This window comes from Vipera ursinii, assembly GCF_947247035.1.
Source record: "Vipera ursinii genome assembly, chromosome: 4".
Classification (NCBI taxonomy): domain Eukaryota; kingdom Metazoa; phylum Chordata; class Lepidosauria; order Squamata; family Viperidae; genus Vipera; species Vipera ursinii.
In genome coordinates, this window is record NC_139514.1 from 31,390,832 (window position 1) to 31,627,754 (window position 236,923).

At 37.1% G+C, this 236,923-nt stretch overlaps 4 protein-coding genes and 1 pseudogene across 8 annotated transcripts; 3 read left to right on the forward strand and 2 right to left on the reverse strand.

Annotated features, from left to right (window-relative positions):
- The first annotated feature begins 36,825 nt into the window (after positions 1–36,825).
- DCBLD2 (discoidin, CUB and LCCL domain containing 2) lies at positions 36,826–62,045 on the forward strand. Of its 2 annotated transcripts, XM_083362765.1 has the most exons (17): positions 36,826–37,056; positions 41,030–41,112; positions 42,145–42,372; positions 44,204–44,341; positions 45,543–45,594; positions 47,042–47,114; positions 47,397–47,530; positions 48,313–48,353; positions 48,680–48,895; positions 49,743–49,867; positions 54,086–54,233; positions 55,509–55,634; positions 55,986–56,111; positions 56,260–56,353; positions 57,307–57,356; positions 58,394–58,531; positions 59,708–62,045. In XM_083362765.1, exons 4-17 carry the CDS (start codon positions 44,278–44,280, stop codon positions 60,148–60,150), a joined length of 1,830 nt encoding a protein of 609 aa, XP_083218891.1. In that variant the 5' UTR covers positions 36,826–37,056; positions 41,030–41,112; positions 42,145–42,372; positions 44,204–44,277; the 3' UTR covers positions 60,151–62,045. The 2 variants fall into 2 exon arrangements, with proteins under 2 accessions (XP_083218891.1, XP_083218890.1); XM_083362764.1 differs by lacking the exon at positions 41,030–41,112 and having other exon boundaries at positions 36,859–37,056.
- On the reverse strand, positions 49,885–52,103 carry LOC310640473 (medium-chain specific acyl-CoA dehydrogenase, mitochondrial-like; annotated as a pseudogene). Its single transcript has one exon. The product of its transcript is annotated as a medium-chain specific acyl-CoA dehydrogenase, mitochondrial-like (transcript).
- A 2,004-nt stretch (positions 62,046–64,049) lies between the features above and the next one.
- CMSS1 (cms1 ribosomal small subunit homolog) lies at positions 64,050–235,908 on the reverse strand. Of its 3 annotated transcripts, XM_083361970.1 has the most exons (11): positions 235,795–235,866; positions 79,762–79,913; positions 77,454–77,548; positions 76,408–76,491; positions 74,043–74,172; positions 72,007–72,066; positions 68,848–68,950; positions 68,351–68,411; positions 67,692–67,779; positions 66,800–66,888; positions 64,050–64,310 (listed from the first exon to the last, which is right to left on the reverse strand). In XM_083361970.1, exons 2-11 carry the CDS (start codon positions 79,805–79,807, stop codon positions 64,227–64,229), a joined length of 840 nt encoding a protein of 279 aa, XP_083218096.1. In that variant the 5' UTR covers positions 79,808–79,913; positions 235,795–235,866; the 3' UTR covers positions 64,050–64,226. The 3 variants fall into 3 exon arrangements, with proteins under 3 accessions (XP_083218096.1, XP_083218095.1, XP_083218094.1); XM_083361969.1 differs by lacking the exon at positions 79,762–79,913 and having other exon boundaries at positions 66,800–66,885; positions 235,795–235,908; XM_083361968.1 differs by lacking the exon at positions 79,762–79,913 and having other exon boundaries at positions 235,795–235,908.
- LOC310640328 (filamin A-interacting protein 1-like) lies at positions 153,927–174,262 on the forward strand (the record flags this gene model as incomplete). The annotated part of the gene is made up of 3 exons (XM_083362543.1): positions 153,927–154,112; positions 165,274–165,447; positions 174,080–174,262. The coding sequence occupies 3 exons, from the start codon at positions 153,927–153,929 to the stop codon at positions 174,260–174,262; spliced, it is 543 nt and encodes a 180-aa protein (XP_083218669.1).
- LOC310639953 (filamin A-interacting protein 1-like) lies at positions 201,491–233,354 on the forward strand. The gene is made up of 3 exons (XM_083361967.1): positions 201,491–201,585; positions 215,263–218,011; positions 232,884–233,354. The coding sequence occupies exons 2-3, from the start codon at positions 215,585–215,587 to the stop codon at positions 232,980–232,982; spliced, it is 2,526 nt and encodes an 841-aa protein (XP_083218093.1). The 5' UTR covers positions 201,491–201,585; positions 215,263–215,584; the 3' UTR covers positions 232,983–233,354.
- Positions 235,909–236,923: the final 1,015 nt, after the last annotated feature.

Here is a 236,923-nt window from a genome sequence, read left to right on the forward strand (position 1 = left end):
GTTTTGATATGACAGGGAGTGTGGGCCACTGGTTAGGCAATGGACTGAATGCTGTTGTACTTTCAACGCTAATGCTCACTTGAGCACAATCTTGCTGGACAGCTTCCTACAAGTGGCCTGTGACCTCTTCTTTGTTTCCTGACAGCTTGTCTAAGGCACTGGGGTTTTCCACATAGTTATTTAGCCATGATCCTCAAAAATTTTATCTTGGAAAATGAACTGAAAACAGTCAGATAATTTCAAATTAGATAGTTTAGTCCTGAATACTAAACATATGAATGAACAAATAAATGTTATCAAGATAAGCAATCTTATAATCATTGGCAGTAGAAATGATTGGGTGCAATTGAGTCAAACCTGACTCTTGGTGACTAGACAAACAAAAGAACTCCATTACAATTTAATGCTAGCAACAATCCACCACTCTTCCAATGATGTTTCCCTGATATCCTGACATTGACCTAGGTCAGATATCCTGCCCAGATCTTATCTGTTGTTTTTCTACTTCCCTCAGACTTTCTAAGGATAGTTGCAGATTGCAGTCTATAATTTATTTGTGTTACATGACCAAGGAATAAATTTTTCTACATAAAAATCATTTCCTCAAAAAAGTAGAATATTTTATCCAGACCTTATTGATTGGTTCTTCTCGCAGTACTGTAACAACAGTCTCCAAATCCATAATTCAAAGACATTTTTTCTCTTGATCTCTCTCTTTCTCTTGCATAGAAACTCTAATTTCTATGAGAATAAAGTTCAGAATAATTAATTGTTTTTCCAGAGCTAATGTTTGTAATGCCTAGCTTTCAAACTGTACATTAGTACTGGAAAAACAATTAATTATTCTGAACTTTATTCCCATAGAAATCACTTTATCCTTTAAAATAAACTTCGTAATTGTCTTTCTCCCTAGGATTAATTTGTTTACTTCTCCAGTATCCAAAAAAATGGAACTGTCTATTATCTTCACTTCTCCATTGCACTATTCACTTGCTGTTTGACATGATGTTTACTTCTTAATATTTAACACTATCCCAAATTTTTATTTTCATTTTTCTCATTGTTAACTGAAAATAAAGAAGATTTACAAGAGCTAAAAAAGCCGTATTGTCCCTTTAATTCAAATTGTTACTATTTTGACTTTCAGGTTTGATTTCAGGTGCCATCTTTTTCAATCTCACCATTCTTACACAGTACAGTAATTATTTACTAAACAAGAAAAACAGGCACCCTCTCATTGTCTTTCCTATTCTGAACCATCTGTTCCTCCCAAGTAAGCACAACTTAAATAAAATTAAATAAATACAAATTCTTTAGATGAGACATGTTAAATTAAAAGGTTTTCCATGAAAACCTTACTTTCAAATCTATTGGTGAATGCCTTTGCCACATCTATAACATTTTTTAAAATTTAATAATAATTTTTTGAATTTATTTTAAAATAATTCTCCTCACTCCCACCTGCAATTTTTGATAACTACAGCTCAGAATATCCTTCAAAAATATGTTTGATCATTTTTTCCGTTCTTTTAACTGAAAATAATTTTTTTATCTGGTACAGTTTGCTTCATACTTGAATTCCCCCATGTTTCTTTAACAGAATCATGGACAAAAGTGTTCCAATTTGCAACCCATTTCCATTCCACAATATCAACAACCCACACACACCCCAACCCCACAGCAAAAACATGGCAGCAGAAGAATGTGTCCCCACAAACTTAGTAAAATTCTACAAATTACACCTATGGCGAGGGGAGATGAAAAGAAATACAGATAGATGACTACCAACAAGCAGAGTTGTAAAGCTGATGTCTATAGTCAGTGAAAAAGCAATCCCTTATCCTTGCATTCATTCTCACAAACTACCAGGGATAGCATAGTTCCAATATCTCAGGGGCTACCACAAAGAAGAGGGAGTCAAGCTATTCTCCAAAGCCCCTGAAGGCAGGACAAGAAGCAATGGATGGAAACTAACCAAAGAGAGAAGCAACCTAGAACTAAGGAGAAACTTCCTGACAGTTAGAACAATTAATCAGTGGAACAACCTCCCTCCAGAATGCTCCAACACTGGAAGTTTTTAAGAAGAGACTGGACAGCCATTTGTCTGAAATGGTATAGGGTTTCCTGCCTGAGCAGGGGGTTGGACTAGATGACCACCAAAGTCCCTTCCCATTATTATTATTATTATTATTATTATTATTATTATTATTATTATTATTATTATTATTATTATTATTATTATTATTATTATTATTATCCAATACCTTCCATTGCATGCCAGGTATTCAAATTCATAGAACTGGTGAAATGCCTGTGAGGAATGCTGTCTATGAAGGGGCAGCTGGTGTGAGGGACTATAGTGAACTGGCAATTTCCCAAGAAGGAGGGAGCACATTCTAATGAGGAAGGGGTGAGACAATTGGCAACACATCCTGGAGTTGAATAGGGTCCCAGCAATTAATCAGTATCATCTCATGAGATCCAGAAGGTACCACAGGAGGCACAATTCCTCTGACATCATGCCTGCCCTATTCAGATAAGTCATATGTTGGGCCACAATGTTATGTAAGCCCATTTAGTTTGTGTGATACCAGATGCTTCTGGCTCAGTTCTGTTTCACTGGCTTTTATTATTTTGATTTAATTATTTCTGTTTCATTTCTGAAAAATGGTTACATGCTTTTTTGAGTTATGAATGAACTTTCAGTTTTCTCTGAATAGATTATTAGCTAAAGTAACTTTTATAACATGTTCTTTAACTAAGAGAAAATAACAATTGGTGATTACCTGCTGAGGTATTCTCTAGGCCAGGGGTAGGCAACCTTGGCTCTTTTATGACTCGTGGACTTCAACTTCCAGAATTCCTGTGCCAGCATGTCCACGAGTCATAAAAGAGACAAGGTTGCCTACCTCTGCTCTAGGCATAAAACACTATCATTAGTCCATTGTAATTTTTAATTCCATAATGAGTCCACAGTCTCTAAAGGCATAAATAAAACAAGACACAAATGAGATACACTATAATAAAAACGCACAAAGTGAGAGAATAACAGCAGGAAAATAAATCTGAGTGAATATTCAATAAGCATTGCGTGATCTCTATCTTCTTTGGTGTTTCAGAAGGCTACGTAGCCAACAACTTCTGGATAGGCTATCTTTAGGGTTTAGCAAACTGGCAAACGTTGCATAGCCATTATCCAAACATATTTACACTGTTATGTATGCAGGCACCTGCATAGCAACAGCCACCAGGGGGCGTTGGCCTGAACGGTTTTGGCGGGAAACCCAGTTTCGGCAGGAAACCTAGGGCCAACCCCATTGGCTGTCCGTTTACCTGGCTAGGTATTTAAGGAGGCCAGGTAACCCTCATTCCCTAGTTCACTACCCCCCCTTCCAATAAAGAGCTGAACTCACACACCGGCTGGCGTCTCTTCCTTGCGTCGGACCCACTACAAGATATACACCTTTACAAATACCTATAAATATGTGTACATCTATATATATTTCTCATGTGCAAACAAAGTTATTTGACTAGTCCTGCAGAATATTCAGGGATTTGTGGGATAAGGCAAGAAGACACTGCCCCATGGATTTGGTGAATGCTCAGAAGGCATTTGAAAATATACAACATACCCAACTACTGCAAAAATATGTTTGCATTTGTATCTGGTGTGCTGCTTATTTTGCATTGGCTCCCCAGACCTTCTCTTCTTTTGCTGATTTAATAATTGCTTTGGAATGCCCCAGTGTGATGTAGCAAGTGAAGAATTAGAGAAGTGCAAAGAAAAGCAAAGAATCAACATTCAGGCTTCCTGTCTTGTTTCTACTCAGAAGGAAAAAAACACATTCTAAAATGCAGATAAGACAAGACAGTTACACTGAGCTCTTTCCAATTTTACAGTTGTTACAATCAACAATGCCTCTGGATGGCTTTGCACTCTCTTCTGACATGCATACAAACACATTCTCAGCACTGTGTTTAATGTAAAAATTCTATGACAATTATTTTCCATTACACTGCACACATGTTTATCATTAACCTTATTTTCATTGCTGAAGTCCCTATCTGTTAGTTTTCATCTCTTTTGAAACAATGTATGAGCTGTGCTCAAATAGCAATAGAAATTTGCAGTTTACTTTGCAGAAAGATGGACAGAATACCAGTGAAACGTCATTCAGCATGTGAAAGCCTTATTTAAATATGTAGAGAAAATATTAATAGATTGCCTGTCAAGAGCATAATGGTTTGGGAACATATATCCCTCTTGAAAAATCCTGGTTTGAACATATTTCCAGTTTTCATCCTCATATTTTATCAAACAAGCTGTGTGTGATTTACAAAAGAACCGTTTTGTCTATTTACTTTACTTTACTTTACTTTACTTTACTTTACTTTACTTTACTTCTGCTTTGTGGAGATAGATTTCAGAAACAGTTATATCTTTTGAGAAGCTTGTTTCATTCTGGATCTGATGCTATTGATCAGAAGTCAGGGCCATATGATCTTTTATATAACCAATTCCTGTGGGAATCAGTGAACAATGAGATCCACCCAGACTCCAGCCCTTATCAGAAACAGCCAATGGTGGAGGAAATATCAAGATGTATCTGCAGCTCTGGATCACAGAGAGACTTCCAAAATACAAAAGCTGTTTCTGTAAGCTCAGTCAGCAGAAGGTAGGTACACAGAACCCAATATGTGCACCTTAATGGGATTCTGGCAGCATTAGGAAAAATGTATTATCTAATAACAATTCAGTTAATAAACTGACCTTAATATTTAGGTCTGGATGTTACTCGTCCCAGCTTCTGCCAACCTAGCAGTTCGAAAGCATGTAAAAATACAAGTAGAAAAATAGGGACCACTATGGTGGGAAGGTAACAGCGTTCTGTGCGCCTTTGGCGTCTAGTCATGCCGGCCACATGACCACGGAGACGTCCTCGGACAAGCTCTTTGGCTTTGAAACGGAGATGAGCACCGGCCCCTAGAGTTGGAAACGACTAGCACGCATGTGCGGGAGAACCTTTACCTTTACCTTTACCTTAATTTAAATAGAGAATATCTACTGTATGTAGTAAGGTCAATAACAACTTGATGGCAAAAACTAATCTAAAGATGACATTTAATCATAACAATTCCAACTTCATATTATTATCAAATTTCCTCTCAGAATAAAGATTGGCAAGAGAAATTGAAAGCTGGTGATGTGTCTATAATGGAAAGTTGATATGTTTCTCTTGTACTGAGAGTTACATAAACCAGCTCAGATTTTGTGCAATATGCCTCACTCTCATTTCTGACTTAAAGATATCAGCTCTGATATAATGATTTCTTCATCTGATTTTAGTATAACAGTATCAGTGCAAGAATTATAAAAAAATCACTAAATTGTTGCCTGAGATCTGATATGTTAAAACTCTTGACCACTAATCAAATAAAGAAAAGCGACATGTGTTGTATTTCTGTTCTCTTCTGTTTTACAACAACAAAAGGGCTTTAATAACACATTTATTATGGTATATGTGTAGACTACTTTGTTAAATGAATAAAATGTTTGTCTTCTGGTTTCAGATATGTGTAAGTAAAGCATTTATATGAACATAAATTTAGGTATCTTATATTAAGGTAATTTCTTGATGATACTGGCATGACTTTACATCATCAGCAATCCCCTGATTTGTTAATTAATTTTGATCAGAATAGAGCTGGAAGAAAAGTTAATACATTTAGGTTAATACATTTACAGTAACGCATTAGGGGCTTTTGCACACTAGAGGGCATTGCTGCACCATACTATTGATATACTATCAATGGAAAAGGTACTTCTGTTTAAAAAATCTTAAATTACTTGGCTAAGTTAAATATTATTTATATTATGTGTAAAATATGTCTTATTCAGCACTATAGTTAGCAGTTCCTCCAGAATTCTCTCTAGCTAGTCCAAAATACAAAAACTAGATCATAATAAAGAAATAATTATTAAGGTATGAAAAGCATACAGGGTATTAGATGTTTATTAATTTATATCCAGCATTTCACTTTGTAGCCAAATATTCCTCACATTTGGAAACAGCCTCACTTACATTGTGCTGGCTGTTAGTCTAGAGCACGGGTATCAAACTCGCCATGTCATGTATTGTGAATTTTTTCGTATTGCCAGAACTGGGTGGGCGTGGCCTCTGCATGATGCAATGGGCCCACGGGCCAGCAATTTGACACCCCTGGTCTAGAGAGTGGGTAGTGTAATGTATTGGCCTTATATGCTGTAATTACTTGCTTATGTTAAACTGTTTGCTAATGGCTGAATTCACATGTATGTTTTGTAACGGTTGCTGGGCCAGACTAGACTGGCTGTCTCCAGCCAGTTAAGTAGGTTTTTGGGCGGGAAACTGCTGCTTTAAATCTATTGGTCGCCGCCTATCAGCCAACCGTATAAATAGCTGTGCAACAGCTCTTAGTTTGCTTCTGTTATTTTCTGCCTACCAATAAAGTTTGTTGCTGTTTGAACCCTCTGTCTCGCTCAATGCCTGCAAGAACCAAATACACAACAGGTAGCTTATTGCAAGTAGTTTCCAGCATGGCTGAATTGTTAAAGTTTGACTAGGATTGTAGACACCAAAGTTCAACTTCATACTCAGCCATGGAAACTCACTGGATTGCTTCAATCCAACCATTCTCCTTCTGACTCAAGGGGATAAAAGATATACCTTGCATAAATTTGCAAGAATTAATAAAATTACATGAATTAATGAATCTAGAGCAGGGATGTCAAACTGCTAGCCTGCGGACCGGATGCGTCATGGCGAAACCGCGCCCACCCCATTGCCGGCAATGGAAAAAAAGTTGTAATACATCGCAACACATCACGTGACGTTGCGAATTTGACACCTCTAATCTAGAGTGTTGTTTTGGAACAGCCTAGTTTTACATTTCTGTGAAATAAGCATGTACCAAAAGTAAATGTGTTAAGTTCATAAACTAATATATCTACGGTAATATAAACCTATGTTTTGAAATACTGTCAAGAATTACAGTATACCTTTAAAGAAAATTGGTGCTTTCAGGAAAAGCAGGACAAATGTTTTTGTGTTAAATTCTATCTACATATTTCGAAATGGCCAACCAAAAATGACATCATTGCTTCTAACTGTCAAGAGCAGCTCACTTGGGAAACCTTAGTTTATATTACAGTCAGCTGTGGGAATGCAACAGGGATGATCTCATCCAGAGATGAATAGGTTTGAACTTGGCACTTTTTCTTTACATGAAATCAACCTGTCCTTACTTGGTGTGAGTCTGAGAGATTCGGATTACCTGTAGCTTTACACATCACTATTGCTTAAAAACAGATATAAAATTAAAGAGAAAATCTATTTTATCCAACTGTTCAGTGCAGTAAAATTTATGATAGTAGAAAATAGTTGAGCACAAATGGATTTCTGTTGGACTGTGTGGGAAAGACTTCAGTTGTTAAGCATATTACCCTTCTAGATGTCCAGTGATTAAAAGTCACATTATAATATAAATGCCAATATATACACATATGTGACAGATTAATAGTGGTGATTATTGTATATGTATATAATAGCAACTTCAGCATAATGCAAATCTGTTTGGTTTCTCTGATTGGGCTAAAGTCCCAAAAATAAATTTTATTTTATTTTTATTTTATTTTTATTACATTTATATCCCGCCCTTCTCCGAAGACTCAGGGCGGCTTACAAGCTTAGCAGTAGCCTTCATTCTCTGTATATGCCTGCTTGTTAGGGCTTTCACACACACCCCAAGCGGCATTATTACAAAGTCAGCTTATTGCCCCCAACAATCTGGGTCCAAAGAAAGAAAGAAAGAAAGAAAGAAAGAAAGAAAGAAAGAAAGAAAGAAAGAAAGAAAGAAAGAAAGAAAGAAAGAAAGAAAGAAAGAAAGAAAGAAAGAAAGAAAGAAAGAAAGAAAGAAAGAAAGAAAGAAAGAAAGTATTTCTAGAAAATAGACAATGGAAAGCAAGCAAGCAAGAAAATGCACCAGTAACATAGCTAATAAGTAAAAACTAGACAAAGGGCAGAATGTATTTATACTTTTAGGGAGCAGCTATGTTTTCATTTTTTTTCCTGTGGAATTTGTAGAATGTTCTTCATCCTTCTGAACTGCCCCAGCACTGGATACACTGCTCTGTTTATGCCTTTGAAAGAAAACCTGCCTCAGGAACAATAGAGAATTCATTGTTTATCTTGGACTACACTGCAGTAAAGGTGCTGGGCAGAGTTTGGAAAGATAACAAATACTGCATGTCTACTAACTGCCTGTGTATTCAGTTACTATAAGAGGCTAATAACAGAGAGATCAGTAAACAAGTCAATGTCTATTTCCCCCTGCCCTGCTCAATTTTAATAAATAAATCTGAGGAAAATGAACTGCAGTTCTTTGACACTTTTACTCTTTTTTTTAAAGGGGCTGTTAGGCATATGATTAAGCCTACCTGATTGGGTTGGAAATATATAAGCCATGATGTATGATATCACTTTAAATGTGATGATTGGCCGAGGGTGTGTTTGCCTCCCAACGGCCATAAGAGGGAGCTAGGGATGTAGTTTCTCTCTCTCTGCTCTCCCTGTTTTTTCACTGTTAGTTACTCTGTTACTGCTATTGTTGGTTTGCTACTGTGTTAAACCTGAACAACTGTGTTTTGACCTTTGGACCGGTAAGAAGACTTTGTATTTGGAATACTCCTTGGACTGTTACTATTGTTTATCTGTTCTTTACACGTGTATGACCTGGACTGTTTATTTTTGACTGTGCTTTGTATTACACCACAAAGTAAAGTATTTTGTTTTTTCACACCTCAGTGTATCTGTGTGGTTACTGTGTGAACTTTGCTGCTCTCAGTACCTTTTTTGTCTGTGCAACTTCTTGTTAGCTCAAGGAGATCTCTGCACAATTACTGACAGGGTCAATATGTACAATTTTGAGGTCTGAAATTAACCCCTCATAAGTGTTCTGATGCTAAATTCATGCAAAATAGATGAAATTGTTATTGAAACAGAAAGATAGGAACAATATTCAGCACATTAGATCAATGGTCCTCTTAGTAAAGGGGTCTTTAACTTTGGCAGAGTACTTAGGACCATCTTGGCCACGGAGAGTTTCATTGAAGGTTACATTTCAGAATGTAGCTAGAACAGCACTTCAGTAAATTAAAATTATTTAAATACAATTAACATTATGTTCTCATGCATTTTTCCTTCTGTTGGAATTTATAATTCAGTGCTGCCCAGGGCTATTTTAGGCCTTATAGAAGTAGAATGGGAGTTGCAGAATTGGAAGGGAAGGATTAGCCATTTTCCTTTTTTTTTTTTTTTTTGCAGCAACTATCTCATTGAACATGTGGCAGTGATGCTGATTGTTGAAGCTGTTTGGGTCTCTGATTACTGCACTGTCCAAGAACAATAACAGGATGCTATAATTAAGGGAATACAAAGACAGATTCTTGAAATGATGATGGAGAGATGGGATGAAAGCTTATCCATTTTTAGCAAAAATAGAATTTCTAAAGTTATGTAAGTTTTAAAGTTCCAAAGAATGTAATTTACAGAAGACAAACCTTTCAGCATCAACTTATGAAAACACATTATAAGACATATCAAGATTTAATTCATTATGCTTCGGTTCCACATACTATTCAAATAATGTCCTGATAAAACTTACATCGGAGTGGTGTCAAAATGTTCCCAAGTTTATTCTTCACAATATTGCTGGTATTACTCCACTTCTATATATTTTTCAAGAAAATGTTTTCTGATAAATAGGAAGATATAAGTAAGTGACTTATAAGTAATTGCATTTATTTCACTAAAATCAGAAAATTACCTCAGATTTTTACCATAGCTTGATCAATTTTTTATTTAATTAAATGCTGGAATTTTTTCTGTGGCTTTATTGAAACACGAAGCAGTAACATTAAAATATGAGTCAACTATTAAATATCAGCTCAGTGCTTTTATTGTAAAGTCATTCAAAACTCCAGCTCATTTCTTATCTTTTTCCCACACATTTCACTAAATATGATTTTCTGATGCTTCCTCTGGAAAATTAATCTCCCAGAATCAACATCTGCAGACACTGAATGGAGTGGCATTTCAAAAATTCATGTGATGAGTCTCAGTTAAAAGGGTTGATGACTTCAGTAAGCATTTCAGAAGTCATGTATTAGTCTTATATGTAATAATGGATATCAAAAAGCAGGTTTTAGATGGCAAGTTGCTTTGGAAATCTCATTGAACCACTTCCTGTGGCTATGTGTGGCAGTCTTTAATATCATTTTTTTTCTATCATTCACTTATTAACAATAAAGCAACAAACAAGACATTATTGTTAACAAATTGTAGAAATTACCCTCTACAACAGGGTACCTTTTATAGTTTTGAAAGTTGGTTAATATTTGTGCTTTTGTGTGTGCAACACGCCAGGGTCTTTTCCAGCTTCAGTTTCATGGAGAATTTTCTCCATGCAAATATTTCAAATATTTTTTGGGGGAATATATTTTGTTATAAAGCATACCAAAAAGATGTTTGATAGTCAATTTTAATCCAAGAACAGGTTTGACAGTAGCTACATGTGTTCCATTATGGCAAATTCAATTAATATGTATTTCTTTCATAAATAAGTTAGAACTGACTCTGGAAGAGAATTACACATAAATTGGGAAAGTGATGTACCAAATAGGACAGTTTTTTTAAAAATTCCATTTATATCCCGCCCTTCTCCGAAGACTCAGGGTGGCTTACAAGCTTAGCAGTAGCCTTCATTCTATGTATATGCCTGCTTATTAGGGCTTTCATACACCCCCCCCAGCGGCATTATTACAAAGTCAGCTTAATTGCCCCCAACAATCTGGGTCCTCATTTTACCTACCTCGGAAGGATGGAAGGCTGAGTCAACCTTGAGCCTGGTGGTATGCGAACCTGCACTAATTGCAGGCAGCTGGTGTTACTTAAGGAGGCATTAGCCCACTGCTCCACCAAGTTGGTTCATCTAATACAGGGGTCCTCAACCTTGGCAACTTTAAGACTTGTGAACTTCAACTCCCAGAATTCCTCAGCCAGCAAAGAGGAATTCTGGGGGTTGAAGTCCACAAGTGTTAAAGTTGCTAAGGTTGAGGACCCTAATCTAATAGCCTTACTGTCAAATGTGACAATCTGATTTTAGGAATATGTTCTTCTACTCTATCACTGAATAGAATGAAAAAAGACTTGCAACAGAAATCAAAGATAATAATAAAAAGTTTCTTTCAACATATAAATAACAAGAAAAAAAGTCAAGGAAACTGTAGGTCCACTAAAGAGAGAAGATGGCAAGGAAGTAACAAGCAATAGGGAGAAAGCAGAGCTGCTTAACCCATTCTTTGCATCAGTCTTTACACAAAAAGAAATTATAGCACAACATACCAAAAAAAACTGCAAAAGACAAACTAGAAACAAAAATCAAAATAAGCAGGAAAATGATATGAGAACACCTATCCAATCTTGACAAATATAAATCACCAGGACCTGACAGACTAAATCCCAGAGTTCTGAAGGAGCTGGCAGATGTTATCTCAGAACCATTGTGCCATATCTTTCAAAAATCCTGGAGCACCGGGGAAATACCTGGGGATTGGAAAAGGGCTGATGTGGTTCCCATCTTCAAGAAAGGGGGGAAAAAACCAGACCCAGGAAACTACAGACCAATCAGTCTAACATCAATACTTGGGAAGATCCTGGAAAATATAATCAAAAGCAGAACAACTAGAAGCAAACAAAGTTATAACTGGTAGCCAGCACAGGTTTGTTAAAAACAGATCATGCCAAACCAATCTTATTTTATTGTTTGATTAAGTGACCAAATTAGTAGACCAGCAAAAAAAATGTGGACAAAGTATACGGTACTTAGATTTCAGTAAGGCATTCAACAAAGTAGACCACAATCTACTGCTTGGTAAGCTAGAGAAAAAAGTTCCTAATAGTGAGAACAATTAACCAGTGGAACAGCTTACATTCAGAAATCGTGGGCGCTCCATCGCCGGAGGTTTTTAAGAAGAGACTGGACAGTCACTTGTCTGAGATGGTACAGGTTCTCCTGCTTGAGCAGGGGGGCTGGACTAGAAGACCTCCAAGGTCCCTTCCAGTTCTATTCTATTCTTCTATTCTATTCTGTTCTGTTCTGTTCTGTTCTATTCTATTCTATTCTATTCTATTCTATTCTATTCTATTCTATTCTATTCTATTCTATTCTATTCTATTCTATTCTATTCTATTCTGTGAACTGGAAATTTTTGCATAAGTACTGTAAATATTCTTAGTTCCAGTAGTTCTAGATGATAATATAAAAAGTAGTCACAGAGTTCAAGGATTCATTAAAATGATAGCTGTTCCTTGTGGAGAGGCAATAAAAGAATATAAATATAAATATATAAAGCATCTGCTAAAATGTTTTATAGTTCATAATATAGGATGTTTCCCCAAAAAAGCTACAATTTCAAAACTGTATCTCGGAGGATGTTCTATCCCTCTCTGTTCACTCACCTATAGACACAGTGAAAAGTTTAAGTGCAAATGAAATAAGTGTTTTAAAAAAGGAAGTGGGCAATCTACTTTTACGCAGCCCATTTGTTAGTCCAGTTCACTAGAGCAAACTATGGTATGCTCCCAAGTCTTTGAAACAAGTCATATATCCAGATGTTTCTTCACAATATCTGGCACTATTTGTACTTGTTTACAGTTCTAACTTTGATAGAGTTGGGAACAAAATGATCTAAACCAAATTCTTAAGAAAACTGACCTTTTCTAAAGTTGCTTATGATTAAATACACATGAAATACCAAATTTTATAAAAAAATATCCTAACTGGCTGTCAAATGCTCTCATTCTTTGGTATCAAATTAACTTATCACTGATAAACTTCTCATATATCCTGGCATTAGAAAAAAAAATTGTCAGAGCCCAGATATTGTTATCAGAATGTGAGATATTGCACTGTAAAGGTCCAAATGGCATACTTGTACTCCCACATGGCAAAGTCAGAACTGAAGGGGTAACATCAATATTCCAAGGAAAAAATGCATCCAGCTGTGAAAAATTCAAGACTCTAAAAACAAAAAGAACGAATATTCAAACTCTGTACTTTGTAATAACAAATCTCTAGCCCATTAAAATATACTTCATATTAATGATACTTTATTAAACACACCTTGGCAGCTGTTCGTTATATTCATATGATTTATTTCCAGCTTTTAGATCTTGATGACATGAAAAAGATACATGGAAGAATAAGCTCCACCATGTGCTTGCTTATCTCTTGCTGATTAATATAGCTAGATTTGGTCTGGTGCTAAGATTAAGGGAAGTAATTAATGTCTCCTTGACTGAAAAAGGTGTTTATGCATGCTTAAAAACTCATAGTCTCTCTTATCTATAAAGAAATCCATAAAGCACCATCATTTCAAGTCCTGTTTCAGCAAAAATCCATTAAGGTTTACCAGAAATAACAATCTATCTTTTTTAACCTAAATGAAATGAACCAGCTTTATATTCCTTTCTTTATTTATAACAATTTTAATCTATGTTGTTGTTGTTAGTTGCGAAGTCGTGTCCAACCCATCACGACCCTATGGACAATGTTCCTCCAGGCCTTCCTGTCCTCTACCATCTTCTGGAGTCCATTTAGGCTCACGCCTACTGCTTCAGTGACTCCAGCCAGCCAGCTCATTCTCTGTCATCCCCGTCTTCTATTGTCCTCAATCTTTCCCAGCATTAGGTTCTTCTCCAGTGAGTCCTTCCTTCTCATTAGGTGGCCAAAGTATTTGAGTTTAAATTTCAGGATCTGGCCTTCTAAAGAGCAGTCAGGGTTGATCTCCTCCAGGACTGACCAGTTTGATCGCCTTGCAGTCCAAGGAGTCTTCTCCAGCACCATAGTTCAAAGGCTTCAATTCTTTGGTGCTCAGCCTTTCTTATGGTCCAACTTTCACAGCCATTCATTGCAACTGGGAAGACCATAGCCTTGACTATACGCACTTTTGTTGGCAGGGTGATGTCTCTGCTTTTTAGTGTGCTGTCTAGATTTGCCATGGCTTTCCTCCCCAGGAGCAAGCATCTTTTAATTTCTTGGCTGCAGTCCCCATCTGTGGTGATCTTGGAGCCCAGGAAAATAAAATCTGTCACTACCTCCATTTCTTCCCCATCTATTTGCCAGGAATTGCGAGGGCCAGATGCCATGATCTTGGTTTTCTTAATAGTTAGTTTCAACCCAATTTTTGCACTCTCCTTCACCCGCAACAAGAGGCTCTTTAGTTCCTCTTCACTTTCTGCCATTAGAGTGGTTTCAATCTATAGTCCATTCAAATAAAGTTTTAGGACTTGGTTATCTTTCTTTTTTTTCCTTGTGCCTTTTAATGAGATTCTTCAACATTTTAACAAGCCTTTTTTGTAAATACATTATAAGAAAATTATCCAAGTCACTCTCATCTTATTATTTATATGTATCTCTTTCTATTGTTAATACAATATCCAGTTTCTTTTGAATGTCCAGTGTAGTATATTTTTCCATGTCATTCTTGTAGCCTATCATTTATAAATTCACTTTCAATTCAGTCTTGATCTTGCTAGGTAAAATTTGTTCCTTTTCTTTTCAACAATAGCCATACCAGATTGATAGACACACAACTGAATCACACTATACGCATCATATTGGGCACAATAAGAACTACCCCCATATCACTGATGCTGTAAACAACAGCTTTGCCCCAGACATCCACCTATTAGGACAGCCAGAAACTTGTTGCATAAAAAAATTCAATCTGCTTCAGGCCTGGATGCAAGAATGGTTCTTTATTGCTCCTCTAGAATGTCACAGCATTCCCGGTTTTATAACTAAACCAAAAGGATTAGGACTCAACATGGCAGGTGTGCTAATTTCCTCTATAAATGGAGAAAGCTCTCCTCTTCGGAATGTACTGTAGCTGTGATGCTCCAAAGCAGACAGTGCGACTTATTGTGAAAGCCTCAAAGGTGCTTTTTCTTCTTTTCTTTTTTTGAAACATTTTTGATTAGTTTTATAAAATTAAAAAGGAAGGTAGGGAAATGGGGATTTGGGATAGGGTTGAGGAAAGGTTAAGGGTAAAGGTTGGGGTTTCCCCCAATAACATTCAATATTTGGCAAACAGCATGTTGTCTGGGAAATATATATATAAATAAAGATAATAAGCCTAACAATAACATTGATAGATATCATAAATTATCAAACACAATACTAAATTTTCAATGTATGATAACATTCTTAGTCAAATAGATTCAAAGTTGCATATCACATTCCTTTCTCTCTAACTCGTTTATCTAGCCATTGATAAAATTTATTCCAAGTTCTGTAATAAACTGAATGCTCTTTCTCTTTAATCTCTAATGTTAATCTATTTATTTCTGCATATTCCAATATTTTCTTAATTAATACTTCTTCAGTTGGTGACTTTTCATTTTTCCAATATTGGGCATACATAATTTTCGCTGCTGTCAATACATGTAACATTAAGTATCCGCTCTCCTTATCATAGTTAGGGCCTATCATTCCTAAGAGAAACAATTTTGGTTTAAATTCTGTTTGTTTTTTAATCATCTTCTCTAACCATAAATGTATCTTAAGCTAGAACCTTTTTGCTTTAGGACATGTCCACCAGATATGATAATAAGTACCTGGTCTTTGCTTACATTTCCAACAAACATTTGAAGTATTTTTAAACATTTTAGCTAGTATCACTGGTGTCATATGCCACCTATAAAACATTTTATACAAATTTTCTTTATATGATACAGCTTTGGTTAATCTAATATTTCTATCCCATAGCTTTTCCCATTCTTCAAGCTCTATAGCATGACCAACATTTTTTGCCCATATTATCATTGTTTCTTTAACTTGTTCCTCCTCCATCTTTGAGTTAAGCAGTAATCTATAGAGTTTTTTTAATCAGTTTTTCATCTGTTTTTAACAATGCAAGATCAACTTCTGTCTGTTCCTTATAGAGCCCCGTTACTTTCACTTCTTTTTCATATCTCGATTGGATTTGTAGATATGGCCACCATGGTAAGTCAATACCTTGTTGTTGTAAGTCTTGTCGAGATTTCAATCTTCCTTCATTAAGTAAGTCTTTATATGTTACAATTTTATCATAGTTAATTAACTTTGGGTAAGCAAAAGCTTCCATTGTTGAGAGCCATTCAGGTATCTTAGTATAATTTTTTTTCTTTTATTTTTTCCCATTCTAAGAGAAGTGCATTCTTATAGCATGGTTCTGAAAATATCTATGCGCTTTATTCTTTCCATACCACAGAAAGGCATGTCAGCCAATCTGCAGGTCATGCCCCTCTAGGTATAGCAATCTTTTGTCTCTAAGTGTTATCCATTCTTTAATCCATGTTAAAATAGCTGCTTGGTAATATAATTTCCACTCTGGAAGTCCAAATCCTCCCCTTTCTCTAACATCCTGTAGCAGTTTCACTTTAATTCGTGCTTTCTTCCCTTGCCAAACAAATTTCAAAATTATGGTATTCAATTCATCAAAAAAGGCTTTTTCTAGTTTTACCGGAATAGTTTGAAATAAAAAGAGTACTTTCGGTAGGATATTCATTTTAACTGTAGCTATTCTCCCCAATATTGACAGTTGGAGATTTTTCCACTTTTCTTTTTTTTTTTTAATTTTTTTTTAATTTTTTTATTAAATTTATTATTTAAAAACATTGGACACAGTACCAGCGAGCTGACAAACCTTTTTGTCTACAATGTTTAAATATATATATATACATGTATATATGTACATCAAAAATACACTTAAATACACTTAGATTACAAATCGGTGAAATACCACAATATTTAAAACAGTGAGCTAGTCTGTAAAACCTAATAGAGACCTTTCTTTTTATCCATCCAAAGATACAATTTGTTCCAAATTCTATAATAGTCTGATTGATCTTTATTCTTTAATTCCAAAGTTAATTTGTCCATTTCAGCGCAATCCCAAATTTTCCTAATAACCTCTTTTTGTCCTGGGATCTCATTCTTTTTCCATTTTTGCGCAAATGATATTCTAGCTGCTGTGATAATATGGATCGTTAAGTATAGCACATCTTTAGGATATTTCTCTTTCGTGATTCCCAACAAGAAAAGTTCTGGACTAAACTCCAGATCTTGTTTCAATATTTCTTTCAGCCAAATCCAAATCATTCTCCAAAATTTTTGTGTTTTACTGCAAGACCACCACGTGTGGAAGTATGTGCCTATCTCTTCAGAACACTTCCAACATTTGGGAGATGCTGTTGTGTACATTTTTGCTAAGCGGGCTGGGGGAAGATGCCATCGGTAAAACATTTTAAATAAATTTTCTTTATACGATGAGGCCAGTGTTATCCTTTTATTCCTATCCCAAATTGTTTGCCAAGTATCTAGGTCGATGTTATGTCCTAAATTGTTAGCCCAGATCAACATGGGGTCTTTCACTTGCTCTTCAAACAGCTTATATCCCAAAAGTAATTTATAAAAATTCCTTATTTGTTTAGAGTCCGGTCCCAATAATATTTTGTCCAATGCTGTTTCAGAGGTATATATCCCCCATTCATTTTTATCCTTCCTAAATCTCGATTGGATTTGTAAGTAGGCCCACCAATCGAGTTTTATACCTTGTAATTCTAGTTCATTCCTAAGTTTCAATTCCCCCTCCTCATTCAGAATATCCTTGTATGAGATTATGTTACCCAAATCAAACAGATTTGGGTAAACTATCGCTTCAAGGGTGGATAGCCAGACCGGTATTTTGGTGTAATTGTGAGATCTAATTTTTTTCCAAGTATTGAATAGCGCTTGCCTGATCCGGTGTCTTTGAAAATGCGAGAAAAGACCTTGTTTCTCCGTCCATAGGAAAGCATGCCAGCCATATTGCAAATCGTGACCCTCTAAAGTTAATAGTCTTCTATTTCTCAAGATTACCCATTCTCTAATCCAGCTCAGGGCCGCGGCGTGGTAATATAATTCCCAGTCTGGCAATCCAAAACCCCCATTTTCCTTCGTGTCTTGTAAATATTTCAATTTAATTCTTGGTTTTTTCCCCTGCCAAATAAAATTTAGTGATAATTTATCCAAATTTCGAAAAAATTTAGAGTCGAGTTGAATTGGGATATTCTGAAACAAAAACAGGATTTTAGGCAGAATATTCATCTTAATGACAGCGATTCTTCCCAATAATGAGAGTTTTAGGTTTCCCCATCTTTCCAGGTCACCTTTTATTTGATTCACTACACTATCATAATTATCCTTTTTGAGTGAAGTGCATCTAGCCGTAATGTTAATCCCTAAATATTTTATTTTCTTGACTATTTCTATATCCGTGATTTCGGCCAGATTACCTTTTTGTTTATTGGTCATATTTTTAACAATCATCTTGGTCTTATTTCTATTTATTCGCAGTCCGGCAACCTCACCATATTTAGATAATTCTTCCAATAGCTTTGGTCCCGTCTGACATGGATCCTCCATAATAAAAACTAGATCGTCCGCGAAAGCTTGCAATTTAAAGGTTTCCTTTTTAATGGTTAATCCTTTTATCTTTGGGTCATTTCTTATAGTTCTCGTTAATACTTCAAGAGTCAATATAAACAGCAACGGTGATAAGGGGCAGCCTTGCCGTGTTCCCTTTTGAATTTGAAACTTGCTAGATGCTTCCCCATTAATAATTATTTTTGCTTCCTGATTGTCATAAATTGCCCTAATTATATTTATAAACTTTTCTCCCATATTCATAAAGCTAAGCTGTTGGCACAAAAAAGACCATTTAACATTGTCAAATGCCTTTTGGGCGTCTAAGAAAAGTAATGCCATCTGTTGTTCGCTATGTAATTCATAGTACTCCAATGTATCTAATATTATTCTAATGTTGTGCTTAGTGTGTCTCTTAGCGAGAAAACCATTTTGATCTGCGTGTATGAAATCATTCAGAAATCGTTTCAATCGTTCCGCTATAATTGATGTAAATATCTTGTAGTCCGAGTTAAGAAGTGATATGGGTCTGTAATTTTGGATTAATGTATGGTCTGTGTTATCTTTCGGAATAAGGGTTATGTTTGCCTCTAGCCAAGATTTAGGCGTCCTTGCGCCTTCTAATACTGCGTTAAATACCTCCACTAGGGGTTGAGCTAGGATATTTTGTAATTCTTTATAAATCTCTGATGGAAGACCGTCGGGTCCCGATGCTTTATTATTCTTTTGTGCATTAATAGCTTTTATCACCTCAGATAGTCGAATTTCCTCGTTTAACATATTTCTGGTATCTTCTGTGACCTTAGGTAGTTTGGCTCTTTGAAAATATTCCTCCATTTTCTCCACACTTGCCTGGCTATCTTCTTTGTATAAACGTTCATAAAATTCCTGGGCTATAATTTTTTTTTTTCCTCCTGGTGGAATATTCTCCCTTCCTCATCTCGTAGTTCGTGAATCCAGTTTTTCCCCTTTTGTTTTCCCAATTTGTATGCGAGCCACCGGCCCGGTTTATTTGCATTTTCAAAAAAATTTTGTTTCGTGTTTCTCAATTGTTGTGCCAATTTCTCTTTGTCTAGAATGTTAAGTTTGTGTTTAATCAGATCCATAGATTGCTTGATATTCTCTTTTTGTGGATCTTGTTGGAGTATAACTTCTAAGCTCTTATATTCCTCTTCTAATCTTTCCTGTTGTTGTCTTTTCCCCTTATTTTTATATACCATATATGCCCTCGCTACCCCTCTCATCATTGCCTTAGCTGTATCCCAATTGTTTTGTACTGAGGTGTCTATAGCTTTATTTTCCTTAAAGAAAAAACTTAGTTCTCTCTCCATCTTAGATTTGAGTTCGTCTTCTTTTAAAATTGCTCTTTGAAGCGTCCATCTGGGTATTTTTTTGGAACCTTTCCAGATAAGTTTAATAGGATTGTGATCTGCCCAAGTACCTGTCGCTATATGTACCTCGTCTATTTCTGAACTAATTTCTTTCGTCATCCATACCATGTCTATTCTAGACCATGAGTTATGTCGGTTGGAGTAATATGTATATTGTCTAGCCTTACGATTTCTTTCCCTCCAGACATCTTGGATATTTAGTTCCTCAGCCAAGTTAAGAAAAGATCTCGGTAGAGTTCTTCTCTTCTTTTTCCTAAGCGTCTTTCCCATATAATCCAAATTTATATCTAGGATAGCATTAAAATCTCCTATTAAACAAATCTCCTCATAATCAATGCTACATATCTTATTGTGAAGTGTTTTGAAAAATTGTTCTTGGTTATGGTTTGGGGCATATATCTCTACCATCATGACCTTCCTGTGATTTATTATAACCTCGACTATCAGTATTCTACCCTCTTTATCGTTATAAATTTGTTTTGCAGTCAATTTTGGGTTTACATATAGTGCCACTCCTCTCTTTTTCTTGTGTCGGTCTAAGGAAACGAATAGGTTCCCTATTCTTGGTTGTACTAACAAATATTTTTGTTGTTCCTTTATATGGACTTCTTGTATTGCCACGATATCCAATTGTTGGTGAATAAGCCTATTAAAAAATTTCCGCCTTTTCACTGGCGAATTCAATCCATTAATATTCACAGACATAATACTACACTCACCTCCCTTCATCTTACTTATTTCTGGTTTTTGTGGATCTCGTGATTCGGGGCTCTCTCTCTTCCTTGTCTCTAGTTCCATGTTTCTCTGTTAACTCACCGGATTTGTTCCTTCTATCCTCTGTAGCTAAGATCTTCCCATCCATTGCCACACGTATTGTATCTCTTTCTCTTACCTCCCTTCCATCTTGATCTTCTAAATCTACTTCCTCTTGGCTATGGAAGTGGCGTTTGTAAAAATCTTCTGCCTTCTCTATCGTGTCCAGTCTATGCCTTCTATCCTGCCACGTAACAAGAATACCCTCTGGAGTTAGCCATCTAAAGTTTACATTTTCTCTTATTAGTTTGGATGTTAAGAATTGATAGCCGCGTCTCAGATCCCTCATCCTTTTAGGTATCTGTTTAAGGATGGTGATTGGTTGGCCCCGAAATTCTAATGGTTCCTCTCTAGATCTATGCAGAAGCTCATCCCGAATTGATTTTTTAACTAACCTTACATGTACTTCTTTTGGGAGGTTGTGCCTTCTCGCATAATTAGTTTGGACCCTGTATGTTTCATCAATTTCCGCCAGCATTTCCTCCTTCCCTACACCGAGTGCCTTTGCCATCAGTTCTGCCATCATGACCAACAGATCTTCCCCTCTTTTTTCTTGAACGTTCTGGAAGCGTAGATAATGAGCAGCCTTTTCTGCTTCCAGAAAAATGACTGTTGTTTCTAATTCCTTATTAGCCTGAAGGAGTGTTTCATTTAAATCATCTACTCTCTTTTCCTCTTTTTCCATTCTAGCTTCCATATCTTGAAGTCTTTGTTCATTTTTGACTAATTGCTGTTGAATCCCTTCAAATTTATCATCTATCGCTTGGATTTTCCCCTTTAATTCACCAGTGTCGTTTCTTATTTGGCCTATTTCTCTCTTCATCTCCTCGTGGTTTTTGGCCATTGCCTCGTGTAGGTTTTGCAAAAGGGCATGTAAATCTTTAAAGGAATTCGAGTTAGATCTTTCCCTTTGCAGCATATCCTCTATAGATTTCTGATTGGAGGGACTTGAGGCCATCCCCTGTCCCTGTGCTGCTGCCTTTTTGCCAGCGCTAGGCTTAGTTGCTCCCGAGATACTTGTCATGTTTCCCCAATTATAACAGCGTTTTATCAATGTATAATACCCTGAGTCTTATATAAACCTTTTAACTCTATGACAAAAGATATATAAAACAGTTACCACCAGATACTTATTACCAACTAAGCAATTTATATAATAGAATTCTATAGTATGAATATAATCAAAGTCACGTTCTTCTTCTTTTTCCCCCCCCCCCCCGTTTCCGGCGCAGAAATTGGCACCTTTTCCGTCTTCCTCTGCTGTCAAAGACCAGTAGGTGTCCCACTAAACAAACCTCCAGTTACTAAATTGCTATATCAAATGGCCGCCCGTGACAAGTAGAGTAGAATTTCAAAAGTTTCAAAAGTTCACAAATTCAAAATTTACCAGGATAGACCAGACTAGACCAAGCTGATCGCTTTCCACGCCCGACAATCCAGAGTTCAGTCTCTAAGGCTCCAAAGCTCAGACTTTGACCTGTTGTAGCTTTTTTCCAGCTAGAATACAGTCATATAGTCTTCGGCTTTCTTTCCCTTGCTGTTTTTGCCAAACGCCTCCCTCAAGACTTCTATCGCCGCTTATTCCCTCTCCGTGAGGCTCCCACTTCGAACCAGTACCTCTTTCACAAGCGCTTCCTATTTAATATTCGGATACACTCTCCGTCAGCTCCGCTCTACCGTTGTCCCGCTGCTTACGTGCTAGCTCCGTCCCTCTGTCAGATCTTCATGTCGGCCATTACTGGCCTCCTTCTCCCCGGTTCGCTCGCATCAGACTTTCTCCGGATCTTCAACACGAACTGCCGCTCATGAAGGTTCTCCGGGCTGCCTGCAACTTCGGATGTCCCTACAGGACCTCCTGAAGCTCCGAAAAGCCCCCGCGAACACTGGGTGAGAGGTTGTGCGAGGAGAGAGCTCCGTTCACACAGCCGCCCGCTCTGACAGTTGGCTCCGCCCCCCCACTTTTCTAAGCCCAGTTTTATTTGCTTTAATATTTTTGTATAGTTGTCCTCTTTCAGTGTTATACATCTTGCTGTTAAATAAATTCCCAAGTATTTAACTTTTGTAACTAATTGAAGATTTGTTTTTATTGCAAATTGCATTTTCTGTTTTTCTGTTAAGTTCTTTGTCAAAACTTTGGTCTTTTCTATATTTATTATCAGGCCTGCCACCTCACCATATTGTTCTATTGTGGCCAACAGTTTTGTGCTTGTTTCCAGAGGTTCTTCCAGTATAAAGACCAAGTCATCTGCGAATGCCTGCAATTTATATTTTTCACCCTTTATCTCCAGTCCTTTGATCTCAAAGTCTTGTCTAATATTTCTGTTCAATACTTCCAACGTTAATATGAATAGCAATGGTGATAAAGGACATCCTTGTCTTGTGCCCTTTTTAATATCAGTTTTCTGTCTAGTCTCCATTTACAATTACTCTAGCAGTCTGTTTATCATAAATTGCATAAATTGCATTCATGAAGTTTTCTCCAAAATCCATTTCCAAAAGTTGCTGAAACATAAATTGCCAATTTAAGTTATCAAACGCCTTTTGCGCATCAAGAAATATCAAAACCATCTGTTTGCCTGGATGGGCTTCATAATACTCTAAAACATCCAAGATTGTTCTTAAATTGTTTTTTATCTGTCTTTTAGGCAGGAAGCCATTTTGATCTGTGTGTATAAATTCAATCAATTTTTTTTAGATTCTTTCTGCCATTATTGAGGCGAAGATTTTATAGTCTACATTTAGCAATGAAATTGGTCTATATTTTTTTATATGTATCAAATCTACATCTTCTTTAGGAATTAAAGTGATATTAGCTTCAGACCATGTCTTTGGTATTTTGGTTTTCAGAAGAGTTTCATTACAAAGTTATTTCAAGATTGGAGTAAGCACGTCTTGTAACGCAATGTAGTCCATCTGGCCCTGGAGTTTTGTCCTTTTTTTGCCTTTTTATAGCTTCTGTAGTCTCCGTCATTGTTATTGGTTCATTCAATATGTTTCGGATATTCTGAGGAATTTTCGGTAAATTTGCTTTTATTAAATACTGCTCTATTTTTTCCTTAGAAATTTCCTTTGCTTTATAAAGAGTCTCATAATATTCTTTCACAATTTTCTGACTGCATCATTTTGAAACTGTATTTCTCCTTTTGTATCTTGGAGTTTCTTTATTATTTTCTTTTCTTTTTCCTTTCTCAATCTATATGCTAGCCATCTTCCCGGCTTGTAAGCATTTTCAAAAAAGTTCTGTTTGGCCCCTTTGATCTGTTGAGCCATTAATTCCATCTCAGCTAAATTTAATTTGTGCTTTATTATTTCCATTTGTTTCTTGAGTATTAGTTTATCTGGATGTATTTGTAATTCTAGTCCTAGTTCTCTAAGTTCTTCCCTCAGCTTTAATTGAAGTTGTTTCTTTTCTTTGTTCTTCTTAGCAATATAAGTTATGGCCAGGCCTCTAAAGTATGCTTTGGCAGTGTCCCAAACATTTTGAAGTGATGTTTCTTCCTTGTTATTGATTTTAAAGAAGAATTCCATTTCCTTTATTGCTAATTGCAGGAATTTTTTGTCTTTCATTATCAATGTATTTAGGGACCATCTAGGTTTCTTCTTAATTCCTTTCCATATCATTTTTATTGGATTGTGGTCTGCCCAGTCATTGGTTTCAATTTCCACCTCTTGGATCATCAGTTTCAGATCCAAAGACATCCATATCATGTCAATTCTCGACCATGATTTATGTCTACTCGAGTAAAAAGTATAATGTAGTTTCTCTGGGTTTTTCTCTCACCATATATCTAAAATACTAAATTCTTCTATCATTTTTGAAAATGCTTTAGGAAATAAATTTCCTCCTTTCCGTCCTTGTTCAGCATTTTTATAGTCCAAGGTTCCATCCCCTATTGCATTAAAGTCTCCCATTATACAAAAGTTTTGGTAATTTGAGTCTAATATTTTCTTATATAGTTCAAGATAAAATTGTTCTTGTTTGTCATTCAGTGCATATATTCCAATCATTAATATCTGCTTTTGGTCCATCATAATTTCAACTATTAAAATTCTCCCCTCATCATCTGCATAAATTTGTTTGGGCATCATCTTTTCTTTGTTATAAAAGGCTACTCCTCTTTTCTTTTGGGATGACACTGTAAAGTTTGCCAATTTTTGGTTGTTCTAAGTCTAAGATTTTGATATGTTGTCTCTTTATATGGGTTTCTTGAAGACAAATTATATCCATTTTTAATTTTTGTAAACGTGTAAGAGTTTTCCACCTTTTAGAGGGGGAGTTTAAGCCATTGATATTTATTGATAAAATCCCAATTTCTTACATCTTTTTCAATTATATCTGGGTCTTAATCTCCTAGTCGATCTTATCTGTCTCTGGTCTCTTGGTCTTGCGCCCTCTTCTGGATAAGCATGTATAGTTTTAGTTTCTTTGGTTTCTTCTCTTACTCTTTGATCAGTCTCACTTTCCACTTGCGATTCGTCTTGTTTCTTGGATTCCGAGTCATCTCTCTCCAGAAAGGTTCTGTGGCTATCAAAGAACTCCAATGCTTTAAGTGGTGTATCTAGTCTATATCTTTTTGTATCCCAGTAGATTAAGATCCCTTCTGGAATCAGCCATCTGAAGTTCACTCCTTGTTTGACAAGTTTCTTAGTTAAAAAGTGGTAGTCTCTTTGAGCCTCTCTTATCCTTCTAGGGATTTGCTTGAGAACCACAATTTCTTTGTATTTCAGCGGTTCGTCTCTTATTTTTCTCAGGATCTCATCTCTTGTAGCTCTTTTTAAAAATCTGACGTGCACTTCTCTGGGCACCTTATTTCTTCTAGCATAATTGGAGTTAACACGATATGCCTGGTCCATTTCCCCTGCCATTTGTGATTTCCCGAATCCGAGTACGTCTGCCAGCAACTCTGTCATCAGTTCTAAAGGGTCTTCTTCCTTATCTTCCTGTATATTTTGAAATCTTAAAAAGTATGATGCTCGCTCCATTTCTATAATAGCCAAAGAATCTTCCAGTTCTCCATTAATTTTCTGAAAATTTCCTCCCTTTTTTAAAAAGAATGGCGTTTATATACGTGGGGAATAAATTTCAAAGCATTAAAGCCTCAAAAAAGTGATTCAGCAAAGAACTTAAGCAATCTTATCTGTACTTGCTAAAATGCTTCTATTCTTTATGGTGATCTATCACCCTATTTTCTGTTCAAGCTGTGAATTAAAGGGGAGAAAAGAATGGACTAATGCCTTCCGAGTGAAATTCAAGGTGCTAACAATGACATACAAAGCCCTACATGGCATGGGTCTGGACTACCTACGGGAGCACCTTCTGCCAATGTCAACACCCCACCGTCCTGTGCGCTCCCACAGAGAGGGCCTCCTCAGGGTGCCACCGCTCAAGGAATGTCGGCTGGTGGCCCCCAGGGGGAGGGCATTCTCAGTGGGTGCGCCAGCCCTCTGGAACTGCTTGCCAACTGAAATCCGGATGGCCCCCGACCTCCGCACCTTCCGGCGCGACTTAAAAACTTACCTGTTCCAGCAGTCCGGCCTGGCCTGATAGCTCTAATTGGGGTCCCAGTTTGTTTTGACTATTGTTTTTCAGTATTGTTTCAATATGTTTACCTACCTTACTCTGTACACCGCCCCGAGTCCCTCGGGAGAAGGGCGGTTTATAAAAACAAATAAATAAATAAATAAAAATAAATAAATAATGCTACAAAAGTTTTATGTTAATTTGGAAAAAAAAAATTTACATCGTATTCTGTATGCTATTGATGACATCCTGTGGCAAAATTTGGTACAGCAAGTAAATCCTTTTCTTACTGTGAGAGCTGACTGAATAACAGAGCTGTCCTTGACATTACTTTCAAAGATACGTGAGGGAGCACCTGGCACTGAAAACAACTCTTTTGGAGGTGGATAATCATTAACTCTTATTAAAATAGTCTCCATGGAAGATTTAGCTGTAAACAACAATGAAATGGATGAATACATCCCACCACTTAATTACAAACCGATACTGGACATGATTTTGGCAATGACAGAGAAAATTAAAGTCAAACTGCAAGATAAATCTAACATCTTAAAGCCACTAAATCAAACTCTGTCCTTAAATGAGGAACTGACAATCCAAAAGCAGACAGAAGTGGACACTAACACTAAAATAGGAGACTACAAAGAACAACAAATGCAACCTACAGAGAATCTTAAAGTCCAAATTTCCATGTCAACTACAAAACTTACAACTCAAAAAGCAACATTAAGAGTGAAGACTTTAAAGTCCTTCAAATACACTATGTTGAGGATTCCGCTAATCAAATAACAGCCATAACAACAGCTACTACTTTCTACATAACCCAGATGGAATTGGAAGAAGAAAAAGACCAGACTGATCTAATGACAACTATATTACATCAAACATCAAAAACTGAGCTATTAAAGCAAAATTTCAATGGCTACAAAGGGGACACTTCCTTTGCAAAACTGATATTTGGATGGTCTCCCTGGATTCAAATAAGGCAGGGGTGTCAAACTCAATTTCATTGAGGGCCACATCAGCATTACGGTTGCCCTCGGGGGGCCGGGAGGGCATGGCCAGGTGGCCGTGGCCGGGTGGGCGTGGCCAGGTGGGCGTGGCCAGCTCAATGCTGCTCACTCAGCGCAGCTTACTCAATGAAAGAAAGTTGGCAGCAGTGCCCCTGAGGGGCAGGCAGGGTGACAAAAACAGTTTTTAGCGCTCAGCTCTACTATACCAGCAAATCAAGCAATCACACCAGGGTTACCCTTGTAGGTAGGTGCACTTGAAGCAGGCAGAGTGCCACTCAACCTGGTTCCCAGAGGGCCAACTTCCCCCTTCGGCCTCGAGTCCCCCGAAAAAGCCTAGTGGGGTGGGGCCGGATATTGGCTCATTTGCAGGCACCCCAATGAGCATTGCATAGCCGTAAGATAGGTAGTCCTCGTTTAGCAACAGTACAGTTACAACAGTGGTGACAAAGTAACTTTGCAGCCAATCCTTGCATTTAGAACTTTTTCAGGTTTGTGTGGCAAATGGCAGCTGAAGTAAGAACCTAAGTCAGTTGCAGTTTCACTGAGTGACTGCATTGCTTAACAACCAAGTGGCTGGTCCCAATTGTGGTCGGTAAATGAGAACTACCTGTATTTCTATGTCCTTTTTGGTGTGGTAGAGGGCTTCAAATTCAGGAAACCTTCCTAAAAAGGACCAGAGACTTACTTTCCCCAGGCTAGGAGTGCCCCTGAAGTACACACACTTGAACAGCAATTCAACACATAATCACACTTCTGTACCCATGCCAGCTTTTCAAAACCACACCGGCAGCAGGGGATCCCACTTCAGTTTCCATTTTACAGCTTTACCCTGTGCAGCAGAAACCCAGCACCTGCAAAATTACCCGTAACACAGCCTGGAATTAAAGGATTCTGCCCTCGGCAGTGATAGGTAGGCAGTTGAAGCAATCAGTGAAGGTCTTCCATAATTTTATGTTATACCGCTGTTTACCACAAATCTTGAGTGGGGCTTCTAGTTCCAACAAAATGGGCTGGCTCAGGAAGATCTCTCGTGACTTCAGGCATATGCCCAGAATCTCATTTTCTGTGAGCTGAACATTCTTGCCTGGATGTGATCCTTGCACTTCAAGCACCCAGCACAGGAGCCCATGCGTGAAAGAAGCCCGGCAGAGGAGCTGGAGCGGCTCCACTGCTGGGGGCGCCTCTTGGCCGGGCCTTGCAGGATCTGGGCTGGGCGCCTCTGTTCGCCCTCAGCAGCGCCCGGCAAAGTAGCTCGCATGCGAAACAAGCCCGGCAGAGGAGCCGGAGTGGTGAGCAGAGGCGCCCGGCTTGGATCCTGGAAGGCCCCAGCCAAGACGCGCCCCCAGCAGTGGAGCCGCTCCGGCTCCTCTGCCAGGCTTCTTTCACACAAGGGCTCCTCTGCCGTGCTTGTTTTGCGTGCGAGCTACTGTATTTTTCGGACCATAAGACGCACCTGACCATAAGACGCACCCAGTTTTTAGAGCAGGAAAACAAGAAAAAAAATATTCTGAACCAAATAGTACCAGTATACTAAAACAGGGCTTTTCAACCTTTTCATTCATTGTACCACTTTTAGGACAAGGCAATGTCACCCAGCAACGTGTCAAAAACTTAACCCCCCCTAAAAAAGGAAAAAAAAAAGATAAAGTACAGGTAGTCCTCGACTTACAATGATTCACTTAGTGACCGTTCAAAGTTACGACACTGAAAAAGTGACTTATGACCATTTTTCACACTTATGACCGTTGCAGCATCCCCAGGGTCATGTGATTTACATTCGGATGCTTGGCAATCGATTCATATTTATGATGGTCATATTGTTCCAGGGTCATGTGATCGCCTTTTGCAACCTTCTGAGAAGCAAAGTTAGTGGGGAAACCAGATTCACCTAACAATCATGTTACTAATTTAATTTCTCTCTCTCCTTCTCTTTCTCTCCCTCTCTCCCCCTCCCTTTCTTTCTCCTCACCTTCTTTCTCTCTCTCCCTTTCCTTCTTTCCCTATTTTTCTCTTTCCCTCTATTTCTCCCTCTCCGTTTCCCTCCCTTTTTCTCCTTCTCCCTCTCTATTTTTCTCTTTCCCTCTATTTCTCCCTCTTCCTCTATTTCCCTCCCTCTTTCTTTCTCCTTGTCTCTCTCCCTTTCTTTCTCTCCCTCTTTCTCTCTCCCTCTATTTCCCTCCCTTTCTCCTTCTCTCTCTCCCTCTATTTCTCCCTCTTCCTCTATTTCCCTCCCTCTTTCTTTCTCCTCTCTCTCTCCCTCTTTCTCTCTCCCTCTATTTCCCTCCCTTTCTCCTTCTCTCTCTCCCTCTCTCTCCCTCTATTTCTCCCTCTTCCTCTATTTCCCTCCCTCTTTCTTTCTCCTTGTCTCTCTCTCCCTTTCTTTCTCTCCCTCTTTCTCTCTCTCCCTCTATTTCGCTCCCTTTCTTTCTGCTTCTCTCTCTCCCTTTCTCTCCCTCTCTATTTTTCTCTTTCCCTCTATTTCTCCCTCTTCCTCTATTTCCCTCCCTCTTTCTCCTTCTCTCTCTCCCTTTCTTTCTCTCCCTCTTTCCCTCTCTCCCTCTATTTCCCTCCCTTTCTTTCTGCTTCTCTCTCTCCCTTTCTCTCCCTCTCTATTTTTCTCTTTCCCTCTATTTCTCCCTCTTCCTCTATTTCCCTCCCTCTTTCTCCTTCTCTCTCCCTTTCTTTCTCTCCCTCTTTCCCTCTCCCTCTTTCCCTCTCTCCCTCTATTTCCCTCCCTTTCTTTCTGCTTCTCTCTCTCCCTATTTTTCTCTTTCCCTTTATTTCTCCCTCTTCCTGTTTCCCTCCCTCTTTCTTTCTCCTTGTCTCTCTCCCTTTCTTTCTCTCCCTTTCTCTCTCCCTCTATTTCCCTCCCTTTCTCCTTCTCTCTCTCCCTCTTTCTCTCCCTCTCTATTTTTCTCTTTCCCTCTATTTCTCCCTCTTCCTCTGTTTCCCTCCCTCTTTCTTTCTCCTTCTCTCTCTCTCCCTCTCTCTCTATTTTTCTCTCCCTCCCTCTCCCATTGTCCCTTCCTTCTTTCCTTCCTTCCTTCTTCCTTCCTTCCCTCCCTCTCTGTCCTTCCCTCTCCGCGTTAGAGCAGTACCTACGGAGGCAGCCCTGCGGCCCGGCTTTCTCTTGCAGAAGGCAGACTGAAACGGAGCAAGGAATGCGAATCGCCCGATCTCGCGCTTCAGTGATCTCCTCTTCTCGGTTTCAGTTTCTTTTGCTACAAGACAAAGCAGGCTGAAACGGAGCGAGGGAATCTCCCTTGCTTTGTTTCAGCCTGCTTTCTCTTGTAGCAAGTGAAGCTGAACCCGAGCAGAGGAGATCCTAGGAGCGCGAGATCGGCCGATTCGCATTCCTTGCTCCACTTCAGCCTGCCTTCTGCAAGAGAAAGCCGGGCCGCAGGGAGATTGCAGGAGCCAATTGCAATCTCCCTTGCTTTCACTTGCGGAGGTTGGGGCTGGCCTGGGCATCTCTCCCCCTCACCGGCTGGGTGTTGTTCGTCCTCCCCCCCCCCCCGCGTCCCACCTCACTCCCTCCTACCTCCTCCTCCTCCACTTTTTTTTTGGAGCCGCAGGAGACTAATAAGATGCAAATAGTGCTGGGTTCCACCAGCCCAGTGCACTTGCCTCCTACTGAGCAAGTGCTCAGCCGGGCCGGCGCCAAGGTGGTGGGGGCCGGACCTTTGTAATTTCTGGGAGAGTTGTGCGGGCTGGATTCAATCATGTGGCGGGCCGTTTGTGGCCCGCGGGCCTTGTGTTTGACATGTCTGAAATAAGGGATGTAGGAAGAAAGGGAGAAATATCTGAGAATTTAAAGACGCCAAAAGGGAAATCTGATTGGCACAAAAGGAAGGTGAGAGTTAGATTTAAAAAATTGAATACATCTCTTTTTTTGGGATTCCTAAGGATAGAGTCTAAAAATATCTTTTAATGGATTTTTTAATGGATTTAAAAAAATATAAACTGATTTTATATTTAGGTTTTAAAGGAAAACAAAATTAAACTTTTAGAATATAACTCTGAACTATATTATAGAATCTGAAGTGACATATAGAAACTCATTTTGTATTTAACTTTTAAATTAAAGTTGGTTATTAGAATCGATATATACTATAGAATTTGGAAAGGAATAATATATTTTGCTATAATTGGTGAATTGTTAAGATGATAAATAGACATTACCGGTAAAAAATAAGAATGTTTTGAAATGAACTTTGTAAGTTTTGTAAACAGGATAACTACTCTATATTGAAACAGGGAAATGTGGGTTACCAAAAAAATAAGCTATCTTCCATTTATCATAGGCTAACCTAGATTATTTTATTCCAATTAGGTAAAACCTAAAAGCAGGATATTGATATGTATTAGTGAAAATATATTGAAAATTCTTTTAAATGTTAGATCACAATTAGAAATGTATCAATTTGGTTAATTTGACTATGTTATAACTAAGGGAATCAGAGAGGGAATCCCTATGGATGTAACCTATGCTATTTACAAATAACTTGTTATTTGATATTGTTTACTTTTGATTACCCAACCACCGTATTGCTTCACAAATATTTGAATGTAAATATTAAAAAATTAATAAAACTTGTTTAAAAAAATTGTGTTGCAAAATGCATGAAATTGCTTCTGAAACTACCATGTGTACAACATGTGTTAAACAGAGGTAGCCATTAGTTTTACTGTTGTATGTGTGCTTAAAAATATGGGGGGAATCTTAAATTTAGTACAATTTAATTTCATTAACCTCCTTCATGGATTACTGCCTTGTCGTGTCGAAGCGGCTTGCATAATTCAATGAAGCTATGAGCTATGCCGTGCAGGGCCACCCAAGACGGACAGGTCATAGCACAGTGTTCTGACAAAACGTGATCCACTGGAGAAGGAAATGGCAACCCACTCCAGTATCTTTGCCATGAAAACCCTATGGACAGTACCAAAAGGCAAAACGATATGACGCTGGAAGATGAGCCCCTCAGGTCAGAAGGTGTCCAATATGCTACTAGGGAAGAGCAGAGGGCTAGTAGTAGTAGCGCCAGAAAGAATGAAGCGACTGGGCCAAAGCCGAAAGGATGCTCAGCTGTGGATGTATCTGGTGGTGAAAGGAAAGTTCGATGCTGTAAAGATTTTTTTCTCCATAGGAACCTGGAATGTAAGATCCATGAATCAAGGAAAGCTGGACGTGGTCAAACAAGAGATGACAAGACTGAACATCGACATCTTAGGAATCAGCGAACTAAAATGGACAGGAACGGGTGAATTTAATTCAGATGACCATCAGGTATACTACTGTGGGCAAGAATCCCTCAAAAGAAATGGAGTAGCCTTCATAGTCAATTAAAAGAGTAGGAAAAGCAATACTGGGATACAATCCCCAAAATGACAGAATGATCTCAGTTCAAATCCAAGGCAAACCATTCAATATCACAGTAGTCCAAGTCTATGCCCCAACCACCGGTGCTGAAGAGGATGGAATTGACCAGTTCTATGAAGCCCTACAGCACCTTATAGAACTAACACCAAAAAATGATGTCCTTATCATCATGGGGGATTGGAATGCTAAAGTAGGAAGCCAAACAATAACCGGAATAACAGGCAAGTTTGGCCTTGGAGTACAAAATGAAGCAGGGCACAGGATGATAGAATTTTGTCAAGAGAATACGATGGTCATAGCAAACACTCTTTTCCAACAACCCAAGAGATGGCTCTACACATGGACATCACCAAACGGTCAACACAGAAATCAGATTGACTATGTGCTCTGCAGCCAAAGATGAAGCAGCTCTATACAGTCAGTAAAAACAAGACCAGGAGCTGACTATGGTACAGACCATGAGCTTCTCGTTGCAAAGTTTAGGCTAAAACCGAAGAAAGTAGGGAAAAGCACCAGGCCACTCAGGTATGAATTAAATCATATCCCTGTTGAATATACAGTAGAGGTGACAAATAGATTTAAGGAATTAGATCTGATAGACAGAGTGCCTGAAGAACTATGGACAGAGGTGCGCAACATTGTACAAGAGGTAGCAACTAAAACCATCCCAAAGAAAAAGAAATGCAAGAAAGCAAAATGGCTGTCTGAGGTACCTTTGCAAATAACTGAGGAAAGGAGGGGAAAGGCAAGGGAGAAAAAGAAAGATATGCCCAATTGAATGCAGAATTCCAGAGAATAGCTAGAAGAGATAAGAATGCCTTCTTAAATGAGCAGTGCAAAAAAAAAATAGAAGAAAACAATAGATTAGGGAGGACTAGAGATCTCTTCAAGAAAACTGGAGAGATGAAGGGAATGTTTCATGCAAAAATGGGCATGATAAAGGACCAAAATGGCAGGGACCTAACAGAGGCAGAAGAGATTAAGAAGAGATGGCAAAATTACACAGAAGAACTATACAAGAATGAGCTTAATGTCCCTGATAATCACAATGAGGTGGTCACTGACCTCGAGCCAGACATCCTAGAATGTGAAGTGAAGTGGGCCTTAGAAAAGCTGAGCAACAACAAAGCTAGTGGAGGTGACAGTATTCCAGCTGAGCTATTCAAAATCTTAAAAGACAATGCAGTAAAAGTGCTACACTCAATTTGCCAGCAAATTTGGAAAACTCAACAGTGGCCACAGGATTGGAAAAGATCATTTACATTCCAATTCCAAAGAAAGGCAGTGCCAAGAACGTTCAAAATATCGCACCGTTGCACTTATTTCACATGATAGTAAAGTTATGCTTAAAATCCTACAAGCTAACTCCAGCAGTATGTGGATCGAGAACTACCAGAAGTACAGGCAGGATTTTGAACAGGCAGAGGAACTAGAGATCAAATTGCCAACATACGCTGGATCATGGAGAAAGCTAGGGAGTTCCAGAAAAACATCCACTTCTACTTCATTGACTATGCTAAAGCCTTTGATTGTGTGGATCACAACAAATTGTGGCAAGTTCTTAAAGAGATGGGAGTACCAGACCATCTTATTTGTCTCTTGAGAAACCTATATGTGGGTCAAGAAGCAACAGTGAGAACTGGACACAGAACCACTGATTGGTTCAAAATTGGGAAAGGAGTCCGGCAAGGCTGTATACTGTCTCCCTGCCTTTTTAACTTATATGCAGAGCACATCATGAGAAAGGCAGGGCTAGATGAATCAAAAGTTGGAATTAAGATTGCCGGGAGAAATATCAACAACCTAAGACATGCAGATGATACCACACTAATAGCAGAAAGTGAAAAAGAACTAAAGAGCCTCTTGTTGCGAGTGAAGGAGAGTGCAAAAGTTCAGCTGAAACTTAACATTAAGAAAACCAAGATCATGGCATCTGGCCCTCTCAATTCTTGGCAAATAGATGGGGAAGGAATGGAGGTAGTGACAGATTTTATTTTCCTGGGCTCCAAGATCACTGCAGATGGGGACTGTAGCCAAGAAATTAAAAGATGCTTGCTCCTGGGGAGGAAAGCCATGGCAAATCTAGACAGCACACTAAAAAGCAGACATCACCCTGTCAACAAAAGTGTGTATAGTCAAGGCTATGGTCTTCCCAGTTGCAATGTATGGCTGTGAAAGTTGGACCATAAGAAAGGCTGAGCGCCAAAGAATTGAGGTCTTTGAACTATGGTGCTGGAGAAGACACCTGCGAGTCCCTTGGATTGCCAAGCGATCAAACCGGTCAGTCCTAGAGGAGATCAACCCTGACTGCTCTTTAGAAGGCCAGATCCTGAAGTTGAAACTCAAATACTTTGGCCACCTAATGAGAAGGAAGGACTCACTAGAGAAGAGCCTAATGCTGGGAAGGATTGAGGGCAATAGAAGAAGGGGATGACAGAGGATGAGCAGGCTGGATGGAGTCACTGAAGCAGTAGGCGTGAGCTTAGAGGACAGGACAGGAAGGCCTGGAGGAACGTTGTCCATGGGGTCGCGATGGGTCGGACACGACTTTGGAGCTAACAACAACAAATTTCATTAACATACAAGGTGAATTTTCTCCATATTCCCTTTGAGTTCATGGTTTTGTGTGAATTCTAAATCCTAATGATAGGGAATATGGAAGATGGGCAGTAGCTATTTTACAATTATTAACCCTGAACAGATGGCTTTCTGCTAATCTTTGTAACAAAGAGAAAGCACTGACCAACCCCAAGGAAACTTTTTATGCTTACAGAAAGGCAAATTTTGGAATTTAATTTCAGTCACACAATTTAATTTCAAACCTATTTTCAATGTCAGAGGTTTTATCATAAAAACTTAACAAAAATTATGTGAAAGTGCTATTACATCTCATTGCTTGCAAGTAAAAAGACGCTTTCTTGTCATTCTGTGTCCTGAGATTATAACACTTTTTCTTCTGAATACCTGGAGCAATAAACAGCAATGGTTCTAGAAAGTTTTGTGTGAGGAGGAAGATGGGACACAGTGAATTTTAGCCTGAACAGGACTGCATCTTAAGCTTGTGTTCTCTAAAATAAATCTTTCTGATTGAGATCAAGTTAGATAGCAGAGTTCTTTATTCTGAAAAAAACAAACAAACCAAAAAACAAAACCCACACATTTACCAGACTTGCTAAGGTAAAGGTAAAGGTTCCCCCGCACATGCATGCTAGTCATTTCCGACTCTAGGGGCCAGTGCTCATCTCCGTTTCAAAGCCGAAGAACCAGCGCTTGTCTGAGGACGTCTCCGTGGTCATGTGGCTGGCATGACTAGACGCCAAAGGCGCACAGAACGGTTACCTTTCCACTGTCATGGTCCCTATTTTTCTACTTGCATTTTTACGTGCTTTTGAACTGCTAGGTTGGCAGAAGCTGGGACGAGTAACAGGCGCTCACTTTGTTACGCAGCACTCAGGATTCAACCTGCCAAACTGCTGACCATCTCATCGACAAGCTCGGCGTCCTAACCCACTGAGCCACTGCGTCCCTAGACTTGCTAGCACTCCTTAAATTTGTTCTTCCAACAAACGCTGGTTTCAGCAGATCTCTCTGAGGAAGCTACCTTGACGTCTGTGAATTTTTGATTTGTGGGTTGTCGGTTGGTTTTGCTGCATTTATGAAATAGTAATCTAAAGGCTACATAAATTAGATAAGACATCCTGGGAATGGGTACATTTTTTTTGTTTAGAGGGCAAATTCGGTTGACTGTTGGGGCTTTCCTACTTTCTTTAGGGTTGTCCAGTAGGGTTGAGAGTTGGCCATTCCTTCCAGTCGCAAGGGGCAAACGCTTTAAACGGCGACACTAGAGATCTCCGTTCGATTCACCCCACTTGATCCCTTTAGAAAGGCCTGCCTCTGCCCTTTAACATCTGGCTATTAAACTCCCCCCGCCCCTCCCCCCCCCCGAAGAGCGTGGCTGCCGTTTTCTCCGCCCGGGACTCCCTCCGCCTCCTTGCCTACAGCCAGGCCAAGGAGAAGGCTCCGAAGGCTAGCCCCGCTGACCCTCTTCTGCAGGAGGCACGGAAGGGGGCGGCTGCCGCTGTAGCCGGGCGGCCGACAGACCCGGAAGTGGTTGAGGCTACCGGGGGAGGGGGAGCGGCGGGAACCAGCGGTGGGTGGGGGGAAGGAAAGGAAGGGGAGGGGGCGGCGGCCGGATCCACGAGCGGCGGCCGGAGACGCGCAGTCGTTCGGCTCGGGATGCATTCGGACAACCGGCTGCTGTGCAGGAGACGCGGGAAATGGTGAGCGGCCGCGAGCGCCTCCTCCTCCTCCTCCTCCCCCCGGGGACCCGGCCGGCGGTGCTCTCCCTGCTGTTGCTCCTGCTGCTCAGACGGGACGCGGTTGCTCAGAAAGGTAGGTGGAGATCCGGTAGCAAGGCAGGAAAAAAAAATCTTCCCGCCATTGTGCCTTGACGCTCGCCCGGAGCGCACCCAGGAGGAGCATCGCCCTCTCCCTTCGCCTCGGATGTCATTTAGTGCGTGGGGAAGGGGAAAAGGGAGGGGAAAAGGTGGAGCAGGGTAATCCAAAGATGCTCCTCCCATAAACCCAGTTCCGTGCATCTGTAGCGAGCTGCTTCGATCTGCTCCTGAAGTTCGGCAAACTTTGAACGCCCTTCCCAGGCTCATAATTTGGAATAGCAAAGAAATGTAGAAGGGCTGCTTTCAGTTGAACTCCAGTTTTTGAGTTCGTACAACTTATTTTGCATCGACGATGCGATCTATATTAAAATGTAATGAGGGTTTTGTAGTCCGGGCTACCGTTTCTCTCTCTGCCCAGAAAGCCCAGAGAGTTTTCGCAACTTTTTGCCGCGAACAAAAAAAAAGTCTCATCTCGTTGCATCTTAGCTGATTAAGCTGAACGTCCGCCTGAAAGAAGTGCTTGCTTTTTCTTTTTTTCTTTTTAAAAGAAGTCGTAAAAGAATTAAGTGTATCCCGAATAGGCCAAAAAACAACAACACCCCAATAGTGGGAAAAAATACACTGTCATCTCCAGAACATCCCCTTTTAATTTATTGCAGCAAAAATAAACAAGACCTAGTCCTTTGTAGACTAGTAGTGTAGCCCAATTCAAAAGTTTCTCTAGTTCTGGAAAAACAGGCAGAACGGGGTACATTCAAGAAGCACTGAGGGCATGATGCCAGCCAATAAGTTAGTCTGTTTTGCAAACTGCAATCCAATTGATGTTTAGGAATAATGAGAACATTTAGTCTGCTTGATGAAAAGGTGTGTGTAATTGGAAGTGGATTATTTTGAACTGTATTGTTTAATATGCTTATTTTTTATTTGTATTGCTGGACTTTGTAAACAACTTAGGATCACTCTGTCTCTGACCATAGAACTTTACTAACAAGAAAGTAAACATAAAATTTAGTTGAAATGCATTACTTTTTTAGAAATGGTGAGGATTTCAAATTATACAGTCTTTTGGAAATAGAATCTGTATGAGGAGCCTGCTTCTACATTAGCATTGCTCAAGTGAATGAACCTCCCTTTCCATCTATAATTTTTGTAATATGTTAGCACTACCTAACATACAAATACATCTATCAGTGAGGCCAAATAAGGGCAGAAGCAGAGATACTGCTGGCAAAGATAAAATATTGTTTGCACTTAAAAAAACCCATTGGCTTTAAACAGTATAGATTTAAACAATGTAAAGTAAAAGACTTGAAAGGATTACAGTATGTGAAATGATGGGATGGAATTAAAGAATCAAGAATTGGAAAAACAAAGGAGGCTCATTCAGAATAGGAGTGTGGATTTTAAAGGGAAGAAAAAAAGATGCTCTCACATTGTCTCAAACAGAATGAGTGCCAGAAAATATATACATTTGTCCTTCTCTTCACCTCACCACAGCATCCCTAGATTTAACATTCATTTCACTTTGATTTGAGGAATGTAGTTTGGTCTCTGAATGTAAAATACCTTCTTTTTCTTCTTTGTGAAGTTGTTTTCTTAGGTAAGTGCCAAAAGTTTTTAAACATCTTTTTTTCCACTTTGACATATAGCACTGCTGGCATGCTAAACTTCCAAACTTGTCAAGAAGGAAGAGACTACAAACGGTTTGGAATCAGGATCAGGGACATTTAGAAACTGCAGTTCTATCTCAAGTCAGTTAAAACATTCACATTCTGTGCCATTTGGGCCTGGATCCATTTCAGAGTACAGCCATTACATATGTACAAAAGTGTTTATAATGCTGGATTTGTTTTTCACAAAAATATTTTGTTCATCGTGTTTAGTTTTTAATGATAAAATATGTGATGGATTCTAAAGTCAACAATTCTGTTTTACTACATCTACTGCAGTGTTATAACCATTTATAATGTAAAGTCTACTGTAAAATGACAGCTGTCAATATGCGTAGTCTATTTTGCCTTGCATTATTGTAGGGATAAATAACTGCATAAATTCAGATTTTCCACAATGACCTAAACATTAGCACTGTGTAGATTCAACTATCTCTCTTGATTTCCTACATTTCCTCAAATGTAGTCAAACTAAGAGAATTATCAAAGGATGATATTAAATACCTGAGGGAGACCTCATGCTAAAATCTACCCAATAATGGTTTAATTACCCAGTGGAAAGCAGCTAATTTCATTGGCTACAGTTCCCTCCATTTCAACAAGGTTTTTCTTCAGAGTCAGTTACAATATAATAGCTTGCTTTCATCCCTTTTATATGGGAACTTGCTCTTGTTGTGATGGTTAAATGGAATCCATTTTCCCATTTCTACTATATTACTGTATAATGATACTGAAGAAGACTTTTTTTTTGTTCTTATATGTCCCAGGTGTCTCTGAGTTTTCTAATTTTCTCCCATCAAATAAAAAAAGCCTTATTACAGATAATCTAGCCAAATTTTATACAGAAGCTTTGAATGTGCACGAATAACTGATTATGATATAAATGATTAGCATTTCTATATTTGGTCCATAAATCTTTGGTGAATTTGTAGGATACTAATATTTTATATTATTAGAAGCTGCTATGTATATATAAACAGGGAGAAAGCCTAACATTTAGTCTCACTGATTATGTTCCTAGTTGGGTAATGAAACATCTGCAAACAAACTAAGCTCAGAGAACACCAAGGACTTGACAGTTCAATCTGGACCTACATATGTTGTCTTTTATTGGATTATTAGATTTTACCATGCATTTTATTTCTATACTGCTAATATATTGCACAATATCTTCCTTAAGATTTTTTTTACAATTTAGGGTCCTTTTTTTCTTATCTAATCTTAACATTAAGAGAGTAAAAGTCTGTCTGACTGTGTATCTATCTATGTATCTATCATCCATCCATCCATCCAGTGGTGGGATTCAAATATGTGAACAACCAGTTCTCTTTGTGGATGCCGCTTCCGGAAGTCCATTCTGGGCCTGGGCAACAAAAAATTAGCTACTGGTTCTGCTGAAGTGGTGCGAACTGGCTGAATCCCACCACTCACTCACTCACTGTATCTATCTAATCTAATCTAATCTAATCTAATCTAATCTAATCTAATCTAATCTAATCTAATCTATCATTATTCCAACACAAATGTTGTGCCCAGAAGACTGAGAAGACCATGTATAGTTACATATACTCTCCAGAACATGTTCTGGATTTAAAGAAGTGTTTCACTTTTGAATACAAACCTTATTAGGTAATTTGAGTCACTAGAATCAATAAAAAAGCAATTATATGCATTAAATTACAAATCTTGCTGAGTATAAACATATTTAACTGCCATTCTTTATATGTTCTAAGACACTGCATACAAATATATTAGTTCCTTCCAAAATATATTAATGCTTAAATAAATTAGTGATTAGAAAGCTGGATGAGGCTTTCTAAATTTCAAAAACAAGATTATTTTTTTTACTTTTGAGATAAAATATATTTTAATATGGAAGGACATGCAGATTCTGAGGTACTTACTTAGTATTAAAAATATTAACTACCATTCTTTTATTGCATCTGGTTTTTTTTTGTGTGTATGCATAGAGAGAGCATAATCTTCCCACAACGTAGGTTGCAAAAGTTGGCAGATAACAGTGCAGTGAGTGTACTAGGGCAGTACAGCATCCAAGCAATAACATTTCCTGACGTCTGGTTCTGCTTTCTCTTAACAAGGTCCCTTTTTTTTGGATCTTGGTTAGTTTCATGGATAAATATATTGTTCTCTTGAATATTAAATGTTTCCGTCAGTTATAAACCTTCAGTAGTATGTAATATAATATGCAGGATATCATATAAAGTAAGGGTGGAAACTTGTGGCAATCTCTAAACTGTTACTCCTGTTACCTCCCAATGCTATTTGTACTAACTGAAGATGTTGGAAATTACTGAACAAAGCAGGAGAGGCTTATACTCTCAGACATTATGAAGATTTCAAATTGTTTGCTGGAAAATAAGGTAGAATTATACTGTATGTTCTTTTTATTCAAATACGTTTGCAAATAATGTCTTAAAGTTCACGGAAGGAAGGATATCTGTGTTGTTCCCTCATCTGTTTTGCATTAACAGTAAAAAAATTTATGCAAAGAATTCTTTGCTATCTCAGATTTAGTAAAACAATACAGTGCTTTTTTAGAATATTAATTTTTAAAAAATATTTAATAGGTTTTTGATGAAAGTAAAGTCAATGTTATGTTTGACTGATATTTTATGCATTCTTCGGGAATGAGAGTTTAAAATTCCCCTGTCATGAAATTGACATATGGTTCTTCTCAGTAGCAGAGGCACAACCTGCTTATTCAAATCAGTCCCAGTGCTGGGTATCTTTTTCATAATTACTTGCTCATATTCTTTACTGTAATGTACAGTGTGTTATAAGGAACTGAATTATAACAGGAGGCCAAGAAAAGCTATTCATGAATATGAAACCATAATCCAGGCTGTGATTTTCTATTCAACAAATACGCAGTTTAGATAAAGGATTCTAAAATAGTAAAGGGAAATTTTAGAATTGCCCCTTTCTCAATATTTTCCCCCCAGACATATTGCTAAGTTAAGCACATGACCATTCACTATCCATTATCATAACAGAGATAGCTGAAACCATTCTAAAGCACTGTTTGTTGAAGGCCTGCTTAAAAGAGGTTGGTGTCTTTAACTTTTAGACACTAAGGAATTCTGATTTTTTTCTAAAGAGCTTTTTGTAAGACTGCCTTCTAATGTGGGCTGCAATCATCAAAGTTACTATAATATTGATTTTACTTTAATTATGTGCATATATAAAGTATGTTAGAAGATCTTCCTCATCGTAGGGTGCAGATTTCACATTAATAAAGAAATCAAGATTAGACTTAGCATGTGTAGCTAGATCCGAAAGATTATAGCTAAATCTATACATATAACATTTATTTGTAGTCTACCCTTGAAGAGCAGACACACATTCTTCTAAGTGTGAAAAAGCAACCTTACAGATGAATTTTTGTTTTGCAGGTGATGGATGTGGATATACTGTCTTAGGTCCTGAAAGTGGAACATTTACATCAATTAATTATCCACATTCCTATCCCAATAGCACAGTGTGTGAATGGGAAATTCGAGTAAAGCCTGAACAGAGAGTTCAGCTCAAATTTGGGGATTTTGATATTGATGATTCAGATTCTTGTCATTTTAATTATGTTAGGATTTATAATGGAATTGGACCTACAAGAACAGAGATAGGTAAGGACATATTTTATCTAAAGTATTATATATACTTAAGAGTAGAAAAATGTTTATGATTTTTTTCTTTTTTCTGTGCCCAATTTCTATGAATAATTTGGTATGCAAAGCAAAATGTTACCTGATTTTGTGATAACACAGAGTTGAACAGGTTTTGAAAAGCCCTGGACAAAGGGCTTTACTGTAATATTTCTTCACTACACTGTCCTTTTTCCTAATTAGCCTTGTACAAATGAATGTTTAACATACTCATATTTATTTTTAAAATTACATATTCCCTGAAGTTTATTTCTGTTTTGCTTGTTTTTATTTTATTTTCATTCATACATTCTGCACTTTTAATAATATTGATTGTTTATTTCATTAAAAATCATTTAAAAAGACATATATGTATTCAGTAGAGCACTGTTTTGATTCATTACTTGGTATAAAGTATCTGTCACAAAAATACATATAGCAAATTTATACTTCTTCAGTTTATATGAAAAGTGATTTTGTCTAAAGCAAAAAGCAAAACTTGAGTTCTTTAAATGGCCAAGATCTGTCCATCTTGATTTACAAGTAGAGTTCACTGGCCCAAATAATTCTCTACTTTTATTCTCTTTATGTACAGCTTATTTTAGTACGATTATGTAAAAGATTTTAGTCTGCTAAAAATGAATTTTTAGTTTTGATAACTCAATGGAATTATAAAAAGAATATAAGGGAGCATAGATTTTATCCTTCTACATGTCCAGCAGTATGAAAAATGTCTTAAACTGAATAGAATGAGACTAAATTTGGTATTTGGAAAAAAAACCCAAGCAAAAGAGTGATCAAGCTTGAAAATCAACCAGATCAGATGATAAATAAATTTCATAAGCCATACTTTACATGCTTTTCTTATCATGCTTAGAAATGTTAAGGTCACACTAAAATTGGCAGCACTTGTTCCTTAAAGTTTTGAAATAAAATTTCTTGGTAATCACTTACTATATTGGCAAATCTTTAGCATATATTATGATTTAAGTAAGGGGAGTTAAAAGTAAAGGGGAGATAACTGCTGAATCTTAAGGAGAGTTATACTGAAACTGCACTGAAAGTATGTTTCATTTCCTTTTATAGGAAGTTTCATTACAACAAATTCTTCGGACTAAATTCATAGAACCCTTATTAAAATTAAAGATGCAAACACAGACACATGCACACAGTATGTATATATATATATATATATATATATATATATATATATATATATATATATATATGTTTTCTGAGGTTTTCGCGGGTGTTCATATGTGGATCTTTGGTTATTCGGGTTTTTTCCCGGGATTCCGTCGAAACGTCGCCCCTACACCTTTAGTTCTACGCGGGGAAAAACCCGAATAACCAAAGATCCACATATATATATATATATATATATATATATATATATATATATATATATATATATATATATATATTATACATACACACACATACATTTAGGAAAATCATTCTGTTTCTCTCCCTAGCTTGGAAAGGGTTCCCAAATGAGGAGATCAGTCCTTGAAAAGACTAAACAATATATTTGATAAAATGATTAAGTCATGTGGTTTGATACTAAATAACTCAACGGGCTTGGAAATGTTGAAAAAACTATACCTCTTTGGTACCTCTGCATTTCTAAGAGATTCTCAAAAACCTGCCGTGAGAGAAAAAGGAAACATATTGTTCATTTTGTATTTCGTTATTGTTAAACTTGTGCAGCTGCTATATTTAGTGTAGATTAAACACATAGGTCTACTAAATGATGAGAAGTTTAATACTACATTTATATATGTGTTAAGTATCTCTATTGTATCTATTTTAGGGAAATACTGTGGTTTGGGCCTTCAGGTAGACAAATTAAATGAATCAAAGAGTAATGAAATTACAGTACAGTTCATGAGTGACATTCATTTTTATGGACATGGGTTTCTTGCTTCATATTCAACAACAGATATACCAGGTATAGTATCTAATTTAGCCATATTTTAGCAGACTACATATCTATTTCTGTTTAATAATTATATAATCTTACCATAATAGGTAATTTCTTGTTACCCAGTTTCTGATAAATAATGTATAAAAACATTAAGCAAAGACATTTATAAAATCACATTCAGACAGGATGATCTAAAGATATTAAGCTTAAAATACACAAAAGATATGACTAGAATACATTAATCCAAGGTGATTAAAATAAATTGTTCTATTTTGTAGCAACATTGCGCATTCCTGGCCAGATAGTCATAGAGTTAATGGCTTGACATGAAGTGTTTTTGTTGCAGCAGGAACACATTTTTTTAGAGGTTAGGATTGAGGATAACATTCTTTAGGGATAATTTGTGGAAACAGCATATTTTTCTACTCTTCAGTCAGATTTCCCTATTATCTTCCACTTCTCTAGCTGCAGATAGATCATTATTACCTGAAGTCTAAACTAATCTGCAAATCATTTGAAATTCAGTTAACTCCCTTTGGACTACCCCAATAATAGTACAACTCTCAGCATTTTCGCATTGATTTATTGGTTAGTAATTGCCTTTAGTTTTCATATATAGAGCTCTAAATTTAATAACCAAATGACTGAAGTTCACCTGAAGTCATGGGAGAACCACAGTTAATAGATGCTGCACAGCATCATAACATAAACTCTGATTTCGTTATTCGTGCTGACATGAAACCTAATCCTGAAAGATTTCATGGTAATTATTTGGAATTTCTATTGCATTTAGTGCGCTGGAAATCATTACAGGCGCTTCTCAATTGCCATATCAATTATTATTAGCATTTCCTTACTTTGATGTTTGGGCAAGATATAACTCAGTTTATCCTATGTATTATGTCTGCTGGTCCTCTTTTTGGCTTTTTTGCTGATACATTGCTTGGTTCTGCTAGATCTGTTTTAGAATCAGTCAACAGAGAGTGATTTCAGCTGATAGAAACAAACTGTCTAATCCTAATTCTATCCCTTGTAGCACATTATAGCTAAGAATGAATGGCAGTAGTTCCCTGAGATCATAGTATATTCAGTGGAAATAAAAATAAGTAGGATGCATTAAAATGATTAATGATTCACTAGTTTTTAATTCAGAGTTTTAAAACATTTCACTCTTTAAAAATGTTTTGTTCTTTCATAATTTTTCTTTTGTTATAATTTTTCCTAGATTTAATAACATGTTTAGATACTGCAAGTCACTTTTCTGAGCCAGAATTCAGGTAATTTTTTTAATATTCTGACAAGAAATTAGGATCAGATCACTTGTGAACTAGTTATTTTTTTCTCTTGTTTGAACAAAATATTCCATAGGGAGAGAAAGTAGTTATGCTCATGTGTGAATAGACTTTTGACTACAGTTGACTGAAAATAATTTTATTCAATGCAGTGTATATATCTTATTGCTATATTTAGCATGATTTCCCGAAAATAAGGGGGTGTCTTTTATACTCACGTCCTGCACTGACAGCCCCGCCCAGCAGGCCCACTTCTGTGGCCAAAGGAGCAGCTTCATTCTGCAGCTGCTTTCCGGTCTGCATTTCCTGAAGGCCTTTGCAGTCGAGTACTGAACTATGGATTCAATCCATAGCTCGGTTCTCAACTGCAGAGGTCTTGCAGAAACGAGCTATGGACTGAATCCATAGCTCAATTCTCGGCTGCAGTGGCCTTCCGGAAAGGCCTGTGACTGAGAAATGTAGGCCTGGCTGCAGAAGACACTGCAGAAGTGGGTTGGCTAAGAAAGGCCTGGCTGCAAGGTAAGCGGGTGCAGGGCACGTGGGGCAGCTCAACACCCCCAACTCCGCCCTAGCTTGATTTTTAGGCGTGCGCTTCACCCCAAAACATATTTTTGGGGTAGGGCTTATATTAGGCCCACCCCCAAAATCAAGCTGGAGCTTATTTTTGGGATAGGCCTTACTTTCGGGAAAACACAGTATATAATATCTGTTTCTGAAGTAGTACTAAAGTAAAGTATTTCAGTTTGTTATGGTTAAGGTCAAGATTTATTATTATGGTTCATGATTTTAAAAAATCAAGAATTTACACTTAAACTCTAAAATTAAAGTTTTTGACTGCAGTCCTCTATTGATCTGAAAGTAAATCAACTGTTGTGTTATTTCAAAATAAATTTAAACAGGATTGCACTATTAACCAATTAACTGCTCTAAGTCCTTTTATAATAGAAACTTAGGTTTATACTGCCACTCTTAATGTACTGTAATATAACACAGCTCTTAAGTCATAACAATAAATATGCAATGGTTTTTCAGATGTTAGTTTATTGTTTGTAATAATCAGAATGAAATACTTTTACAATGCGTAACTCTTCCCAGAAATAAGTATTTAACTTTTATTAATTACTTTATTTGTTTTATAATATGTATTATTTATTTGTCTTGTCATTAATATGTCATTAAATGATAAGGCTTAATTCCAATGTTGTGTTCAAAATATTTTCAGACCAATTATTTGCCAGATCATGTCACTGTAGTTTATTATTGTAAATTCTTCATGAAAATATGTTTTCCCTCTTGAAAATGTATTTAGATTTTCAGACTTGATTTGTTTGAATGACTATCCTTGCTTAATGAGTTTTATTAATTGTTACAAAAATTCAGTACAAAGTATACTGGTTGCATATTATGACAACACCTGGTTTTTTTCCCTTAGCAAATATTGTCCAGCTGGTTGTGTGCTTCCTTTTGCTGAAATTTATGGGACTATTCCTCATGGCTATAGAGATGTAAGTAACATTCATTGTGATTTTTAGATTATTGAGTTAATTTATATAATCATCCATTTCACCATATTGGCCCCAGGTTGTTAACAACATTTAAAATCAAAATACAAATCACATAAACCATCAGTGGATATTATAGCAGTCAGAACAAACTAGTTTGCCAGAAATCATCAACATCACAGGTTCCAAACAGTCTGAACATGACTGAATATTAGTAATACTTTACCAAGAATGGTTGAAATACTGTGAATTAATGCATGATTTCAAATCCATCTTTTTCCCAAGTCATCTTCCCTTTGCATGGCTGGTGTCCATGCAGGAGTGGTATCCAATGTTCTTGGAGGTCAAATTAATGTTGTAATCAGCAAAGGTATTCCATACTATGAAAGCTCTCTGGCTAACAATGTTACATCAAAAGTGTAAGTATATATTTTCTTAAACGTCATCACATTTCAGTATTGTTAGAATTTGACATGCATATAAATTAAAACTCTGAAACATTAAACCCAGAGTATTATTTTAAATATTTTTACAAATTATTGTAAAGAACAGACTAGTTATCAAATAAAAGATTGCATCAGAATATGTTTTTCATGAAATTGATGCCATTGATTGATAGTATAAGATTAGTTGTCTAAATGTTGACTAATAAATATTTTTAACTTTTAAAACAATGAATTATGAAGCATCTTAGCATCCTTTTGTAAGGAGGATTGTATTTTTAAGAAACAGAAATAAAATCTGGAAGAAATTCAGTACATTTCAGAGACTGAAGGGTCTATTAGAAATATTTTGAATCATGAATTGCAAGCAATTTATATCTTTGTTTTAGTTTTCCTGGTGTTATTAAATGTTGCCAGTATCTTGACTTCAAGAAAGTACACAAGTAAAATAATTTTTCACTGACAAGCTTGCTAAACTTGGTCTCAATGGGAAGTGGACTAATCTGATTATCCGTATTTTAAAAAAATGTCAGATTTGTCTAGAAGTCTGCTTTTCTTTGTATTTTGAATGTGAAGAGTTTTAGTGTGGGTCATATTTCAAAAATAGTTCAATAATCTGCTAAACAGTAATGCAAAATGACACATTACAAAAATGGTGTATCTTTGAGGAGTATTTTAGTAAATATATAGACAGAAATTAAGGAAAAACTTCAAGTATATTGATAGTAAAATACAAATATGTTATTTTTTTTACACAGAGGTCCTCTGTCTTCAGGTCTCTTCACTTTTAAAACCAGCGGTAAGCCTTTATGCTTCTTGGTGTTTAATGACATCTAGACTTGATTCAGCCCTATATTTCTCCTTCATTTTGATTTTTCCCCCTAAGCTTTTTATTGTCATTTCAAACTGGGGCAAAAAGTTATTATATGAATTACTGATTGCCTAAACACATTGCCTTGTGATTATATGAAATTGTTAGCTTTTTTCCTAATATTTATTATGAACAAGAATGGCTTAGAAGCCATCTTCTTTTTAATGCGATTATAAAATGTGCAACCCAATAGATACAACATTTTCTATCAATTTCTTTAATCTACTGATTGCTCTTTTTGTTTCTGGGTTTAGGTTGTTATGGGACACTTGGAATGGAATCTGGAGTAATTGCTGATTCACAAATTAATGCATCCTCATTTTTGGAATGGCCTGAGCAGCTGGGTCAACCAAGCACTTGGAAGCCAGAAAGAGCCAGGTTGAAAAGGCCTGGACACTCTTGGGCAGCTTTTACTAATGATGAGTATCAGTGGTTGCAAATTGATCTAAACAAAGAACAGCGAATAACAGGCAAGTAAATATGAAATATTTATTTAATGAAGAAAATAAATATATAATATTATTATTAAAATGGAATTTACTTTGAGAGAAAGTAAGAGAGAATGTTAGATGCAGTATTTATAAAGTTCAACATAGCCAACCATATCACCAAATCAAATCAGATGTCGTCATTTAGGTCTTGGACTGGCCTTGACAATAGGAAAAGAGAAATATTTTGGTACAGCAGTTCATTATCATGAATTAAAAGTTTTGCATAATTGTATGATTTGAGGAAAACATTTGGCCACCTGGAATGCGAATGTAGAATCAGCATCCCTTAAAAAATAGTAAACATAAAATTTATCAGCATAGGCTGATAGCCAAGAGTTTCTATCTCTGGATCCTAAAGCTAAATTGAATCTCATATAATATTTGGGCAACTGTTTTAGTCATAAACTGCTGGAATGTAATTTGAAGCCAGTTTAGGCTCATGGACAATAATTCTCTGAAAGGTTTTTATCAGAGTTGATACACAAGTTAAAAAGCAATTGTGCTAAAATGCATTTTTGTTTCACCTCTCCTCACCCTTTCTGGATAAAGTCAGAAAGGTCCCATACACAGATGCATCTTATTCTGAGGTTTGCAGTATCATATGACTTACGAATTAGGAGCAAGTATTTTTTGTCTACTGTATAGAAGATATGATTAGAATGTTCCAGTCATTGTCTGTCTGTCTGTCTATATCTATATATCTACCTACCTACCTACCTATCTTATCTATCTATCATCCATCCATCCACCCATTCACAAAGACAGATAGACATAGACATTTATATTTTATATTTGTTTATGATAAAGGGGACCTTCTGATTCACAGGTATCATTACAACTGGCAGCACCTTAGCAGAGTACCATTATTATGTCTCTGCTTATAGGATTCTCTATAGTAATGAAGGACAAAAGTGGACGATATATAGAGAACCTGGTGTTGAGAGAGATAAGGTGAGATTAAGATAATATATTACAGGAAATCATTGTGTGTTTTTAAAGTGATATTTAAGAGCCGTTTTTAGACATTTAATATGCAGGTATTGTATTGAAATATATTTATTGGAAAATTTGTAAATTCTGAAATTGAACATACTAATCCACTCAGTCTGTGTGTCAAGGTACTCATATAGAAAAATAAAAAAATATTTCATATTTCATGCACTTAATCTTGGATTGAGGGAAGATTACCCACAGAAATCACACACTGTAAGCCCAAAGGCAGAACAGTAAGAGAGGAATGGCTGGATAGGGCTCTAGAAAAAATTTGGAATTGGATGATTCAATATTAAAGAATGTTAGTTAGAGATGTAGTATTTAGGCTTCATGATATCCTTTTAAAAGAAGCAAAATGTCTGCAAAAATCACATATGGAACACTTTATGAGGCAGCTGCACAAACATGAAAAAAAGATGCAGCTGGTTTAATGATAAAAAGGCAATGTATATTCTCAAAGGGATCTGAATCATCTCTTTTGAAGAATTTATGCAGGGCTAGTGGGCTTCTTCATCTCAGCCTTATTCTTGTTCTGTAATCAATATATAATATGTAGTAATTGTTGCAATGCAGACCTAACAACATCTAATTTACACATGGCTCCCAGGTTTCAATTTTATATGAAATTCTTCATGTCAGGAATCTATTCAATTGCAGAAATCCAAGGCACTTAAATATAGTACAAAGATTTCAGACAACAGAGACAACCATGTCATGATAAATATCTTGAATAGTTCCAGAAATTAAGTGGCTGGCCTTTTCATGTATTAGGTTTTGACAATACTACTATTGATCCCATTTTTGTTCAATATTAAAAGTAAAGCACCAGGGAGGGGGGGAAGCCCAACATTTGTAAATCAAGCTAATGTATATTCTCAAGCTTTAAACTTGCCAATATGTTCACGAACTATAATTATTCTCTGAACTTGAGCTGTTCCTTCATAAATCTGGTATATTTTTGCATCTCTCATTAGTTTTTCTACTGGATATTCACTAATGAATCCATTTTCTCCAAAAATTAGGACAGCATCAGAAGCTACTTGATTTGCAATGTCTCCAGCATATGCCTTTGCTATAGAAGCAAAATAGGTATTTCTATGACCAGCATCTACCTCCCATGCTGCCCTCTGGTAGGCCAGGCGCGACAGTTCCACTTTCAGTGCCATTTCAGCCAACATGAAGGACACTGCTTGGTGCTCTGCAATGACCTTCCCAAAGGTTTTTCTTTCCATAGCATATTTTGTAGCTTCATCCAAAGCTCTCTGTGCTAATCCAACAGCACCAGCTGCTACTGGAGGCCTTGTTTTATCAAATGCTCCCATGGCAATTTTAAAGCCAGCTCCTTCACCCATAAGCACATTTTCTTTGGGTATTCTTACATCCTCAAAAACAATCCCTCTTGTATCTGAACAGCGCTGGCCCATGTTAAGCTCCTTTCTTCCAATCTGTATTCCAGGGCTGTCAGCTTCCACAATAAATCCTGTAAAAGCTTTACTTGCAGGAGTTTTTGGATCAGGTTCGGAACGTGCCAATAAAAAATACCAATTAGCCTTGCCACCATTGGTGATCCACATTTTTTGTCCATTAATAATATATTCATCTCCTTTCCTTTCAGCTCTTGTCTTTATATCTGCTACATCAGAGCCTGCACCAGGTTCTGTTACATAGTATGCACACATTAAGGGCTCTTCAGTCATTCTTCCTAAATATTTTTTCTGCTGTTGATCATTTCCTGCAATTATGATTGGCATTTGACCTATGGAATTTGCCTTAATAGCTGTCTGAACTCCTGTACATCCATAAGCCAATTCTTCAGTAATAAGGCAGGTATCAAAAGTACCAAGGCTAAGACCACCACAACTTTCTGGTATGCATCAAACCAAGCTCCCATGCCTTCGTAATGATAGGAACAGGTACTCTCCATTTTTGTCATAGTGAGAAGCAACAGGTATGATTTCTTCTCTAGCAAATTTACGAGCTGTAGCTTGCTATTCTTTCTGTTCATCAGTAAGTTCAAAGCTATAAGGAGCAGATTTGCTTTTTGGTGATGTTGCAGCAGCATGACTGGATTGTGCTCTCAAGCCAGAAGCAACAATGCTTCGCACAACCTGACAGGCTCTCAGTGCAGCCATGGCAAAGCCTTTCCTGTTCTCTTCCTCAGCGAACCTGACAGGCTGCGACTGAACTTCGTACAGATGAAACACCAAAGCCTAGACCCGCCTCCAACAGGGGGAGGGTGTGGAGCGGGTGAGGTTGGCTTTTCCTGCGACTGTTCTGTAAAATGCTTTAGGGGAAAGAGTTGACAAAAATCAGTTTTGGAGGTGCAACCTATCTTTCCCTCTACATTATTTTAGTGGCAAAGGCAGCTAACATGGATTTTGCACATGAACATCCTTATTCCAGAAAACTTTTGCAGTGACTCACCGTTTGGCCATAACTTTCATATCTCCACAGAGCAATTGTCTGTTGACAAGAGTTGGCTGTTGCTTGATTTCAGTTCCCAATATCTGTAATGTTGACCATGCTAACAAAAATAATAAGAGTTGTAGATCAATATCTGAGAAACCAAACATTACCTAAACGTGTGTTATGAAAATGTTAATGAATTTTGTTGGAAATCTTAATTTCTGATTTGGTGATATTTCATGGAGTGTTGTTGTTAGTTGTGAAGTCGTGTCCGACCAATTGTGACCCCATGGACAACGTTCCTCCAGGCCTTCCTGTCCTCTACCATCTTCTGGAGTCCATTTAAGCTCACGCCTACTGCTTCAGTGACTCCATCCAGCCACCTCATTCTCTGTTGTCCCCTTCTTCTCTTGCCCTCGATCTTTCCCAGCATGAGGCTCTTCTCCAGTGAGTCCTTCCTTCTCATTAGGTGGCCAAAGTATTTGAGTTTTAGCTTCAGGATCTGGCCTTCTAAAGAGCAGTCAGGGTTGATCTGTAGGACCACCAGTTTGAATGCCTTGCAGTCCAAGGGACTCACAGGAGTCTTCTCCAGCACCGTAGTTCAAAGGCCTCAATTCTTTGGCGCTTAGCCTTTCTTATGGTCCAACTTTCACAGCCATACATTGCAACTGGGAAGACCATAGCCTTGACTATACGCACTTTTGTTGGCAGGGTGATGTCTCTGCTTTTTAGTGTGCTGTCTAGATTTGCCATGGCTTTCCTCCCCAGGAGCAAGCGTCTTTTAATTTCTTGACTGCAGTCCCCATCTGTGGTGATCTTGGAACCCAGGAAAATAAAATCGGTCACTACCTCCATTTCTTCCCCATCTATTTGCCAGGAATTGAGAGGGCCGGATGCCATGATTTCACGGAGTACTGACTGCTAAATAAAATCAGGGGGGAAAAATCATATATAAACATTAAATCTAACTTTTGACTGCCCTCTTCTGGGCTTGGTAGCTTGAAGAAGAGGAAGAAGGGGATATATTTAAACTTTGCTACATTAAACTTGATAATATTAAGTGATCATTGTAACTTGGACATCTCCAACAGTGGAGATGTCCAAATGGAAGTGGTTTGCCATTACCTTTTCCCAGGATTTTTTAAAATTTACAGAGCATTTCTAGACCTTCAAGGATTAATCAGGCCTGACTCAGAAATAATGCTACCTATTATGGGTAGCTGATGTAATGCGACAATATTAGGTGTGGCATTAATCTTTCTGTACAATCCCATGAGCTTAACAACAGAACATTCAAGAACAGGGTTCGGATAATTTGCTTGCTGGAGCTGTGAAACCTTCTGTTAAACCATGAAGATCAACTATGATCAAATCTAGCCATATTTACATGCCAGCTTGAGGTTTGAATCCTGTATCTCTTTCTCTGATAATCAACTTTTTGTTGTCTTTTTCTCAGCCTTGAATCTTTTATATCTTTTAATCGGTGTTTGTATAATAGTCCTGTCTAGTCTCAGGTTTTTTTATATCTGTTCTTGCAAGCTTTAGCCTGCATAATATAAAAGTAAGCACTTTAAACATTACTGGTTTTAATGATTGCTTCATTGAATTTGCATTAATGAATATTTCATCAGTGCTTTGAGAACTGAATGCCTGCTATGAAATGATTCGAGAACAAAAGAGATAATTATTTTTTTTAATTTGAAAATGAAACACTTTGAAAAAGAAAATGAAATTTGCATCGGAAATATTATATTACACATTTTTTTCTAGGTATTTCAAGGCAATGCAGGCTATTATCAGGAAGTTCGCAATAATTTCATTCCACCCATTATTGCTCGTTTTGTTAGAATAAACCCTTTGAAATGGCACCAAAAAATTGCAATGAAAGTAGAATTGATGGGATGTCAGTTTAATGTTGGTAAGTGAAGTGGCATTTGATATATTCTTTATAAAATGTAGTTTTCTAATGGAGGAGGAGGGTATCCTATGTGCACAGTTACTGTCCTTTATTCAGTAGGTAGGATCATGATATTAATCCTCACAAACACCACTGTTCTGTTCCATGCCGCCTAGTTGCAGAGTCCTGGTCTTTGCTTGAGCAGTTCTACCTATTTTTGTCAGAGAATTTGTGATGGCTAGATAAAAAGTAGCTAGCCCAGCCCCTGAAATACTGAAGATTTTTTTGTGTGACTTGCTTCAAATATCCAGCCCTGAGCTAAGGACTGTGAAAAGAATAAGAATTGCTTGTTGAGATTAGTCAACACACCTTAGTTTTCCTCAAGAAGCCATCTTGCTTCTCTATTGCTTAGACTCCCTATACTGGCATTTTTTGTCAAGTATCTAATCTCTTCTTTTGGGGGGAGATGGTTAAGAAGGTGGCTCTGCAGCAGCTTCAGGGGACTGTGGATGAAGTGGATTATCTGGATCCCTTTCAGTTGGGATTCAGATGCGGGTATAGAAGAGAAACAACTTTGGTCATGCTTTTGGATCTTGGTTAGGGAAGGATGAGGGGTTATGTGCTGCCCAGAGTCACATTTTGTGAGATGAGCAGCCATTTAAACTTTATAAATCAATGAATCGATATTTAAGGAACCAGTTAGGGCAGAGCCTAGTCAGGATAAGTAACTATTCCTCCATCTATGTGTTTATTCATCTGGAGTTCTGCAACTGAATCTGGAAGACAATCCTGGATAGGTCTCCTCTCCTCCCCTCCCAACCTCGGGGTTTCCTCTGATTCAGAGACCCCTCTCCTTTTTTCTATGTCAGAGAGGGTATCTCAACTTCTATTACTGATAGGAAATGGCTTAAATGTTAGGAGTTTGATTTCTTGTCTCCTTTTTTGCTGGAGCATTCTGCTTATCTACTAAAACTGGGTGAAAGCTGCTTGTTTCCCAGTGAGCATTAAAATACTGATCCTACATATTCCAGAAAGGGGAAGGAGTTGTTACGGTAAGTCCAGTGTTCCGTTATGGAACAACCAAATATTGCTCAAATATTTGTTTCATTTTCATTGGGTGACTGACTGGCCCTGGACATTCATATCTTACATATTAGGAGAGTAATGAGATTTATTCACATTTAGTTGCTGGCACTCTTAACAGATATTTTGAGAAAAAGTAAAATTATGTAAAATAAAGTTACTTGTTACATTTCAAATTAAAGACATCATCTCAAGATTTTGCTTTCATTTAAGTTCGGGCTCCAAGACCATCATTACCTCCACCACGCAGGAGCAACAATGACTTTTCTTTGCAGATTGATAAAACAACCATCACCCCTGAGATTAAGAACACTATGTTTACTCCAAGTGTAACCAAAGGTATTGATATCTAAAAAAATAGCATTGCAGAACTATAAAGCCTAGCATTAATAGTGCCTTTTTGTGTTTCACTTTATTTTTAACCCAGTAATTCATTCACTAGAAATGATTAAGTAATATATACGTCTGTAGCCAACAGAACATTGAGATTTTGCATACAAAATTGCTAAATTAGAAGTCGACTATTTTGTATACTGAAAAGATCTTAGCTGTCATAATATCTTCATGGCAGTCTAAGAAAATATCTCCAAATACTGTGGCTATTACATTCATTTTTACTAAATATTTGTATAAGTAATGGGATTTTTTAAAAGCTAAAACATTCATTTAAGATTTTGCTTTTGCTTTAAGTTCGGTCTCCAAGAGCATCATTGCCTCCTCCACCCTGGAGCAACAAAGATTTTCCATTGCAGACCAGTAAAACAACCTTTGCTCCTAAGATCAAGAATACTACAGTAACACCAAGTGTTACTACAGGTACTGATACCCAAAAGAGCACAGTAACATAATGCATATCATTAATATTGTGTATTTTGGTACCCTTTGATATTTGCCTACATAAAAGGGAACGTATCAAATTTGTTTTTTTATGAACCTAACATATTCTATATCTTAATCTTTCCAGATGTAGCATTAATAGCTGCTCTAGTACCTGTGTTGGTCATGGTTTTTACTACCCTCATCTTGATCTTAGTTTGCTCCTGGCACTGGAGAAACAGGTAACCAGCTTATATAAGTGCTTCTAAAGAAGGACTGCAAAGACTTGGTGTGGCACAAGTGTCATAGCAGCTTTGTACAGCACGCACAACATATTCAAATAATATAGTGGAACAGCACCCCTTTGGGAGGTTTGATTAAACGTAAGCTATAAGCTTCAACAATGCCAACAAAAAAGGAGTGAGTGCAGTGACGCTATGGTTTATGTTCACCTACTCTGTTAGAGGTTATGGTGCTTGTTATTGAATGCTGGTGAACCAGATCAGGAAAGTTGCACTTTCTGCATTCCTGTTCTAGAGCACACATATCTAAATAGTCCTCATGATGTATTGTGGCTGCAGTTTTAAGAATTCTTAGGTACAGTTGTGTGATTAATATATCTGGAGAGCTGCAGGTTCACAACAGTGGAAGATTGCTAAGAATGCACAGTGACTATATAAAGATGAAATGGGAAAAATTCAAGATTTATTAAAAAAACCATGAATTTCAAATAATCCTCTTCAAATGATAAAAATCCTTTTGTTGCAGTATTTTTTCTTTTAACTTCAGCTGAGAATAACTGTTAGAAATAGTTAGATTAGACCTGGAGGCACCCAGGCTTATGTCTACTTTAGCCATGGAGCTCAAGCTTATTGTGATAAATTGCTATGTGTATTGCCTTCATCTCCTGTGGGAAAGGATAAAAATTTATGGAGGGCATGAATGAATAGTAAATGATTACAGATGATTTGTATTTAAACAATACATTTGGAGGTTGAATGGCATATTTCAATAAATAACATTGCTGCTATTTATGTTAATAGTATAGTACACAAAAAATCAATCTTCTTCATGTTGTATTACAGCCAAATATTTTAAAACCATATTTCAAACAGTGATACTCTTAACTCTTTCCTAAATAAGTCTTAAGATAATACTAATTATGGATGTTTTCTTCATTTGGCATAATTTTCAGAAAAAGAAAGTCAGAAGGAACATATGATATACCTTATTGGGATCGTGCAGGTAATTTTAGATGCAAACTTTGTAGTAAATGTTCAAATATGTATTTCTAATTTATTTCAGTTAAATATTTAGAAATGGACAGGCAGTTGACTACTTCACAAAACATCTCAAATGACATCATTGATTGTCATCTCTTTCTCTCCCCTAACATTGATTTTCTTGTGGAGCAGATAGAATAGTGGAGCAAGGCAGGTACTTCCGTGTAGCCCAGGGATCACAGGGGTCTCAAGCATTTCTTGATATAAATTACAGATTAAAATAAAGATAATAGGAAAATGGCTGAGGAACGAAGTGGGGAGAATGGTGTTGGTATAGGAAGAAAGAAAGAAAAAAAGCATTGGCTAACTTTTTTTTCAAAGCAATAAAGCACAAAATAGAATTACTCAGCTTTTCATTTACCAGTTTAGCAAAGTTAGCAGTACTAGTTATTTCTATAATAACAAACTAAATTCATCAGGGAAACCACAGTCAAGAGTTTATTATTTTCTGTCTCAAGCACAAGATTCAGAAGCTGTTTCCAAATATAAACAAAGTTGGATGTGTTCTTTAATTAAAACAGAATTTTGCACTTCTTCCAGCTCCATCACTTTCTCCATCCATTCTTCTGTTGGCTGGGGAATTCTGGAAGTTGGAAGTCCCCCAAGTCTTAAAAGTTGCCAAGGTTGGACACCCCTGGCTTAAACTATAGCAACTACCTCACAGGGTTGTTATTGTGAGGAAGATAGGAGGAAGAAGGAGTTTTTAGGTATGCTCGCTGCTTTAAGTTACTTATAAAATAATAAAGATGGGATAAAAATCAAATAAATAAATAGCTGCCTTGATAAAGGAGGGAAAGAAAAAAACTGAGCATAGAATCCCAGTGATAACTGCTGCTGATTTTGGTAGGATTAAAATATGATTTTTAATTTATTATTACAAAATTAGCGAAGAAAGCTCATTATATTTTTAAAAACTTATGGAATTTTGAATAGCTTGATTCATACATGTATCTTATAAGTCATAGGTGAGAACTGTTCCTTTTTAATATTTTATTGCAGGATGGTGGAAAGGAATGAAGCAGTTCTTCCCTTCTAAATCTGTAGACCATGAAGAATCATCTGTTCATTATAACAGCAGTGAAATTAATTGCCTTCGATCAAAAGAAGTTGCTACTGTGTTACAAAGTCAATCAGCAGGTATATCTTCCCCAGTTTACATTTATTTCAACGAACGGTATATATTTCAAAAGAAAGATGGTAAATGCATTCAAATTAAATAGATTAGCGAAGATGCTATAGTTTTCCCACAGAATTATTTCAGGTTTGTGAAAGAAAATAGTACATTTAGAACAAGTCTACTTGAAATTACAGCCATACCATGGCTTTTCATCTTGGAGAAAAGATGAAAAACTAGCCTTTCTTCAGAGGTAGCTAGATTTTCAGGTAATTTATTAGCCTGGAGGCAAGATAGGCGGCAAATAAATCTAATAAAATAAATATTTCTTTTCATCTAATAAAGTTTCAACAGGCAGTAATCATTTAAATCTGCCAAAAATCTTTTGATTACAAATAAAATATATGGTTTATTTGTGTACTTTTTAACAGAATTATTGTTTGCTAACTGCTTCAATAAGCAAACCTTAAAAATGTTGAAGTATAGTTAGCCCTTGACTTATGATTAATTGAGCCCAGAATTAAGGTTATAAGTTGTGCCAGTTGTTCAGTAGGTCATCTTGTACCTAACCTGATTTTACTCCCTTTTTTGCAATTGTCAAATGTGACAGTTGTTAAGCAAATGTCATGGTTGTTAAGCAAATCCATTGTCCACAATGGGCGGCTTTTTTTTAAATCAGAAGTAAATGCCAGTTTCCAACAAAAAAAATAATAAATCATGGATGCATGACCACAGAAAGCCTTTACTGGCCATAAATGTGGGCCAGTTGCCCAGCAGCTAAAGTGGATCACATGACCATGAGTTGGGCTAGCTATTGGAACTTCAAATCCGGGTCATAAGTATCCCTGAGGAAGTCCATTGGAACTTTGAGTAATTGCTAAGCATGAAGATAAAACTATCAGTCTGTGATGGTGGGTTTATAAAAGAAAATACTGTGTGGTCACTATAGGTATTATTGAAGTTATTAAAGTTTTTTAAAAAAGTTAATGCCACCATTTCTGATTCCTTTCAAAGATGAAGGATGACATACAGATAATTATGGTGCAGGCACAAATTCAATGTCACCCGCATCTACAACTGAGATTATCTTTTTAGGTGTGCCTTGTGATTAGGCTTATCATCTTATGCTGCAAGTCCGGTAGTGGCTTTTTTCTGGGTATTGAGAGGTTTAGAAATTCACTTTTGGCTTTCTTCAACAGAGTATGCACAACCACTTGTGGGAGGAATTGTTGGCACACTTCATCAGAAGTCAAGTTTTAAACATGAAGGAAAAGAAGCAAGTTATGTTGATACAGATTCTTGTAACACCTCAGAACAAGAAATATATCATGCCTATGCTGAACCGCTCCCAGTTACTGGACCAGAATATGCAATACCAATAGTGATGGATATGTCAGGGCATCCTGCAGCTCCTCCAGGCATTGCTTCTGTATCTACCTTCAAAGCTTCAGGGAATCAAGCTCCTCCATTAGTGGGAACTTATAATAAACTTCTTTCTAGGGCAGATAGTCCATTATCACCCACACATATGCTGTACGATACACCTAAAGGAATGCCAGGACTGAGCCTTCCAAATGAATTGCTATACCAGGTACCACAGAATATGCCACACTCCACAGAAAATGAAGAAGATACAAGTTAAGAGGTTTTTTTTACAGATTTAATGTAGAAAAAAAGGTCAGGCTTTTGTGTTGTGTTGAAGAAAAATATGAGATTATAGGCCCAGGACAATATGTGTATTGCTCTTTTGAGGGCCAATATACAACTACTGCTTTCTTGTACAGATTGTGAAAAACTTGTAATTCACTACTGATGGGCACTACATCTCATTAGGCATGAAAAGTTTAATTTGTGCCTAATTAGTGTGAATACATAAGTCATTTAGATTCATCAATAATCATTCTATACTCTATAGGCTGTTGGGCCAAAGAAAGAGAGTGTTTCTTTTTGAAGTCACTGATACTACTAACAGTCTGATAATTAACAATTGATAAGGATATTCATAGCACTGTAAAAGTAAACTAAACATGAAACTCATTTTTAGTAAGTATTATACAAAACTGAAAATGATCTCTGCAATGAATAAACAATTTATATAAATAAATTGGTAAATGAGGTCCAGAAAAACTACAGTGTTAATCATTCTTTTCTGGTTATTCGAAAGAGTAACTTCATTGAAATACTACTCTCCTGTTCATATTAAATACTGAATAGTATTTTTCATTTACTGGATGTAGATTCCCTAAAGCTGGAATTTGCACTAGAACTTTCTGTATATTCTTTTTCAAAGACAATAGTTCTCTTGCTTGCCTAGTAAATAAATGATGGATTTCAGACTTGGTCCACTTACATATTCACTAGGTAGCTTTCTTTTTCAGCCTCAGGTTTCCCATGTGCAACATGGGCATAAGAATGAATCTACTTGCTGGGCTATTTTAACAAGGTGTGTTAGTGATATAAGACACCCAAAGTGTAATATAAATATTGTTATATTAACATTAGAGTACAGAAAGCTTTACTGAGGATTTATTAGCTGCAGATGTAATCTTGTCAGCTAAGAATATAGTTTATAAAAATAACTACCTATCCACCCTACTGAGGCTTTCTCCCACAATAATAAACTGTAGGCCTTGAAGATGATTTTTTTTTATTTTGAAAGGTATAAGCACATCAACATATTGTGCGTACATTTGGAAAGACAGGTCAGGATTTTCATACATTTATAAATGTACAGCTTTTTACAAATGTTTTAAAATACTTTTATACCTTTAGAAAAATACCCTGGTAGCTTTTAAATTGTGAATTATGTTGTCAATTAGATTAAAATGTGGCAAAAAAAATTAAAAACAAATTGCTGCTTGATGTGGACTGAGATTTAAATTGTTGTTAATAAGCTGATCATTTTGAAAGTTCAAAGTTATATGTTTAGCTTAGAATTAAAGGTACTTAATTTTGTAGTAATTCATTTTCTCAAAATGTATATATTTGAATTGATTAATGACCTTATGCACAATGAAAAGTATTGGAACACAAAGCTGTATTACATTGCAATTTCATTTTCCTTTTTAGCATGTTAACTATGTATCAAGAAAGTACATGAAAAATACTGTTTTATATTGCATTTATCAGCACTGTAGTGATGACTAAATGGAATATCCTTTAATATGCAATAGCCCAGTTTTATGGACTTTTAAATGTGTTGTGAATGTGTAAGTCAAAAGACCATTGTGTATAATGTTGCTAAATACACAATATCTTAAGTTAGCTCACTGGTAAATTTAATCATGACAATCACAACTGTGTAATATAAAATGATGTTTAATTTCAATTCCATAGAAATTGCTCTTGTGCCTTGCTCCATTCCTCATGTTTTTATTTATAAAAATTATATGTAACTTATTTTTATTGTGTAACTATGGTACTCTTAAGGGCTGAATGTGTGAGAACAAGCAATGTATAGATTTTATACTTCCACATATTCTTTGTATTCATTATTTTATGATTCTTTCCAACTCGTGAGTAAAATACCTGCCAGAATGGACTGAAGAAATTTGTGTTAATATAGAACATACAATAACAGGGTTGGAAGGTACTTTGGAGATTTTCTACTTCAACCCTCTGCTCTATGAAAAAATGTTATGAAATGTTATGAAAAATGGTTGTCCATCTTCTTGAAAATATCCAGTGATGGAGCACCCACAACTTCTGCAGGCAAGCCATTCCACTGATTAATTGTTCTGTCAATTAATTGTTCTTCTTAGTCCTAGGTTATGTCACTCTTTACTGATCTTCTGTCTGTTACTTCTTGTCTTATGTGCTTTATTCTGCTGCTGCTAATAGACTTATTTGCTGTTTTATACTAAATCATAGCTCATGCTATGCTATGGGTATAGCCTGTGGTTATAACAGACAGATCCTGATAGCATATAATTATGTAATATATAATTAATAGTTCCTGTTTATTATAAAAACACATTTCTAGAAGGAAAATACAAGGAAAGTAACTCAAAGATTGAAGTGATAATGACTGTTTTGCAGTTATCAGTTGTAACTTTCATTTTTACTCTTGGTTTATGATTGGAATTGGAATGTTAAGTTCTTCAAATTGAATTGTGCAGCTGCATTTAATGATGTAGATCAAGTTGGATGCTTTACTATTTCATTCTGATTACACTTACTGTATATATTTATTAACAGTATTGATAGATTAACATTTAAAAACTATATACAGTGTTTAGTTATACCACCTAAAATGTCAGCATCAAGTTATGACATAAAATAAGGAGAAAAACCATTTCAGCTTACTTCCCAATGCCTAATGAAATAAAATAACCTAGGCTTAATAGATTGTGCTGAGTCTTCTGAAACTGTTGTCCACTGAAATTCTAATTTTTTTAAAAAAAGTATTTTTTAATCTGAGCCAGTTAAAATGGCTATATCATGCAAAAACCTACAATTTTGCACATGTGCTATTTCCCATAAATGACTGCAAAATATCACAAATGCCACTGTAAGGATGCTTTTCAATTTCTTGCAAGAATTATACATACATATATGTAAAGAGTCTAACTGGAAATATGACAATATTCAGGCCATTAGCCTTAGTTTATTTAAATGAACATTCAAGCGGATCTTCCCTTTTATGTTTATAAAAGCTTTTCACATCAAATATTACAACATTATATAAGGAGATACATGAGAAATGGAAATGTATAAATATAGTATATATGTCAGATGAAACAGCTTTATTAAATTATAGCACCACTTTTTTTGGTACTAATGCCAATTCCTACATATTAGCTCAAGCAATCTTACTGCAAAATTCTTACATTTTTGTTTTCGTTTGCCCTAAGTTAATACTGTGTCTCTTAAATGAATTCTAAATGTGCAGAGTGCTTGTTCCTATAGTAGTTCAAGGAAGAACAAAGGCACATGGTCATGGGGGATTATTTTCTTAGAACATACTTTCTTACCTGAGCATACCGTGGTCACACTGTTTTTGTATATGATACTATATAATTAGGTAATATCTATAACAATTTTAAATGTAACTTAAAAACTTTTAAAATTGCACAATGAGGATGTTTATTCTGTAAAAAACTATAGCATAAAGCAAGAAAAATATTTTTTTAAAAAAATCCTTTTTTAAGCTAGCTGATGCTGGATAGCTCAACAAAATCAACACTTGGTTCTTTATCAAGTGTCTTCTGACTGCTAGGACAGAAGACACATACATATTCTTCCTAATGCAGAGGAACATGAGAAGAAATTCTTTGCTCTAAGGGTTGCATAGTGACTGAATTTTGAGGGAAACTGGATTACAACAACATAGTGAAGGTGATACAGATTTAGGATATTTTCCATATCAAATCCCCATGTTTCTCTAGCATAGCATCTTTTCAAAGCAAGCCATTTTCTATTGTGTTACAGATAGAAGGTAAGATAGCTCGCCTTAATATGTCTGAGATACGATTTGGATCATGTTTTCTAATGATTTCGATTCATTTCTCTTAGGTACGGGATTTTAAAACAACTTAGGCCTTCCAGGATAGCACTTTATTAAAAAAAATCCATTGTAGATCTTCACACAAAATATTATTTTATTACAAAAGAATGGTGGATGACAAAAGGATCTACCACAATCTTCAACTTTGGGCACTTTTAAAGGCAGCTCAATACAACAGAGATAATAGAATGAGCTACAGGAATAATCATTTTTTAAAAGAGTCCCAACTTCACAGAACCATTTCTGCATACCTTGATTAATTCCATTTCTAGAAGTTCAATTGTTTCTTTTTTTATCTGAAAAAAAATATTTACCATTACAATTAATGTGGACTTTTTTTTCAAATGTAAGCATACATAGCTGAAACCTTGCAGTTCTCCCATTTTAATATTTGCACAATATCCCCTATAAATATTTAGATATGAAGTATTAAGCATTAATTAGCATTCATAATAAGTCAAACCTGCAGCTAATCATTTACTAATTAACTATTCTAAGCCAGTAGCTTAACTACTCCATTATTTAAATTTCTCTGTAAAAATTCTCGAATTTATTTGCAAAGAAAATTTAACATGCTCATTTTTTCTAATTTTGGGTAACAATTACTATCATTAAAGAAGTTAAACCAGTTTATAGTGGGTTACTGCCAAACTTTGCTGCTCATTAAAAAGAATTTGGTGACTAAGATAGTGTGTCACCCTGGTCAGCTAAATGCTCTATCTGTGTGAAGTTGTTAGGTTTTGTCCCAGTGACAGGAGACTTGAGTCTGGATGGGGAAAGATGGGTAAGTGAGGGTCTGGATGGGGAAAATCCTTTGAGTGATGTGGAGGAAGTTCTACCACTGAAGAGGCAAGTGTGTGATCTGAGTGGCCTCCTGGATTTCTGGCTCCTAACAGAACAGAAAAGCAAGGAGACCAGCATAGCTAATATACCATTTGCAGGCCTACTTTTATGCAAGGACCTTTTACTACAACAAATGCCCTCATCATTACTTGCTTAGATTACTGTGATATGTGCCATAGCTGGCTGCCTTTAAAGACCACTTATAAGTTTCACTTGGTCTAATATGCAGTTCAGGTATCTACTGGTGCTCACTAATGGAAGCCCATTATTTTTGTGCTATGGGCCCTGCATTGACTTTGTATAAGAGTCTGTGTACAATTAAAAGTACCGGTTTTACCCTATAGAATGCTCTTTGTAGGTTAGCATCAGTTTGCATTCAGAATTAGCCCAACCAATTTGAGGAATCTCAAATTTGTGGGAGGGCAGAGCTCAGAAATACTGATTTTCTGAAGAAATCCAATCTCCTAAAATAGCCTCCCATTAAAGTTTCAACCTTGATGGAGGCTGTTCCATTTGGCATTTGAGGAATGACACCTGGTTTGGTTTTTTTTTTATTTAAGATCGTTAGGATTTTATTACTTTTATTTTACTAGGGATGGTTCAATGATTTCCATATTCCATAAAGCTGGGGTGAGTCCTGCAGTAAGGAATAAAGGTAATAAAAATGTAACCTTTAAAAATAGAAAAACATCCAGAAAGAAGGAAAAGATACAGCTATTGCTATAGGAGCATTATCTCTCTAGACACCAGAATCTTTTCCATAGATGTTGTATTAACTGCAGTAGCCAATATGTTAATTTCATATTTGGAAAAAGACCACAAGGGGGCACATTCTTTCTTTAGTTTTCAACATTTTTGTAGACCATACTAGATAATTTTACCATTATTATAGGAAAAGAGTATTATATGTTTTTGTATATAAATGAGGCATTTTTCAATTTATTCTTTATAATACTACCTTTTTAAAAATAATTAAAATTTATGAAATTCTATTAATTAACTGAAAGAATAATAATGTAACTTATTTTAGAAATCCTTCAAGGAATGTTTATATTCAGATATCTTGCTGCATCATCAACATCTATTTCATCAGTACAAGATTAGTTAGTGTAAGTTTTAAACATTTTTTAAAAAAACACTCTTTAGATGGAGATTAGGATTTGAAAGCAGGATCAAAAATCCTTATCAGCAAATCAGCAAAGATTTGCTAAATGATTTTTAGATCTGTTTTATGATCAGCTATGATTTACAGTCCTGTACAATCTGAGAATAAGGAACTAAAGTATCATTATTCTTGAGTTTAGATCAGACTGTTTTGAAATAGGCTTTTGCTCAAAATCTGGCCCCTTTTAATATCCTGGAATTTTGTACAGACTTAATATTTTTTTGTAAAGCAATTGGGGCTTGAGATCCTTATGCGCATTACTATCTTGGATTTTGATTTTAATATTTTTTCTAATTTTAACTTACCTAGATTTAATTAAAATTATGGTAATTTTCTGGGTATTACTTCAAGATAAAATATAAAACTTGCTATCTGTCAGGAATTGTGACAAGTGAGTTTGGTGCAAATTTTGTAAGTTGATTGTTGGTCAATGAACAACGTTGCATCTTTTGTTAATTAGATTAGAAATGATAAATACAGATTTGTATTTGTATTATATATGAAATGGCTATAGTCCTGTAATCTGTAACAGAAATTGTAAACAATGCAACTTTTCAATTTGGAATGTATAAAATTCTACTTCCTTTCTCTTAAAAGTCTAGTTGCAGGGGTAGGCAACCTTGGCTCTTTTATGACTCATGGACTTCAATTCCCAGAATTCCTGAGCCAGCATAGCTGGCATAGGTTGAGGTTGCCTACCCCTGGTCTAGTGTATAAACTATAAATTGTCACCCTAAGCACCCAACCAGCAGCATGCACGGAGACAAAAGTTTGTACCTCTGGGATGTCAATTAATCTTCTTAACTTCTGATCCCTATAGTTCCAGTCTAAGATGAAATACTTCAAGGAAGTCAGTTTAAGGCCTTCTGAGGAGAAAGGATAAGATGGCTATTGATAACAGAACATCTGCATTTCAAAATGATTCTTAGATTTGTTGCTGTTCAATTCCAAGGCAGGTAACTTTTGCACATTTAGGCATGTCCATCTCAGCAGTTTAAAGCAAAGATCCTGCCCAGCTTCTGAGTATGAAACCATCACATTTTGACACAAAAGGAGAAAAATCCAGGTCTCAAAAGTCTTACTGAAGTCTAAAAGAGTAGAGGCCTGCTGACTTTCAGGCGGCAGAGTGTTCTATAGGGTGGGGCTGTGGCAGAAAAGGCATGCTTCCTGGTTCCAATCAGAAAACAATATTTTGGGGAAGGTACCTGATAGATGTCCTTAGGGAAAGGTGCTCCCACAGATAGCCTGGCCATATGGTACAGAGGGCTTTAAAGGTGATGGCCAGCACCTTGAATAGCATCTGGAAAGAAACTGGAAGCCAGTGTAGCTTGTGCGACAGAAGTGTTGAATGAATAAATGTAAGGGCCCCATTACTGTGTGCACTGCTGTATTCTGAATCAGTTGAAGTTTCTGGGTGGTCTTCCATATGAGCACGAAGTGATACAAATGCACTCACAAAAGGTACAGGGTTTGTGTCATGACACGCTGCTGTAATGAATTCACTCAACACCTTCTGTGCAGCTGCTCCTATCACAGTTTTATTTCAGTAATTCTTAAGTTTTTAAAATTCTTCCTATAGTTGGAATAGTTGAAAAATAAGTGTATTTCATTTTTACATAACTAAGTTATGTAAATAAGTTACATAATAAGTTATATTGTAAATTTCTACCTTGTTGTATTAGTGCTTTTATCCTTCCAGGTGTCCCAACACCCACATGAACAACATCTTTTTCCAGCATTTTCATTTGTTCTTGTATCTATTTCAAGAAAGCAGAAAGGGGAGAATGTAGATCAAGAGACAAGAAAATTATAACCATTTCTTAATTTTCTCTAAAAGATTCAAAAGTGTACTATATGACTTAACTTTAGATGGAAATTCAACTTTGTTACATGGAAAAACAACACAGCAAAGCTCAAAATCTGTAACTGAGCCAGAGGTACTTTATGACAGGGCCCAACGGCTTGTCAACATATTTGTTTTCATGTAATTGCTGATTTTTCATGTCTGAACACAAATTGTTTCTCGGTTCCCCTGCTCCAAAAATCTAACACTATGCAGTATGGAATATACATGTTACCTTTTTTCCAATTTATTCTTCCTTGGCATATGAAATGTTACATATTTCTTTAGAGCTTAGATGCTCTATGCCAGTCATCAAACTATTATGATCATTCATGCACTTCTTAAAAGAGGGAGGGAGGGAGGGAGGGAGGGAGGGAAGGAAGGAAGGAAGGAAGGAAGGAAGGAAGACTATACAAATACTTGCACAAAATACACCTTATTTATATTTAGATAAAATTATAGTACTTCCCTTTGACTATATTTACCTTGAAATGTTTTGCAAATAATTTCATAACCTTCCCATCTCCTTTGAACACTGCCATTGATCTAACAAAGAACAAAATAAAACTGAGAACATGAAAAGGACAGAATTTTTGCACTGAAATCAGGACACCAATTTTATCCAAAATGAAAACAGGAACATATATTTAATTCCATTTTGTAATTTGAAAGCCATACTTCTAATGTCACCCAACTTGGTTAGGATGCAGTTGACTAGGGGCATTTATTGTTCCATCCCCTGAATTAATGCTTCGCATATACGAATCACTTTTTTTTTAAAAAAAAAAGGCAGTTCAAATATATAGCCTGGTATATGTATATTTCCCAAGTATTACAAGACTAGGATTTAAAGAATGCCCTGACCCTGTTACCATTAGTGGTTGTGAAAACTTGGAAGGGACAGTACCCTAGTTGACCCTTTAATTCTGTGGTTTTGGGAAAAACCTTAAAAAGGATTCTCTTATGATGGCAAACAGCATACCTGATGAGTTCCAGACACCGGAGAGCAGAGCTGCAAATTACCAGCATCACCACTGATGACTTCTCTGTGTGGTTTTTACGGAGCTTTGCCCATTTAGGACAGACTGAAATGTGAAAAACAAGATAAATACAGTAATGCCAAATTATATTACAAAATAGTGAGGTAGCCTGCTAATGGAGCATAGCCTGTGCCTACACAAGTTAACTAATGTCCTAAATAAATGAATCACATAACAGCTTCTTTTCTTTAAACACAGATGTACAGGGTATGCCAAAAGCCAGAAACCCTAAGGCTAAGCCAATCACAATGCTTTATTAGTTTTATTAATCTTTTTCCCAGAGAAAATGTTACTGTATTTAGGAATGTTCAGAGGTCATGTATCAACCAAGTAAGGAAGTAGTTAGAAGAAAACTGCCACAAATTTTAACATTTAATGTTATTTATATAATAAGTCTATGGGGGGGGGGGCTGTCTGACTTTTGATATATTCTGTAATGAGAAATGAAAGTGCATCCTGAATAATAGCTTACCATACTGTTCTTGAACACATAAAAGAAAACAAAAAGAAAATTACCAGTGAATTAAACAAGAAAACAACTAGCCAAGTTAAATATACATATTAATAGATAAGATAAATAGAAGATAAACATATAAGATAAATATAAGATCATGTATTACATGTAGTATAGAATATTTTATTATATGCAATTCCAATTCTTCGAATTCCAGTGATTTACATTAAAAATTAGCCAATATGTAGTCAAGCAAAAAAAAAAAAGACACAAATATTGTTAGGATGGAACTTATGAAGAGCACAGAGCAACGTTATACCACTGCCACAAAACTGTAGGGAATATAAACGCTTGTTCAGTCCTGCTAATGCTTGACTGTAATCAGATTGGTCATCTACATAAACTATTTATATTAAAGTAACTGTCACCAGGCTATTTTACATTAATATAACTGTCTAAATTCTGTAAGCAATTTACATATTTTGTCACTGGGATGTGCCAAAAGAAGGTAAAATACTCTTGATACAAATTAAGTCAAACATACAATAGTTTCAAACTGAAGATCTCTACAATTGTTATTTGGATAAATCTGCTGTTTAAATATGCAATAATTATGATTAGGAATCTTAGTTCTATTAAAACTGTGTCTTAGAGTAATGAAAAATGAAAATTGGAGAGTTCTTAGAGAACATCTAGTTGCAAACCAAGAGTCATATATTTGACATGTAATTCTCAACTTACAGCCACAAATGAGCCTGGAATCTTCGTTGCTGAGTGAAGCAGCCATTAATGAGATGTCATGTGACTACCCATGTGACTGCTTGGCTCAATGATTACAATCCCAGCACTCCCAGACATATGGTCATAAGCCAGGGGTAGGCAACCTCGGCTCTTTTATGACTCATGGACTTCAACTCCTAGAATTCCTGAGTCAGCATAGCTATGCTGACTCAGGAATTCTGGGAGTTGAAGTCCATGAGTCATAAAAGAGCCGAGGTTGCCTACCCCTGTCATAAGCGATTGTATAGCTCATTAAGTGAACAGAGTAAGGAGTGCGAGGTGACTCAGAGAAGTGGGAGGGTCTGCTCAGGAGCTGAAAATCCTCCCTGCCAAAATCCAAGCATTCTCAGAGACATGTACACATGACCTGTGCTGAGCCTCCTAGGGCATCCCCCCATCCACCTGAGGAACTCCATACTGACTACCATATAATACTGCTTCTTTGCGCTCTGCTTCGATTTTGGCATCCTCTTGTCGGATTGAGAATCAGGGACTGGCTGATTGAGTTCAGCTCCCCTCCATGCATGGAAGGCACCTGAATTCTTTCAGTGGGGTAGAGAAAGAGAGCTACAATCGTTAGCATGTGGGCTCTGTTTCTCCACTCTGCAGAAGGAGTTCAGTTCACCTGCATGCAGAAGGGAATGCCTTACAGGGTGAAGAAATGGAACTCAAATCATTAGGACCTGAGCTCTGTTTCCCCAACCCACTGAAGCCATAACAGATAACTATTGTTGCTTAAGGCTGTAACTAAGAATTTGGATTAAATTTTCAGGAACCTGAAGAGCTTAGCTCCCCTCAGCAGGCAGCTCTTTCAGCCAGCTTCCAAAGACAAGAGGGAGCTGTCTCAGCTTGCAAACTTCCCTGACAGCTTCCCCATTGACATTCTGGGGAGCTGACAGAGAAGATTGCAAATGGTGAACACACGATTGTGGGATGCTTAGCAAAGGCTCATACCTGTGAACAGGTTGTCAACCACCCAGATTGTGATCATGATTGCGAGGGAGAGCCAGCATGATGGTTTTCAACAGCCATAAGTATTCTATGGGCCATAAAGCATCTTTCAAAGGCTGTCGTAACTTCAAACCAGCCCTGCTATTTGCTAAATTGAAACTGGCAATATAATCAACCTATGCCCCAAAAGTTAACTAATAGTATTTCTAAAATGGCATCTCACTAATTTAATCAGTCTCGGGGATTTACCTACAATATCATATAAACCAAGTAAGTTATATTATTATATTATTTGTTCTGTAAAAAAGAAAAACGAACAAGAATTTGAAGGCATTGTTTGGGTATATGATGTGACTAAGAGTTACATAAGGCCCAGGATCATCCACTTTTATCATATGAGCTTCTGTGTCTTGGCCTCCTCAGATTAAATGGAGACTATAATGTAAGTAAGGAGGCATTTTTTTTCTTTTTCATTATTGTTTTTATCATAATCTTTATTATAAGCATATGAATAATATTTGTTAGTGTAACTGAAAATTAAGCAATGACAATGAAGCATTAAATATGTTTCAAAAGTAAACCTATTTTAGTCCATTTTTCAATTCAGCTTTAGCAGAGGGATTATTAAAATAGTTTGTTCTCCCTATCCGGTGGTTCCTGAGCCTTTGGTTTTTGATTATGAGCATTCAGTTGTACCCAATCTATGTGGGTTAATTTGTTATGAGTCTAGCATCTAAAACTACAAGCTGCATTGTTCAACATAACAGAATAATACTTTCTACTATAAAGTAAGCATTTTCTGAAAAAAGCATAATATAAACACACAATTAACGTACACATGTATATTATCTCAAATTATTTTAAGCCTTGTAAGAAAAGAATGACATAGAATGACTTCTGACTAATTACTACTCACTTTCTTTCAGGTAGGAAGAAAAGCTGTGGGTGAGATCATTGGCAGGGAGGAAACAGGAATCTGAAATCATAATAGACAACTATTGTTGCTTAATGCTATAGCTAAGACCTTGGATTAAATTTTCAGGAAGCTGCTTTGTTATAAGCCAGGCAAAATGCTCTTTCAGAAAGCAGAATTTTGCAAGCACCCAAAATTAATAACAAAAAGCTTTAAAGTGGATTAACCAAATGATGGGAACAATATTGGACACAATTTAGGTTCTTTTCAAAATTCTCTCTCCATTATCCTTAAAGATAGATTTATTGAACTGGATGTATTTGTGATGAGATACTTTGTAGCTTTCTCATTTGAGACCAGAGTTGTTAACCATTATGACAAAACAGAATGGTGCAAGCTGTTAAACCACTAGCCCAACCCAGAACAGCAAATCCAAGTAGGGTTTCAGACTATCATCAGCCCTCAGCAACAATATTGCACAGGTATGCTATCTTGCTCCCTCCCGTTAATGGAATTTCTTTGGTGATTAAAAAATGGTAAATGCCATCTATGAAACATTTTATATACATTTTCTTTATAAGTAACTGCCCTTGTTATTTTATAATTTCTTTTCCATAAGGTTTGCCATTTTTCTAGTTCTACATTGTGCCCAAATTTTTTTTTGCTCATGTTATCATTGTTAGTTTGATTTGTTCATCTTCTATCTTTAACAAAAAGTTATTGAGTTTCTTAATCGATTTTTCATCTGATGACAATAGTATCTGGTCAAACACTGTCTGGTCTTTATAAAAACCATATGTTTTGGCATCTTTCTCGTATTCATTTGCATTTGCAAGTATGGCCACCATGATAGCTCAATACCGTTCTTCCAATTCTTGTTTAGTTTGCAATTTCTCTTCAGTATTCAAAATGTCTCTACAAGTCACAAGTTTCTCATAGTTGATTAAATTTGGGTGCACAAATGCTTCCATTGTCAAGATCCATCCTGGTATTTTCATATACATTTTTGTTTTTATCTTTTCCCATGTTAGAAGCAAATCATTTCTTACATAGTGATTTTGAAAATATTTATGGATTTTATTCTTCCCATACCATAGGAAGGCATGCCATCCGAGTTGTAAGTTGTGTCCTTCTAAGTGTAGTAATCTTTTGTGCCTAAGGGTTATCCACTCTTTTAGCCATGCTAATGCAGCTGCTTGACAGTATAGAACCCAGTCTGGTAAGCCAAATCCTCCATTTTCTTTCGCTTCTTGTAACATTTTCGGTTTAGTTCTGACTTTTTTCCCTTGCCAGATAAATTTCAAAATCGATGCATTTAACTCATCAAAAAAAAATTTCACTGATGTTATAGGTATTGTTTGGAATAAAAAAAGTAGTTTTGGTAAAATGTTAATTTCCATCATCGCTATTCTTCCCAATATTGATAGTTATAGATTTTTTCCACTTTTCCAAGTCTAGTTTTATTTATTTTTACTACCTGCAAGATTAGCAAAAATGTTTAAAAGCATGTCTAGCAAAAGCCAGGCATGTTCTACCACCTTTGGTGGACATGCCCTAAAGCAAAAAAAATTCTGGGCAAAAATACATATGTGGTTAGAGAAAATGTTAAGAAAACATGTAGATTTTAAGCCAGAACTATTTCTTTTAGGTATAATCACAGAAAATTATGATAAAGAATGTATACATTTAATATTACATGTACTAATAGCACTGAGAATTACATTTTTACAGTATCCTATATATCCTATATATGTGACCAGAACAAATATTCAGTTATGATGATGATAAATGTTCTATCAAAACCGCATAGCAATCATGTCTCCATGTCCATGTGGAGTTAATAGTTCACACAAACATCACATCTCCCAAAACAGCATCTGGAAAGTCTAGGAGCTATCAGATGTTTTGCTTTGTTTATTTGTTTTTTTCAATCAATACTCAGAAATCATATACAGATAATATTTCATAAGAAGTAAATGTTGTTACAAACTTTTACAAAATGTTTTTTTTTTAAAAAAATTGCTACTCTCCTTTATTACCTGGCAGTTTTAATTCTTCTAGTTCAATCACAGAACGTTTGGCTCCAAAATGCTCATTGAGCATTTTTTGTACATCTGCTGGGACACCTGGCTTTGGCACAGTTTCTGTGAGGAGATCAGAAATTTTCTTCTAAAAAAGGAAAGAAAGAAAAAAAGAAAGGCACAGTCCATATGGTGTGGAGCTAATAAATACATTGCAATTATTTTCATTTGCTTCTAAACTGGACAATGATTTATATCCTAACACTTGAATAATATTACAAAAATATATTCAGTCTTCACAAAAAAACACACATGAATGACCTAATAAAAAACAAAACATAAAACAGTGCATATCTTCATGAACAGCCTGAAGAATGTGCAGCCTTCCCTGTTTCTTTCATCCACACCCATAAATGTTTTTTGAATTGCTTACCATGTTTCTGTTACCAGCCTTCCTGATTCTACCATTATGCAGATAAGGAAAAGTGCATACTGGGAAAAATAATTATTTTCAGCAACCATAGTGGGAGCTGCAAAGTGTCTAGAGGAGAGCTTTGCAGCTTCACAGCTGCAAAGTGTCTAGAGCAGCTTTTAAACTTGCAAGATTTTGTTAATTTAGACTTATAATCAAGTGGAAGTAGCTTGACTGGTCTGTTTCCTATCTGATATATCTGGGAAGGCTGACATCAATTTTGCAAGTTTGAAAATACAAAACTCCTTTATAGCCTGAGAAGTTAGGTAGAGTTCTTTCTGAGCCTCTTTCTCCAGCTATTATGTAGCTTCAGACTCTATTACCTGATGGATCTCTAGGAAGCATCTCTTCAACCCCCTTTCTCAAATCTTTCTCATATACCATGGATGGGTATTGTAATCTGTGAGTATTAAGGATGTTTAGAGACTCTGCTTCATAGATAATAGGATTGAGATTCTGGTTAAGTTGGATTTTCTGGAATAGTTGGGATTATTGCTTCTGTACTGCCCTCCCTGCCTAAGATGTTGGATTCTATTGGTCCTTGGGGACTATAACCTGCCACCTAGTGATGATAAATCTGGAGTCGTTCATGAATCCATGGTATTCATGGCAACCATGGACATTTTCAAAATAATAAGAGGATCCAATGTATACCTTGTGTGTGTGTGTGTGTGTGTGTGTGTGTGTGTGTGTGTCACACATTAGGTATGGTTTTTATCTTGGGCAGTTATCTGGCATTGGAGACATTACCATCAGTCAATTACCATGGAGAGATCAGTCTTGGGTTGTCCTCTGACTCACTGGGATCACTCAACTTACAGGGAGCCACTGTCTGTCAGGGTGGCCCACCTAGATGACTAATATAGACCTTACTGGATTCCATAGGGCATGTGGGTTTTCTCTGAAGATCTGTCTAGTTTCAGTTGAAATCTTGGTTGCAGCCTGGTATAGGCAAGTGACTGAGGCCCTAAGAGCCATCAAAGAAAGACAAAGAGTGAATCTGACGAAACATTAGACATACGAGGGCCTACATCATGGTGATAAGAGTGACAAAAAGTATTTGGCTGGACACTCGTTTGTTCTAAATGACTATTCTATGCTTTTTGATATTTACTCCTCTTATATTGCCAAGAGGGTGTGTTGGATATATTCAATGCCTTGAGTTATTTGTAAAAATAATAAAGGCGGGATATAAAAAAATAAATAATTGCAAGGCATAATATTCCATACCTTGTGGTCATTACTCCCAGATATTGTCTCTACTTCTCATCATGCCTTTGGTCAACCAAAGCTTTGATACATCACTTTTTAGCAAGGGGGTGAGATACACATTAGATTTTCATGCACTGAATCATATTATGGTCAGTAGTGCAACCGATTTTACCCTAAGCATGCAAATTAGGAAGTGTAATCTACAGACTACATTTTAAACCAACACAATGGTGTCTGTATCCTACCACCTGGGAATATATGTAATGATAAATATATCAGCTCTCCTTGAGACGCTTTTTAGTAAGAATGGCAAAATACTTATGGTAAAATAAAAGACTCAGAAAAATAATACCTTTGTTTTTATATTAATATATTGTTTTATATACAAAAATATACATATAGATTACATTCCAAGTTCAGTTCCATTTACAATAGGATTTTTGGATAGAATATTTTAGATTAAACTACAACTGTATTTTTCCTTGAAATGGAGGGAGAATGAAAAGGGACAGAAGAATTAGAAATGATATTGAGACTAGTTAATATATCATTTATTATTTTAAACAATCATTAATAATATTATGAAAAAATATTTTAAGATTATTTAACTGAGAATTATATTTAATTTATCATCTTTTTATTAGATCAAAATATAGCATAAAATTAAAAATATTGATTTGAAATATTAATTAGAATTACCCTTCTTTTTCTCTTTGGCTTCATTTCAATTTCTTTTTCATCCTTAGACTTCTCTCTCTCCACACTGATGAAGCATTCTGTAGGCTGAAAGAAAAAAAAATGAAAACTATAACCTGGCATTTGGAGGCACTTTAAAATACAAGGACAATGATATGGCATGTACATGGCAGCCAAGACTTTACCGGAAATGAGAATTTTTGAAATCATGTTCTTCTATTAAGATCAACAGAAGAATAGAAACTATTCTATGGGAATATAGAGACAAAAGGGAATCAAGCAGGTAAAAAATTGGACAAAAATAAACTGTATATTCAGAAAAATATTTATTATAACAACATTGATTGAATATATTATTATCAATCAGTGAACAGGAAGTTTTAAATATTACATTAAAAAACGGTCTTAGTTTGGTTCATCTCGATCTAGCCTAAAGGAGATATTGTTTTAATATGGATCTTGAATTTTGCCTACTGTCTTGTCTATAATGCAAAGTAGAATAAAGTTGATAACCAAAATGCAAAGTAGAATAAAGCTGATATTTGTATTATAATGCGTAATTATTTCACAAATATTAGAACTCATAATAAGGTAGATCACTTCTCTGCATTTATCAACAGTCATTTGGGTAAGATGGTCAGATAATCTTTCATGCGCTGAAAAAGTCTCAAGTAGTCTCTGTGTACCTGGAAGTACACAGGTCCTTCCTTTAAATATACCTTGCAAACACACTTTTCATGCCCATATATTCAGAAAGAATGAGAAGCGACTACCGGTATATGCCTCGACACTTTCCACATGGAAACAGATCCTTAGTTAAATGATGCAATACTTAAGAGTCCTTGCTCAGTGTCTGGCAGAGGTGATGGGTTACTTGCTGCATGGGTCTTATGTAACTTTGTAACATATTCCTTGAATCTTAAACTGAGATATTCAGGCATTGTATACTTTACCATTGTATACTTTCCATTCAGAAAACAATGACTTCATTGAATGTTTTTCACTGTGCAGTAGATTGTCTTCTATTAGTGAAAATAAAATCAACCAACCTTTTTCCTTTTCTTTGAAGAAACAAGAGTTGAACTTAAAGTCTGCTGAATTGTTTCACTTGTATTAGCACATTCTTCCTCATTATCTGAAAGAGCTAAAGACAAAAGCATATTTCAAAAACACATTCAGAATTCTATTGTTCTAGCAAGCTCTGAGTTGAACTTGGCAACTTCCAACAATGCTTGACACAATACCTACATGCTTCAGGACTAAAGGAATGTTGAAAACAAGGGAATGGGAGCAGATAGAGCAGACATGTCAAATACAAGGCCTGCAGGCCAGATGCGGCCCGACATGTGGTTCCATCCGGCCTGGGGACCTGCTCTGAAAGTTTAAGTTTATTGAATTTATATACCGCCCTTTTCCCGTAGGACTAAGGGCGGTTTACAAAGTATTTAAAAACATCAATACAATACAAGAGTTAAAAACAGTTAAAATAATTAAATTTGATCCCTGAGGGGAAAAAAAAAACTCTCAGCCTAGGCCGGAAAGCTCAAAGAGCCAGGTCTTCAGGTCCTGGCGGAATGACCAAAGGTTGGGGGCAGTCCTAAGCTCCACGGGCAGCTGGTTCCATAGGGCAGGTGCACCCACTGAGAAGGCCCTCCCCCTGAGTGTTATCCGCCGGCAGTCTTTTACAGGCGGCACCCTGAGAAGGCCCTCCAAGTGGGAGCGCACAGGACGAACTTGATGCCAGCAGTAGGTGTTCCCTCAAATATCCCGGACCCAAGCCATTTAGGGCTTTATAGGTCATCACCAGCACCTTGAATCTCACCCGGAGGGCAACCAGAAGCCAATGTAGCTCACGGAGTAGAGGTGTTACATGGGAGTATCGGGAAACCCCCATCACAACTCGCGCAGCAGCATTCTGCACCAGCTGAAGCCTCCGAGTGGTCCTCGAGGGCAGCCCCATATGGAGAGCGTTGCAGTAGTCCAACCGGGAGGTCACGAGTGCATGGGTGACTGTGCGTAGGGAATCTCGGTCCAGATAGGGTTGCAACTGGCGCACCAGGCGAACCTGGGCAAAAGCCCCTCTGGTCACGGATCTTGTGTGATCTTCAAAATTGAGCCGTGAATCCAGGAGGACGCCCAAGTTGCGAGCCCTATCAACGGGGGGGGGAACACCTCACTCCCCATTGTTAAAGATGAAATAATCTGGTTAATCTGAGATGCTGGTATGCATAGCCACTCAGTCTTAGCAGGATTGAGACGAAGCTTGTTTCTCCCCATCCACACCTGGACCGCCTCCAGGCAACGGGACATCACGGCGAGGGCATCACTAGGTTGGTTCGGGGTGGAGAAAAAAAGTTGGGTATCATCAGCATACTGATGATACCCCACCCCGAAACCACAAATGGGGGGTGGGGGTGCTGATCTACAACCTGACTGCATCCATCAAAGCCAGAACGCGCTCAGCGTTAAATCCACGGGGCAGCCCCTGGACGCAACCAGGTTGTAGATCAGCACCCCCCATCCCCCCACCAGCCTTGCAGCCAACAGGACCGTCCCCACCCACCCACATAGTATAGGAATGGCCAGCAGCAATATATTAGTGCTGGCAATCCCCCTCCTCCTCCCATCACCCCTTCCTGAGTGTGGGGGAAGGAAAGAGATGAGAAGGCGAAGGAAGGGAGGGTGGGAGAGAAAAAGGGAGGGAGGAAGGAAGGAACAGGGAGGAAGGAATGGAGAGTGGGAGGGAAGAAAGAAGGAACAGAGGAATGAAGGGAAGAAAGAAGGAACAGGGAGGAAGGAATGGAGGAAGGAAGGAAAGAACAGAGGATGGAAGGGAGGGAGGGTGGGAGGGACCATGTCCCGGAACTTGCCCCGGTCCCATCCTCTGCCGGAGACCCTCAGATCTGCCCCAGTCCTACCCAGGAACCCCTGAAGCAAGTGATGTCGAGCTGGCCACACCCACCCAGTAGGCCATGCCCATCCTAGCCATGCCCACCCAGTAGGCCACACCCATCCTAGCCACACCCACCTGGCCCCCCGAGGGCAACCACAATGCTGATGTGGCCCTCAATGAAATTGAGTTTGACACCCCTGAGATAGAGGAAAAACTGAAATGATATGGGAGAATTAGCATGTTTATGGGATACAGGAGAAATTCTGTTTTGTACAAGATGTTTGTAACTTATTGTAAGAGTTGTGGGCATTTTGTTTAATCTCTTTTAATTTTTGTATTTTGTCTTTTAACATGTACTGCCCTGTTCACCGCCCTGAGTCCTTCGAGAGAAGGGCGGTATACAAATAAAATTAATAATAATAATAATAATGTAGATTAGTACATACAGGTAGTCCTTGACTTACAATCATAAGTGGGACCAAATTTCCAAACATAAGTTATGGTAGTCATAGATCATAACTGGAATCAATTTTATGGCTGTTTTACAGTAGTCATTAAGCAAATCATGCAGTTTTAAGTTGTAATCCATTCTCCTGAATGAACGCTTTGCTGTAGCCTGGCAAAAAAATTGTCACAAAGCACAATCACGAGACCAGGAGATGCTACAACCATGTGGGCCAGTTTCTAAGTGCCTACAATGCAGACATGTGACCTGGGGGAGTGGTGCAACATTTAACAATGGTGCAGTTTGCAGGCCGTAAAGCATCCATACTGAGGCTGTCATAACTCCACCAGTATTAAACAACTGGTCGTAAATTGAGCACAGCCTATAAAAAGGACAGCAAAATATTTACAAGTCAGAAACAAAAAGGAAGGTTTTGTTTATATTTTTTAAAAAAACTACTCTCTTTTTTCCAAGTGCCCAGATAGAGACATTTGTTTTAAATCACATTGGAAACAATACATTGTGACAGCCGTCTTCTTTGTTGACCTGCTTACATTCTTTGCACTATTACAAATAATAAAATAAATTCAAGTTCATTAGATTCTAACATCCTAGAGATTTTCAACAGATTGCAGTATTCTTTCCCAAGCTCTGAAAGACATTTGCACTGCTCTGTTCATATGCTGAGTCAACTACTGATCAAAGTAGCTATTGCATACTGTAAACTTCTATAGCTTGTAGCTTGCCAAGAAAATCTAATTGCTAACTTTAACATGTCTGCATAGATCCTGACTTGGCAGGTTGAGAAAATGGAAAGGGACACATATCCAAATCCAAATAATAAATAGCCTCTTCTCCTGTATACGCTTGTACATACTCGCTCAAGAACTCTAAAAGGACATGAATAGCTTCTATGACCAAATTTTAAGAACAATGCACCACCTGTCAGTTGCTTATCTCTCCACCAGGCAGGAAAGCACATAAAGTAAGCTCTACTCTTTCATCCTGGAATTGCCACAACTGCTCAGAGAAGCAACAGAGATCCCTTAAAGGGAAAGTAAAAGATTTTCCTGACCAGTTGTGTCTGACTCCAGGGGCAATGCTCATCTCTGTTTCTTACCCCGGGGGGAAGGCAGTGTTGCCCGAAGACAGTTCCATACTCATGTGGCCAGAATAACTACCGTATACTTTATTGGGCACGAATACTTTCCCACTGAACTGGTACTCTTTTTCTACTCACATTTGCATGCTTTCGAACTGCTAAGCTGGCAAGAGCTGGGGCAGGTAATGGGAGCTCACCCCATCACGCAGTGCTCGAGTCTCGAACCCAGGCTGTCAGTTTTCCAACTGACAGTGTCTTTAACCATTGAGCCTTAGTAATATGTAAATATATTTGGTGAAAATGACCACTACTACAGAACCATCACAATACACTTAGTCTTACTTTAAAACAAATCTCTGGTCTAAATTTCTGTTCTTAATTAATTAGTAAGAAATCCCAATTGCTTATAGTGATTTAACAAAACCCAGCAGCCTCCAACATTGGTTCTCAATCTAATACTGTATATGTAACACAACAGAAAAATAATATTCCATGAATATGATGAAGTAGCTTACACTTTGGCAGAAATGAGAATATAATAGACCATTAAATGGCTTCTAATAAACTGTAGTTACCTATTGCACTAGTTACTAGAATTATTGTTCTGCTTTCTTCACCTTGGAATTCAAGAGTGATGAACATGGGGGTTGCAGGCAATTTCACAATTTAGATACTGATCAACATGGCATCTTGTGCTTGAAAGACAAAGCAATGGAGACATGTATATATAACAAAATATAACTGTAGAATGACATCCTATTTCATTTTTTACAGTAAACACAGTGTACTCTATCTGTTTCAGGATCTAACATCATCTTATATATATGAATATAGGACTCTATTCTGAGTTGCCCAAACTGATTGTAGATATCAATATTTAGCTATATATTTGAACATTTTATACACACATACATACACACAATCATAAAGCTTTTTTTACAATGCTAAAGCTTCAAATGATATGTGATCTAAAGCTCCTCTTTATGTACATCATTTATACTACAAAAAAGACATCCAATCTTTAATTGATTTACACATATAATGTAAACTGTGCTCAGAGTGTTCTGAAGTGATATATAAGCCTAAAATGCTATTTCTATTTCTATGTGTAATGTAAGGTATATTCACAAAGATAAATCAATAATTAAACAGATGAGTAATCTTACTTTTTGTTTTTTCTGTTTTTAAGATATTGTGATGTTTTTGTCATTTCTCAATGAAATAGTACATCTTTTTCTTAAAGTTGTCACATCCTACCTACGAAATTGTCCTTCCATTTATTCAACATTAGATGTTTTTGTCTCCTAAACATAGTTTGCTTTGCAAGTTCAGTCCAGTTTTTTCTCCATTTTTAATTGTTACATTTCTCAGTTTTTTCCAATTGGAATATGATAACTCCAGAAAAGTTGCAAATTAACATGGTTGTTGTTACAGGAAGATATTCTGCAGACAGATACCAACTCGTCTAAATTTAATATTTCCTAGTTACACTAAAAACTGGGTGGAAAAATACGCAGGAGCAGCTGAAATTTCAAAGGAGCAGAGACTGATTAAGTCTGTCTACATAGCCTGAATTCCATCTTAAATCTCTCACACACTCCAGACTTTTGGACTCCCAGTGTCAGCAATTTTTCCCCTTTCTAGTCTAGTTCCACTTAATCAGCAGCCTACAGAAAATTATGGAAGAAGCGGAAAGTTTGGTCATTACTTTGTGTCTTTCTTTGTGTATATTTACAGTTATACTCAATGATTTGGGGACTTTTTCCTCTATTGGACCATCATTGTTAATTATGCTCTATCATTTCCTACTTTAAATAGCAAGCAATTTGCTACCATTAGTACACATCTTTTTTTTGAAAAAGAATTACTATGTATTTGATCAGCTAAAAAATGTTGAGAAACTAAAATTTTAAACTTATCTAAACCACTTTAGAATGTTCTCCAATTTGTTCTCCTGACAAATTAAAACTACAGTTCCAGAATTCTCAATTATATGATTGGTGCTGTGCTTCTGTGGACTTATATTTCCAAAACGCATTTTATACTTCAGTCTGAATTCTGGGGACAAATAGTGTAGTTCCAAAACACAGCCTATTCATCATGCCCTGTTAATAAGTCAAATCACATTGTTCAAATGATCTTTCTAAAAATTGATGTTCTGCTTTCATATCTTTTAGTTTCTCAATGAGTCATTTTTAACAGATTAAGCATATATTGTCAAAGGACTAGTGCAGCAGAATATTTTATAAAACCTGGTACAAACTTGCATATTGTTACTAGCTGAAATGGCTGGCATACTCCAGTGGAAAGCTTTTTCTTCTAGGCTTAATAAAGCTAAAGAACCAACAGAGTTGGAAAGGCTGAAGACAATAATCCTTCAAGCATCTTTGTACTGGAAAGTACACACAGAGATAAAAATGACACAGGATGCAATTGTAACATGGATGGTGCTCATACCTATATTTACTTGCAGCAAGCAAATGTTTACTGCTTGCATTTTGTTCTATTCCTGCTGCAAAGAATGACAGGAGAAGAGGTCAGCTTTCCAGCAAATTGACTCTCTCAAGTGCTTGGAGAGCAAAGCAGGGAAAGGGCCTGGTTTATATTCAGAGTTTCATTTAAATTAGTTCCAGGATTTTTGCATCTCTTCCTTAAAGTGCTATCTTAGATCCTTGCATTTAACGCTACTGTATCTATGGCTGAAAATACAAATGGGAAATGAAGCATTTCATCACAAGCTGCTCTGGAGCATTTGAAATAGATGCTCTTGGGTGCTCCTAAAGGAAAAGAAACATTAAAGTTTACATTTATAAAGACAAAAGATTCCTTTTTGGATCACCAGGATTTAACTATGCAGAAACGGAAATTACTAAGAAGGCTGTCTTCCTGAAAATGGTAAGCTTTTATATTCCTATATGATATCCCCCCTCAAAATTAATCTACAGAACCATTTTAGATTTACACTGAGTGTGAAGTCTGTTAATGGAAACTACATAATTCTAATTCAGATACAAATTTTAGTTATTTAATTATGAATGTATAATTTCCATTCTTTTATTAATAAAAGTAGACAATCCTAATAGACCACACAAAAAACATATAGTACGAAGGATACAATATTAATAGAAATATTAGAGTACAATTTCTGAGAAAGATAGAAAATAAACTCTGTATCTATATATACAGAGACAATATTTAATTGTTTTAATGACAGATGAATGCATGGATACTTTCTTCTAGTGTGTGCATTTCAATAATTTCAGGCAAAACCCAAACCCTGGTTAATTATATAGCAAAAGTTATATGTTTGCTATATAATTAACTATAGTGTTGGGAGTATTTCTCTTGGAAAGTCAACATTAGTCCAGACAGGTGTTATTATTGAACAAATTATCAAACACCTCAATATTAATTTCCTTTTTGTGTTATGGAACTTAGTGATCATAATTTAGTCTTATTTTATTTATATGATTTTATTTTTCATTTCTTTTTAATTTGTATGTATTGCATTTCTTCCTGATATCTGTTAATGTAAAATAATTACAAATATTTCAAGAAATATCAAAAACTATCAACTATGTGACAGCTATTTTACCTCAGACTCCTTTTCCCTTCTCCAACTCAATAGATGATTTATAAATAATCCATTTAATTATATTGATATTTTTTCTATAACAACTTATCTCAATTCCTAGTCAAGAATTGTAGTTATATGGGGAAGAGGATCGTAAACAAAATTCAATTTAAGAAGCTAAATCAATTTAATATTACAGCTTAGGCCTAGTCTATATTATTTTTCTCCAAAATGTCCTATTTAGGGAGACAGTGACACATTCTAGCTTGCATTGATGCTTTTCACTACCTTTGATTTCTAATCCAAGTTTATGAAATGAGAGCAAGGGAAATATGCAGTGTGCACATGAATATTAGGGACTGTTCATTGTTCAGTTTGCTTAATGAGTAAACTTCAGTTGAGCTATCTTTTTCAACTCTAGAAATCCAGAATAATATCATTCATTTGGAAAAGTTAAATTTGTGTATTTAAAAGTGAATGTGTTGCTTATTAGACTTCTCACTAGATTCTATAGCAGGAAGCTGGAAGAGATTATGTCTTGTTAAAGGCATGCCAAAATACAGCACCAATAGTATTGTGGCCATACCTGATGGCAGTGAATTCATAATTTAATAATGCACTATATAATGACCTACTTCTTTTGAATTGTCTGGAATTATCCCACATTTATTTCACTAGCTTCTATTATTATGAGAAAGAAAATTTTTCTTCTATATTTTCTGTGACATAATTTATATGTAGCTACTATATCTTCCATTATCTGCATCCTTCCAAAGTCCAGCCATTGAAGGCAAAGCAGATTACATTCAGCAGAGTTTCCTAAATGGTAGGAGATATTTCTAAGGAAAATTCATATTTATGAATCATTGAGTTTAATGACAATCAGTTGATTGTGATTCCTACAGGAATAATAATAATTCAGACAGGGAAACACAGGCTAAAGTCCATCTGCACCATGGAAAATCACTAGTGTGATTTTCAGCCTCTCATTCCAGCCTACAGTAAGTATGATACCTTGACAAAGAAAACTGAATGTCTGAGTGTTTGGGTGGAGGTTGGGTAGGTGATGGAGCATCCTGGAAGAAATAATTGTTTAGAAACCACATTGGGACTAGCAATTCCATTATTTAGTGAAATATTTCCTAAGTGAAACTGTGCTTATTATCTTATTTAACTTTCCCTTTGTTTTATAGACCTGCAAAGGTCATAAATGTGGTAACAAAGTTACTTTTCCATCACTGTTGTAACCACAAATGGTTACTTAAATGAGGTAGTCGCTAGAGGAAGTTCTGTACATGGTTTTGGCTATAAAAAAGAGCAATAAACACTGTTTTCTTATATATTGTTTTCACTTTGCTTTAATATCAGGCCTAACAACTAAACCAAGATCGAACTATTACCTTAGCAATAACAGGGATAGAAGGAAAGAGCAGTAAGTCAAGGCAACTGATTTAATTTCTAGCTCAAGTTTTCTATTCTTTCTTGAGCTTATCTGTGTAATTATATCATTAGACCATCTTGATGAATAAATCTCTAAAGAATGCCAGCTTTGCAGATGCCATTCAAATGTAACAGTGAAATTATTCTCAACATAATTTAAAAATAGTTTAAAATACTATGATGTTAGTATGTAATAACTATTGTTATTATGGAATAGTTTAAAAGTGTATGCCTGGTGAAACATTTTGAAACCTCTCGCAAAGTTCAAAAATAGCCCAAACATTTTCTGTTATTTTATTACTTCTATAAAGCCAACTTGCAATACTCAGATCTGCTATAAAGTTGCATGGCGAAATGTAGTACTCTATACAAAATCATTTGCCAATTTTTTTACTCCTGATTCACATTTTTATCGAAGGAACACTTAAATTCTTCATTCAGAAATGTTCCTTCCAAACCTCAGAATACCTAAGGAATTACTTAGGGAACTATAAACATGAACTATCTATCTTGTCGGAACAAGGCATGCACATTGAAGGGCCATCATTTTACAACTGATGTTTGCCTGCAGTTGTGCATTGTCATCAGAGCTAAAATATTGATGTCAACTAACTTGTAATAAGCACATAGCACCATGCCCTCATTCTGCTATTCCTTAGTATCATCTGTAGATAATCTATTGTGCTGTGACATGCATATATAATTATTTAACTTTATTTTGTCACTTAAGGTAAAGACATGAAGCCAGCACTTAACCATATTTATAAAAAATTGTGTCAGTCCTACTCATGTCAGTTCTTCACAACTCCATATGATAGTTAATCTTCAACCAGAATGAGTTTTGAATTGCCCCATGGCACTTAAGGATGTACAATGCTTAATTATGAAAAAATGGTTTTACTATTATAGTTTTGGTGGAAATTCACAAAACTAGAAAGAGAGAAGCTCCTAAGGAAAGTAAACCTGCAATATGCTAGCTAAAGTTATTAGGTATTAGTTATGTCTTTGGTGCTTAATGGCAAGACCAATTCTGTCCATACTATATGAGAAATGAATACATGAATACAAATCTATGGTTATTATTCAGTTGAAATAAAGCAAAATAATTTTCAGGTTAGGTCCTTAAGAATGAAATTATTCTTCTATAAAACATAATCTTTTAAGAAACAACTGCACACTAATTTCAATTGCTGAATAAATTTCATTTATTTATTCTTGGAAGATAAAAGATGTAAATTGGGAGAAATTACTTCTTACAAACATTTGTTAATTTTGTTCCCCGGCCAGAAAGTATTAACAACAATATGTTTCAACTGCATTTGCGCTAAGTACTCATGTAAGAAATAAGTGTTTGTGGTCCCAAGGCTTAAAGAAAATACAGTGTACAAATCTAAAATTACAAAGAATTGAATTATGACAGGAGGGCATGGTGTTCAGCTTCCCCATTCTGAGACTTTCTACAAACTCCAACCATTCACATTTCCCCCCCCCCCAAAAAAAAAAACTGAACTTCCAGCCAAGACCTTAGTTCAAATTTCAGAGAAGCTGAACTGATGCATTAAACACCTGCTGTTTGGTTTAAGTCTTCCCAAGACTTTAATGAAGCTGCTGCTGATTATTATACCTACCCAAATAACTAACAACAGAGTATTTCCCATCTGGAAAAGCTGAAAGCAGTAGTAGAAGTAAGCAACTTCCTAAATGGCCTTTGACTCAAAAAATATGTATTTCTCAAATTCTCCAGCATTTTTTATATAGTATTAACAAAAAAAGTGAGCACAATATTTTAATGAAGTGGCAAAAGTCTTATTATAAAAATAGAATCCCATTTTTGAGGGGAGAAATTCTTAAGTCTAGAGTTGTATGTTGCCCAATGTTGTTTTTAATTTGATTAGAGGAGGAAATTATTACTAGGACTATGTAGTACAAACTGCATTTCAATTTTTGGTAAAGTTTAAACTATACTTTAATTTTGAATTTGAATTATATTGATTGTTTGCCTGGTGCGCCCGCCTGCCTGCCTGAAAAGGTTGTATACTGTTTTAAACTCTCCATGTGGGAAAACTGCTATGTATTTGAATATGATGTCTTCCCTGGAAACCTACAGAGGAAATGGTAAGGCGTTACCATTATAAACCTGGAAGCCAAAAATATCTTTAATTTACTATACTGTACTGCTTTTTACATATATGCATTATTGTAATGTGAATCCATCTTGCTATTTACAATTTTAATTACATATTGCTATAAGTATATGTAATATATTCATGCTATAGGGTTTCCTGCCTGAGCAGGAAAGGTCTCTTCCAACATCATCATCATTATCATTATTATTATTATTAATTATATAGAATTCTTGTAGCTTTTTAAGCATACCCAAGTTCATTCCAAATCTGTCTGTGATGATAAGTGAGATTTAAGTTTGTTCAATTGATTAATATCTTACCCCTAGCATTTGCATGTGATATTTTGTTGCATGTTAGCCCATGACAGACTCAACATTTTAAAGCTAACTAACAAAATAGCAAAACCTAAATATAGAATATAGGCATTTACACAGGCGAAGATTCTTCTCATAGTATATAAGTCAGCAATAAATTCCCCATGTTCCCATTTTTTCTTAGAACTGTCATATATATGGATATCAGCTGTGGAACTAGAATCCATGTTGAAAATATGTGTAACGTGAACTCTTACTATAGATACTGGCCCAGTTTTAGAACTTGAATCCTGTTAATCACATTGTAGAATTAAGTATATTTATGGATCTATTCCAACCAAAATTCCACACCTGCACAGTTGGATCCCATTTTTGTCTCTACTCTCTTTAATTTTAATAATACAGTGGCACCCATCTTTCATTGTAGAACTATAAAACAGATTGCACTGAGAAACCTTTAAATTTAAATTAGTTTTAAAGAACAGAAATATAAAAATACTTAAACACCAGAGTATTGAAAATACAAATTCTTCATTTTAATGTGAGATCCTAGCCATTTGTCAATCATAATCATAATTTAATGTTGCATATAAACCCAACTCATTCTGATTTTTTCTTCAATAAACCATATTTAATAAACCATAAAGTGACTAGTGAAACATGGAAACCTCTCAATGAGATTGTATTTCCTAAACGTGAATATGATGTGTAGTGAATAAAAAATTGAGTGATTTTCCATTTAGAGTCGCAGAAGGGAGACCATCCATATGCTTTCCAGCGAACATAAATTATTCAGAATACAGCAGAATTATGAAAATAGAAACACCAATATATTATGATAATTGATCAAGCGTGTATTTTATTTTACAGCATAAAATCAATCTTACCATAAGATAATTACCGCAAGAACTGTTCTTCTCATAAGGTAAAGGTAAAGGTTCCCCCGCACATGCGTGCTAGTCATTTCCAACTCTAGGGGCCGGTGCTCATCTCCCTTTCAAAGCCGAAGAGCCAGCATTTGTCCAAGGACGTCTCCATGGTCATGTGGCCGGCATGACTAGATGCCAAAGGCGCACGGAATGCTGTTACCTTCCCACCGTAGTGGTCCCTATTTTTCTACTTGCATTTTTACGTGCTTTCGAACTGCTAGGTGGGCACATTTTCAAAAATTAACGCTAAAATTTGTTTAAAAATGTGCACTAGAATTCTATACCTGGATTGACTTTTGCACGAATCTTACATTATTATTAATACAGAACTATTACGTTTTCTTTATCAGGCAAATAGCCACATAAAACCTACTCTCTAAAATTTCTGTATTTATATGCAATATGACCCAAATTTAAAAAGCAAGAAGCCATACATGGAAATGTGAATGAGTCAAAGATTTGAAAGAATTTTTTATCATCTGGAACTTCATTAATATGAAGAGCACATATGGAATTAATTTATCATATCTCTGAATAATTATATTGATCATCTATCGAATTATGGAGACATTGCTCATAAGTATCATATGACTTCTTGGTGTAATGATCGTAGGAATAAAAAAAAATTCCATTAACACATTTGTGCAATTTGCAGGTATTACAGGAAATTAAATGAAACAAATAGGATAGATAGAAAGTCCTTCTGAGCATACCACAAGCTGTGCCAATAATTGGCTTAATATTTTAGAGAACGTGATAGATATAAAGTAAGATAAGTGTGCTTTAGAAGTACATACAGAATGATTTAAAAAACATGATTAGTGAAATCTTGAATATTAAATCTACTGAGGAATTTAGCCAAACATTTGAGAGCTCAAAATACAAAGACTTTTCAAAGACCTAATTTAAATAACTGGAACTATTTGGGTTATCAATTATTATGAAGACAACCTTATTTCAAAAGCAGCTGTCTAAGGAAGGAAACACTGTGGTTTATATTTATAACATTTAGATTCCATTCTTTCTCTATAATAACTGAATATAAACTGAGACTGTCTTGTTCATCCTTATAAGAGTCTGTAAGTGGTAGTGTTCTAGCAAGATTGATGATTTGGTTATGTGATCTCTACTTACAATACCATATCCTGAACAAATAAATACTCTTTATATTGAAAATACTTTATTTTCAAAAGCCTTCAATCTACATGTTACATGTTTTGATTGGGAGCCTCCCTGAGTTTTGTTATAAGATAGGGGGTTATGTTATGAATCAGTTATTGGGCTGTACAGCAATTTTAACTAGTAGACATGATTCATTATTCTATGTTCTAGGGAATATGACAGCTTTTCAAATTATTCCTTATATAACCAGTTCAAGAGAGGTCACTGATCTGGCAATAACATACATGTTTGGAGCCAGGCCAGAGCAGGAAACAAGAGACCTGCCATTTCCTTGCTACACTTAAGACATCTGCAAACACTATGACAGAAAATCTGTATTGTCATTTATAAAAAAAATAAGTAACTGTTCTATATCATTTCTTAAGCTACCTACAGTTGCTGCAGTAGTGAGAAGGGTGGCATATGAATTTAATAAATAAATAAAATATCAATGTTCCATTCACATCAACTGGCGCTTGGCAGTTATATATCTCAGAAAAATTGCTAGCTCCTACATGTCAAATCTACAATGTTAGTTTCTACAAATGTATTGGAGATACATTTAAATTGAACTGAATTCTGTGTCTCTTTGCTACTTTGCTAAAGTACAATTGAAATATTTAGTAAGAATGTACCAATATATAATTTTTGCTGCTGCTCCCTGACTTACAATCTTACTTGAGCCCGGAATTACAGTCATTGTGGTTGTTAAGCGAGTCACTGTGCAATTGGACCCAAATTTACGACATTATACACAGTGGTTGTTAAGTGAATCCATTATATCCAATGGGCATATGGTTTGAGTAAGGTTTGATGCTTTCCAGCAAAAAAATGTAAAAATCTGTGGTCATGTGATCATAGGAACACTGCAAATAGAAACATGAGTTAGTTGCCAAGCATTGCAAACTGTAATCACATGATCACGGGGGAACTTTTGTAACTTCAAAATTGGGTTGTATCTTTTGAGATCACTGTCAAACGTCAAATGGTTGCTAAATAACCAGTCATAAGTTGAGGGCTATTTATTTTATTATTGTATTTATTTATTACATTTCTATGCCACCCAACTCACTGGTACAGTGATTTTGGGAAGCTTACAATGTAATAAATAGTTAAACAATGCTTTAAAAATAATTAAAATTATAAGAAAAGTTAAAAGCTAAAAACGAAGATGATGGGTGGCCTGGGGGTGAAAATTTTCTTTATACCATCAGACATCCCCAATATAGCATAATGATAAAAAAAAACACCAGAGACCCTAGAAAGTGTGCAGAGAAGAGCAACAAAGATGATAAAGGGTCTGCAGGCTGAATCATAATGAATAGTTGAAGGAGCTAGATATGTTTAGTCTTTTGAAGAGAAGGATTGGGGGGATATGATAACTGTCTTCCAATAGTCAAAGATTTATCACAGAGGGGACTGACATTATCCAAACTACCAAAGGAGAGGACAAGAAGTAATGGGTGGAAGCTTGTTAAAGAGAAATCCAACCTAGAAGTAAGGAGAAATTTTCTAACAGTGATAACATTAATCAATGGAACAGGTTGCCACCTGGGATTGTGGGTAGTCCATCACTGGAGGTTTTCAAAAGTAGACTGGACAACCATTTTACCGGGATGGTATAAGATTTCCTGCCTTGAGCAGGGGACTGAAGGCCTCTGAGGTCCCTTCTAGCCCTATGATTCTATGTTCTAGCAAGCTCCTGTCAGGGCCCCAAGCCAAGCAGCAAAGCCAAGTTTTTAGGTTCTTCCATAGTGTTGGATGATGTCACTCATTGCATGTAGATGTTAAAATGACTATGTATTACAAGAAGCACATACAAAAAGAACAGACTCAATATATTTAAAGCATAATTTTAGTGAAAACAGATATCCCATTAAATGTCATCATCAGATTATGAACAGATTATGAAAATAAAATTAGATGCCTTAAAAACGGTTTATGAAAATAAGTATTCTAAGTATGTGTAATAGCTATATTAACTGCATGTGCATTATATTAAAAGATATTCTATTATTTTGCAATGAGAGGTTTGAGACCTATTTTAAAAATTCTTGTCATAAGTAGAAATTAACTGTATGTTTTGGAAGCTATGAGTAAACATCTGGAGATTTGTTCCACAGATCTTTCTTCATTCTTGCTATATTTCCTGTGCATTTAGGAAAATATAGTTAAACACAAAAGTATATTTGACTGTCTTTGTCAAGTTGAGGACCCAGATTGTTGGGGGCAATTAAGCTGACTTTGTAATAATGCCGCTCGGGGTGTGTGTGAAAGCCCTAATAAGCAGGCATATACATAGAATGAAGGCTATTGCTAAGCACATTGGTTTGTGCTTAAATTGTAAGCCGCCCTGAGTCTTCGGAGAAGGGCGGGATATAAATGGGATTAAAATAAAAAAAAATAAGTTCAGATAATAAAGTGAAGAAAACGAAGCAAATGTTTCTATATTTTTTTTTACTAAAACAGTTGCTCTTTTGAAAGAAAAGAAAATGGATTCTTTGAATATCCTGACTTTTGCTGGAGGTCAGATCCATTTCTGTAACCTTAAGATTCTCTTTAAATTAATAAAGAAAATAATGAATGTAATAGGTTAATCATCTAATACAGAAGCTACTGCATATAACTGAAGTTTTCATATTCTCCATTCACACTGGTGATTTTAGAAGCATTCTTTTTTTTCTCAGTACCTAGATTGTGGTAACAAAATTAGTGGAACTTCTTCCTATGTATATTTTTAAAATTGGTGGAATAAAAAAATAAAAACTATATATTCTCAATAATCATTATACAGTAAAGAAAAGATTGGAAGAAATAAAATATAGTAATATATAGCTAAAGACAACAAAAACATTGAAATTCCATATGATAAACATTGATAGTTATAAGAATTTAATTCAGTTGTTAAATCATAAAGAAAACAAACTAATATCCTAAAACCATTTCTTAAAATCAGAAAAATGACTGTATTTCCAGTTAAGTATATTTATCCTGTTTGCCATACTCCAAGCATAATAATGTCAAATCTCTTCATGAGATAACACATTCCATATTTTAGGAATATAATTCAATATAACATGTAATCTTTAAATATGTATTTTCCAAAAGTATATTCACACAAATATTTATCTGAAACCAAGACAAAGCTATAACTAAACAAGAGAATTCCTATTCAAAGCCATTCAGAAGAAATCAAGCATCCCTCCAGTTTTGAACAACTTCAAGGCATCTAATAGATATGATATAATATTTCTGATGAAATAGTTTCAATTTTAAATTCCAGCAAATGTATGTTACATTTTATAAATATGACTCCAATGATTCTTCCTTCTATATCGTACTTAGCAATTGGAAAAAAAGCACTGATTCTGTGTAACTGTACTTTTGTACAAAGAGAACAGAGCCATACATTCCTTTGAAGAAAGATAATGGCCAAGTGAAAATTAATTTGGCATGGCTCAAATTTGACTTTTATGTTTATTGTTTATTGGTCATAAACTTAAAGCAAAAAACATTAAGCAATTTGAATATAGCTAAACAGAAAAATTAGAAATAACGCATAGGAACTATTTGTTAAAAACGCTTGCGCAACTTTCAAACCAAAAAGCAATTCTAGTTCAATGGCCTGTTCAGTGAGATGATCTTTTAAATATTCTCATCTCATGTTTCATGACTGCTGTTTTTATGAAGCCTCACTATGTACCACATATTTACTTAATGAGCAAAGGTAACTTGATCAATTGACTGGCATAATCATAATTCATAATACTTAATAAAATTACTGTTAAAATTGATTGAGTGATCAACCTGTGCGATCATCGATGTCAACATGAGTACACACAGATTTTTTCCATTACAATTTGTCCCTAACTTGGTTCTTCAGGTCTCCCAATGATGCACTTATTGCCATGTAGAGCCTTTTCCAGAGAACTAGGTCCAAAATAGGATAATAAATAAAAAGGAATAAAATAATCTACACAAAATTAAACATGGTTATATGGGAAAAGTGCAGTACATTGACATTTGAATAATACTGGCAGGAAAAGATGGGGTGAATTTATTTTTAAAAGGGATAGGTACAAACAGAATTAATAAACATAGTCCATTACAAAATTATTTCCAAAAATGTTTTTGTAAATGAAGAGAAAAAATCATGTCATTTCTAATCTAAGATAACCTGTGCCAGTAGTGCAGTTAATAAAATGAGGCCCAACCTACTAATTATTCTCATGTGTAGCCACAAGGACATTACGTTAAAATTATTTAAAGCTTGCGGAATTTACTTAGGACTGGATAAAGCATGTTTTGCAAAGTACTTCATTGACAATTGTCTACAAAATTTGTTCCAGAAAATGAAGAGCACATTTTTGATCCCAAGAATGATGTATTGTTTATGTCCTGCAAAATAATCAAGATCAAGGTCTGTTATGACTTAGAAAGTTGTTGGCACTAGTACTCTGGGTGATCTTTCATATATTTTTTTCACTATTTTGGTTCAGTTTCTGGTCTACTTAAAAAGCCTTAAAATGATTCCAGGTTTGAAATAATATTGAAAGATATTCAACAAGAACAATTGTTAATTTAAAGTGAATTTATTGATCAGAACACTAAAATGAATTTGAATCTTGCTTTTGCCACAAACTCCTTCCTTAAATTTAATCTGAGTATTTTTCCCCTCAAACTATTGCTTTCTGAAATATAAAAGAGAATGATAAGATTACTTTATACACCTATTACAACTAGAGAGTGAATGAGTGTGTTGTGTGTATGACAAATTGTTGTAATGATGATTAAGATGAGTACCTCTGGCCAATCCCTAGCTGTACCTTAAAATGCACATAGGGAGACACAGTGCACAAAATAAAAGACTGATTATCACAATAAATCAAGAAGAATATAAATCTTAGAAGAAACAGAATTATATCCTACATAGGTTGGAGAGTAAATTCCTTGGAAAAGGAAATGGTACATTACAAACTATTTATATTTGTAGAATAGAAGAGGTAAAAAATTCAGTTTATGGAACAAAAGTGGCACAGAAAAAAATGATCAAGAAGTAGGTAATGATCAGTGCATATCTACTACTGTACGGAACAGAGAGTATACGAAGCTAAGTGCTAAGACATACGAAATGCCACTATGGATTTTCTAAAGCTAAGACCCAGGATCTGATGTTCTACAATCTACACCAAATTATGCTTTTTCAGAGAACAACAGAAGGCATATTAAAATTTTAGTTTGTCGTTTCATTTGTGAAAAAATATCTTGATAAAAATTATTCACTGAAATGAAAGATCAGCTTGAATTGAACAGTCTCTGTGAATTCCACTATTTATACCTCATCTTCCTTGTCTCTCCAAATGTGAGACTTGGAACCTATTAGAATTAGTAGAGAAGATATAAAATGTTCTACTGAAAAGCAACCAAGTTTAAACACAAAAAATGTATGAATGAAAATGACCTAGAGGCTACTCCAAATATATTGTAAAATATTCCTCCCCTAATGACCTCAAAAGGCACACAAAGTAATTTACTAAGAAGACAATCCGTTTCCAAAAAAAAAAAACAATACCAGGATCCCACTCTAAATATTAAATACTACCACCTAAAAATTATAGTTGTTTTGAACAACAGTTTACTTCCTTTTCAGGAAATGTGTCATGAATAAAGAACATACTATGTGTGTCTTGGGCATGTAGCAGGTTTTAACTCTTCTAAAGAAGTTAGAAAGCTTCCTTGAGATTTGAGCAATAATTAGAACAGCAGAAATGCAACACACTGGGATTAAAATATATCATGTCTGCCTGTATTTACCTGGGGGGGGATAGTAAAACAACATGATTCATTTCTTGGAAAAGTTCCTATTTTCCTTTAGAAACACAAAGCCCCTCTGCACAGTGGGACAATCATTCCCTTTAAGTCAAAAGGAATGTTATAAACACTATCTGCAGTCATGTCATTCTAGTCCCAGCTAGTAAAACAACCCAAAGGATTACTAGCAAAAGGTTTGGCTAATATATGCATGAAAAAGAAAGAGAACATAAATAGGCAAGTCAAAAAACAATGATGGTGTTTTTTGGCGACGCGACGTCGAAAGACAGCCGTTTTCGGGCTGCCCGCTCCGCAGCTGTGTTTTTCCATCGTAAACAGCGCCAATCAGCTGTTTAGATGGATTTGAAGCCCCCTCCTCGGGAGAAGAGGAGGGGGTGAGGCCCCAGGTAGGGGTTGAGCTCTCTGGGGCCGCCTGAGCTGAGAGCTTGGGCGGCTGAAGGATGAGCCCCCCCGAAGCCTGGGTTGCTCCGAGCTGCGCAGCGCCTTTGCTCTGGGATTATTGGAGCAGAGCCAGGCGTTAGCAACCACCCCTGCCAAAAGGAAATACTTTTGATTATCAAGATGCAGGCAGAGCGGTACAGGAGGTCAAGGTGAAGTGGACTCTTTATCTTTACTCTCTAGCTCAATGGATTTTATAGCTTTAAAGTGAAAGTGCGTAATAAGTGAAAGTGGGGGAAGATGGCGGCTAAAACTTCTAAAGCTCTTCGGAATGCGGGGTCTTCCCTGGTGCAAGAGACCTCACTGCAAGCTTTGTTTCCTCCTGCATCTCCCCCGGTATTGACGCTTAAGGATTTACAAGATGCTCTTGGAAAGCACGCACAACTGATGTCTGATATGATGGATGAAAAGTTGAAAAAGCTGGAGGAGAAATTGGAGAAGAAAATGGAGGAGAAAATGGAGAAATTGGAGAAGAAGATGGAAGAGAAGCTGAGAGCAATGAGGGTGGACATTTTGTCTATGGTTGAATCCGTAGCTGAATGTGTGCTACAGCTGGATATAAAAGTGGAGGATCTCAGTCAAAAGAACTCTATATTAGAAGCAAAGGTATTAGAAAATGAAAATATAAGGGATAAAATGGACGAAGAATTGAGCCTTGTTCAGTATAATCAGATGCAGAATGCTATTAGAATTAGGGGTTTAAAGGAGAATGGTAAAGAAGATCTAAAGCAGCTGATTTCTGAGGCTCTGGAAGGGGTACTGGGCCAGTCAGCATCTGAAATTGAGGGAAATATGGACAAAGTTTTTCGTGTAAATTCATGGATTGCAAGACAGAGGAAGTTACCCAGAGATGTGGTGGTCTATTTTACAAAGAGAGTAATTAGAGATGAAGTCATTCAAGCTGCTTATGATACTAATTTGGTAGTGGCTGAGCAAGAAGTTTTGGTTTTAAAAGAGATTCCTCCGAAGATCTTAAGGAGAAGGAAAGATTTCGCATTTCTAGTACAGGAACTTAAGAAACGTGATATTAAGTTCAGATGGGAGATTCCAGTTGGGTTGGTGACAACACACGAAGGTAAAAGACATCGTTTGGTTACTGTGGCTCAGGCACATGATTTTTATAGTAATGTGTTAAAAGCAACCCCCCTATCATTTTTGGAAGCTGCAAAAGGATACGGTGTGGGAAAGTTTCAAGATGTTGCAGATAGACAGACAGTGGACAATGGTGTTGGAGGGGATCAAGCTACAGTCTCATCGGTTGCTGCAGGAGGCCAGAAGATGACGCGTGCCGCCCTAAGAAGAGCGAGACGAGAGCAAGAGCAAGACCAGCGGAAAGTTATGGAATCTTCAAAGTGTGCTTACAATGAAGATGTAGGAGAGCGGTCTAAAGAAGTTTTGGGGGTCATGACAGAGGTGCTCCAAAAGTTTTGGGGCGTTAAGATTGCTGATTAAATTTTTAGATTAGAATGTCAATGGAGTAAAATTATTATAGAGGAGAAAGAAAGTTTTTTTTCTTTTTTTTAATATTTTATACAATTTAAGATTGATGTTATTTGCTTGCTAGAAAAGTATATTAGGGTTATGGACTTAAAGTATGTGTTGAACTAAGAGTGGGTATGTAAACTCCTAATTAACAACAAGTTGTCTTAGAGATTGCCTAATTTTTTTTTATATATACTTTTTTTATTTGAACTTTTATTTGAACTTAAGGATGATTTGGAACTGTGAGACATTTGGCGTGATATATGCAAGAACTATTTTTGACTATAGTTTAGTTTGGTTGGAGATTATTAAGATTAATAGAGATAAGCGCTTTTGGTGCGTAACTGAGAATTTGTTTGGAAATTAGAGAAAGGTGGGAGAATGCAAATAGCAGGTGAAAGTTTTTTTTTTCTTTTCTCAATTTATTTTGAGTAAAGATCTTTTTCTGTTTTCCTCTTTTTCTTTTCTACTTTATTTGTAATATTAATATTGTTTGTACTCATTTTATATGAGCTAGAGAGAGATAGAATTTATAGTTTATTGTTGATAATATAGGGGTGTTTATGTTTGTTTTTTGATTTTATGCCCTGTATTTAGCTCTGGGAAGTCGGGGGGGGGGAGTGGGGGAGAGGGATAGGGGTGGGGGAGGGGGGATTAAAGTCAAAATGTATTGTAAAACTTTTTAAATAAAAAAACAACAATGATATAGCTATCTAACCTAGACAAAAGCGATATAGACAGTTATAGGTAAACAGGACGTTAGAGGATGGAAACTGAGGCTTTTAAAGAAATAAGTTCCATTTGAGGGAAATTATAAATTCTACACTGTACATAATTGTCAATTTCTATATAAAACAGTGTAGCAGAAAGCTGTTACCTTCCCACCAAAGTGGTACCTATTATCTACTCACATTTACATGCTTTCGAACTACTAGATGGGAGGAGCTGAGGCAAGTAGCAAGAGCTCACTGCATTATGCGATGCTCAGGTCTCAAATCCTGTCAACTTTCCAGCTGACTAGCTCAGCATCTTTAACTGCTAAGCCATCACACCCCCACATCCTTTTTTTTAAAAAAAAAAGTATTATAATGTATTTTCCACAAAAATAGGCAAGTTAGCAATCCTTTCCCCTTCATGGATTACTGCCTTGTCGTGGCGAAGGGGCTTGCGTAATTCAATGAAGCTATGAGCTATGCCGTGCAGGGCCACCCAAGACGGAAAGGTCATAGCAGAGAGTTCTGACAAAACGTGATCCACTGGAGAAGGAAATGGCAAACCACTCCAGTATCTTTGCCATGAAAACCCTATGGACAGTACCAAAAGGCAAAACGATATGACGCTGGAAGATGAGCCCCTCAGGTCGGAAGGCGTCCAATATGCTACTGGGGAAGAGCAGAGGGCTAGTACTAGTAGCGCCAGAAAGAATGAAGCGACTGGGCCAAAGCCGAAAGGACGCTCAGCTGTGGATATGTCTGGTGGTGAAAGGAAAGTCCGATGCTGTAAAGATTTTTTCTCCATAGGAACCTGGAATGTAAGATCCATGAATCAAGGAAAGCTGGACGTGGTCAAACAAGAGATGACAAGACTAAACATCGACATCTTAGGTATCAGCGAACTAAAATGAACAGGAATGGGTGAATTTAATTCAGATGACCATCAGGTATACTACTGCGGGCAAGAATCCCTCAGAAGAAATGGAGTAGCCTTCATAGTCAATAAAAAAGTAGGAAAAGCAATACTGGGATACAATCCTCAAAATGACAGAATGATCTCAGTTCGAATCCAAGGCAAACCATTCAATATCACAGTAGTCCAAGTCTATGCCCCAACCACCGGTGCTGAAGAGGATGAAATTGACCGGTTCTATGAAGCCCTACAGCACCTTATAGAACTAACACCCAAAAATGATGTCCTTATCATCATGGGGGATTGGAATGCTAAAGTAGGAAGCCAAAAGATAACCAGAATAACAGGCAAGTTTGGCCTTGGAGTACAAAATGAAGCAGGGCACAGGCTGATAGAATTTTGTCAAGAGAATACTATGGTGATAGCAAACACTCTTTTCCAACAACCCAAGAGACGGCTCTACACATGGACATCACCAGACGGTCAACACAGAAATCAGATTGACTATATGCTCTGCAGCCAAAGATGGAGAAGCTCTATACAGTCAGTAAAAACAAGACCAGGAGCTGACTGTGGATCAGACCATGAGCTTCTTGTTGCAAAGTTTAGGCTTAAATTAAAGAAAGTAGGGAAAAGCGCTAGGCCAGTCAGGTATGAATTAAATCATATCCCTGTTGAATGTACAGTAGAGGTGACAAATAGATTTAAGGAATTAGATCTGATAGACAGAGTGCCTGAAGAACTATGGACAGAGGTTCGCAACATTGTACAACAGGTAGCAACCAAAACCATCCCAAAGAAAAAGAAATGCAAGAAAGCAAAATGGCTGTCTGAGAAAGCTTTGCAAATAGCTGAGGAAAGGAGGGAAGCGAAAGGCAAGGGAGAAAAAGAAAGATACGCCCAATTAAATGCAGAATTCCAAAGAATAGCTAAAAGAGATAAGAATGCCTTCTTAAATGAACAATGCAAAGAAATAGAAGAAAACAATAGAATAGGGAGGACCAGAGATCTTTTCAAGAAAATTGGAGAGATGAAAGGAACGTTTCATGCAAAAATGGGCATGATAAAGGACCAAAATGGCAGGGACCTAACAGAGGCAGAAGAGATTAAGAAGAGGTGGCAAAATTACACAGAAGAACTATACAAGAATGAGCTTAACGTCCCTGATAATCATAATGAGGTGGTCACTGACCTTGAGCCAGACATCCTAGAATGTGAAGTGAAGTGGGCCTTAGAAAAGCTGAGCAACAACAAAGCTAGTGGAGGTGACAGTATTCCAGCTGAGCTATTCAAAATCATAAAAGATGATGCAGTAAAAGTGCTACACTCAATTTGCCAGCAAATTTGGAAAACTCAACAGTGGCCACAGGATTGGAAAAGATCAGTTTACATTCCAATTCCAAAGAAAGGCAGTGCCAAAGAATGTTCAAACTATCGCACCATTGCACTCATTTCTCATGCTAGTAAAGTTATGCTTAAAATTCTACAAGCTAGACTCCAGCAGTATGTGGATCGAGAACTACCAGAAGTACAGGGAGGATTTCGAAGAGGCAGAGGACCTAGAGATCAAATTGTTAACATACGCTGGATCATGGAGAAAGCTAGAGAGTTCCAGAAAAACATCTACTTCTGCTTCATTGACTATGCTAAAGCCTTTGATTGTGTGGATCATAACAAACTCTGGCAAGTCCTTAAAGAGATGGGCATACCAGACCATCTTATTTGTCTCTTGAGAAACCTATATGCGGGCCAAGAAGCAACAGTGAGAACTGGACACGGAACCACTGACTGGTTCAAAATTGGGAAAGGAGTCCGGCAAGGCTGTATACTGTCGCCTTGCCTATTTAACTTATATGCAGAGCACATCATGAGAAATGCAGGGCTAGATGAATCAAAAGTTGGAATTAAGATTGCCGGAAGAAACATCAACAACCTAAGATATGCAGATGATACCACTCTAATGGCAGAAAGTGAAGAAGAACTAAAGAGCCTCGTGTTGCGGGTGAAGAAGGAGAGTGCAAAAGTTGGGTTGAAACTTAACAATAAGAAAACCAAGATCATGGCATCCGGCCCTCTCAATTCCTGGCAAATAGATGGGGAGGAAATGGAGGTAGTGACAGATTTTATTTTCCTGGGCTCCAAGATCACTGCAGATGGGGACTGTAGCCAAGAAATTAAAAGACGCTTGCTCCTTGGAGAAAAGCCATGGCAAATCTAGACAGCACACTAAAAAGCAGAGACATCACCCTGTCAACAAAAGTGCGTATAGTCAAGGCTATGGTCTTCCTAGTTGCAATGTATGGCAGTGAAAGCTGGACCATAAGAAAGGCTGAGCGCCAAAGAATTGAAGCCTTTGAACTATGGTGCTGGAGAAGACTCCTGCGAGTCCCTTGGACTGCAAAGCGATCAAACCGGTCAGTCCTAGAGGAGATCAACCCTGACTGCTCTTTAGAAGGCCAGATCCTGAAGCTAAAACTCAAATACTTTGGCCACCTAATGAGAAGGAAGGACTCACTGGAGAAGAGCCTAATGCTGGGAAAGATTGAGGGTAAGAGAAGAAGGGGACGACAGAGAATGAGGTGGCTGGATGGAGTCATTGAAGCAGTAGGCGTGAGCTTAGATGGACTCCAGAAGATGGTAGAGGACAGGAAGGCCTGGAGGAACATTGTCCATAGGGTCGCGATGGGTCGGACACGACTTCGCAACTAACAACAACAACAAATAGCAATCCTTTGCATAGAAAGGGAGGACATGATTCTCAAAACTGTGTGTCCCATATTGCAGAAATGGATACATTTGTTATATAATACTTTTTGGAGATGTTTTTCCTCCTGAGCTGATTGTTTAAATCTTGGTATCTGCAATACCTTCAAATATATAACGTTCTACGCTAATTGTCCATAAGTTACCAGAAATGTTACATGCTTTCAAGCGAATTTTATTTCCACTTTCTTACAGATGTTTCATTATCCAAACTGTTTGGGTTTGGCATGCTCAATGCAGTAACTTAATAGCCTGAATTTCTCTTAAAGGCAAGCTGTAGTTAAGTAATTAAATGTGTCCTAATACAATGTGTGAATCAAACCAATTTTCAAGCTTCATATTTCTTAGGAGAGATCTGCTTCATTGGAAGTGTATATTTCTAGTAATATAATAATATACAAAACTTAACTACTGAAGACCTGAAAACTATTCTAAGTATCATATAGTGGGGGGTTCTGAGTTTGATTGTTTTCTTGCAGACATTTCATTACCCAAACTAGGTAACATTATCAGTACTAGTCACAAGCACTGATGATTTTACCTAGTTTGGGTAATGAAACATCTGCAAGAAAACAACCAAGAGACCCCTTCATGTCAACCCTGAGCTACAAATATTCTCCTTTATTGGTATCATACCTTGAAAAGATCTGAGCTTTTTCACACCTGCTAAAATTCGTATTTTAAAGCAGGAGTGTCAAACTTGCAACGTCATGTATTGCAACTTTTTCTCCATTGCTGGCAGTGGGGTGGGCGCAGTTTCAGCATGATGCATCCGTTCCTTGGGCCAGCAGTTTGACACCCCTGTTTTAAAGGATCAGTATTGCCAATAGAACAGGAAGTATTAATCAGCTTTTGTTCCTTCACATTGTTTTTGTAGCATACTGTATAAATAAATAAATAATAACTCATCTACATCATGATTATTGTCATTTAACTGAATTTTAAAATGATTGTATGCTTTTGGCTACCACTTGGATTAGTCACAGGAAACCTCATCTTGAATTTTATGTCCTTCTAGAAATTTAACTGTTATTCCTGTTTTTTTTCTAGACATTAAACATGACTTGCAGACTTGGTCTGCAGCTGGCTCAGTCTACAAAGCATTCAATATTCCAGTATGGTAATAAAGAATGGGAAAATGCCACAGTGCAAACATACTACTACTACTCTTTTTCTTTCCTCATCCACCTAATATTTCTTATTTGTTTTGGAAAATAAAATATTCAGCTTTAAGAAGCTAGAAAAAAACCAACTCTATTCAGATGAAAGAGATTTTGTGTAAAATATCAACTTTCTTTCAAAAGGCATTTTCCACATCAGCATTCATAGAGTAAAATGACAGAGAAAAGCATTTTGGTATCAGTGTCCTCAGAGATCTGGTTCTAATTTCATAAGCCTTATGACAGAACAAAACTAAAAAAAACCTATTTTCCTTGTGTATTTCTCAAATGTTTTAAGGAGCTGTGATGTAGAGATTGAGATCTTTATTAACTGTCTAAACATATTTTGGATTCCTAGTCAATGACACACAACCACTTTTTCCTGTTATGATTCCATGTAAAGGTTTTTCTGGCTTTTGAAAAGGAGGTAAGGCATAACGTCGTACAATATTTCACAGAGGTGATGTTTGTCTTGATAAAACTATGTTACATTTACAAAATGTAAACTTGTAAAATGATCTGCTTCCTTGCTAATGATTGTTAAATACTAATACTGTAAAAATGAGGATGTTGGATCCATAGATGGAACATTCCTGACCTTGCAGTAGAAGGCTTTAAACCACAGGTGTCAAACTCTCAATGTCACGTGACGGGTTGTGACTTTTTTTGCCATTGCCAGCAATGGGTGCAGTTTTGCTATGATGCATCTGGCTCATGGGCTGGCAGTTTGACACCCCTGCTTTAAACCATTGAAATGCTAATTCAGAAGCTCTGTTGTTAAGAGAATAAATTCAGCTTTCATTAGTTGTTTTCCCCAGCAAAATGACAAAAATCCTTTTTCTTGTATCCATTATTGAGCCTGACTCTTGTTTGCATGTTTCCGTCTTCTCATTTGCCCATACACTGAAAATTAAACTTATTGCGTAGTGCAGTAAGCCATAATATGGTTGCAAATTGATTTTATGTTACTTGATTCCAGCAACTGTGATATAAAGCTACTGGATTGTGACTTAATGAAATGTATGACACTAGTCATTGTGTTTTATTTAACAAGCATGAGTTGAGCAAATCAAGTTTTATTGCAGGAATAAACTTGTCCCCTATTTATTGGCCTCCAAGGTCTACAGTAAACATGGCAATGAAGCAGTAATATTGTCAGAGAAGCAAGGACAAATATTTTAATATACTAATTTGGGGACCTCGCTTATTTTACAAAATGAGATCTGGGAAACTCTAGGTACTATAGAACTAGTTCATATAATATTCCATGCCACTTAGTTTAGTTCAATACATGACTACAACACCTTCTACATACACCTTTACAGTCTCCAGGCGTCCTTGAGGTAGGTGGAGTTTAATTTCCATTTTAGAGTCAGAAGGAGTCCAGTTAGTTTCTGACTAACTCATCATTTTATTAAAAAACATAAGGTTTCATTAAGTACAACACCATCATATGCATAAAATGGCTAAACTGATGTAGAATTTAAATTGGGATGAGATGGGGGGGAGGAAAAGGGACAGGAAAATAGGGAGGCTATGCAAACTGGGACAGTAAAAATTATTTGTTAAAAAAAGGTACTTTGAGATATGAAAGATCTGGAAGATTAAAATGCTCTAATATTAATTTTCCTTGTTTTGAGTGCCCATGTTATTTAGAATTAAAAGAGGGACTTTCCAAAGAAAGTAGATTTAAGAATGCAAGATTAGGAGTCAGTTGGTTACACTTCAGGTCCTTAAAAGCAATCTGCGTCTTGGGAAGCTCTATATTTTGTTGAAAATCAGGAGTGATGTGATTCATATTATACATTAACTAAGCTTCATTGGCAGGCAACAACCATAAATTTACTTTAAATATAACCTATCATGAGAGTATCCAATTTAGGAATGATCAAAATCCATTGCTTAGGTAGTAAGTAATAATCTGGTTCGGCACACTGCCAGAAACGGAAAAGGTTAGCCATTGTCTTATCCAAATTACTGTTTTGTTTTCTAAAGTCAACCACTAATAATTCAAACAGTGTCCATGGGAAACAATAGTTTGATAAATTAGCACCATCACAAGTCACCAGCTTTGTTTGAAGATTCTTGTATTGAGTTTGTCAAGACATATTTACTATATACTAGAAACTCTTAATTCTTATCCAGAAACCACCACATTCATTGGCAGAAAAACAGAGCCATATGGCTTATTCTTAACCAAATTTTCCTAGCGTTTTGAATTCAAGATGTTTTGGAACTGCACACAACTCAGATTCCCAGTCAGCATGGCCAAAGTAATTTTGGAAATGGACATCTGGAGGCGTCAGCACTATCTTCTCAATTCTTAGCTAATAAATATTAATATCGCCTTTGTAATAAAGCAGCAATGAAAGTTATATTATCCTCCAAAGTTATTGTTGAAGTACAGCTGAATTGCTTCAGCCAATATGACAAATGATAGGGTTGTTGGAGATGTTATTGAGCAACATCTATACTAGGATCACAAGTTCTCACTGCAGTTATAATACTTGTTTTATTCTTCAGATTTGATCCAGGAGAACCTATATCTAGTGTTGAAATAGCACATATCCAAACATACAATTTCTCTGATTTGGACTTAAAGGGACATGTGAACCCAATCACTATGGTTTTCAAATTATGGTTTATTAGTGTGGTTTATTCTAAAAACACAGATAAAACTATGGCTTTATGTGATGTGTAAAACTAACCACCATGCTAGAGAGAAAAACTCTAATGACATTCTGATGAGTTTCAATTATTTTTAACATTGCTTCCAAAGCTGATCTGTCTTCCTGGCAAGAAAAAGTGTCCCCAACAAAAATAGATTGCTTCTCCTACCAATATTGCCACACTTTCTCAGACATAATATTTTGGTTTGGGAAGAGTTATAACATGGATTCCTCCAGATAGTATAATCTCACTAATTCATATTCACAGGATAAGAAGACAACTCAATTTCTTTTTTATCGAACTGCTTTTGCATCTTTCAAGATCTTAGCATAGTGAGGATAAAAATTGTGCCTGTCTCCTGACCGTAAGAACAGATGTGCGAATATCTTACATAAATGGCTTAAAAGAGTAATCTTAGAAGCAAATTCTGGCCTTCAGGAACAGCTTTTTAAATGTATCATTCCTCCCCTCAACATACAAACAAAAAAAGAACTGTTTTCCCACCCTGCCGTTCCCTTTTTGGATAATCAGTGATTTTCTTGTGAATCCAATGACCTACTCACTAAAAATAACTTTGTTTAGCCACAGAAATAGCTAACAGTACTGGAAGTTCAGACTGCAAAGCATTGTTCAACAAAATGTTATCCAAACAAACTAAGGAATGCCTAACATAACTCTAAAGCATCAAGGAAAACAATTTTGTTTTTGTGGGAGTCTAAATGACGCCACAGACAAATGTTTCAGATGTTAAATTGGTATGTTTAACATTAAATACTGTATATATGTGCTATTTAATATAAAATTACATGTCTTTATCTTTTAATCCCCACAGTATATACAAATGTTTCTGCTATATGAATTTTTTAACGAGTTAGCATTTCCACAACCAATAGCTCTGAATTCCTTGTAATATTCTCCATACTGCATAACCCATTATTTGCCAAATAATAATGGTATTGTTTTAAAGATACGTACCATCAACATCCCTCAGAAACCATAGACATACAAATACCATTGGGGAAAATACCCATTATGATGTAAATAAAGATCATTTAAGATTGTGACTCTAAACCTATTGATACTTTTTAATATGTTAGAAAATTTAATTTGCTTAAAATACATCCTTCAGTCTCTTCCTTTCACCATAGGAACAGCTCAGTTTTACATAAGTTACTTTTTAGCTTCAGAAAATGAGATATGCTGTTAGGTCAGTAAGCAACTTCAGGATTCTGAAATTCTGTGGTTTCTGAGGACTATTTTTGTTTGTCCATAAAATAAATATGTTAATTCAGATTGTATATAGTCACTGAAAAAGAACTCCATTTCACAGAAATGGAACATAGTGTTGACATCAAGAAATCCCTGGTCCAAATTTCAGCTTTGCTAAGAATTCACTGGGTGGCTTTCAAAAAAATTGTTATTTTTCAGTGCCCTATTGACACATGAATTAAAACCTTTAGAACCATTATCATCCTCCATGACTCCATAATATGGCCAATTAGGGCCACTCAAATGTAAATTAAAGAGTGCACCTGATCAACAATCTCAAACAATGATGCTAAAATACTTCCTTTTTGTATGTTCATAACCAGAGTAGCAGAATATGTACTGTACATATATATAAAAAGTATGAGGGTGGTATGATCTTAATGGAATATACGAGGTAATTACTTAAGCCAGGGGTGTCAAACTCAATTTCATTGAGGGCCGCATCAGCATTGCGGTTGCCCTCAGGGGGCTGGGTGGGTGTGGCCTGCATGGGCGTGGCCTACTGGGTGGGCATGGCTAAAGTGCGTATGGCCTACTGGGTGGGCATGGCCAGGTCCACATTGTTCGCATCAAGGTTGCCTATGGGGGCCTGAGCAGGAGTGGGACAGATCTGAGGGTCTCTGGGCCAGGGCCAAGGCAGTGGGGGCCGTTCCCTCACTGTTTCCAGGATGGCTTTGCGGGCCGCATGAAACCACTTCACGGGCCAGATCTGGCCCCCGGGCCTTGTGTTTGACATGTCTGACTTAAGCAAAGTGGTATTCAACAGTTGATAAACAAAATTTTATCAATGCAGTTGCTGAATTTGACAGCATTTAAAACTGAATTTTCAAGACTTCATCAAAGTCTCTTTTTCATTTTACAAACAAATAACAATAATTACTGCTTTCTCTGGTTTATAATTTTGCTGGTATTACTCTAACACAGGGCTTTTCAACCTTTTCACCCATTGTACCACTTTTAGGATATGGCAACATCCAAGTACCACCAGTCGCCTAGCAAGGTGTCAAAAACTTGATGACCAAAAAAAAAAAAAGGAAAAAAGTGATGAAGTACAGGTAGTCCTCGACTTAGTCACTGTTTGAAGTTACAATAGCACTGAAAAAAGTGCCCCCCAAGCCACAGCTGAACAAGGCATCTGCCTGCCCGGTGGCGCTCTTCCTCCTGTCCAAGGTTTTCATTGTTGTGAGCATTTCTGTTGAGGATTGGCAGCGGGGGTGGGGGGGTCTTTGCTTTTTATTCCCCCCCCTCTGCTGGTTGGTTGCAGCAGGTTTTGGTCACTTCACATGAACCTGGGACACTGTGACCATCATAAATATGAATCAGTTGCCAAGCATCTGAATGTAAATGACAAGACCCTGGAGATGCTGCAACATTCCAGCTGATCGGCGCTTCTTCTGGGCTCAGAAGCACCAGGATCAGCGCCGAGCTCCAGCTGGAGCCTGGTGCTGATCCTGGCACTTCCACTGATAGCCCGCAGCTCCAGCCATCTCTCGCTCAGGCTTGTGCAGTGCTGCCACTGGTTCAGCTCATTCCCCTCCCCTGCTATCACTTTTCTAGGATGGTTGCGTACCACCTGCCAGGTGCCAATGTACCACAGGTGGTACCCGTACCACTGGTTGAAAAGCCCTGCTCTAACAGAGTAAGAGCTACATCAACAATGAATAATATGGGTGGGTGGGGGAGTTAATTTTTAAGGCTAATTTTTTAAAGATGGCACACTTTAATAAAACATGATAATAAATAATACATCGTATTAAAACATAATCACAAAAGCAAAGAGAACATAACTTTTCTATTGTGTTTTAAATATCATGTTATGCCTAAGAGAATATTGATCTGCAATATTTCTCAGCTCAGAATGGTAAAGTGCTTTGCCATCAATTTTCAGGTCCTGAATATGCACAAATTAACAAACAAACAAAACCTAATACAGGTTCAGGGCTACAAATAGCCCTCAGTTTCTCCACCTCTCTATTAGCAAATCAGAAATAAATCTAAACTATAAATTTGCATTTTAATTAAATTAAATTAATTAATTAAATGTAAATTACAATTTACATTACAGATTAAACCTAGAAAGAATTACGAATTGGGAATACTCAAAATTACTGAAGCTACAAACTAGAAGCAAACAAGCAAAAACAGTGAAAAACTTAGCAACTGTTAGTTAAGTATGCAAAGAAGAATGGATTTAATATGTATCTACTTCTCTGATCCCTGAACCCTGTTTGGACTGTTTAGCAGGAGATCCCAATAGTTGTTCTCCAGCAAGGGAATTTACTCTTTGGAGAGATAGTCTACTGTTCCTATTGTAAAAAAAAATCTCCCAGGGTTTAATTCATTTTTTCTGCATTTCTTTAATATTCTGATTTAACCTTTTTTTAAAAAAAAACATTTGCTTAATTCTGGTCTCTCTCAGCTGCTTAATGGATTACTTTAACTGATGGCTTGTAGAATCACAGAAAGGCAGTAGTGGAGCACTATGCTGGAGGTCACCAAGTTCAACTGTCCTCTCAATGCAGGAATTCAAATTAAAGCCTCTCTGACACATGGCTATCAATATTCATTTGGTTCTACTGTAGTCATGTTTAGCTATTTTTACTTGCACTTGGTTTTGTGATGGGGAGAAGTATGGGCAACTTGGTCTTTTTATAAATCTTGCAGATACAACACAATTCCTTTCCCTTGACTGTGTTGCTGGGGGTTGCTGGAAGGGAGATGTCTATAATCTCTAGATAATTACAGGTAGTATAGTTCTGCTATGTAACAGCTTTAAATTTTTTAGACATAAATGATACTTTGTGAAAAATGAACACATATTCAAACTGTTTGTATACTGCAAAGGATAAAACAAATATCAGATATCATTTAAACACAAAAAGTAACCCAATTCCTAGGGAACCACCACTCAAAGAGTAGACAGTATAATGCTGATCCTGCTGTAGGTAATATATTGGATATGAAGAAAATTTTCTGTTCAATCTACAATATATACAGGAGGGGTGACTTTATATTTGAGTAAACTGGAGTATGCCAGGGAAGGTTGCAAATTGTTCTGTAAGTCTCCCTGGCTTCACACCAACCCATGTTCCCCTTACCCCAGCTTCCTTGTGCTTGTGCATGGCCTCCTAGGTCCTCTCTACTCCAATGGCACCTTACTGTGACATCCCTACACTCCTTACCTGGGACTCCTGCCACTTCCCATTTAACAACCCATGTGTCTTAGGGTTACAAAGGCAATTGGGATTGTTGTCTCTAAGTAACTCAGTCACAGGATGTCATGCTTTAAGACTGCATTGCTAAGCAATGGACTACCTGTACTACAAACTCAAAATAGAATTCATGCCTATTGATCTATTTCAAAATATTTCTGCTACCAAAAAATATCAATCCCAATCAATAACTTATCATTACAATTCTTTAAGATGGGGTCCCCAATCCTCAGTCACAGCCCACTACTGGGCCTTAAGCTGTTCAGAATCAGGGTGCGTAAGTCTCTGGGTGAACGTGCGGGTGTGCATCCCCACTTGTGCATGCGCTCCATTTGTGTGAGAGGTGGGCACATGCCTGTAGCTTGTGCAAATGGAATTGTGTGCATATGCGTGCATGCCCACCACTCACACAGAACCATCCCCTCCCCACCCCTGCTAGTCTTCAAAGCTGGAAAGGTTTGGGAACTCTGCTTTAAGATGTTACCTCTTACACAATACAATTATTCTAGCTTTTTCACATGTATCAGAGATGGGGAAGAACAATATTTAAAAAATAAAGACCAGTTATCATTCACATTGCATTTAGAAAAAGTTGAAAAACCATATACGTTAAAATAATGGGCTTCAAGTGGATACTATTACAAGTAGTTATTTCTGTTCAAAGAATAAAGTACATTTATTTCAGTTGTTGTGAAGAAAATAGTGTTTTTTATTTTCTAAAATGATGTTAAACTTTGGTTAAGGTATCTTTCAGTAGCAATGCTAGCCATATTTTAGCCTTTCAGCATCTGGTAGTCTGCCATCATACAGTTTCCTTTGGTTCAGGGGTTCCCAACTGGGGGTGCGAGATGATATTCCAGGGGGTGCAAAAACTTGGGTTTTCAAAATTATAGTGTATATGCAAAATTCATTGCCGTTATTTCGAACTTTTGTAAGGGGTGCAAGAATATATTAGAAGCGTTCTAGGGGTGCGGGCTATAGAAAAGGTTGGGAACCACTGCTTTAGTTCTGTTTGTGTCTTAAAATTGGCCAGTGAATTATTGTGCACACATCTTAAAATTGGTAAGGTTGATAAGCAATGTCTGAAAGTACCATAAAAATTCTATTCAAATATTCAAATTCAGCTTCATCAGTAATGTATGTTTTTCATTATTATAGATGAGAATTAAAAATATATTTTTAATGTGTGTGTGTGAATGTGTGAATGTATATGTACATAAGCACTCAACATACATGTGCTTGTAGTGTCTATATATCCTGACGAACTATTACCGATTATACACAAAATTGTGAGGTTTTAGACTATTTTATAACTTTAGCCTCAATTTAAGTAAAGAATGGACTATTGTTATTTTTACTGGAGAAAATAAAGAACAAGTATTTCACCAATTATATAAGTACATGTTTAAAGAATTAACTGAATATATCATGTCAGGTCTTATACATCTTAATAAGTAATAATTGTTAAAAAGTACCAAATTTAATTATAGTATCAGAAGATTAAGCAAAGCCACAAAATCTGGATGGAATCATCTTAGAGGTCTAATTTAATCACGTGGTTCCAGCATCTCTGGAACTCTTTAATTTTCTGGCTTTTGTTTTTTGAATGGGAATATTCAGAAAGCCTTGTCCTCTATGAACATTTTCATTTTATGCTCCAAATTCAGTTTGTGGTTTAAATGAATTTCATACCAGACGCATTAAAACACAGAAGGACTCTGCTTCGAACAGTCTTCTTTTTTCCTAAAACTCTTATTGCATTGCTGATAAAAAAAACCAACCTAGAGCATGAGGTATCTTAAGATGCCAATTTTTGGTTGACAATATTCTTTAATAATATATATTTGACAAGGCAGCTTCCACCTTATGAACATGTCAAAAAAATTGTGAGAACCTGTAGTGATGGCAAAGATCTCTTTATATACAGTGCTGTATAAATTTAGTTATGCTATAACAAGCTCAGAAGACACTTCCCTTGCAATATATTACAAATGCAAACCATTTTTCATTCTACAAATACTTTTTAAAAATCCTTTTGTTATGTCTTCACATGTTGCCTCTGCCATTTTTAAATAATACAGGAGTAATTTTACAAAGGAAATTACTTGAGGACAAACATCATAGGCTACTCTAAAGCTTCCTCCTTCCGTTATGTATTGAAGATGGACAGTGAATAATATTTATATGTTACTTACATGTAAGGGTGTAGATCTATATATGTTGTATATAGCAGGTTTGAAATGTGTTATGTATGTGTACACTTTGAGAGGAAACAACTAAATTTCATTTTTAATGTGTGCCATTGTGCCCACAGGAAAAAAATGACAATAAAGGTTGTCTATCTACTGTTCCAAAAGAACCTTAGGATAGAAAGTTGAGAGTGGAAGAGGGAAGAACAAACTATTCTAAATTTAAGCCAGAAGTAATAAAGTACAAAAACAAGAACAAAAACAATAATATATAAAACACAATATTATGAATTCAATGTGTCTTACTTCCAGGTAAATGTGTATAGTACTAAAATTTAACAAAAAGAGTTCATTCAGATGAAAAGAAAGTAAGCAAAAAAAAACCAAGGTAAAAGTATGTGTACTATAAGGTTGAAGTTCAATTTATTTACTTTAGTAGATTAATCACCTAAGAAGCTTAAGAACAAATCAAATAATATGAAAATAAAACAAAATCTCTAAAACTAAAAACATATTTTTATATACACCCTTCCAGTCCATACAAGATCAGAAAGGGAAAGAGATATTCTCAAGCCAATGACTGCCTACTACACAAAAGGTGCTGATGGAGGGAAGACTAGTTTTGGGAACCATGTCTGAATTATCCAGATGATGGGTTGGTAGGACAAGACTGCTCACAAGGACTAATTGAAATGGAATGAAGGTCAATATATATATATATGTTTCAGGACAATTACAGGATCCAATCTTGGTTGGAAACCGGGACCAGAAGTTTAGTCTTCCGAGTTTTTAGACACGTGCTCTCTCTGCTAGAGAGAAGTCCCCTGAGCATGGGCTCCAGCACAGGTCTGAAGCTTGGAGGACTAAATCTCTGGTCCCAGTGACAGACCCAGATTGGATCCTGCAATTGAAATGTATTTGGTCAAAATATGATTAAGTTGAATCTCATGGAAGTGAGAACAAACTTTAAGAACTTGGGATCTCAAACATAGATTTGTGCACTGTAGAAAGAGAGCATGTTGCTGAAATAATAACACTTAATCAATGAAAAAAAATCTGAAAGAACATTGGTTCATAACTGTAAACTTTTGTTGTTTATGTACTGCTACTCAGAGCAGGAAAAATAAACAAGATGAAGTTGAATCCTTAGTATAAATAATGCTAATAGGTTTTAATAGTGGGCAACTAACTTGAGTTAGAGAGATTAACTCCACCTTTTCTGCTGCTACTATTATCTTTTGGCCACAACCCAGAATACCCAAGAAATATGCAAATTATCCCATTGTGCTGAAATTAAAATTCAAAATGTTCTTCATAAGTTAAGGAAACATGCAACAATTAAAAGAATGAAATTTAACAGAAAACTAATTGTACAGTTACAGAGCCAGGAAGACGAATACCTAGCTCTGTAATAGTAATTCTGAATAAAAATTTGAAATAGTTTATTGGAAATTGAATATGAGCAAGCAAGTATGCTGTAACTACAAAACAGGAAAAATGTAGTCTTACAAACAGAAATATAATCGCCAATCACAAGAATTAAAAAGGTTAAAAAAAACCCATCTCTTTATCAGTTCAAGTCTTAAAACCATCTCTCAAGTGTCCCAACCAATTCTGCTAAGTAAAATGTACTATCATTTTCATGATGAATTTGGTACAGACACTAGCAAGTTAAGTTCCCATTTATAATTTTAGACCATCTCACCATGTAGCCGTTTTATTGTACATTTTAAACATGCAATGCAATTGGAAGAAAATTGAACCCTATGAAATTTCTAAAAACAAATCTGATTGGGAAACCTCCTTATTTGCCCACTGCCCTTTTGATGACTACTTGACTAGTTACTGCAATTCTATTTTTAAAGAGATCAACTCTAATTCAGGAAATTATCACCCAATTATTCAACTAAGCATTGTTAGACAACTGAATATTAAATATAAACTTAAGTGTTGTCTGAGAAGTGACCAAGTCTCACATCAAGATGGGTCAACATTTCATCAACTGATTTATTATATTGTATCAACTGGCACAATGTTTGTTATTCATAAGGAGGTCTGTATGTCAGAAAGTGGGGGGGATGGGAGAGAAAGGGAGGAGAGAGAGAGAGAGAGAAGCTGGTGGGAAATTGGCAGTTCTTTTAAGGCCACTGGCTATTGTGGCCAATTAGAGTGTTACCAGAGAATAAATGTAAATCAATTATGCATTCATAGCCAAACTTTAAACATCAGTTCCCACTTTAAAAGTTGCACAGATGTATTCTCATCCCTATTTTATTTATGTTCTATATTGCGTTTATTTTACAAGATATATCAAAAAGTGAATTTTATTCTGTAATCTTATTTAACAATTCTATCTATTCTTCTTAATACTGATAATGGGGTTATTTTTGTTCAGACTCAGGTTTTTGTACTGCAGAGTTTGCAAGCTCTAGTTACATTATCCCCTTAACAACAAACATAAGATTAATTATTTGAAAATAAAAACTAACCATTGTGTCAACTTTCATTACAAGTGAAACAATCTAATTGAACAAATTAAAATTTTAAATATTTGGAAATGTATTTTAATTCATCCGCACTTGAAGGCATCAGTACTGTGACAATCTATTTCATTGCAAAGTATTTTTGATATCAATGTTTTGTGAACAACTTTAGTAATGACTTTGTACTGGCAGCATTTTCTTTATAGCTAAGGTGGTACATCTTCTAATGTATAAAATACAGCTTTGCACATATTAACAAGTTAGTATCATTTTATTAAAAATCCGTAAGAGTCATGCTTCACATTTGTCACCGCATGCTAAGAGCACTCTTCAACTCAAAACTTGTTTCAGTAAGTTTTGTATTAAAATCTACCACCTGAAATATTGGCTGAAACTAATTTTGAGAAGTGTTCTCTGTCCAATCTTTGCAGATAAGTATGTGTAGTTATGGACCTGAAAAAAATATGACCTATCAGCACAACGCTTGAGAATGCTTAGCTCTGAAAAATATATAGCAGAGTGCTTAATTTGGACTTCGAGATGGCTCTATCCAATACACTTAAGTATTGGAATGACCATCTATGAAATACATCTATTTTTTTTTTCAATAGTGTCTTCCTTCCATGCAGGTATGAAGTTCACAGAATGTTCTTCAATGATGCTAAATGGAAAATATAGTAATGTCTCATATCCAAAATGCTTGTGCCCATCCTTGGTTGTTACAATTGAGACAAATGCCCATGTATTGTTGCATAGTCCTCTGTATTTTATCTGGAGTACTGAGTTACAATATATCCCCCTTCTTACTTAATGCATGGGTTGGGCAACTATAGCTATAGAAAGATGTGGCGCCTGGATTGGCTACGGCTGCATTTGCTCTCAAAGATGAAAAGTTTTTGGATGGATATAAGGGATATAGGCCATATAATTGGGAAGGTTTTAATGTATTTGAGCAACATAGTGGGACTAAGCTACCATATGACCAACAATCTTTGCTGGTATGGCAAGTTTTTAGCTGTTTTGGAACTGTTGGTGAGACTGTTAAAAGTAGTTTGCGCTGTTTGAAATTGTTCTGCCGGCATCAAGTTCTGACTTCTGGCACAGTGACGGATTTTATTGCAAATCAGGGCTGTTTCCGAAGGAGGCAGAGGAGGAGATTCTGGGGCTTATGGAGCAAAGGAACTGGATAAGGTTGTCGGCAGGCCCAGAGGAAGAGAGAGAGGCTTTTGGAACAGTTGGAGGAAGCATGCTCCGGGGCGAAAAGGAGCAAGGCCCCTTTAAGGAAAAGGTGGAAGAGATAGGATCAGAAAAAGGAAAGGAAGCAAGGTTGTCGTACAGGAATACAAGCTAATTTGAGGGCTAATCCACATGGAGCTCCGTTTCCACCTAGAGACTAAAATGGACGTTCTGAAACTTGAGCTGGCCACAAACAAGGAGTGTATATCGGAGGTGGTGGACCTTTGAGAGCTATATGCAACGAAATTTCATTTTGATGTATGCCGATTGATGTACATTCAAAGTGATAATAAAGTTATTATTATTATTAAACACAGGTTGTGCATTTTTTATTAATGGATTAGCATACAGAAATTTTGTGAAAGTCACTAAACTGTAATTGAGTTTAACAATACTGATTATCTTATAAAGACTTTAAAGTTCCATAGCAAGATCATGTGATATTTTGGACTAAGATTGTACAATCTTGTGGAATTTGGTCACCAAGTAAAATTTCAAACATTTTGAAATGTTTTCAAAGAGCTATCAGTACAATCATACAACATTGTCAAGCAACAAATCCCTTAAAGAATCCATTTTTAAATGATTATAATGGCAAATACTTTAGCCATAAAAAGAATCACAAGTATACTACAATACTTAATTATGATTCATCTGCTCCAATGACAATCAAGAAACATTGTATCGAAATAATTTTATCCCATATCAGTTTATTACAGAATCTAAAGAAATTTTAAAAAAAAGCATTAATAAAGGACAAAGATAGAGAACTGTAATAATTTTTCAATGGCAAGAAAAAAGTTGGATACAATTGCGTAAAATAAAAGATATTGTTTGGAAAATTGCTTGGAAAATCAAAACAAATGAGAAATAACTGTGCTATGCCTGAAAACACGTACAAAGGCCAAGGACTAATTGTGTTTTTCAGGAAATAATATATTTTAAGGCAAGGGACCCTATATTACTCTTGGTGAATAATCAAAAATGAATTTCTCTAAATCATGGCTTTTCAAATAGTACATTTTCCACATCAAACTTTGTGTTTTCTTTAGCATTTCTTTTTAAAAAATAAAAACAACATAATGGAAAAGTTCCATGTGGTAGGAAATCTTAGCAGGAAAAAAAACCCTTCAGAAATGTGTCAGAACATCATTCATTATATCATTTTTCTTGGAAGAGACTTATGAAATACTCTGCTTTCTCCACACAGAAAACAGTATCAGTATATCACTTGGACACCAATTCATCAATTAAATGGAATAGCTACATCTCTTATTTTGGAAGCCATAAATGTGCACTCATATTAAACATGGATACTTTTTGTCTGCATTCTAAGTTGCATTGTTTTTACAAGACAATTATTTCATTGGCAAGATGCTAAGATTGAGGCACAAAAGAAAATGGACAATCCCCAAGAAAAACAAAAACAGCAATAAAGTCGTTGCTGTAAGACTTGATGTTCCACTATGTTCTGAAATGCCTAAGTCATGGAATTCATAGAGTCAGTAACTCTAAATAGAATTTGCAAGGTTGGCTCAATAGTTGCCACATAATCTTAAAAAGGAAGGCCCAATCAATCCACATTATTTCCTTTAAATATAATAATTATATCCTTTCTACAGCTCTAATACAGTATAAACTATGACATAACAGAAATGTAAAATACAACTTGCAAAAAGTGAACTGCTTTCCCAAATCAATCTACTTGTTAATATTTCCTACTTATACAAATTTACTTTTTATTTACCTTTATATTTGTATGTCTAACTAGCAATACTAATCTAAACTTTGTTGATTCTTAGTTTTCAGAATTCTCTCTTTGAAGAGGTTTTTTTATTTTCACGTTGACTTTGCCTTTATTTATGAGTGTCTAACTTTTGTCCTGTTTTCTAGCAACAGTTTATGAGAATGTCTTTGAGACGAGAGGAAGAGAAGCAGCAGCAAACTAGGCAATGGTCTGATAAGAGGCTGCTTAGCCTGCAGAACCAATAGGGGTGTGGCAAGCTTCTCAAAAGGTACCCTCCCTAGTTTGTTGGATGGTAAAGAGGGGAAGAATGTACTTTCAGGCTTCAAAGACACTTTTTCGGTAACCTTACAATAAAGATAGTGTTAGTATTCATCATTGGTGCTTTTTAATCTGGACTACCTCTAGGGGCCAACATATCTTTATTTAAGACATTTTTTCCATCTAGTGCTAATTTTTGTAAAACTTATGTTCTTGCCTATTTTGCTAAATATTTCAAGATTAATTGTACTGGTAGGAATGGGATTTCATATAACTTTTTAATTTTGTATTAAAATGCATATGAAGAGTATATGAGGTAATGCATTCACCTGGTATGTGACACAACTCTCTTGTAGAAGAATCCTATGTACATATTATTGGACTATGTACAGAGTAGAACGCCAGTTATATGTTGAATAAAGTAGCAGAAAGGGGTAAGACTTCTTGGTCCATCACATCATTTTTTTTTAAAAAAATACATCGGTTATATAAACTTTCTTAACACAGCTTTCTTAAGGCTGCCTAGATGTACTGGGTATACTTGAGTATGCTTCAATCTGAGGACCCAGATTGTTGGGGGCAATTAAGCTGACTTTGTAATAATGCCGCTTGGGGTGTGTGTGAAAGCCCTAATAAGCATAGAATGAAGGCTACTGCTAAGCTTGTAAGCCACCCTGAGTCTTCGGAGAAGGGCGGGATATAAATGGAATTAAAATAAATAAATAAATAAATAAATATTGATCTAAACCTATTATACCAAAAAAAATTCCAATTTCTTTGTCCTGCTGATCTGTTCTAATTGTACAATGCTTTCTAAAGTTCCAATGCTTTTTTAACTTCTTGCTCCAGAAAACATATATGTACTTTGTGTGATTATTTATATCATTCTGTTCTTCATTAGGGAAGAAGAGTTCAATCTTAAACAGTATTGTAACATAAGTAAAAAGTTGGAACACAGTTAAGCAGTGCTTCCATGTTGAGCTCAGACTTTAATAGCAATAGCAATAGAACATAGACTTATATACCGCTTCATAGTGCTTTATAGCACTCTCTAAGCAGTTTACATTGTCAGCGAAGTGTCCCCAACAGTCTGGCTTCTCATTTTATTGACCTTGGAGGGATGGAAGGATGTGTCAATCTTGACCGAGTCAGGATCAAGCTCCTGGCAGTGGGCAGAGTTAGCAATTCTGATTATAACCACTGTGCCACAACAGCTCCTCCTTTAAAAGTGTCTGTCAGCCATTTTCTCCTTGAAATCTGCTTCAAAAGAAAGGAGATCCTTTTAGTAAAGAGAGTACTGCCATAAATCAGAAGCTAGTGGAAAGGAATGCTAAAGAATGTCTACTCTTCTTTCTGAAACTAGATGATAGTGCTAAAAGTCACATAACATTAACATTGGTTTCTACCAGTAGCATCAATCTTGTGGATCCCAAGATAATAACATATGCCTATTATCTGCTTTAAAAACAATTGGATCAAAGCTATTGCAAAAGATATATATTTGAAAATTAATGCTTACTTCAAAAAGGAACTACCTAAAAATAAAGATATTTAGAAGGAAGCTTAGTTACCTATGTCATATTCTAAGCCACTTACAACAATAATTCTTAAGAGAATATACAAATTAACTGATTTTGAATAGAAGAAACATTCAGTTGTCAGTCATTCTGGTTATGCAACACAATTATTTCATTATAAGGTCCAAGATTATGGTGCTTCAGTTTGTGGATTTTAAAGGACTAGAATTGTAGTAATTTAACTAAAATATAATGCTGCAATCTGTGGGAAACTGTGCTGTTGCTACCATAGCAACTGCTCATAATACCAAGAGCTTAGCAATAACAAAAAAGTGAACCAAAATGATGATTCAGTTCATGCATACACAATACAATAATCATATAAAGTGACATATACAATCTTTGTTATGTGAAAAAACCTCCAATATCTAACCAAGGATCATTTTGTTTTATGTTCCATTCTTAGTTTTTTAAAATATAAATGTTTCTAAAGAAAGGGATGATGAAAACAGAGAAATGTTTAATCACACAAAGTTCCAGCTGAAGAGCCAAAACTTACCCCCTCCTTCAAATCATCTTGCCCTAATATCTCAGAAGAATCTGTGTCTAATATTATAATACTTCATTTATCAATATAATGTAGATCTGGTCTGCCTTCTATATCTACTAAGACTGTAAATTCAGTTCTTACTGCCAGATCTCTGTACCCAGATTTGACACAGCATACCTTAGATTCTATCTATGGCCCTCTTTTTGAGCCAGTATTAATAGAACAATTATGTAACTAGCCTATTGCAGATGAACTTAGCACATTTGTACTGGATGTAGAATTTCTTGGCTTTCTTAAGACACTTGGAAAATTAAAATATAATTATAAATTGATGATGTGGTCACATTTGGAATGCTATGTACTGTTTCACTAGCCCATCTTTAAAAAAAAAGATAGAGTTGGAAAAGGTACAGAAAAAAGAAAATTAAAATGGTTTTCCTGTATGAAAGAGGCTACAGCATTTAATGCTTTTCAATTTACCGGTAAAAACAAAGACAAGAAAGAATATAATGAGGTTTATATTATGCAAGGTGTGGAGAAAATTTTGCTCAATATGATATAAAACTGGAATTCAGGATTTGCAACTATTTGTTTTTCTTCTAAGCAGCAGCCAAAAAGAGAATTAAACAGAATTAAGATTGAGGTATTTTCAGTCTTCTTACACTGCAGTTCCAGCAACATTTCTTCCTGAAGACTATTTGCTCCAAGAAACAGTGTTTTCAATGGAACCTAACTTTTTGGCAGATGTCAAGGTGAATTCACTATTTTTAGATTTAGGTTGCACTTATAGATGTGTTGTTGTTGTTAGTTGCGAAGTCGTGTCCGACCCATCTCGACCCCATGGACAATGTTCCTCCAGGATTGGATGTGTATCCAATCCTAAAAGTGGGTAGAAATTAACACATCTTTTACTTGGTATGTTTAATGAAATGGTTTTCATAAAATTGCTATTTTTCCATCACTGAAAACTGATGTTTGTTCTATTGTTGGTTTTAATTTACTTATGTACTAACTAATTTACTTTGTTGTACTAACTGTAAACCATGTAGAGTCTCTGACTGAAGCAGCATACAAAATTTGTAAATTATATAATTATATATAACTGGGTCTAAAAGAATAGATCTCCCAGGGTGCCAAGGTAGCCATTTTAAATATGAACAAAAACAGCCACCCTTGCCAATGGTCAATTGTCAATGATGTATATTTTTCAAACTTCTGTCCTGAGACCAATTTGCTCAGAAGTTGGGACCTATTCTCAGAGAGATAAGGCAGCTATAACCCAAAATGGATGAAAGAGTACATTACAGGAGACTCTGAGGCAACAAACGGGAGAATAATGAGAAGAAAGAAAAGTACTGTATTTCTTTAGATTCCAAAATCATCCCAATGAATGGTTGAAGCCCCCATAATAAGCTTCCATTAATATAACACTGTGGGAGCAAACATGTTTTTTTTCTTTATCTTATAAGTGTAAAGCAGGGGTCCTCAACCTCTGGCTGTGGCCCACTACTGGGTGGCAGCCCTTTTGTAACCAAGCCATACAAGCGGCGAGTGAACGGGCGTGCACAGCTACATTTGTGAGGGCAGTGGGTGCTCATGCTTGCATGTGAAGCTCCATTTGAATAAGTAGGGGGCGTTTGTGCTGGAAATTCTTGAGCAAATGGAGTTAGGAATGCTCATGTCCCCACCTGCCACTCACACAGAACTATCCCCTCTTCCTCCTGCCAGTCCACCAAGACGGAAAGAAAGAAAGATTGGCAACTGCTGGTGTAAAGCACACAGAATTTTACACACGTATACCACATATAAATCAGTATAAGTAAAACTCAAGCTAATAATGTTTCCATTATTATGGAATAATAAGGAAAAGGAATAGTACTAAAGAAAACGATTCCTTTTAAGGATAAAAAAATGAAGGAAGCAAAGAGAATGACTGTATACCAAGCCAAAAGTCCTTTTGTTTTATAAAAGTTGGAAAAAGATGCACAATCAGTATAAAGTATTTACCCTATTTCACCCCTACTCATCATAAAGAGAGGAATCTGTAAAGCCAAAGTTGTTTTATTGAATCAAAGTTGTTGATTGACTTAACTGTCATATTAAATTCACTGTTTAAATTATTCTGGCATTCTTCCTTTCAAATTCCTATGTAACTATGTAATGGAAATATTGACCTTAGATTCTGGTTTCTTTTAACATCACAGATATGAAGATTATGAGTTACAGGAGACTTCACCAGTTGACAAAGAGATGGAATAGAGGAATGTGAAGTTTTTAAAAAGAACACAGATTTATTTAAATAAACTTAGGAGTAAATATTTAATTCCAGTGACATTACATTACTTACACTATTATAAATACTAATCCGTTACAAGTAAAATATGCTTGCTTTCCAAAACTTTATCATTTGGCTAAAAATGTAATTCCTAAATTAAATTTGGCATATAAATTATAGCCTGGAAGCAATTCCTTCCTATGAATAAATTAAGAGTTGCTAAACCTGATATGATTAACAGATAGATTATTTATATCCAACAGGCTTTTATACTTATATCTGAATTGGCAACAACTATTATAGTTCAAGGTCAATATAGCAGTCACACTTGGAATAGAGGCTATGACTATTTTAATCAGCTATGCTAATAAATAGCAACTTCTCCATATTAGGACCTTCTTCCTTCTAGTAATATACAAGGGGCAGAGTAAGCACCAGCCTTTTGATGATACATTTTACAGTATTATGGTTTCTTTGAAGAGCAAAACTTTATAAGCATAAATTATACAATATAATTCATACCATATAACTGCCAATGTACAAACATACAAAGGACCATATTTGAGCTGTAGGTCACAGACATAAGAAATACTGTTTGTTTGTTTGTTTGTTTGTTTGTTTATTTATTTATTTTTTATTTATTTATTTTTTATTTGATTTATATACCGCCCTTCTCCCGAAGGACTCAGGGTGGTGTACAGGGCAATAAAAATAAGAATACAGGATACAAGATTTAAAGTTAAATGATTGTGCCCAATGTAGTAAGTTAGTTAAAAACAATGTTAAAACCCCAAACCCATCAGACCAGGCCGGCTTGTTCGAATAGATAAGTTTTTAGATCACGCCGGAAGGAGTGAAGGTCGGGGGACATCCGTAGTTCAGCTGGAAAGTGGTTCCAAAGGACTGGTGCGCCCACCGAGAACGCTCTCCCCCTGGGGGTCACCAGTCGACATTCTCTGACCGGTGGTACCCTGAGGAGGCCCTCTCTGTGGGAGCGTACAGGACGGAGGGAAGTTGACGCTGGCAGTAAGTGCTCCCGTAGGTAATCCGGACCCATGCCATGTAGGGCTTTATATGTCATCACCAGCACCTTGAATCTCACCCGGAAGGCAACTGGAAGCCAATGCAGCTCACGGAGCAGAGGTGTAACATGGGAGTATTGGGAGACCCCCAAAAGAACTCGTGCGGCTGCATTCTGTACCAGCTGAAGCTTCTGAGTGGTCCTCAAGGGCAGCCCCATGTAGAGAGCATTGCAGTAGTCTAAACGAGAGGTCACAAGTGCATGAGTGACTGTACACAGGGCATCCAGGTCCAGATAGGGTCGCAACTGGTGCACCAGACGAACCTGGGCGAAGGCCCCTCTAGTCACAGCTCCTATATGATCTTCTAAGGAGAGCTGTGAATCTAAGAGGACACCCAAATTGCGAGCCTTATCTATGGGGGGTAGTAACTCACCCCCAATAGTAAGAGATGGAATAATCTGAATTTCCTGAGATGCCGGTATGTACAGCCACTCAGTCTTGTCAGGGTTGAGTTGAAGCCTGTTCCTCCCCATCCAGACCCGGACCCCTTCCAGGCAATGGGACATCACGTCGAGGGCATCACTGGGGTGGTTTGGGGTCGAGATGAAAAGCTGGGTATCATCAGCATACTGTTGAGAGATGTTGATATCTTCAGGGCCAATAAAAAGAACTATTGGCATAAAATAAATTAAAAACTATATTGGCACCTAAAAAAAAGAAACCTAAAATATTTCAGCCAGGCAATCTGCAATTCAAAATCTATTTGAAAATGAAATTATAGACAGAAAGTATTGGACAGTGTCTTTAGTATTATCAGTACAAAATTTATAATAAGCATTCAGAGACAAAAATGTTTGTCACACTCCACCTGGGCATCTTGTGTGAAAACATAAAGTGCATTAATACCCGATCAATGGTGTCTTCATTTGTCCCATTTAAAAGTTATTTAAAGTTATTTTTACTTTACTATTTTATTTTATTTTATTTTATTATTTTATTTATTTTATTTTATTTTATTTATTTTATTTTATTTTATTTTATTATTTTATTATTTTATTTTATTATTTTATTTTATTTTATTTTATTTTATTATTTTATTTATTTTGTTTTATTTTATTTTATTTTATTTTATTTTATTTTATTTGATTTTATTTTATTTTATTTTATGCCACCCATCTCACTACGAGATGACTCTGGGCAACTAGTATTACATATGAGTTAAGTTATCAAAACAAACTAATCTTTGGTTAAAGTCCTGCTCCTTTCTCACTAAATATTTTTATGTAAGTCTCTTTCTACAGTTTATTGCCTGCAGTGCAATAAAAAAAACATACACTGTGGCATGTGTTTCCTTCCCACTTCTCTACAGAATCCAAGTTTACAAACTAATCATATAGGCAACATCAACTACATGGTATTCTCTTACATGATATTTTATTCAGCACACTCCTGCTATAGCTTGCCTGGGGTGCTAGGCCAAAAGACTCATATTTAAAGAAAAGTCCAAATCAGGAGTTTCAGAGGAGGAATCCAGGGTTGTGATTGAAAATATTTTCATGGCTGTCAGCACAGGAAGTATTTTATAGATGAGAAATAATATTTATATTATATTTATTATATTATATATATATAATAGACAAATAGATAACATACCCTAAGATACTACAATTCTGTTAAGGGGCGGATGTGGTGATGCAGTGGCTTAATGATGCTGGAACTGCCAGCCAATAATGATCTGCACTCCAGCAGTTCAAACCTGGCTTTGAGAGATGGGGTGTCTCCAGCCCACCCAGCAGTTCAAAAGCATGCAATGTTGCAAGTAATTAAAAAGGAATTAGAGAAAGCCCTAGGTCGGGGTAGGCAACCTCAGCTCTTTTATGACTCATGGACTTCAACTCCCAGAATTCCTGAGTTGAATTCTGGGAGTTGAAGTCCATGAGTCATAAAAGAGCCGAGGTTGCCTACCCCTGCCCTAGGTGATTCATGTGTGTGGAAAGTGGAAGCTGGGGCTGTACCTGGCTGGATGTGAGGCAATACAACACAAGGCGAGGCAAGGTGAGACCAGAGGAGGGTACTGAAAGAGCCAGCAACCCCAGCATCACTAATCAGGTAGTGGAAGCTAATTTGCCCACTGCAGTGCACAAAGGATAGGTACACAAGGATACTTTTGAAAAATGGAATCTTTAGTTAATATCAATAATGTCCACCATGATGTTTGCTTATACAGTTGGATTGGGTCTAAAAGATACTTTGGGGAAAAAAGACAGAAGATGTTTTTGCTGACAAAACAGAGGCTGAGTTAGCACTGAAAGTGGATCTACAAATGACAGGTCACAAGAATGACATGGGAAAAAATGTCTTGTTGCACATAAAAAAAAGGTTTAAGTTTCAAAAACAAAACAAATCATAAATTAAGAAAGCGATCTGGACAATTCTTTTATATTGGATTTACAAAAGAGGTTTATTAAATCTTGGATGACTCTTGTGAGTAAAGGTAAAAAAAAAGAAATCAAGATCTACATTACTTATATGGACTAAAGATTAAAATTATTAGAAGTAAGAGGAAGAAATATAAAGTTGGGTTATTTGATCAAGGTTAAAATAGGTATGTTGTTATTTCTTGTAAGCCTGAATAAATTTTTGCTGTCAACAGGAATGAAATGATGATGCTTTATGGATTTGTTTATAGATAGTTAAGAGATGAGACATGAGATGAAGAGATTATTTGTTGTAAATTAATGCAAAAGTGAAAAGTTATTAAATTGTTTATATTTTGATGAAGGTTGAAAATCACTTGCCCTTCTCAAGGTAGTATAACTGCACTTTGGATAATAGAGATGTCTCTTTCAACCTGCATATATAAGGAGAATAGGAAGGAAAAGGAGAAAATGGAAGCATTCTAAGTCTCAAGTGAAATGTGTATGGAGACCCTCAAGTCAAATCCATCACCAAGGTGCCCTGCTTTTAAGTTTTCCAAAGAAAGAGAGGGCAACTCTAAACAGATTTCTTGTTCTGATTCAGGACAGCAATTCTTCAACTCATCATTTTACTTTTGGCAGACAAATCATGCTATTTAAATCCAGATTTCTTTGAAACCACAACCAGACCTCTAGTAAAGGAAGAATGCTTAAAGAAGCAGATTGGAGCTGTGTACCCTGTCACTTTTAATTGTAGTAATAGTAATCATGAATATGATTTTTCCCTTTAGTGATTTCTTATTAAATGCTTGTTAATTTCTTTTTAATCTTCAAGTAGTATGAAGATGCTTATAAGCTTCTGTTAAAAATGAAATTCCAGGTATTTTAATTTAGGAACAGAAACAAAACTAAGTTAATATTTTTGTTATAGTGAACATAGATCATTTTAGTAAAGATGTCACACACAAAACTGCTGTTGACATATGTCTCCAATACATCAGAATGCACATTTAAACCTCATATAAAGCAAACAATGTTTATCACCATATCAAAAGTGGTCCAAAGGGAAAGCAGCAACATATGTTAAGCTGAACGGCAGCATTTAACAGAAATTGATTCACTTGTAGATAAAACAGTTGTTAAGGGAAAGAAAACGCACATGTAACGAGATATTGATTTTTCCTAGGAAGAAAGATTTTCACAACTTGGATACCACTATGGAGAAGGCTGTGTCTTACTGCCAACCCTCATATTTCAAACCTTAAAGACAAATGGAGCAAGTCAGCTAAGGAGTAATAAACCAAACCAGAAGGAAAAAGCCACACAGTCTTGCTGCCATGAATATACACATGCACATATATTTTAATGGCTTTCTTAAAATGTTGTCTAAGTCTTCTTTCAAAATTTTTTGATGTTCCTTCCAAAGTGTATTAGTGTTTCTCTTATTCAATAAAATAAATTCATTCATACAATAAACCTTTCAGTTATAAACACAGAATAGAAGCTAGGTTTAGACATACGTTGCCCCCGAAAAGCCAAAGTGTTTGTAGTTCCTTTAGTGATAATATTTACGTTTCCTTTAGGAGTTTCTTAACTGAAACTTCAGAGTTTCCAATTTTTCTATTAAACATAATACATTAAAATGGTTGAGTAATACAAAGTTTGATTTCAAGTAATAGATGATATTGCCATATACGGTCTAGCAGTTATGTATAAAAAGTTCTTTCAAACAAAGGCATTTAGGAATGGGTGAAAAGAACAACCCATAAGAAAAACCAAACATGTAGCCAGGGCTACACAACCCTACTACTGTTGAACAGGCAAGTGATCTTCACCAATAAACACAGAACTGTATTCCTTTATCAATGCAAACTGTTGCAGAAAAAGCTGGAAGAAAAGCTTTGGATTCTGTATAGTTATTTTTTTCCACCCATACATCTTTTCCACCCATACCAGTAAAGATCAGGATTTCTAAAGAAAGTTTATAGCTTTCAGATTCATTCCCAATGGAGGCTCCTCTCCAAACAAAGGCATCCACTGCTGATGTTTGACTAGTTCATAGCATAGTTCAGTTATCAGTATTAAATAAATAAAATGCTTGAAACAAAAATGCTCCTAATCAGATCTGGCATAAAAAATGCATAGAGTGAGGTAAGTGTGACCATACCCTGCAGTAGAACAGTGGATGGCAGGGCTTCAACACATTATTTAGATATTAAATAGTAAAATACTAGAGATAATCTCAGGTAAACTTTCCATGAGCCACTACGTCATCCTTCCATAACTGCTCAACATTAATCATGTCAGTAGTAAGCTGATACAATGAAGCAGGAATGTCTGATTTACAGGGTGACAGGGCAATGTTAAGAGAACAAACATACTGCCATGTCAAGAAAGGAATCAACAAGTCTAATTTAATTTCATCTTTGTGATTCACCTCAGAAAAACCAAATATTTCTATTTTCCATCACCAGTGCTCTGCAATTATCTTGATGTTTACTCAGATTTATTGACTAAAGTTATCTTTTACATTTGATTTTCCAGTTATAATTCTGCCCATCATCTAAATTATAATGTGAGAAGATGCACGCATGTATGCATCAACACATTATTATTAGGCATCCTAAGTTGTTACCAGACTCTTGGAACTTATACTAGAATCACATGTAGGTCATTATATACTGTTTATTTACGTCTGCAATAATGAATAAGAATAATGTATTCAGAGAAAAACTATGAAACATTCAAAATTCCAACATTTAGTATAGTATACAAAAAGAAAATACTGCTAGGATAAAGCTGTTTAGTTTTAGAATTGTGGATACAATTTCTAATTTGTAATTATTCTGAATTTTACTTTCTTTTCCCTACTGAAATCAAAATAAAATGGAAACATTCTGAGTCAGTGACTGGTCTAGATGCGGAAATATTAAGCAGGCAAGATAGATATTTTTTAAATAGCTGAAATGTGGATGAGGTAGTATGAATTCCATTATATTGGATAGGTTTCTTTTGTCCCTTGACTGAACTTCTCACTTGTTTTATTCATGGATTCAGTTCGGATGGTCATCTAGTCCAACCCCCTGCTAAGGCAGGAAACCCTATACCATTTCAGACAAATGGCTGTCCAGTCTCTTCTTAAAAACTTCCAGTGTTGGAGCATTCACCACTTCTGGAGGCAGGTTGTTCCACTGATTAATTGTTCTAACTGTCAGGAAATTTCTCCTTAGTTCTAGGTTGCTTCTCTCCTTGACTAGTTTCCATCCATTGCTTCTTGTCCTGCTCTCAGATGCTCTGGAGAACAGCCTGGCTCCCTCTTCTTTGTGGCAGCCCCTGAGATATTGGAACACTGCTATCATGTCACCCCTCACCCTTCTCTTCATTCAACTACACATACCCAAATCCAGCAACCGTTCCCTATATGTTTTAGCCTCCAGTCCCCCAATCATCTTTGTTGCTCTTCTTTGTACTCTTTCTAGAGTCTCAACATCTTTTTTACATCGTGGTGACCAAAACTGGATGCACTATTCCAGGTGTGGCCTTACCAAGGCATTGTAAAGTGGTATTAGTACCACACGTGATCTTGATTCTATCCCTCTGTTAATGCAGCCTAGCACTATGTTGGCTTTTTTGGCAGCTGCAGCACACTGCTGGCTCATATTTAAGTGACTGTCCACTAGGACTCCAAGATCCCTCTCATAGTTACTACTATTGAGCAAGGTACCACCTATACTATACCTGTGCATTTGATTTTTCCTGCCTAAATGCAGAACCTTACTTTTTTCACAATTGAATTTCATTTTGTTAGATAGCGCCCAGTGTTCGAGTCTGTCCAGATCCTCCTGTATCTTAAGCCTATCTTCTGGAGTATTGGCTATTCCTGCCAGCTTGGTGTCATCTGCAAATTTGATGAGTTCCCCATCTATCCCCTCATCCAAATCGTTGATGAAGATGTTGAAGAGCACTGGGCCCAGAACAGAGCCCTGGGGCACCCCACTACACACTTCCTTCCATGTAGATGCAGTTCCATTGAAGACCACACGCTGAGTATGGCCTGTCAGCCAGCTACGAATCCATCTGGTGGTGATGCTATCTAACCCACATTTTTCTATGTGGGTTTTTTTCTTCACAGTTTACAATTAGTAACCTACAGAATTAGTATGCAAACCCTATCCATTTATCTAACTGTAACTGCATCTCTATGTATTATTGTGATGTATTTTGCAATAATACATAGCAGAATAACAGAGAAAGAGTTGGAATGGACCTCAGGGGTCTTCTAATCCAACTCCCTGCTCAAGCAAGAGACCCTATACCACAGGTGTCAAACTCGCCATGTCACGTGATGCGACGTATAGTGACCTTTTGCATTGCCAGCAATGGGATGGGCATGGCTTCGGTATGATGAAACCAGTCCACGGGCCAGCATTTTGACACTCCTGCCCTATACCATTTCAGACAAATGGTTGTCCAATCTCTACTTTAAAATCTCCTCCGATGGAGCACCCACAACTTCTGAAGGCAAGCCATTCCACTGATTAATTGTTCTAACTATCAGGAAATTTCTTCTTATTTCTAAGTTGATTCCCTCCCTGATTAGTTTCTATCCACTGCTTCCAGAATAATGTACATGCTCTATATGGAACAGGCCCTAACAATAGAAAACTCCAGTTGGTCCAGAATAAGGCTCATACAATATTATTACAACTTTATCAGTTATCACCATTTTTCTGGTCATGATGTTAAGACTTAGATATGACCTATAAATCCCTATGTGATTCGGGAAGACTATGAGTCTACAAGACTTCAATTGCTATGGAATATTTCCTCCTTTTGGAATAAAGTAATGGGAATTAAGAGGCCTTCTCAGTAATTGTTCCCAAGCTTTGAAATGCTTTATCAAGATAAATAAAGCTACTGTACTTTTTCTGGCTTAGAAATAATATTTTATTTAAGCAGAAATGGCTGCTAAAATGATTGTTTACTGGCTAAACTGTTATAAAAATACATTTTTGTTTTATTATATTTTTTCATCTCTGTTGTTATTATTAGATACATTGAGTGCCATTTTGGTAAAATGGCAATATAAAATGTAATTCAAAAATAATAACAGTGGCCTACCTTTTGACAAAAGTAAACTGTACTGAGATGCTCCCTTGGAGTAAGCAGGGATTTGTTTAATTTATATTCAGACTATTTCTCCAAGAGCTGCACGTAGACTACATAGGGAAACTACTTCATTTTACCTTCACAATAAAAACACTGTAAAGTAGTATGAGCTGATTGTGTATGACTGGCCTGGTCATATTATAAATTTCCATGGTTGAGGATGGATGCGAATCTGGGTCTCCCCAGTCCTAGTTCAATCCCTTAATCACTACATCACACAATGTCCTTCCAGTTATTGTGAATTCATTGCTATTGAGAAGGGGATATAAATGTATCTACATCTTGGTTGCTTTCAGGTTAACAATGAATATATAGCCGCTAAAATGAATGATCAGGAGGTTTGTTACCACTGGAAGGCAATGTTGCTTCTCTAGCTGTTTGTCTGGAATTACTTTAGTTATTGTGGCAGCCTACAAACTCATAAATAGACTCACTCTGCACTTCACTAAAAAAACAGGGAGGTATCTGAACACTCTTCAGCGTCCCTTTGATGTCTCATCATTTAGAGTTTAAGTTGCACATTCCAACCACTTTCAACTGCAAAAAGGGAAAAAAATTAAAGGTTATAGTAATATCAAATCATATACTTTGCATTAGTCTTTGTGTGAGAGGAGGTGAATAGTCATGGAGTTGCTAGGGTGTGTAATGTTTTTGGGAGGCATCCTTCTTTACTCAACGTTAAATTTAATTGCAGCATGCTTTAACTTGATTAACTTCATTAGTTATATATAACTAGCTTCATTAGATATAGTATGGACAATGAAGTCATTCAGAATGTGTCAGGGAGTTCCAATTTCAAAATGAACTTCAATCATGAGCTAAATTGGTTGTATTAAGCAACCTTCCTAACCTTGTTTGCTCAGCTATAGTCCATGTCAGAAATATGTAGGTATTAAAATTGGCATCCTTAAAAAAGTTATTTATAGAATATATGGAACACCTGGGTTAATTTTATTTTTCCGACATTTTTATACATTGTCCATCAAGGTGCACAGGAAATGCAGTTTCAAATATAATAGTAAGAATAAGATTAAATTACTACGGATTGCATGGTAGAACAAACCCAGAAGCATGTATGTATGTATGTGTGTATGTATATACACACATACATATGCATACATACATAAAAGGTAAAGGTTCCCCCACACATGCGTGCTAGTGGTTTCCAACTCTAGGGGCCGGTGCTCATCTCCGTTTCAAAGCCGAAGAGCCAGCGCTTGTCCGAGGACTTTTCCGTGGTCATGTGGCCGGCATGACTAGACGCCAAAGGTGCACGGAATGCTGTTACCTTCCCACCATAGTGGTCCCTATTTTTCTACTTGCATTTTTACGTGCTTTCGAACTGCTAGGTTGGCAGAAGCTGGGACGAGTAACAGGCGCTCATACATTCAAACACACACACACACACACATCTTTAACTTAGAAGGCAAACTTTATAATTAGAAATGCTATCAAAAATACTTTTAGATCCACTAAATAGTGAGATATATATTAAGAACTACTCTTACAGTCAACACTCCATAATTGTTGTACAGATTTTCAGAATTACCTGCTGAGTTTATACACCAGAATTTTCAATATCCCAAGCAAAGTAAAATATATTTAAAGCATATAACACATCAAGATACAAGAAAACTAATGCCTTCATTATAGCTAATGTGGTACAGTGGTGGAGGTGTTGACCAGAAGAAATGAGAAACTATTTCTTAGTCTAGCAGCAATCACGGAAGCTTTCTAGGTGACTTTGTGCCAATCATTCCCTTTCAGCCAAATTTACACCACAGGATTGTTGTCATAAAAAAAAGATGGCACTTTGTATGCAGCCTTAAGCTCCTGACTGAAAAGCTGATTATAAATATAATGAATAAAGCAAGCGAGTAAATATTTGATTCTTCGTCTGAATGAAATGTAAAAAATGAGGCAAAGTGGCCACGATTAAATGATTTGCTTAAAGATTTCTATTGGGAATATTAATAATAACTACCTGCTATATTACTTTGCTAGACATTTAAAGATGGTTGTGAGGAAAATTGTATCATTGTTGTGAAGGATTTGATGTGATTCATGTGTAGTAGTGTAGCAGATTTGATATTATTTATCAAGTCACATTTGAGGTATAGTAACAGAATCACCCTGGGTGAAAAAGAGCTCTCAGAAACTGAATGTATCAGAATTGCCAGATCCAGTAACAGAACCAAGTTTGAAGCGGCTTCCAGAAGGTCAATAGTGGTGGGGCTAATCTCACTGTGGTTGAATGATGCTCCAAGGACTAGTTCCATTTGGCAGGAACCCGGAAGGAAGGCTCTCCTCCTGGTTTCTGCCAAATGAAGTTTCTTGGCTAATGGGACCCCTAACATTCTGCTGGAGGGGATGAGACAGGTAGATATAAGGGGAGAGTTAGTCCCTCAGATAACCTGGCCCCATGTCATGTGTTAGGGGAGGTGTAAACACTACATAATGCTTAAACAGTTTTCCTTAACCTTTCATACCTTGTGCTATTTCATTAGGCATCTTGCTGTAAGCAGGCAATTCCAAATGTCTGCTTCTGTAATAAGGAACTGCCATTTACTGGATTGTTAATTTGAATGTATATTCATTTCTAATAAATGAAACTGACTTTTGAAACATTTACCAACGTGGAATTGCACAATACAGTAATTTCCTAGTAGGTTCTGTAATGTTTTATTGCATATTACTCGAGTTGTGCAAAAAAGCTAAATGCTAAAGGCAAGTGTAGGAAAAATACTTCGTTGAAAAAAATCTTAGTGCTGAAACAAGAATGATTATTTCATAGCTGAATGGGGTAGACAATTGCCATATGGCAAGCATGTGTTTGTGTCTCCACTCAAATCTGTTTTTATTTATTTTTGTCTTAAAGTAGCAAAGCAGTGAATCACTGTATAATGAAAAAATGTGGAACTATTCTATAGTAAAACTGTAAATCTGAAAAGGAAAATAATAATGAATAGAAGGTATCAGCTTGGAGGGAGGCAGTTCATGAGATCAAAAATGCAAAAACACATCAAAACAGAATTGTAGCTTTTCATTAAAATTAAAAAACAAAACAACTCCCGAAGACCAACGTTCTAAAAGTTCACTAAAGAGTTATCCAGAATCCATGAGCTAATGCAGACTAACTGGTGCCTTCTCCTTCTGCTCTGTCATTATCTATCAGTAATAGATGGTTTAATCCTAAAAATATATGATGCGGTTTTCACCCTGGTACTAGCTTCCAGATGGAGAGGTAAAATTCAGAATGTCACTTTGTTTGAAAAGGTTCTCCGTGCACATTAAATTAATTAGCAGTTCTCTGTGAGATAAGAGAACTTAATTCTGGCAAAGAAAAGAGAGAGAGAGAGAGAGAGAGAGAGAGAGAGAGAATGAATTAAATAAACTGTGTTTGCACATTAAAATCATTTTCAAAACTAACATAATTAAGAACACAAAAATCCAGCATTTAGAAAGATGAAACAGATAAATATTTTTAAAAAGGTCTTAAATGTTGAGTGTCATGAGTGATGATGGGCAGTACCTAGGTTTGATAGATAGATAGATAGATAGATAGATAGATAGATAGATAGATAGATAGATAGATAGATATAGATTAGATTAGATTAGATTAGATTAGATTAGATTAGATTAGATTAGATTAGATTAGATTAGATTAGATTAGATTTTACGTTTTAATAATTAAAACTGAAAAATTCAGTCTGGGAGAATGAATGAATAACAAATAAAGAGAGTTGAAAGGGACTTTTGATGTCTCCCAGTCCAATCCCCTGCTCAAGCAGCAAACCCTATACCATTTCAGACAAATGGTTATCCAATTTCTTCTTAAAAACTTCCAGTGTTGGAACATTTACAATTTTTGGAGGCAAGTCGTTCCACTGATTAATTTTTCTAACTATCAGGAAATTTTTCCTTAGTTCTAGGTTTCTTCTTTCCTTGATTAGTTTTCATCCATTGCTTCTTGCCTTGCCTTGACCCCCTCTTCTTTATGGCCACTCCTGAGATATTGGAGCACTGCTATCATGTCACTCTTAGTTCTTCTTTTCATTAAACATTCCAACCGTTATTTATATGTTTTAGCCTCCAGTTCACTCTTCTTTGTTGCTCTTCTCTGCACTCTTTCTAGAGCAGTGATGGTGAACCTTTTAGAAACTGAGTGCCCAAAAATCGGCCCCGCCTGCCCCTGCTCCATCCCAGCCCGGCCCCGCTCACCCATGGGGCCAGCCACTGCATCCACGGCTCACTGCAGATTGCCCAGGTGGCCCAGCAGTGCCATGGCGGCCATGCCTTCCGCCCGCACCCTGCAGCATCATCTGTGCGTAATGGGGCACAAGGGTGGAGTCTTGTCACTGCTGCCCAGTTGCCATGTACTTGGCTGCACTGCTCCGCAGTTGTGCTTGGGGGAGCGACTCTCCTCTGGGGGGGCTGCTTTTTCTTACACACACACACACACCCCTATCTATCCAGCTACTTATACACAGATATATTTTTATACACACACACACACACACACACACATCTTTCTACTTGGTGTTCTCCATAATTTTCCAAATCAAGTCTAAAGTCTAAAGACCATTTTTAAAAACTAGCTCAAACTCATTTTAGAATATCAGAATCACGTTTTTATGCATACCCTTTATACAATTAAACATTTGTTAAAATGTTTGTTGTTAGTGGTGGATGAATTTTAGAAAACCAATTCAGTAGTTTGATTGAATGGCTTATTTTATGTGACAAAAATATATTTCAATTGTTAGCAAAAATTTAGATTTTCTTCAGGAGGGCCTGTTCACAAATAAGAACTCTGAATTTATTTGTTCTATGATCCATTTGCTTTTTTTGCTATTCATGGCATTAACAAGTGTCTTCTCTAACAACCAAGTTCAAAAGTATAACCATTTCTTTGATCCTGCTTATTAAAAGTCCAAATTTCACATCTACAGAATGTCACGTGGAAACTATTTCCTACACCAGACATGTCAAACTCTCAACGTCATGTGACATCGCGCAATGTATTGGGGCAGTTTTGCCATTGGCGGCAATGGGGTGGCCGTGGCTTCCGCATGATGCATCCGGCCTATGGGCCGGCATTTTGATACCCCTGCCCTACACTATTCAAATCTTGTATGTATAGCTACATCATAGCATCCAAGTATCTTTTTTCAAGGTCTTTATTGACATTCTACCAAATGCTGATCTGCAGTATATTTCTTGAATGTTGTTCTTTTGCCATTGTTAGTCAATCCTAAAAGGCAGAAGCTATCACTTCAATATTTTCAGCTTTAAATGTTGTCAGTTTTAAATGTGATTATTATATTAATTCATTACTTTTGTTGGTTTTATATTCTTCTCCTGTTCCTCACTATATTTCTAAAATTATTCCATCAATTCCTGTAGCCTTCCAACTTGATAATGTTTGGAGTGTTATCTCATTTCATCTTATTGTACAGAGATCCTTATAAGATGGGAATATTTTCCAAGGTATAATGGATATTGTTATCTAGTCAACAGAATTTTAGTTTACTCCTTCCATCTTTTTTTGGATCAGTTGATCTTTTTTTTGAATCAGTTGCTATCTATCCACTGGTGTCCTTAGCATGCCAATTCAGGGTTGTAATCTCCTTTTGAGTTCAGAGGTCTTTTGGAACATGTTTCAGGATTTTCTATTTCCATTTCCATCTTCAATGTATTTACAGATGTCATTTATAATACTGCTTATCTTTTCTAACAATTCTCAGAAATTATTTGTTAAGTTCCTTCCTCAGATTGTTATTTTTCTTGGGTTTGGCATTTCTTGTTTGTTCTGATATTCAGTCTGTTTTCTTCTATTTCTTGATCTTTGACAGTCTCTCCTTAACATCATCTTTAATTTCAATTCAGATTCTTTGATTCCCTTCTAATAAAGGTCAGGACCTCTAGACAATTTATGATTTCCTACTTGAAAATAATGAATCATATCATGAAAACTGATTAACCTTATTTTTCCAATTTAGTTTTTCTTGGAATTTGCATATGAGGAATTCATGATCTGATCCACAATCAGGCCCTGGACACATCCTTGTGGTTATAATTGAGCTCTTCTACCTTCAATGTATCAATACTATAGTCAGCTTGATTTCGTATATTCCACCTGATGATATTTGTGTATGCAGACATTATTTTGCTTGTTTGTGTTGGCAATGAAGAAGTCAATGGATTGGCAGATAGTTGAAAATTGTTTTCTGATTTATTTCTGTTTCCTAGGTCACATAGTCCAACTATATTTTCCTTCATAGTATTCAGTGATATCTCAGTGGGTAATCAATTCATTTTATATCTCACTGGTTTGAGCTTTCACATATTCATGCTTAGTAATGAAGTGTAGATTCATACGCAGAAAGCTTGTTTGTTGCATTTCAGCTAAAATAGATTTTAAATAAAATTTCAAGAGTGGTAACCCAGATATCTGGAAAGATTGAAGACATACAGTACAGTCTGTATGACTTTCAGTGAGATATAAAATCTGTTTACATGGGCAGTTACAGTATGTATGTTTGTGTGGAAAGTAATATTAAGTTTGAACAGTTGTTTATTTTAATAGTAAGCCTAATATTATTTATTTGGTTTTGGTTTATTATGTTTTGTGAATCTGGCCATAATGATTTGTGAACCATGATTTCAAGTTTAGTATTAAGTGTGGATAAGGTCCCTATATTACATTTACATTAAACTATGGTTTAAGTATGTGAAACAAGTCATGTTCCAATGTTCTTGGTTTTTTAAAAAGATACATGGGATCCATGCCATAAAGTTTTTCATTTGAACCATGGTTTAGAGATATTTACTTCAAGTTGGCGAAGACACATGTACTCATCATGCCATTCATAAAAGTCATTCAAACCAATTGCAACAGTAACACTGATTTTCAAGTAAATATTTCTATATATTTCCTAGACTATTGGTGCAAAAATTGTTGGAAAACATTTAGTAGCAAAGATTAGTATTACTCTTGAATTATGAATGAATGAATGCTAGAAAGTTACTAAATTAACAGAAAACGTATTACTACATTTAGAACATATTCCATTATTCAAGTAAAAAATACATTAAATAAATGCCACAATAAATAAATAAAGAAAGAAAGAACACTTTTAACAGAGATTATTATTATTATTATTATTATTATTATTATTATTATTATTATTATTATTATTATTATATATGACACTAGAATGTGAAGTGAAGTGGGCCTTAGAAAAGCTGAGCAACAACAAAGCTAGTGGAGGTGACAGTATTCCAGCTGAGCTATTCAAAATCTTAAAAGACAGTGCAGTAAAAGTGCTACACTCAATTTGCCAGCAAATTTGGAAAACTCAACAGTGGCCACAGGATTGGAAAAGATCAGTTTACATTCCAATTCCAAAGAAAGGCAGTGCCAAAGAATGTTCAAACTATCACACCATTGCACTCATTTCTCATGCTAGTAAAGTCATGCTTAAAATCCTACAAGCTAGACTCCAGCAGTATGTGGATCGAGAACTACCAGAAGTACAGGCAGGATTTCGAAGAGGCAGAGGAACTAGAGATCAAATTGCCAACATACGCTGGATCATGGAGAAAGCTAGGGAGTTCCAGAAAAACATCTACTTCTGCTTCATTGACTATGCTAAAGCCTTTGATTGTGTGGATCATAACAAACTGTGGCAAGTTCTTAAAGAGATGGGAGTACCAGACCATCTTATTTGTCTCTTGAGAAACCTATATGCGGGTCAAGAAGCAACAGTGAGAACTGGACACGGAACCACTGATTGGTTCAAAATTGGGAAAGGAGTCCGGCAAGGCTGTATACTGTCGCCCTGCCTATTTAACTTATATGCAGAGCACATCATGAGAAAGGCAGGGCTAGATGCATCAAAAGTTGGAATTAAGATTGCCGGAAGAAATATCAACAACCTAAGATACGCAGATGATACCACTCTAATGGCAGAAAGTGAAGAAGAACTAAAGATCCTCTTGTTGCGGGTGAAGAAGGAGAGTGCAAAACCTGGGTTGAAACTTAACATTAAGAAAACCAAGATCATGGCATCTGGCCCTCTCAATTCCTGGCAAATAGATGGGGAAGAAATGGAAGTAGTGACAGATTTTATTTTCCTGGGCTCCAAGATCACTGCAGATAGGGACTGTAGCCAAGAAATTAAAAGACGCTTGCTCCTGGGGAGGAAAGCCATGGCAAATCTAGACAGCACACTAAAAAGCAGAGACATCACCCTGTCAACAAAAGTGCGTATAGTCAAGGCTATGGTCTTCCCAGTTGCAATGTATGGCAGTGAAAGTTGGACCATAAGAAAGGCTGAGCGCCAAAGAATTGAGGCCTTTGAACTATGGTGCTGGAGAAGACTCCTGCGAGTCCCTTGGACTGCAAGGCGATCAAACCGATCAGTCCTAGAGGAGATCAATCCCGACTGCTCTTTAGAAGGCCAGATCCTGAAGCTAAAACTCAAATACTTTGGCCACCTAATGAGAAGGAAGGACTCACTGGAGAAGAGCCTAATGCTGGGAAAGATCGAGGGCAATAGAAGAAGGGGACGACAGAGAATGAGGTGGCTGGATGGAGTCACTGAAGCAGTAGGCGTGAGCTTAAATGGACTCCAGAAGATGGTAGAGGACAGGAAGGCCTGGAGGAATGTTGTCCATAGGGTCGCGATGGGTCGGACATGACTTCGCAGCTAACAACAACAAATATATGACACTCATTCTATTAGAGCAGGGCTTTTCAACCTTTTCACCCATTGTACCACTTTTAGGATATGGCAACATCAGAGTACCACCAGTCGCCTAGCAAGGTGTCAAAAACTTGACCAAAAAAAAAAAAAAAGGAAAAAAGTAATGAAGTACAGGTAGTCCTCAACTTACAACAGTTTGCTTAGTGACTGTTCAAAGTTACAACGGCACTGAAAAAAGTACCCCCAAGCCACAGCCAAGCAAGACACCTGCCTGCCTGCCCGGCAGCGATCTTTCTCCTGTCCGAGGTTTTCATTGTTGTGACCATTTCTGTTGAGGATTGGCAGTGGGGTTGGGGTGGGGGATGTTTGGTTTTTATTCCCCCCCCTGGATGGTTGCAGCAGGTTTTGGTCACTTCACATGACCTGGGACAGTGTGACTGTCATAAATATGAATCAGTTGCCAAGCATCTGAATATAAATCACAAGACCCTGGAGATGCTGCAACATTACAGTTGATAGGCGCTTCTTCTGGGCTCAGCAGAAGTACCAGGATCAGCACCGAGCTCCAGCTGGAGCCTGGTGCTGATCCTGGCACTTCCTCTGGGCCCTGACAGCCCTGCAGCTCCAGCCATCTCTTGCTCAGGCTTGTGCAGTACTGCCACCGGTTCAGCTCATTCCCCTCCCTAGTACCACTTTTCTAGGATGGTCGTGTACCACCTGCCAGGTGCCAATGTACCACAGGTGGTACCCGTACCACTGGTTGAAAAGTCCTGTATTAGAGAATACCACTTTGCACAAGTTTAAGTCTGAATTGTGCCCTTTATAACTCTTTCCTTTAACTTGGGAACAAAATCTAATTTGGATATCTAGAAGTTTTGTGATTATTTTGAATAGTATTTTCATATTGTTAAAATATTTAATACACACTGTGATGATCTCAATATCATGTATTGGCTTATGCGGCTGAACAGCTCCTTGGAGCTTACTGTGAGTGTCTCCTCCTACTGGAAACTAATAATTTCAGAGAGTTTAAACCATGATTTATTTTTATGTTCAAAACAGAAACATCATCTTGTTTCTATCTTAACAATAAGAATGAGAAATCAAGAACAAGAATCAAGAACATGTTAAGACAAGAATAAGCTAGATTTCATGGTTTACATGAAACACTAAACAAACTTTTGACAGAATGAAACGAGGCCTCAGTAGGAAAAAGGAAATATAAAAGAAATTGTTTTATATTTATTATTTATGAAAAAAGCATTATAATAAATAAATATTACCTACTCAAAAGACATGACCCACTATCCCTCATGTCTCTCTACGAAGACTCAGAAGGACACAAGCTTGATCTAACCGGGACCACAGTTGTAACCAAAGCGAAATCAAGGAAAGACAATTCCTCGAAGCCTGGTTCTCCACCAATAAGTCAATAAACAGACACATTGACATCGACCCAATCTACTAACTTCTGAGAACAAAAGAACTACTTCAACCACATTCCAGAAGGCAGCATTTAAAACGAACAAACAGGCACCCCACCACACAGCAACAAAAATCTCAACTCCCCACTAGAAAACTGACCTCATCTCGACAACAGCCAGCCAACCAAACAACCCGAAGCCAGGCCATGACTCAGAGGCAACCAAACAAACAAACACTCTTTGCATCACACAGACGATATTTAAACACCAAAGACTATGGCCCAGCAATAACAACCAGCCAATCAAACAGCCTGAAGCCAAACTATGACTCAGAAACACCCAGACAAATAACACCCACACCAATTTACATCACACAAAAATGTATTTAAAGGCCAGTGCACTGACAGACGAGCACAGTTCAAAATGCACTGAAGATGTCCCCCCGAATGAAGATGAAACATTTGCAGCCAAATAGCCAAGCTCGGAGATCAAACCAACAGCCCAGATATTACCTAGCTTAATTTGGCAAAAATAGGACAGCACTATTATTTGACATAATGCAAATAGGCAAAATGAAATATTTTTGTACATGTATTTGGAAATATCTCATTATAAAAATCTCTAGTTGCTTAACTCACACAGAAAAGATGAACCAATCATATCTAGTCCTTTTACAATCTTAATTATCTTCTACGTAACAAAAAAGGCTGTTGTATAAACATATTTTCCATTCTTATGCCAATATAAAAACTAATTTTGCTGAAAACATAAATCTAATCAAATTACATGTGAATGGTTGATATTTTAGTGTAAAGCATATATCAGAATGTCACGGCATTTGCTATTTTGTATACTAAAATAATGAAGACCAGTCTTTTGGATAGAAATGCTGCTATTTTGAGTACATTTTTGTGGCAATATAATTGCAACTGAAGTTCAATTAACTTATTCTTGTAATAAGTGGCCATTTGGGAGAGCTTAGTTCTGACATCATTGCATGCAAGGTATACATTACTAGTCCTATTCCATTTTTGCAACCTCTTTGGATACTGTTTAGATTATATGACATAAATGAGGTCATCCAGATTTGTAGAGATAGTTTACACCAGCTGTTAAGAATTTTTAAAGAAATTATTAACTCTTTGCTATTTCTGACTAAGTATATATACAAATAAGGCTATTTTTCATATATGGCATTTTGTAAAACTAATAATAAATGAGGGTAGATTAAGAATTTGGACATCACTTTAAATATCCATTTTAATTTTTACCTAAGTGTTGTAAATAATTTTATCCCACAGGTAGGTTAAATAATAATTATCAAAAGCAATTTGCTTCACAGCATTTCATCTTTATCTCAAAAGTTGTATGCAAATAATAAAGTGAGTAAAGGTAACTTTCTTAAACAATTATAATACCAAATTTTCTCAGGTCATGGCCCCCTTAGTGTCTCAGTAAATTTTTCATGGTGCCTGTAGCACAGTTTGTGTAGTATCAAACACACGTTGAGCTTTGCTTGTTATCCTGCAGCACTCTGTGAGTTCACTGTGATGCCCTGGGGAGATGCAGCCCACAGTTTGGAACTTATGTAAAATATTTACCAGTAAAACAATCGGTCCAAAAGGAACTCAGTTCAGCTAAAGAATGCAGTACATTGCCTTAGTAAACTGCACAGTCTTCTAATCTTGTTTTCAGTTAAATATGGGACACTTTAAATTTCCACAGTCGCTGAAAATATTATAGAATGTTGGGCATATGGCTACCACACATCAGTTGTGAAGAATGCAGGAATGTTTCTATACAAAGTGTTTTATATTACAATAATTAGGATTTACTCTATTTTGGCAGGGCACTTACAATATATAATAGCTGGCTGTGAGACTTTGGGCCAGTCATTCCTTCAGCCCAACTCACCTCACAGGGTTTTCGTTATGGGGAAAATAGAAGGAAGGAATATTAGATATGTTTGTCACTTTGAGATAAGAAAATAATCACGGTGGGATTTAAAAAAACTAAATAAATAAATAAATAAATTACAATGCTTTTGTTTTGATTCTTTGAGCCTTTTATGTAAAAAAAAAAGAAAGCTACTCCTAAACCCCTCCCCCCATAAAATACTTCTTTGCCTGGTGTTCATAGCCAAATAGCAATTGAGGTTTTTTGAGTTTCAGAATTATTATCTCTTTAATGGAAAACATCCTTTTGGTGGCTTGTGCCTGATAAAATGATAGTGGGATGGACCTTGGGAGCAAAGCAAGAGAACAAATTGTCAGATGGTTGTCAGATATTCGTGGTTTTCACCATGAGACACTTCTTTATATAGTGTCTCATCTGCCAAATCCAGCCCAAGACTTTTGGAAGCAAACTGTACTTGACTTAATGAGCAGAAGACAGCTGCTCTGGGGTTGCACATGAACCCTGCCTTCCCCTGTCCTACAAACATCACAGCTAACTCATTCAGCCTGTTCTTCTGCAACTGAAACTCCCTGGCAGAAAAATCTTTGATTCTCTAATTATTGTTGAACTACAATTCCCAGCAGTCCCAGTTACATTGCCAATCCCCAACCCTGTGAAAGTTAATAGAAACCCTTTAAAAATACAGTGTAGGAAGATAGGTGTGTTAGTTAGTAGTAGCAAAAAATCAGGGGGAGTCTGGTAGTACCTTCCCCAACCGACACATTTTACTAAAATGCATAAACTTTCATGGTAATGAAATATCTTAATAGATGAATCTTAATAGGCTAAAAAAACTAAAGAAAAAGAAGAAAAAGATAAAAAAAACCAGTCTGATGACAATTGGATAAAAAAATAAAAAATAAATGGCTATTTGTTTTCTTCATTTTGACAACGTAAGATTGATTCTCTAGCAGCTTTCAAACTCAAAACAGTTTTGTTCTAGTTTCATAAAATCAGTTAACATGCACAAAGTGTTTTAACATCTGGATTCAAGTCCCACCTAATTTTATACTACAACAGGTAATTTTATTTTGGGCAATTGAAATGTATCCTTTTTAATGTCCTTTTGCTTTAGGGCAGGGGTAGGCAACCTCGGCTCTTTTATGACTCATGGACTTCAACTCCCAGAATTCCTGAGTCAGCTGACTCAGGAATTCTGGGAGTTGAAGTCCATGAGTCATAAAAGAGCCGAGGTTGCCTACCCCTGCTTTAGGGGATCCTTTAGGGTACTCCTTCTGCTTATTGGCACTCTTCAAAAAATAAAATACAAAAATAAATATTTTATTTATTTATTTATTTATTTATTTATTGATGGGATTTATATCCTGCCCTATCTCCCGAAGGACTCAGGGCGGCTAACAGCAAAACATATAATAAGTACAGAGATCAAGATAGAAATAAAATTGATAACATCTGTGCAATAAATTAAATTAGAGAATTTTAAAAATAAATTAAAAATACTAAATATAAATTAATTAAAATGCCTGTCAGTCTAGGTCGGCCTGGTGGAACAGGAGTGTTTTGAGGCCGCGGCGAAAGGATTGGAGGTTTTGGGCCATCCGAAGCTCAGGGGGGAGCTGATTCCATAGGGCTGGCGCTCCCACAGAGAAGGCCCTCCCCCTGGGGGTCGCCAGTCGACATTGCCTAGCTGACGGTACTCTGAGGAGGCCTTCTCTGTGCGAGCGTACTGGACGATGGGGATTTGTTCCCGGCAGCAGATGGTCCTGCAAGTATCCCGGACCTAAGCCATGTAGGGCTTTAAAGGTAAGTACCAGCACCTTAAATCTCACCCGGAGGGCAACTGGTAGTCAATGCAGCTCACGCAGGAGGGGTGTAATATGGGAGTATCGGGGAGCTCCCATCACAACCCGTGCAGCCGCATTCTGCACCAGCTGAAGCCTCCGGGTGGTCTTTGGATTGATGCTGTTGAAAAATAAGGAATTAAAAAGCAATTCCCATATTTTATTTTTGATAAAGGTTATTTAGCATAAATTTGAATATCCTATCCCATGATATAATATCATCAAAAGTCTGTTTCTAGTATGACATAAGGGGTTCACAGTAGCCTAGTGTTTAAGATGCTGGGCTGCCAACTAGGTTACCAGTTTGAGATCAAGTAACACTGTTATGTGGTGAGCTTCCATTCTTGCCCCAGCTCCTGCCAAACTACCAGTTTGAAAGAATGTAAAATACAAAAAGATAAATAGGTACCACTTCAATAAAGGAGAATATTTGTAGCTCAGGGTTAATATGATGAATCCTTGGTGCTCTCTGAGCTTGGTTGTTTTCTTGAAGATGTTTCATTACCGAAACTATATGGGTTTGGGTAATGAAATGTATGCAAAAAATACCAAGCTACCAAGGACTCCTAGGTACAACTTCGGTGGGAATGAACATTCTATGAGCCTTGGCATATAGTGATGCAGACCACATGACCATGGAAATGTCTTTGAACAACCCTTCAACTACAAAACGGAGTTGAGCACTGTTAGGATACACCAGGGGTGTCAAACTCAATTTCATTGAGGGCCGCATCAGCATTGCGGTTGCCCTCAGGGGGCCGGTTGGGTATGGCCAGGGTGGGCATGGTTAGAGTGCATATGGCCTACTGGGTGGGCATGGCCAGCTCTACATCGTTCACATCAAGGGTGCCTATGGGGGCCTGGGCAGGAGTGGGACAAATCTGAGGGTCTCTGGCAGAAGGAGGGTCTCTGGGCCAGGGCCAAGGCAGTGGGGGCCGTTCCCTCACTGTTTCCAGGATGGCTTCGCGGGCCACATGAAACCACTTCATGGGCCAGATCCGGCCCCCGGGCCTTGTGTTTGACATGTCTGGGATACACGACTAGGCAGGGGAAACCTTTACCTTTACTATTAGTGTAACACAGACATGTCAAACACAAGGCCCGGGGGCCAGATCCGGCCTGCGAAGTGGTTTCATGTGGCCCGCAAAGCCTTCCTGGAAACAGTGAGGGAATGGCCCCCACTGCCTTGGCCCTGGCCCAGAAACCCTCCTTCTGCCATAGACCCTCAGATCTGTCCTACTCCTGCCCAGGCCCCCATAGGCACCCTTGATGCGAACGATGTAGAGCTGGCCATGCCCACCCAGTAGGCCATACGTACCCTAGCCCCACCCACCCAGTAGGCCACGCCCACCCTGGCCACACCCACCCGGCCCCTTGAGGGCAACCGCAATGCTGATGCGGCCCTCAGTGAAATTGAGTTTGACACCCCTGGTGTAACATATCTTAAAAATGTATTAATTGTGGTTGTTTTCTCAAACAAAGCAATTTTTGTATCTTTGAAAAGAATTACTAAGTTTCATCATGGAGCTTACATCATGGAATGCTATATTATTCAATATTCAAGTACTTCAATCTTCCCAACTCTTTCATTGGTTTTCGCACTGACACTTCTGTTTGCGACAGCAGTGAAAAAGAGAATCCTAGATGTGTTCCACAGGATAATGAAAATGAAAACGTATATGGAGCAGGATCATTGTCACAAAAGCCAGCTTAGAACATCGGACCACAAAAAATAAATTTACCACAATTTTACTTATCCATTTGCTCTGAAAGTCCTTCCAACTGTCTGTCTTATGTTGTGTTGCAGCTGGAGTTCAGCCCTTAGTTATATCTTATCTCATTAGTGTAGAAAGCTTTAAAGATATTTTATGGGTTGAAATATGGCAGTATCATCTTCAGTAGCAACTCTTCCTCAAGTACATTTGATATGATTATAATAGAAGCAAATCAATTCAAATACCAGCTGAAATATGTGTGCATATGAAAAAGACGGGCAATCTGCTATGCATATTAATGGATGGCTACTAGAACTCAATCCAGCATATATTTCCATTGTATTCCATTTTACTTCCTTTAATACAGCTTTATAATTATTAATAAAAAAGGAAAGAAGCATTATTTCCCTGCCCATCAGAATATTTAACATTTGTCTCAAAAGTACAGGTATAAAAAGTTAATTGTCTGATATAAGGAAATTCCTGAAAACTTAAAATTAGTTCTTCCTTTCCAAGCAAAACATATATATCCGACCTATTTATTGTTCCCACCAACCCAAGTGTGAATATCCATTAGGAACATATTAGAATCACTTCTCACACAGGACTATTTACTAGTTAATATCACATATTAACTCTTGGTAGCTTGCACTGAGCCCCAAAATGAAATAAAATACATAAAGAAACCAATAAAAATATAAAATATATATTTTATATGATACATCACTTTCTTTCCAAAACAAGGGTTAAGCATATCTGAACAACCAGAACTGATTTTCTCAGCCAATACTGTATCTGCAAGAAAGATACATATTTTTCACAGCGAACTCTATTGAACACCATTTGTCAAAAACAGATCTGCACAAAGTGCTTTGGAAACAATATTATTACTTTAAGTCACCACAATCTATTGAAAACACATGATTATTAAACGTCCTTCTACATTGTAATGACATTGCTTAATTTTATATCCACCATAAGGTCTCCTACTTACATATGGAAATATGAATCACTGTTTGTAATGGAAATAATGAGTTATAGCAGCTGCAACTTATTAAATAAAGAATTAGACTTACAAAAAAATAGCAATGCATCACAATAATTAATAATAGAGAACAAAGGATTCTAATATATTTTAGAGGTATACTCAAAATTACTATTTAATTGCATAATCTATTATTTCTTTCATGATTACATTTTAAAATTAATTTCATTTGTAATAACACTATAAATTTTAGAACAGCCACTAAAACTCTTATTTTTTTGAATAAAGGGTACAGGTTTTAATTTTTAGTTTTATCTGCTATTTGGTTTAATTATGAGTGAGAACAGCGAGAGAAAGAGAGGGGGGGTTGTGTGTTTGTTCACTGCCCATATTAATAAATACTTAATTGCATTTGCTGTTCAAGAATTAAAACAGTATTAAAATTACAGTACATCTGGACAGTGCTCTCAGGTACAACATCCAGTGTCTTCCCTACATTCTCTCTCCACCGCCCTGAGTCCTTCGGGAGAAGGGCAGTATATAAATAAAATAAATAAATAAATAAATAAATAAATAAATAAATAAATAAATAAATAAATAAATACATTAAATATTATGAGTTCCAGCAACATGTAATTCCAAACATTTCTATTCTTAGTATGATACCTAAATTAAAACCTCAAGAATCTGAATCATGAGCTTACATTTGTCCCACTAATTGTTTAGTAGATGTCCAAGAAAGCAGTGTTAACAAGACCCCGTAAATAATCCAAGCCCAGACAGAGGTAAACAAGCAACAGAATGGCTTGGTTTTCTGCCCACTAAGTGACTTACAATTCCATACAAAAGGCTGTTTTTCTTCTCCAAACTATAGCCTTATATAAACCTTTAAGAAATATCAAAATAACTTTGGGAATCATGGTCTACTTATTTATTTCAATGTACTTTTATCCTATATTTTCATTCAAATTGCTTCATCCAAAATGTTGGTCCAATGTGATTCCACCAAGTTTAAAGCCCGATGAAACTCCTTTTATTCAGTTCACATCAATCATAATTCTTAATTCCAAGACCCTGTGTTATAAGAAAATGTGTATTGTCATCTACCCTTAGGTAATTGGTATTTCATTATTACTGATATCTGAAATCATAAACCCATACATTTTTCTAATATGTATCCCTTTATTATATTTTATTACAGATATTTATTATTAAAGCTAATTATTTTTCCAAAGATTCTAACAAAAAAAAACCTGAGTCCACTTATATGATGTCTGCAGTTCAACCAGGAGAGGTGCCAGTTTTATATATGATTGAGAACAAAGATCTCAAGATTTAGATAGTAATAAATACTTGGGATGCAATGCAGAGTTTTGTTTTTAAAAAAGAGCTTGGCTTTTCTCTTAAATCTCAATGCTATCCTCTTCCACTTTTTCCTTCCCTTAAATTTAGCAATTTTATCTCTCTTTTCCTTGAGACAAACTTGATCTCTGCTTAATTTCCACTGCTTCCCAAACCAGGGCAAATTACATTCGCAAGTTCAGTGTGTTTCATATAGTGAAAATGGGGAAGGAATCCTTGAAGAAAAAAGATGAAGGAGTATAAGACCTGGAGGGTTTATAATAAGAAATAATGAAAGGCTTTGCATGCCGTTAAGACAATAGCAAAGTAAACTCTAAGAAGGCTTCTCAGAGGAATAGCTTTCCACAACTAAAATACCAATCTTAGCATTTGTTTTTGATAGCAATTTGCTTCACTTTTAATAAGAAGGAAACCAAAAACACCCTCAAAAGAAGATTTTAACCTATAGGTACCATATACAGACTGGATAAAATAAATTATTCCTAACTATATTTAAATTTTGTAGGTTATGTGATCCTATCATCCTATTCTGCTCCATGCAGAGCATAGGTTCCAGTTCTAGGAAAAATGCAAATGCATTTAAGGCAACCTAATATCAGGGAATAATAAAGATTATACTGATCTCCATTACAGTATAAAACATGATGACAATTATCACTTGATGAATTACATGAAGCCTCTTCTAAATCATAGAGGTTTTTACTCATTACACCAACCAATCAAATACTTGTAATACATAACTGCAGAGAAGAGCAACAAAGATGATTTTAGACTAGAGTCTAAAACATATAAAGAACGGTTGCTAGAATTGGGTATGTTTAATGAAGAGAAGGACTAGGGGTGACATGATGGCAGTGTTCCAAAATGTAAGGGGTTGCCACAAAGAAGAGAGGGTCAATCTATTCTCCAAAGCACCTGAAGGCAGGACAAGAAGCAATGGATGGAAACTAATCAAGGAGAGAAGCAACATAGAACTAAGGAGAAATTTCCTGACAGTTATAATAATTAATCAGTGGAACAATCTTCTCTAGAAGTTATGAATGCTCCAACACTGGAGGTTTTTAAGAAGAGACTGGACGGCCATTTGTCTGAAATGGTATAGGGTTTCCTGCCTGGGCAGGGGATTGGACTAGAAGGCCTCCAAGGTCCCTTCCAACTCCATCATTATCATTATTATTACTATTTTCAGTTAAGGAGAAGGAGGATCCAGATAAAGCAATTCAAAAAGAAATGTATATTTGACAAGCTATTCCTGCATTTCAATATAAAGGTTCAACTCTCAGAAAAATTATATCTTAAGCAGTTAGGCTTTGTCATTTTAAAAGGTTCTGTTTTAAACTGTTTTGAGAAAACTCAGTAATTACTATAGAACTTAAAGATATTTTAGCTATGAAGATAAAACAACAAATCAGCGAACACCTTGATGCAAACAAAGTCTTTACTAAAAGTCAACATGGGTTTGTCAAAAACAGATCATGACAGACAAATCTTATTACATTCTTTGACCAAGTGACAAAATTAGTGGACCAGAGGAATGCTGTAGATATAATTTACTTGGACTTCAGTAAGGCATTTGATAAAGTAGATCACAACCTACTACTTGATAAGATAGAAAAATGTGGGTTAGATAGCATCACCACCAGATGGATTCGTAGCTGGCTGACACGCCGTACTCAGCATGTGGTCCTCAATGGAACTGCATCTACATGGAAGGAAGTGTGTAGTGGGGTGTGCCCCAGGGCTCTGTTCTGGGCCCAGTGCTCTTCAACATCTTCATCAACGATTTGGATGAGGGGATAAATGGGGAACTCATCAAATTTGCAGACGACACCAAGCTGGCAGGAATAGCCAATACTCCAGGAGATAGGCTTAAAATACAGGAGGATCTGGACAGATTCGAACACTGGGCGCTATCTAACAAAATGAAATTCAATTGTGAAAAAAGTAAGGTTCTGCATTTAGGCAGGAAAAATCAAATGCACAGGTATAGTATAGGTGGTACCTTGCTCAATAGTAGTAACTGTGAGAGGGATCTCGGAGTCCTAGTAGACAATCACCTCAATATGAGCCAGCAGTGTGCTGCAGCTGCCAAAAAAGCCAACACAGTGCTAGGTTGCATTAACAGAGGGATAGAATCAAGATCAAGTGAAGTACTAATACCACTTTACAATGCTTTGGTAAGGCCACACCTGGAATACTGCATCCAGTTTTGGTCACCACGATGTAAAAAAGATGTCGAGACTCTAGAAAGGGTACAGAGAAGAGCAACAAAGATGATTGGGGGACTGGAGGCTAAAAGATATAGAGAACGGTTGCTGGAATTGGGTATGTGTAGTTTAACGAAGAGAAGGGTGAGGGGTGACATGATAGCAGTGTTCCAATATCTCAGGGGCTGCCACAAAGAAGAGGGAGTCAAACTATTCTCCAAAGCACCTGAAAGCAGGACAAGAAGCAATGGATGGAAACTAGTCAAGGAGAGAAGCAACCTAGAACTAAGGAGAAACTTCCTGACAGTTAGAACAATTAACCAGTGGAACAACCTGCCTCCAGAAGTGGTGAATGTTCCAACACTGGAAGTTTTTAAGAAGAGACTGGACAGCCATTTGCCTGAAATGGTATAGGGTTTTCTGCCTGAGCAGGGGGTTGGACTAGATGACCTCCAAGGTCCCTTCCAAATTATTATTATTATTATTATTATTATTATTATTATTATTATTATTATTATTATTATTTCTCTGCTTATTTGTATGGAGCTAGTACATTTTATATATGACATAACACAATTTGGCTACACTTAGAATTAATAGAATTATGTTTGTCTGAAAGGAAAAATTATAACTAGTGCTGGTCAAAACAACCAAGTTATTTATTTAGATTTGGATTTATCATTTCTGAACATAAATACTAAACTGGCAACATAATCTTCTGTGGTTTTTATATCCACTTCACTCCATAAGCAAAATTCTACCCCAAATGGGATATTCTTGTATTCCTACTAAGAGGGCTGTAGTGTAGCTTTTTGAAATCAAAGTCAGCTCAATCTTGCTTCTTAGAATTAATTAATTCTCAAAATACCCACACAGCATAATTACCTAGCATAGATTCAAGCATATTTTTATTTCAACCAGTTTGAACACATTATACATGGCTTTCTTTTAGCTATTATTATTTTTATTTATTTCATATCTGATGGTGTTTTTCTTTAAAATCCTTTATGGCCTTGTTCAGTCAGAGTACAAAATTGGGGGGGTCTTTTTAAATATAAGAACTTAGATATAAAGTAGTGGCATTATGAACAGATGCCTATGATAAACTCATAAGACCGTCTTCATGGGCAAAATATACATGTAATACAATGAACAATGCTTCTTGCATACAGTGCTTCCTGAATATGAAAACTTGATAGAAATAGCATTGTGTGGATTTATTATGGATTCCAGTGATAATCTTACCAGTGTTACATTCCAAAAAGTGGGGCACTAATATTAGATAGGAAGAAATGGTATTTTAGTGACAGGCTTCATGTTGTGTGTACAAATGATTCTCACTTCAAGGGCTGGGAATAACTTGTCTAAAACTATGGAAAGCTGCTAGCAGTCTTTAGATATCTCCATTATAGATGGAGTAAGGTTCTGAATAAAACGTCTAATAGGATAACATTGCCATTGCTGAAGATTCTGTGACATAAATGTGAATTTCTTAGCTAATTTATTCAGATAATATATGTGGATTTATAAAGCCATATGCAGAACTGAAGAAGGGACGCGGTGGCTCAGTGGGTTAAGACGCTGAGCTTGTCGATCAGAAGGTCGGCAGTTTGGTGGGTTGAATCCCGAATGCCGCGTAACAGAGTGAGCGCCTGTTACTTGTCCCAGCTTCTGCCCACGTAGCAGTTCGAAAGCATGTAAAAATGCAAGTAGAAAAATAGGGACCACTACGGTGGGAAGGTAACAGCGTTCCGTGCTAGTCATGCCGGCCACATGACCACGGAGACGTCCTCGGACAAGCGCTGGCTCTTCGGCTTTGAAACGGAGATGAGCACCGGCCCCTAGAGTCGGAAACGACTAGCACGCATGTGCAGGGGAACCTTTACCTTTTACCTTAATGCAGAACTGATTCCTTGAAAAGACTATATACATTTTTTCTTTGGGTTTAAATTTTCTTTTTCATCTTCCTCCCTCAGGTATTTGAAAATGTATTCTGAAAATAACAATAAAGAAAGTACTTCCAAATTAAAACACTATCAACATAAGGTAAATGACGGCTATATGGAAGATTCAGAGGAAAAGAAGATGAAAAGGAGACAAACAAAAATAAATTATGTAGCAGAGACAGACACTATCCTAACAAGCCCTGAATTAAACAAGGAACAAAGAAACAATTCCAAAAAGGGTGAAGACCTTTCTCGAGATGATCTTTTATTTCTTCTGAGTGTGCTAGAGGGGGAGTTACAGGCCAGTATCCAATTCTAAATTCATTACAAATTCTCCTTTTCTCTTTTTGTCTGTTGTCCCTATACTGTTTGATTGCGTGGGAATGTCTATCAGACTCTAAGTATGTGGAGGAGGAAATGAAATAGACAATTTTAAAAAAATTAATCCAGAGATGCAGAAAACATAGGGAAGCATCTTAAACATTTCAAATCTAAGTTGAAATTTGGCAGACTACCAAGTCAAGGCCTTTGAAACTAACAAAATCAGGGAACAAGAACTTTTGGATTTCTGGCATAAATTGTGTTGTTAATAGGAGTATTGTAACAAAATCTAGAAAGTTTAGCAGAGCAGTTTTTCAGATCAACTTATATGTGGTGTGATTTCCCAGACTAAGGAATCTTTTCAGTAATGCAGGCAGTCCTTGACTTACAAACCTAATGGAGCTTACAGTTTAAGTTGTGATGTTTATAAAGTAGTTTTACTACCTTTTTTGCACTGGTTATTAAGCAAATGCTGCAGTTGTAAAGCAATCACTGCTATTGATACGCAAAAACTGCAGTCTTTGAGTGAACTCATAATTTGCTATGGGGCATTTTTGCTGAAATCCAGACATAAGAGGCATTGTCTTACCTGAACACCTTTTCTCAGCATGACAATGGAGAATCCACAGATGGGTTGATCTTGCCTTTCTGCCCTAGAGACTAAGTCAATCAACCTTTGCCATGCCTCTCTCCTTCCGGCTAGGAATCCCCAGTCAGGACAAAAGCGCAGAAGTTAATGATTATACAAAGTGGTGGCTCAATTTCCCCTGACACAGGGAGGGAGTGGATTCTCCATCCTCATGCTGAGAAAAGGCGTTCAGGTAAGACAACGCCCCTTCTCCAGGACGACGAGTGGAGAATCCACAGATAGGAAATACCAAAGCCTCACTGTCCGTATGGGCGGGAAGATGTCTGGGCCTGTGTCCCGCTATTTGACACTACTATTTGGAGAACCCTCCTGCCAAATGAAGCATCTGCTGAGGCGAACTTATCCAACTTTATAATGCCTCACAAACGGGGAAGGGGACGACCATGTTGCCGCCTTGCATACCTCCTCTATCAATGCCTGTGTTGCCCATGCTGCTGAAGTTGCAGTACTGCGAGTGGAGTGTGTGGTAATTTCCTTTGGGGCTGGCAAGGAGTGTGCCTGGTATGCCCCCGCTATGCAAGCCCTAATCCATCTGCCTATAGTGGAGGCAGACACCTTCTGACCCATTGAAGAGAGCTGGAATGAAATGAACAGGGCTTCAGATTTTCGAAAGGAGGCAGTTTGCTTAATATAGCGATGTAATGCTCTACAAACGTCCAAGGTGTGCCATTTACGTTCCAATTCATGGGATGGCTCTGGACAAAAATCTGGCAGCATCTCTCCCGAGATGTGCTCCACCTTGAGGGACAAGGTTCCTGCCCAGGTTCCCAATAATTGAGCCTCGGCCATGAGGGACCTGGAGTGGGTACCCCCTTGCCTGTCGACATGGGCTTTCGCCACAATGTTGTCTGAGAGGACTAGAACATGTTGCTTTGCCACCGTGTGGGAGAAGTGACGTAGAGCCAGATGAATAGCTCTGAGCTCCAACCAGTTTATGTTGTGTTTCAGATCTGATCGGGACCACCGACCTTGGGCCAACTGGGAGAGCAGGTGCGCTTCCCAGCCGAACAAACTGGCATCCAATGTTAGGATGAGTTGGTTGGGCTCCTTGAATAAGGTCCCCCTTTCCATCGCTGAAGAGACCCACCACTTGAGGGACTGCAGGGTCTGTGATGGGAACCTTACCTTGTGGTTGGAGGAACTGGAGCCTCGTCTCTGGAATGGGAGCAAGAACCATTGGAGGGTTCTAGAGTGGAGTCGAGCCCAAGGAACTACCTGCTATGCAGGAAACCATCTTTCCTAGCAGTTGTGAAAGGATTGCCAGGGTAACTACTTGCTCTCTTTGAATCTGGGAGACTAGGGATCGAATACTGTCCCAACATTCCTGAGATAAGTAAACCTCACACTTCCTTGTGTCTATCACCATGCCCAGGTGAAGGATGCAGATGGAGGGAACTGTCTGACTTTTTTGATAGTTCACCGAGAACCCGTGGTCCTGGAGAGTCTTGATGGACAATGCCAGTTCTGTCTGAGCCAATTGTACTGAGGGGGATTGGATAAGGATGTCCTCCAGATAACACTGGACATGCACCGGAATGGCTCTCAGATGCACAGCCAGCAATGCCAGGACCTTTGTGAATGCTCTGGGGGCCGATGACGGGCTGAATGGTAGAGCTCTGTATTGAAAGTGGTGGCCTGCGTAACAGAACTTGAGGAATTTGTGATGCCTGAGAAGGATGGGAATGTTCAGGTAAGCCTCCGTCAGATCAATGGACGTCAGGAAGTCCCCCCTTCTGATGCCTGCTAAGATGGAGGACCTTGCATCCTGAATTTCTTGTATACTAAATGGGTATTTAGTTTCTTTAAATCCAAGATCGCTCTCCATCCTCCTGATGCCTTCGGAACAATGAAAAGAATGGAATAAAACCCCCATCCTTTTTGCCCTGCTGGTACCGGTTCTATGGCCTGGATTTCCAGGAGATGTCGAATTGCTTCCTTCATTAGGCGTCGCTTGACCGGATTTTTGGAGGATGGGCAAGAGACAAAATGCCTCGGGGAATGGAATTGAAGTCCAGAGTCAAGCCTAATCTTATGGTGTTGAGGACCCAGAGATCTGTGGTGATGGTTTCCCATCTATGTGCAAAGAGGGCCAACCTGCCCCCTATGGGAGAGGTATTCTTGTCATTTAGACCGTCGGAAGGGATGGCCTCCCGCACCCCAAAAGGGCCATTTGGCTTGAAATTGCTGTCTGGGTCTATCCCTGTTACTAGACCTGTCGAATTGATGTGCTGGTCTGGGGGGATAGGTGTGGGAGTAATGCGTAAAATTCGAGCCTGTGTAGGTTGGGCAAAAAGACTGCCTGTGGGCATAGGGGATAGTTCTTCTGTCCGTTCTCCTGATCAGAGGTGGCATGATCTTATGCTTATCCTTATTCTCGATAAGGATTCAGTGCCTTTCCGAATAACTGCCCCCCCTTGTAAGGGGCTGAGGCCAACCTCCACTTGGATCTAGCATCTGCTTGCCAGTGTCTGAGCCACAGGACCCCGTGGGAGGTGATGTTAGATGCTAATGCCCAGGAGAAAAATCTGGCCGTGTGCAAAAAGGAATCAGCCATATACTCAGATGCAGCCACTAATTTATTTAGATCTTGGTGCATTCGTACCTCTTCTGGTGGGACCCTAGTCTGCAATTGGCAAAGCCAGAGGAGAGAAGTTCTGGCAAAGAAGGAAGTAGATGAAGCTGTCTTCACCGCCCATGCTAAGACTTGATGGGTCCTGCAGAAATTAATCTCCACCCTCTTATCCTTGGACTTCAGGGCCTCTGCTATATCTCCGGACATAGCGAAAGATGAAACCAAAGGAGCTAAGGGCTCATCTACTGTGGGAACTGCTAGCACCTCTGGCAGTGCTGGAGCCACATTAAATAACCTTTTATCTGTTCCCCCTGGGGATGGAAAGGTACCTGGCGCTCCCCATTGTCTCTGGACAACATTGAGAAAAAGGGGAGGACAGGGAATGTCCTGTTGAGTAAAGGTTGGTTCCGAAAAAAACCTGACTGGTAGACGCTTGGCTGGTGGAAGGTGTTGTGATTCCGTGTCAGCCTGTGCTCCCAGCAGCTGAGTCCAAGGGATCTGAGAAGGAGGAGGAGGGGTTTGGAGAGCCTTCAGTGTCGGAGGGAAGCTCTGATGGATTGCAGGACTCTCAGTCAGAGCAAGAGCCGGGCCCCTCCAGTCGTGTTCGTTATGAGGCTCAGCTGTGTGAGGAGGAGGATTCAGACTCAGAGGAGTCACAAATGAATCTGTTTAGAGACGCTAGAAGCAGAAGGCAGTTGAGCAGAGCAGACCAGAGGAAGTCTATGAAGCAACTCAGCGAAAGGAGGAGAAAGCACTGAAAAGCCACGCCTTGGGGCTGTTAATAAAAGGGGAAGGTGTGGGTGGTGCTGGTTGCTGAAGGCAACCATTTGTAGAAATCCAAAGAAAATTCTGGTCTGTTCTTGCTAATCTTCATGTTTGAGTCTTGTTTGAGGTTTGAATCATTTATTTTTGTTAAGGAAAATATTCTAATGCTTTTTTGTTTGAAGGACTTTATTATTTGGAACTGTAAATAAATTTGGGTTTTTTCCAGCCTATTGATTTAAAAAGAAAAAAGGGGTTGTCCTTGAAGCAAATTGGGATGGTCATAGGCTGGAACAGAACAGAAGGTTCTACCTGTGAAACACTTTCAGGACCACGTTGGGCAATGCTTCTGGCCTTGTGCAGGAAGGGTTTGAAGAGGGCCGGATTAAACAGGCCTATGAAGGGAGGGGGGTCAGGAGATCAGTCCTCATCTTCTGACATCCCCTGCTCCCTCCAGTCCTTGTCCCCTGTGAACGTCATACTACTTCTGGAGGAATGTGAGGGGGAAACTGACCCCTGATATGCGGCAGATTCCGCCTGTGGAAAATATGACATGTTGCTATGAGAAGGATATTCCGATGCTATCGATTCAAGCTGAGCTGCCTGGTGCATGGTCAAAGCTATGCCTTGCGCAATGGCCTGAGAAATCAGAAACTGTAGTCTCTCTGACAGTTCTGGCTCCTGAGCAAAGCCCTGCCACTGTGGAAGTGAATGTGGCCTCTGGGCCCAGTGGCCTAGCTATGGTAGGAGAAGCAGGGATCTGAAGGCTGAACCCTTCACTGGGAGTCGAAGCCAACTCTACCTGTTCAATCGCAGGAAAATTGAACTGACCTGCCTCACCCTCTGGGGACCAGGCACTAGGTGCAGCCGAGGGAGAAGGAGCTTGCTGAGGACCAAAAACCGATGCCTCCATAGAAACAGACGTGTTCTGACCAAACTTTTTCTCCGTCTTTTGCCTTGCAGCCTTGGAGAATTGCCTTTCCAAGGTGTGGTGTCTCCTACTTGCCTCTTTTTCCACAGCTTTGGAAGACCTTTTGACAGAGGTAACTCTGGATCTGAGCTTCCCAGCTGTCTCTTGCTTGGCTAATTTGAGCTTCTTGCATTTGGGTGAACTGCTGGAGGCACCTTGTACCTGTGCTTCTGCAGATTCATCTGCCATTGTGACACTAGAGATAGTCTGGAAATGGCAATCATAATGTGTTTACAAAAGCAAGGAGAACTCAATTGTGAAGAGCTGAGTTGTGGTTAGCAGTGGTGGCTACACAAGCCAGCATACATGCTACCCTGGAGGTGGTGGCAAAGACCAAATTAATGGTAACGGCCAGCACACATAAAAGTCTTGTGGTGGCGGCAAGACCAATTTAATGGTACGGCCAGCATAATCCAATCTTCTTTTGATGGTGACAAGCCCAAGTCAATGGTCAATAGCCAGCATACTATGAGCAGTGACTGCTAATAATGAAGATAGCTAAGGCAGGCACTCAGCCACACCCTGAAGGCTTAGAAATGCCTGAGTGATTGCATACCTCCGTAAAAGATGTGAGCCTGGAGGCTGTTGTTTCCATTGGTTTTTTTTGTGTGTGATTATATTGAGAGTTGCCCAGTAGCCTGAAAGCCCCTTGAAGAATTTATTTCGTTCTTCTGAATGTCCTGGTAATGATCGTGGAGTTTGCAATTTTTTTTCAAAATGGCGGCCGCCAAACACCCAACTTCCTGTTCTGATGCTAGAAACAATTAGCTGACTAATTGTAGTTGACTGTAACAGTATAATCAACGACCGGGACAAGCAGGCTGCTAGCTATATGTGCTCCAATTAAGATTATTTGCTGCTAAGTTGATTTGCTGAATGGGAGGATTTCCCCCCCCTCGGGAGCAACTAAAGCAGCCCCCAAAATGGCGACTGTTACCCTCATGGCTTGCTAGAAGCTAAAAAAAACCAAAGAAACCTTAAGGCTTCAGCCAAAGCCTGTAACTCACAGCGTTTTAAAAAATCAGTGCTGAAATCAGCACAGAAAACAATAAGAGAAGGAAGGATACAACCTGGGAAGAATCCAAGATGATGTTGCTTTTTGCTAGAGCCAACCTTAACCACGTCTCTCTCGGGCTAAGACTAAATTGTGACTGGGGATTCCTAGCTGGAAGGAGAGTGGCGTGGCAAAGGTTGATTGACTTAGTCTCTAGGGAAGAAAGGCAAGATCAACCCATCTGTGGATTCTCCACTCGTCATGCTTGGAAAAATGCTACTTTTCAGCAAAAACTGCATAAATTGTAGTCACATGACTGCAAGATACTGGAAAAAACCATAAATATAGGCCGGTTGCTGACTGCCTGAAAAGCGGTCAGGAGATCACATTGGAGGGGGATAGCCATCAGAATTAGATCGTAAGTACCTTTGGGAGGGGGTCTGTCATAATATCCAATGGCAGCTAAGCAACCACTGCTCATTTATATTGTTTAATTCAGAGGTCCCCAACCTTTTGAGTACTAGAGACCGGTTCCGTGGAGAGAGGTTTTTCCGTGGACTGGAGGGGGTGTGGTTTTGTGTGCTGCCTGCATCCTGTGGATGGGGCTTTCCTTGTTTGTGTGGACCAGTTGCTGAAATGCTGCGGCCTTGTACTTGTCCACGGACTGGGGGTTGGGGACCCCTGGTTTAATTCACTTATACAGTTCTCTTATATTTAGAATAAACCAGCTTCAAATAATAGCAAAAAAAAACCATTTGTTTTTATAAACTACAAAAAATTAAGTGCAGTTTAGGATTTGAAATTAATTATATTTAATTACAAATTATTTTAATTTTCATAATTAAGAACACTAGTAAATTAATATCTCTTTAATTTATAAATTCCTTCCTTGATCTCTTCTTTATAATGTTACCACACTAGAAAGAAAAATAGCCTGGGAATCTAAGGAAAAACCCCCACAAGGCTTTCTGTCACTAGAAACCATGAAATATAATGATCAAATTCAACCTTCCATATTTACAGATGAATTTTACATAACAAGTATTTTATATATCAAGTATTATACAATTCTATCATAAATTCAGCAATATTACATTATAAAAGATTTTAAAGTATGCTACACAAATGCTGAATATGAAAAACAACCTGCTTTAAGAATAAAACTACACAGTTAATTAAAGTGAAATGTATTTAATTACATTCAGTAACACAGGATTTGAATATTTACAATATGGGCATAATTTGAAAAGCTTATACTTTTCTGAATCTGGAACTAGAATTAGATAAGTTTGCCTAAAGAGATGGGAATGTACTTTAATGACACTATGACATTACACATGTTCATTCAAATCACATTCATGAAAACTGTTCTGGAAAAAACACTTGATTAAAATACTTTCTAAATTTGTTCAGTTTGATAAAACAAAGGAAATACAAATATATGACATTTATAAAAGTCTAATTATGAAACCTCAGAATCAATATCTCAAAAATTGCTACATATACTGCTTCCTTATAGTACACTTAAAAAATACCAGTGCAGTGTCATTAGATCTTATAATGTTCATATTCCAACAGTTTGTGCTATTTACTTGTTGAAATCTATTTTTCCATTCTATTTTTCTTTTTTTTTAATAGAGGAGAATATTGAAGTCCGCTTACTTATCTCCAACCCTATCAACACTAAGCAGAGTCACATTAGAATAGGATAAACAAAATTCATTTACAATTTTTTGTTTTATTAATACAATTGGTGAAAATTCCCATATCCAGTTTTAAAGTTTACAGATATGTTTAGATTTATTCTTGACATTTCCAGAAAAATACAATGAGATCATTAGACTTGAAACATGTAAAATATGCCAAATAAATTTTCTTGGTTTTCCGGATTGTATTCTCAACTTAATGGGAACATAAGAAACTGCCTTGATCCAAGCTAGACTCTTTGTCAGTTGCTTGATATTTTCTGCATATCTTTCCAGGGTCTCAAGGAGAAAGCGTTTCAAGTCTTTTTGATTGGAATGCTTAGAACTGAATACTGAGACATTCTGTATTAAATGCAGGTATTCAAATAATAAGACATTCTGGTTTTATTATTAACTTGAGCTAAACATAGTTAAAAAGAAACATTTTTAAATCCAATTAGGGTCATGACAATTAATGGAGCTTTCAAAAGCATAATTGCAGGTTCATTGCTCATTAAGTTTCTTGAACTGAACTGTCTCATTTCCCATTCATTCTTATTTGCTTCCATCAATTTGTCAATAAGAATTTATTTTTATTTTTTCCCAACAATAATTTCAAATAACTGATTAAGTTATATCATTTTAAAAACTGAAGAAATATCTAAATATTGACAGCAATAATCAGCACAGAATAAACCATAAAAAGAGACTTGGAATAATTTCTATTCAAGTGGTTAAAAATCAATCCTCATTTAACATATCACTGAAGGTTAGAATATTAGGACTTTATCTTAAGAGAAAACCAACTTTCGGATATAACATAAGACCATATAATGAATGATAACCCAAAAATAGTTTCAAGTTCTATGCACTTTCCAGTTGGAAGCATAGACTATCCTCTAGCACACGGGTGTCAAACTCGCCATGTCACGTGATGTGTCGTGACGTATTGCGACTCTTTTTGCATTGCCGGCAATGGGGTAGGCGCGGCTTCGGTATGATGAAACCAGCCCATGGGCTGGCAGTTTGACACCCCTGCTCTATAGTTACCAAGAATAAAGCTAGTTTAATATATTTTCTGGGAATGAAAGATTTATTCAATTTAAAAATAACAGGTTTGAAAGGAAATTCAACATTTGTAATTTGCTCCTGTGGTAATACTGCCTCTGTGGGGTTGTTTGAACTGGAGGCCAAGACACAGTTATGTTGAAGCATATATATTGATTGATAATTAAGGTAAATCAGAGGTAGAAAAGAGTGGTCAGGTTACTTCTTTATAGACATATGCAAACAAAGCTTTTCATTTGATTGGACACATTATATCTACACTGAATCAGCATGAATTCAGTGGTAGATTCCAACTACTGTAGTAATCTGCATATTACAGACAGTGATTAGATCCTGTTCATGATCTGTAAAATAGGGATTAAATGAAGTCACTTCTTGAACAATGGGTTTGTTCTAAACATATTTCAGTCCTTGTCCCAAATTTGATATTTTCTTTTCAGCTTTATCTGAAAGCCCTTGGTTGCCAGCCTAGCTGGTATAAGTAAAATGAAGATCCTGAACACAAACCAATGTGTGGTTTGCATTATTTCCATTTAAGATTTTCATTATCTTATTAGCACCTAGTTACTTTAACTATGAAAAACAGCTGACTTAGTTGACTGCTCAAGAAAGATTGCTGAAAAATCTTCTGTGACTCAACTATTACTTTCACTTTTGAGGGATGCAATCTAAATCTCCCGGCAAAAGTCCTCCTTCAAATCATTCTACTATTTTCCAGAATTGTTGAACTTTTGAGCTTCTAGCCATCAAACAAGAATGAGGTAGAATTTCAATTAAACATGGTGTACTTGATTTGTAAAGGTAATTTACACTCATGTGCTCGTGACCTCTCATCTAGACTACTGTAATGCTCTCTACATGGGGCTGCCCTTGAGGTCCACCCGGAGACTCCAACTTGTGCAGAATGCAGCCGCGCGAGTTGTCTTGGGAGTTTCCCGATACTCCCATGTTACACCTTTGCTCCGCGAGCTGCATTGGCTACCGGTTGCTCTCTGGGTGAGGTTCAAGGTGTTAGTTATGACTTACAATGCCCTTCATGGCATGGGTCCGGATTACCTACGGCAACACCTGCGGCCGGCGTCAACTTCCCTCCGTCCAGTGCGCTCCCACAGAGAGGGCCTCCTCAGGGTGCCGCCGATCAAAGAATGCCGATTGGTGACCCCCAGGGGGAGAGCGTTCTCTGTGGGCGCGCCAGACCTCTGGAACCGCTTACCGGTTGAGCTCCGGATGGCCCCCGACCTTCGCTCCTTCCGGCGCAATCTCAAAACATTCTTTTTTGAAAAAGCTGGCCTGGTCTGACAAGATGGGGTTGGGTTTTTAAAATTAGTTTTAAATTTTAATATGTATTGATTTTATGGGCATGATGTTTAATGGTTTTTTAATTTTTGTATTCGATTTTTATTGTATATTGCCCTGTTCACCGCCCTGAGTCCTTCGGGAGAAGGGCGGTATAGAAATCAAATTATTAAATTAAATTAAATTAAATTTCCTTACAAAAGATATTCTAAGAGTCTGTCTGTGGTTTGAAGGGTCCAATTCATAATACCACAAATCAAGGTCCTAAAACTCTTTAATTATATTTGAAAAAATATTGGCACAGATAACATACATATAAACATACATGGGTCATTCTGTTAATTTTCAGGCAATCTCGTTTTAAAGAACTGCCATTATTATATGGTACTGGATCACATTCTCTGCTTAATGTATTTCATTGGTTTTAGTATGCTAATACATGTACATAACGATAGTGGCAGAGACCTTCTGACTTAAAACAACAAATTGTTACTTTGTATTCTGTTGGAAAGTTGCTGAAGGGAGAATGACATGAAAACAGCTGCCAAAACTTCAAAGTACTTTTGTACTTTGCAAAACATATGTCTCATTAAGAAGTATGAGTTTGATTAAAAATAGCAATAGCAATAACATTTAGATTTGTATACTGCCCCATAATGCTTTACAGCACTCTCTAGGTCGTTTACAATGTAAGCATTAATTTCATATTGCCCCCAACGATTTGGGTCCTCATTTTACTGGAAGGATGGAAGGCTGAGTCAACATTGAGCCCGTCAGAATTGAACTTCAGGCTGTGGGCAAAGTTTGCCTGTAATACTGCACTCTAACCATTGCGCCACCAGAATCTCACATAAAATATAAGAAACACACAAAAAAGACACTGGAATTACTATTCATTTGCACACTACAACTATCTTTTTCCCATTATTTCTTTAGAATTATTAAGATTTGGAATAGGTGAAACCAAGGATAGTGGCAATAGTAGAAGTAAAAGAGTAAAGGATGAATTAGGGGAGATGGAGGGAAGGAACAAGCTATTGCTTTTCATCTGCTGTTGTTGTAATTGCTTTTCAAAACATACATGTACCAAATGAAAGTTAAACAATGCAGAGTTAGCCTTATTGGTGTAATCTGTATTTCTGCAGGCTCAGGATGAAGTGATAGGAGTTTTAAAAGCTGAAAAAATTAACTTGGCTTTACTAGAAGCACAATATGGCTTTGTTACTCCAAAAAAAGTCCTTGAGGCACTTCAGCGAGATGCTATACAAGCCAAAACTACATTATGGAAAGAGGATATCTATGAAAAACCCATGGAAGAGGTATGTATGATGCATGTTTAAACCAGGACGTAAGTATAGAGGGATTTATCCTAGAATTCGGTGATTTAACTAAAGAAGGGCAAGTGTCAACAAAGCAAAATATTATTTTTCTAAATAGCATAAACAGTGAGTTCAGAACTTAGGGATCCCAGGCTTTAAATTTCTACTATGAACTGACATCTACTTGAGTTGTAAATTTCAAATATAACAAATTTAAATGCAGCTCTCAAAAGATAGAAATTCTAAACAATGAATTCAACCCCTACTTTTGAATTCAGCCAGCACCTTAAACAAAACCAACAAGCTAAGGGATCATCCATAAGTATTCCACATTGCTAAGACACTTGCCCCTGTTGCAATTTGACTGCCCTTTCCCCTTCCCTTGATATTTGACATACTTTATAAACAATTCATGTATAGTGTTATGCTTGGACCGGATGCATTTCTAGGCCTTAGGAGCTGGAAAATTTGGTAAGCTGATTCAGCCAACTGGCATGTAGACTTCATCACAGCAGCATCACAATCAAACTCTGCTCTGTTTATACAAGTTAATTATTTTGGAATGGTAAACTTTGACCTTGTCAGACATTCAGTGTCAGCAGATCTTGCCCTAGCAAAATCAAGGGCTTATCCTAGGACAAATTATGTGTAAACAAGCCGGCTTAGGAACCCTGCAATGTAATGTATTCTGCAAACACACAAACACTTTAAAAATAGAGTTTTGGATAGTTATTTCTATCTCTTTATTCCTATACATCAGAGTTGCAGAACTTTTAACAGGCCGTGTTTTTTTTTTAATATAGGCATGTGCATTTGTTTGTTTGTGTGTATGTATATGGGTGTATGCCACAAGATGTACCACAAGATTTTCATTAGATCAAGAACTACAACAGATTTCGAATGACATGCGAGAAACTGTACTGAAAAGGGCAAGGCAACATTGAGAAAAAAATGGAGGTGGGGTAAATAAATGAACAAAATATCAAGACTACTATGTAAGAGTTGTTTCAGATGAAAAGAGAATGCAAAGATACTGCTGGGTTGGCGGGAATGACATTTGGCAGCCAATGTGAAGAGAAAGCAGATATAGCATTGCAAATGAATACCAGCAGATTGTAGATTATCCATTTATGATACTCCCAGTAAGATAAGGCCTCATGCTTCTAGATTTCATCTTCTATCCTGAATACTTTCATAACTGTTTTGTTTGCTTGAAAGTGAAAATGTGCGATGTCTCCTATGCTTGGTAGAGAACAGTATTTTTATTTACACAGTTAGGCAATATGGTTTCATATGCTTACAATGGCAGTAACAATAAAAGCAAATAAAATAATGAGATAGCCTTTATCATCATTTTTACACATTAAAAATGAAATTCTGTTGGTTGCTCTCAACACCTACATAACACACATATATAGATATGCTATATACATACATATGTATATACCTACACCCTTAAAAGAGGAAGCTTGAGCGTTCACAAGGTTGATACTGTATGGAACAAAACTGACTGAATCTGGATGTTCTGCTTCGGATACCACGAAGCCTCATCCCAGAAGGTAACAAGGCAAACAGGTTGTGAAGAGAATGTGTAGTATCCCAGACAATCCTGTGGACTCTGCTCAAGCAGTGCTTATATGCTATGTCCTGGATCAGGGGTGTCAAACTCAATTTCACTGAGGGCCGCATCAGCATTGTGGTTGCCATTGGGGGACCGGGTGGGTGTGACCAGCATGGGCGTGGCTTACTGAGTGAGGCGTGGCCAGCTCGACATCACTCACATCAGGGGCACCTGTGCGTGCCTGGGTAGGACTGGAGCAGATCTGAGGGTCTCCGACAGAAGGTGGGGTGGGCCTGGGGCGAGCACCGGGGCATGATGTATTGGAGGAGCTCACTGAGCCTCAGGCTGTGCACGGGGCCCATGGATGATGTCATGGACTCCCCGGAGTCCCGGGCAGCGGAAGTCAAAAGCCCAGCCCGGCCCCTGAGCTCCCATGGCACCAGGACCCCACAGCCGTGCTAGCCTAGCCGCACTTCTCCAAGGGGGGGTGCCCATCTGTGCTTACCTCCTCCTCAAGGCTGCTGCTGCTGCTGTGCTCCCTCTCCTTGGCCAGGTTGTTCATGGTGGGTACAGGAGGACAAAGTGTATGGGTCAAAGGGAGGTACACTCCCTCTCCATGCGAGGAGACCTGGCTTTGTAACCAAAGCATGCTCAGCAATAGAATGAGAGACCACCAGGGGATGGTGAAAGGGCAACAGGGCTGCTGGTGGCCAAGTGCTAAAGCAGGACTTCCCTCAGACCCTCCCTCACTCCCTTATTCCAATCTCCTTCCTTCCTTCCTTACCTTTTTCTTTCTTTCCTTCTTTTCTTCCTTCTTTCCTCCCTCCCCTCCTTCCCTGCCTCCCTCCTTTTCATTCCCATCTCCTTCCTTCCTTCCCTTTCTTTCTTCCTGTTTCCCTCCCCTCTTTCCTTCCTTCCCTCCCTCCATGTCTCTGTGCCCAGGAAGGGACGAGGGGAGGGGGAGAGGGTAGCACTTCTGTCAAAGAAAAAGAGTTGGAAAAGACCTTTGAGGTATTTAGTCCAACCCCCTGCTCAAGCAGGGGACCGATACCATTCCAGACAATGGAATATCCAATCTCTACTTAAAAGCCTCCAGTGATGGAGCATCCACAACTTCTGAAGGCAAGCCTTTTCACAGGTTAATTGTTTTCACAAGTCCTTAGTTCTAGGCTGGTTTTCTTCTTGATTAGTTTCCATGTATTATTGCCTTCTGATGCTTTGGAAAATACGCTGACCCCTTCTTCTCTGTGGCAGCCATCAAACATTAGAACATTGCTATCATGTCACCACCCCTAGTCCTTTTCACTAAGCTAGACATACCCAATTCCCACAAACATTTCTCATATGTTTTAACCTCCAGCTCTCTAATCATCTTTGTTTACCATCCATTTAGACCAGATGGTCCCCCTGGTTTGGTTCATAGAACAGTGGCCACAAGCAGAGCCTTCTCAGAGACAGTACCCCAATAATAGAACTTTCTCCCAAGGAAAATATGAACAGTGCATCCTAAGCGCACACTACAGAGAAAATAAGACATTGCATTTCAAGCCAGCACAGCCACAGGATGATGGGAACTGTGGTCCATGACTCCCAAAAGATATTAGTTTGGGCAAGGCTGGATTAAATTATAAAAGAACAGATGAGGGGAAGTAGGAGCAAGAAACACTTTCCAGATCTCTGACAAAATAATTTGGGGGGGGGGGAGTTGACTCAGCCTTTTAGTTTCAGCTCACACCAATTCCTCTTAACTTCCCATTCAATCCAAAGTTCTATTATTACTTGGATTTTAGGGAGGGGAGGAGGCAAGAATAGACCACAAAGCCAATCTGTGAGTTTGCTCTCTACACTGCCTGCACACCACCTTCCCCATGCAGCACTTGTATGCGAGAGACAGAGAGAGAGATCCCTCCATTTTTGTAAGTTTGCTTACACTGCAACGCTCCCGTTCTCCACACTTTCGCTTCCCTGCTCTCTGTCTCTATCTCTCTCTCACACACACACACACACACAAACACACACACAGACAGAGAGAGAAAGACAGAGAGAGAAACCCTTCCGGAATGAAGCAGAAAGAGGTTAAAAAAAAGAGAAGGGGGGGGAAAGAAAGGTGGAAGATCCCCTTTTTTGTAACACGGCTTTCTCCTCCTCCTCCTGCTGGCTCTCTCATTCTCTGTCTCTGTCTGTCTCTCTCTCTCTCTCTCTCACACACACACACACACAAACACAGAAACCCTTCCTGCTTTCTCGTCCTTTCCCTCCAGCTACACCTGAACGGAGCAGGAAAAGGTTAAAAAAAAAAGAGAAGGGTGGAGAGGAGAAAGGTGGAAGATCCCCTTTTTTGTAACACGTCTTTCTCTTCCTCCTCCTCTCCTAGCTCTCTTTCTGTCTGTCTGTCTGTCTCTCTCTCTCTCTCTCTCTGTCTCTCTCTCTCTCTCTCTCTCTCTCACACACACACACACACACAGAGAGAGAGAGAAACCCTTCCTGCTTTCTCATCCTTTCCCTCCAGATGCACCTGAACTGAGCAGGAAGAGGTTAAAAAAAAAGAGAAGGGGAGGAAAAGAAAGGTGGAAGTTCCCTTTTTTTCTAACATGGCTTTCTCCTCCTCCTCCTCCTCCCCTCCTGGCTCTCTCTGCTGCCTCTGTCTCTCTCTCTCACACACACAAAAACACACACGCACACAGAGAAAGAGAGAGAAAGAGAGAAACCCTTCCTGCTTTCTCCTTCTTCTCACCCTTTCTCTCCAGCCCCCACAGAGTTCCAGGCTGCGGCTCTGCATGACTGCTGCGTTCCTCTCTCCGGCCCTACCACGTGGTGGAGAGGGTGACTGGGAGCCGGCAGCCGCGCTCTCCCATCTCCGCGCCTTTCATCCCACAAGCTGGGTGTGTCCTGGGGTGCTAGGCAAGCGAGGAAAGGCGTGGCAAAGCAGAGCCGGAGGAGGAAAAGCCCTGCAAAACGGGGCCAGGCATGGGGAGGCTGGCCTGGCAAAGCAGAGCCACACAAGGAGAAGCCCGGCAAAGTGGGGCGTGGCTGGATGTGACAGAGTTAAGCTGGGAAGGGCGGAGCAGGCAGAGGCAAATGAGCTGTAGCTGCTGCTGCACACAACCAGCCCCTGACCGCTCGCCATTTCTGTGTACATGCGCCAGGGCGCCCAGTTGGGTTGCAGTGGGCCAGGGTTGGGGCAGTGGGGGCCGGTCCCTTGCCATTTCTGGGACAGCTCCTGGGGCCCAAATCTGGGGTCTCCACGGTCCGGATCCGGCCCATGGGCCTTGTGTTTGACATGTCTGTCCTGAATAGAATGGAGTGAACTCCCAATAATCTTTTCTGCCATCCTCACCACTCTCTGCACTGCCTTCCTGTCTGAAGCAGTGATGCCTCCAAATCAGACGGTAATAGCCTTCACTTCTGTTTAACTAACTATTCAAAATTTCAATTTATTTAAATTATATTATGAATAAAATAGACAATTGAAGAATCAGCATGTACAATTAAATAGCTGAACAATAAAATAATACCTACATAAGCTTTACAGCTTCAAAGAAATATACATAACTAGATATGTGGTTCATTAAAGCTCAACATAAACAATATTATGAACAAAATATTGTCACTAAGCATTTTCCAAGTTTGAGAAGAAACATTACTAAATATACAAAAACATTTCACACTCAGATCTAAACCAATGTCAGGCAAAAATTCATGACCATAATACTGTTTTTATATTGTAAATAAAATTGTATAATTAATAAATTTTCAAATTATAATGAATATTAAGTCATAAAATCTGTATGAATTGAAATAATCTAAGGAATAGACATATTCCTTTCATCACAGATTCCAAACTTAACTTGGATTTTTATCTTGGATAAGCTTTCCTCCTAAAGATATATGGCAGCAAAATAGTTTCTAACACTACTAGACTTGGCAATATTAACTGCAAAGAAAAATAATCAAAATGATATTATTCTATTATATTTATTAAAGTCCAGGAAGTAAAAGAGTCTAACAAATACCAGCCAGAACATTTCAAAAATCTATTCCAAAATTACAAAGACAAAATATTATTTATTTTGTTGCTCATGTTAGATGTTTATCAAAAACAAGAAAGAATTACACCTGGAGTGCAAAAAAGAAGCAAGCTGCTAAGTAAATTCCTCACAGTGATATGATAATTTATCATATGTCTGCATCTCATCATCACTGATATTTTAATAGCTGACATTACCTTAAATGATGCCAAAAACATGAGAGTTCTGGCAGTTAAGAATTACTAAATTACAGTAATTCTATTTTGTTTCCAATTCTCTGCCTGGGACAGCTATGTGTGACAAATATGTGTGGCATTCTCTTCTCCTATAATGAGATACTAGCAGAGGCAAACATATTGTTTTTTAAATAATTAGAAAGTTCACTTCGTGCCAGTTACTCGTCAGCCTTGAAGATATGAAAACCCATTTTATAAAGACCAATTCATTCCATACATACCTAGTATGCAAACCACTTTTTTGGTTATAACATATAGAATCCATGAATTTATTTATACTAAAAACAACCAACAGCAAATTTGTTTAGTCTAAATATTTACTGCTGCATAAAAGGTGCTACAATAAAAGAAGCTGAACTTAGTATAACAATAAATCAGCTTTACAAAAGATGGGTAGATTTTCTATTTCAAAAATATATGCCACTGTAAAGATGAGAAGAGTTCCAAGACAGTCCAATGCCATTTTCAGTCAATAAAATAGAGACCTACGGTATTTAAACTAAATATTATGGATTTATTCCACATCAAATGTAAGGAAAAACTGTAAACTGATGAACTTCAAAAGTGAACCTTGTTTTGTAGTTATATTACAATATTCGCAAATTAAAAAGTTAAGTTGGTATAGGTATTGTAATCGTAGACCACCACACCCCAAGAAAATTTCCAATACTTCACAATTTACAAGTAAAAAAATCAAAGCTGTATATAAAATAGATACAGGTAGCAAAGAAATCAAGATACTTACAAAAACAAAATAGCTCACTCTTAACTGTATTACTAAATAGAGGAAAGAAAGTACAATGAAATCACCAAGGAGAAATTATTCTAGACTGATAGATCTGAACTAATAAACATTGGCTCCTGGACCACCCAAAATTTTGCTTCAGGGTGAAACCTTCAAAATCCTTAGAATGTGTAATATAGTCCTTCAGATACACTAATTCATACAAGGTTTCAAAGGTTAAAACCGGCACTTTGAATTGCACTTAGAATCTATTTGTATATGTGTTTTATGATCATAGTAAGTCTTTCTTGTCATAAGAGAAGAGTGCATTTGTATTAAATATTAGCCCCCAGATTTTTTTTCAAGAACAGTCCCATGTTCACCACACTGCTATAATCTATTCTAAGGAATACAAGGAAATGTGCTCAAAATGTGTGTGTGTGTGTGTGTGTGTGTGTGTGTGTGAGAGAGAGAGAGAGAGAGAGAGAGAGAGAGAGAGAGAGGGAGGGAGGGAGGGAGGGAGGGAGGGAGAGAGAGAGGAAATATCTTCCTCTTTCATCATTACGGAAATGTAGATTGCAGAACTGGCCAAACCCCTCTGTTAGGGATTCTTCAGATGGGAAAGGTTGCACCTCCACATACTTACATATACATTTTTATATATATTTGGAACATGATATACGTAAATTGTACTTTAACTGTAATGATTCCAGACATTTTAGAGCACGATAATAAAAGTTAACAGAATTTAAAATGAAATATCATTGAAAAGGTGAATGCATTCTTGATGGAATATTTTTACTTAAATTTGATCAGTTAGTTGAGAGGAGTCAATCAGATTAATTTCTCATGGTTTTTTGTTTTTTTTTACAAAATTTAAAAGAGTACCATTTGGCTAACGCTGAAAAAACTCCACTTGCCCTGAATTGCTAAATATGAGTAAATGACAACACTTGTTCAAAGCATAAATTTGTTTGTGTATGTGTGTGAGTGCTCTTGTGTATGCATGGGCACATACAAAGAATTTCATTTGGACGTTTTTATTTATGACTAATTCCAGACAAATTTATCCCAAGTTTTATATGTAGAAAAATGCAATATCAAGACTGCCGATCAGAAAATCCAAGCCAGCAGAGACAGGCCCTCTGATAAAATCATGAAGTCTAGACTATCTTGGTCAAAGGACTTTTAACTCTGCCAAAACAATGAGAAATAAGGGAAATCTGTTTTATGTTATGTTTCCCTTTAATAGACACTAATTCAACTCATCAACGTAACAACAGCACCAACAAAAGACCTTTCATCACCTAATAAGGAAGCTGAAACTAATTACTACATGGAATGACTCCTTTTTCCGGCTGGAAAAATTAATGTGCCAACAGTTAAAACAGAGAGCATTGGTTAAAAAGGAGAGCTTCCAAACAAACAAACAATACTTGAATAAATCAACTTGATCATCCAGAACACATTCTTAACTATGCAGACCAAATGATAAATGATAAATTCTTAACATTCCTCACCAAAGCCAGTGTATCGGTAAGATAGCAAAGACATATAGCCTAGAAAGGAAATAGGAAGTGCATGCTTTGACCTTCAGTCCTATAATCCCTAATATGATTAGACATTCTGGAAAGATTTGTTCATTTGTTTTTTTTATAACTGAGCTTGTATTCCATTCTAATCATTGACCGTCCTAAAGTATAGTTCTACTATGCACAACAAGGATTAAGACAACTGAGAAATAAAATCAGATAAAATCAAACGTCACATCCATGATGTAGCTCAAAACCTTTAATGAAAAATGTTTAAAGATTCAATTATGGTGTTTAGATTCAGACTGAATCTGAAGAGTACAACATACAGTCTTCAACTTATAACCACAATTGAGTCCAAAATTTCCATTGCTAAGCGAGGCAGTTAAGTAATTATGCCCCACATTACAATCTATGGTTCTTAATATGAAATATGGATAAGTTACTTATATATATTTTGAATAAATAATAAATGTAATAATATATTCTTAGCCAAAAGTAAGACAAATGATAGACAAACCTTAAAACTGAGGACCTTGTTACTTTTTTAGCTTGACAAGTTGGCTGAAAAACATAAAGAAACACATAGACGGATGCTTGGGCAGCTCCTGATGGTAGAAAAATCTCATAGGCAAACTTTATACAACCTTGAGGACGAGAAGAGGAAACATTCAGAATACATGGAAAAAAGTGATGAGTTTACCAATTTATTAGAACAAGAACAAGAAAGGTAAGACGTTTTTAAAGACAAGTAATAAAAGTCACTGTATATTTTTGTATTTATTTGGATAAATAAATTGAGTATATCAGGGATCCAATAAGAAGTCAATTTAACCTTATATAATATGAAGTTAGAGCTGGTTTGGTGTGGAAACCATGAAACTGAATTCTAATCCAGTGTGATCCAATCCCTGGTGACCATGGACCAATCACTTTTTTTCTGCCCTAGAATGGGAGGCAATGGCAAACCAATTCTTGCCAAGAAAACTGCAGGGACCTGTCCAGGCAGTCTCTGAGCATCAGACGTGATTCAATGGAAGAAAAAAAATGAAGTTAGGTTAGAAGTAGAAAATATATATTAGTTTTACATTTTAATGTAGAGACAAGTCTTAAAAATGTTTTGGCAGCATTAATGTTTGCTTCAGTCTTTTGTTGTGAGAATTTCCCTGGGTGCCTTTTCTTCTGAGCCGGTAAAAGAGCTCAAGCAATCAAGACACAAGGCAAGCTGCTGGAAAGGAAGTCTCTCTTATTCCAAAAACAATAACAGAGTCACTCTTTGGGGCAGCTGGCGATTGAATGGTGCATTAGTGAGATTTTTATAGAATTTTGAGCCCTTTGCGCTATGTTTATGAAGGAAATGCGAGTGTGATGTATGATTTTACAACCAGAGGAACTAGGGGAAATATCATCAACATACCCATGATAGCAAACCTCTTCTCAGGAGATGACCCCATCAGTGGTTTCAATGACCTCAGATAAGCTATTCATCCAATTATTGGGAAGAATACAAAGGTCCAGGACCACTATGTATGTAGGGTGGACCAATCTAAAAGGTCTACCTCCCTGATGACTTTTAGCAGCACTGGTGAATTTAAAATTGTTAAAGTAATGACAAAGGACTGATGATAACACTGATCACCCTCAAATCACACCCACAACTGCCCCAAACCAACAACAAAAACGATCTATAGAGCAACCTCTTATGTATATCAGGTCTTTCATAAACTGGGATAGGTACATGGTTGCCATGGGGACTATGAACTCCTGAACTGCTGCTGACTTAATATCACACTAGGACAGAAATCACCTAATACTTTCAATCTTGGGGATTCGGCTACTAATTCAACTAGAGATTCTAACTGTTTTCTGCAAAAAGGGATATCACTCATAACAGGAGGACCAGTACAACTATGGGATCTCACAACTGGCTATCCTGGATAAAGATTGCTTTGTTATAGACAAATCTCTGAGGATTCAGTGTCCTGACTCCTGGAGTGAAATTTGGGGCAAGAAGAAGTACTGAAGATCAAAGTTTTAACTCAGAGCATTTGAAGAAACTGAAATGGCCTAATCTGTTTTCATGCTGTGCTTTCATTTTCTTAAAAAGTACAGTGTTTTCTGAATGTAAATGCAGCAGCTTTCTCTAAATGACTGATTTCCAAAAATACTGGACTTCAATTAAGTCTCATCATTCCCTATTACTATTTTGCATGATAATTGAGGATAATAGGAGTTATAGTCCAACATATCTGAAAAGTGCCAGGTAGCTAAATTCTGCACAGATGAAAAATATTATGAGGTAAGGCTAGAGAAGACCATCCTAAAGCCTTAAATAATTACAGAGATTGCAATATTGGCACATGTGGCATTATACTATAAAAACTGGATTCTGTGACTGATTTAGAGAAGTCTAGGCTTTCTTAACAACGCTATGTCTATACCTGAAGCAATAATGCTGTGGAGCAATAATAATAATTACGCTTCACAGTGTGCTCAGTACAAGGTATTTTGAGATTCATAGCAACACTCAAATGCTAAATGCTAAAATAAAAATAAAAATGCAAAGATAGGACCCCAGGGGTAGCAAGAGATGAAATTAAACAAAAATATCAAGGGAATATCCTTATGCATATCAGATTTCCTCACCACTCTAATGGAAAAACATTATTTTAAAAAGTACTTCATACTTTGAGAACAAGAATTAAACTTAAAACAAATCTCTTAGAGTGGACAGGGAAATGCAGTGGTAATATTCCCTATATCCTGGACAGTTACACTTCAATATCAATGTTGTGAGAACAGTGTCTATATTACTTTGCTCAGAATAGCTTCCAGATAGAAAAAGTTCAGTTTCAGAATGTCGAAATGCATCATTTTCATAGCATATAATGACTAGATAACACTTCTACTTGCCTTCATAATTTCATGTTTATACATCCTGGCACCACTGCCAAACATTCATCTGTCCTACTGCACTTCTTAATTTAACTTTGCTACGGTACAGATAAGCCCATAATGTGTCATGTATAGATTTTTTTCCAAAACAGATGCTTCATAGATATGCTGGATTACAATTTTGCTAATTGCCATCCAGCACTACAGTAATAATCTATCACAGGGGTGTCAAATTGCAAGCCCGTAGGCCAGTTTCATCATACCGAAGACGCACCTACCCCATTGTCAGCAATGGAAAAAGAGTCACGATACGTCACAACATCTCACGTGATGTGGAGAGTTTGACACCCCTGATCTAACACATCCAAAGGATACCAAGGTGGAAAAAAAATGCTTACCCCAGGGCTGGGAAAAGTAGCAAAGAAGAATTTTGCATTTATATTCATTAGAAAGAAAGTGATTATAAGAGAGTAAGGAGGCACATAATGAGCAATAGACATTGAAAGGAATGTAAGCCAGCTGTTTGCTTAGTGCACTTACAACCTTTAAGCTAGAACCTTGAATTTCATCCATACGTCAACTGGTAAATAAGCAGCTCCAGAAGCAGCAGGGTCATTCATGCATATTAAAGTACCGTACATCCATCACTGCCTAGATCACCATAGTCTGTACCTGCTGTAACTTCTAGATCAGACTTGTCAAACTCGTGACGTCATGTGACATTGTGCAACGTATTGGAGCTTTTTCTCCATTGCTGGCAATGGGGTGGGTGCAGTTTCCTCATGATGCATCCGGCCCATGGGCCGGCAGTTTGACACCCCTGTTCTGGATATTCTTCAACAGTAATCCCATCAAGAACACATTGCAGTGTGGGGTGATTAAGATATGAGTGACAACAAGTGGAAAAAATTGCAACTGGTGCAAAAGATACAGCTATGCAAAAGCCCTTTTATCCACAGCTGCCAAATTATCTTCAGGTAGGAGCTCTGAATAGAAGAACTTCCAAATTTTGGGTCACCTCTGAGTAGTAAAGAATGAGTTAATCTGGTTTTCCATGAAATCAACTATATAGACTGATGAAGGATGGGAAGCAAAGTGAAGAGCATGAAAAAAAGAGTTCTGGAGAAAGCATGTTAAAAGGACAAATGTATTTAGTGCAAGTTAGCACAGTGATGCACATTGTGAAAAATCTTATCTCAGTTATATACTGTGAGACTATGAACTTGCAGTGACCAAGCAAGTTACCTGGAACAGAAGTGGATGCAACATCTATGCAGCCTGTAACAAAACAAGCATAGCTGAATGCTACTTGCTTTTAGTTACATAATTTTACAGTACAGGTAGTCCTCAGGTTATGACAGCAAGAGACCTGGATTGCTGTTGCTAAGTGATTCGGTTGTAAAGTTGGGACTAAACAGTTACTGTTGTAATCCCAGGAGTATAGAGGTCATAAAGTGGAAGAACTGAGAGCCCTAGGCAAGTTTTGCAGGGGTGCCACAAGGTAGTGGAGGCTGGCATGGGGCAGGTGCTATGAAGCACGACTGGTCTGTCAGAGGCATTGGGAACCCATGTTAATATAAGGAGATAAAGGGTATCCCTTTCTATCTCATTTCCACTCTAAGAGATTTCTACTGTAACAATCTCACTATTTCAGGGCAGTATTTCTTTTATCCCAAAAAGCAAGTGAAATTGCCTACAGAATGACTTCAACTAAGCCAGAAAATCAGACAATTCTAAGAGATCTGTGTACCCAAAGCTTCAGTACATGAAAAGCAGGCATGCTGCTAGATAGTAAAGTGTTTCCTGTTCTCAAAACTGCTTACCTGTCAGAATAACTGCTGTTTCCACAGCCTCTGTTACAGAGTGCCGTAGAGAAAGCTAATGACATGTGAATACTGTTGACTTATTTAGTTAGCATATACGTCCAGCAGATTCTAATTTAATGCACATTGAGCAATTGTTGAAGACTGCATTGTACTCAAATGCAATCATTTCCTTTCGGGTTTTGGCAACTTGTATGTATTACTTATGTTGAAGGCAATGTATTCCAAGTTGTGAAATGGATACCAGATCATTGTACATTTGACCTGTTTCATGGGTATCTTGTGATTTGTAGGTGAGTGAGCAAGACCCTCCACAAACACAAATTTATTCCATAGAATATCCCAATGGGAGAGACCAAATATTTTAGCCACTACAGCATAAAGATAGGCTCAAGGAAGTGATGCACACAGACTAATGACTTCATGCTTGCATTTAAATAACAGACTATCACTTCATAGCATAACTTTCAACAGATGGTGGGAAAGCATACTCTTGTCAAAATCCACATTATTCAAAGGTTTCCACAAAGATCCTGGTGAATAATGAAAGGTTAAAATAATGGCACAGAAACAATACATCTTTTAAATGTAAAAATAAATCAAAAAATGAAAGTCAAAAGGAGTCAGAGGAACATTAAACATCCCTCAATAATCCAGTTTTCCTGTACCTTAGCAAAATTGTATAACTATGCTGTTTCCTATAGTGCAGACTAAGAAAAAGGTAACGGAAATTAACATTAATGTTGCCAAGTCTGTGCTGAAGTAATCAAATGTTTTCCTAAATGTGATGCTATTAGCTTAAACCATAATAAATTCAGATATACATCCAATTTAAAATTTTAAATCACTGTCTTGACTTTAGTCAGGAAATATATCTTTAATTGTAAAGGGCAGCTTCAAAGCCAGTCTGTGGAGTTTAGTATTATTCAGCCCTCAATATATTCTGATAATTTTCCTGAAATAAAATATGTAAAGTATATTAAAAAAAAGTTCTGCATCGTACAACAGTAATTAAAATTCTGAAGAATTACGTCTACAGAAAGAATTAATTTCAATCCATTTTTCTTCATTATTTGCAAAGAGGCACTATGATTGTGAATAACAGTTTCTGGGGAAAATAAGAGAAGTGGCTTAAATCCTTATTTACTAACCTTTCAGGAGCATCTGAAAACAGGAAATTTTATTAGGTAGAGCTTCTTACATTGTAATAAGAATTTTGTAATATTAAATAGGCTAACAAACAATTGATAAATAATTGTTGAGACTCAGCTAAACAAAATATCCTGTAAACTGATAAAGTAAAATCTGCTTTACTTCAGCCTTGAGTTTGATATCCAGGTAGTTATTGCTACTAATCTAGATGGAGTTGGCACTGTTTTCTTCCAAGATTTCTTTAAAATTTCCATTCTAGCCTATAAGATTAGAAATTCTTGGTGATTTCCCATCCAAATACTACCAAGTCTAACACTTAGCTTTTTCATAATAAATTACTTTATTAGTGTACAATGTGTTACATGAATTTATTGCAACCAAACTTTTAGGCAGGGCTTGGATCCATATATGTAAGTTTACTTATGTAAGAATTGGATCCCAGACTTATAAAAATTCAGAAAACCATTATATAAACATCTAATGGCAAGTTTCCCCTTCCTCAATGAAGAGATACGGTGTAGCTCCTTACACTAAGGAAAGCTGCTAAAAGAAAATCAGATTTATGTCAGAAAGTTTCAAATGTACATGTGGTATATTAATCCTAAATTGAAAATAGTTTCTGGAATTCCCATAATTCCATCTCATTCATTTCAATAAATCTTGTTGAAGGGGATTGTTTCATAATCCTTCTTGTAAAGGAACTGATTCTGATTTCTGATCAAGTGGCCAACAAGTGTAATGTGATTTACTTCTGTCTGACATCCAACAGTACTTTCAACATCTCTAGCAAAGCAAATCTCCTGTTCTGTTCCTTAGATCCTCTCACTGACAATTCTTCTGAATCCCATGTGTTCTGCTCAGATAAAGTACTGGATAGACAGTACAGTGCTTTTTTTCTTAACAACAACAAAAAAAAGGTGCCGGAACTCACAAACGTCATACAACCCGCCTTGCCTACCCTACAAGGTTCCATCCAAAAAAGGTGCCGGAACTCCGTTCTGGGCATTCTATGACAAAAAAAGCCCTGTACTAACCTATCTTGCAAATAACTGTGAAACACTGTAATCCACCCATAGTAATACATACTAAGCATACTTTCAGCATCCCATTAATAAAACCATCAGGAGTCGGTCTCATGCATTTCATTAAATAAGTGAACGCACACAGCTTCTCACATTATTTGGGTTATCAATGTAAGCTTTGTTTGGATGCTTCCTCTTAAGATACATATAGCCAAGACACTGGTAAACCAAACTACATATTATCATTGTCTGCATAAATCACAGATCTCACTTTGCTGTAATTCTTTGCAGTGAGAAGCTGGAAAAAGGCCAAGTGAAAACATAATTTAAACACTAAATCAGTTACATTCCAAGGCATTGGCTTAGTGTTTAATAGGTTCTCAAGGGATGAGAAAATTACTGAAGTGCATTGTTTTGACATGAGACAGAAGTGAGTCATTGCTTGTCACTATATTTTAGAAGTCTCCATATTTATTGTCTGAAAGGAACTTTAAAAAAGTTATCAGTACATCCATATAGAAAGAGAAATGCATTATAGACTAAATACATTTAGTTGAACTGTTACACTGAAGAAACGTTTCCCATTTCTCTGATTCACTCTTGTCTGTTCCTTTAGGGTTCTCTTCTATATACGTTGGGTGGGTTTGAATGACTTTCCCCTTCAAATACTCCCAGATTCATTCCTGTTCCTTCTACTTGGCACACATCAATTTTATCAAATTGCAAATATATGGAGTGTACATTTGTGATAACTTTGGTAAATCCAGAGAACAAATGTATAATTAATGCAAAATTCACTTAATAAAGTCAGGAAAATGGAGCATATTGTATATGTTTACAATATATCAGTATTATATGAAGAGCTATGATTTGGATAATATTTTTATTTTGTTGTATGATTTTAAACCCATGACACTGTGGGCATGAAATTTTTGACTTAAAAATCCAACAAATTTAGCTGGAAATCATTTTTTTTAGCTTTTTAAAGGTGTAGCAGGATATGAAAGTAAAACACACTGTAAAAAATAGATTTAGTAAAAGTACAATATTTTGCAATTATATTTTGAATACTGAAATTATGCCACACATTTCATTATGAAAGTAGTTCTATCTTATTTATTTTTTTCCATGATATCATGAACAGCACAAACTAAGTTGTTCAACATTGTTATTTTACAGAATGATTTAGATGAGTCTTCTACAAGATAAAGATACAACAACATACAAGTATCAAAGAGTAAATATTTTTGAAAGATATTCTGGCTGGATATTGTGAGATATTTATTTTCTCTTCTTCTGAAGAATGTGGTTTAGTTATTTTGCTTGAGTTAAATAGATTATGTGACACTGTTATTATTCAGCAGTGGGAGGCTCCTATGCCATCAATCACAGGTAGAATGTCCTGTTTTGGGACCACCAAACTGAATGATCAAATGACTTATTCTAAAAGAAAACAACACGGGTTTTATGAAACATTTAAAAAATGTTATCACTTATTCAATGTACTCTAGAAAATAATTAAAATCTTTTGGAGAGAGGCAGACACACTGAATTAGGTGGCCAATATCCTTAAAATCACCTTTCCCTCTCTCTTAAAGACAAACTATTGCTAAGCACATTGGTTTGTGCTTAAATTGTAAGCCGCCCTGAGTCTTCGGAGAAGGGCGGGATATAAATGGGATTAAACAAAACCGTCTTTAGGTCTCTGCCCAAAGCTTTACCAGGGAATTCTTTTTACTATATTTATTCAAAGCTCTACAGTAGCATTGCTTTTTGAGGTAATTGCAGTACTCATACAGTGTGACCCTTTGGCGTGATAAATGCATATGCATAAATCCACCCCAAGAATTGTACCTCATCATAATTAAACACTTTCTTTAAAAAATCTGCTAGCATCATCCTGCAGGCAAGTCAATCTGCAAGCCACATGGTTTCAGGAAGTAGGATGTGTTTATAGACTATTAGTGGTAAAACATGGACCCAATTGCAATGAAACAAAATCCTTTCAATCCCTCTCCGATATGAAAAATTAGGCCAGCCTGCCACCAACAGACCTTCCCAAAGCCCAGTCAGATAGTCCTCTGGTTATGACAGCAATTGGCCTAGAATTTCCATCGCTAAACAATGCAGTGATGAAATGTGATTACTCATTGTTAACATATCAAGATTTATTAGTACAAGAAGATGGAAAACTTAAGGTATGGAGAACAATCGACTGCAGAAGGATTTAGTTTTCAACAGTTTTCATATACACAACGTTAAAAAAATTAACATGAATAAAAAGTAACTGATATTTTCCAACTATTAACCTAAAATCGGTTGTGATATCGCTGTTTTACTGACCTGACAGCTTATTATTCTAAATAGGAAACCTTCATTTTGTTTGCAAATAGTATTAAAGATTCTAACAACCAGCAAGAATGAGTCCTTACATTTAAAGAGCACCTGTCATTTCAGAGCCATCATGGTAGCAACTATTCGCGAGTATCCAATCACGTGCTGCCCGCCATGTCCCTCTGCCACATCACCAGCCGTCCTATTAAAGTGAATGGGACTGTCGGTGAGTCAACAACGGGTCAGAGGAGGAGCCACTGCAGGACAGAGATAACAGTTGCTCTTTAAAAATTATGATTTAAATCGAGTTGATTTAAATCAAGCCTTTTTACTAGTGATTTAAATCATGATTTAAATCAACTTGATTTAAATCAAATCCACCCTGGTCGATAATTTTAAAAATTTATTCCAAGGACGCTATGAAGAGCTTAGGAAAATTTTTGTCCCTTTGCCAAACACTTATTTTATTGCAATATTAACTGGGCAGTAAAAGATAGAGACATTAGTTAAGAACCATTCCATTTAATGATTCAATTAGTTTGGTAGAATTCTTAAAGTCTTAATTCCTCAAGACATCCATTACCAGGCTCATTCCTATGTTGTTTATAGAATAATTTCTATAAGAACAAAAGTAGATATATGTAACTTATAACAGTGGTTCAGTACACTGAAACCTCAAATAAGTGGAAAAATGAAAGAAGTCAAGAGAAAAATCTTTACAAGTACTTTAATAAACAATCCTAAAATGGCAATAGGCAGGCAATCCTGACTAGAAGAAAATTCCACAGGTGGGATTGTCATTGCCTGATAGTTTAGCAGAGCTTTGTAAGAGAGACTCAGTTGTAAGCACTGTATTAAAGAAAGATATATTAAACTGAATTTACAAAATTCTGCATAAAGTCTAAGTCATTGGTTAAAAGTAAACAGATAATCAAGCCTTCTCTTTTTGCAACTGCTAACCATTAAATGCAAACTCTTACAACTGCAAAATATCAAGACTAATCTTTCCCCCTCTAAAACAGAATTATAATACATAACAATAGTGTGCATTTATTTTGTAGCATTGACCATTATTCATACAGTTTTATTCTACAATTTTAAAAACTTTGCTTGTAAATTCTTTCCCCAAACATTTGGCCAAAAAAAGAAAAAAAAAGTCTCCAACTGCTGTATTCTAAAAAAGTTGGAAACAAGAAACACCCAGAATTCAATGGATTTGATAAACTTGGCTGTGACATATTCCTACTGAAATCCAGCCTTAACCTCAGAATTGACAGAATGTTGTAAATATTTTTAGAACTTTTTGAACTACTCTGTATCTTATATTCATACTTTTTGCACACTATTTTACAAATAGTAAACTGCAATAATTAATTATTAAAACAATAATCAACCAAATGTTTCAACATTTTGAAACTATGTTCCTATAAACATAAAATGAAAGGTTTAAAAAGGAAAAATTCTTACATTCGCTTACAGCCAAATCTATAATATTTCCAATGTTTTAAAGAAATGTCCCTTAAAAAACAGGGAGATGTGTCCTTATGCAGTCTGAGCATGGGACTGCAGAGGGAAGGAGATCGGGCAGCAGGTTTATCCTGAAATCCTAAGAAGATAAACAAATCAACATCTGGAAAATATTTACACATTTAAATGCCAAACAAACATAATGAATACTTGTAGATTTACAGAAGCTCTAACATCATAAATTATTTTACAAATTATTAAACATTATTTCACTAGGAATGCAGTGGCACATGAATTTAAAAAAAACACAATAATTCATAGGATAGCTATCAATAGGATATATTTAAAAGCTGTTATCACATGCACTATCTATACATTTTGAAAAATAGAATATATTCAGATGTGCCAAAATGATGCTGAAAATTAATAGAAAATAGATGAATAAATGTGCATTTTAACTGTGCAATGGGGGAAAACTGGAAGAAACCAGAAGGCACTCAAAGTTCTTAATGATGATTTAATCATTGTAAAATGTTTTCTGATAACTACTGCTAACCCTCCTTATTTTAATTAAATAAGAGGAAATAAGAATTTCTTGCAGAAATGGAATACAGTAGGTTTTGTGGATTTTTATTCATAGTATCATGCCACTAGTTAGATACAATTATTCAACTAATATATTATATGCAGCATACAAAAAGTTTTTATTACCGTACTTTGTTTATACAAGAATAGAGCTTTTATCTTGATTTTTTTATTTTACTCTTGAAAACCAGTATAATCTTGACTAAATCATGTAGATTGCATTCCTGCATGAACATTTCAACTCATACACCATAAATGTCTCCAGGGTGTGGTAAAAACCAATCTATTATTGAGAACTAAGCATTCAGGGCCTTAAAAATACTGCATAAATCCACCAACGTAATCACAAAAACTATGCATTCTTACTGATGGCATGATCTAATGTGCGGTTTTTTGTCTATAAACTTTTTTTTACATTTTTGTGCCACTAGAACATTTTCTGCACTACTCAAAAGGATTCCAAATTCAATGACAATCATTCCAGTATAGACTTCTCCTTGCCCTTTTGCCCTTAGAATAAACGTAAGACTATTTTGACTTTTGTATGAATGTAAGTCCTTAAAGAACAAAAGATATACACATTGAGAAAAATTAAATACAATGATCTAGATCTTGTTGTTTAAACAAAACAGCCACTTCAGCAGCTACATGTACCCATTAATAAATAATAATAATAATAATAATAATAATAATAATAATAATAATAATAATAATAATAATAATAATAATAATAACTTGATTGTCACTTTGAATGTACACCAATCGGCATACATCAAAATGAAATTTCATTGCATACAGCTCCCAAAGGGTCACCACCTCCGATATACACTCCTTGTTTGTAGCCAGCTCGTTTCAGATCATCTATTTTAGTCTCTAGGGAGCGAACAATGGCAAGCAGGACAGATGGAAATGGAGCTCCATGTGGATTAGCCCTCACATTAGCTTGTATTCCTGCAAGACAACCTTGCCTCCTTTCCTTTTTCTGATCCTGTCTCTTCCACATTTTCCTTAAAGAGGCCTTGCTTCTTTTCGCTCCTGGAGCACGCTGCCGCTGCCACCAACTCTTCCTAAAGCCTCTCTCTCTTCCTCTGGGCCTGCCGACAGCCTCATCCAGTTCCTTCGCTCCATAAGCCCCGGGATCTCTCCTCCTCTGCCTCCTTTGGAAACAGCCCTGATTTGCAATAGAATCTGTCCCTGGGCCAGCAGGCAGATCTTGCTGCTAAATAGTAGGGCAACTTACTTTTCCTTGCCTTTCTATTGTTATATACTTATTCCTTGCCTTTCTATTTTCTTACCATTATTTCCAAGTACCATTTCAAACATGTGTTGCCATTTAAATCTCAAGAAAGGTATCTCTCAGCTATCCCCTTTACATTTGATGAAAAGGCAGACTGAATGGAGCCATGGAGCATGCCATTAGCAGTTATTCACAGTTCTGTTTTAACTTTTTTTGGCAACAAGGATATTTAAGGATAATGATGTCTGTGACTCAAAATGCAGAAAATTTCTTAAACCAACTGCAGTAGCAAGTTGTGTTGCTTTTAAAATGTCACATTAAATAAATTCTTCATTAGTTTCTAGATAGAAGATTCTACTGCAAGTAAATTAATTACTCTAGTAAAACTGCTATCAGAAAGTTATATACAGTCCACCTTCCCTTAAGACCTTAAGATTTTATTTTATGTCAGATATCCATTTGGGGGGGTTTACATAATTTCCACCCAAGGGGTGGTGGTGGATTTCTTTATTTTTACACACAGCATATCGTATGTAGTGGTTTTTGTTGTTGTTACACTGACCACCAGGAGGCAACACATTACTGGTTTTATCCTTACTGGGATTCTTCAGACACTGGTAGCCAAATGTTATTCTATAGGGTTCAAGCACTATAATTGAACTCACATATGTTTGCACTTTAGATAACTATGTAGTGCCTTAGCTTTAATATTCCTGGCACTCAGCAACTCCAGGAGAGGATATGTAGAAGTGTTATCAGAATGGTAAATGCAGTCCACCTTCTTTTAAGGTCTCACAGTGGAGTGATACATATTATGTCATGCTCCCATTAATGGACTTTTATATGATTTCCTTCCCCCCTTTATCGGGTTTTGTAAATGTGTGTCAGAGTATGCTTCAAAGAGAGAGGGAGAGAGCAGCATTTATTTATTTTTTAGTTTAAAACTCACATGACTCTCTTGATCCTGATAAAAGTCTATTTTTTCCTACTATTTCCTACTATTATTTGCAGATCAGGAGTTTTCATTATTACTGTTGTTGGTGTTAAAAAGGAAGTGAGAACTTTTCTGTCTGATGCTACAGCTGTGATAACTGCAGGCCCAGTCAGAGTTAATATCAATTGTCATCACTTGGAATTATAGTCAAAACTGCTTCTATCTGTGCAGCTATTTGGGCATTCCATACTATCTCTTGGTCCTCCATACTGAAGAATTCTTTCTTGTAGAATAGAATACAGAATAGAATAGAATAATAACTTTATTGTCACTTTGAATGTACACTTAATCGGCATACGTTAAAATGAAATTTTGCATACAGCTCTCAAAGGGTCACCACCTCCAATATACATTACATAAATATGACAAAAATAAATACAGAATTATGTATATACCCACATATATTATATGGCACAGAGAAACAACACAGTCTAGTTCAGATTATGTATACATGTGCATGATGGATGGAATAGGGAACAAAGTTATAGAATCGCGTAGTCCTGCTAGAAATACTTTGAAACCTCCTCCCAGAGGAGAGCAACAGAAACAGACCATAAAGTGGGCGTGTGGAGCTCTAAGCACATGGTACTTTCTTCTCATCCTCACACACTTACAGAACAATGGATGTCAACTGAACACTCTGAAGTGCTGAGCACATACACATGTACACACATAAGATGCATATGTATGCCTATAAATATACTGTATGTACAGTAGGAACCAAAGAAAGAGAAAATAATTGCATAACATTTTAGTTCCTGTAAAACAGATGTTCCCCAACCAGAGTGGAATTTATGATAATAACAACAGCAACAAGAAGGCATATTAGAAGTCAAATTATACCAAGCTATATCAAGTCTCTTGAGGATAACAGGATCATATCCTCAAGCAAGAGACAGTGCAAACTCAAGGCTAAAAATATTTAAAAGGGCTCTTTGAAGATTTTATCCACCAGAGAGCTATGTGAAATAAGGCAAAATTCAGGCAATCTAAATGTCTCAGACACTTGTTAGTTTTCGTCGAATGATTAATTCTTATGTATACTCACTGAGCTTCTATACCGATCTTTGGTTGCTTATCCTACAAGATAACATTTTTTTTAGTGTAGAGGCTAAACCATACAATGAATACAAATATCTACAGTAATGGCCAAACTTGTGGAAACCTTTTGGGAAAAATATACATTTGAGGTTTGATGGCTAATAACATCACTTTTTCTAGAGTAGTACCATAAAATTATACATCAATGGAAAGATAATTTAATCAAGAATGTAATGCAACAAAGTTTGTTCAATTATCTGTATTCTATGAAAAGTTATAGCCAAATAACCAGAAAAAGGAAGCACAACTTGCTTAGGTTGATATCAGGTAGCTTTCCTTCATCTGATTGTAGCCAATGAGCATGAGTGTTTAGAGAGCCAATTAGGTGTCATCTTGTTTTGGCAATGAGCCAATGAGATCACAGTAGGATTCAGTTATTGATCTCATGTATTGAAGATGAGAGGAGGACATTTGTCAGTGTGTTATTTGATCGTTATCAAGTTGGTTGGGGTTTTTTTGTGTTCTTTCATTTAGTGAGCTTGTAAAACATAATAAAATTAAAGTAATGGTGCAAAGAGTTGACTGGTTGCCCAGAAAGCGATGTAAAATAGTATTATTAAGTGAAGAAGGCTACAGTTATAAAGAAATTAGAAGAAAAATGGTGGAAACTTAACTAAAGGTGGCATTTCTTAGTTTTTGAAGAGGCATAAGGAGACTCAGTCACTACAAAACCACACTGGTAAAGGCAGGGAAAAGTGCACAACAGCAAGTGATGATAGAAGAATTAAGAGACTGTGCCTACATGACAGAAGAAAATCATACTAGATGAAATGGCGCAATGCAATGTGAAATTGAGTGCAAGGACTGTTCAGCGCAGACTGCAGGAATTTGGCCTAAAATCAAGAATTCCATGAAAAAAGCCACTTTTATCTCTCAAACAAAGGTTGAAAAGACTAAACTGGGCTAAAACCCATGTTACCTGGACAGAGGAACAATGGGACAGTGTTATTTGAAGTGATGAGACCAAGATCGCCCTGTTTGGTAGTGATAGCATAAAATACGCAAGAAGAATCGGAAAAGATTTGCATCCTGATTGCATTACATGTACCGTGAAACACACAGTCAGGGTTATGATCTGGGGTTGTATGACATCAAAAGGTGTGGGCAGAATTTGTGTGATTAATGGGAATATAAATGGCCAAAAATACATTGATGAAATACTTGAGCCCAAACTGAAGCCTTCCGCACATGATCTTTTCCAAGACAATGAACCATTTATATTTCAACAGGCTTCAGCTCCATGTCTTGTTGCTGCTGTGTGCAAAAAGTGGTTTCAACATAATCATATTCCACTGCTGGAATGGCCTGGGAATAGCCCAGACTTAACCCAATTGAAAATCTATGGAGCAATAAAACCCAGTTAATAGAAGCAACCATTCAATCTTGGTTTCACATTATAACAGCTGCAGAACTAAAGAACTTGATTCATTCCATGGGAAGACATTAAAAAGCCATAATCCATGCTAAAGGTTACCCAACTAAGTATTAACTGACATGGTAATAATTTTTCTATGGTGATAATTTTTGTATATCTCATTTTTTCCTATGGTGATAATTTTTGTATATCTCTTTTTTTTCTACGTATTTCTCTTTTCTTCTTTATAACTGCTATTCTAATAGCAAATCCTTCATAAAAGTTATTGCATTACATTCTTGATTAAATTATCTTTCCATTGATATATAATTTTATGGTACTACTCAAAACAAAAGTGGTGTTATTAGCCATCAAACCTCAAATGTACACTTTTCCCAAAAGGTTTCCACAATTTTGGCCACTACTGTAATTCATCCATCAATTATACATATAGATCAACATGCTAAAATTGAGTTTTTTCCTTAGAAACCAATTCTGCAGAATATTGAATGTGGAATATATTAAGCACTATGTCAGTTCAGTACAAATTTCTCAACAAATAATTTTGCTCAGGATATTTAGGATATGAACAGATACTTAGAATTTGGCAGCTGGAAAGATAAAATATTAGAGAATAGGAGATAAAATATTTTTGTTCAATTCTAGATATTAACTTAAGAGCTATATGTTCAAAAATGTCAGAAATATTGTGGCAGCATAGAAGATGAATGATAGTCTATCTATACAATTCTAAATTTATTATCAGTTCACTAGAAATTTACTAGTGTTTACTATATATTTTACATACTGATAAAATCCCCAAATCAATAGCAATTGAACAATTCATCCAACAATTTTATCTTATTGAATCTTCCCCCTTGGCCAAAGGTCCAGAGTTACCCTAAGAACAACAAAGTAGCTGTACACATAAACACGTTTTCCAATTTGTTTCAAAAAGAATTTTAATGAATGGAAACACTTCATGTACGAACTACAGAGTTCAAAGGGAACTTGAGAAAAGTTCCCTTTAGCAACTTACTTAAAAAACAGCTCTCTTTTTTGGACTTGGATTTTTCCACACATTTAATCGATCCTTTTTAAGTAAAGCTTCAGTGCTCTTGTCTCTCTCCCATGGGGAGGAAAATTAATTAAATTGTTCAATTAAAAACAAAAATGTGGAATAAATTATGCAAAGTGTATTCATTTCCCAGTTAAATTACCTTTACTTTGTTACTGTGTCTGTACACAAACTTGAAAACACTTCAAAATGGTGCATATAACCCAGAAGAAAGGTTACATCTCAAATCAAAATGATCCAGCATAATCCATACATCTGTCAACCAGGTATAAAATGCAGCTTACCCAGTGCAAAATCAGGATGTCTCCTACATGCATACTTAGGTTCAACAACTAACTCAAGCCTTTCATATTTCAGTAACCAAGTTACTCTATTAATATAACACTAGATTTTTAACAAATAGAACTATAAAAATTTAAAGCAAAACTAGACAATCCACTGGGTCATCGTTTCAGAGATATTTTCCTAAACAGAAAAATGGAATGACAAATCATGGGCAAAAAAGCAGTGGAACCAGGGGCAACTTCAATTTCCTACCAGCTTCCCCACTGACTTTCCAGATTCCTTGTTGAAATCTGGAAAGAAGCATCAAAGCATCAATCTCCCTTCCCTTCCCTTCCCTTCCTGTCCTGTAGGTAAGTTGCTGCTACTAGGTAGGGTGGGAGCGAGATATTGCAAGATTGGCTGGGATCTGTCACAGAATATGTGACCACAAGAACAGCCTAGTAGCAGCTAGTGGCACAGAAGAAGCCAAAATTTCCCCAAATTTTATCCCCTCTGGAGTCATGGGTCCTGGATTTTGGACACATTCTGTAAATTAGCCCATTTGAGCTATTTTGGTTCAAAAACTGTTGCCCTCTGATGCACCTTTTTACTTAATTAGAGGTCATGACAAGAGTTTTAGTAGTAAATAGATACACAAATATTCCTCAAATACCATGTATCATATTATTCGTAGGATATATGTGTAGTGATGGTTTTCTCACGACACGTTCACACATTTTGCTAGAATTTTTAAATCATGATTTGTGAGCGTTATGGCTTGACCACATATCATTAAATCACAGCTATATACTGCAGGTCTGCATGAGGCTGCTAGTCTCTTTTGCAACCCAAGAGCCCCCCCTTACTGTGACTGTTGAAAGCAGTATCATAGTAACATAGCATTTGAAGAAGGAAAACTGCAGTGTAGCTGTAAAATAAGAATAACACATGTAAGACCAAACCTCCCCACAAAAATCTAAATACGTGATGTGACACGTTCTCTGAATCATTACCCTGCCCACTGTAGCCCTTGGTTTACCAGTAAAGTAATAATTGCAGTCCTAACCACCAAAAATATGTCCACTAGCCACAAAAAGGCCATCTATTCCACTCATAATAGAATAAATTCATGCATTATGTTAAGACAAAAACAAAGAAATGACGTACTGTATCACAGAGCCTCTTGGCTCAAATCAGCACATAGTCATCCTTATTTCTTTAAGAAAATGTGTATTTCTCTCAGTCTTAGAACACAATTAAATTATTACTGAAGTAACAGATCCTCAAATTTAGTTTGATATTGGGAATTTTGGCATGGGTTTCCACTTTAAAAATGTAGGTATCTTAATTCTACAATGGGGATGACTACATTTAGAAATCAAAACATTAACAAAAGCAAGATACATTAAGATAACAGCAAGTTCACTTTTGGGGTGATTGGTGGTTTTTGAGCTTGGTTGTTTTCTTGCAGATGTTTCATTATCCAAACCAGGTAACATCAACAGCAAACAACCTCACCAAGAACCCTTCATTTAAACTCTGAGCTACAAATATTTTCCTCTACCAGTACGGTCACTTTACCTCAGTATCTTAAAATGAAATACAAAATTACCATGTATCTAAGTAGCAAGTAAGAAATACTGAGTAGTAATCTGAAAAATCACTACATTTAATTTGCTTGTGGGTATAGATCCACGAATTTTGAAGTGCCTTAATTTCTGAAGAGGGCATTGCAATGGGCATTTTAGCTTGTACATTTAGAAAGAATCCCAAATAACTCAGATGTTTACTATTTCTCTCCTACTCAGATGTTACCCCATCTTCTACTGTAGTTGCCGGTAGGTCATTACTTATATGTTGTTTTTTAATCTGTTCTTAGAAAACAAAAATCCAGGTACATGGGGATTACCTCTGAGTCAGAGCATCAGCATTTAGAGTACAGGAATTTATCCTTTGTTTTTATAAAGGACTTTGCCTTTAAGGAATCCACAGAGGCAGAGACAATGCTGCATAATTAACACTGCTTAAAGACTTTTTGTACTGCCAATTCTATGGAAGGTGGAAGGATTGGACAACATCTGGGCTTAGACTTTAAAGTATGAAAACCTGAGATAAGTCACAGTAGTAGATTCTGACTAAAATTTAAGCACAATGTCAGCCATATTCTGGATTTGGCAACATCATAAGCCTAATTACAGCATAGTTTAGGAAGATGTGTGAATGAGCCCAGCAAATTCTGCTTGGGAAAATATGTTACTCTTCCTTATCATTTGCAACTTTCCAAAGTACAAATACATTGTTGGCACTGCAAAACTAAATGTAGTTTGTTTAAAAAGGGACAGGGGTCAAACCTAATTTAATTAAGATTGAGTGTAGTTTAATAAACTGAGCCGTTCATTTGGTTGTCACTTTTTTCCCTATGTTGTCTCAAAATTTGGGGACTTGCATCTCAATGTACTTATTCCAGCTGATCTATAAAAATGATACAATGTGAGGGGGCCATCAGCAGCAGTCTCTGCTTCAGCAGCTGGAAAAGGTGGTTTATGGTAGCAGTTGTAGATCAAAGGAATGCACGAGCAACCCAGATTGGAAGAACAATGGAGATGTTGTAACAACAGGCGAGGATTCATGACAAAAATGTAACATTATCTGACCTTGATCTTCTGGTTTAGTCTAGTCCACAGAAAATGAGCTTCAGCAGTTTCTCCAATAACAAGGATGGATCAAATATCTCAAGCTGGGAATCTGATCTTTCACAGGCAATGACAGACCAATTAACAAGTTGACTCCTCCCTCCCAAGAGTAGTAACCTTGTAATGCCTTATTCTATGTTCTATGACCATCCTTTTGTGTATTAGAAAACTGCTGTCATGTCTTTCTTTAGCTTTTTCATATTTAGGCTAAATATACCAAATTCTGCATTGGGCCTGATCTCCAAGCCCATACATTTTTGTTGTTTTTCTCTCCACTCTTTCCAGATCCTTAGCTTTCTTTTTCTACTGTAGTGACCAGAACTGGATACAGCACTCCAAATGCAGTCTAACCAGTGCAAGAAGGAGACTATCAAATCCCATGACTTTGGCATCCTACATTGTTCAAGGTGGTCAAGAAGGAGCCTATGATCTATTTTATTAAATATCAGGTAGAAATTCAGATAGCTAAAAATATCACACTAAGCCATGACACACTCTGTTTTAGCTTATCCTGTCTGTCCTTATTGAAAAATTGTTAATTAAAAATACATGATTTAAAATACCTATAAACTGAAGAAAAATCCGGGAGACTTTCCTAATATGTTCTTTATCTCCTAACCCAGACATGTCAAACACAAGGCCTGGGGGCCAGATCCGGCCCGCGAAGTGGTTTCATGCGGCCCGCGAAGCCATCCTGGAAACAGTGAGGGAATGGCCCCCACTGCCTTGGCCCTGGCCCAGAGACCCCCAGATCTGTCCCACTCCTGCCCAGGCCCCCATAGGCACCCTTGATGCAAACAATGTAGAGCTGGCCACGCCCACCCAGTAGGCCATACGCACTCTAGCCACGCCCACCCAGTAGGCCACACCCACCCTGGCCATACCCACCCGGCCCCCTGAGGGCAACTGCAATGCTGATGCGGCCCTCAATGAAATTGAGTTTGACACCCCAGTCCTAACCAATGCACATAACTGCCTCATGGAGCAGAATACTTTTATCTCCAAATATGTTACACAAAAAATAAAACCTTGATGCCCAAATTCTTTGAAATCACTGAGTAGACAAAATAAACTGGACTAAATAATAAAAAGGAGCAACTTTGTGTTGGCACGCAGGGGTCACAATGATCTAATCAGGCTTTAGCTCTAGTTTCTCTGATTCTGTGGTATTCTAGCCTGCCATAATATTTACAAGTACAACAATATTTTAAAAACTATGATTAGTTTCTATGGAGACAGGAATTGTTTAGATGGAGTCAGCAGCTAAAATAGTGCCTTTCCTCTTACAGCTTATTTGTAAGATCCCACTTTTTTTTAACTCTTCTGTATTAAACTGCCTTTACCTACCTATCCTTAACTCATGGAAACAAAGTGTTTGAACAGCCAAATTATTGACAGATGGTTATGAACTCTATTACTGCAATCTGAATTGTAGAAATATAGGTAGCCAAAAGTCTTCTGCCAAAAATATTTGAGAACCACTGCCAATGATGAAATTGATGCTACAGAGCTGAAAAATTCAACAGTTCAATGTAGTATTGGGTAATATTATATAAAATATTAAAATCAAATGTATTGTTAAAACAGGAAATAGAAGTGGATGCTTCCAATGAAGTTGCTTTAGAATTTTTTTTACAGAAAGAAAATTTTATAATAGTGTCATAAAAAGTGACATCATAACATAAAAATGTTGCCCTCAGCATTCAATAAAACAAGGAGTTATTTCTGTAACAATACCTAAACCGGTACTTTGTAAAGCTCTATTTTTTTCACTGTATCACTATGTTGTAATTTGAGCTAGTTTATAGGAAAATGTGACATTTTTAAAGACGAGGTTCACATAAACAGATATAAAGGAAGTCCTACATATAAAGAAACATTTATTATACAATATTTATTAAAAGCAAAAAATAAAATGGAACACATGATATGGTGTATTATTTGTCATATAATAGCAAATAGCAACATGTTTTATTTGTCATCTCCTGTTGAGACTTCTGTGCATATTATTATGGTTTGTGTCTGGACTTTCCATCTCAGTCCTGTTGTTTTATACTCATAATAATCCAGTGAGTCTGTGTATGAGAAGTAATGATAAGGGAACAGACACATGAATCTTAATCTCTCCAGTACTATTCTGATTCTAAGCATTGGCTAAAAATAATCATGAACATATCAAAAATATTTATAAAAACAAGTGGTTATAAAGATTCAAGTAGTAAATGTGAGATATTTAGGAATGAAAGAAGGGATTGATTGATTGACTTAACTAATATGGTTGATATAGGGAGAAAAAGTCATAACTGCCTTCAGTATTTCTTGTCCTAAAGACCAAGTCCAATCGCCAAACAGGACCTCAAAGCGTTTTGACAAAGTTCAATTCATGGCATTTTGTAAGACTTATTTCTGGTATAGAAAATAATCTTATTGCTATATAAATAGATCACATTATTTGGATCTTTTACTGTATTACTATAAATCTAATAAAATTCTACCATATTTTTGTATTATTTACAGTTCTAAAATTAATGCTTGGCTATTCTTCTGAACTGGATCATAGCAAATGAAATATTCTCTAACCTACAAGATTTTATTTTTGATTCTTGGATTTTGCCTTGTTTTTAATTATTCTGGAAGCTTTATTGATAGATGGCATTTTTTCTCATAAATATGTGTAAGAAATTATTTATTTATTTATTTATTTATTTATTTATTTAATTTATATACCGCCCTTCTCCCGGAGGACTCAGGGCGGTGAACAGGGCAATACATAAAAACTAGATACAAAAATTAAAAATTATTAAAACGTGATTAAACAATGCCCATAATAAATTAATACAGATTAAAATAGAAGTTCATTTATAAAAATCCCACCCCGTCCCATCAGGCCAGGCCAGCTTGTTTAAAGAGATGGGTTTTAAGATCGCGCCGGAAGGAGCGGAGATCGGGCGCCATCCGGAGCTCGACCGGAAGATGGTTCCATAAATCCAGTGCACCCACAGAGAACGCCCTCCCCCTGGGGGCCACCAGTCGGCATTCTTTGACCGATGGCACCCTGAGGAGGCCCTCTCTGTGGGAGTGTACTGGGCGGAGGGAAGTTGACGCCGGCTGCAGGTGCTCCCCAAGGTATTCCGGACCCACGCCATGAAGGGCTTTGTAGGTCATTACTAACACCTTGAACCTCACCCGGAAGACAACTGGTAGCCAATGCAGCTCGCGGAGCAAAGGTGTGACATGGGAGTATCGGGAAACTCCCAATACAACTCTCGCGGCTGCATTCTGTACCAGTTGGAGCCTCTGAGTGGTCTTCAAGGGTAGCCCCATGTAGAGAGCGTTGCAGTAATCAAGACGAGAGGTCACGAGCGCATGAGTGACCGTACGTAAGGCATCCCGGTCTAGATAGGGCCGCAACTGGCGCACCAGGCGAACCTGGGCGAAGGCCCCCCTAGTCACAGCTACTATATGGTCTTCTAAGGAGAGCTGTGAATCTAGGAGGACTCCCAAGTTGCGAGCCCTATCTACAGGAGGTAATGACTCACCCCCCATAGTGAGGGGTGGGATATCCTGAATATCCCGTGATGCCAGTACGCACAGCCACTCAGTCTTGTCAGGGTTGAGTCGAAGCCTGTTCCTCCCCATCCAGATCCGGACCGCCTCCAGGCACCGGGACATCACGTCGAGGGCATCACTGGGGTGGTTTGGGGTCGAAATGAAAAGTTGGGTATCATCAGCATACTGATGATACCCAACTCCAAAACCACGAATGATCTCACCCAGCGGTTTCATGTAGATGTTGAACAGGAGAGGCGAGAGGACCGACCCCTGAGGGACTCCACAAACGAGAGGCCTCGCGGTCGACCTCTGCCCCCCTGCCAACACCGACTGCGAGCATCCCAGGAGATAGGAGAACCACTGAAGAACCGTGCCTCCCACTCCCAATCCCCTGAGACGCCGCAGCAGGATACCATGGTCGATGGTATCGAAAGCCGCTGAGAGGTCTAATAGGACTAGGACAGAGGAATATCCCTTGTCCCGAGCCCTCCAGAGATCATTCACCAGCGCGACCAATGCCGTCTCCGTGCTGTACCCGGGCCTGAAGCCCGATTGGTACGGGTCTAGATAATCCGCTTCATCCAGGACCAGAGGGAGCTGATGCGCCACCACACTCTCAACAACCTTCGCAAGAAAGCGAAGGTTGGAGACCGGACGAAAGTTATTATGTGGATTTTAATATCAAAATTATCTTCAAGTCAAGTTTACATGGATACAAATAGTGTCTATGGCATGATATAACTGAGATATGCTGTTGCCTTCTTCTGGACTTTAAACATCCATATATTTTTTATAGTATTATGGATTTTCTGATATTGTTCGCTGTGAAGCACTTTTGACAACAAATTCATGAAAATCATCCTTGAGATATCCTGGCTTTGACCATATCACTAGTTATATATCTATGTGGCTCTTTTTAAAAATAAAACAATAGTAATAATTGCACCCAACCATTTTTTGTGAATCATAAGCGTAAGATATAAAATATAGTCTATCCCACTTCAAAATAACTCATTGGAAGTTTGTATATCAGATTAGAGAAGAGGCCATACAAGTTTTTGGACCAGGACACACATTTCAAACTTAGAGAACCTGTCATGAAGGCTATAAAAATAGCTTTCAAGTAGAAAGTGTCCATTCACCAATGTCTTGGAAGTCATCAACAGTCAAATGCCCATTTTCCAACTGAAAAGAAGAGTAGAGTCATATATATACAGGCAAACTGATGATGTTCAGTGAAAGGTGCATTCACACAAAGCATACATAGCACAAATTTAGTCCTAAAACACATCAAAAGAACAGAAATATACAGATAACTATATTACAGGTGTTTCTAGCTCAGGCAAAATGTTCCTCGTTTCTTTTCTACTCCTCATATCCATGTGGTCTGCAACTCCTTCTGTTCCCCCCTAATTACATTTCATATCTTCCTCCTTCTAACTGTACATCTTTCCCCCCCCCCCGAGTATGTGCAGAAATTTCCAAATAAAGTAATGGCTACACCCCCTTTCTTCTTTATTGGGGTTAAAATGAAGCTCAGAAATATTATGGGAAATACAGAAGCAACTAACAAATAGTGCTTTGTTTTGCAGCATCTATCTCTCATTCTCTCTTTGGAAATTAAAAGGCTCTTAGCTAATTAAAAAGATAGATGAAGCAGGGATATTAATGTGTTCCAAGTTGAGTGTCTAGGCATCGTGGTGCTCAGAACTTAGACTCTTCATGCAAAGCCCTATTATCCCAAATAAATGTAGTTTGTTATCCTTTCTGATAAATAGATATTCCCAGCAAATAAAGAATGAACATGGTGTTCCCTGAAGATTACATTCCTAAAGAAGTAGAGTCTATAAACAAAACTCCTATTAGGAAGAGCTAGCAGGAGACTGAATATTATTTTCTTTTATAGTGCCATAGGGAAATCCCATCTGCCCTTTTCCTAGCTTGCCTTTGTCTTTTTATCTGGGTTTGGTCTTTTCAGACTGAATAGGAATATGGCTACTTTTAAAACAGAAAGCAGAAAATTCAATTAAAAAAAAAGAAAACTAAGTAAATAATGTAATTGTTCGGTAAATAATACACACTTAATAAAAACAATGTATATTGAATAGCAAATAACAATGAGCACAACACTTTATCATTTTTTTCTAATGTGAAAACAAATGACAGGGACATAGAATTTATGTTTTTGTAGTTAGTCCAGATGCACCACATGAACACCCAACTGAAGTTTTTATTTCTAGAAACTTTTACTCAAACCTTTCTCTCAGTATTAATGAGACATGCTCTTCATTTCCTGTATTAAAGTATTATGTAATATTTGCTCTGTCGGCCAGCTGCAAACAGTAATCTCTGATGATTGTATTTAAACTGTAATGCGAAGTATTCAGTGTATCAATAATTAATGGTAAACATAAGAGGTTTCCAGCATGCACTATAATCTGTATTCAGATTAGAAATTATGCAAAACATCTTACCTGTATATGAATATTCACTCAATGGCTGAGATAAACAAATATGATCTTACCAATTCCAATTCCTTTTGTATGTGAAAGATTACCATCAGAACGAACATTCTCTGGAGGATATTTTCAGTGGCCAATTTTTTGCAAAGTAGAAGGTTCACAACTCCTCTCTTTTCTACATTTGTATCACTGTAGCCCATTATCTCTTCGCAAACTTAAATCATTCTTTATATCAATATATACACAACATATTGGGAATGGGAGAGGGCAGATATTATGAGAAAGCTGTATCATTACAATTTATTTTTAAATTTTTGATCTTGCTTTTCCACTAGGAAATTTTCAAATTTTTCTATTCAAATAAACCAATAATGCATATTTCAATACTTCAATAAATAATTAAATGGAAGAGCATTACGATAAATGGAGAAAAATATTAATATAATATTACTCCCAGATGCCTAAAACCAAGAACAAGTCAAAATTAATAGGAGGGGGGCCCACAGAAGGGCAGAATTCCATTGTAGTACTGGAAGTAAAAAAAATTGAATCCTGTCTAGTAGTTACCAATATATTTTTCAAAGGTAGAGGCAAGAGAATAACAATCTGATTCACAGACAAATTTGCTTGGAAGAAGCTGCCAGTTCCAGACTCTGCTTTCAGAATATTATGGAACATGGCATTTTTAAGTATATTTATCAAACACTGTATTTTTTAAAATGAATATGCAGAACTTCATAATATGTAGATTAAACTGAAATATTCATATTTTTATAATGTGAAACATCTTTAGAAAGTTAAGCTTCAGTCCCTATGACACAGCATTAATCCTTTAATACTTACCATACAATTTACAATGTTTATGCGAGCATAAAAACACATGTAGGTAACCAACCATGACCACAATCCTAAATTCATTTTATTTGGAAGTAAATTCAATTCAATCTTTTACAACATTTCTAATAAATTTTGGGCATTGTAAAAGACTAAACTTAAATGATTCAGGCCAATGCATTTAGCATAGTACAATACAGTATATACTATGTAGTATAGTACAGTATGTAGTATATAGTACATACAGTTTTAAAATTCTTTTATACAATTTTAAACTTTCATTAATATGCAGAAGATTTAACCAGTTAATTATTTTAATGAATTTGCTGCAATCTTTTTCTTACATATTTCTATTTGTAAAGCAATAGAAAATTCATTCTTCTGTAAATTGAAGCCTGTTGTTTTTTTCCTGATTGTAGATCAAATGAATGTTATCTATAAAACCTTATTAAAATCTTACTAATACCAACTAATTAATAATCCTAAATATACTAAATGAAAGAAAGTTTAAAAATGGGTTTAAAAGGAAAAAGTACATGCACTTTTTACACACAACACACCCCTGTTTCTCATCTGGCCTTCCCATCATACTTGAAGAATTGTTTTCTAGTTACATCATCAGGAAATAAAACACAAGGCAACAAGGCTTGATGTTCATACTTTTCTCAGAGGAGGCCAGCTAAGCTTGGGTGTTCCCCCCCCCAACCTCTGTAACTCAGAAAATAAAATAAAAATTAAACAAATCCAGTTGTGTTATGGGGGAAAAAACAAAAAAATTAAAATATTGCTCTGCTACCACTTCACTATCCTATTATGAGTAATGAGAATTAACTCCTCTAAACTTTTCAGTGCATTCATTTTGGCCACAAATCAATCTTGACACATGAAATGTTTCACAATTCAAAGTATTTCAAGCCAGAAAAACACACTCATGCATAAATATGCATGCACGCACGCACAAATACACATATTTGTAGTTCTGGTTATCACTAAAGTACACTAAATACAGAATGAGACTGCACAATATAGAGTTCCTTATAAGGTATTGCCATGACGTAATGCTTCATAGGCTTTGGGCAAGCAGAGAGTTTCTCTCTCATTGTTTCGTGTAACTGCTGGAATGCTCACATCCCTAATGCCTAAGAGAAACAAAATCTGAACACTACTGAGCAATAATTAAATCAAGAACTCTTCAGTGCATTTGCTTAAGGTAAGAGGGAGACTGTGGGAAGAAGTTTCTTTTAGCAGCCAATAGGCATTTTGCTTCAAAAAATCAGTTGGTTCACTTTATATTATTTTCACAGCACAGCTTGGACTTAATGCTGAGATCAATTATAATACCAAACAACTTTCCGGTTCTCCTCCTAAGCATAAAAAGTTATTTTCAAGACATAACTGAAGCATTAAATTAAGAAAAGGGGAGAGCTAGAAATTACACATAATTTCCAAGTGTGTGCTGGACAGAGTCATAACTGCATTTTAAACTGGGAGAAGACTGTGAGTTTGTAATTGTATGAAGAAAGTTGTAGCAGCTTTTTTTAATACATCATGTTATATGTTATAGGCATGTAGAAACACGTATTCACTAAGATGTATTGTGCTTTTGAGCAGCTTTAGAAGTTTTAAGTTTGGAAAATGTAAATTATAAATCAAAACAGTAGCATTGACAGTAAGATAATTATTACTGTTACCATTTTAATTCATTTTTAAAATCAATTATATATGCTTTAAGGATTTTTTAACCTTAGAAATGATTTTCAAGAAAGTTGTTTTATATTAGAAACTGTTTTTTCTCCTCTGTATAACATATGCTGTTGCAAGGTAATGATCAATGTAAACTACCTGGTACTAAGGACAGTCACAATACAAAACTATGTTTCCTATATCAGCAGTTACATATTCATGGTAAGATTAAGACTGAGGCAAACTAAATTAGATATGTAAAACACAAACACTTATTATTTGGAGTAAGGATGGAAATACATTTGAACATTTTATTTACATTTATTCAGATAATTCTTCCAATTCTATATTCATTAGCTATCTTACAATACACAAAATTTGTCAAACTATCTATACATGAAAATAGATCTCTTCAAATTACAATAACAACAATTGCTATGCCCACAAAGGTAATTAGATGTAAACAATGTTAATTTTAAGACTGAGTTGAATATTTTAGAAAACAGCAGTTAGCTTGCAGAATTTGTCAAGGACATGCTTACAATGGTATACATCTTTAAGAATATGTATACTGTTTGAAAATATTTTTGTTTTTATTAATAAATTGCATAATCTATTCTTAATAAAATGTTCTAAATCCTTGTCAGAGTGAAATTCTCATTCACTGCTATGATGACACCTTTATCTGGTAAACTAACCAAACATAAAGCAATAGTTTCTAAGATTTTAAACTAATTAATGATGAATAATAACCCTATTTCTTTTGGTCCTTTCAGGCTATTTTGTTGGAAGTTAGAGCAACTTACTTTACTGATTTTCAAAATAAACTAATTCAAATGAACTGGGATTTTAAAAGACTATTATTTTTAAGGAGCGTTTTTAAAGAATGTATCTACTATATTTTAGTTAGATTTGTAAAACCATGAAATATGCTGCCCCAAAATTTTGCATAATTAACAATTATTTTTAAAAATATATCCAACATTTTACTGTTTATTAATTTACCGAAATATTATTGGATTGAGAAAACAACATTCTCTGAAACAAAGATTATCAGGCTAAATAAAGCAAAAAAATATAACACTATCAAAAAGTTTGATTTGCTGAGAAAGCAAGTGAAATACAATCATTTTTTCCAGTCATCTGGTTTAAAAACTTTTGAAAACAGGAAATGGAAATAATTACAATATAATTTAAGCACTAATGGATAAACTGCATTTATTCTATTTAAAATCACTTTGTTTAATCACTACATCAACTAGAGGTTTATAGCACATATTATATGGTTAAAAATTTCCATTCAGATACCAAGGTTTTATTTGGTTCTCATCAGTTGTTTTTAGAATTTCACCAACAGATTGATTTTCAAAACTGCAAATCAAGTTTTCCTCAACTCAGTGCCATGCAGAAATGTAGGCCTACAGTTCTTACAATCAATTATGGCTAATATTTTGGTTGGAGATTGTAGGAAATACAGTCTAAAACAATTGAATAGCAGAAACGTGATAAAGTTTATTTTATTATTTTGATTAACAATAAATTATATTAGATGATATTAAAATATTAGATAAACTTAAGTATCTGAGTTCCATGAGAGATTTGCTTAATTCTCTCAAATCAGGGGGTTAAGTATTGCTTATCACAGCAGTTTTGTTTCTATACAATACAGCACAAAGCTGTATCTACATTACATTAATTCTCTTTCCAATTATTCTTGTTCAACATCCACAAAATCTTTGTAACTCTGCAACTCAGTTTTTATGGATTGCTATGTTTACAAGAGCTTGAAAGACAGAAGCTTGAAAGATTGTGGACAGGAATAGCAATGCTACAATTATATTAATATTACAGTAAATTGTGTGGATTTAAATGATATTGTCCATGAGATGAGGAACATTTCCATTTTGTAATACATATGAACAGTGCTACAACATAGCAACATGATAAATTATGCCAGTTGGTTTCACTTCCCATAGTTTTTTCAATTACATAAGTTTGGATATCACTTAATACTAAACAACAACATTGTTCCTTGGTGCTTCTTATACTGTATGCACTTCTCATTGAGGAAGACCGATTTGCCTCAGGTTGTAATAAATTTTATGATTTTTAATTCAAAAGCAAATCATGTATAATATGATGAAGTTTCATCTTGGGAAAGTGCCATGAATATATGCCATCAAGAGCTTTATAGGTTATCACCAGGACCCTGAACTGAACCTGCAACCCATGAACATAGGTGTAATATGATTTGATTGAGGCACGTACATAACTGCTTATGCAGTGTCATTTTGCACCAATTGAACATTCCAATACTTTTTAAAGGCAGTTTCAGTACAGCACATTGCAGTAATCCTTCTGAGAGATACCAAGGCATAAATGATTGCAAGTAGGATGTCCCAAACCAGGAACATCCTACTTGTGGTATACAATACATAATTGTGCAAAGACCCACCTTGCCAAAACGTCCTCCTCCTGTTCCTCAAACAGGAGCTGTAAGTCTATAAAGACCCCTAATAAATTCTGCCCATGCAGAACAAGAGATGGAAAGTCCCCAGAACCACAAACCCCAACACCTTAATCCATTCAGTCTTGCTTGGGTTGAACTGGAGCCATCTTCATCCAACTGATACAGACACTGATACAGGATTTTCAGAGCATTACATCATTGGCCAAAGTAGGGATGTAAAGTTGAGTATCATCAGCATACTGATGGTACATCAGCCTCTGCCTTTGGATAATAACTTCTCATTGCTTTCAATAAAAATAAAAACTTGGTCAAATAAATTATAAAACACTTACATTTAGCCCCTAACTTTTCTCCAAGGAATAAACATAACTTTCAAGATTTCCTTCCATGCTACCCCAGCAAATTTGTAAAATAAATTAAGAGAATATGCCTTCACCAGTATGGCCTAGTTTACATACTTACTGTATGTCTTCTCTAGTGTTTTCCATACCTCAAACTCTTCATCTCTTGGTCTATTATCTTAATAGGCATGGGGAGTCTATAGACCTCCAGATGTAATTGAGCTACATTTTCTAATCGGCATGGCCAATGGAGCAGGACTTGAGAACATCTGTGGGATTATAGGTTTTCCATACCCAATGAAAATCTGCTACCAATAGAGTTAGCAATAATTCCAAATACAGATAGGAATGTGAGCACACTTTCAAGGGTAGGAGTAAGGACCAATTTAGTAGTATTGAAGCAAAAATATTTAAAGTGCTGTTATCTGACCATGGAAATTAAACAGTTACACAGGAAAAGAGAATGGAAAAAGAAGGGGAGTTCCTGCTATTACGTGGCCATTTCAATATCTGAAGCTTGATCCTGTGGCCAGGGCTTCTAAAAAAAGTGGCCATAAAGTACAATTCTTGAAAATATTATTGTAAAATAATATTTTATTATCTGTAAATCCTGTGAGCAGCATGAGTTGTTAGAGTTGTTACTGAAGGAACTATGATGGTGCAGTGGTTAGAATGCAGTATTGCAGGCTGACTTCTGAGGTTGGTAAAATAAGGACCCAAATTGTTGGGGACAATATGCTGACTAACCACTTAGAGAGTGCTGTAAAGCAGTGGTCCCAAACCTTCGTGGTTTGGTGGCCTGGTGGGGAAGAGGGGAAACGGGCCTTAGCAGAATCTTCTGGGCTAGTTTAAACCTAAAGAAATGTTTAATACTAAACAATTCAGAAGCATATCAGTCAACCACTTATATAACAGAAATAGCTAAATGAGAGTAAGATCAATATAGATAACATGAAGTCAGTCTGTTCTCATGGAAAACGTTAAGTGGCAAGTTTAATTTTAGCACAAAGAAGGCAAAGATAGATGAATTAGAACTCAGGAGATCTTTCCTCATAGTCCTGTGCTCTCACCACCATCCCACATCTCTAGTGTCTAATCTTTCCATTTCCTCCTGTTACCCTTCCATCTGCACAACAGTAATTTCCTTGCTGATGTAAAAGTTAAGTGAGTTTCAGTTTTGACTATTCTAAATAAAATTACTTGTTGCTTTTCTGGCCTAGAATCAATCTGCCCATGAGAGAAAAAAAAGACAAGAATCTCATACATATTCCCAAGCAAGCTGAAGAGGAAATAAGACAGCACTTTTGTTCAACAGTTATCATTCACTCATTAACACATTGTAATAACAATTAGGACTCAAATTATGTCCAAACCATGATTTACAATAGTGGTAAATTAGTTTGTTTCTGATGTCTGTATGGATGGTATCAGACCAAAATTTACAAGCCATTTTGAGCTGATGTGAGAAGTCTTTAGTTTTGTCTGCAATCATTCTACCACTGTCCCTGTACAGAGCTGGATACCTATAGCAGCATTGTGTTGTTACTTGTGCAGTAGTGGTAGACTACTCATTCCAACCATATTGTAAATGTTTAACTATTCTGCCCATCTCAGTCTAGTGCAGATCTGCAATACCAAGACAGCAGAACAGGATAATGAAAAAGCAGTGAACATGAACTACTTAGCTCTGCTGAACAGATTGAAACAGTGCAAAGCTGAGATGACCGACCTCCCTTTTGTCTCAGCTACATTCAGAACTTCGACTGTTGTAAAAAAAAACAACACCCTGCTTGATTAAAAAAAGAATAGGCTATAGAAAGAAGTGCACAGGAGAGTTAATAGACACAATCCTACAGCCATATTTGTCCCTTTTGTGATGGTTGGTAGATGCTTTTCCTGGCATCTAAAGATGTGCAGTTGAGGTAAAACAGCACAGTCAGACGAATGAACTCTTCACTTTGTCATATGTTCCGTGTCCGTGAACAGCACTTACCAGTGAAACAGAACAGAGACAATATACATGAGATAGGGTTCAGCAATGGGGACATCCAATATTGCGCTAGTATACGTTTTTGCTAATGCAAACATGGATGAACAGAACCAACTTCGCATTGGAGAAGATTCCTAAAACTAGTCTCAACTATCAACGTATAGCCTAAATAAAGAGAAAAGTTTAGAGATACAAGAAAATGTCTGAAAGCTAAAGTTCCCTAAAAATATGCAAAATTAACATGTGGACAGGCATATAAATTGAACAAATAAATTTGGAGTTCTCTCAACTGATGATATTGGCATTTGAATTAGCCAAAGAGTCCATGACATGCTTGGACTTAACTAATATTATCAAGGGCATGACACTCTTGGGATGTTACACACTAGATCTGTTTTGTATTGGGGAAGATGTGACATGTTCTGAAAACGAAACACTGAACACTGAACTCCGCCCCTTGTCACTTACAGATTACGGTCTGATTGCTATAAAGCAATGATGGCAAACCTTTTAGAGACCGCGTGCCCAAACTACAACCCAAAACCCACTTCTGTATCATCAGGTGCCGGGTAGGTGTGGCCCATTGGGTGGGCTTTGCTGCGGTGGTAACAGCAGACTGGTTGGGAATTAAAAAGTTCAATCAATCAATTCAAACTTTGCGAGATTTTTTTTCCCCACGAGAAGTTGAATTTGATTGATTGAACCTTTTTTTTTTTGCACATGGCGGCAGAGGCCTTAAGCGAAAAGGTTTTATAAAACCCAGCTGAAGGCCTAGGGCGATGGCATGCATGCCCACAGAGAGGGCTCTGGGTGCCACCTGTGGCACGCGTGCCATAGGTTCGCCACCACGGCTAGAGTTTTAGTCCTATCTACATTGAGGATGGACCTATTAGATCAGTCTGCCCAAAGTACATAATAAATCCTGTGAATGTTCAGAAACACTTGAGGAATAACCTGATGAGATGGTGGGAAGTTTGTTTCAGACTCCATTTACCTAAAATAAGGTCTGGAGAAATAGACAGGATTGCACTGCTGTAACTTCCTGATTTATAGAGGAGTTCAATGAGATGCAAAGCAGACCAGACCTAATCACTAAAGTACTGCTAGCTTAAACCCTGTCTTGAGTATTACCAGAGCACACAAACTCACATTTGAGCATTCACATTGATATCTTGCCTTTATGGAATCTGCTAATTGTGATCCAGTGGCTCTTTGTAAGGCAATCTGCTCCCTGTTAGGGAAGTATGCTTACGGAGATTATCTAAAAGGCAATCTTTCAAATATTTCAGAAACTCTTGTTTCATTAGACAGTGTGGCAAATAGGAATAGTTATTAATCCAAAATCGGGGTTTTTGGTTCCCCTTACTATTTTGTACCTTTCCAAATCAAATAAAGGTACAGATGGTGGACTAGGATGTCTAATCAGCTGGAACCTGAGTATTTAAAAGAACTTTTTCACTACATCAGCAGGCCAGTTTCCTTAGATCTGGGCAGTATACAAAGATATGCTATTGTTCTACCATTAGTGAAAAACATTAAATGATAATGTAAGATATTCTCTGAAGAGAAGACAGTAATATGGAATATTCTCCGTCAAGACAGACTTTTTGACCAATGTAGAATATGTCTTTTAAAGCCCATTTGTTCCACTAGATATTTGTAAATGAAGTGGCCATTATATAGGTAGTCCTCATCTTATGACCATAATTGAGCCCAAAATTTCTGTTGCTAATTGAGACATTTGTTAAGCGAGTTTTTTTTAAAAAAATTCCATTTATATCCCGCCCTTCTCCGAAGACTCAGGGCGGCTTACAAGCGTTAGCAGTAGCCTTCATTCTATGTATACGCCTGATTATTAGGGCTTTCACACACACCCCAAGCGGCATTATTACAAAGTCAGCTTAATTGCCCCCAACAATCTGGGTCCTCATTTTACCTACCTCGGAAGGATGGAAGGCTGAGTCAACCTTGAGCCTGGTGGGATGCGAACCTGTTTTGTCCCATTTTATGACTTCCTTCCCACAACTGTTAAGTGAATTGCTGCAGTTGTTCAGTTAGCAATAGAGTTGTTAAAGGAATCTAGTTTTCCCATTAATTTTGCTCGCCAGAAGATCACAAAAGGTAATCACATGACTCTGGGACACTGAAACCATTATAAAATTTGAGTCAGTTGCTAAGCTTCTGAAATTTTACAAAGTGACCATGGGGCTGCTGCAACAGCCTTAAGTGTGGAAAAAAAAGTCATGAGTCACTTTTTTTTAGTGCCATTGTATCTTCGAACAGTCACTAAATGAACTGTTGTAGTCAAGGACTATCTGTATAACATTTGGTATGATGTCTCTATATGCTTGTTTTGATTTCCCTCCCCATATCTGCAATTAGATTTGTCTTATTGATGGCTATTTTATTTTGTTACCTTGCTGGGATAATTTTTTCTTAATAGGGTACTTCAAATATTTTAGCTATATAAATATAATGTGGTACAAAAATGAAATTTGAATGGGGATTCAAATACAGCTTTTTACTTATATTTTATTATAAGTAAAATTACTTATTATTTCCTAGCATTCAACCATTCTAAGGCTAGTATTTTTCTAATAGTTTTGAACACTTTTGTCAATGATAGAATACCATGTTAAATATTAAATCAAAATCACTAATTCTTCTAAGGAATGGCATTATCTCTTATTACATTTGAACATGCATGTTATAAGAACATCTAAGCTGAATGGGTAAAGAATAAGGCTTGACTGACCCTGTTTGGTTTAAGTTTTTCAAGTTAAGATTTGTGTTTCCTTTTAGCTTTTACAAGGACTAGAAGTATAACTTGCAGATATATTGAGATACTTATGCAATATAACCTAAATGAGGGTGTCAACCAATTTAAATGCTGTTGTATGTTCAGTACACAATTTGTCACGGTCTTTTTCTTGGGTTATTCATACGGAGAGAATTAGGAGGCAAGGATGTGACATCCAGAAGTTGCCACTAACTGTAGAAAGAAGGAAATGATAGATTTCTTCCAAAATGAAAGGGTGAAAATCATCATGCTTCCTTTTTCACTGTAATTTTTATTTCCTTTACTGGGAGAAAAAGGGAAGTTACTTGGCTCCCAATTTAATTCCAGCAAAAAGACTACAGTTTTAGCAGCACAAACCCAACAGTTCTAATTTCCATTGGGATATATTCTTCTTTGGATGAAAGAAGTTGAAAATGGTTGTCTACAAGTGTATATAAGGGAGACGTGGATGTGTGTGCATGTAAATAGATGTATCATCAAAAAGCTTTGTGCAAAACGCAGGACTTAAAGTTTTCTACCAAGTAACTTTTTTGATTGGACTGTTACATGCAATTTCAGAACTGAACTTAAGTAACTGGTTCCTAACAAATTAGTATAATTTATTAGAGTCTATGTTCTAATATGCAAAATTGACATGTGGTTTGTTTTCCCCCAGTCTTGTTGTAAGCTACTCTGGGTAGCTTACAACCTCAAAATAAAACAATAAATATATATATTAATACAGGTGAAACTCAAAAAATTAGAGTATCGTGCAAAAGTTCATTTATTTCAGTAATGCAGCTTAAAAGGGGAAACTAATATGTAGACTCATTACATGCAAAGCAAGATAGTTCAAACCGTGATTTGTCATAATTGTGATGATTATGGCGTACAGCTCATGAAAACCCCAAATCCACAATCTCAAAAAATTAGAATACTGTGAAAAGGTGCAATATTCTAGGCTCAAAGTGTCCCACTCCTAATCAGCTAATTAAGCCATAACACCTGCAAAGGGTTCCTGAGCCTTTAAATGGTCTCTCAGTCTGGTTCAGTAGGAATCACAATCATGGGGAAGACTGCTGACCTGACAGTTGTGCAGAAAACCATTGACACCCTCCATAAGGAGGGAAAGCCTCAAAAGGTAATTGCAAAAGAAGTTCCCAAAGTGCTGTATCAAAGCACATTAATAGAAAGTTATGTTGAAGGGAAAAGTGTGGAAGAAAAAGGTTCACAAGCAGCAGAGATGACCACAGCCTGGAGAGAATTGTCAGGAAAATGCCATTCAAAAGTGTTGGGGACTTTCACAAGGAGTGGACTGAGGCTGGAGTCAGTGCATCAAGAGCCACCACACACAGACGGATCCTGGACATGGGCTTCAAATGTTGTATTCCTCTTGTCAAGCTGCTCATGAACAACAAACATCAGAAGCGTCTTACCTGGGCTAAAGAAAAACAGACCTGGTCTGTTGCTCAGTGGTCCAAAGTCTAACTTTTGCATCTCATTTGGAAACCAAGGACCCAGAGTCTGGAGGAAGAATGGAGAGGCACACACTGCAAGATGCTTGAAATCCAGTGTGAAGTTTCCACAGTCTGTGTTGATTTGGGGAGCCATGTCATCTGCAGGTGTTGGTCCACTGTGCTTCATTAAGTCCAGGGTCAATGCAGCCGTCTACCACAAGACTTTGGAGCACTTCATGCTTCCTTCCACAGACGAGCTTTATAGGGATGCTGACTTCATTTTCCAGCAGGACCTGGCACCTGGCCACACTGCCAAAAGCACCAAAATCTGGTTCAATGACCATGGGATTACTGTGCTTGATTGGCCAGCAAACGCGCCTGACCTGAACCCCATAGAGAATCTATGGGCCATTGCCAAGAGAAAGATGAGAGACATGAGACCGAACAATGCAGAAGAACTGAAGGCCGCTATTGAAGCATCCTGGTCTTCCATAACACCTCAGCAGTGCCACAGGCTGATAGCTTCCACGCCACGCCGCATTGAGGCAGTAATTGCTGCAAAAGGGGCCCAAACCAAGTACTGAGTACATATGCATGCTTATACTTATACAGAGGTCCGATATTGTACTATGTACACTCCTTGTTTTATTGATTGCATGTAATATTCTAATCTTCTGAGATTGTGGATTTGGGGTTTTCATGAGCTGTACGCCATAATCAACACAATTATGACAAATCACGGCTTGAACTATCTTGCTTTGCATGTAATGAGTCTATCTTATGTATTAGTTTCCCCTTTTAAGTTGCTTTACTGAAATAAATGAACTTTTGCACAATATTCTAATTTTTCGAGTTTCACCTGTATATAAAATCACAATTAAAATATAGATTATAACTAAAACTAAAAGATGGGAAGGAAAGGAACAGGATGTAAAGGGGGGGGGAAGCTGCTATTAGTCAATCAACCACCTCCAGGGTGGTACTCCTCCATTAGGACTCCAACCCAACTGGCAAAGCCAGGTCTTCAGGCTTTTGTAGAAGATCAGGAGGGTGGGAACCAATCACACCTCAGGGGAAGATGTTTCAAAGGGCCATGGCCACAGCAGAGAAGGCTCTTCTCCTGGACCTTACAAGCCAGAATTCGTTGACTGACGGGAACTGCAACATACCTTCCTCTGCTGGCACAGGTGAGGCGGGCTTGTCCCATAAGAGCACACACACATATAAGAACGTGTGTAAGTATATAGGTATATATACACACACATTGTATTATATATAATATATAAATTATAAACTTTGTCTCTTGAGTAACACTATCATCATTTCATTCTTTTTCTCTTAGTAGTAAAGTCTGCTATTCTGCTGATTTTAAATATTTTCTTTGAATCTGCCCATTTTACATTTTTTGTTTTTTTCTTGTGTGTTTTGACTTTCTTTCCTTATTCAATTGTCTACTGCCTTTAGTTTACTATCTCATGCTTGCTTATGCCAGTTGTCAGGTATTCTATATGTTTAATTTTAGTCCCTACCAAATAAACAACTATTCAGTTTGGTTTTATGAGCAACTGAATATTCTACACTATTGGTGTCAAACTCGATCATGTCACGTGATGTATCATGACGTATCGTGACTTTTTTGCCTTTGTGGAGCTGGGTGGGTATGGCCTTCATGTGACGCATCCAGCTAGCGGGCCGGCAGTTTGACACCCTGTTCTACACCATCAAGAAAATCATCAATCAGAGGTGGAGGATTTAAAACTAAAAATGTAATACAATGTGTATAACCAGAAAGACCTATGAATAACTTTTGTTGAGAAATTCAATAATTTTTTAGTCTTGGTTCTGCTTTAAGTTGCCAACCTATGTTTAAAGAATATTTTGAACCTTTCATTCATCCATTGTAAATTTAGTTTACATTTGAATAATATAATTAAAAATATAGTGTAAAGGCAGGATAAAAATATTTTAAATTGCATAGAATTTACGTTGAGTTTGTCAGCTGGAAAACTGACAGCCTGGGTTTGAGACCCAAATGCTATGCAATAGGGTGAATTCCTGGTACTTGCCCAGCTAGCAGTTCGAAAGCATGCATATGTAAGTAGATAAATAGGTACCACTTCAGTGAAAAATTAATAGTGTTCTGTGCACCTCGGCATATAGTCATGGCCACAGGACCACAGAAGCTTCTTCAGACAATGTTGGCTCCCTCAACTAAGAAATGGATATGAGCACTGCTCCCTAGAGTCAACTGGAGAAGAGAAATGTTTACCTTTTTACAGTATTTATATTATAATGTATTTATATATAAAAATGCATGCAGTTTATTCAAATAAAAAATCATAAATTCAAAAAACTTATTAACTTATTAACACCGTCAGTACCACAATTATTCTTGCTGTTATCATTTTAACTGTGACCCGATGGGTCATCATTTCAGAAATATTTCTTTACTAGATTCCTTCAACAATGGTAGAGCTTCTTATGTAGTTGAAAACTTCATAAAAATTCAGGGAAATATTCAAAGATGTGTCTGCCTTGAAAGTAGCCCATGCTGTATAGTACAATCAAGCATCATGACCTGATCATAGGAATACACATTTGCATTAAAACCTTTATGGTAATTTTTATGCCATCAATTTTTATACAATTTGCCAAACTTCAAATACTTGAGTTATGCATCCTGGATTTTGGATGCATTTTGTATCTTAGCGCACCTGAGCTAATTTTTAAGCTTCCTTTAAAAATTGTTGCTCCATGATGCACTGTTTCATCCAGTTAAAGATTACAGACATAAGAGTTTTAGTAATATATTAGATGTCAATAATAACATACAATATTATGCTTATACATTATATTTCATAGAGAAAGAACATTTTTCTTTCTTTCATAGTACTAGCTACTGAATTAAACTGAATCATCTATGCTTCCTTTACAAAGTGATTTTACATAAGCTCCTTTCTTTCTAAAACAGATGTATTTCAGGGATACAAGAGTAGCTACTTATTCCCACCAGATTTTAATTCCATCATCTTTTTTCTTAACTAAGAAGGAAAATGTTTCCAACATGTTAAGACCCTCCCTGTTTTTAGTCCTGAATGAATTTTCTTTTGAAATAAGTAGGATGGCAAAATTCTTCCAGGAATACTCCCAATTTTATACCAAAATTAAAACTACAGATGTTGAGCTAGTTTTTTAAAAACATAAACAATGTACAATATGTTAGGACTTCCACTTGAGTACATTTATTTGGGTTACTTATCAATTCCACTGTTTTTATGAAAAGCATGTGGACATTACATATTTTCATCAGTTTAGTGGAAAAAAATATTGTCTTCACAAACAAGTATGAGTGCCTTTTATTGTCCAAACCACCTGTTTCTTGCTTACCTATGACTCACTGATTTCTTGGCCATAGAGATATTTCTTTATAATTAAGTATTTATAACAAGCTCCAAATGATCCATAAAAACATTCTGTGTCTGTTCATGCGTAAACCTGTGCCTATGCATACGTGTATGTGTGTTTAAATCAAGAGAAAAGAAAAAGCAACAGTTTAGCAGTATTTTCACATTTATTAAGACAAAAACTGTAAAACAATATAATATGATTCAGTGGCCCATTTTATTAAGATTCATGAAGGTCCCAATCAGTTATCTATCACAAAAGGCAGTTAAGTGATATTAATACATTCTTCATCCCAAAGCTCTATCTGAATGATAAAATGTAGAAATCAAGATGATCCATGCCATCTGACACTACCTGGAGCTCCTATTTAATGCCACTTTAAAATATTTTAATAGTAGTTTCAAGGCACAACAGCAAGAAATTAATTATTATGTAGGTAAAGGAACAGATTACAAAATATGGATCTTTTAGTGGAAGATGAATGCAGTAAAAAAAATTGTTTTCGTGTTTAGAAAAAGCTACCTAACTGCTATAAAACTAATATATACATTTCTGAAATTTTCAAAAGAAAATATGACAAACATTTATCCTTCAAATTGAGATTGGTTTCTGAAGGCATCATGAAAACATCTGTATAGCTTTCTTGGTAGTGATATAAAATGGTTTGCAATCCTTCTGCTGGATATTTTTCTTTCCCGGTGTAGCACACAATTCTCTATTAATATTCTAAGTATTTTTACAACTGTTTCATTTTTTTTTCAGATTAAAAAAGCTCCTTGAACAAGATGCAGTTTATCAAGCAAAAAGAGAAAAGGAAAACTGCAAGAAAATAAACAAACTGAAGGAGGAGCTAACAAAACTGAGAACATTCACTTTAATCGTGGTGGATGAACAACAACGATTAACAGAAGAGCTGAGTCAGCAAACTCAACAAATTCAAGATTTAACCACCTCTACAGAACAAGCACATGAAAAACTCTCCATTGCAGAATCAAAAGCCCACGAAGAGGAGCAGAAAGCTCTCAGGTTGAAAGCAGAACTTCAAACACAAATTAGAAAGGTTTCCCAAGAACAGGAAGCTACAATGGCCAAATTAACCAATGAAGAGAGCCAAAATCGTCAGCTCCGCTTAAAATTAACAGTTCTTAGTCGACAGGTTGATGAACTTGAAGAAACTAACCAATCCTTAAGAAAGGCAGAAGAAGAACTGCAAGATCTAAGAGAGAAAATCAACAGAGGGGAATGTGGAAACTCTACCCTTATGTCTGAAGTGGAGGTGCTCCGGAAAAGAGTCCTAGAGATGGAAGGAAAAGATGAGGAACTCATAAAATTGGAAGAGCAATGCCGAGAGCTTCATAAGAAACTAGAAAAAGAAACAACACAAAGTAAAAATTTTAAAGTAGAAGTTGATAGACTCAACAAGAGAATTATGGAGCTTGAGAAACTGGAGGACGCTTTCACCAAGAGCAAGCAGGAATGTTCCTCTTTAAGATGTAACCTAGAAAAAGAAAAAACATTAACGAAGCAGCTGTCAGTGGATCTCGATGGCCTAAAAGGTCGCATAGGAGAGCTTGAAACGACTGAGAATAAATTAGAAAAAACAGAGTTCATGCTTAAGGAAGATCTGTCTAAACTGAAATCATTAACTGTAATGCTTGTAGACGAGAGGAAAACAATGAATGAAAAAATAAAACAAATGGAAGAAAAGGTACAGACTGCAAATTTACAGCTGCAGTTGGAACAAAAAAAAGTTATGTCAGTTACAGAAAAACTGATTGAAGAGAGTAAGAAAGCATTAAAATTTAAAAATGATGCTGAAGAAAAAATGTCCAACCTTACAAGGGAGAGAGATGAATTGAAAAACAAACTGAAGACAGAGGAAGAGAAGGGAAACGATCTTTCCTCTAAGATGAATTTGCTAAGAAAAAAGCTTCAGTCCTTAGAAGCTATAGAAAAAGAATTTCTTAAAAATAAACTTAAAGAGACATCAAAACTGAACCCAACTTTCCAGCAAGAAAACAACAAGATTAAAGAACTAATTCAGGAAATTGAGAAGCTAAAACATAAACTTAAAGAAATGAAGGCCATAGAAGATGATCTCATGAAAACTGAAGACGAATTTGAATCTTTAGAACGCAGATATGTAAATGAACAAGACAAAGCCAGATTTTTATCAGAAGAACTTGAGATAGTAAAGAGAGAACTGGCACGGTATAAGTTAGCAGAAAAAACAGAATGCAACCATGAGCAGAGATTATTCAGAAAACTTAAGGAAGAAACAGCCAAGTCAGGTCATCTTTCAAGAGAAGTAGATGCACTGAAGGAGAAAATTCATGAATATATGGCAACAGAAGATTTAATATGTCATTTAAGAGAAGACCAGAGAGTCTTGCAAAAGAAACTTACTCATCAAGAAAATAAAAACAAAGAATTAGGCAGAGAAATGGAAACTCTTAACGAAGAACTGGAGAGGTATAGGCGTTTCAGTAAGAGCCTGAGACCAAGTCTCAATGGAAGGAGAATCTCTGACTTACAAGTTGCCTCCAAGGAAGTACAAACAGAACCAGCTGATAATGAACCACCTGATTACAAGAGTCTAGTTCCTTTGGAACGGGCTGTCATAAATGGACATTTATATGAAGACAGCGATAATGAAGATGATGATAATGACGATGAACCAATGATATCTTTCAAATACAATAGTTCCATTGCAAATGTAGCAAATAACAGCAAACTTTGGATCCCATGGATGAAGTCCAAAGAAAGCCACATTCAAAATGGAAGAATTTATGCTAAGCAGAATGGGAATTGTATTCAGCCTGGAAATTTAGTTTTAAGCCACACACCAGGCCAGCCTCTTCATATAAAGGTTACTCCAGACCATGAGCAAAATACAGCCATGCTTGAAATAACAAGCCCAACTTCAGGGAATTCTCACTCTTTTACTAGTACAGCTGTGATACCCAATTGTGGCACATCAAAGCAAAGGATAACTATAATTCAAAATGAGTCTTTAACTCCTATAAAATCTAAAGTTCCTGATGTCTACCCAGCTCAAGATCGAACGATGGCACCTCTTACTATGACCACTTTTGCTAGATCTGAAGCCCCTGAATCATGTGGTTCTATATTATCTGAAAGAACAAGGTCTCCTTTGGCTTTGACAAGTGGAAGTTCCCCAGAGCAGTTACTTTCACCAGTGTCCTTGGAAATGGCTGACAAGCACACTGTCTTCAAAGTATCGCCCGAAAGGCAACCATCTGTGCAGTTTCAAAGATCCAACAGTTCTAATTCTAATGTAATAACTACTGAAGATAATAAAATACACATTCATTTAGGAAATCCTTATGCACAAACTATTTCTAATTCTATAAAAAACAATAATCCTTGCACTCCTGTGCAAGATAACAGAACTCCAAATGGAACACCAAATAAATCTGTCAACAAAATCACCAGCAGCATCACTATTACACCAACTGCAACAAGTCTCCCCCGACAGTCACAAATTACAGTAAGTAGTGTCTACCGCTGACTTTTCCTAATTCTGCTGACTTACATATCACTATTGCGGATGTATGCTTTCCTTCCCAGGAAGACTATTTTTGGGACAACCTTAATGAGAAATTGGGGCAAATTCTTTGCACGTGTCAATAACAGGATACAAAACTAAGTTGCTGGCTGGTCTCTTTAATCACATGAATTGTGCACTTACTATATTATTATCTGTTCAGTTAAGTATCTTCTGTTAGATACCTAGATGTGTACCTGTATAAATGCAAGTTCATGTATTTATATTGTTACTATTACCATTAGATTATCTTGCAATTATTTCACTGACAAAGTTTAACATAAAAGTCAATATTTTTCTTACCTGCAGAAATAATTTTATTTTTATTCTTGTATGCGTGTATTATTTCAAGTAAACCATGCATATTTATTTTTAGTCTTTAGTCACATCTGTTAATCTTTAACCAGATATTAATCTTTAGTCAGTCTGTTAATTTTTTTACTTGGCTGGATTTGCTGTGGGTTTACATATAAATACTTTCAGATTGAGCATTATATAAAATTGTATGTATTTTAAATGATGGTAATGAACTTAAATGAGACTCCAGAACAGTGTACTAGTTAAGAGAATAACCTGAGAGCCAGTTGGTTGCTTAGGTATAATTTGAACAAACTGATAATTATCTAGTTTAAGCAACCTTTCCTAGCCCAGTGCCCATAGATAAGTAAAAACTGTAAGTCCCATAACTTCCATACAACATACCCAAAATTGGCCTGAAATGTCTATACGGCAACAAGTTTTGGAAGATCGGAGTAGAACAATATCTTAGTGATTTAAAAAAAACAGCCTTCAGTTTTAAAGATTTTATATATGAAATGTTTTCCGTAACTGGGAGGAGAAAAACCCCCACCAAAACAAAATTAGCAAAATACTTTTGAAAGATCAATGTTTCTCCTGCTTATTTTTCCTTAAACATAAATTAAGATATGGTACCCAAGTTGTTTAAAGACAGTAATTTCTTTTACCCCATATTTCTAAGAATATAGGAAACTATCTCAGATGTGATTATTTATTTATCTAGGCCAGTATTCTCTACACCAGACTTTCCCAATCTAATGTTCTCCAGATGTGTTGGAAATCAACTTTCATTTTCCCTCCTATCATGGCTATCACCCCTGCTTGATGTGAAGTCAAGGAGATGATATCATTCGCTTGGGGAGGCTGCTCTCTAAAGTCTCAGGCAAAGAGCCATCCAATCATATTGTATTTGATTTTTTTAACTGGAGATGCTAAGTACTGACCTCTACCTATGAACTCTGCTGCAGAGCTCTGGTCCCATATTCACTTTGTTAGCAACCCGAATTCTCAAAGATATAAATTGACTCCAAAGACCTTAGACCTTAGAGCCTTGGTGGAGCAGTGGGCTAATGCCTCCTTAAGTAACACCAGCTGCCTGCAATTAGTGCAGGTTTGCATCCCACCAGGCTCAAGGTTGACTCAGCCTTCCATCCTTCCGAGGTAGGTAAAATGAGGACCCAGATTGTTGGGGGCAATAAGCTGACTTTTTAATAATGCCGCTTGGGGGGGGGGGCGAAAGCCCTAATAAGCAGGCATATACATAGAATGAAGGCTATTGCTAAGCACATTGGTTTGTGCTTTAAATTGGAAGCCACCCTGAGTCTTTGGAGAAGGGCGGGATATAAATGGGATTAAAATAAAAATTAAAAAATGAGATGACAATTCTAAAAAGCAGGCATGTCAAACTCGCGACATCACGTGATGTCGCGCGACGTATCGGAACTTTTTCCCATTGCCGAAAATGGGATGGGCGCGGTTTCTCCGTGACACTCCGGCCCGCGGGCCGGCAGTTTGACACCCCTGCTAAAAAGAAAAAAAAGTGATATTTTGTCATCTTTATAAAAAAATCCACAAGAGTTTTTAAAATAAGCATTCTCAAGTAAATAGAGGATGCACTCTGTCCTCTCAGAGTACAGAACATCCCAGCCAAATGAAGTTTTGTGACTTAAAATGGGTAATGATGAAGAGCATATGAATTCCAGGATCACAAGTACTGCACTTGTGTTCATTTCCGGGATTCCCAGAAGCATCCAGCTGACTGCTTTAGAAACAAAATATACACCAAGAAGATCTTGAATGTGATTCAGCACAGCTGGAACTGTAAATTCTGTGGGTTCTTTGGTGCTCTGTGAGCTTGACTGTTTTCTTTCCGATGTTTCATTACTAAACTAGGTAGCAGACTGAGGATGTTACCTAGTTGGGTAATGAAATGTCTGAAGCCCTGAGCTACAAATATTCTCTTCTATTGATTCAACTCTTGGTTTTTAGTTTTTGTTTTGGAAAAAAAAAACCATTCCATATCTTGACTAATTGCTCAAATGAATACAAACAACCCTGAACACATAAACCAACTGAAAGTGTAGGGACAAATACAGAAAAGAGGACAGAAATATTAAGGCTATCCTGGGCTTAAGCTCTGGTTTCAAAAAGATATTCTATGAAATGTGAACATAACTTGTCTGCCACTCTTTAAAGCGCCAATATCTTTGCACAGGATCATGTGCAGTAAGGGAAAAAATGATTTAATCCCCTGCTGATTTTGTATGTTTGCCCACTGACAAAGAAATGGTCAGTCTATAATTTTAATGGTAGGTTTATTTTAACAGTGAGAGACAGAATAACAGCAAAAAGAAAAAAATCCAGAAACAATAGCCAGGGGGCATATCAAGAAGCAAAAGATGTGAGCATTTTTAAAAAACTAGAATAGGTAGGTAGTTTTAATAAAACAGGAAATAACCTACAGACAATTAATCAGTGGAATGACTTGCCTCCAGAAGTTGTGAGTGCTCCAACACTAGAGAATTTTAAGAAGAGATTTGACAACCATTTGTTTGAAATGGTATACATTTTCCTGCTTGAGCAGTGGTTTGGACTAGAAGACCTCCAAGGTCCTTCCAACTCTATTATTCTGTTAACTTAAAAGAAAAGGAGCAAATATTAGGGATGTAAGACAAACAATATTTCCTTGGTACTATAGTTTGGGAACAGATAACTCTTAAGATGTTGCTAGGAATCTCTCTTCTGAAGCAGCAAGGGAGAAATCAGCTACAGTTGATTCTTGATTAGTATTAGTACTGATTAATATTCACAAGAATACTAAACAAACATCAACAATAGTCAAACAATATAAAACAATTACAACTATTCATTTCAGTTGATCTGAATCTTCAATTTGGTCATTTATTTATAAATTGATTTATCAAATTAATTTATATTTCCACCTTTTTCTTTTACAATTCCAGGTAGCTGACACATGATTAAAAAAACAGTATAAACAGCAAATGAATAAGAGAAAATAGTACAAATAGAAGTAGCACTTGAAGCCCCCACAGCCTAGCTCCAACCACACAAATAACACATAAAATAGGCTCACCTGCCATCCATACCCAGAGGAACAGGTCATATAATGGGCAAAACTCACTTAACTGTCTGGCTTAGCAATGGAACCTTTGGACTAAATTGTGGTTGTAAGTCATAAGACTTAATATTAAATCAGTACTGCTAGTATTCTAGCCTCTGCATATGTAGTAATTCACAAAGATTTACTCAAGATCAGCTCTTATGTAAAATTTATTTAAATGAATAGAGAAAAATGATCACAGTTAGAAAACATTTAAGATCTTTATTTCTACTCAAAATGCCAATTCTGTACCAAATACCATATGAAAAACTATCATAATATTACTGTAATCGGCTGGCAACAGAAGATGCCAATTGCCTCTAAGATTCTTCTACTTTTAACTTAAATACAGGGTTTCTCCCTAAATGATTCAAATGGTAACCACATCCTATGAAATTAAGCAATTCTATTCTGAACCCACAGTAAATTAAACATCCTATAATATAAGATTTAGAAATCCTTGAATCATCAATTACATCATAAAGGCAAATGGCAAGGTATAAAAAACAAGCATTTACCCATTCTTTAAAGATTCATTTAAAAGTGTATGTGTATAAAACTGAATATGCGTCTGTGTGCGTGTCTGAAAACAGCAAAATTAAAGAAAATTTGGGTCATACTATAAGCCATCCATACAAGTATTATTTTTCTGGCTGAGTTGAAAATTAGGGTTTTTTTTTCCAACAGAGGCTAACCAGATCTTATTGACATACACAATTAGGGAAAAAGAAAGAAATTGTCTGCAACTATTCCCTACATTTGACAATCCATAGCTACAGTATTTGGGCAAAAGAGGTCTTAGAAGTAGCAAGGAACATGTAAGAGCAGGCAGCAGTAGCTTTCTGAACTTCCTTCCTCTGGCATACCACTTCCCAGGCTTCAAATTACCGGTATCTCTTCAAGCTGCGCTCAGTGAATGGAAGGCGTTTAAAGTCCCATTTACCCAAGTAGCATAAGTTGCCATGCTTATGTAGCCTGAAGGTATAAGGAAGAGAATGAATTAGCTTTATTATTTTTTCCCATTTAAAATAATCCCTCTAGAACACCAAAAACATCAATTACGTTCAAAAACTTTTAAACAGAAATAACTGAATTGGTGTTTAACATTGCTATGCTGTGCAAGCAGGTTATACTTTAACAATGCAAGTAATTCTCAACTTACAACCACAGCTGGAACCAGAATTTTCATCACTAAGCAAGATGTTTGTTAAGTGGGTCATGTCTGATTTTACAACCATTTTGCTATCGTTAAGCAAACCACTGCAGTTAAATGAATAGTGAAGTTGTTAATTCAGGGGTGTCAAACTCAATTTCATTGAGGGCCGCATCAGCATTGCAGTTGCCCTCAGGGGGCCGGGTGGGTATGGCCAGGGTAGGCGTGGCCTGCTGGGTGGGCGTGGCTAGAATGCGTATGGCCTGCTGGGTGGGCGTGGCCAGCTCTACATCGTTCGCATCAAGGGTGCCTATGGGGGCCTGGGCAGGAGTGGGACAGATCTGAGGGTCTCTGGCAGGAGGAGGGTCTCTGGGCCAAGGCCAAGGCAGTGGGGGCCGTTCCCTCACTGTTTCCAGGATGGCTTCACGGGCCGCATGAAACCACTTCGCGGGCCTGATCCGGCCCCCGGGCCTTGTGTTTGACACGTCTGTGTTAATTGAATCCAACTTCCTCCATTGACTTTGCTTGTCAGAACCCAGCTGGAAGTTTGCAAATAAGTGATCACTTGACCCGAGACGCTGCAATTGTCCTGAATGCATGGCCTGAACTTTGATGACATGACCATGGGGAGGTTGCAGGACTTGTAAGGGCAAGGACTGGTTGTAAGTCACTATTTTCAGTGCCACTATAACTTAGAAGAGTCTTTAAACTAATGTCTCAAGTTGAGGACAACCTGTACAGTATATAAACAACATTTTCTATAACTATGAAATTTAACATTTATTTTCTAAGTTTAACTTATATTGTGTATCAGTATCTTGAGATGAGCCATTCTCCAAATAATAAGAGAAATATTTAGAGAATACATATGTAATTTTGCAGTGAAATATACTTAAGGGATTATGAAATACTTTTATCATATACAATAACTTTGATGCGTGTCTCCCTTACATTTTATAGTTATACAATGGATGGCTCTCTTTGCCATCTTTACAGTTCTTCTTTTTAAATATATTTCTATTTCCTTTAACATTGTTATTTAGCATTTTATATTAGTTTTTCTCATCAGAGGACTAATCAAATGCATTAATATAAGTTTGTGTTTGGCCCATTTATGTATAATATTCCACTGACATAAAATAGTTCCCAAATATTTTACTTGTAATACTTGTAATAGCAAGTATTACAAACCCAGAATAGAGGCTTTGATGCATGAAAGGAAGATTCATCAAGATTCATCTCTGGAACTGTAGAGCATAAGGAAGATGATCTTGAAAGAAATTCTGCAGGCAAGGACCATTATGTAAACAAAGTGGGCTGAAACATTCCTTAAGGCCTGGCAAACAACGTAGTATTTGGAAGAGTCCCAGGCAGGACCCTTCCTGGTTCAGTGAGATATAAGGAGATGTAATGCACAGGCTTGCGTGATTCTGTTATTATAGCCTATTTAAAAGAAGTATAGTCTTCCTATGGAACTAATTTCCTGATCTGGTCTACCGTAAAAGCAGCCAGGAAGTATCAATTTGCAATTTCAAAATGTTGCACTGTTCCTGAAGACAGAAGTGGGCAACTATGACATCTACTTATCACTTTTATAGCTCCTGGCATTCTTCAGGATTGTCCTACTGATATTCAGAAGTATAATTACAATTTTCTGTGATACACTGTAGTGCAATGAAATAATAGCCAAGCTAGGTCTTCTAGCTTAACAGGATGGCTTTGTCTAAAACCAACACTATCCCAAATAGACTCCCAGCAATTAGAGAACATCTGTGGCTTTGTAGACAACAACAACAAAAAAGACAACAACAAAAGGGCAAAATAAAAGGCAAATCTATACGCACTTAAAAATAAACTAATGAAAGTTAGCAATAGCACTTACTTATAGAACGCTTCACAGTGCTTTACACAGTGCTCTCTAAGCATTTTACAGGATCAGCATATTGCCCCCAAGAATCTGCCTCCTCATTTTACCAACCTCGAAAGGGTGGAAGGTGAGTCAACCTTGAGCCGGTAAGGATCAAACTCTTGCAAGTGAGCTGAATTAGCCTGCAATACAGTCTAACCTCTGCGTCACCACGGCTCCTTCACAAAAGTTACTTTATGGCAGACATGTCAAACACAAGGCCCGGGGGCCAGATCCGGCCCATGAAGTGGTTTCATGTGACCCATGAAGCCATCCTGGAAACAGTGAGGGAACGGCCCCCACTGCCTTGGCCCTGGCCCAGAGACCCTCCTTCTGCCAGAGACCCTCAGATCTGTCCCACTCCTGCCCAGGCCCCCATAGGCACCCTTGATGCGAACGATGTAGAGCTGGCCACGCCCACCCACTAGGCCATATGCACTCTAGCCACGCCCACCCAGTAGGCCACACCCACCCTGGCCATACCCACCCGGCCCCCTGAGGGCAACCGCAATGCTGATGTGGCCCTCAATGAAATTGAGTTTGACACCCCTGCTTTATGGCATACATTATAACCAGTTACAGTAGTTGTGGGGTTACAGTATGTGGCAGAATTATTGCAGGATTATTCAGAAATCCCCTATATACAACAGAGCTCTCTCCTCTATGTTCAGAACTCATGAAGCATCTACAGATGGCTTGCAACCCATCTATCTATGTTACCTGATATTTAAAAGATATTAAAAGTCAAAGTCACAAGTTAACAAAAGCAAACCAGTGGCTGAAAGAACTCTATTTAGTGTTCAATTGCAGCTGCTCTAAACTGATTAATTTCACAGAAAAGCTCATTTTATTGCAACAGCCAATATTTCACACAGCAAAGAAAGCTGTTTTTAACCTAGTCATATTATTTCTTCCTCTATATAGAATTATTTGAAGTTCACATAGCATGCTAAATATTGTCTTGTTTAAACCACACAGTGGCTTTGTGTAATAAATAAATCTAATTCATTATCTACTCTGACCCATAGTAGCTCTCCAAATTATAGGTTTAATATATGATTTCACATCCTTGCACATTTTCTTAAGTGGGGAACACAGAGACTGAATTTTTTTGATGCAAAATCCATTTTCTCTAGAACTACAATTCCTTATTTGAAACAAAATGCAACTTTTATCATACAAGTTGCCACAAATCTTGTTTTGATATTCTGCAGAATTAAGAGTCAGTGGTTTCTAATACATACAATTTGTACTGACAAAAACAATTCTTAATGAAGCTTACAGCTAATTTGAATTTTGTGTTGTTGTTGTTGTTAGTTGCGAAGTCGTGTCCGACCCATCGCGACCCTATGGACAACGTTCCTCCAGGCCTCCCTGTCCTCTACCATCTTCTGGAGTCCATTTAAGCTCACGCCTACTGCTTCAGTGACTCCATCCAGCCACCTCATTCTCTGTCGTCCCCTTCTTCTAGTGCCCTCAATCTTTCCCAGCATTAGGCTCTTCTCCAGTGAGTCCTTCCTTCTCGTTAGGTGGCCAAAGTATTTGAGTTTTGGCTTCAGGATCTGGCCTTCTAAAGAGCAGTCAGGGTTGATCTCCTCTAGGACTGACCGGTTTGATCGCCTTGCAGTCCAAGGGACTCGCAGGAGTCTTCTCCAGCACCATAGTTCAAAGGCCTCAATTCTTTGGCGCTCAACCTTTCTTATGGTCCAGCTTTCACTGCCATACATTGCAACTGGGAAGACCATAGCCTTGACTATACGCACTTTTGTTGACAGGGTGATGTCTCTGCTTTTTAGTCTGCTGCCTAGATTTGCCATGGCTCTCCTCCCAAGGAGCAAGCGTCTTTTAATTTCTTGGCTACAGTCCCCATCTGCAGTGATCTTGGAGCCCAGGAAAATAAAATCTGTCACTACCTCCATTTCTTCCCCATCTATTTGCCAGGAATTGAGAGGGCCAGATGCCATGATCTTGGTTTTCTTAATGTTTAGTTTCAACCCAAGTTTTGCACTCTCCTTCTTCACTCGCAACAAGAGGCTCTTTAGTTCCTCTTCACTTTCTGCCATTAGAGTGGTATCTTCTGCATATCTTAGGTTGTTGATGTTTCTTTCTGAATTTTGTACAGATGCTTAATTGGCTATATGTCCAAGGAGATTCTAAACAATAAGTCTTAAAAAATATTCCCAGTTAGTTCCTAGGTAAAATTAGACCTGGTGTTTAAAAGAATGTAATTATCTGGGTTGATTTTTTTTAAAAAAAATCCAAACAAATTAAGAACCTTTGTTTCAACTTAACCTTTGTTTCTTTCTCCAATGAAAAATTATTTTGAAGGCAAACTAACTGCTGCCCAATGATAAGAAGCAGAATGACTAGTAGCAATAATGCATGCTTTCCCTTTACATATTTCCTCTTCATCACATCACATAACAGTAGTATATTATAGTTCCAAAGCTCAGTTTTATTAAAAGGATCCAGTAAGAAAAAAGCCAGCACAGGTTGGGAGGCTGGACTCTTTACCTAAAGCCAAAAGCCAGGGCAAATGCTAGTTCTCCTCTTGGGTTGGACTAGATAAGTATCCAGGCAAACTAGCTTCAGAAAACAGCTTCATGAAGAAAACTATAGCCACGTTTCCTCTTTATCGTAACACAACTTATTAATTATTAAAACAACTCAGTTCTTCACGTCAGCTCCCTTTCTCCTTTAAGTTTATAATTTGTAGCAAAATCCTTGCTTCCGTAGACTATTAATCCTTATTACCTTATCCTACTAATAATCCTTTGCTCCTTCTGCTAAGTAGTAAGTAGCCAGCCACCTTATTATCAGTACAATAATTTGACTTTCTGGAATAGAAATCAATCAATTGTATCTCATGCTAGCCAATTATAGAAGAATATTAAAATGAAAAATCTCTGAAGGATATTTAACTTGCTTTATTACATACATTTAATAAAGTATGTGTGTGTGTGTGTGTGTGTATCAAATAGAGGCATGCAAAGCTGCTTCATTCTAATAAATTACATATTTTATTAAATTAAAAATAAAATAAATGAATGTGGTCTCATCAAGCAAAATAGTACAAGGATGTCATACCAGATGATGAGAAAAATACTCAAGGTCAATTTTCACACTGCCAACACTGCCCCTCCACTTGATCATAAAGCTTCAATCTTGCCTGCAGATTGAGTTTTGCTGCATATATACTGTTTACATTTTATAGCCTTAATTTAGTTGCACTGGTTAGATGTATGTAATTAGAGTTTAATGCAGTCCTTTTCAGTCTGACCATTTCCAGATGTATGATTGAGTTCTGGACTCTGCTCCTTCCTGAAATCCAGAGATTAACAACACCACTAATGTTAAAGGAGGCATTGAAAGGTGGTTTAAAATATTGGGTGTCAGCTGACCAGAATTGGGTTTTTAAATGATCTGGGAAACTTATAATAAACTACCAAAACACAAGGCCCATGGGCCGGATCTGGCCTGCGGAGGGCCCAGATTTGGCCCCCGGGACTGGCAGAAATGGCAAGGGACCGGCCCCCAGATGGGCGCCCCCCTGGCACACAAACATGAAACGGCAAGCTCTTTGTCTCAGAGGAGGAAAGGGGAAGAGGAAGAAGCTGAGGTGTTACAAAAAAGGGGAGCTTTCCCCTTCCTCCCCCCTCTCTTTTTTTTAACCTCCTCCCACTCCATTCAGGTGCAGCTGGAGGAAAAGACCAAGAAGGGGGAGAAAGAAGGGAGAGGTTTTGTCTGTGTGTGTGAGAGAGAGAGAGAGAAAGAGAGAGAGAGTGAGAGAGACAGACAGCAGGGAAGCGAAAGTGTGGGAATCACGAGTGTTGCAAGCAGAGTAAGCAAACTTACAAAAAGGGGATCTCTCTCTGTGTGTCTCTCTCTTTCTCTCTCTCTCTCTCTCACACACACACACACATACACACAAACGCTGCGTCGGGGAGGTGGTGTATAGGCAGTCGAAAAAGCAAACTCGCAGATTGGTTTTGTGGTCTATTCTTGCCGCCTCCCCTCCCTAAAATCCAGCTGATAATAAAACTCTTTGGATTGAATGGGAAGTTAAGAGGAATTGGCGTGAGTTGAAATTAAAAGGCCGAGTCAATTGTCTCCCTCCCAATTATTCTGTCGGAGACATGGAAAGTGTTTCTTGCTCCTACTTCCTCTCATCTGCTCTTTTATAATTTAATCCAGCCTTACCCAAATTAATGTCTTTTGGGTGTCATGGACCACAGTTCCCATCATCCTGTGGCTATGTTGGCTAGAAATGGAATGCCTTATTTTTTCTGCAGTATGCACCTAGGAGGCAGTAGGTCTGTGGGATTTAAATGTATTTAAACATTTGTTTCTTCTGCCTAATTTATTAAATCAACATCTAATTCAAAATTAAATGTTTCGGAGAAATCCAGGGTGGTTTACAAGAAAACTCTCAAAGGCAGCTACTGTAAAACATCACCAGCAATGCTTAAAACAATATTAAAAGTGTGTATTTTAAGAAAGAAAAATATTAGTAGTAATTTACTTAGTGCTGTTTGACCATAAAATATAGTGTTGTTCTACATATGCCTGGCTGAACATTGTGTGTGGAGTTGCCTCTAAACAGGTGAGGGATGCACTGTTCATATTTTCCTTGGGAGAAAGTTCTATAATTGGGGTGCTGTCTCTGAGAAGGCTCTGCTCATGGCCACTGTTCTATAAACCAAACCAGGGGGACCGTCTGGTCCAGACATGTCAAACACAAGGCCCGGGGGCCGGATCCGGCCCGCAAAGTGGTTTCATGCGGCCCGCGAAGCCATCCTGGAAACAGTGAGGGAACAGCCCCCACTGCCTTGGCCCTGGCCCAGAGACCCTCCTTCTGCCAGAGACCCTCAGATCTGTCCCACTCCTGCCCAGGCCCCCATAGGCACCCTTGATGCGAATGATGGAGAGCTGGCCACGCCCACCCAGTAGGCCACGCCCACCCTGGCCACACCCACCCGGCCCCCTGAGGGCAACTGCAATGCTGATGCGGCCCTCAGTGAAATTGAGTTTGACACCCCTGGTCTGGTCTAAATGGATTGTAAACAAAGATGATTAGGGGGCTGGAGGCTAAAACATATAACAAATGTTTGCGGGAATTGGGTATGTCTAGCTTAGTGAAAAGGACTAGGGGTGGTGACATGATAGCAGTGTTCCAATATTTGATAGGCTCCCACAGAGAAGAAGGGGTCAGCGTATTTTCCAAAGCATCAGAAGGCAATAATACATGGAAACTAATCAAGAAGAAAACCAGCCTAGAACTAAGGACTTGTGAAAACAATTAACCTGTGAAAAGGCTTGCCTTCAGAAGTTGTGGATGCTTCATCACTGGAGACTTTTAAGAAAAGATTGGATATTCCATTGTCTGGAATGGCATAGGTCCCCTGCTTGAGCAGGGGGTTGGACTCGAAGATCTCAAAGGTCTCTTCCAGCTTTTTTATTCTTTAAGAGAAGCGCTACCAACCTCTCCCCCTCCCCTTATCCCTTCCTGGCACAGAGAGAGGGAGAGAAGGAAGGAAGGAGGGGAGGAAAACAGGAAGAAAGGGAAGGAAGGAGATGGGAATGAAAAGGAGGGAGGAAGGAAGGAAGGAGATTGGAATGAGAGGGAGGGAAGGCCTGAGGGAAGTCTTGCCTTAGCACTTGGCCACCAGCAGCCCTGTTGCCCTTTTGCCATCCCCTGATGGTCTCCCATCATATTGCTGTGGATGCTTTGGTTACAAAGCCAGGTCTCCTCGCATGGAGAGGGAGTGGGCCTCCCTCTGACCCATGCACTTTGCCCTCCTGCATCCACCATGAGCAAGCACAGCAGCAGCAGCCTCAAGGAGGTAAACGTAGCTGAGCGCCCCCTCGGGAAAGTGTGGCTGGGCTAGGCAGGGCTGTGGGGTCCCTGTGCCATGGGAGCTCAAGAGCCGGGCTGCGTGCTTGACCTCCACTGCCCAGAGTTCCAGGCAGTCCATGCCACTGTCTAGGGCCCCCCTGCATGGCCTGAGAGGGACGATGAGGCTCCTCCAGTGGACCATGCTCATCCCAGTCCTATCCCCCCCTCCACCGGAGACCCTTGGATCTGCCCCAGGCCTGCCCATGCCTGCTGAGGCGCCCCTAATGCAAGAGAAGTTGAGCTGGCCACGCCTACCCTTTTTCTTTCTACCCCAAACCACCCCAGTGATGCCCTCAACGTGATGTCCCGTTGCCTGGAGGCGGTTCGGGTCTGGATGGGGAGGAACAGACTTCAGCTCAACCCCGACAAGACTGAGTGGCTTTGCATACCTTCATCCCGGGTCTATTCGGATATTCCATCTCTTTCTATGGGGGGTGAATTATTACCCCCCGAAGATAGGGCTCGCAACTTGGGAGTCCTCCTAGATTCGCGGCTTACCTTGGAAGATCACATGGTGGCTGTGACTAGGGGGGCTTTCGCCCAGGTTCGCCTGGTTCGCCAGTTGCGGCCCTATCTAAGCCGGGATGATTTATGCACGGTCACTCACGCGCTCGTGACCTCTCGTCTAGACTACTGCAACGCTCTCTACATGGGGCTTCCCTTGAGGACCACCCGGAGGCTCCAGCTGGTACAGAATGCAGCCGCGAGAGTTGTGTTGGGAGTCTCCCGATACTCCCATGTGACACCTCTGCTCCCTGAGCTGCATTGGTTGCCAGTTGTCTTCCGGGTGAGATTCAAGGTGCTAGTAATGGTGTTCAAAGCCCTCCATGGCATGGGGCCGGAGTACCTCAGGGAACATCTGCTGCCGGCATCAAGCTCCCTGCGCCCTGTGCGTTCCCACAGAGAGGGCCTCCTCAGGGTGCCACTGGTCAGAGAATGTCGACTGGTGGCCCCCAGGGGGAGATCCTTCTCTGTGGGCGCCCCGGAGCTATGGAACCAGCTACCGGTTGAGCTCCGGACGGCGCCCGATCTGCGCTCCTTTCGCCGCGATATGAAAACATACTTGTTTGATCAAGCCGGCCTGGCCTGAGGGGGGATTGGTGGGGTTTTTATCATTTTTATTGGGGTTTTTACTATGTATCAATTGTATTTTAATCGGGCATGTATTTAATTATCTTTTAGTTTTTGTAAATTTCTGTGTTTTATTCTTGCCCTGTACACCGCCCTGAGTCCTCCGGGAGAAGGGCGGTATAGAAATATTAATAAATTAAATTAAAAATTAAATTAAATTAAATTAAATTACCCAGTAGGCCATGCCCATGCCAGGCAAGCCCACCCAGTAGGCCATACCCACCCCAGCCACACCCACCTGCCCCCCCCGAGGGCAACCACAATGCTGATGCAGCCCTCAATGAAATTGAGTTTGACACCCCTGCTATATAGCATTGCACAGAATTTGTTATTATTTCAGGCTTCCTATATAAACTTTATTAGCAATAATACCATATTTTACTGTTTTTTCTGAAACTGATATTCTCAATATTTTCTTACCGGTAGGAATATCTTATGCACATCTCAATGTCTCTGCCCCAGAATCTAAGAACATTCAAATACTACAAACTATTGAGCTTTGCTGCCATCTAGAGATAAGAACTAGACTAAATCCTTCCAAGGACTTGAATATTCAGTAAGACTGCACAAAGCATTTGGCAAACCATTGTACTTTATATCCCACAACAATGACAGATTACCACAATCCCAAAGGGCTTTTCTTTTAGCACTATGAGTCTAATTCTTTCCTGAACCACTATGGTTGGCTCTTATAGTACATCTAGCCACAAATTAGCCAATATTTAACCTAGCCATTGTGATTACCCAGCCCATATATTTAGCACTTGGTATGATGTGTTGTGCCAATCCAAGGAATTGGGTTAAACAGAATAAAATAAATAACCATTGCTCTGTCGTGCAAGTGAAGCCCATGACTGGGTTCACATTAAAATGAATTGCTGCTTGTTTGTATTTTGCTTAGTATGTCGTACATATCTGAAAAAGGGGTCTGTATGCTAGGATTTACAATTTACTGTGAATGCAAGCTATATAATCTAGTAGCCATGGTGATGCAGTGATTAGTATTGCAGGCTAATTCTGCCAACTGCCAACAGTTCGATCCTGACCAGCAAAAGGTTGACTCAGCCTATCATCCAAGGTCAGTAAAATGAGGACCCAGACTGTTGGGGTCAATATGCTGACTTTGTAAACCACTTAGAACGTGCTGTAAAGCACTATGAAGTGGTATATAAATCTAAGGGCTATTGCGATTGCAAGTATTTTCATTTTTTTAAAAGTAAAAAATATTGGTATCTTCTGAAAATAGTTTGTCAAACCCAATTTATACATTAAAATTAATAACTGCAAATATTTTTATTTTTTTAATTATAGATTGCAGATGTTTTCCGTCAAGCAATTCCTATTAGAAACCCTAAATCAAAAACCATCAATACAGCAGTGCTACCAGTGAGGGCATCTTCTGGACAATAGAAGAAACCAACTTAAGATACTAAAGATGGGACATCAAACATTATCAGATCTATCCCCAATGTTTTGACGCAAAATGTCAGGAAGACATAAGACTGCTGATGTGTGAGATAATTGTTACCTAACTCATAAGTAGAAATGATTTTTTGCACACCAATACAGCAAAAATGATTGATGTTGACACTGGAATTACAAAGCATTGGGATTTTCTCATAACCAAAAATCTACTGTTCAGTATAATATTGCCCCATTTTCCTAATATGAACCAAGTCCCACAGTTTCTCCTACACTACAGAATGGATGAAGTTTCCACTTAATTCAAATGAAGTTATTGTGAATTTCCCACATAGCTGTAACTTTGTATTTTAGGCAATGTCAAAAAGATGCAGCTACCATAGTACTCTGCTATTATTTTGCCCCAACTTCCCAGTGCAGCATTAGAACAATTCTATTCTTGATTCATAATTCAGCCAACCTTGAAGAGACAAAGACAAGGAACCAGGGAGAAATGATGCAAACCCTTAAGGACAAGTTCATTTTTACCCTCAGCAGGAAAAAAAGCAGTGATATCATGACACTGTAAAATTACCATAGGACGATAAAATGTTAGCAGTCCCACTTCAGTCTCAACAGAAATCAAGAGGAAGAAAACCTACATATTGCATAAGCATATGAAGAAATGCTGTGAATTTTGCCTACCACCATGCATTTTTACATCAATGCTTCTGACAATATGGTAAATGAAAAACTATTTTTTAAAATTGGATTCTTTTAAAAATAGTAGACCTGTATGGATTGTAGAATAGGCAAGGGATATTTTCATGGCATCTTATTATAAAATAAATTATTTTAGTATTTAAACCTTAATATAGAGATGAACAACATTTTCATTAAATAACATTCCTAAACTACATGTGGGTGCTTCATCACTTGTCTGAAATGATATAGGTCTCCTGCTTGAACAGGGGGTTGGACTAGAAGACCTCCAAGGTTCCTTCCAGCTCTATTCTTATTACTATTCATAGAATTTTTTTTCATTTAATAGAGAAAAGCATAGGTGATAAAATTAAACGGATAAAAGAATAACTGAGGGAGAGTCCTAAATCATTAGGGCTTGTACAAAATGAAATTCTCTAAATCAATTCATGATTAATATAAAAATGACTTTCCACAAATGAGCATCTCTGGAGGAGACAAAAACTACTTTTAAAGGAAATTGAAGCTGACTTATTTCTAGACACAGTTATATGAATAAAGGCTGACTAACAAAGCATATAATACAAACTTTTGGCTTGCTCATATAAAATGATAGCAAACCATAGATCACTGCTGTTGAATTAGTCCATTGCTTCCAAAATGTTCAGCTGATTTTCTCTCAATTGTTGCTAATACAACAAAGCTTATAAAGTCACAATTATGCATATTATTCCTCATAAACACTCATAGAGGACTATATCCACATCTCAATATAAAAGTTAACTTTGATTAACCAATCATTCAATACCCAGCACACAGAAGTTACACTGTATCTTTCAAGAACGTTTTAATTCCTCATGGATTGGTAACCACCCCTCATTATACATCAGTGGGGAGAAATAACCCATTTGTTTAATTGGGTTCCCTTTATCTAGTTTTCAGACTTTTATGAAGATTAGATTACATTCCAGGTCATATTTATGCAGAAAATTTGAAAATTCAAAAGGGATCACCAACTTTTAAACACCACAGTAGCTGCTCTTAAAAAAACTAAACAGGCAAGACCTAGTTAGTTCTTGGATGGAAGACCATCAGGAAATCACAGGACTGGGACTTTGAAAACATTTCCAGAAAACAACATGGTGATATTCATATAGTCATCAAGAGCCGAGGTGGACAAGAGGATGGAGAGCAGACGTTATATACATTGATACACTGGAAAGCTTCAATATACACAGATAAGGCATACACACATATATACAGTACATACATATCCCCAAAGCATAAAGCAAGAACCAATAACTAAAAGCCACTGCTTGCCTCACAAATGGTAACTGATTTCAAAACTTCATAAGATTAAAAGAGTGCAAAAGAGGAAGAACACATCATATTGAGTTAAGAGGAGAGCTGTAATAAAATGCAATAAAAGAATATATCTAAAAAGAGACCATATTCTGCTAAACAGATGTTTCAAGGCATACAACTGCAGCCAATCAGTCTGTAGAAAGTGTACCAACATTTCTCCACGAACCAGTACAGCAGAGCCACCCAAGCTCACCCCCTCTCCTCTGCCCCTTACATTTATTTCCAATAATTTTTATTATGCATTCTTTGCCCAATGTCTCTGCCTGCAGTCTGACCTGGATTGGAGGCAGGAAGAGGAGGGGAATGGCACTGCAAATCAACTTGTATCTGTTTTCAGACGAATCACAGAAAAGACATCTGTTCATTGGCGTATCAGTTTTATGACCCATTTTTGGGAAATTTTACGAACCACATTCAAAAGCGGCACATTCAATATATATATATATATATATATATATATATATATATATATATATATATATATATATATATATATATATATATATATATATATATATATATATATATATATAATGTGCCGCTTATATATATATATAATTTTACCCTTCCCTCTCTCGACTGAAAAAAGGTAGTTTTCACGCAAGTGACTGTCAACTGCTCCTTTTTAAGTCGTTTCTAAATACCCAGAGCTATGCGAAAAAGACTCAGTAAATATGAGGCGACGAGACCATCTATAAAAAAAATTAGCCAGGCAGCATCCCAAAACTTCCACGCTTTTCCCGAAACTCGGTACCTGGACTAAGGTTGGTTCCTTCAGGTGTCTCCCACCAAGGCTCATCCAACGTGTCTGCCATGCTGTGTATCCACTGTAATCCACGCCGCCTCTGCCCGCTGCGGCTGCCGCTTTGAACGCCTAAATCCCGCCCAGTGGGTCGGGCAGGGAGGAATTTCAAAGTGGAGGTTACTTTCGTTTCGGTCACAGCAGGCAGTGACCTGGGTGGGAGACAGGAAGAGGAGGGGAATGGCACTGCAAATCAACAGAATTGCAAACAGTTCATTGTTCCAATATCAGTATAAGCCCGGACTACGTTCCACTACATGTAATCGGACTTACTTCTGAGGAAACACGTGGCGGACATTTGCTTTTGGGTTCTGCGAGCTCCCAATTGCACTAATGCTGCGTTTACAAAATGAGATAAACCGTCAACTACGGTTGACATCCCGCTGTTTCTGCTCGCAAAACAAAAATAAACCGCTATAGAATGGCCTGGCTCAACGGTAAACCAAACTATATTTTAAACAGGTAGTTGTAGGCACATCCGCAACTAAACTACCCCTTAGTAGGCTCATCGGTGCGGTTTGGGATGCAGGTGTCTCGAGCAAATATGAAGAATAGATTGCTTACTTTAATGCCGTGATTTTGTTTACCATTCTGAATTTTAGCTATATTATTTTGCTCTGAGTTAGCCACTGGGTTTATGATTTAGCGTACTGTGAGAGCAAAATGTCAAAATATCTTGTATGTTTACATTTCGAGCTGTGCTGTGCTGTGCTATGCGTTGGAATAGACTCGGAACATGATGACACTTTAAAAAGCAATACCGCTGTGGCGTGGTGCGAATGTGGCGTAAAAACGTGATATTTAAGTTTCAGGGGAATCTATGAGTTGAGTCTAACTTTCAGATGCTCAGGAATTATGCTGGTAAATGCACCGTAAGTTAGTTCACTGATCATTTCATCAAGCATACACCTGCAGCGTACTAGAGGCAGATATGAGGGTCTGTAGGTTTATCTCTTAATAATGTGAATCAGCGAAGACTTCTGACTTCTAACAATAAGAGCAGTCAAAAAGCTTCCCGCTTCCAAACATGTTTAGCGGAGACCTGCACATCTACTACTGTATAAAAAATTAAATACGTAGC

Coding starts and splice junctions, on each gene's coding strand:
- CMSS1 (XM_083361968.1), bottom strand. CDS start 235,855: ATGGCAGACACGTTGGATGAGCCTTGGTGGGAGACACCTGAAGGAACC. Junction 74,173..76,407: donor AGCCAAAGAGAAAAAGAAGG/GTAATTCTAATT, acceptor TTCCTTTTTTAG/AAGAAAATTTCTGATCTCCT. Junction 67,780..68,350: donor TATTTGCAAAACATTTCAAG/GTAAATATAGTC, acceptor TTCTTGAAATAG/ATACAAGAACAAATGAAAAT.
- DCBLD2 (XM_083362764.1), top strand. CDS start 36,942: ATGGTGAGCGGCCGCGAGCGCCTCCTCCTCCTCCTCCTCCCCCCGGGG. Junction 56,354..57,306: donor TCCTGGCACTGGAGAAACAG/GTAACCAGCTTA, acceptor CATAATTTTCAG/AAAAAGAAAGTCAGAAGGAA. Junction 57,357..58,393: donor ACCTTATTGGGATCGTGCAG/GTAATTTTAGAT, acceptor ATTTTATTGCAG/GATGGTGGAAAGGAATGAAG.
- LOC310639953 (XM_083361967.1), top strand. CDS start 215,585: ATGGCCAAATTAACCAATGAAGAGAGCCAAAATCGTCAGCTCCGCTTA. Junction 218,012..232,883: donor CCCGACAGTCACAAATTACA/GTAAGTAGTGTC, acceptor TTTTAATTATAG/ATTGCAGATGTTTTCCGTCA.